This window comes from Cryptomeria japonica, unplaced genomic scaffold (assembly GCF_030272615.1).
Source record: "Cryptomeria japonica unplaced genomic scaffold, Sugi_1.0 HiC_scaffold_18, whole genome shotgun sequence".
Classification (NCBI taxonomy): Eukaryota; Viridiplantae; Streptophyta; class Pinopsida; order Cupressales; family Cupressaceae; genus Cryptomeria; species Cryptomeria japonica.
In genome coordinates, this window is record NW_026728840.1 from 952,346 (window position 1) to 1,240,703 (window position 288,358).

Genomic DNA, 288,358 nt, shown 5'->3' on the forward strand with positions numbered 1-288,358 from the left:
TATCTATGATGCCAAGGAAAGCAAATAGGAACATTATGAGCAAGTATATGTAGAGGATAATACCATCGAAGACCTCAACAAAATCCTGAACTTATTTAAAACCAAGAACAATCACGGTGAAAACTCTGTCCTAACACTCACAGTAGCCAAACTTAATCCACCTAATGATTCCTTACCACTTGTCTTTCCTGACCTCATCGACTGGGATGAACCTGAAATCCATAATATACCAATTTTCCCCAATGATGAATCTATTATCCATTACCTATGTACCATAAATCCAGAAATAGGCTCTACCAATGAACAAAATAATGATGTCTACAAACTAGGGAGTGCCAAGTCTCTCAGTCACAAAAATGAACCAAATAAAGGATCTGATGCTGAAAACCAGTCAATGGCAGCTCTAGATCACAAAAAAGTAAAAATAAAGGATGCATCTGAGGGTGAAAACCTTTTTAAGGCACCTAACGATGGGAGACTTGACACTCTTCCTGAGCACTTTCATGAGCGATCACCCATATTGATTGAGCCCACTCAATCAATCAACATTGGTACCATAGAAGCAGTTAGGAACCTACACCTTGCAGAATCTCTGACAGAGGCAGAAAGATCAGCGCTCATCATTTTCTTCAAAGAATAGAAAATTAACTTTCCTTGGTCATATGGTGATATGCCTAGAGTGGATCCACACTTAATCATGCATCATCTGTCCATTTCTACAGGAGTTAAGCCAGTCAAGCAAAAGCTACGCAAGATGAATCCATAGGTCTCACTCATGGTCAAAACTGAACTAAAGAAATTATTAGACGTCAGATTCATTCAACCCATTGACTATGCAAAATGGATTTCCAACATCGTTCCAGTATCAAAACCAGATGGTAGTATCAGAATATGCACTAACTTCAGAGACATCAATAAAGTTTGTCCAAAGGATGACTTTCCTCTGCCCAGTATTGACATCATTGTAGATCTCACAGCAGGCCATGCAATGCTCTCACTAATGGACGATTTCTCAGGCTATAACCAAATCAAAATAGCCCCAAAAGATCAAGATAAAACTGCGTTCACCTATCCTTGGGGAATGTACTATTGGAATGTTATGCCTTTTGGCTTAAAGAATGCAGGAGCCACTTATCAAAGAGCAATGACCACAATATTCCATGACATGATGCACACATTTATGGAAGACTATGTGGATGACTTACTAGCCAAATCCTTCACCAGAGCAGAACATCTTGGTATCCTAACAAAAATCTTTGATCGATTGGAGAAATTCCAAGTCAGGCTTAACCCTAAGAAGTGTGTCTTTGGGGTTACATCAGGCATGTTACTAGGCTACATAGTCTCAGCTAAAGGTATTGAAGTAGATCCAGCAAAGGTACAAGCCATCATGGACATGCCACCACCAAAGAATATCAGTCAACTCAGATCTCTACAAGGAAGACTTCAATCAATCAAGCGATTCATTGCTCAGCTAGCAGATAAAAGTCTACCATTTAACCATTTACTACACAAAAATGTACCATTCAAATGGGAGGCCAAGTGTGCAGAATCTTTTTACCAAATCAAACAGTACCTGATGAATCCACCAGTTTTAGTACCACCAGTCGCAGGAAAGCCTCTTATTTTATATATCTCAACAACAGATATATCACTGGGGGCACTATTGGCACAAGAAGATCAACAAGGAAAGGAACACGCCATATATTACATCAGTAGAACATTGAATGGCTATGAACTCAACTATACACTCATTGAGAAGGCTTGCCTAATAGTAGTCTTCGCATCTCAGAAGTTCCGACATTATATGCCACACACACCATCAAGCTAGTTGCAAAAATTGATCCTCTCAAATATCTACTCAGCAAGGCAGCTCTTATAGGCCGACTAGCTAAATGGGTCATGATTCTCAGTGAATTTGACATCTAATACATAGAAAGATGAGCCATCAAAGGACAAGCAATTGCAGATCAGTTGGCCGAAGCACCCCTACCAGGAAAACACACCATGGAGATTGAATTTCTAGACAGGGATGTTCTTGCTCTTTCTACTAAACAATGGACCCTATACTTTGACAGATCCTATACACAACATGGTTTTGGTGCTGGCATTCTGTTCATCACTCCTGAAGGACACACTATACCAAGATCATATAGGCTTATGTTTCCATGCACCAATAATGTGGCTGAATATGAGGCATTGGTCATAGGCATCAAAATGGCCGTAGAATGGAAAATCACAGAGTTAAAAGTCTATGGGGACTCACAACTGGTCGTCCATCAAATTAACAATGACTATCAGACAAAGCATGACAAGCTGCTACCCTACAAGCAAATGGTGGATGACTTCAAACAGTATTTTGTACACATCATCTTCGAGCAAATACCAAGGTTGAACAACAAAGCAGCCAATGCAATGGCTACTATCACTTCATTACTACAAATTCCAGAGAAACAGAGTCATTATGAGTTCCTGGTAGAGCAACTATTCTCCCCCGCCTATGACCATTCTGAATCCCAAGTTATCTATGCCTTGACTGGTTCAGATTCTCCATTATATGGACCCATATATGACTACCTCAAACACAATATCTTACCCCTTGACCAATCCCATAACCAAAAACGTAACTTTATCTGACAAGCTACTTGTTACACCCTTACCGCTAATACTTTGTATCATCGAGGTCTCGATGGTACTCTTGTTCATTGTCTTGATCGTAATGATTCTGATTTTGCTTTACATGAGCTTCACGAAGGTATTTGTGGCACACATTCAAGTGGCACTACTCTTGCTAAAAAGCTTCTAAGGATGGGATACTACTGGTCTACAATGGAGAAATATTCCTATCACTTCGCCAAGAAATGTCCTAAATGCCAAATCCATGGTAATCTAATACATGCACCAGCACAAGAACTATAGCCATTTACAACATCTTGGCCCTTTTGTCAGTGGGGACTGGACTTAGTTGGCAAAATTCATCCTTCATCTTCAAATGGACACAAGTTCATTATAACTGCAACAGAGTACTTTACCAAATGGATAGAAGCAGTTCCCATGACCACGGTGACTGGGAAACAAATTGCCTCTTTTATCCTAAATTATCTGACCTGCAGATATGGTATTCCAAGTTCAATCATCACAGATAATGGATGACCTTTCAAAAACCAAGATGTATAGGAACTATGTGAAAAATTCAAAATCCAACATAGGTTTTCTACACCATATTACCCACAGGGCAATGGTCAAGTAGAGGCATCTAACAAAACAATTCTGAAAATCCTCAAGAAAATAGTAAATGATGCAGGAAAAGATTGGCATGTACAACTCAATCCAGCACTTTGGGCATACAGAACTAGCATCCACACACCTACAGGAGCAACACCATATTCATTGGTATATGGGTCAGAAGCCATTTTACCCCTGGAGGTAGAAATCCCATCTCTCAGAGTCTCTTTAAAAGGCTTAATCCCAGATGAAGAGTATCGAGTTAACCGACTGCAAGAACTTGAACTCTTAGATGAAAGACATCAGCATGCTTACACTCATCTCAAAGCATATCAACAATGCATGTGTAGGAGCTACAATCATAAAGTCATCCCCCGTAACTTCAAGGTTGGTGACCTAGTCCTCAAAGAAAATCCAAGAAATCAGCAAGATTGAGAAAAGAAAGGGAAATTTGAACCTAACTGGTTGGGTCTCTATGTTATCATATTAGTCTATGGATTAGGTTCCTATCAGCTAACAAATTCAGAGGGCGGTGTGCTTGATGAACCAACTAACAGCATTCATCTGAAAAGGTACTATACTTAAGTGGCCTAGTGCACGAAAAAAGCCAAAATAAGCAAAAAATCAAAAAATCCAGAAAAAGCAAAAACAAAGTACAATAAAAACAAAGGGTGAAAACCTGGTAAACAGGTGCTCTTGTGAAAGAATGGCTCCTCCATCTATATCCATACCATTTTATCCATGCAAACACTATCAGCCGTCACCCGACACTTAGCAAATATCCATTCAGGACATACTTAGTCTAGTCACTGTCCTGATTTGTCTATATATATCCTCTTATCACGAATCCATCATGGCTTGGAAATCACTGTACATATTCACCATCAATAGGCACACTCAGCTAGGGGCATGTAAATCATCTACATATTGCAAACATTCAAGACATCAAGACTACTTGCAAAACTCAAAAACATGACATCCAACAATCAAAACTGCGCTTCATTGCAAAACAAAACAAACCACAAACATACCAAGGATGGATGATTTTCTGAAGTACTGAATGTTGCACTATAGCATAAAATCTTAGCTATTTTTGCATTTTGAACTTTTTGAATGTTTGGATTCTCTTCCTTGTCTCACTAAATGCTTTACAGCTAGAGGTCAAGGGGAACTTCCAATATTTTCTTAGTCTTCTGTCTGGGAGGCGATCACTTGTACTATGTGAATACATTCCTCGAGACGTGATACCTCGAATATCACTGAAGGCCTGATTCCACTTCACGCATACAAATGATTTATTCTTGTCTGTTTACGCAATACGCATTCTGGTCGTCCTGGTTCAATTATACCTTGACGCTTGTGCTATCTTGCAAAATCAAACATCATGTAAATTTTTCTCAGGTCATTATGGTTCAATTATACCATTATGCTTGTATAAATTTTCAACATATCCTAACCAAATCAAAGCTCAATGATGATATCTACAAAGAAAGCAAACATATGGTTCTATCGGATGGCAATTACAGAATGAGGGATGCTCCAAAAACAATTAGTTGCATATCATTTTACAATTAGTTACATATCATTTAATCATGTTTACATATCATTTAAGCATCATTGCATATCATTTAAACATCATTGCATATCATTTTAACATCATTTACATATCAAAATACATTTAGCAACATATTAACACATACATCTCATTTTCAAGATACATCTCACAGCATATAAAAGCATACATCCTGGATCATACATTACATCATATATTTAAGCATTGCATCATCACATAAAATAACCCACATAAAATGCATCCATATCAACACATCACATGATCAAAAATGGTGCCGTATATATATGTATCTCAAAAATGATCAAAATCTACAAAATGTGTCAAAACTGTGTCCAGTACAAAGAATAACAAATGCTCAAAAATACAACGGAGACCATGTCTCTCAAGTATGACTATCCCCTGACGGAGATGGTCTCGCTCCAGATGCACCCACCCCTGGATCTCCAGGAGGGTCCTGTCTCGGTGTCCCCGTCACACCTTGGCTCTCAGATTATGACCTAGTGGATCGAGATCGACTCGATCTCGACTGTGCAAAACTCTTAACTCGCCGATCCCTGGGTACTGCAGCCTCATAATGCCACCTATAATACTCCACCTCCTGCACTCTCAGTGCCAACTCTCTAAGGGTGTCTCTCATCGGACCACCCGTTGTTGCTCTCTGCATGCTCACCACCACCTCCTCCGCTCGACCCCTCTGCTCTATCTTGGTATCTCTCTCAGTAGTCAACTGAGAAATCTACCGCTGATAGGTCAAAATCTGTGCCTGCAGCTGCTGCACAGTAATCTGCAAGGTCCGTATCTGCACATCCTCCATATGACCTAGAACTCGCACTCGCAGCGGTACTTATGCTAGCGGAACCCCTCCCACTCGGCCTGTCCTCGGTACTGGAGGTGGGAGTACATCTCTCCTCCTCCTATTTGCTGGTCAACTAGGCTCCTCCTCACCACCCACTGCAACTAGCACCTCCCCCACTCTCCCCTCTCTACTGGCTCCGATAGCCAATCCACCTCTCCCCCTCTCTATCCTCCTCTATCTCACTGCTCTCTCCACACCTCTATCTCCTCGCCTCCCTCTACCTCCTCTCCCTCATCCTCCTCCTCCATCCTCCCCATCATCTCCATCATCTCCCCCATCTCCCTCCTCCTCATCTGAGTCAAATGCTGGTCTCATCTCCTCAGGATCAGATATCCTGGCCACCACCCGCGCAGCAAACAATCAAGCAAACTCATCTGTCATGCCCGCATCCTGAATCTTCGGGGCATAGTCCCAGATCTGCCCAGCCAACCCCACAAACTCCTCCACCACCATGCCACTATCAATAGTCGGCCCCCAATCGGCCACATCCTGCTGCCGCCATGCATATAAGCACACTCCCTGAGGAATACCCTGCTGGCGCCCAAACTACCTCAAAACTCGGGTCACCACAAATCGCTCAATCACGAATGGGGTCCTCCCACTCAGGTACCTGGTCATGAACACAAAAGGCATCTCCAGCCCATCCTCTACCCATACCTCACATCCTGTATACGGTCACCAGGTGACCGTATCTATATCGTCAAAAACCCTCCTCCAATGCTTTAGTTTGCCCAGCTTACGCTGGACAACTAGACCTCTATATCCGTAGGCATATGCTACACCTATCGGCCTGTCCCTGTCTGCTAGTGGCCTCACTGCTGGAATGTGCTCCCAGCACCATACCTGTAATAGGGCCATGCTAGCTGACAAACTGCCATAACCGAGGTATACTACCTCATGCAGACTCTTGTATAAATGAGCCAGCATAGCTGACCCCCATGCAAACCTCTGGCCCTGAGTGACCATCTCCTCCAAAACTAACCCCCATCCCACCGAGAATCCCTTTGACCTGCGGTCAGGACAAAGGAATCCCCCAATGAAACCTACTAGTATGGATGGCAACGGTGCATAATCCAAATCTAGAAACTCCTGCCATGGGATCTCATAACCACAGACAGTATCATCCTGGAATATCCAACGCAGTGCCTCTGTGCCACCCTCCTCTGACTGCTCGTATGGTAGTAATGCACCTACCATAGGAATGCACAAAATCCGATAAGAGTCCTCAGGTGTGACTATCATCTCTCCAGTGGCAAAATGGAAGGTGTTGGTGTTGCTATGCCACCTCTCTGCCAAAGCTATCAATAACCCTCGATTTACAGTGAATCGAGGCATATCCAAGAGAGAAGTCAATCCACATCTCTCAATAATGTCCAAATCAGCCTGCGACAACCACGGTATCAATGTCCACGGTCTGGGAAATCTCTCCCTTGACTGTACCACACCCAATCGCTCCAATCAACAAGCAAAACAAATCTAATATCAGTTTCCACATCAAAACAAAGATATCAAAAGCAAACTTACATCAACAACATAAAACAATTTGCTCATCTACATCAAAGTTCAAAATCCTATCATATCAACTTGTAAAACAACTCAAGTTCTCAAAAACCATATCAAAACTCGTAACACAACTCAAGTCTCCACAATCACATAAACTTGTAAAACAACTCAAGTTTCCCACCCATATCAGCTTGTAAAACAACTCAAGTTTCCAACCCATATCGGCTTGTAACACAACTCAGGCTTCACACATTGAACTTGAAACAGAACATGCAACACAAATCATATTTTGATAAACACAACACATTGATATCTATACATAACTTGGAAAATCGCAAATCAAAACAAGTTATATCAACACTCATATTGGACAAAATGCATAAAAAACATGACAAACAGACCAAAACAAATTTTCAAATCGGCTCATCTCGCAAAAATTTTCCTGATGCGCTAAAACAGATACCCAATGCGCTAAAAAACCCCACGCACTAGGCTGTCTTTCCTACATGCTAATCTATTTGCCCTATACGCTAGACTGACTCTACGCACTAATATTCTCCCCCCATGCACTACTTAACCCACCCTATGCACTAGACTCTGCCTACGCACTAATCTAAACCTCCTAGGCGCTACCCATTTGGCCCTATGCGCTAGGTTAGTCCTACGCGCTAAACCCCCTTACCTATGTGAACCCCTGCAACCCCTATGCGCTAGGTCACCCCTACACACTAACCTACTGAATGGATGCGCTACCTGACACTATATATGCGCTATTCTACATGCACGTGCTAACCTAATAATTTTATGCGCTAGCCTATCTTTTTCGGATGTGACCCCTAAATTTGAACTCGATGTGCTACTTCACACTTCGTATGCGCTACTATAGACCTAGATGCGCTAAAACGTCAAACCCAAACTTTGCAAATCAAAAAATGCCTAAAAACGACAAAATAAAAAGTCAAAAAGGAGTAAAAAATGTTGACTTACTGGTGGTCCATGCGCTGCAGGCCTCCGATACCTCCGAACGTGCTCGAAACGGTGTCTATGATAAGGAATAGGCATTTTCTCTCCAGAGCAAATTCTCTTTCTCGAAAGTCAATAAAGCACAAATGAATCTAAATCAAGTCCTTTTCCCCTTTTATAGGCGGAAAATGAAATTAGGGTTAGCCGACTGGACCTGTAATATGGTCGCGGTCTCCCCTATACCATAACATTTGTAACTTATCAGGAGATGAATCAATTTACACACATTTTACATGCACAAAATCCTACACATCCTACGCAACTCATCAAAATAAATCCAAAATTTTCAAAAAAAATTTTTGATTCATCTCCTGAGGGGGCATCACCATCAAAATATCGAATCTGGGGCATCACACATCAAATCAAAGTCTGGGCATGAATGGCAAATCAAAAGAGCGACACAAAAATTGCATTTGATCATAAATCATGATAAAGCATCATTTTCTTTGAAATAACATGTGCACACACGTCACTTCAAAGAGGGGCAAAATGTAGACATATAAAAATGACCATATTCCTAAATGAATATTTTATGTTCATTTCTCTATTTAATTAAATCCGATTTAATTAAATTATCCACATTCCTCTATTTAATTAATTAAATTACTCAATTTATTTAATTTCAATTCATTATACCCATTTAATGAATAAATCATTTTATTCAATTAAATTCCCCCTACCCACTTTTAATTAAATTCAAATTTAATTAAATAGTTATCTTAAATTGAATAAATCTAATTTATTTAATTTCCCCAAATTGCAACCAAATTGAATTAAATTACTTTATTTCAATTAGATCCTATTATCCCTCCATCCACTTGCAAAATCCCAAACCCCTTTCTAATCCCTTCTAGAATCTTCTAATCACTTCTAATTAACCTGACCCCTCCTCTAAACTTTGTCACATCACTAAGAAAAGGGAAGTCACTTCTCAAAACCTCAAAGTCTTTGATAACCATTAAAGGCTTCAAGTCTTCAACCACTAAATTCCTCAAAGTCTTTGATAACCATTGAAGGCTTTCAACCTTCAACCACTTAATCCCCAAAGTCTCCAATAACCATTAATGGTTAACTCAAACCCTCTTACATGGTTAAAACATTTGTTTTGACTCAACCTTCATCAAACCCAAGGGTCTCATCAGGCCATTAATGCTTTGACTATGATTATCTCTTAATCATTTGCACAAAGGTTTATCCTTGGATTAACTCTTAATCTAGTGGGTAAGCCTAACTTAAGCTTGACCCTTAGCCTCTAGATAACCATAAGGTCTTCTCAGGCCTTTAATGCCTCCAACCCCTTCTCTCAACCCAACCCTATGTTGACACTTGTCACCATTTCATTGGTGCAAATTGTGCACATGGATTCCCAACTTTCAAACTCAACCCTTGATTGAATCTTTCAATCCTGGCCATCCATTGCCCTGTTTATGCTATAAATAGAGCTCTCATTCCTCCATTTTCAACAATCATCCTTCAAATTTGTAGCATCACACTTGTGCTCAAATATATTCAAGCTTTCTAATTTCATATATGCCCATCATTTAGCCTCTCTTTAAATCAGGAAGTAGTCTAAATATGCATGTTTAGAATAATTTCTTTATCATTTAAGTTCAATCATAGACTAAATATAGTATGCTAGGATAGTATTCATACTAATCTTGTCATCTTATCATTTAGTTTATTGCTTTTTAAAATCATGCATAGCTTATAACACACTTCATTCTAAAAAAAAAATCTATCAGCTTATCCCTCGTTCTTACATTTGCCATCCCTGAACCATTTTGCTCAGTAATCTGAGAGAAAAACATTGGTTTGAGGGACATTGTGAGATAGAGAACCATGGGACCCTCCTTGGGAAGCTGAGTAATATCTTATTACTCCATAGCTTGCACCAAGAAGTCCTCTGTGTGTGTGTGGACTAGTATTTTGAAATATTTTCACATATTGAGTTTTATCAGCCCACTTTTCCCGCATACAGTAAGTACTATGTCTTACTCTAAATATATTCATGTTCATGGATTAGAAACTGCAAATGAAGTATGGGAGAAATTAAATTTAGTCTATGGAGGAGATGAAAATGTAAAAGGGCAAAGGAAGAGAGTATGAGAGGAAAATTTGATGACATGAAAATGGTTGACGGTGAGAAAATAACTTAATGTGGACAAAGGATTAAGGAAGTTGTAGGTGAAATAAAGAGTGTCGCAGGTAAGATTGAAGATGATACTATTGTTAGCACAATTCTTAGAACTCTTTTACCGTAGTATTATATCAGAGTGTTTTCTATTCAAGAACTGAGATCCATTTCAAAAGATAAAGCTATTGTTTATTCTTTAATTGGAAAGTTAACTGCATTTGAACTTAACAGTTTTGATAATAGTGTTTCCAAACCTTTTGAATCTTCCTTTAAGGCTTCAGTAATCGGTACATCAGCAAGGAGAGGAAAAGATGTTTATCATAATCATGACTACAGGTCTAGTCATGGCAGTAGCAGAGGTGATGGTGATGATGAAGATGATCTGATGGAACTTGAGGCATTAGTACCTAGAAGATTCCCTAGAGGAAAAGGTAAATTACCCTTGAAGTGTTTCTCTTGTAGTAAGATTGGACATATAGTTGCTAACTGCCCTAACATTGATAAGAAAGATAAGTTCAGGAGATTCAAAAGAAAAAGCAAGAAACATTGTTATGTTGCAATGGATAAAGGTGTGACCAATGATGAATTGGAAGAAGATGGAAATGAGGAGATAGTATTTATTGTTGTGAAGGAGGATCTGACTGATGAGAAGGCTTTGGTGTCTCATATGGATAACAATGATGAATAGATAATAGATAGTGGTTGCTCGCACCACATGACCGGTGACAAAAGTAAGTTCCTATCCATTGAAGAGTTTGATGGAGGTGTTGTAAGATTTGGTAATAACTCTCCCTGCATGGTTAAAGGTAAAGGATCAATTTCATTAAATGGGAAGAGTAATGCAGATAATGTCTTTTGGGTTGAAGAACTAAAACATAACCTCTTGAGTGTTGGAAAACTAAATGATAAGGGATATCTACTTGAATTCAAAAGTCGAGTGTGCAGGATTCTTGGAAATAATGAAGAATTGATTGCGACTGGGATGTAGACTAGAGGTAATTTATTTCATTTGAATACTAATGTAAATGATTGTTTGGTGGCAAAGATTGAAGATAGTTGGTTGTGGCACAAAATATTTTTTCATGTCAATTTTAACAATTTGATTAAAGTTAGTAAGTCCATTATTGTAAGAGGTTTGCCCCATCTTGTGAAACCGGACAATGTGTTATGCAAGGATTTCTAGATGGGTAAGATGACCTTTGTATCCTTTAAGAGTAATTTATTTTCTTCAAAGAATATTCCTGATTTAGTTCATATTGATCTTTGTGGTCCTATGAGGACTAAGATATATTTTGGTGATGTATTTTATGATATTTACTAATAATTATTCCAAAATGATGGTAACTTTTCTGAGAGAAAATTCTGAGGCTTTTAGTAAGTTTAAAGCATTTAAAGCTCTTGAGAAAGATACCGAGAAGAATCTAAAATGTTTGAGATCTCACCAAGTAGTTGAATTTACTTCTGATGAGATTGTGAAGTTTTGTGATGAGCGAGGAATTAAGAGGCAGATGTCAGCTCCTAGAACTCCACAACAAAATGAGATAGCAAAGAGATTGAATAGAATAGTTGTTGAAGTTGCTAGAACCTTGTTGATTCAAGGTGAAGTACCGCAAATGTTTTGGAGAGAAGCAGTCAACATCGATGTCTATACTTTGAACAAGGTACTTGTCCAAAAAGGTAATAATAAAACACCTTATGAATTATGGCATGGAAAGACTCCTAGTGTAAGCTATTTCAAAATATTTGGGAGTAAATGTTATATTAAGAGAGATGATTACACTGAAAATTTTGATGCTAAGTGTGATGAAGGCATTTTTCCTGGTGACTCTAAAAAGAGTAAGGAATTTAAATATTATAACAAGAGAACTGAGAAGATCATTAAGAGTGCTAATGTGAAGATAGATGAACTCCTTGAGAAATCTGGTGAGTCGAGGAGATCTGAGCCTAAGAAAGATGAAGAAAGACTTGTTTTCATAGAACCGAAAGTGCAGAAGACTGATGTGCAAAATGTTGCAGAAATAGGTTCTCAACTGGTAAATGCAGAGAGCGATGAAGAATATGAAGAAAATGAAGCAGGAAGCATAGCACGAGAACTAGTTATTCCAAGGTATGTCAGGTTAAATCACTCAAAAGAACAAATAATTGGAGCTGAACATGCTAGAGTACAAACAAGGAGGAAAATCAGAGAAAATTATTGTTTGATTTCTACTATTGAGCCGAGAACAATAAGAGAGGCATTAAAGAATGATGACTGGATTAGTGCAATGAATGAAGATTTGTATCAGATAGAGAAGAACAAGACATGGACACTTGTTCCAAGATAGGAAGACAAGAATGTGATTGGAACCAAATGGGTTTTGAGAAACAAGTTAAATGAAGAAGGAAAGGTTGTGAGAATTAATAAAAAATTTGGTTGCTAGATTTCAAAAGGATCCCAAGGAGACTCACTTGGTAGCGGTGAAAAGGATATTCTGATATTTTAAAGGCATAGTAGATTATGGTTTTTGGTATCCTTATAAAGGAAATTTCTCTTTAGATGTGTTTACTAATGCAGATTGGATAGGAAATGTAGATGACTGGAAAAGCACTATCGTTGGGGCTTTTCTTCTTGGAGGCAGATTGGTTGCTTCAACAAGTAAGAAGAATACTTGTGTTTCTCAGTCAACAATAGAGGCAGAGTATGTTGCAACATCAATGAATTGCACACCGATAATCTGGATGAGACTAGTGATAATACTAGTGCAATCAATATGTCTGAACCGATTATTGTTTACTATGATAATACTAGTGCAATCAATATTTCTAAAAATCCTGTGTTACATGCAAGAACAAAACACATAGAATTGAAATATCATTTTTTTAAGGGAAAGAGTATAGGAAAAACAAGTCTGCCTAGAGTATGTGACAAGCAAAGAGCAGCTAGTAGATATTTTCACAAAACCATTGTCGAAGACAACCTTTGAGTATCTCAGAGGTAAATTAGGGGTCAAACCCCTACTTAGACAAAACTAGAATGCATGATGCATCAATCCAATGGGCTTGATGACTATTTTTCACTTTGGATTGATGAGATGCAGGCTACTCCATAGTGGGGAGGAACTTAGATGTGTTTGTAGACATGTTGAAGATAGCAACTACAACAGACTTGATGATTTGTGATGCTTATGCACCTTTGGCATTGTTGTTAAAGGGGGAGAAGAAATATGATTAGTTCGAGTAGATATAGTGTAACTGGAAGATGCAGTGCAACAAAGAAGAGAAGAGTTGCAGAGAAGGTCCAGAATAGAGTGGAATAGTATGAGTTGAGTATGTTGATATTTAGTGTTTCCATCAATGCCAAAGGGGGATATTGTTGGCATGTTTTCCATAACTGATGAAGATGAGATGATGGTGGATGACTGTACCAATAGAGGACGATGACATGATCAGTTATTTATATTGTAATTGATGGCAACCAGGTTTAACAGATGTTTAATGATGTTTATAATTGGTTTTCGGTGATTGACTTGTTGCCTAAATGATTTGGTCTACCGAAGTAAGAGTTTGACAATTTGACAAAGTTTACCGGCAAGACTGCTAATTAGGACCTTAAACAGTAAAGCAGATAAGTTTTGATGGAATCAGGTGATTGGCAATGATTAGTGACTTGTGGTTTGATACAAAAGATTTAATGATGGATTTGAGTATGTAACTGGAACCGCATCCTATGATGGTTATTGGAAGGCATGTTTTGAATTTCTGATTAAGTTTCGCTAGGGTTTAAGAAGGGTTTAAGGACCAGTAAAGAATTCTCTTAACCAGTAATAATTTTTGGTTTGGTAGTGATCTACATCAAGTTCATGTGTTGATGATAACATGACACAAACCACGTGATGATTTTGAAAGATGTTTTGGCATGTTTGGAGAATAAATTTCTTGGGAATGTCCAAAGCACTTAGTGGAATGTGCTAAGAATTTCACTTTGTATCAGATTGACTTGCTGTGATAATTTATGATCATTCAATGATCGATATTGATTTGTAATTGATTGTAATTATCCCTATGATGATCTGTAATGAGTTGTGAAGATCTATGATGATCTATGTAGTAAGTCTTAGGGTTTTGATGGCGACCTAGATGTAAAAGTTATTTATGGTAGAAAGGTTGACGTTTTGGAGTGTTAGTGATTTTGAGAAGTGTGAGAAGCCAAACCAGTGTGTGTGAGAAGATTTGCCAGAGAGATGAAAACTTAGAACTTAATTGGATCTGATCAAGCGAGCACTAGAGTTATATACACAGATTATTCATTGTTGTTCTCTAACAATTACAACAGCTTAAATCCCTTAATCGGGTAGGTCCTAACATGCCTCACATTGTAAAATACCCTAACATGGTGACTCAATATCTGAGTTCTAAATCCTCTTGCAAGGTTGATCCTAATAGATCAAAGCTTCTAACAAGGCTGAGGTAAATCCCTTAACCGGGTGACTCCTAACAGGGTCTGCTCCTAACAGGGCATCATTGTAAGCTTCTAACTAGGCTTGGCTCCTAACAGGGCAAATTTAGAAAGAGTGCAAAATATTTGTGGGTACCAATTCCCACCATGGTTTTTCCCTATTTAGGTTTCCACTTGAAAAACATGTTGTTCATGTGTGGTATCCTTTTATTTTGATGTTCACATTTTATTTCTTATAACCGGTAAAGACAGTTTACATTTGTCTATCAGAGATCTTAAAGTGGTTACTGATATTGATGATTATATGATTGATGAAGCATTCTGATCAGTTAATACATTGGTAACTATTTTTGTTGATTTCATATTGAATTGATGGCTGATCTGATTAATAAGTTTACATAAGAGGAAATGTTTATCTAGATCTGATAATGAAATATGTTATGAAGATTTGGTTTAAGTGTTGAATGTTTTCAGATATGAGATAAGTCTATTTTGGTGTTGAAAGTTTCAGTTTTTGTTAATACTGATTCAACCCCCTCTCGATATTAACTGGAACCTCTATGTTTATCAAGGGATATTTCCAGTGGAGTTAAGAATTTGGAGATTTGAATTAGGTCCATGTTATATCTTGCATATCATTGTATTGGTCTGGTGGTCGATCTTTGTATCAATGTAATGTAATTTTGTAATTGTGAATTGAAGGTTTAACCAATCTTGTGGTCAAGGTTGATAACTTGTATTAATAGGTTGTATTGTCATGTAATTTAGATATTGATGTGGTGTATGTGCGAGAAAGTGATTCATCCTTTGACATTGTGTATTGAGCAAATATTGGTGTTGCAAAACAAAAAATTATTCTTATCTAGAACTGTCATTAGGCATTACCAAATGCTATTATTATAGTTCATTTCTTATGAATCGTAGTCCAATTATTGTTCTATGTCAGTGAGACTTCCCTAAGGGTTGTAGCCTTCTGGGTCATTATCATTTGAATAGTGAGCTCTAGGCATTGTGCCTGAATGCATGCACATTCCCCATTGTAATATTTACACACACTACTATAGAGTATCATCTTACTATCAGTAGATTCCCACTGTGGTTTTTCCCATCACCAGGTTTTCCACATCAAATTATTGGTGTTGAGTGTTGTGGTATCTATTTTCTTATCTTTGTTATTTATGTAGTTTATTAGATCTGTATTTGTGATTAAGTTTGTAGTTCCATTGAAAACTAATTCACCCCCCCTCTTAGTTTTCATTCTTTATTGTTGCTAACACAACCTCAGTCTACCAAGTAGGGATTTCACTAGAAACCCGCTTATGGTAATCGGGCTCCATGCATTCGGCCATAATGTGTTCCATTGAATTTTTTTTTGCATAGAAAGGCATTCTTTTTGTAATCGATAAGTTGCATCTAACATTGATCTCTATGGACAATCCATTGTTGAGGTCCATTTCCACACAAATGTATGCATAGGTAGAAATATGGTAATTAATCATTTCATCTGCATTATAGTGATATTTACCAAGACCATTTCTTATGACCCACAAACATTCTAATTCCTTGAATTGGAATGCAAGATAGGGTAAGAACACCTAGAAAAATGTCTAGATGAGAACTTCTCAAATATTGGATCAAATAAGGAGTACCATGGTTTCATGAACAAAAAGTTTTCGTGGAAAACCCATGGGCCATTTTCAAACACCGATTTATTTTCTCTCAAATATTTAAGTTGAATAATAAAAAGCCCTTTAGAACAAAGAAATAAACAAACTTCATTCTAAAAATATTTTTCCAATTCTTCGAAATCCAAGAATGCAGTTCACTTAATTTTAGCCACCCCTTGGTGAATCTAAATATTAGTGAATTTTATTGTAGGACATCCTCACTATCTCCAACCGATTTCTCCAAGAAAATTTTGAGAACTAAATTAGATAGGCATACCCATATGTAATGCCCACATTTTGACTAAGAAAATTGTAGGCTAATTTTTTTTCTTTTTTCAGAATCCAATTTTGTTTACCTACTTACTTCTAAGATTAACCTACTGGTGAACATTATTATATGTTTGATAACTCTAATAGTTGTAATGCCCAAACCTTCAGTTTAAATCTGTCTATATTTTATTATTGCTAGATAAGTACACGAGGGTATAATTGTGAGGTTAAATACATCAATTTCATTATCATTACACTTCCACTATATCTCCATTGATACAATTTTTTTGATTCAAGGATTTGGCGGGTCTTAAGGAGTAACCTATCCAAAAATGCAATAGCAGTGACCTACTTGCTAATAACCTTTCCATTGATAATATTATAGGTAGATTTTATATCTGAGGGTTACTTACCTACATAATGCATTTGATGTCAAAACTATGATTTTACTTATAAAACAATCTATATATCTACGCAAGATTATCATTGGAATGAACTAATCTACTCTTTGACTCTTAGATCAATTTTGCAATATTCTGGCAATATTCCCACTCCTTTATTACTAACATAGTGCTTTTACTAATCTACCTTTATTTTCCCTAATAATACCACCCTTGCCCAATATGTCAAGGTTCCTCCTAGAGAATAATCAAAGTTACATTTTACCCATCCTTCTTTTAGGGGATGCCAAATACGCATTTTCCTATTAAGGAGTTTGGACTAGTTAATTTTAGTGAAATCATTAAATTTATTCCCCATATCTTCTTGATCCTAAATTATTTATATGTATGGAACTTTTTAGAGTACCCATAGGATGAAGCATTGATGTTCTCTTGAATTTTTTATTTTATGGAAATAAATAGATACTTGACATTGATGGCTTGGTCCCTGAAGATATAGTTGTTTTTCTCCTTCTGTGGAACCCAAGACACAAATTGGGGAATTTGGATTTTTAAAAATAGGATGAGAAAATGGGTAGCACCCCAATTTTGCATTATCTCTTTTAGGCTCCCAAAGAAAACCTAGCAAGAAACAAGGGGCAACAAAATAGTAAACCAAACTTCCAAGGAATAAGGGTAATGAAACAAAAAATGTTTTGAGCTCTTAGAAGGAAGACAATACATATAGCATATATAAACAAATAAGAACCCTCTTCTATTAAGATTATCAATAGTGACAATATTGTTATGGATTCCTATCCACCAAAAACAATTAACTTTAGGAGTGAGTTTAGAATCCAGACATGATCCCATTTGAAATATTCTCAAGGAGCCTTTTCAATGGAGGCATAAATAGATTGAATATAGAATTTTATAAAGGGTAGGTACTTCCAAATACACTCATCTTCTTTGTCATTGATTGAGAATCTACAATCGCCTTGAGAAGTTCTAGTTTACACACCTAGCTAAGGAGCTTGCCTTTCCACCCAACTAGTTTTTTCAAAATCTTTTCAACAATATGATTCCAATAGTCATTGTTTGGTTTCTTAGAGATAAGCATATGTATGGCATAGAGAGGAGGGGATGAAAATGGTTTAGCATAGTATAGATCAATGTTATTTACATCCAAAGTGTAAAATAAATAAATCCGTAAAAAAATTATAATGGAAAAAAGATAATAAATATCATAAATGTGTTTTATTTAGTTCTTTGAAATAATCAAGAACATCAATCTCCTTCATCCTTATTGTTATGGAGGAATTTTTGAGTGGATCAGTTGGAGTTTCAAAGTAATGTTGAACAATCGAGTAAAAGAACTTAGAGTATAGATTCATGACCAAGTGAAAAAACATTTTCAATGCCATCTACTTGCTACTAAGGAATCATTACCATTCATTATAGTCAAAGGAGAAAAATATCTTGTGCAATTTCAATGGGATATAGTTTTGATATGTGTTATGGACACTTTTGTGTGACATGTTATTGATGTTTCCAATAACATTTTTTAATCCCTTTTTATTTGTACTTCCTTTGTGTTAAGTTTTACTATCTAAATATTCTTATCCAATCTTTCAAGTCTTTATATCTAAAAGAATTTTCATAAGTATTATGATACTGATAGTCATTCCCTTACCCAATTTAAATATAATGTATAGTTGATGGCTCATACAAAAAGTATAGAAGTAAGTGTGAGTGTTGATATTATAAGGTAGGTGAAATATATATCCTAACAAGCCACCTTCCCACAAGGTCTTTCACTGTCACAACTTTTAAACATAAAAATTCAATATAAAATGATCAATTTTACATTTAGATGGAGCTTCAATTTTACCTTTAGAGTGAGGTATCAAATATCATCTTTCAGAGGAACATGTGACAAAGAAATTAATTGATAAAACAAGTTCTCTTTCTTCTCATTAGATCCTTTAATAAATTTTAATGCTTCTCTTCTTTGAAAAACATCACTTAGATGTAATGAGTCCTAAGTGAACCATTGTTGTCTTGAAAAAAAGATTTCATGAACCACTACTCATTAAATACTGATAAATAAAGACTAATTTAAAACTACATTATTTTAATCATGAGTAATTTAAGACATTATTTTAATCCTTCTAAATATACCCTTATATTAATTTTATGTTAAATTTAAATTGTGCAAATCCACCATATGTGCTTAGTTGTGAATTTGAAAGAATAGATGGTACGTGGATAAGAAAAATTATAATTAATATAAAAGAAATTGTAAAACTACTAAACAATTGGATTTTTTCATCAAAATACCATGAAATTTAAGTTTTAAATTAATGGTTAAACAATCCATCGTCAATCAACAGGCCTGAGTATGACCCATCGAAACTTTTCACTAGGTGTAGAGAGATTGCAGGTGAGTTGAATATGAACCATTATTACCTATGGGCCCTATAAGGTTAGTTTTTGTTAGATTGACGATATTGTTTTTATTTTATTGAGGATATTTCCTGTATGTTTTTGTTTGATTGACGATATTTAAATGCATTTTGATAAGAATATCCTTCAAATGTAGACAGGAGGAAAAAAATTGAATCCATTGAGAAAAGTCTTCTGTATAATTTTTTATAGAAATCCTCCACAAGGGAAAGATGAGGTTTCCGTAAATTTGCTAATGTTGTTGATTGATGTAAATTGATGTAAAGATTTTATTTTATTTTATTGTATTTCCTGCAAAGATATGTGAATTTTGATCATTTGAGATTCTAAAAGATAAGACATTTCAATATCAAAAGAAAATACTAAATATCTTTTTTGTCTATTAATGTAGAATTTATTCAATTTGTGTAACACTCATCACATGTTTTTGTTGGACATAAATAATTCATCACTATTTTATTTTTCAATTATTGTCTTTATTGCTAAGATATATGAACTTCATTCATTTAGCATTCCAAAAGGTAAGACATTTCAACACGTAAAAGATTATCTTCTTTGTCTTTAATGTAGCTTTATTCAACTTGAGTAACACTCATCACATGTTTTTGTCTTCCATAAATAAATCATCACTATTTTAGTCTTTGATTATTGTCTTTCTTTCCAAGACATGTGAACTTCATTCATTTAGGGTTCCAAACGCAAGACATTTCAACAAAGAACAAAAAAAATACTAAATATCTTCTTTGTCTATTAATGTAGAATTTATTCAACTTGTGTGACACTCATCATATGTTTTCACATGTTTTTGTCTCTGAGAAATAAATTATCACTATTTTATTCTTTGATTATTGTCTTTTTTGCTAAGACATGTGAAGCTCAATAATTTAGGATTCCAAAAGGTAGGACATTTCAACATGGAAAAATATTGAATACCTTATTTGTCTATTAATATAGAATTTATTCATCTCACGTAACACTCATCAATGAAGCGAAGAGAGAATCTTCAATCTAATAAGAAACATTCCTTATTTGATTTGTCTTCTAAATGACAGTCAAAGTCATCACTACTTTATTCTTTGTTTAGCACTCTTGTAATGCCCCGCCAGGAAACCCCGAAGGGATAAGCTAAAATAACAAGAATAGAGTGCAAATTTTTTTTTTTAAAGCTACAACACATAAGATGCAACAAGATAACAAAGATTCAGATTACATAGCAGAAGACTTCAACTAACACCTAGAGAGTTTCCCAACGAGATTACTTATATATCACAATTCACTTAACTCACACAATTAGTCCAAAAGCTGGATATCTTAATAACGAGATAATTCATAAGCAGGACAATTTCTTTCAAGGACTGAAATGTAAAACACAAGAAAGGATTCATCATTAAGATCCATTCATGATTCTCATTCAAGCTTTTCATTTAAAATTACAAACCATACATCTAACATACTAATACACTAGGATTTTCACCAAAAACATAAGAGATCTTTCCAAGCATATTTAAATTCCTTAACAACAACTGAGTATAATTCATTACTCTAAGATACCTTATTCCATATTCCAACTTATTGCATTAAAAGGACGATTTCACCCATGCATTACGATAAACCGCATCTCAACCAATTATGCATTCGATCCACATGGCATTTCAGGAAGAAATGAATATAAGCATTAATAGTTAATTCCAGTTATCCACTTAACCATTTTACATAAATTAATCATACATGATAAAGCTGAATAAAGGAAACATAAGAGAACGCATCACATAACACCATAGTGATCTCGGAGTTCACCCCTAAAGGGCTACATCTCCGGGTCTGCGCAACTGCAAGACCCCTCTGATAATTAATAAGGTTAAGAGTACAAGAGGTTACACCAATACAATCCAGCCATCAAGGCGATACATAAGCAATATACAAACGACCACATCGGTCAATAATACATAAACGATCCTTACAAGGAACAGGATCCAGCTGAACATAATCAAAGCTAATAACATAAGAGTCCATAAGAGCATCCGTAAAACTGAACCATCACCACCCAAGGTCTAACATGAAACCGACACTCACAAGGGCAGAGACAAAGGACGACCCACAAAGGTACTCTACACAGGACAAAACGACACCCACTAGCGAACGTAGGGACAAGTGTCATCACACGACCTGGTATGGATACCATGGCAAGTCTTCATAGGTCCCGGCCCATACACTAGTAACCCTGGCAACCTAATCTGAACTTCCGAACTTCTGGCCCATCCAAGCCTCATGTGGACCCACACATCCTTTCGTGAAGACAAGGAAGATGGTTTGCCATTTCAGGCCTTCTCACAGCATGCCGAATCTATGATAGCATTCATCCCATGTGTGAGGCACATTATCTTATTTAGAGATTATTTTCTAATCTACTTAGGTTATCACTTATTAGACTCACTTTCGACGGGTTACCCAGCAGCCACTTTGGGCGCGGCCCCCAATCGAAAGCCACTTTCCTGTACAACACTAGAATAACTCAGACGAACTCAAACCAGGGAATACACATGGTTTGACAAACGGAGTTCAAGAATAGATACACAATCATCAGGTCATACATGACTCAAAAGTAATCACTTACTGACGGTACTCTAACTAGAGACCCGACCAACAACGGTCAACCACAATCATCATTTGACTCACATACAAGGAGGATATGATCAATTATGACAACATCACAAAACAACAGTCAACTCGAAAATCGAGGACTAAAACAGGCGCACCAAATCATTTCATACGACAGGGTCCTACCAGATAAAGCAAGACATGCCATTTCATAATTAAAGGCGAATACAGAAATTAAACTCACAAGGCGATAATCAGAAAGGACAATATCTTCTCAACTGATTTAACATTAAAATCGATCAAGTTTTCTACAAGATCCAAATCAGATTACAATTATCTATCTCATCAAGGGTTAAGTTGTTCTTGGTTTTCTAACTCCTAAGGTTCAAAGCATCGAACAGGCAATTTAAGCCATAATGAGTTTTTAACCACTTCATATTAATAAATCTCAGACAACCATTAATCAACTAAAATAAGATATTTAATCTCCAATCTAACATCATTAACATACTGGTCTGAAATCAATCTCTACAGATTCATAATTTCAATTCTAGATACATTATACGGATTACGGAAATAAAAATGTAGGAAGAGAATCTAAAGAAGCTACTCATTTCCAAAAGCACATCGATTCAATTCAGACACCCAACGATAAATTTTTCACTACTTCTCAATTAGCCAAATGATAAGCTCTAAGATGATATTTAACCACATCAATTAGAATATAATCTACCCAATTCACTTGCAAAAATTCACAGTTGTAGAACTTAATTGAAAAAGGGACAAAGTCACGAAATGAAGTTGGACGTCAATTAGCCTATAAACTCCATTATAACATTGATCAAACTCAACTAGCATTTGCAACTGTTATACCACCTTAATCAAAATTAAGAACTAAATAAACTTAATCATTAAAATACTTTTCAACATATTATAAGCTCTCTTTTTTTTGAATGGGAAAAAGAATACATTAAAAAGGAAAACCCATTAATAAACCGCGATTTACCACATTTGAAACCGCACAAAAAAAAACGCATTGATAACGCATTAAAAAGAAACGCATTTAAAAAAAACATTAGGGCGAGCGCGCTCGGAAGGGCCATGCCCTAACCCTAGCGCAGCGCCGCTCAACATGGCCAGGCGACGGCGCCCTGCGGTGCCTGCAGGTCCGCGGCGCCCTGCGGCCACTGCAGTGTGCCGCAGCCTGGTCTCTAACGCCAGTGAAGGGGAACGGGGGAGGCATAAGGGAAGCGTGTGGGGGAAGGGGGAGGAGGAGCGGGGAAGCTCCGCTCCCTGCCTCCAACCCCAACCCATGGTTCGAACGATAGACAATACGCCCAGACCGAAAGTTAAAGCAAAACGCCCAGCTTCGTATAAAATAAATATAAACCACTCACAGTTTGAAAATGATATAACATAATTTTTTTTGAAACACAGTTGGAAGTAAACACAAACGCCCAGTTCGGGTTTAATCAAAAACGTTTAAAAATTTTTCTTCGAACACACAGTTCGGATATATAAAAAAAAAAAAAATGTTTCCATTTCCTTTTAAAACACAGTTCGCTCCACTAAAACAAAACGCCCATTACAGAGCTTGCTAATGGATTCCAATTCACTATAAATTTTGGTTTAAACGAACAGGTTTTGATATCATATTTCTTTGATAATTTTCATTCTCCAAACACAATGGGGTTTTCCCAACACCCAATAGCAATGAGGAAAATACAAATTTCCATTTCAAACAAAAACTAAAATTGAGAGTTTGATCCTACCTGATCTCGTGTTCCTGGCAAGATCGGCTGAAGAATCCCAATCTCCAGCTGCCCAGATCCTTTCTTCTCCATCCACAATCCTCCAATTTTCTCGCCAATTTTCTTTCCAAAATTTTCTCCAACCAAAGATTTTCCAAATTTTTCCATCCCTTCCAATTTCCCCAAATTTGGGTTATATGGAAGAGTTGACCCAAAAATTCCATTTTTGGGAATTAAAATTCTTATTTACAAATAATTCTCCAATTTAATACTTTTCTAATTAAAACAACAATTAACTTTCTTTATCAATTCCAAATCGATTTCCTCAATTAATTCAATTTAATCTTTCTAATATAATAATCCAACAGATTTCAATTAAATTCTATTGCGATAAAATACATAACTTTCCTTTTCAACAGCATATACAAAATGCATTAAATATTCGAAAACAGACATTAATTCAAATTTACTTCCAATTAAAAATGAGCAATCCAATAACGGAAACCAGATTAATTTAATCCATTAATCCTCAATGCACAAACGCATATTTAATCAAGACAATTACTAAGGACTAAATAATCAATTTAATCATGCACACCAAGCACGCAAATCGAGAAGGTCAACCAAACAGACGACTCGCAAACCCAAACAACCCAGGGATTACCGACGACGACTGGCGATGCTCACTAGAGCACGACTGAGGTCAACTAGGGTCTTACGACCACCTAATCCGACTCTAGGGATTAAAAAGGTACACTCAAACCTGCAATCCAAGTGAAGACGAACCTCGCATTCAAGCGGCGTGGTACCTGAAATTTCCTGCAACCAAAGATCATACATGCATACATATATAGAATTTAATGAAAACGTTAGCCTGATGTCAATACCACGAAATAGGTACACAAAACAACTTGCATACAACTAGTGAGAAACCACATCAATAGCTATGCGTAAAATCAACATCTGACTATAACATAATATTATGATTAACTAATCAAGATTAAACCAAGGTTAGAGATCGATTACGGTAGGGATACTACAACTCTGTACATAATTGGGCATAAGTGTCCCAATAATATCTATAATATGCTTAATGAAGAGAAGGAATAATCTTCAATCTAGTAAGACACATTCTTTATTTGATTTATCGTCTAAATTACAAACTTTCTTATATTGGTTCATATATATTTCCTTTAGTCCATTAGAGACCAAGACTTTATTATTGTAAGGTACAACTATTTTTCAACTTTAATTTCTTTATAAGTAATCCATGATGGTATTGGTTTTAGCTACCTAAAAATAGTTGTCTTTCTTAACTTTGCATATGTAAGAAATACGTGGAACAATTAATATTAGAATAAAGTAGATGATTATCTAACTTAGTAGATGAATTTATCTAGTAATTAATGTTTATAATAACAAAGTAAGTGTGAGTGTTTATACTATGTGGTATGTGAAATATATATCCTAACAAGACCCCTTCCCACAAGGTCTTTCACTGTCACAACTTTTAAACATAAAAATTCAATATAAAATGATCAATTTTACCTTTAGATGAAGCTTCAATTTTACCTTTAGAGTGAGGTATCAAATATCATCTTTCAGAGACACATGTGACAAAGAAATTAATTGATAAAACAAGTCCTCTTTCTTCTCATAAGATCCTTTAATAAATTTTAATTCTTCTCTTCTTTGAAAACATCACTTAGATGTAATGAGTCCTAAGTGAACAATTGTTGTCCTGAAAAAAAGATTTCATGCACCACTGCTCATTAAATACAGATAAATAAAGACTAATTTAAAACTACATTATTTTAATCATGAGTAATTTAAGACCTTATTTTAATCGTTCTAAATATACCCTTATATTAGTTTTATGTTAAATTTGATTTGTGCAAATCCACCATATGTGCTTAGTTGTGAATTTGAAAGAATAGATGGTACGTGGATAAGAAAAATTATAATTAATATAAAAGAAATTGTAAAACTACTAAACAATCAGATTTTTTCGTCAAAATACCATGAAATTTAAGTTTTAAATTAATGGTTAAACAATCCATCGTCAATCAACAAGCCTGAGTATGACCTGTCAAAACTTTTCACTAGGTGTAGAGAGATTGCACGTGAGCTGAATATGAACCATTATTACCTATGGGCCCTATCAAGTTTGTTTTTGTTAGATTGACGATATTGTTTTTGTTTTATTGAGGATATTTCCTGTATGTTTTTGTTTGATTGACGATATTTAAATGTATTTTGATAAGAATATCCTTCAAATGTAGACAGGAGGAAAAAAATTGAATCCATTGAGAAAAGTCTTCTGTATAATTTTTTATAGAAATCCTCCACAAGGGAAAGATGAGGTTTCCGTAAATTTGCTAATGTTGTTGATTGATGTAAATTGATGTAAAGATTTTATTTTATTTTATTGTATTTCCTGCAAAGATATGTGAATTTTTATCATTTGAGATTCTAAAAGATAAGACATTTCAATATCAAAAGAAAATACTAAATATCTTTTTTCTCTGTCAATGTAGAATTTATTCAATTTTTGTAACACTCATCACATGTTTTTGTTGGACATAAATAATTCATCACTATTTTATTTTTCAATTATTGTCTTTATTGCTAAGATAGATGAACTTCATTCATTTAGGATTCCAAAAGGTAAGACATTTCAACACATAAAAGATTATCTTCTTTGTCTTTAATGTAGCTTTATTCAACTTGAGTAACACTCATCCCATGTTTTTGTCTTCCATAAATAAATCATCACTATTTTATTGTTTGATTATTGTCTTTCTTTCCAAGACATGTGAACTTCATTCATTTAGGGTTCCAAAGGCAAGACATTTCAACAAAGAACAAAAAAAATATTGAATATCTTCTTTGTCTATTAATGTAGAATTCATTCAACTTGTGTGACACTCATCATATGTTTTCACATGTTTTTGTCTCTGAGAAATAAATCATCACTATTTTATTCTTTGATTATTGTCTTTTTTGCTGAGACATGTGAAGCTCAATAATTTAGGATTCCAAAAGGTAGGACATTTCAACATGGAAAAATATTGAATACCTTATTTGTCTATTAATATAGAATTTATTCATCTCACATAACACTCATCAATTAAGCGAAGAGAGAATCTTGAATCTAATAAGAAACATTCCTTATTTGATTTGTCTTCTAAATGACAGTCAAAGTCATCACTATTTTATTCTTTCATTAGCACTCTGTACATATTTGCGAATAAGTGTCCCTATAATATCTATAATATGCTTAATGAAGAGAAGGAATAATCTTCAATCTAGTAAGACACATTCTTTATTTGATTTATCGTCTAAATTACAATCTTTTTTATATTGGTTCACATATATTTCCTTTAGTCCATTAGAGACCAAGACTTTATTATTGTAAGGTACAACTATTTTTCAACTTTAATTTCTTTATAAGTAATCCATGATGGTATTTGTTTGAGCTACCTAAAAATAGTTGTCTTTCTTAACTTTGCATATGTAAGCATTACGTGGAACAATTAATATTAGAATAAAGTAGATGATTATCTAACATAGTAGATGAATTTATATAGTAATTAATGTTTATAATAACAAAGTAAGTGTGAGTGTTTATACTATGTGGTATGTGAAATATATATCCTAACAAGCCCCCTTCCCACAAGGTCTTTCACTTGCACAACTTTTAAACATAAAAATTCAATATAAAATGATCAATTTTACCTTTAGAGTGAGGTATCAAATATCATCTTTCAGAGACACATGTGACAAAGAAATTAATTGATAAAACAAGTCCTCTTTCTTCCCATGAGATCCTTTAATAAATTTTAATTCTTCTCTTCTTTGAAAACATCACTTAGATGTAATGAGTCCTAAGTGAACAATTGTTGTCCTGAAAAAAAGATTTCATGAATCACTGCTCATTAAATACAGATAAATAAAGACTAATTTAAAACTACATTATTTTAATCATGAGTAATTTAAGACCTTATTTTAATCGTTCTAAATATACCCTTATATTAGATTTATGTTAAATTTAATTTGTGCAGATCCACCATATGTGCTTAGTTGTGAATTTGAAAGAATAGATGGTACGTGGATAAGAAAAATTATAATTAATATAAAAGAAATTGTAAAACTACTAAACAATCGGATTTTTTCATCAAAATACCATGAAATTTAAGTTTTAAATTAATGGTTAAACAATCCATCATCAATCAACAGGCCTGAGTATGACCCGTCAAAACTTTTCACTAGGTGTAGAGAGATTGCAGGTGAGCTGAATATGAACCATTATTACCTATGGGCCCTATCAAGTTAGTTTTTGTTAGATTGACGATATTGTTTTTGTTTTATTGAGGATATTTCCTGTATGTTTTTGTTTGATTGACGATATTTAAATGTATTTTGATAAGAATATCCTTCAAATGTAGACAGGAGGAAAAAAATTGAATCCATTGAGAAAAGTCTTCTGTATAATTTTTTATAGAAATCCTCCACAAGGGAGAGATGAGGTTTCTGTAAATTTGCTAATGTTGTTGATTGATGTAAATTGATGTAAAGATTTTATTTTATTTTATTGTATTTCCTGCAAAGATATGTGAATTTTGATCATTTGATATTCTAAAAGGTAAGACATTTCAATATCAAAAGAAAATACTAAATATCTTTTTTGTCTATTAATGTAGAATTTATTCAATTTGTGTAACACTCATCACATGTTTTTGTTGGACATAAATAATTCATCACTATTTTATTTTTCAATTATTGTCTTTATTGCTAAGATAGATGAACTTCATTCATTTAGGATTCCAAAAGGTAAGACATTTCAAAATGTAAAAGATTATCTTCTTTGTCTGTAATGTAGCTTTATTCAACTTGAGTAACACTCATCACATGTTTTTGTCTTCCATAAATAAATCATCACTATATTAGTCTTTGATTATTGTCTTTCTTTCCAAGACATGTGAACTTCATTCATTTAGGGTTCCAAAGGCAAGACATTTCAACAAAGAACAAAAAAAATATTGAATATCTTCTTTGTCTATTAATGTAGAATTTATTCAACTTGTGTGACACTCATCATATGTTTTCACATGTTTTTGTCTCTGGGAAATATATCATCACTATTTTATTCTTTGATTATTGTCTTTTTTGCTGAGACATGTGAAGCTCAATAATTTAGGATTCCAAAAGGTAGGACATTTCAACATGGAAAAATATTGAATACCTTATTTGTCTATTAATATAGAATTTATTCATCTCACGTAAAACTCATCAATGAAGCGAAGAGAGAATCTTGAATCTAATAAGAAACATTCCTTATTTGATTTGTCTTCTAAATGACAGTCAAAGTCATCACTATTTTATTCTTTGATTAGCACTCTATACATATTTGGACATAAGTGTCCCTATAATATCTATAATATGCTTAATGAAGAGAAGGAATAATCTTCAATCTAGTAAGACACATTCTTTATTTGATTTATCCTCTAAATTACAATCTTTTTTTTATTGGTTCATATATATTTCCTTTAGTCCATTAGAGACGAAGACTTTATTATTGTAAGGTACAACTATTTTTCAACTTTAATTTCTTTATAAGTAATCCATGATGGTATTGGTTTTAGCTACCTAAAAATAGTTGTCTTTCTTAACTTTGCATATGTAAGCATTACGTGGAACAATTAATATTAGAATAAAGTAGATGATTATCTAACTTAGTAGATGAATTTATATAGTAGTTAATGTTTATAATAACAAAGTAAGTGTGAGTGTTTATACTATGTGGTATGTGAAATATATATCCTAACAAGCCCCCTTCCCACAAGGTCTTTCACTTGCACAACTTTTAAACATAAAAATTCAATATAAAATGATCAATTTTACCTTTAGATGAAGCTTCAATTTTACCTTTAGAGTGAGGTATCAAATATCGTCTTTCAGAGACACATGTGACAAAGAAATTAATTGATAAAACAAGTCCTCTTTCTTCTCATGAGATCCTTTAATAAATTTTAATTCTTCTCTTCTTTGAAAACATCACTTAGATGTAATGAGTCCTAAGTGAACAATTATTGTCCTAAAAAAAAGATTTCATGAACCACTGCTCATTAAATACAGATAAATAAAGACTAATTTAAAACTACATTATTTTAATCATGAGTAATTTAAGACCTTATTTTAATCATTCTAAATATACCCTTATATTAGTTTTATGTTAAATTTAATTTGTGCAGATCCACCATATGTGCTTAGTTGTGAATTTGAAAGAATAGATGGTACGTGGATAAGAAAAATTATAATTAATATAAAAGAAATTGTAAAACTACTAAACACTCAGATTTTTTTGTCAAAATACCATGAAATTTAAGTTTTAAATTAATGGTTAAACAATCCAATGTCAATCAACAGGCCTGAGTATGACCTGTCAAAACTTTTCACTAGTTATAGAGAAGCCGAATATGAACCATTATTACCTATGGGCCCTATCAAGTTAGTTTTTGTTTGATTGATGATATTGTTTTTGTTTTATTGAGGATATTTCCTGTATGTTTTTGTTTGATTGATGATAGTTAAATGTATTTTGATAAGAATATCCTTCAAATGTAGATAGGAGAAAAAAATTCCAATCCATTGAGAAAAGTCTTCTGTATATTTTTTACAGAAATTCTCCACAAGGGAAAGATGAGGTTTCCGTAAATTTGCTAATGTTGTTGATTGATGTAAATTGATGTAGAGATTTTATTTTATTTTATTGTATTTCTTGCAAAGATATGTGAATTTTGATCATTTGGTATTCTAAAATGTAAGACATTTCAATATCAAAAGAAAATACTAAATATCTTTTTTGTCTATTAATGTAGAATTTATTCAATTTGTGTAACACTCATCACATGTTTTTGTTGGACAGAATTAACTCATCACTATTTTATTTTTCAATTATCATAGTTCTAAGATATATGAACTTCATTCATTTAGTATTCTAAAAGGTAAGACATTTCAACACGTAAAAGATTATCTTCTTTGTCTTTAATGTAGCTTTATTCAACTTGAGTAACACTCATCACATGTTTTTGTCTTCCATAAATAAATCATCACTATTTTATTCTTTGATTATTGTCTTTCTTTCCAAGACATGTGAACTTCATTCATTTAGGATTCCAAAGGCAAGACATTTCAAATAAGAACAAAAAAATACTGAATATCTTTTTTGTCTATTAATGTAGAATTTATTCAACTTGTGTAACACTCATCATATGTTTTCACATGTTTTTGTCTCTGAGAAATAAATCATCACTATTTTATTCTTTGATTATTGTCTTTTTGCTAAGACATGTGAAGCTCAATAATTTAGGATTCCAAAAGGTAGGACATTTCTACATGGAAAAATATTGAATACCTTATTTGTCTATTAATATAGAATTTATTCATCTCACGTAACACTCATCAATGAAGCAAAGAGAGAATCTTGAATCTAATAAGAAACATTCCTTATTTGATTTGTCTTCTAAATGAGAATCAAAGTCATCTCTATTTTATTCTTTGATTAGCACTCTATACATATTCGGGCATAAGTGTCCCTATAATATCTATAGTATGCTTAATGAAGAGAAGGAATAATCTTCAATCTATTACGACACATTCTTTATTTGATTTAGCATCTAAATTACAATCTTTTTTCTATTGGTTCATATATATTTCCTTTAGCCCATTAGAGACCAAGACTTTATTATTGTAAGGCATAACTATTTTGCAACTTTAATTTCATTATAAGTAATCCATGATGGTATTGGTTTTAGCTAACTAAAAATAGTTGTCTTTCTTAACTATGCATATGTAAGCATTACATGGAACAATTAATATTAGAATAAAGTAGATGATTATCTAACTTAGTAGATGAATTTATCTATTTATTAATGTTTATAATAACAATGCATATAAAAATGGTTGAAACCTTACAAAAAAATTTATTTAATTTTGGTGCTTTTGGTAAAAGTTTGTATTATTAGGACCATATCTTATTAATTGTTACTTTTCTTTGAGAAATAAATTTATAATATTATGTTCAAAAATTAATTTTTGAATTCTAGGAAAGATTAATGACATAAAATTAAAGTGCTTAACATGAACACCAATTTGAGGGCATTAAGAAAGTACCTCTGGTCAGGACGAATTGCCTCTTCCTCTGGCATAGGGATCTCATCCTCATCCCCTTCTTCACCACTACCACTACCTCCATCTTCCTTATCATCTACTTTGCCTCTCAACCTCTCTAGCTTCCTCTACATTGCCTTGCAAGCAGTGGCCTGCTCTCTCACAATCTTTTCCAATTCCATGTTTTTGATTGGTCCTCTGAGGACCTCTTCTTCTTGTCCCTCTGGCATCTCTCAATTCTCTGTCACCTTACCAATGTCGTTACTAGCTCTGATACCACTTGATGCAGATCCCTTCTTGTAACCTGCCAAACACCTCAAAATGTATGACACTAACCCCTCAAGACAACAATGGGATCCTATCGAGACAGGGCTCTACAACATTAGTTTGCTCTTTTTATCATCTTCAAGGCTCATAAAAACTCAATCTTGGGTACCTTTCTCCAACACACTCTATGATACCTCCAAGGGTTACTGATCATTTACATACTAGTTTTGGATCATACAAGACTCCCCAAGGTCAGAGCAAGCACCGATTGTAAGGATTCATAACCATTCGTTAAGAAACCTACCCAATTAGGCCTAGTTGCTTGTAGCCCTCTTTTGGGGGTAAAGAGACCTTAAGTTCAAAATTTCCCAAACACCCTATAAAAAAAATTATGGATTCAATTACCCTTTTGAAGTTACACAAATCCCCAAAAGGAAGGTTCATGGTCTGACAAAGAAAGGTCTGAGCTGGTAGGATGTTAACTGTCCTAAAGGACTAATTAGGCCTCTTTTGTGAAGCACCTATATTCAAATGGATGAACCAACCAATTAAAATCCTATGGGAATGTGGGGAACCATAAACCATAAGGGATTCTAGGGTTAAATTCCTGGAATCATCGCCATTTGCACACAAGGGTAACTTTATTGTTCAAGGTCTAGGTAGCCACATAGAGATGTCTACCTAGGTCACTCCAAACACACCTCTCCCTTGCTCCTCCTGAAAAACACTCTTGGAATCCTAGAATAAACTAACCATATTTACCTTTCACCAAATCCCATGCATTTTAGACTAATAAAGTGCAAGATATGGCCATGGAGGAGGAAAAACCCAAGGTAAACCCTGGTTTTCCAGGAACCTACAGTAAAAGTTGAATATCAGGAGAAAATCACACAACTAAAAATTCAAAACAAAACCAAAAATAAGTTAACTCTCCTCTCCAACTGATTCACATCATTGGGAAAGGATCCCAATCCATACAGTACTGTACCGCGGACCAAAACTCTAGAATTGTAGGAAAAACTCATAATTCTATTAGTTTGTTGTCATCAAAACTCTTCTCTGTACAATCTCTCCTTGGGAATTGGATTGAAAAGGTGTATAAACCACTCCACAACTTCTCTCAACCAAAACCAAGAGGTTAGATCCATTGGAGGAGTTTCAAATTAACAAAATGCAAAAAGTGCATAAAAGTTGCTCATGACAACTTTTGACAACTTTTGTAAAAGTTGTCAAAATGTCATCTTTCACCTCCTAATTACTTGGGTCAAATCTAACCCTTCCTAAAACATCTTAAAAGAACTAAAACCAACACATTTGATCCCCTATTGTCCAAAAGTCCTAATTGGCTTATAGAAATTCCAAAATAGGAGTTTGGCTCACAAGATGGGGTTCATTATTACAAACACACAATGCATGATTCAAAACCTATACAAAAAATTCTAAAGACATATTTGATGCCTTATCCTCCCTTCTCAGAGTTTGACTTATCATCTTGAAGGGTTTGATGGGGTGCTCCTACACCATACTCCCCGAAAGAAGAAATCTCAAGTCCACTTGAGATGAAAGTATGCAGGTCTGCACCATGGTCTTTGATCTGTTGTTCTATCATCTAGATTGCTTTAGAATCAGGTTGTCCTTTCCAAGCCACCAAATACTCCATGTAAACTTTTCTCCTAGTTCACTTTGCAACCTTAGTGTCTAGAACCTTATGCAACTTTTGTGGGTCATGTTTGGGAATGTCATCATCATCAATAACCTAAATTGTGTCTTCTGTTGCACCAACACTACATTTATAGAGAGTTAAGTCACAAACATTAAAGATAGGTGACAAACCAAGCTCAGATAGGAGTTGAAGTTCACAAGCATTTGGACCACATTTCTTCAAGATTTGGTAGGGTCTAATCTTCCTTTGCATCAACTTTGTATATCTACCTTTTGGAAGTCTTTCCTTCTTCAAGTGAACCCACACCAAGTCTCCCATATCAAACTGAACATCTCTCTTCTTTTTGTCAGCATGCGCTTTATATCTTTTTGTAGATTGTTGAGGATGAGTCTTAACTTGGTCATGGATTTCTTTTATGGCAGTAGCAAAGGTTTCCCCATTTGCACTAATGGTTTCCCTTGAGGTAGCTCTCTCAACTCCATCACACCCCTTGGGTGGATGCCATATAAAATCTGGAAAGGTGACTTACTAGTACTCCTATTCATTATATCATTATAGGAGAATTTTGCCTGAGACAATATACTATCCCATCTTTCTCCATGCTATCTAGTCAAACACCTTAGTAGATTCCCAAGTGACCTATTTACAACTTCAGTTTGGCCATCTGTTTGGGGATGGCAGGCTGAGGAGAAGGATAAATTTGTACCAAGCTTCTTCCAAAGGGTCCTCCAGAAGTGACCAATGAATTTCACATCCCTATCAGAGACCATAGTCAAAGGAAAACCATGTATCTGGACAGTCTCTTTGAAGAACAAGTCTGCAACATAAGAAGCATCACAAGTGGTTTTGCATGGAAAGAAATGGTCCATCTTACTAAACCTATCCACCACTACAAAAACACTATCATATCCTTTCCTTGTCCTAGGCAATCCTAAAACAAAATCCATACTTATGTTTTCCCATGGTCTTGAAGGTATGGGTAAAGGCTGGTATAAGCCTGCATTGGTGGACTTTCTTTTTTCCTTTTAGCAGATCACACCTGTCTCCATAAATCTCCTAGCATCTGCCTATATTTTGGGCCAAAAATAGTGCCTCTTCACCAAATTTAGTGTCTTGTCAAGACCAAAATGGCTTGCCATTGCTCCAGAATGTTTCTCCTTAATTATATTTAGTCTCATAGAGCTTTTGGGTATGCATAGTTGTGCACCCTTAAACAAAAATCCATTTTGAATAAAAAATTCAGAATACTCAACATGAAACCATTCATCAAATGAAGCACATACCCATAGGCCTCTCCAAAATCTTCATCACCCTCATACATGGCTTTCAAGGAGTCTATTCCAACACTCTCCAATTGAATTTGATTTGCAGTTAGGACTCTTCTACTCAAAGCATCTGCCACCTTATTCTTGACCCCTTTCTTGTGCTTAAGAATGAAAGTGAAAGCTTGTAGGGTCTCTACCCACTTTATGTGCTAGTGATTCAACTTTTCTTGACTATTTATAAAGCTAAGGGCCTGATTGTCTATGAAAACTATGAATTCTTTTGGTAGCAAGTAGTGTCTCCACTTTTTCAAGGATTAGACTAGAGCATACATCTCTAGGTCATAGATATCTCCTCTTTGTCTCATTCAACTTCTCACTAAAGAAAGAAATAGGTCTTCCCTCTTAACTGAGCACTGCTCTAATAGCCATGTGACTAGCATCACACTCCACTTGGAAGATCTTGTTCAAATCGGGTAGGGCAAGAACCGACTGCTCAACAACTTTTCTCTTCAATGTTTCAAAAGAGTTATATGCTTCTTCTGTCCAACTAAACCTGCACTTTGGTCCTCCCTTTATGGTATAAAGCATAGGAGAACAAATATGGCTAAAGCCTCTTATAAAATTCCTATAGAAGGTAGCTAAGCCATGGAAACTTCTAACATCATTCATTGTCCTAGGTGTAGGCCAAGACAGTATGGCACTCACCTTTTCTTGATCCATTTTCAATTCACCATATGAGATTACAAACCCCAAGTAAATGATATCTTCTTGCATAAAGAAACACTTTTCCAAGTTGATCATTAATTGTTCTTCATACAATCTTCTTAGGACTAGGTCTGCATGTTTTAGATGCTCTCCTTTGGTTTGACTAAAAACTAGAATGTCATCTAGATAGACTATAACAAATTTCCCTATGAAATCCCTCAAGACTTCATTCATTAACCTCATAAAGGGACTAGGTGCATTGGATAAGCCAAAGGGCATGACTTTCCACTCATACAACCCCTCATTTTTTTTAAATGCAGTCTTCCACTCATCTCCCAACCTAATCCTAATCTGGTGATAGCCACTCTTTAAGTCAACCTTTGTAAAATACCTAGCACCCCCCAAACAATCTAACAAATCTTCAATCCTAGGCATTGGAAACCTATACCTAATAGTAATCTTGTTGATAGCTCTTGAGTTGGTGCAAAGGATCCAAGTGCCTTTCTTTTTGGGTGCCAAGATTGTAGGGAATGCACATGGGCTCAAACTTTTGGTAATCAATCTGAACTCCAACAATTCTTCAACCTATTTTTCCATCTCAACATTCTAATCTAGTGTGAGCTTATATGCTACTTTATTAGGAAAGGTGGATCTAGGTAAAAGGTCCATACAATGGTTTATGTCCCTCATGGGAGGTAGTGACCTTGGCATGCCATCAAAGTGTTATCTTGTCATTTGTCCCTCATAACAAGAGTAAGTCACCCTACAAAATTTTATTTGAGTCTTTATCTTATTGAAAATTCTTTGGTCCAATCTCCTTAATCCGCTTGTAAATCATCTCTTAATCCATAGCACCAAGTTTTAATGGTCTGTTTGAACCCCATGAATCCATTGAACCATTTTGAAGGGACTTCATAATGTTCATTTAGGTACCATAGGTTCTAAGTTGTCTCTAGAATGTTTCAGGCTAACGTTCACTCAAGTGTTTTGTAGCAGTTCTATTTCATGGTTGCGGATGATGCTTTATATCCTCTTTCCCCAGACCATGAACCATTTGAACCTAGTTCAAACAGTTCAGTGAAGTTCAACATGTTTGATAAAGTTCAAAGGGTAGCGGTGGTTAACAAAAGTTGATCTTTTCAGAGTAAAATTTCCTTGGCATGACATATGCTTTGAACTACCTGAACCCTCATGAAGTCAGTTCAAATTGTTCATGCATGTTCAAATCAGGTGGGTCCCATGGACTAAACGACATGATGGTGCATTTATTGCTAAGTTGATGAAGATTGAACCATATCTCAGGTGACGTCAACTGGCTGATTTGTGAAGGCAAGTAATCATTTTTGGGAATTGGTGGTTACCCCAAAAATGCCACCATGCATTCAATACACATGCGTGGTGTCAAATCCCAATGCTCAACACATTTGAGTTGATGGCAAAAATTAATGCACTAAATGAGCTTTTATCACTTCATTTGCTATATTGCTATAAGGTATGAAGTGATTAATTTTTGAAACTTGTTCTTCATTGCTACGGAATGTTTGATAGAAGGTTTGTCTGTTGGTAATTGTTCGATTGGTTTCAACTATGAAGGTGAGTTTTCATTCCTATCTTCTCCAGTGATTTTTAGCTATTTTTATCTCTCCTAATAAAATTTTCTAGGAGAAATAAGGGTTGTTATTTATGAATTATGAAGTCCACTCTGCACCTTTTTAGAAATATTTTCAGTCTTGCTTGCACAGAACCCATTGTCAGTGATACATACCTGAAAGGAGAGAAGTTAGAGGTCTTGAAGGAAAGGGTGTTTAAAGGGATTGACAATTCTTTTGGTTTAGAAATTCTAAGTAGTGGCCTCATAGAGGCGGCAGCCTTTCCTCTTGCTATCCCTTGCCCATAATTAGTTAGGGAGTGCATCATGAGGTATGATCCTATTTCTAAAACTATCAAGAGAGATAATGGTGAAACCCTTCTTGCAATTAACAAGGAAGTAATTTCTTCTATTTTTAAATTGCCTGATTATGAGTTCTCAAATTTTTCTCTCGCCCAATCAATCACTGAGTTCAACACAGATAAAACTAGACACCAGAACAATATAGCAAAGCATTGGTTGAAAGTTCCTCAGAGGGGTGGCTCCAGGTTACCTAAATATCCCAACAAAAATCACATGCTTCCGCACATCCATGATGTTATGTTATTGTTGCACCATGTTAGAGTTTCAACTGAGGCCTATAGCTTTGATGACTGGATTTACTGTTATGTGCAACTGGTGTTGGAAGGAAAGTAGTATCTTGACTGGGCAGAGCTTATTTCTGATTCCATGAGGGAACAGCTGATCATGGCGAAGAAGTTCAAGCAAAATTTCTTTATGTCCTCATATTTGATATATTGCCTAGCATGTGTCAAAGAAATAATGGGAATTCCTAGGCAACTTGTTGAAGGGGATGTTTCTATATACGACTTTTATCCCATGTTGCAAAAAGATAATGCCTTGCAAGATTTTAGGAGAGTACATAATTCTTTCCTAGGAGACTTGTGTTATGAGTTGAAGAACATGAAATCTAAAAGGATATCTGAAAATGCCCAGGCATTAGTGAAAAGATATGGTAGTTTCTTTGTTCAGTTTCCTCGTTTCTATTACATAAGGGTAGGTGGTTTTAAGGAAGAGCCTTTCAGACTTCCTCATTTTTGTTTAGATTATTTTGTCCTTGTTGAGATCTATAGGTAGTTGTCTACTATAATTAAGAAAGCTCAACCCAGAGACAAATGGGAGGATCATTTTCCTATTCAATTGGGCATTTTATCTTGTAGTTCAATGTCAGATGCGTTGAGCATAGGAGCTGACTTAAATAATTTCAATTTTCCACTATATCATGAAAGGAAGGGCTTTGATAATAAAGGTTTCTCATGGAATCTTGGTTTGATGCCGTACCTTCCAATCTCACATTTGGAGGACTTTTGGGAAGATTGCGGTGATGAACTTGAAGTGTTCAAAAGAGCAAATATGAGAATGGTTATGGAACAGGTAGTTTCATTGCAGGTTAAACTTGATATAAGTGGGATCAAAGAGGATTATCTGGAGCTTTTTGAACCTAGATATCTATGTTGGAGGTGGGCCAGCATCCCTCACGGGGATTCACAACATGGTTTAATAGCCTCCTATGGATTCTATAAGTCTAGTGGTTGTATGGGGCATTGACAGGTCGATCTTTTGGTGCAATGGCAACCACACTTGTAACAATCTAAACCAAGCTGAACCTGAAATGTCCTACATTAATTGCGATATGGAAGAAGAGGATGATATATAGCTTCGAACAAAGAGAGTCTTGGAAAGAACCGCAGACTGGGTTAATAAGAAAAGAGCAATGAAATTAGGCATCAAGATTGATCTTGCAAGAGATAATGTGGTTTCTCTATGTTCCCCAAAATGTTTTTCTAACCCCACTTCTATGTCTGTTCATGTAGGTAAAAATAAGAAGTCATCTCACACCAAGCACAAGCCTAATCCTACTTTTAACTTTCCTACCCCTTGAAATACAAGGTCATAGAGTGTTGCATAGAGGAAAATGGACCAGGTCAAAGACACAGAGGTAAAAGACAAGATCCTTAATACTCAGATTTTTGAGGTCGAAGACCTTGATAGTGATATTGCCAACACTATGGATTCTCATTCAATCACTGTAGCCCTAACACCCCCACCTAAAGTAACCAGAGGAACAACTAGTTCAAGTACAACTCCCAAATGGTTAACTACTTCAGTGAGCAAAAAATGGAGCTTCATCCTAGTGTCCATCCTGATTTAAGACATGGTGGTCAAATATATGGAGAAAGGTCCCAAATAGAAGAAGTTCAAAACAACTTCCAAATTGGATGCTGATGAAAAGACCAGGAGGTGGGTTGCTCAAATTGCTTCCTATAAGCCCAAAGATGAGAATAAGGAAATGAATGCAGAGGATTTTGAGGTTACCAAAGTGGATCTCAGGAACATGAGCAGAGACTCTGACACCCACCTTTTTAAAGTGATGGCTAAGAAGATGCTCACCAGGTCAGAAAAACATGGACAAGAGAAAAGAGAACTCAAACAACATATCAAGATCCTAGCTCAATTCATTGATAGCATAGGCTATTTTGGAGCACTTCCCATATCGCATGCTTCAGAAAGTTTTGACCCTACTTCACTAGAGAACAAAAAACTAATGAATCAAGTTCAACGAGCCAAGAGCACCATAGGGGACATAGAGAAATGGATTGAAGGAGTGATTAGAGATGGCAAAAAATATATTACAAACTCCAGGAAGCTATGCGATGAAATGCAAAACCTCATTGCGGAGATTCAGAATCAGATTGTGCCATGGGAAAAAGAAGAGCATAAATGGGAAAATATATTACCCATGCTCACCAAGATAAAAGAATATGGAGCCACAAAGTTTTTAGCATAAAATTCAATTAAATTGGTAACTGATGAGTGCTAGCTCTTCATATTGAAGAAAAATATAGCAAGGCAGGTAATTACATTCAAGCCTATGATTTATGATGCCAGGGCCTCTATTTATGAGCTTCAGGAACTTCAGTGTAGCTTGGTCAATGACAATAAAGTGGTTAACCCAGACCATGATTGGCAACTAGGACTTTGTGGGTTGAACACACAGGACACGGTAAAGGCATTTAGACTGCACATGGAGAAAGTTAAGGCCAAAGGTAATTTTACTCCAGAAGATATAACACAAATCGCTCGAATTGAGTCCATGACATTTATCGGTAACGATCAGTTACCTAAGCATGCCGAGAAAATGGTGAAGCACAAGTGGGACAAGGAAGCCACAAAAGAAAAGATCAATGCCATGAAAAATCTGAGTCAGTCTATAATTCAGGAGCTTGCAACCGATCACGATGCCTAGAAAAGTGGAGGAGAGGATGACGATGGAGAAGAGGCATAACATGATGATAATGCTTTGTTTTTATTTTATATGCTTTTCACAATCTGGCAATGACTTCAGGACATCTGTCCCTTAAATATTCTATTGGTTTTTATAATTGTTTCAGGGGAGGTTGGGTTTTGAGGGAGACCTCCCCTGCTCTTTAAAAAACTACTATAAATTAGATTAAGATAGATAGAGAAAGGGTGAGAATAATATACCTAGATTTTTTAGAAGTTTTGTTTTTGTTGGAAGGAAGTGATCAATTTTTTAAATTTTGAAATTGGAAAGAACTTATGTGTGTATTGTTATGTCTTTGTTGCATGGAATACATATATAAAGATCATATGCATTTTGAGGGGAAAAATCTTCAAGTTTTGAATCCATGGAGTAGTATTTCTCTGCAAATATTAATCTAATCAAAATGACTGTGATTACCTTTCTAACGGTAGATGTTGTCATTAATCTAGGGCTCCTTTCTATATGGTTTTAAAAGGATATATGTTTGAAAAGAGACTTTATTTCTCTTGCTTTTTTTTATGAAGTGTTGAATCGGTGTTATTGAACTTTGTTTTGATTACCTCTGATTTTTATGGTGAAGCATCTTGAAGAATAGTTTTTCTAAAATATTTGTAAACTATTAGCCTCTCATCTAAGAATGAAGTAGGAAGCCTTACGTGCTTTCAGGTTAAAAGCATACCAGTTTTATTTAATTAGATTATTCCTTGAATAACTAATGGAGGGAGTTGTACCTATCAAAAATTCAGAGGGAAGTGATGTATGCCACACTTACCCAATTGTTTAGTTGAACTTTTGTCTTTCAAAGATGGTAACAGAGCTTCGAATCAATTCAATTAAAAGAAGGATGAAATCTATTCACTAACATAAAGATGACACCCTTGTATTTGTCTAGTAGTTGTTGCACTGTAGGGTCAATCAACCTCAATCTATCCTCTTTCTTGTCTTCAGACCTCTCCACCCTTTTTATTGTTAGAATAGGGATAAGAGCATAACAGACAATGCCTTCATTTGCCATGTTCTTTATGAACTGCTTCCCTCCTAACACCAACACCTTGGCCTCCTTTTGTTTGGTCTCCTCCTCATCCTCCATTAAAGGTAGTAACTCAATCACCTTACCATCTTTAGTGATGGAATATGTATTCCTAGCACCATCATGTTGTGCCTTCAAATAAAACTGCCATGGTCTCCCAAATAGGAGATGGCAAGCATCCATCTTTGCAATGTCAAAGATCAACCTATCTCTATAGGTTCCAATCTGGAATTCTACCCAAGCTTGCTCTTCCACAGCAACTTGTTGTCCTTGTGTGACCCATGAGAGCTTGTAGGGGAAAGGGTGAGGCGGTCTCCTCAACTTTAGTTTCTCCACCATCTCTAGAGACACAAAGTTCTCAATTGAACCAGAATCTATTAGGACCTTGTATACTTTTCCACCTGCTTTGGAAGTGGTCTTGAATAGAGACTTCCTCTATGGGGGTTCTCTATTAGACATCTTCATGGTAGTTACTGCTCTTCTAATCATGAAAGCTTCACCTCTTTTAGGGTAGCCATAGCTATCAGGGGTATTGACACTTTGGTATGTGTTTGCACTCGCCACACTTTTGCAGTCAACCTCTAAAATCAACTTACTTCTCCATTCTCCCATGGAACTAGTAGGTTTATCCAAGCATCTATTGGCCATGTGTCCCTCTTGATTGTAGTTATAACATCTAATTGGACCTCTACCTTGAGATCTCCCTCTAAATGGTGGTCTTCTTCCTCTGAAGTTACCTCTCTGATTGTATCCTCCATTGGAACTACTCTCTCCTTTAGTGCCTTCTTGACTGGTTTCCAAAACCATTTCCCTTACTTCTAAAAAAATTCCTTACACCCCTTTGTTGTCTTCCTCTTCCTTTATTGTTCTTCTCTTGTCTCCTTTTGATCTTCTCTTCCACCTTGATAGCAAGTTGATGGCATCTACCAATGGTATCGAGGCTAACAAGGTTTAATTCTTCTTGAATGTTGTACCTTAATCCATTCAGGTATCGGGCAACTTTCTCACTATCTTCCTCTTTTGTTTTAGACTTCATGCATAGCCTTTGGAACTCCTCAGTGTATGATTTCACATCCATCTCCTTCTGCTTGAGATTTTGTCTCCTCTTATGGAGTTGTATTTCATAGTCTTTGGGTACATAGGACTCTTTGATTAAGGCAACCATCCTCTTCCAAGAAACAATCTTGGGCTTGTTGTCCTTCTCTCTTTCCTCTGGGACAAAGTTCCACCAAGTTAGGGCTGCTCCCTTCAACTTGAACTTATCAATCTTCACCTTTTGGTGTCCTAGAATGTCTTCACATTCAAAGAAACTAGATAGGGAGTCCATCCAATCAACCACAACATCTGGTTCCATCTTCCCAGTGAAAGTTCGTAAATCAGTCTTCTACTCCATGGTTTTCATCTCCATGGATTTGACGGCATCAAGGAAGTGCCTCTGGTCAGGAGGAATCGCCTCTTCCTCTAGCATAGGGATCTCATCCTCATCCCCTTCTTCACCACTAAGAGTGCCTCCATCTTCCTTCCCATGTACTCTTCCTCTCAACCTCTCTATCTCCCTCTGCATTTACTTGCAAGAGTTGGCCTACTCTCTCACAATCTTTGCCAATTCCATGTTGGTGATTGGTCCTCTAGGGACCTCTTCTTCTTGTCCCTCTAACATCTCTCAATTCTTTGTCTCCTTACCAAAGTTGTTACTAGCTCTGATGTAGAGCCCTTCTTGTAACCTACCAAAAACCTAAAAATGTATGACACTGACCCCTCAAGACAACAATTGGATCCTATCAAGACAGGGCTCTACAACATTAGTTCACTCTTCTCATCATCTTCAAGGCTCATACCTACTCAATCTTGGGTACCTTTCTCCAACACACTCTATGATACCTCCAAGGGTTACTAATCATTTGCATACCGGTTTTGGGTCATACAAGACTCCCCAAGGTCAAACCAAGCACTAGTTGTAAGGATTCATACCCATTCCTTAAGAAACCTACCCAATTAGGCCTAGATGCTTATAGCCCTCTTTTGCGGGTAAAGAGACCTTAATTTCAAAATTTTCCAAACACCCTAGAAAAAAAATTATAGATTCAAGTACCCTTTTGGAAGTTACACAAATCCCCAAAAGGAAGTTTCATGGTTTGACAAAGAAAGGTCTAAGCCGGTAGGATGTTGACTGTCCTAAAGGACTAATTAGGCCTCTTTTGTGAAGCACCCATATTCAGATGGATGAACCGGCCAATTAAAATCCCATGGGAATGTGGGGAACCATAAACCATAAGGTATTTTAGGGTTACATGCCTGGAATCATCTCCATTTGCACACAAGGGTAACTTTGTTGTTCAAGGTCTAGGTAGCCACATAGAGATGTCTACCTACGGTCGCTCCAAACACACCTCTCCCTTGCTCCTACAAAAAACTCTTGGAATCCTATAATACACTGACCATAATTTCCTTTCACAAAATCCCATGGATCTCAGATTGATAAAGTGCAAGATATGGCCATGTTGGAGGAAAAACCCAAGGTAAACCCTAGTTTTCCGGGCACCTACAGTAAAAGTTGAATATCAGGAGCAAATCAAACAACTAGAACTTCAAAACAAAACCAAAAAAAATTAAATCTCCTCTCCAACCAATTCACATCATTGGGAATGGATCCCAATCTGTATAGTACCGTACCACAGACCAAAACTCTTGAATTGCAGGAAAAACTCAAAATTCTATTAGTTTGTTGTCATCAAAACTCTTCTCCATACAATATCTCCTTGGGAATTGGATCCACAAGGTGTATAAACCACTCCACAACTCCTCTCAACCAAAACCAAGAGGTTAGAGCCATTGGAGGAGTTTCAAATTAACAAAATGCAAAAAGTGCATAAAAGTTGCTCATGACAACTTTTGACAACTTTTGCAAAAGTTGTCAAAATGTCATCTTTCACCTCCTAATGCCTTGGGTCAAGTCTAAACCCTCCTAAAACATCTTAAAAGCACTAAAACCAACACATTTGATCCCCTACTGTCCAAAATTCATAATTGTCTTATAGAAATGCCAAAATAGGAGTTTGGCTCACAAGATGGCGTTCATTATTACAAACACAAAATGCATGATTGAAAACCTATACAAAACATTCTAAAGACATATTTGATTCCTTATCCTCCCTTCTTAGAGTCCAACTTATCATCTTGAAGGGTTTGATGGGGTGCTCCTGCACCAAAAAGAAATGAGAACTTGACTACAATCCCAATTGTATATCCTAGTAAATTAAAAGGTAAGGTTTAATTAGCCATGTGTCTACCTAAGTAATTTTGTTTCCTTGTATTTCTTAAATTTTATTTAGTTTCAATATCCTTAAGTGGTTTTTTGAATCCTTTTATGAAAACTCAGTCTTACTGTTGTTTAGGATTTTAAAGAGTGTTAAACTATTTTTGTATGATTCCTTATGGGAAAATGGCCCATTTAAGAAAGTACCCATGGGATAGGTATTATTTTGGGGACTAATTGGACTGTTGGGTGAGATAATCCACTCCTTGGGAAAAACTAGTCTTTGCGATGCTACAAAATTGTGATTTTGATCTTATATATATATATATATATATATATGTCTTTGGGGATAAGGATGATGTAAAGGTTTTTTGGAGGGTGAGAACAAAGTTGGAAGAAGATGAACAAGATATATAGATGAGAATGATCTCCTCATTTTCTCTTCAGAGACCTCATCTATGAGTTAGGTCTCCTGACTATTGCAAAATAATTTTTTTAATGAAAAAATGGCCAATTTTAAGAATAAATTTGTAGGTTGTGAAATAATTTTGGTCTGTTGTAACAATATTTTCTTTTCTATTTAATGGATTAAAAGCATGAATATTTTTTATTGAGATATGAAGTGTGTGATATGCACAATATTCTTCGTCTTTGGATTTACATTATTTAGTCAATTTAAATTCTTTACATGTGGCTCTGGTAGTTTTGTAACCTTTGTGAATGTATACTTGGTTCTTTGTTGGTCTCATGTCTCAAGGGATGGTAAGTCTTAATGGAATGATTATTCCTTAATGGTTAGATAGAGAGAAATCTCCCTCATGAACTTCTTTGAATAACAACAATAAAGAGTTTCATCATGGGACACTAAATTTTTATCATTTCCTCTAATCTATGTGGTCTATGAAGGCATATACAAACATAAACTCATTACCACTCTTTGTATAAGAAACCTATTGCACACATTTACAAGAAAATATTGTAATCTATTTAATGGCTACTTAATATAAACAAATTCTAGAAAATAAAGCCACTCTTATGTAATGGGTGGAAAATAGTTTTCTATGCATTTAATGGAGGAAGGAATGAATATTGGATTTACTACTAGCTTTAAAAAGATATCAAGTGACTCCATAGATAATGTTAATGTATGCATAATCTAAATGACTAATTTATCTTCTTGGTTTAAAACCTATATATAATTGCCATAGAATGAGATCTTGTTGGATTCACTTTATAGATATATCATGTTCCTTAAACGTGAAACAACTAGCACAAAAAATTAAAGGGAATCTAGCAACCAAGAACACTCTATTAAAATAACATACAAAGAAATTAAAAATATTATGTGATCTTATATTGCATATCATGAAATTTTATGAAATCTTGAAATTTTATGAAATCATAATCCATAAACATAAAGATCTTATAGAATTCGTTAATAATCCACCCAGACATTATTCACATAATCATCAAGAGAATGTGAAAAATGATTTTTTTGTTTGTAAGTTATTGACAATGGGTCGAAAACCATATATATAGGTAATAAGATAAAGGATTGCATCAACACTGTAATAGGGGTGCATCAGAGATTAAATAAACTACTTCAAAAGACACTCAACCCAAACAAGTGGGTGTGTCTAAGTTTCTTTTTGTTTCCATATTTTTTATTTTTAAGTGAGGATAGTAAAGTCATCCAATGCATTTAATTTGATAATTTATGTTTCTTCCCCTTTTATTATATCCATTGTTGCTTAGTTAAAGATGGAGAGCATTGATTTTCCATTGGACAAGCCTTCAAGAGTGAAGTGATCAAACTATATAGTGTAGATGGGGAGATTTTAGCATTAGTAGAGGTATTAATTATAGAGATATTAGAAACTCTCTCAATGGATTAAACAACACCATCATCTGCTTCACAAATCACCTATGACCCATTACAGAGGAGTAGACTTGCAAGAGACCTAGAAGTTGGAGATTTTTGTGTTTTTGAAGGGAAAAAAAGAGGATCTTTCTAGGTAAAAAAAAAATTGTGTAGAGAACTAGGTGTAATAACACAATAACTGTTGGCAATTGACATTCATTTGGTTGGTTTCAATATGTTGTTATTGATGGCAACCTATACTAGCTTCATATTTTGGTTTTGGTTGATTACTGGCACCAACATCGGCACCGACAAGTATCTTCACTGGTTGGAATGAATTCTTTGGGTACCAACATTGCAGGCCGACATGACTTCATCAGGTTATCGGTATCAAAGGCTGACATCATTTTGGGAGATCCAACATCAACAATTGATTTTGATATTTATGTATATATTTTATTGAGCCGACATGTATATTCTTTTTTGTAATTATCTTTGTAAATCGACATAAGGCATGATGGATTGTAAGGATATATAGGTCAGTTGGTTAGATCATTTTGTAATATGATAGAGTATGAGATGTAATGAAGGATATGCAAGATATATGAGAGAGATCATGTATGTGAGGACATTTATGTAAGGAGGTTATTCCAGTAAGGGTTTAGGTTTTTAGATTGGAATAGATAGAGCTTAACTGAAACTGTATTCAGGCATAGAAGATGCTATCTTTGCAGTTCACTCATTTCTCCGGATTGTAGTCTAGATTTGTATGTAGTTAGTGAGGCTCTTTTTGTGATTGAACAATGTTCTCTAGGATGTAAGCCTTCCTGCAAGTGCAGGCCCCTATATTTTGTAATATCTTTACATATGGCCAGTGGATTGATATTGTGGGTCGCAAATCCCACCTTGGTTTTTCCTCTTTGAGGTTTTCCACATATAATTCTCTATGTTATGGTATTCATTTGTATGATTGGCTTATTGATTGCTTTATTTATTTAAATCTTATATGTATTGGTATACCAGTTGGTGAATACATATTTTGATAAGGTTAAAATTGATCATTCTGATAGAACACTGATTCACCCCCCCCCCCCCCCCTCTCAGTGTTCTTGGATTCCAACATTTAGTATCAGAGCCTTGTGCCTCAAAGGAAGTTTAACAGTTTGAGGAAGATCCTAAATCTAGAATCCATGGATATGAGTTTGGAGAAGCAACTTGAGGTAGCATTTGAAGATTATGATGTTGAAAGGATGAAGAAATTGAAGTTACAAGATGAATTGAATTCTGCTCAGTAATTCATTCTTATCCTATGGGAGAGGCTGTCATCTGTTCAAGCTAGGAGGAAGGAACTTTTGCAGAATAATGATAATGAAGAGAAGGATGCCCTTAATGAGAAATATCAGAAGTTGAGTCAGGAGAACATGGTCATGAGGAATGAAATGCAAGCCTTAACCATGAGGATGTCAAAGGAGATTGAATACCAGAAGAAGAAGGAAGAAAATCTTGGTATATCTCTGAAAGACAAATTTGAAGAATACTCCTGGTTGGTTCATGAGAATGAGATGTTGAGAATAGATTTAGTACAATCCCTGAGTAATGAACAAGAACTTGAGAGACAAATGATAACTCTAAGAGATGATCTGACTGCTACTAGTGAGTACAAAAAAAAATTCAAGGTTAGTTTAGCACAACTTGATGAGTTATTGAAAAGTCAAAGAAAAATGGGAGATTCCAGTGGACTTGGATTTGAGCAAGGTTAGAGCTCCGGTACTGCAAATGAAGATCAAAACCAGAAGGCATCGATAAGGCACAAATTTAATGGTAGATGCTTTGTTTGTAATAAATTTGGTCACATGGCTAGGCAATGTATAAATAGAGCAAATCAGAACTATAATTCTACTCCTGGTCAATGTTCTAAATGTAATAAGTATGGTCATAAGACAAAATACTGCAGAATGAATGTTAAATGTTATGCATGTGGAAAATTTGGACATATGGCTAATCAGTGCAGGTCAAGCAATTATACCAATTTTAGCGAAGAAATTCAAAAGAACAATGTTACATGTTATGCATACAATGAGGTTGGACACATAGCCAAGTTTTGTAGAAGCAAAAATCCACCGGTTAACAATGAAGGATCAAATGAGAAAGAAAAAGATAAGGTCAATGAAATCTGACAAGATCATATGAAGAAATGGGTCAAGAAGTTAGAAGATTAATTAGCAGATGGGAATGCTCTGGTTACTCAACCGACAGAGGAGGTTGCTCCTGCACCAATAGGAAGCCCATTTGGTAACTGAGGTAGATACCTTAGGGGTAGGAAAAATTCATGATAATATTGCTTATGCCCCAAGAAGAGGTTCTGGAAGATTTAATAGACATTGGAGATGCTTATCCGGCATGGAGATGTTAGACTGAGATCCAGTATCTTTCACCAGAAGTCATTCATATCAATGACGGATTAGGGTTTCTTAGAGGTTAAAAGGTTGAATTGACTTCATCTCTGATCATTTTACATTTAGAGTGATTCAGAGAGAGTCTAAGGCAATTCAATGTGATCAATATCTTCTTGAGTGATTTCACTAGTGTTTGGAAAAGTTCTTAGGGTTTTCACTGGCAACTATTCATAGGTACTTATCTTTCATCATGTAAGAGGTATCATCCTCTCTACCTACTTTTATTTCAAATCCTACTATTGTTGAGGTCAAGGACTATCGTAGGCCAATTTTCATTCAATATCCGCATATAGACACCTTGGATGATTCGGTTGACACTTTTTCCCATGTCTCAAAAGGAGTTATATATGTTGAAGATGTCAGAGCTTACATTCACTGTAATATTGAGGATTTGGGAACCAGTGATATTAAGAGCATGTATATGAGTGAGTTAATGGGAGATTCTGGAAAGATTAAGCCCGAGTATCAACATATTGAGGATCTAGGATTTATCAATATTTTGGATATTCCTGAATTTGAAGATGAGATTGTTAGATATGTTTTAAGCAGAGTGCATGGAGAATTCATCTGGTTAAATAGACCGTACAAGATCTCGAAGGAGGACATCAGGGCAATCACCCATTTGCCGCAAATTAGGCACCATCTGGAGAAGAAGGTTTCTAATGATCAGGTCAACAAGATCACCGTTGCAACATTGGACAAGCGATCAATGAGGATTAGCACTATCACTAACAAAGACATCAGATTCGGAAGCATGACTATTGGTTACAAGGTAACTCAATCAAACCGTTTGAATTCTTTTTCCATTTCTTGCATTTATGTAGCACATAAAATGATGAGGGAAAATGAGAATTTAGATCTTTGTGGATGGATGTTAGATGATTTGTTAATTAACCTAGGGAAGATCAAAGGAGAGAAGAGGGGAACATTCTGGTATGGAAATCTTATTTTATGTTTGATGTTATTTTTTATTAATGAAACTCCCAGTTTTGGGAAGAGACAATGGGCATTTGATATCCCAATAGGAAGGCAACTAAAACAATCTATTGCAAGTTTGGGTAGTTAGCGAGATGACAAAGTGTGGGGTTACTTCAAGGCATTCCAGAAGGCTATGAATTATAGGGAGAGGATTCCAAAACAAATTGTTGAGAAATACTCAACCGAGATATGCTTCATGGTTAAGAAAGATGAAACTTTGATGGAAGCTGTCAAGCCCCAGAAGTTATGGATTGAAGAGATGGGTTATTAATTTGATGCACAGATTCTAGATGCTTATGCATAGTTGCTAATTGATGCACCTATTGATGAAGTTGAGAAAACCTTCGATACTGCTAAGCAGAAAAAGAAAGAGGTTGAAACTGAATTTAATGGAAAGAAGAGGGAGAAATAGAAGGGAAAGGAAAGTAAATTTGTTGAATGGGTTTCACAAGACATCAAGGCATTAATTGATGCTATTCTGGAAAAAGGAAGGAAGAGGAAAGAAACAGAGATTTTTATTGAACCTATTGCATCATAATCTAGATTTGATGATGAGACACCCTTAGCATTCAAGAGGGTATTGAGGAAGAAAACTAAAGAGACTAAGGTGGAAGCATAGAAGCAACCGGTTAGGAAAGTTACAATCAGGGTACCGACACAGAAATGAGCTCCTAAGGAAATACCTTCTGCCCCATCTGGTGCTGGAAGAAGAAAGAAGATGGATGACACCGATCTTGCACTTGTATATAGTAATGTAACTATTATTCCACCCAAGACTTGTGCAGAATTGGTTGATGAAATAACTAAGGATGGTATGTTGAAGTATGTACAATTTTATTATGAGCATTTAGATAAAGATGAACAGAGAGAAGTTGAGGAAGCAATTTTATTGTATTTGGATATTTATAAGAAATCCTTGTTAGAAATTGAAAATCAAATATCGACATAGTTATATGACAATTTAGATACTAGAATATTATCAGCAATGAAGGAGGACAAGCATATAAAGATTCAAGAGTTGTTATCTACTTGTGCATCCATTACTCCAGAGGAGTTCGATAGGACTCTTGAGGTTGTAGACAAGAAAAAATTTCATAGACAACATAGGATAGTAAGTCTTATGTTAGGTAGGGTTAATGAGATAGTCACTAAGATGCACAAGGCATGGGTTCAATTCTTTGCATCATACCCCGGTTTTTATACTTCACCGAAAGCTAAAACTGATACTACAGACATCCCAGTCAAAGGGAAATGTAAAGGTATAATGGGTACCACATCTAAAATTTTGAAAAATATTAAGATATTGGATATAGAGCCCCAGGTAGAAACTAATGTACAATCAAATGTTGAGATATCGATAGAATTAGAGAGTGTACAGGTTACTAATGTTGAGGACAATAGTCCTTTGGATCTGAATGTATAGGTTGAGGTCATAGTGTATAAGAAGAAATCAGCAGTAACTATTACTACACCAAGTGATGAAGCCACCAGTGCAAGAGAGGAAGCTATAGAAGTTAAACCATCAGAGGAGAAGAAAGGCGAATCCGACAGGAAACTGGTAGTGAGCCCATCATTATTGTCAATTGACACCTCACAGGTTGAACATAAAAGCTTAACTAAGATGATCTCTACTGAGCTCATGATGATGACTGCACAGAAGATGATGAAGGAAGGATCTATGGATAAAGGAGTTATTGATCAGTCTATCACTATTTTGCATAGACTTGTCCCAGAGTGTAAATTTGACAAAGAAGCAAGCCCATCCGAAAAGCTTAATATAATCACAAAGCACATTTCAAAGGACTTTCAATCTTTACAACAGATATCAAACCAGCAGGAATTGGAGAGGTTTACATAGGCTAAGAGAGAAAGATTTGATTAGATGATTGAGTCAGAGAAGAAGGAGATTAATAATAAGTTAAGATTGATTGATAATTCTTTGAGGCAGTTTACTAATATCTATAGAGTATGTTGTAACATAGGTTTACTTACAACTGATTTAGATAAAAGGATTAAGGACACTTAGGAGAAGATTGTAGGTAGAGTCAATTCTTTTGATGGTTCATTTCATTGACTACATCTATTGATGGTCAGATTTTGGTTTTGGAAGACCAAGTTTTATCTCTTGAGAGGGATAAAGATAAAATCATAAGGAGAGATAGAGGTCTGAGAGGATTGGTGAGTCCTTGGTTGGACTCATTAAGTGTACATAAGGAGTGTATTGATATGGTTGGTAAGCCCACACTGGAAAAACTTAAGGACAAAGAGTCATATACCCATATACTTAATGAACTTGTATCTATTTCTGCCACACTCAAATCAGGTTGGGATACCTATCTAGAGCTTTTGGAGAAAGCCTATCTAGAAATTTTCAAATATATTTAGCTCGGGTAAGGTATTATTGGACATTCTTTGTAGAGACTTTCATTCTTCGCCCTGATTTTTGTTATTTTTGGCATTGATGTCAAAGGGGGAGTATAGGTGAAAAATATATTATTGGCATCGAGAAATATGGAGGTATGGATTATTTTGTATTGGTCATGATCTCAGATGGATATTCAGCTCAGGGGGACAAGTCTTAGGGTGAAACCAATAGATGGAAACCATTATCATTTTTCACATGAGTGTTGCCATCAATGCCAAAGGGGGAGATTGTTGGCAATTGACACTCATTTGGTTTGTTTCAATATGTTATCATTGATGGCAACATGTCCTAGCTTCATATTTTTGTTTGGTTGATTATCAGCACTGACACCAGCACCAACACCGACACTAGTAGGTATCTTCACCGGTTGGAAGGAATTCTTTGGGTACCGGCATTGCAGGCCGACATGACTTCATCAGGTTATTGGTATCGAAGGTTGACATCATTTTGGGAGATCTAACATCGGCAATTGATTTTGATATTTATGTATATATGTTATTGAGCCAATATGTATAATCTTTTTGTAATTATCTTTGTAAGCTGACATAAGGTATGATGGATTGTAAGGGTATGTATATAGGTCAGTTGATTAGATCATTTTTTAATATGATAGAGTACGAGATGTAATAAAGGATATGCAAGATATATGAGAGAGATCATTTATGTGAGGAAATTTATGTAAGGAGGTTATTCCAGTAAGGGTTTAGGGTTTCAAACTAGAATAGGCAGAGCTTAACCAGAATTGTATTCAGGCATAGAAGATGCTATCTTTGCAGTTCACTCATTTCTTCAGGTTGTAGTATGGATTTGTATGTAGTCAGTGAGGCTCCTTTTGTGATTGACCAATGTGCTCTAGGCTATAAGCCTTCCTGTAAGTGCATGCCCCTATATTTTGTAATATCTTTTCATATGGCCAATGGATTGATAATGTGGGTCACAAATCCCATCGTGGTTTCTCCTCTTTGAGGTTTTCCATGTATAATTCTTTGTGTTATGGTATTAATTTGTGTGATTGGCTTATTAGTTGCTTTACTTCTTTCAATCTTATATGTACCGATATATCGGTTGGTGAATGCATGTTTTGATACGGTTAAAATTGATCATTCCGGTAGAATATTGAGTCACCCCCCCACTCTTAGTGTTATTGGATTCCAACATTATCTATGATCAACCTGTTGGACATTGCTGCTACTAGGATATGTTGTTATCATTGATGTCAACATATTCTTGCTCTAGTGCTTACAGATTGGTTTATTGGATTTTGGTTTAGTGTATGGAATATATATAGTATCATTATATTCATCTATATTGGTTTTGATGATCTGGGAAGCTTAACTGATCATGGCATATGATTTGGTTTGCAGTATTATTTTATTGATCAATGGTTTGAAGAGTTTGGTATTTCCTCTAGTATATTCTGGTGTGATCAGATATTGAGCTAATTCTTTGGGAAATTGTTTGGGATGGTCTTGTGTATCTTCATTTAAGATGGTTTGTGATTTGGTGTTCAGGAAGTTATCTTTCTTCATAACAGTTGTTGTTGTTTGAGTGTTCTTGAGTTTCAGACGTTGATAGATGAAGATTTGATAAGTGGTCTTGGTGCAGCTATCTCTGATTATCCTAATGTGCTTGCTTATGTTTCCTAATTGTGTTCTATTTGTTTTGACAATCCACATTGATCGTTCTGCGAGTTGTTGGTTATTTTGTTGATCCGGTGATGTTATTCATGTTATGCGGTTTTTTTGGTGGTGTAACCTGTAGCAGTTGATCTTGGTGAGATTTGTGGTGGAGTTGAGCATTTGGAGATTTGAATTAGGTCCATTTTATACCATGTATATCATTGTATTAGTTTGGTGGTCGATTTTTGTATCGATGTAATGTAATTTTGTAATTATGAGGAGGGTTTAGCCAACCTTGCTGTCAAGTTTGATGACTTGTATTAATAGGTGCCATTGTCATGTAATTTAGATATTGATGTGGTGCATGCATTACTAGAGAGTGGTGTATGTGTGAGCAATTGATTCATCCTTTGGCATTGTGTATTGAGCAGAGATTGGTGTTGCGGAACAAACAATTATACTTAACCAGAATTGTCATTAGGCATTAGCAGATGATATTATTGTAGTTCATTTCTTTTGAATTGTAGTCCAAATCTTGTTGTAAGTTAGTGAGACTTCCCTAAGGGTTGCAGCCTTCTAGGTCATTATCATTTGAGTAGTGAGCTATAGGCAGTGTGCTTGAATGTATGTGCATTCCCCATTGTAATATTTGCACATACTACTATAGAGTATCATCTTACTATCGGTAGGTTCCCATCGTGGTTTTTCCCTTAACTAGGTTTTCCACATCAAAATATTGGTGTTGTGTGTTGTGGTATCTATTTTCTTATCTTTGTTATTAATGCAGTTTACCAGATCTGTATTTGTGATTAAGTTGTAGATCTAGTGAAAACTAATTCACCCCCCCTCTTAGTTTTGGTTCTTTATTGTTGCTATCACAACCTTTGCCCATCAAGTAGGGATTTCACTAGAAAGATGCTTATAATAAAAGGGCTCCATGCATTCGGGCATTATGTGTTCCATTGAAATTTTTTTTTGCATAGAAAGGCATTCTTTTTGTAATCAATAAGCTACATCTAACATTGGTCACCCACTTTATCTCTATGGACAATCCATTGTTGAGGTCCATTTCCACACAAATGTATGCATAGGTGGAGTTGTGGTACTTAATAGTTCCATCTAGATTATAGTGATATTTCCCAAGACCATTTCTTATGGCCCAGAAACATTCTAATTCCTTGAATTGGAATGGAAGATAGGGTAAGAACACCTAGAAAAATGTCTAGATGAGAACATCTCAAATATCGGATCAAATAAGGAGTACCATGGTTGCATTAACAAAAAGTTGCCCTGGAAAACCCATGGGCCATTTTCAAACACCCATTTATTTTCTCTGAAAAATTTAAGTTCAAGAATAAACAACCCTTTAGAACAAGGAAATAAACAAGCTTCATTCTCCAAAGATTTTTCCAAGTCTTTCAAATCCAAGAATGTAATTCACTTAGTTTTAGCCACACCTTGGTGAATCTAATTATTACTGACTTTTATTGTACGACATCCTCCCTATCTCCAACCAATTCCTCCAAGAAAATTTTGAGAACTAAATTAGATAGGTATACCCATATGTAATGCCCACATTTTGACTAAGAAAAATGTAGGCTAACTTTTTGTTTCTTTGTTTAGAATCCAATTTTGTTTACCTAGCTACTTCTAAGATCAACCTACTTGTCAATATTATTATATCTTTGATAACTCTAATAGTTGTAATGCCCAAACTTTCAATTAATAAATCTATCTATATTTTATTATTGCTGGATAAGCACATGAGGATATAATTGTGAGGTTAAATACATCAATTTGATTATCATTACACTCCCACTATATCTCCATTGATACATTTCTTTTTATTCAAGGATTTGGTAGGTCTTAAGGAGTAACCTATCCAAAATCTCAATAGTAGTGACCTACTTGCTAATAACCTTTCTATTTATAATATTACATGTAGAACTTCTATCTGTGGTCTACTTACCTACATAATGCATTTGATGCAAAACTATGATTTGAATTATACAACAATCTATAGATCTACACAAGCTTCTCATTTGAATGAACTAATCTACTCTTTGACTCTTAGATCAATTTTGCAAGATTCTAGGTTTTCTTTATAGGATAGACTTCTCTTAGTTTTAACTCATGCCTCTTTTGATTAATCTAGACAAGGGTATATGCAACCTCTCTTTTTTTATATGCAACCTCAAACCTTATACTATAAAAGAGCACAAGGTTAGCATTTCCTTCAATTTCACTACCCCTTTTGTTTACCCATACCCAGCTGCTATGTTTTTCATGTTCTTATCATTCACAAGATACTCATCTATATATAAGTATACAAATATAATTTAAGTTATATACTTATATAACTTTATCTTCCTAATATGATAATCCCTTGAAGTCCGTAATTATATAACCCATATAATTATTTGTCTTTTATAAAACTTTAAATGAAAATTCACAACTTTATAATCTAAAACTCCTATTATTTTTCTCTTCTTTGAGAGATAACATGAAAGGTTTAATCAACAACTATAAGATATAGATATAAATTAAATTAGAAATTTAAGACTAAATAGGAGGAGGATGACCCCTAATTTATGTTGTATGTTTTTGTAATATCAAAAATTGCATGTTGCTTAATTCATCGAGACAAATGTCACCTTTCTTCATGTCATTGGAGGTCGTGTACCTCCACCTTTTGTCCTTTCATCCACTAGATTGCTTCATCAGCTCTAGGCTTGAACTTTACCAACTCTGTCGACCTGTCACCATGAGGACTATAGTGCAATGCAAAGACATCCACAGAGCACACTTGCATCCCATGAATCAGATAGTCCATAGGTGGTCATTTAAGTGTTACGCCTATGCCTCGAAGAAATTGTAATGCCCATGCATGTGCCCACCGATGTTGATTTTCCTTTGAGGTCCTATATCTCTCCTATTTGAAGGCTTCTTCAAGATCTTTCTACATTTTTGAGATTGTTTCTTGTAGGTTGGAGCTTTTGGCAATCTTTTTGGTAGCATTCATATCTTTTCTCACAAATATCACCATTGTTGTAGCTCTCCAAATACTTTACAACACCATTTTTGTAGCATTTCAAAAAAGGTGAGTTTACTGATTTTATTTTCTATTCATCTCATGCATTATCAGTATTTTGTCATGCATTGTCTTTCCATTATCTATATCATTTATTTCCCTATAGATTTATCTAGGTCATTCGTGGAGGTGGAAACACCAAAATGGGAGTTTCACTTAGGCAAGCTCCAAAACAGAACCCCAAAAATTTCCCCTTCTCATTTGTATGTAGGTTCATATTTGTAGGAAAGCTATCTTATTGCGGGAGGCTTCAATCATCGACCAATTGTGAGTCCCTTTTATCTCTTTCCTTCTACTTTATTTTAGTTATTTTGTATTCGGCATTTATTGGCCTAGTTTCATTTTACGTGTATTTATTATATTATAATTACATATGGTACTCTCTATATGATTTTCATACATCATTTGTATAGGATGACAATGTTTCGTTATGGTGTCCCAAACCTACACAATTATCCTTCGGACAGAGGCAAGGCAAAGCCATCTGAAAGCCTTGGATTACAATTTATCTACTCAGTTTATTATTTTCATCCCCTAGCTCACCTTAGCACTAGTTTGAGTGAGGTTTCATACGATCGATTTGTTCTCTTGGAATCATCATCCTTGACGTGATAAATTTTCTCCGTTACATTTTGGTGAACCAGAGGTGAATTAGTTCTCTTTTGGCATCGTGTTTTTATCATATAGCTCATTACATATATTTAAAAATCTAAAATTTTAAAATTTAAAACATGGTTTACATCTTTGTCCTATTATTTGAATTAACCTCTTCATAATTCTGATTAGTAAGCTTTAGTAGAAGGAAAAATCCTTCTTGTCCCTCTAGTGCAGTCTTAGTGTCATGAGGCTTAGCTATGAGCTTTACGACCTAGACTACCATAGGCGTTGTAGTCAGGAGGTCATCTAGAAGGAGTTTTCCAGTCAGGAGGTCATCTAGAAGGAGTTTTCCTCTTGATCATTATAGTCCTCCTCTATCCAACATGGTGATCAAAAACCCTTTGCTCGATTCCAACAATCCTTTCTCCTCTTATACTCTCCAGATACTTTACATGGGAGGCTCGTTAGCTTCTAGTTATCAAAAAAATTCTTTCACAAACTCTCTGTTGCATTCTTCTCCTATTGTTGACCACAATTTCGCTATTACTATTGACTTTGATCAGATTTAGTCTCTAGAGGAGAACCTGGGAAATTTTGAAGAGTTCCTCAACCGAGAGAATGTCCTCCCCCAAGCCAGGAGTATAGTTAACACTTTGGGAGCCTTGTTTATCTTGGATAAGAAGGGTTTAGAGATGTTGAGGGCATTATCTATCATTGTCAAAAACCATGGACCCTTAGCAGATGCACCCCCATAGGATGTCCCATCTAACATTTGTGGTTCTTAGTTGGGTATTGATAGACCTAGTTTGATACTACACGTTGTCGACCTCAAGTCTACTATCCCTAGCATCAATGCCTGAACCACTCCCTTGGGATATATAGGTATATCTAGTAGCTCAACCTCTGCCTCTAGTACAAATCAGATCTATACGGTCAGTTCTAGTACTACCTCTACTAGTGGCACTAGTCCTCTTGGTGGTGTCAGTGGAGGTGGTGGCACATTTGGCCCACCTCTGCTTCCTCCACCTACAAGTCAAGTCTTGAATGCCATCTTACAAAACATGGGGCAATTACAATTGTAGCTCACAAACCTATCCTCTGATTCTGGTCAATCATCTATGATTGTATATTATAGAAAAAGTCCCCTTGATATAACTATTTTGAACACCATCCTCCCTCCTACAGCCAAATCATTGAAGTTTGATAGGTTCAATGGTGATGGGGACCCTAATGTACACATTGATTCCTTTATGACCATGTGTCTAGTGACTATCACAACCTAGAATTTATGCTGCTCAATCTATTCTCATGATCCCTTAAGGTAAACATGTTAGAATGGTACATCTCCTTACCTAATCATTCTATTCATACTTTTGATCAACTCATGGATCTATTTCTAAGATAGTTTCAAGATAACATTGGTAGTTGATCCACTATCATCGACCTTTTTCACTCTAAGCAGAATCCCAACAAGAAGATCATAGATTTTATCTCAAGGTATCAATCGATTTCTACTAGAATCCCCTTTGCCCTGCCAAATAGAGATCTGCAAACGATGTTCATTGGAAATATGCACCTTACATCGAGGGAGAAACTATCTCTTAATCATTACTAGAACTTTTCTAATATGTGCTCCACACTTATAGACTACCAGCAAACCATGAATCGGTTCAGAGATTCTACTTCGAACTCTCGCGGTAGGTCTTTTGCAAGCATGTCAACGAAAGGGTCTAGAAAGAACAAGGTTGTCACTAATGTTGTGGTTGTCCCACAAGGATCACAACAGAATAGAGCCTTCACCAAATTGAATGATTCTTGCTAGAGAATTATGTAGTGATTATTAAAAGATAATTTGGTTACCCTTTTCGAGGTTCAATAGTTGCTTGATAACAAACCCTATTTGCACCGGTATGATGGGTCAAAATTTTGCCATTACCATTGTGTGCTTGGTCATGACATTGAGCGATGTTATCATATTTGGAGTATTATCCAAGGCCACATCAATAGTGGAGCAATTAAAATAGATGCGTAGAAACTTAAGTCAAGAAAATCTATTGATAAAATCAATAAGGATTTGCATATCTACATAAATTTAGTTCCCCTGCATTCCACAAATTTCATTTTTACATCAGATCCTTCTTTGGACAGTCCATCCATGAACATGGTCACCATCATTCCTATTTGTTCACCTCCAAGCCAAATGGAAAAGGTGTTTGACATGTCTTTCACCCCTCTAGATGCCTTGTACTGTGAAGAGCTTACTCCTTTGTACATCCCTACTAAAGTGAATTATCAAACTGTCATAGGTATAATTGTTGACCCATCTTTCAGAGTCGATGTTGTCACAAAGGATAGTCTATTCATGAAAAATTGGCATAAATCTACATATGATGAGTGCCAAGAGACCCTAAGGATGCATGATGGTTTTTTTATCTCTCCTTTGGGTAATATCAACTTAACATTCCTTGTAGGATCCAAGGCTGTATCTTCTACATTTGTGATCATTCCTAAATTGGACCTCTTTCGAACTAAATTAGGTATTCCCTAATTGATTGCCATGGAGGTGGTCCCTTCAATCTGTTGTTCACCAAAAGTGATAACCCAAGACACCTATAAATCTATCTATGAGATAGCCAATCTCAATCAATGAAACACTTCAGGGCTAGGACAACATAACATAGGATCCTAATGATCCTCCTGCACTTCAGGTTCTGCTAGACCTAGGGGGGGACACCCTTTTGATGCACTAAATACAACAATTAAAGACACATAATTGCATCAACACTAAGCAGATATATCATTTCACAAGCTCAACAGGTTAGGAAACATTACAGATTGGCTAGATCTGTATAGACAATAGGATGAAACAGAGCTTGGAAAGAATGGAACACACACCCCTAAACATAAAGGGAAATAGATTTATCTTTTAAAATGTTGATCTGAAACCATCCCCAAACTTGCAAGACCATTGCCTTGTTCATTGGGCAACAGGGTCACACACAAAACTACAAATATGAATCGCAGATGAAAGTTTGTTTTTCTTAAACAAGATATTCATGCACCAATACCTTATATTAATGCACTATTTGATTCATTCACAAATTTATCAGATCTGGAAATACATTTCATCATTTATGACTGACTATAGAATTTAAAACCTTCCTTGAAGGATACCTACAAACAGTCACACAATTTCCTTAAAATTGACAAATCTTCATCCTCCTTAAGGATTCAATTTATGATAATGAAATGCATACCTAGAGACAATACTGTGAGGAATTTACTCATGCCTGACACAAGCAAGACCTGCAACTAAAATCATATTTACAACAATGCACTGCAATCTCTGTACCCTGAAACCAAACAGAAGCATTCACAAATCTGGGTCATGATATTCAGAAAGTGGAAGCCATCAAATCTGGAGCATTTTCCAAATTTCTAGAACCCCTACAACTGAGAAGAATGGGGAATAAAAAGAGGAGGGAAGAAAAACAAATCTACAACTTAAAATTGCCAAGTGTCTCCCTTCTAACTGAATTTTGTTCCCGTGGAAACTACCTCCAAAATATCCCACATTTGTCAAAATTAACCTCATAATCAGATTCCTCACTTCGAGAGATTTCCGGCGATATATAATACTTTATATTTTGGCCAAAATTTAGACCCTGGGCGAATTAATTCCCATTTGTGCTCAGTCATTTAAATATTTCGAATTTTAATATAGTCAGAACTATATCATTTATTCATTTTGATTTTGATTTTTGCCTCCATTTGTGCTCTGATGCCTTGCCACGTGGCGGCCTCTGATTGGTCGATGGGGTTGATCGGATGCCACCTGGGATGACACCTCATCATCGCCACATCATCTGCTTCGTCACTGCCACTTGGCCACCACATCATCGCCACTAGACTACCACCTGTGCACCAACTATGTGCCACCTCACCGGGACCCGCCTGCTGGACTTCCACCTATCACGACACGTGGACAGCTCTCGTTCACTTTCGCTATTTCGCAGGGTGTAACTCGCGTGCATCTTCCCTTCGCGAAATAGCGTGCACTGTCGATCCATCTCGAACTTGCTCACTCGTTAACCCAACCTTTCTCTACAAAATTTTACCTGTTTGCCTCGAGAAGCGTTCCTGCGTGGGGTCCACTTGATCATCGTTCAATCACCTCCTCTGTTGCCTCGGGATTCATGCTCACGTGTGGGCCCACCTTGGGCACCCATAGGCACCGTCCGTCAGAAGCCTTTATGGCTTAGACATATTACTACTGTGTGGATTTACATTTAAATACCAAAAAGTTACACTTCCCAGCCAATGTGGGATAAAGTGATTTGCCTGTAGCTGCACTTCTGGAGCTCTTTTCAGAGACTTTCATGGCGATTTCTTTGCATTTGCTTGGAATTCGATGGCCTTTGCTTCATACCAAACACAAAGAGACTGCTACAAGGGTCGAATTTGTATTTTCCATATACATTAATTTGCATTAAACTTCTTTCCCTATCCACCACGTCATGGAAAAGGCTGCCCTGTGCATTTGTTTAAAAGTTTTAGTTTGCTGCTGTAGTTGCTACCAAAAGGAGACTACACGAGGAACTGCATTCATTTTAGAGTTATCTAAAGCTTCCTTCAATAACCACATTGCTTGCTGTTCCTTATCCACCATGCAGGGGAAGACTTGGGAAGAACATGGATTTGATTTACACCTACCAATGTGTATTTTCTGTTTCAAATTCTACTTTGCTGCTTCAAAATTTCCAATGCACCATGTGAGCATTGGAGATGTGCCTTCAACCTGCCAATGTGCATTGATTGGAGTTTGTTGTTGCTGCTGTAGATGCTACCTCCCAACCAGCACTCTTCTACACTCCACGCTGCTTGTTTCATTTCATTTTTTGCTCAAATGGTAACCCACAGGGAGGGCTGCCATTATATTTGCTTTTAAAGGCACAAAATTGCATAGTTTAAACTTATATTCTCTTTCAATTATCACTCCATCTGCCACTTGCTACAGCAGAGAGGAATTATGGTTAAGAGATTGCTTGGAGGCTTCATTGTGCTGCTCCCACATGGAGGGATTTGCTTGGCAATTGAAACTTGATATCACATTTACTTTGTTTGGAGCTGCTCACACATTTGCCAATATGAATGTTATTGAAGTTTTAAAAAAAAAACTTTACCATACTCCACTCCACGGCTGCCAAGTGCATTTGCATCAAAACATGCCAGCTCTATTTAATTTGAAAACCTTTCAATTTTCCACATACCAATTTGCATTTGGTATTGGAGTTTCTCTTCTCTCTCACTGTCTGACTTGCGAATTCAAATTGATCCAATATGGATACACATATATTGCCAGGAGAAAAGAACATTTCACCATTAAAATTAAAGCACAGGCATGAGCCAGGTCGGGCCTCAAAGTGGGTCCGACTAAAAAAAAATTCATTTTCAAGCTATTGGCCTCTGGAATATCTTTACAGACCTCAAACATACCTCTGGGAATGATCGGCATCGTTTTCAGATCATTAATCCGCATTTTACAACCTTCAGGCAATTACGCCACAATTTTTGCATTTAATCGCGAAGACGTAATTTTAAAACCTGTCAAAACACCTTTCTGGAGCTCGCCATCTGACAGGCGTGTACTTTGATATACAAGGATGACATCTACCAAATGGTTTCTCAAGATGAGTCCCGAGCGAAGAGATATTAATTTCTGAAAACGGCCAATTGGCTTTGTTGACACTGCGGACCTGATGAAGTCAATGTTCTGGCAACACATGATGCCTTTCTCAAAAATATCAAACGACCTCCGTAGGCTCTCAAATTTGGAATATAGGTACCTTTAAGTACATATTAAATCTTTGAATTCTCAGTTCAATCACCCGACTGACAGGATGCAAATGGCACGCTCACCAAAATGGCTACATTAACTGATCTAACACTAGAAGTGCGGATAACTGAATTTGATGGCAAAATGAGTCCTTTTGAAAACCGATCAAACGGATTAATAAAAGCTTGAAATTTGAAATGTAGCTCACCATTTATACCAACATTAGCCCAGAACAAACATTCTGACATGACATTCATCGGGACATTTTTACACTTGTGCAAACATCACAAACTACAAATGGATTGAGCTTTGAAAACTGAGCAAACGGATTCATAAGGACTTGAAATTTTGCATGTTGACTCACATTTATGCATAAAATTCAATCCATTTTGAAATTCTTCATGATAATAAACATGGAAAAAGATATAAACACCCAAAGTAGGCTACTTAATAAAATTTGCACTTGTGCCTAGAATGCACTTTCAGCTCACCCCTCAAAACAGGTACTTGATAAACTTCTCCAAATTGAATTCTGAAAGTTGCAACACACTAAATAGGCCAAATGAAAGGTGTGGGACATGAATCCCAAGCCTTACCCTCTGAAACTCAACCGGCTCCATTTTACCCCCTTGCTAACTAGGCCATTCAAACTGACTTATTTGGGTGCCTTTCTGACATACAGAAAAAAAATTTTAAATAGGCCTACAAACTTTGACTCAATTTTAAATACTACCAACACAATCATTCATAAATGCCTCAATTTTCCCCATGACGGTTCAGTGCATGTCATCTAGGACACTGGATATCAAACTTTGGTAGCCCATTGGAACTTTTTGTTAGATCATTTTTGGCATGCTCTGGTGGGGCCCATGCTTCCTCATGGTGATTTGATTTATTGTGCATACTATCAATATAAGACAAGGGAATTGGCCCCTAATTAGCTCAGCCTATCATTTTGTTGCCTCTTCTTGCATCAACCTCTTCTCCATCTATTCTAGTCTTGGAGCAGGTGGTGCCTCATGTCCCCTCATCATCAGGGGCCAAGGATAAGCTTTTTTCTCTGAATAGACCTCCATGTCCACCCAAGATTGCACAAACTCTAGTGGTGTCTTCTTTTCCCATGATTGCACCTAGTGTAGACAATAGAAAAGAACCTATATTATCAAATTTTGTGGCCTGCCCTCCTTTCGAGCTCCCAATTATGGCTAATATTCCTCGACTCTCTTGTTATGAGAAAGGGGGGTATTTCCCTCATGTTAATTCATCTCCACTCACTTTTTCTTCACAACTTGTGTCAGCACCCTCCATTCCTCTAGCTTCTCCTCAAGTGAAGTGAGGTAGGGTTCTTGTTGCTATGAATGTAGTGTCTACCCTAGATGCACCTCCTATTTCATTTGTTGGTCCTTCTATCCTTGACATAGCTCTGAAGGCCTCTCCTATAGAGCATGATTCTCTTGAATCCTCTTGTACTTCAATTGGTGTCCCTCATCTTTGTCATAATCAGTGTGCACATGAAAGTAAGTTCTATTAGTGGGCCATGGATCGAGAGAAAAATGCTTCTCTTCAATATGCTACTGCATTTACGACACCCAGCTCTATCGCATGAAATCCTTCTTCATCCAATTTTCCTATTTCTGCATCTTCTTTAGTTTTTCTTCCAACTGCTTCTAGGCCTCTCGATGAACCTCCCTCTAAGTGGTTGCAAGTTTTCATCATGCCTTCATTGTAGCTACCCCTCATTACCTCTTTGTCGGCCATACCTCCATTGTCTCAACCCATCGATATGTTGCATACGCAAGTGTTGTCTAGTGCAGCTCTACCTACTCCCCCTATTTCACAATTGTTGCAACATCGGAGCTTTCTTGGAGTTAGCCTTCTACAATTGATAGGATGCCCACTTCTCCTATCTGACCCAAATGCAATCTTGATCAGGGCCTTGTTCCAAAGTTTTGATGGTGGAAATCCTCACAGGTATGTTCCTCATCCTCCTCTATGTCTATTTCAAAGCCTACTAGTTTTCCTATCTTTGTGTGTGTGATTAAGAATTCTCTACCTTCTCCTGATTTTTCCAATGCCTCTCTTCCAGAGGCCAACAATCCTATCCTTGTTTCATCTTCTCTGAGTGATTCATCAACTTCCTCTATGGAGTCTTGCATATTTGACTCCTTGGAGGACATCCCAAACTTGTCTATGATCTTCGTGTGATCATTGACCCTTACCTCCTTTGAGCCTGTAGATGCAGATGTTGATGCTGCTTTGTCCTTTGCCCTCATTCTTGGAGTGGTCCCTCTTCAAGCTCCTCCTACTTCTACCTATGATCTTGATTGTGAGGATTATCATCTCCTATGGGATGACCTTTAAGATGCTTTACCTTCATCTTTTTATGTGTATGTGCTTGCTTGTATTCTCCCATGCTTACTTTATGAGTTTGTTCCCTCCTAGAGGACCTAGGTTACTCTGTAGGTACTTAGATATGGGAGGTTGACTATCTTTTTCTATTGTTCTCTCTTGGCGGATGCGAGTTACTTTGTAGGTACTTGAATATAGGAGATTTTATATAGTCTTTCTTTTATTTGTCTCTCTATTTCTTCTATCTATCATTACTTGGTTTTTCGCTACTTTGGGATGATGCAAAGCATCAGGGGTCTCTTCGAGCTTCTTCCATGTTGACTTGAATCTATATTTTATATTTTTCTTCATGTTCTCTTCTTAAAGATCCAAGAACTTTGGTGCTTCAATGATATACTCTAGTGGTGTTCAAATCAACACATTCCTACACTGTAGAGAAATAGCCACTGACTCATGGTTAAGCAATAGAACTGGATTTGGCCAATGAACAAAGTGTAGCATATTGACTACAACCTTCTACTCTTTAGGCTTTGCAAAACCTAGGTGGGTATACCTATGCCAATGTTATTTTGATATTCTCATTCTTTTGACAAGAAACTATACTTTAAGAAGATGTTTCAATGAAAATATACCAAGGAAAGAATGAAAAAACTTGTACTCTTGGCTCAGACCTTAGCTTATTTCATCTTTTGGTACATTGAAAATTGTTCTAATCTATGCTACTCCTAAAATAATCCTAATACTGAAAAAAATAGATTTTAATGATTGATTCTGAAACTTAGAAATCATGACCAGTGCTTATCTCTTAGGGAATACAGAGTCAGAACAAGATCACTACACTCACAATAATGTGCATTCTATCTTTTAAGACCTAGATCTTTGAACACAAATGCCTTACATAAATATTCAACCTGAGAAGCACATTCTTAACTCATCTCACACTAATTCACACTATGTTACTATACTCTTGATAGAATCTAGTTCATTTGCTGCAAATGAAACCCATCAAAACATACACATTCTCATTTAGAAAAGACAAGCTCAAAACACTCTTAGCATTTAAAACTCATGTAACACATAAACTAACAGAATGAAACCAGATCAAAGAATATATTATTTATTGATATTTAGAATAAACAAGTACATCCACAAAATTGTAGTGCAATTCTCTACAATAACTTTGTCCTTCTATTAAGGTCTTCTCCTAGTACATATGATCACAAAAATTTAGAATCAGTACTCAAGACCCTGAATTCCGTTTTTATAACTGAAGGGAGAAAAACAAGCTTCAGGCCAATGAATACACAAGATGAAACCCTAACTAGGAAGAAGTACAATCAAAAAGTGTCCTTGCAGGTGTGCCCTTCTCTCTTTGAGTCATTCATTCCTTGTTGCTAAGAGGTCCTTGTCTGAGGTTGCAAGTCTGCAGATGACTACACCTGGTGATCCTTGTGTACTATATCATGTAAGGTCCAAAAAGTGGGTTGAAGGTGCTAGTTGTTGCAGTCTTGGGAACTCGGATGATGGCGAGTGAGAATTGCTAGCAGCCTTCCAAAAATGGCACTGTCATTCCAAAATTGTAGGGGGACAAAAAGGTAAAAGCAATGTCTAGTCTTCCTCCTCCTGTATGCCTTGTTGGAGGATAGCACAAAACTTGTTGTACCATTCATCCATTTTGCTGATAGGCCAATCAAATTCCTTTAAGCCTTGTAGCCTATTCATTGTAGTCTCAGTCACCTCAGGTGGGACCCCTACTACATCCAAAATAAATTTGTGATACAGCCCATCTACATCCATTATCCTATCCAAAATTATATTATAAGAGGCCTCCTGATCTGGATCAGATTCCAATGCTTCAAGGAATCCTTCTATAGCCTTTTTAAAATCTACATGTTGGGAGTTGAGATCCTTAATGTGTTTCATTGGTGTCAAAATTTATGGGATGTCCCACCATTGTAGCCTCTTGAGTGATTCAAATCTATCACTCATTGCTTTCTTAGGGAGCTCCTTAATCAATTGATTATAGTTTTTCCATGTTACTTCAATTTATTTTGCTTCACTCCTTTTATTCTGAGATGATTCTAGGAGAACCTCCTTCAGTTGTTGCCCTCTTGAAAACCAAGTAGCCCTAATAGGCTAACAGAATAAAAGAATGGAATCCAATTCACCGTCAATCTTGGTTAGAGAAGAATAATTAGCATGGACTTCCTCTAGTTTTTCTATGACTCTACCGGCTACTTCAAAATTGAAGCCTTTCTAATCTCATAATAATTCTTTGAAGCTTCCTCTTTGGCTTCTTGTAGCTCCCTTGTGGCCTTCTCTAACTCTTTAGGCCTTATTCCTCCTGAGGTCCCTGTCTCAACTTTAATCAATTTTTCTTTCAATTTGCAATTTTTAATGAATAATAAATGATAACTATGATTTAGCTGGGCCAAACTATCCCTGAGGACAATATGCTTTGCCTCTAAATCTTGTACCACTATCAAATCAAATTGGGCCACAATGGAAGTTAGAGAAACAACCTCTCCTGCAATGGTGTCACTTGTTGTCATCAAAATTGCTTCCCCCCTCTGTTGCTCTAACCCAAAAGGACCAATTGGTCAGTTGACAGTTGATCCTCCAGCCCAAACTATGAAGGCTTTGATATCCACATTTATCCCGGACCCATAGTTTTCATATTCTTTAACATGCATTGGGTCAATTTGCCTTATTACTTGGTCTAACATAAATATTTTTCTATGGTCCCATCCTAGGACTAGAGGCATGCCACTTTTGGAAACCATTTCTCTTGCGTCCTCAGAGCTACATTGAATATTATCAGGGTCTATATTTATTTCTTCCCTCTCAACTCCATTTCTCAATTTCTCTTTAAGCAAAAAAGATTTGAATTCAAGGGAGATCACAAAATTGTCACCAGACATGAACTCCATTGAGGCAACCCCTCTTTCATCATCCACCTCATGTACATGAATGACACTAGGAACCAAAGCTCTGTCCATGTCATACAGTTGCTCTACTACTTCATCCTCATTGAAAAAATCTCTAAGAGGGGAATGGGGAGGCACATTGGGATCATCAGTCTTAGGGATGTCTACAAAATCTGAGATCTTTTCTTTTCCTTTCTCCACTCTCCTTATCTCTCCCATCACTGGCCTCTTACCTTTGGCTACTGATTGGAGGATCCAAGTTGCCCCTCTTCTATGATAACCACCCATTTTTTGGAGAATGTGGGGATGTCAACAATAGGTTGCTCGTAAAAAAATTCTCCCTTATTCCTGGCTTCCTTCCTTTGGATGTCCTTTTGAATTATTTCATCAGCATGCCAGAGGAGAATGATCATTCTAGTAATGTTAGATTGGAATTCCTCTCTAAAAAACCCCTTGTGGTTTTCATCCTTTACCATTCTCTCCTTCTTTATCCTTTTTAGTAGCTCCTATTTCTTCTTTGTTTGAGTGGCTTAACCTAGTAGATCATTTCCCAACAGGTCTTCTATCTCATAAAATTGGTGATGGTGTCTTCTTTCTTTAAGTTTATTTAGCCTTAAATCCCATATGTATCCCTTGGGATCATAATTTTTGGCTATGGCTACCTTAAGCCTATAATTATTGATAAAAAAATCTTGGATCTTCTCCAGATTATCATATCCAATGTTGAATTCATTGAAGTTAGTGTCTTTGGGGAGATGCTTCCCCTTTCTTTCTAGGCTTTGATCCTTATCCACCCAAATCATTTGCCTCCTGAATTCCAAAAATGCAAGCCTAGGAGATAAAAAAAATTGGTAGCATGTGAGGATCCTTCTCAAAACCATAGAACCTTATAATTGTATAGTCATCATAGAAGTCTACAAAATTGTGGCTAAAATCCCCCTTTCCATATTGTATATTTTGATCCCTCCAGGATTTTGTTCTTAATGCCTTAATTATATGTGCAAGCAACCTTGTTATCACAACACTAAACATATCTAAAACCCTTTTAAAAAAATTATCAAAGAGTAAACAATAATCCACAAAGCGAGAGCCCTTGTCCCACACTTGTGTCCATCTCTGAACAGGCCATGGTAACCCTATTTGTGGATCTAGCATTCTGATATTCGGCTTTGGTTACCATGTTGACCTGTTTTGATACAAAATGACATGGCACACCAAAGAATAGTGCTTGAAGTTCAGTGCAGTTGTCTCATTCTTTGCCTTCACTAGACTCTCATATAACATGGCCAGGAGAATTGTAGCGAAGTAAAAACATTCATTGGTGGATGAGTGTTGAATAGACACTACTAGCATCATGTAGTCAACTGGCAACAAAGTAAGCCCACAATATTCTCCTAAGACATGGAATAGGGCATAATAGGTCCTTACAAAATAAATTTTAAACTTATCCAATGCAAAAGGCTCAGTCTCAAAGGGAAGAATATAGCTTGGGGAAAAATTGGAGAGCCTTCTCAAAAATATTGGAAGATATTCCCTCCTAATTCTCCCCTTGTTCTTCTCATACATCCTCAACAAGGCCTGCTTGTTGACCCCCTTCATTGCTGACCCATCAAACCCAAAGCATTCAGTGATAGCCTTTTGAGCGATATCCAAAATAACCTATCCTTGAAGGTTTCAAATAGTAATTCTTGGGGGTCAAATTTCTTAGCCAATTCTCTTATTAACATTGGCTCAATAAATACATTTGGAACCACTAGCTTTCCTAGGTTCATCTTCCAAGGGTTGGAGATTGGGCTAGGTTGGTCCATGTTTCCATTAAATGCTTGGAAGACATCCCAACCCCTAAACCCCACAATAGCATCCCTGCAACTAGCCTCCATGTCTCCCCACCAGGCCTTGGATGACTCCAATGAGCTAGAGCTAGGGAATAGGTCTAGAAAATCCTAGCTCAGGACCCAGATTGCTCTAGTTTTCCTCCTTTCCAATTCTTCCAATTTGATCATTGTTTCTCTTTCCACTTGAGAAACTATTTTGGGAGGCTCAGCAGGTGCTATTTGTTCCTCCTGGGGTTGTGGAGTCCATGTTGTTCACCAAAAGTGATTGACACTCACTAAGGCAACTTTTACACTTATACAAAACAGAGCTCCGACTAGGTCCTGAAATAGGGACTTGTCAAAACATACAAACTGTAAAGAGATTGAGCTTTGAAAACTGAGCAAATGGATTGCTAGAGACTTGAAAATTTGCATGCTGACTCATATTTATGTATAGAATTGAATCCATTTTGAATTTTGCCATGACAATCAATAGGGAAAAAGATATAAATACCCAAAGTAGGCTACTTAATAAAATCTGCAAATGTGCCTAAAATGCACTTTCAACTCACTCTTTGAAATGGGTACCTGATAAATTGATCCAAACTGAATTTTGAAAGTTGCACAACACTTCATTAACCAAATGAAAGGTGTAGGACACATTTCCCAACCCTTACCCTTTGAAAATCACTCAGCTCCATTTTACCCTCTCTCTAACTAGGCCACCTGAATGAGATTAGGTGCCTTTCTGATAATGCAATATCAAAATTTTGAAATGGGGCTCAAAAATTGACTCAAAATTAATGAGTCCCAATAGTGGCTCTGACTAGGGATGGTTGATTGCAAGATCAACACAAGAATTCAGAATCTATGGTTAAGCAGACCACCCAAAAATGAATCACTCTCTTCTCTTCTCAAAAACGAAGGGCTTCCTTCTCTACCCAAACAACAGTGCACTTTATTGAAAACCACACAACTGAAGAAAAGCAATTGTACAAGATATACAAACATACTTACAACTAGTTATAAACTGCTCCACTTTCCTTAACATTTACCTCTGTCAAAAATCTGATTCTCATCACCTAATATCATGATCCAAACAAAGGAACCTTTCAATAACAACTGAGCATAAACCTTATAATCAACCTCTTTTGTCTCATTCCCACAATAGCTGGTGTCCATACCTTTGGCCTGATTTTGAACTTTGTAATCACGCACTATTTCAAAAGTAAAATCATGAGACAACTCACAATAGAGGCCTTCCCACAAGCTGCCATACATTTCACTATCCCAATCAATTCTATCATTTGCTAAGGTATCATCATGATGAACTTCAAAAATAAAACATTCATTCTCAACATTGTAATTCTCATTAGCACATGCCTTATTACCATTTAAAATCATAGAATGAGGGGCATTATTATCCAAATGATACAAACAAGGAACATAAATATCACGATCCAAATGTGATACTTCACTATGTTGATCACACCCTATATTATCCTTGTTTATCAAACTCAACACATTTGCATTCTCAATATCACATTCATGGAAAAGAATGCATATCTCTGGCTGAAGCAAATCCTCAACTAAGTCTTTCTCATTTAGACTTATATCCACCTGAAAAACTTCCATCTGTGGTCTGAAGTAATCATCACACAACCCATGCCTTTTACCCTCATCATGAAGTAAAATTTTATAACACATGCTAGTGCTGTTCGAAACTTCATCATCATTAAAAACTTGTTCAACACAAAGGGAAATTTTAGTATTTTCACCAATGAGATCAGCACCATGAACTTTTATACCAAAAACAAAGAACTCCATATCCAGTTCAAGCATACTATCAACATTCACATCCTCTTCATGGTACTTCAAATTCTAAAAGAATTCAAATAGGGTTCATTTAAATCTGAAAATAAAACATCATCTACACTGTCACATATGTTTTTATCTTCAAAAACACTTTCATTCTCAAATTCATGTCTGAGGTATATAACTTGGTCTCCTCCTATATCATCTTCACAAGATGAATAATAAGAACTCTCATAGGCATCCTTAGCTGCATAACTGACATTCATTTGCTGATCAAAAGAAGATGAAAAACTTGTGCCAAGATCTCTCTCATTCTGAAATTGATCTTCATTGTTCCTCTGTATACCTTCAAGGTGCTGAAAATCAAACTCAGTGTCCTCATAATCAACAGCACCACTCCATTCTGAAACACATTCATCACTGGGTATACTGGCATTGAGAACACCATCAACACCATCCATAATTTTATTTTCAGTTTTATCAGACTTAATCAAAATCTGATTTACATCATATTGCACATTTTCACTTACATAATCAACAACATTTGGTGATCCTTCAGTACTTAGCATTGCAACATCAAATACGTCAACAGTATGTAAAGATTGATGGTCATCATTCTCATTAATTTCATTATTATTAACCTCGAGAGATGCATGATTTACTTGATAACTTGCAGTCACATAATCAGCATAATCGGCATACAAATCAAATGGTACATATCCTTTATACAAATCTACCTCTGTATCAACATTATCACAACATTTCCCACTGATCATTCCATCATTACTATGAGAGACAACCGGCATTAACAGCAGAGATTCTTGACTCTCATTTAAATTTGAATTATGTGCATCAGCAAAACTACTAGGAACAACAGGGCTTGACATATTTTGACAAGGAATTTTTTTCTCAGCTTCACATGGTATTTCACCATTGAAGGCGTTTTGACAAGAAAGAACAGCAGATACAAACCTCTTGGATATCCCAAATTTTAAATTATTTTCAATATCCCTAGCTGTGTTAAAAGCTTCATACAAAGTTTTGGGTTCTTTGTTTCTCAATAAGAAACCCATTTTCTCATCAAATGCACTCATAGAAATCTCCAAACATACTTTATCATTGAACTTATACTTACTGGAGATTTTAGACAGATTTTGTGAAAATCTAATATTAAATATTGGTACCAATTCATCTTCCCTAATTTGTATGTATATGAATTCTTTCAGCAAATCACAATCACTCACTTTCTCATCAAATTGGTCTATGAAATCTAAAATCAATTCCTCCCATGAGGAAATACAATCTACTGGCAAAAAGGAAAACCAATCCCTTGCATCCTCTTTCAGTGATTGAACAAGTAACTTCATACACACATCTTCTTGACAGATTTCAAATTCTCCCATCAAATCTAAAAAATTTTCAAATGTTGACATGCTGATTCAGATCTCTTCCCACTAAATACTGGCAAATACTTTCTAATTTCTGTGGGTATGAGATTTGGGTAACCCAGAATACCTTCAAAGCTTAGAGCAGCATAATGGTTCATGATGAAACTTCTCCTATTATACGGTTGTGACACTTCACTAGGCATGGTCATATGTGAATAAGGTTGGGGCTGAACTAATTGACTGCACATTGTGACTTCTCAAACTTCATACATAACCCCACCAAAATTCAACAACTTCTAAATATGTCAAGCTACAGATTTATCTTCTTCCCTTTTTGATATAAAACTCATGGATACTTGCATATCATAGGAAAACATATAAGATCTTGAAACTTAATAACACTTTGAATACACAAATATTTTTGATCTTCTTCCCTTTCAACAAAGTGCAAAACACTAAATAGGGAAACTATTTTGCTCATTCAAATTTTCAGAACAAATTTCTTGCATTGAAACTTCTGAAAATACCTGGGTCTTTGCAGCTATAGGACTTATAGATCTGAAGATTAACTTCCACTTTCAGCAATGTCTTTTACCTCAGAGTCACCACATCTTGCATAGAGGACATTTTGAATAGCAGAATGCCATTCAACACATATTCAAATTCTTTATCGTCTCCTTCAATATCACTACAACAAACATTGTTCCAGGCCAGAAACACATAGATTTGGGAATAATCAACACCACATCTATGTGTATCTTACTACTGCACTTTCTATAAAATTCTTATGATGAAGAAATTAATGTGTAAATCTGCATTAGCAGTGATAACCTGTATCTCTACACTATGTATAGAAACATAAAACCTTATGCAATACAAATTGCATAGACATTCAGCACTGGTATAAACCATGGAGTCACCACCCAATAAGGAATTGGGGAAAAAATTGCATACAGCTACAAGAACTTCTTACAACTTTCAACAATGAATTAACTGTCACTCCTTCATAATATATGACATGACAAAACATATCATTTTGCAGATCCAGAACACTAAACACTCTCTTCACCATAAAATCAATTTCAAACTCTGTGCATACACAACAAACTGACTAACTGGATGAAATTAGGCAATTTCTATTCAGCTTCCCCAACAGAGTTGCCATTTTTGTTGTTCACCAAAAGTGATTAACCCAAGTTCACCTGCAAATCAATGTATGAGAGAGCCAATCTCAATCAATGAAACACTTCAGGGCTTGGACAACATAACATAGGATCCTAAATGATCCTCCTACACTTCAAGTTCTGCTAGACCTAGGGGGGACACCCTTTTGATGCACTGAATCAAACTCGTTTACTCACCACGACAGCATCAATGAAGCAGATAAGCCATTTCACAAACTCAACAAATTAGATAACACATATAGATTGGCTAGATCTTGTACAAATAATGGGTGAAACATAGCTTGGGAAGGATAAAACACAAACCCCTAAACATGAAGGGAAATAGATTTGTCTTTGATTTGTATAAATCTGAAACTATCCCCAAATCTACAAGACCACTGCCTTGTTCATTAGGCAACAGAGTCACACAAAGAATTGCAAAAGTGTATCCTAGTCACAAATTGGTTTTCCTTAAACAATATTCCTGCATTAACACCTTATACTAATGCATTACTCAATTCCATTCACATAATTATCAGATCTGGGAGACATTCCATTATTCATGACTGATTATAGAGTTTAAAACCTTCATTGAAGGATACCTATAGACAATCACACAATCTCCTTGAAATTGATAAATTTCATCCTCCTTAAGGATTCAATTCATAATAGTGGAAATACATACACAGAGACAATACTATGGGAAATTTACTCATGCCTGACACAAATAAGATCTGCAACTAGAAAAACAATCTGTCATCCTGCAATGTAATCTTTGTACCCTGAAACAAACCAAAGAATTTTATAAATTTGGGTCAAGAAGTTCAGAACTGGAAGCCATGAAAACTGGAGTCACTCTCACAGAATTCTGGAACCCTTATAATGAGAAGAAAATGAGAATAAGAAGATGAGGGAAAGATCATATTTGCATAACACACTGTGAAGTGTCCCTTCTTTCCTAACTGAAAAATATTTTCTTTCCTTCCCATGGCAATTTCTCTCTAAATATCTCATATTTGTTGAAACTAACTCCATAACTGCATTTCTCATCCTGAGAGCTTTCCAACGATATATAATACTTGCCTATTTGACCAAAAATGGACGTCTGGGGGAATTAATTCATCATGTGTGCACATCATTTAAATTTTTCAATTTTTCTATATAGTTTGCACTATATATTTAATTCTAATTTTTCACCCTGATTTTGGCTTGATGCCCTACCACGTGGCATCCGATTGGCTAATGGGATCCACTGGACTGACACCTCACTGATTCGCCACCTGGACTGCCTTGTCACTGCCACCTATGCGCCACTAGACACCATCTATACGCCACGTCATCACCACCTCAGCGACACCTCAGTGGGACCCGTGAGCTGGAATTCCACCTGGACCTGCCACATGTCTTTCACCATTTCGCAATGGCTAACAGACATGTACCTTTGGGCTCCGAAATCACGCATGCCATCGGATCATCTTGAATTTGCAGGGTTTTTAACCTTCATTTTTTGCACATGCTTTTCACTATTTCGCGAAGGGTATTCTTTGAGCATCTTCCCTTCACGAATCCACACACACCATAGATCTTCGGCAACTTGATCAATCTTTAACTCGCATTTTCTCTACAAAATTCGCCTGCCTCAGGATCCGTGCCTACGTGGGGTCCACCTGGGCACCCATCAACACCTTGCATCAAAAGTCTCAAGCTTTCGACACTATACCAATGTGGAGCTTTGCATATAAATACTCTAAAATGCTCCCACCCAGCCAATGTGGGATAATGCACTTATGCCTGGGACTGCACTTTTGAAGGTTTTCTGAGTTTTTCATGGCTGCTAATGGTATTTTACTGAAAGATTTATTAATGGCCCCCTCCATTACCACTGCGAAGAAGAGGGAGGACTGGAAGAAGGCATGAGTTTTCAGATTTACACCTAACAATGCATTGGCTGAAGCTTTCCTTACATTTTTAATTTACCAGTAGGAGGAGACTAGCTTTGCACCTTCCATTGCATAGTTTTAAAATTTCTTTTGCCTTTTACCAATACCACAACAGAGGGGAATTCACTCCACACCACATTCCACATAGGGGCCGCCATTATTGCATTTGTTGTTTGTTTCAAAACCTTGCCCCTTTACATTATGCACAGAGGAGGAGAATGGCCATACATCTACTATTTGCTTTGGCTTGAAAGTTTATAACAACCATTTCAGCCATCATGTGGAGGGGGAAATTTGCATAACTGTGCTAATGCATTATGCTAAGAAATTTCTACTATTTGCAATTGCATAAAATTTAATGCTTCCCCTCTCCATTACCTACACAGGAACTAAATTTTTATTCTACATTTGCATGGAGACCCATGATGCTTTAACCAGTAGCCATGCAAGAGGATGTTTATCTTTAATGCCAATTGCATTTTCTAAGAAAGATTCTAATGCCTTTTAACGCTTGCCAATTTGTATTGCTTCAGAAATTTATAAAAACCTCTCAAAACCATGATTAATGCATAGGAAGATGTTGGCTAGCATTTCACATGCCAATTATATTTTCTAAATGATCAATCCCCTCGCCATTCCACACCATCTCCCAAATACATTTGCATTTCTTAAAGTCTCTTCTCAGTCGCTGAAGGAGGATTTGGCATTAAAATTGCCAATCTGAAATTTCTTGGAGGTCTACAGTCTTTTCAACTCTTATGACATGTCTTGTGATTACAATCCACATTTAAATATATTCTTTTAGCGAACCAAGTCACTAATAAAATCAATGCACGAGCATGAGCCAGGTCAGGCCCCAAAGTGGGTCCGACTAAAAAAAATTTCATTTTCATGCAACTGACCTTCATAATGCTTCAAGAACCTTAAAAACACCTCTGGAATCGGTCGGCACCATTTTCGGATCATTAAATTGAGTTTTGCAACTTTCAGGCGTTTGCACCACATTTTTGTATTTAATTGTGAAGACGTAATTTTCAAACCGGTCAAAATAGCTTTCTGGACCTCACCATCTGACAGGCGTGTACTCTAATATACAAGCATGAACTCTACCAAATTTTTTTTCAAGATGAATCCTGAGTGAAGAGATATTAATTGTCAAAAATGACCAACTGGCTTTGTCAGCACTGCGGACCTAATGAAGTCAATGCACAGGCAACTCATGATGCCTGCCTTAAAAATATCAAACGACCTCCATAGACCCTCAAATTTGAGGCATAGGTACCTTGAAGTACATATCAAATCTTTGAATACTCATTTTTATTGGGAAGACAACTGGATGCAAATAGTACGCTCATGAAAATAGCTACATTAACTGATGCGGCAATGAAAGTACAGATCATTGAAACAGATGGCTCAAGAAACCCTTTTGAAAACCGATCAAACGGATTGGTAGGAGCTTGAAATTTGAAACATAGCTTGTCATTTATACCAAAAATAGCTTGGAACAAACATTCTGACATGATACTCATTGAGGAAAATTTTACACTTATGCAAAACAGAGCTCCGACTAGGTCCTGAAACAGGGACTTGTCAAAACATACAAACTGCAAACAGATCGAGCTTTGAAAACTGAGCAAATCGATTTCTAGAGACTTGAAAATTTTCTTGCTGACTCATATTTATGCATAGAATTGAATCCATTTTGAATTTTTCCATGAAAATCAATAGGGAAAAAGATATAAACACCCAAAGTAGGCTACTTAATAAAATCTGCATTTGTGCCTAAAATGCACTTTCAACTCACCCCTTGAAATGGGTACCTGATAAATTGATCCAAACTGAATTCTGAAAGTTGTACAACACTTCATTAACCAAATGAAAGGTGTAGGACACATTTCCCAAACATTACCCTTTGAAAATCACTCGGCTCCATTTTACCCTCTCTCTAACTAGGCCACCTGAATGAGATTAGGTGCCTTTCTAAAAATGCAATATCAAAATTTCAAAATGGGGCTCAAAAATTGACTCAAAATTAATGAGTCCCAACATTCCCCTTTGCAACAGAGGCAGATTCAACCTTCCTTTTAGGAGGGGCTCTCTTCTTTGTTTTCTTCTTCTTTGGAGGCTCCTTTGTCGTCTTCTCTGCAACTTCATCCTTTTCAATCACTAAAGGGATTTGTTGAGTAGGTATTTCTCTTGTAGAAGCTCCAATCTCTCCATCCTTCTTCGATTTCCTTTTCTTAGAAGTGGGATTTCTTTCTTTTGGGGCCGGAGATTCCTCCTTAGTTACCTCCATTGAAACCATTATTGAAGCCTTCTTTGCTTCCCACTTCCCTGGGGGATAAGTGTCTTCAGCCTCCTCAACTTGTGTAGGAGTTGGTTCAGGGTTTGGCCCAACAACAGGGGCATCCTATAATTCTTGTAGTGGGGAAATAATGTTCAAAGGTATGGTATGAGTAATAGTAGGGACACTTGAGCTAGCTCCAGCCTCTTAGGTTTTCTCAATAGCAGATCTTTTAGTTTTCTCAATGGGGGAAGCCATGGCTAACTTTCAAAGAGTAGGAAATAAAAAACCTAGGGCTCTGTAAACACCTATGATTCACATGAGAAATTCAACCAAATTAACATAGAGGGCGCTTGAATTTTACTTACTGGTTAGCTGCTTGTGTTTGGATGCCTTGAGATTTCTTGAATTCTCTCTTTTCACTCTACAACTTTTCTTTGATCACCTGAATGCTTGGTGAAGATGAATGTAGTAGAGTTTTCTCTTTTATTGCTTTGCCATTAATTTATTTGTTCAATTAAAAGTTGTCATTGGCTTCAAAAATTTGAATTTCCATCGTAGATGATCATTTGGATGGCCACGATCAATCCTTGACTTTCTCTGATCATTAAGTTGGTGCCCTTGTATTTCCTCTTTTGTCACCTTTGCCTTTTACATTATGTCAATCAACACGTGGGGAAATAAATGCCATGAACTCACCGTATTCTCTTTACCCGGGCATCCGTTTGCAACTTCATTTATCGCTCGAAGATAAAATCTTCACTATCTCCAGCTTTGTTTCATATCCTGAGGCCCATTTCTCTGATTCTTTTATCTCTTCGGGATAAGACCTACTTTTAATTTCATCCCCTTCTTATCCTGGAGCAAAGATTTATCCCTCTTTATTTATTCTCACTGAAACCCAAAATCAAGTCGCCACCACACCTTGTGTTTCCCCAGGATAAGCTTTTCACTTTGTCTTCCTTTTCTATTTTTATCCCGGAGCTTTGATGGATGTACTTCCCTGTCCCCCTAGATAAGCCTTCTATTGTATTTCCTTTTTCCTTTTATCTCAGGCCTCTTTTCTTTGACCTTCGCGACCCTCCAGGATAAAGATTACATTGCTCATTTACTAGTCTTCTTATCCTGGAGCCCAAGTATCTATGTGCATATTCTCATTGAAACCCAAAGAATCACTTCACATATGGCCTCTATTCCTCCAGGATAACTTTTTCTTTGTTCAATCCTGCCTCCTTATCCCGGGACCACAAGGAATGCTTTTCCAACCACCGCAAGAAAATATTTTCCTTGTCGACGACCTTATATTCTTATCTTGAGACCCATTTCTATAATTTTTTATAAGTCACTCGGGGTAAAGAAAAACTTCTCTATATATTTGCAAAATTATCTCAGGGCCTTTCAAAGCTAACTGAAAAATTCCCTGAGGCAACCTTTCTATAGTAATTTTACTCTTCGAAAGTTACCTCATGATAAAACTCTATCCCTTTGCAACTCTTTGTTAGGAGTTATCTCGGGCGGTCTTTGGATGCTGCCTTCTGCTCCCCTGGATAACTTTCTTCATTTGTTTCCACTATTTTTGTTATCCCGAGTGATTCTTTGATGATCCCCATGCTTCCGTGGGGCAATTTTTTCTGACTAGCCTCTTTGAAATTTTATCCTAGAGCAAGGACCGCCATAGCTACCTCACTTAAGACCCAAAATAAGCATGTGGGGAAACCTTGAGGGCTTAAGACTGTGGCGTAGGGCCACTCCTTAGGACCCAGTGAATACTTAGACATTAATAAAAGGCCATAACCAAGACACGAGGTTTTCAAGGGAAACTGGCCTGACAAAAGGCTCTAACACTCAGGGCTGGTAAAAGAATGACATATACCCCTCATCATAGCAACTTAAAAAACTACGAACTGCCAGTAGCTGGTCAAATTAAAATTAAAACAAAGCCGAAAGGGAAAACAAAAAAAATGAAACAAGGAAAAACCAACGTCCTTAAACACTAAACCCTAGTATTTTCAAAGGTCTTACATGCTATCCAAGGAAAGGAAAAACCATTCCTGTAGTGGCTCTAGTTGGGGATGCTTGATAACTTGGATCAAGGCAAGGATTTAGATCTCTAGGACTGTAGACCAACCAAAATTTTGATACGGCACTCAAAATCCTAATCGAACACTAAACCCTACTATGTACAAATCCCTAACTACTATGCATGGAAAAATTTAAGCAAAGAAATACTTCAGGAACTGTCCATGCACTGGCATCTCCTATAAATCTCCATTCATGTTAGCCAAGAGGTAAGAATCTTCAGCATGTTTCTCTGCAATCACAAAAGGTCCTAACCACAGAGCTTCAAATTTTCCATGCTTACATTTATCTTGAGCCCTAACATTCCAAAGCAACACCGAGTGATTGACCTCAAATTTTCTCTCAGATTCCCTTCGATCAAACAAATATTTGTTCCTTTGTTGCATCTTCATGTTCCTTTTGTGAGAATCCTCCCTGACTTCATCCAGCTTAGCAAGATGTTCAAACCTTTCCAACAAGGGGCTTGCCATTTATAGGTCATTCTCATGAATGAACTTGTATAATGGCAACAAATTGTTCACAGGGAGCCTAGCCTTTGCTACATATGCTAGTTCAAAAGGTGATTTTCCTATGGCCATTTTGACTATGGTCCTATCTGCCCAAAGTGCCATCTTCATCTTGGAATCACAAGCTCTCTTGTTCTGCTCCAAGGTTCTCCTAATAATCTTCATGATACTTTTTTTGCTAGACTCAACCTACCCATTTCCCTGTGGATGATAGGGCGATGCATATAAAATGCAAAATCCTTAAGACTTGCAAAAATCAGTGAACTCTTTTAATCTGAAGCACATGGAATTGTCCATTATCAATCTAACTGGTACTCCAAACTTGGTTATAACATATCTAATAAAAACTCAATGACCACCTTACTAGATGCCTACGTGGTAGGAATAGCTTCTACCCACTTAGTTAAATAGTCTATTGAAACCAAGATCCATCTATGCCCCCCACTGGATATTTCAGTGATCGCACCAATGAAATCAATTCCCCATTGATGAAAAGGGGCTTCTACCTTCATAGGCCTTAGGGACAGGGCACCTACATACTTAAGTTTTCCTAAAAATATTTGGTAGGGTTCACACCTTCTCACATAAGCATGAGCATCCTTCAACAAAGATGGCCAAAAGAAACCATCTCTAAGAACTTTGTGAGCACTGGTTGTTGCTGTAAAATGTCCTCCACATGCTCCAATGTGCATCTCTTTTAACATGAGTTGTGTCTAACTTTTATCTATGTAGAAAAGTAGGAAACTCTCATGATCTCTATAGTACAAATCTCGAGGAGAGAATACATACCTCTATGATTGCAATTTCAACATCCTCTTCTAATTTTCTTAAATCCATCTGAGTATGAAAACTATGTTAGGAAACCAATAATATTTGCATACTAGGGAGTTATCCGCAAGCTATAAATATACTTTCTTGAAGTGGACAAAGCATTTACCCTAGTATCTTCCAAGTTTTCTTCTGCCATGATCCTAGCTAGCCCCATCCTTCTGACCAACTTGGTGATTTGAATATCAATGTTGAACTCCTGGATTTTGTTAATCCATCTACACCTTCTACCTATGATCTTAGACTGGGCAAAGATATCTTTAACTGCTGCATTAGGGACATATGCAACAACCTGAGCACCTATAAGGTAAGCCCTGAAGTTTTTCACAACTTTGACTAGAGGTTAGGCCTATTTCTCCACAATGTCATATTTCAATTCAACTGCCTGCAAAGATTTATTGTAGAAGGCAATGGGTTGCTCATGCCTCTCATCATTATTTTATAGCATGAAAGCAGCCATAGTGTGAAATGAGGCAAAAGAGAAAACCTAAAATGGCTTAGTGAAATTAGGTGTCTTTAGAATAGGATCCTACTTGATGGCTCTCTTTATGGCTACAAATGCCTATAATTCTTCATTTGTCCATTTAATCATGGCTCCCTTCTTGAGCATTTTAGAGATGAGTTTAACTATCTCTACAAAGTTTGAAATGAACCTCTAAACAAAGTTGATTTGACCAAAGAAGGATCAAATGGACTTTACTATCTTAGGGATGGGGATCTTATCAATGGCCTCCACTCTTTCAGGATCTATTCTTACCCCCTCTTTTGATACTATGTGTCCTAATAATTTTCCTTCAGTCACAACAAAATGGCATTTCTTTGGATTGAGAGATATGCCATATTCCATGGCCTTGGTGAATACCTTCTCCAAATGCAAGCAGTGATCTTCAACATTCTTAGAGAATGCTATTAGGTCATTCTGGTAAACCACCATAAAGATGTCTATCAAATCTAAGAATGCCACATCCATGGCTCCTTGAAAATTTCCTCCAGCATTTGTTAGCCCGAAGGGCATCCTAACATAAACATATGTGCCCCATGGAGTGGTAAAAGATATTATATATTGCTATGACTCCTTGACTTTCACCTAGTTATACCCTAAAAACCCGTCCATCATGGATAGTAGCTCACACCCTATCAGCTTCTACACCATTACCTCCATGTTGGGGAGAGGGTAATTATCCTTTAATGATGATACATTTAAATTCCTAAAATCCACAAAAAGTCTTATGTCACCATTTTTCTTTCTCACTAGGACAAGGTTGGAAACCTAGGATGAGTGCTTGATTGGCTTGATAATGCCTCCATCTCTGAGCTTCATCAACTCCTCATGCATCTTAGGTCTAAGCACTGAGTTAATAGACCTTTGTTTTTGTCTATAAGGTTTGGTAGCTTGGTCCAAAGTAATTGTATAATGGAAAAGGTTTTCTCTATAAGCTTTCAAGTCATCATACGATCATGCAAATACATGCTTGTATTTTCTGAGTAAGGGAATCAAGATAGACCTAATCTTGGGGCTAACCCTCTTACCAATTTACACCTTCTTGGGAGTTTCCAGAAACCCCGAAGGAAAACCCACAACAAGGGTGAAACAATTTTTTTTTTAAAGTATAAACATCATAAGTGCATTTACACAGCATGCATGATAACACAAGCAAAAGACTTACACTAGAATTCCTTAAGGGTTACCAACAAAGAATTAACTCCATAAGATAAATTCCATAAATACAATTAATCCATCATTAACTCAATGATCAGAAGATGCCATAAGCAAATACAAATACATTATTGAAAGATTGAAAGGATACAATACAATTTCACTTTAATAAGCATGAACACATATCATAAAGGAAACTGATAAAAATATCCCAACATAGGATTACATTGCTCTTCCAATACATGGCTTCTCAATATACATATAAAGATACATCTCAACCAAATACAAGGTTTACCTAGGATCAATATTACAATTACCACATAGGTCTCCAAATAACAATAATCTCCTAACATGAGATTAAACATGAGCCATGAGCCACAGGAACACCTACGAAGCCAATCCCCGCATAAAGGTACAAATCTGAAAATCCGATGGGAAGTGGCACTACCACCCGACCATGTAATTCTTAAAAATGGAATCACCCCACTGTGCTAAGAGATAGCTAAGGAACCTCAAACAAGCATAAGCATGACATGGTCGACAAAACAATACGACTTCATGACAGCAACATATGACTCCACAAAATCTAGGTGACTCAACATCACAAATACACAAGTGAACCAAATGAGAGAGTTTCATTGCATAGCTTAAGATGGATACCATGGTACAACCTCCATAGGTCTCAACTCACTGTCCTGATAACCTCTCTCGAACCTCCAGTTCTAGCTAAGTCTCATGCAGACCCTACCAGCCTTTCGTGAAGACAAGGTGGTCGGTTTGCCATTCCAAGCCTTCTCACAACATGATGAGCCTCAGTACAAGAAATCACCCAAGCGCGAGGTAAAATTATTTATTAATGTTATGAAACTACCCACTTAATCAATTCATTAGATTACCAGTTATTATCTGACTTTTGTTGGGTCGTGATGCCTACCACTTTGGGCGCAACCCCCAAGCAAAAGCCACTCTCTCAAAGGACACTAAACAAGCATGGTCACTCCTCAAGGACCCTATGGCGAAGCAGATAGCCATAACCATCACTATCAGAAACAAGTGGTCAAATAAGGACATACTGACTCTTGGTTAACCATAAGGCAAAGACACTACATGGTTAAGACAACAAAACCAACATATATCACTTGGTCAAAGGTACCAAATATGCCACCACAGGATGACTGGACCACAAACCAAAAATAACACAGTATACACTCGCAAGGACAACTAATTTCACTAAGTCCGCACTCAAACAATCTTTAAGAAAAATAGCATCATAAGCACTTGCAACATCATTGTTTGGAAATTAAATAAAACACTCTTTTCTAGTAGTCACATCTAATCAATTTCCAAATCAATATTCCATCAGGAATGAAATCCACATTAAACACTCAACCAGTTAAATATGAATTCCTAACAGGCATTTAATTCATTTCTAGAATATATCCAAATTAACCAATTTGAATTCCTAATCCATGCCTTTATTTCCATTGATAAATTTATTAACCACATAATAAAAATCACATGAAAATCACCTTTTATTTTTATTCAACACAAAATCCATTCTAAAATATATTTCATTTAACACCAAAAACCACTCTAAAATATATTTCATTTATTAAAAATTAACTTTATAGCACTAACTGGTTTGAACCAGTAAAGAAACATAGTTATGCGGGGGTCAAACCAACTCACAGCAATGCTGCTGCCAGGGGCCGCAGACACTACTTGCTGGGGGCCGCAGGTACTACTTGTCGGTAGTATTGCTACCGACCGATAGCGCTGCTACCGATTGGCAGTAGGCACTACCATCTAGTAGCAGTGACTACCGACCCGCATGGTGGGACTAGCCTGCCACAGGGTGACGTAAGGCAAGGATAACAAAACAAATTAAAAACATGCCTCCCAAGGCATTAAAATAAACACTCCACCCAATCGTTTAAACAAGAAAACGATTCATTTCCGGGACATTTCATGGGCACACACATACATAGTGCGAAATCCAATTTTCAAATGGAAACTTACCAATAAGGCAAATGGTGAAATGAAATCCCATGGAAACGCCAAATCTTGGACAACAAGATACTAGAAAGCACACAACAAGCTAAATCTAGTTCATTCTTTCCAAAAAGAAGAAGTAAAACAAGAAATTGGTTTTCAAGAACAAACACACAACAGATAGAGAAATGAACCATTTCCTTCCTAAATGCCAACATATGGTATAAATTTCACAAAACCAACAATAATAAACACTCTCTCTTCCATTCCAATCATTCCACAAGCATCTACAGGAAGATTTGCATAATTTCCACACACAGGAAGCAAAATGAAAATTTAAAATTTAAATGAAAAACAAGAAGACATTATCCAACCTTGAAGCAAACTAGCAACCAAACTGAATGAAGAATCCCAATCCCTGCAAACCAATTTGAATTCCAGCTCCTTCTTCCCAAATGATTTACCAATTTTCTCTCCAAAATTCCACCTCCTCTTTCTCGTGAATTTCTAGAATTATATGGGAAAAATTTCAACATAAACTTTCTAGGTTAGAAGTTTTCCATCCAATTAGATTTAAATATTTTAAAACTAAAAAGCAATCAGATTTACTCCTTCTCCAAAAATAATTCTTTTCCAACAATTAAAAAGAAAAGGTCAAATGGAAAGGTGAAAAGGAAATCTTTTATTAATTTCTATTTCCAAAAAAATACTTTCTTTCAACAAAATATTTTAACATTTTAATGGCTAGGCAATAATTTATTTCACAAATATATCCACGCACCTTTACACAATGAAATAAGCCATTTAACCATTTAGTCTAGTAATTCATTAGTTAATTAAATCAATAATCACATAGCATAATAATCAACTAATTACGCCAACATAAGATAGCATCGTCCATTTAAATTAAATAACCATTTAAATAAATGGAAACATGCAAAACCAAGAATGATCAAATGATGATTCTCAAATGACCAAACCAAGGCATCATGACTTGCATAACAGCCAGATAAGAAAGACAACCGACTGACAACACCCACACAAGTGTAAGTGTGGGTCAAACTGGGGTACAACAACTATCTCCTCCACTCCCATCGGATATATAAGGCATGCTTAGACCTGTGAAACCAGGTGGAGTCAATACCCCGTACCTACCCGATACTAGTACCTACAATGTCCTGCACCACAAGAATCCATACATGCATATAGACCAATATATATACAGACATGACACATACACCGATGAAGGAGAATCGTGACGTTCCATGTCTCACTGGAGTGAGTGAAGGAAAATCATCCCCTCGCATCCCAATGCACTTGCAAACACGCAACATATAAATAACGCATCACAATGTAAGGTAAAAGTGTCAGTCCATGATAATGATCCATAAAATAACATTAATCAAAGCATTCAGATACTGCATAAAATCATACACCACTGATCCAGATAAAGCATGAAATAACATTGCATAACATCTGAATCAATATACAATAATGTTCCACTGAATAGCCACAAAAGTAAATCAAAATATAAAAAAGAGGTTGATCGAGGAGGGGTACTACATGACTCAGTTCCTAGGTTAATTTCCTCAAGGTCTTCTTTATTCACAGGAGCGTGCTTTAATCCCTGACTGTCCTAGTTGTCAAACACTTGCTCTAGTGCTACCAATCCCTTTGGGATTTTATTTGTTTTAAAATGTACTACCTCATTTCCAAAAATAGTGTCAACCCCATCCTTGGTCTCAACAAAGGCATTGAAGTCTATCTCCTAACATTCATACTCATCTATGCACTGGAGGAACCTTAGCAAGTCATCATCATCATTGAAAACTTGCCAATTACAAACATTGTCAGGGGTAGATGGCCGTGGTCTTTACCTCCACCTTAGAGATACCAACAAAGGTGATGTCATTGTCTTTTAGAGCAGCATTTGCCAAAAAATTTGTCATGATGTTCTTTGACCTCTCAACCCATTTGATATTGAAAGCATCAAAGAACTCCAAGAATCCCAAACAATAGATCTATATTTCTTTAGCCTACTATTTTTTGAAGAGTACACAAACCTAGTCTATAAGATTACTAGTCCTGAATCTCCAGTTACTACCAACCTCTTAATTCCATGTTTAATGGCCAAGTTTAATCCTAATAGCGGTGCCTCATACTCGGCCACATTATTAGTGCACTCAAACAAGAGATGGAAAAAATACTTGAATATCTTACCACTAGGGGAAATGAAAACCACACCAGCACTAGACCCCTCCCTACTACAAGCACCATCAAAACACATCTACCAAATTCATTCCTGGTTCTCTTTAATTTCTCTGATAACCAGGTCTACAAGCTGGAGGGAAGGTGGGATTGGTTCAACTCTAAAGTTTCCCATATCCACATCACAAACATTTATCATACAATTCAGGTCTAGTTGCTCAATGATAGTATCAGACTTGGGTTCCCTATCCAATTTGATTTCTTGTCCATTCATAGGGATGGTGGCATAAGATAAATCAAGTTGAACACTTCCACTATCATGCCCAAACTTTTGGGCAAAAACAGAACAACAATTTTTTTTTTAAAACATCCTAATAAAACTAAATGCTCTACAATAAAGATGCAACAATTAAGTTTTATCTTAACTATACGTTAACTCAAGAAATAAAAGAGTAGTTTACTAAAGTTAATTTAATTAACTTAACCATGCATGCGATAATAATTAAATGAAGAAATAATTCTCCAAAAAGTGTCAGTACCATTTTATTAATTAAAAAATTAATTTAACCAAATAATCCTTAACTCATTAGCCAAAAGATATTAATAATCTCAAATAATATTTAATTGCCCCTTGGAGTAATTAAGATAATGTTAACACTTAGATTATTGGATTAAAATATTCATTAGGGCAAATGTAAATAATGCGATTAGATTCGACTATAAGGTTAACTAAAACAATAATAACAATTGCCTAAAATAATTCATTTCCCGAAATGCCAAATTTGATTCCCTACAATTATTAAATACCTAATATTTAATGTTTGTCCAATATAACCCCTATAGGCTAAAATTTTAAATTATTCTTTTAATAGTTCTCATTAATAAATTTTCCAAAAAGGAATTTAATCCTAAACATCCATATATATATATATATATAGACATACAAATACTTGCCTGAATAAAAATTAAATTAGAACTCAATCCCCCTAAAAAATAAAACAAATAACAACATTAACTAAAATCCAAATGGAGTTACCCTTTTCAAATTTGAAAAGGGTTCCCCCCCCCCTTTTTTTTTTTTTTTAACTTTAATATTAAAACTTCTATTTGAACCCTAACTAAAAATTTATAAAAACTAAACTATCCATTCTTTTCTATCTTAACGAAGCTAACCCTAACCCGAAATTGGGTTAGGGTAGCTTTGTTTCTATCCAACAAAGAAATTAAGTGTGTGTGTGTGTGTGTGTTATGTAGGTTTTTTAACAATGGCAAAGGGCAAGGCGAAGAGGCGGCAAGAGGGCACTACGATGGCAAGGCTTGCAGTCGTGGCTACCCACGACAGTGGGTCTCATCCCACAACCATGGCCACCCATGACTGTGGGCCTCGGCCCACAGCCATGGCCACCCACGACTGTGGGTTGTGTCCCATCGCTGTGAATGCCTACGGCAGTGGGTTGTGGCCCACCGTTGTGGATGCCCATGACTGTGGGTCGCGGCTCACAGTCGTGGATGCCCATGACTGTGGGTCACGGCTCACAGTCGTGATGCCTGCGACTGGGGTTGCAAACACAGTCATGGTCACCCGTAGCTGTGGGTTACAGCCTTGGTCGTAGCTCCACTTCCAACCTGGTTCTACATACCCTAATAAAAAAATTTATTATATATATTTTTTTTATATCATTTAAAATACGAAATATAAAATGTGATATATACATATATATATGTATATATACATATATGTACATATATATATATATACATACATATATATATATATACATATATATATATATATATATATGTATATATGTATGTATGTATATATATGTACACACACATTTTATGTATATTCTTATGTAAAAATAGGTTCTTATTTTTGTATATGTAGGAATTTTATATTGATTGTCAAATAAATTAAAAAAACCAGCAATATTAATTAACTACATATTTCATTTTTCCAAAGTTTAAAGGATATAAATATATATGCATATGTTTGATTTTATAATATAAAGGCATTTAAAGCTAACTCTCTTTTTTTAAACTTAGCAACATATATTACCCAAGTATATGAATATCTAGATTTCTTTCTTATATCTAAATCTTTTTTTTTTAAAGCATTAAAGGAGATTATTTAAAATAACAGATTTGAGTAAATGTATTTCTTTCTCTTTTAAATGACATATAGTTAACTTTTGAGTTAAATAAATTTAACTAGATTTATTTACTGCATTTACAAAATGGAAAAATAGCAGAAATTAATTTATTACAGTTGCATCTAATAATGTCTAAAATCATTTAATCCATAGACAACATGTTGTGATGCAATATTAATAATCACACTAAAAACCTACTTACATTATTTTGCATTATGAACAATAGATAGAAATAAATGTTTTTTTTTTCTTACTAACATCTATACTTTTACCATTTTATTTATTTCTTTTCTTTTTTCAACAGCTATTAAGGAAGAAATAACTTTCATTTCAAGAAGAAAATACAAATAAATAATATCCCAATAACTATAGAAACATACATCAAATTTTATTTTATTTCTTTCTTGCAAGATCAAAATCTAATAAAAGAATACATCTTATTTCAAGATAAAACATAGTTTAAAGAATACATTTAACACATCATGGTAAACTTTACAAATAGGTAGATACCCATCTTAGCCTCTCATTCTACTAAATGAGGGCTTCCCAAATAAATACATTTTTTTTGCAACTAAATACAAATAACAATAAGATCATCCCATAGCTTTTTATTTCCATCCTTTCCCAAGCAAACCTGCAATAAAAAGCTTTTAGGATGTGACCATGGAGGCTCACCTCCCAACCTAGGCTTACTAGAAGCCACCCATGAGCTTGGAGAACCAAGACCTAAATAGGATACACACATGCAATACACAAATAAACAAGACAAACTTCACAACATTCACATTCCCTTCCCAAGGCTAGACAACATCACATTTGTGAACTTTTAAATGGGGTGAAGGTGGACTAAGCACCTTGAGGAGAAAATTGTGAATTGGAGAACATATTGCCATTGCAAGGCAACCGAGAACACATCCACAAGTTCTAAACTTGTCCCAACAGTTCCTTATGACTTCCAAGGCATACAAGCCAACAAATCTCCCCTTATGACCCCCAATGCATAAATAAATAACTATGCAGCAAGGGTTACAAAAATCCCTTGAGAATCACTCTCTTCCAAAAAGAGCCTCTCACTCTAAGGCTGTTAAACAACCCTTCACCCCAAGGCCACTCTACCCTTCCAAGGGTGAGTGTGGCCTTGAAAAATCCCAAAACATAAATATAAAAACTCAACTAAAAATACATAAGGAAGAGCAGAACATCTTCCTACATAAATAAAAACAACAATGGGAGAAACAAATGCAACATACAATCTTTTCAAAATGTACATACATACATAAGGTAGTGATTTAACCAACCTTGAATCTACCAAAAGGATGCAAAGGATAGTTTGTAGTAGAGCTGCCCAAATCTACAACTTCTTCGTTCTCAACACTTAACCAAAACTTCTCAAGATTCTAAGTCTCCAATGATGGAGAGTGGGTGATTACCAGTCTAAGTCTCAAACCCTTCCCTAAGAAGACTCCTCTCACTCTTTCCAACCTCTTGGAGAGAGTGTGAGCTCACATTGGTTGGTCTTCCCAACCTCTTATAGGTTACTAAAATTGGCAATCTTGAAAGAGGGGAAGAGAAAATGTGGAAGAGGGAACTGACACAAGAAGGGAAGGTTAACAAACCTAGGTGGAATCCTCCAAGTTGGATTTTCGTCCATCTTGGGAAAACCAATTTTTGAGGTGACTAATCAGTCATATGGGAGTGGTTACATGCTTAAAAATGCCCCTAACCAATAGGTATACCATATGGACCCTTGGAAAATCCCCTAAACTAACCCTAGGAGTCAATTTGACCCCTTAGAAACCCACGTGAAGTTTACCTACGGGTCAAACTTGAGTTCACCACTCCAAAGACTCTCTACCCAAGACAAATCTGGGACCACACTCAAATATTTGAAAAAGGCATTGGTTGAAACTATTTCCCTCCAAGAGACATGTCATTTTCAACACACTTTACAGCACATGTGTCAAGTGACACAATAAAAATACATTACTTAATTACACATGGAAAATGTCTCTTTTTGGATTAAACAAATTAATAAATACAATTTAACACACAATCAAATCATTTGTAATGAGCGATATAGAAGTACTCCAAAGATTCTTGATGGACGGGATAATTATGAAAAGGACAAACGTGAGTACTTTGAGTTATTATAATAATGAGAGACTCATTCATTATAATATCAATGCTATTAACTCCCACACTTTCTGGGTAACTTTCATAGCTCCAAAAAGCGCTCTGGTTAATTTGCTCTACAAGTTTCAAAGTTTGGCTTTGAACAGCGACAACATGGGTGATAATAGGAGGCGATATGAACCAAGTAGTTGTAAAGAATGGAAACAGAAGGAAGAGGTTTGGGGTATCCTATAGAAGGGTGGTTTCTCAAATTTCATAGAGAGACTCCATGGTCATGATAGTATGGTTACTAGTTTTTTCTACAAAAACTGGAAGAAGGGCATGCTGAAAATGGGAGACCAAATGGTTGAAATTGATGAAGATTTAATTTCTCAAGCCACGGGCCTCACAAGAGAAGGGTGCAACTTCTATAGAGACAGGAAGGTCAGTAGGGAAGCTATTGAAAGGTACCCGGTCACTGAGAAAGAGAAAAAATGACTGGTAAAGTTGAGCAAAACCTACTACTCGCCTAGGGCTTTTGCCAAACCCTAGCGAGGGGTTCTCTTTGTTTTAATGCATTATATCACCCTAGATGGTAGGTTCACAAAAGTTTATGGTTATCACTTTGTTCTGTTGAATCACTTTAGGCACAATGATAAGGTTAATTTCCCTTATTTCCTGCTTTGTTCGATGAATGCATCCCTTAAGACCTACAAAGAGAACCCTCTGGGTGATACTGCTATGCACCAAGGCCTAATGGTCCTAATTTATGACCACCTCAAGGCCAACCAAATTGCTCGGATGCAGCCCTCTATGGATTCTGAGGATGAGGGGTCTGATTCTACCTTCTTAGAGGAAGAGGAATCTGATAGCAACCCTTCAACTGATACTGAGGACAACATGGATGTCTCAGAGTATGAAAGTGGGAAGAAGAGGAAATATAGCAAAACTAAACCCTCATCCTCTAAAGGCAAAATGCCTAAAGGCAGACCCCTAATCAACATCTCTTTGGAAGAGGAGGACTTGAATGATTCTGAGGAGGAGAACCCCCAAGGGCTGCTGAAGAAGAAAACAAAAGCTCATACCCAGACTAGGAAGAAGCACAAGAAGAAAGAGGAGACTGGTAAGGAACCGAAAGTCCACAAGTAGGTAAGTGCCCTGGAAGCTGATTGAAATCTAGAAAAGGAGGTCATGGAAGAGACTCTTAGGGTTGTAGACACAATCTCCACCTAGCACACCCCTAAAGAGGAATAGGTAACCCCTGGAAAAGCTAACCCCCACTCTAGTCCTCCCCCCAAGGGTTTGCAAGGTTTCATGGAAACTATGGAGTGTCTTATTAATGGTTACAAGAAAGCTGTGGACGAAAACAAAAAGCTCTACAATAGAGTCTTGATTCTGGAAACCATCAATACCGGGGACGGGAAGACTATGGCCAACTACATAGAGGACCTGAAAAAACACCATTGCTAAAGTAGAAAACATAAGAGATTCTTTCAACCCCAAGTTTGAAAAAATTGAGAAGGATCTGCTGGAAAGGAAAATTCTTGCTGACACTAACGACAAAACTCTCTTGGACACTGCTAGCAAAATTGGTAAAATTGAGGAGTGTCTGAAGAATATTGCTAAACAGAGCCTTAACATCCTGAAGATCTCAGCTAACAACACCCACACTCTCATCAGCAAATTGGATGATGAAAAGGAAGCCCACGATATTGATCCAGAAGCTAAAGGAAAAGGGGAAGTTCAAGGTCCCAGAACCTGTACTAGAGGCAAAAAGAAGGAAAAGAAATAGAACAAGGATCTAGAAGACCTTAAATTTATCGGGGCCACCTATGATGAGCTGGTGATAAAGGTGGAGGACTTGTTGAAGAAAATTACTGTGTAACACCTTCTCTATTTCGTTGTTGTTTTTTGTTGTTTTGTTGTTCTTTCGGTTTGCTGGCCTTTTGGCCAGTCTTTTTGTTTGCGGATATTATGCACTGAACTTCTTGGTGCCTTATCTTTTTCTCCTTTGTAAAGGTTTCGGGTCTTGAAAAACTTTTTTTTTAATTAATCAGAACACACAATCAAATATTAACGTTTACGAATAAAACATGATATATACAGGGTGTTGTCTTTCCAAATAGACAACCCCTGGCTTCACAAACGCACAAGGGTCTAGGTTTGATTCTTCGTATTGTTTCCATGGTCACATGGATAGTTTTCCTACACATCTCATTCACACATCAGTAATTCCCAAATAACCACATATAAATTTAACATATAAAAAGAATACAATTTAGTCACTCTGCATACGATTGCAATCATACAAATCAATTTACCATATATCCAATGCAATCCACATAAAGCAATTCACTTAACAACATTATCATAATCTTCATAAATTTCAACCATTTATAAAACATGCAACCATATTTCTAACATCATAATAAAGTTTTTCAAATCAAAATAAATGACATACACCATATCAATGTTATCCAATCCTGGGATCATATAAAATTCTATATCCATAATGCATAGAAATGAAGCATCAATAATAGGTCCAATATGAAAATAACTAAAATGCTAGGATGGGTCAGGGTAGGACCTCACACCCTCCCCCTTTAGGTGTAAACTTCCTCCTGGAGTTCATCAAAAAGATGGGGGTACTGAGATCTCATATGTGCTGCGTCCTCCCATGATGTTGTAACCTCATCATAGCAATCCCACTGGACCCTAACTTGGTCCAACTCTCAACCTCGAAGGGCTAATGTCTAGCAAGCCAAAATGCGAATGGGATCCAAAGCTAGTTGCTCATCTAACTCCACCTGCAAGGCATCCCAATCTAGAATATGAGACTCATCATAAATATACTTCCTTAGAACTGATACATGAAACACATCATGGATACGTGACAGGCTAGGTGGAAAAGCTAAATGATAAGCAACTAGTCCTATCCTCTTAAGGATCTCAAATGGCCCTACAAAGTGAGGTATGAGCTTAGAACCCTTTCTGTAATGGATTGGACTCTTATGTAGTCACACCCTCAAGAAGACTATGTCCCCAACCAAGAAGCTATGATCTATCCTCTTCGCATCTGCATGCTTCTTTTGTCTATCCTGGGCCTCTCTAAGACATTGTCTAATCAAATCCACCTACTACTCCATATATTGAACTATCTAAGGACCGATAGCTACTCTATCCTCAATGTGGTCCCAACTCAATGGTGTTCTACAAGGTCTTTCGTACAAAGCCTGAAAGGGTGGCATCCCCAAAGAAGTGTGATGCCCATTGTTATAGGTAAACTCTACCAAGGGAAGGTACTCTTCCCATCTAGTCTGGTGATCCATGATGTACATACGGAGCACATCCTCTAACACCTAGTTAACCCTCTTTATCTGTCCATTTGTTTCTGGGTGATAGGCTATGCTGAAATTGAGTTTGGTGCCCATTGCCGCTTGTAACACCTTCCAAAAGGAAGAAGTGAAGAGGGAATCCTTGTCAGAAATAATCTTGCATGGGATGCCATGAATTCTGACAATGTATCACAAGAATACCTGTGTCACTACTGGTGTTGTGAAGGTAGTCCAAACTGGTGAGAAGTGGGCCACTTTGGTCAACTTGTCAAGTATCACCAAGATGGCATCATGGCGACGGGATGACATGGGAAGACCAATGATTAAATCCATGGATATAGTATCCCACTTCCACTCTAGTATAGTATGAGACTGAAGCAACCCACCTAGATGGTGGTGCTCTGCCTTGACTCTCTGACACTCAAGACATTGGGCTACTAACTCAGCAATAAGCTACCGCATACCAGGCCAATGATATAACTGCCTCAAATCTGCATGCATCTTCTTAACTCCAGGATGTGCTACATAAGGAACTCTATGAGCCTCCATCTCAATGAACTCTCACAAATCCCCAAAAGAAGGTACATAGATGCGCCCTCTATGATGTAATAGTCCATTGGACTCTAAGGAATAATCAACATACTTTCCCTCTAGGGTCTCCTAAGATCGAATCACCTGACAAACCTCTAAATACCACTCATCCTTTGGCAATTGCTACAATATACGATCTCTCAAATCTGTGGCCATAGACATGGAGTATAGCTCATGACGTCTCCTACTCAAGGCATCTGCAACTACATTTTCTTTCCCATTGATGTAGTGAACGGCAAAATCATACTCGCATAAAAACTCCATTCATATTCTCTGATGAGCATTAAGATTAGGCCGAGTGAATATGTAATGTAAGCTATGATGGTCTGAATGAAGCTCAAAATGATGACCCAAAAGGAAGTGTCTCCACCTCACAAGTCCATGCACTATTGCTACAAGATCAAGGTCATGAGTAGGATAGTTAAGCTCATGAGTCTTAAGTTTCCTAGACTCAAATGCTATAGCTCTACCATCTTACATGAACCCTCTAGGGAAGCATCTACACAAACCATGAAGTTAGTTGAGGGATTTGGCACCACAAGGATAGGTGCACTAGTAAGTGCCCTTTTGAGTTCCTAAAAGGCCCTCTCGCACTTCTTCGTCCACTCGAATTTCTTCCCTTTATGCTGAAGAGAAGTAATAGGATGTGCGACTCTAGAAAATCCCTCAACAAAACATCGGTAATAACTTGCTAGGCCCATGAAGCTCCTGACTTCTATCACACTAGTTGGCACTGGCTAATCCATAATAGCTCTGATCTTTGATGGGTCAATTGAGATCCCATCACCGGATATAACATGCCCTGGATATTTGACCTCTGATCTAAAGAAAGCACACTTCAACAAACTATTGTATAACTGATTGTCTCTCAAACACTGCAATGCCTATCTCAAGTTCTCCTCATGCTCCTTCTCATTCCAAGAATATATCAATATGTCATCGAGGAACACAATCACAAAACAGTCAAGGAAGGTGTGGAATACTTCATTCATGAGGCTCATAAATATAGTTGGAGCATTTGTAGGACCAAATGGAACCATGGTGAACTCATAGTGGTCGTACCTAGTGCAAAAAGTGGTCTTGTGGATATCGCTCTCCACTATCCTCAACTGATGATACCCTGACTTTAGATCTATCTTGGAAAATAATTTGGCACCTTGAAGTTGGTCAAATAAATCATTGATCCTAGGCAAAGGGTATTAGTTCTTGATGGTCACTTTGTTCAACTGACGGTAATCCATACATAACCGAAGGGATCCATCCTTCTTCTTTACGAAGATGACTGGTGCTCCCCAAGGGGATATGCTAGGATGAATGTGACCCTTCTCTAAAAGTTCCTCAAGCTGCATCTTGAGCTCATTAAGCTCATTTGCGGTCATCCTATATGGTGCTCTCAAAACTGGCTCAACTCCCGGTACAAGGTCTATGTGAAAGTCAATCTCTCTATGGGGCAGCATACCAGGAAGCTTTGAAGGACACATCTAAATATCCTTTAAGGATAGGATGGTCATCAATAGATGGTTCCTTATCATCCTCTTCCTCTCTATCACTGATGGTGATGGCAAATAACTGGCATCCCTTTCACATGCTCTCCTTAAGCTACATTGCAGAAATCATACGAAGTGATACGGGTCTCTGAATCCCAGTGATTACTATGGGAGAACCATGATCATCCTCACACTTGATCTTTTTCTCATGATAATCCATCTTGGCTCTATGGGCGTATAGCCAATCCATGCCAAGTACGATGCCATAAGATCCACGTGGTGTAACTCGAAGGTCTACTAAGGTGGTTGTACTACCAATCTGAAGCTGGCATCCCCTAACCTCTGATTCCACAGACACTCTAGCCCGTGAAGCTAACTCCACTTCCCAACTGACACCTTGCCTAGTTGCCACTAGCCTGCAATGCTCCACAACCAATGGAGATATAAAGGAATCTGTAGCTCTTGAATCAAACAAGATAGAAACACTGCTACCTCTGATCATACCTGCAGCCTCAATAACTGTGGCCTAATGTTCTGCCTAGTGATTGTCAACCACTATGAAGACTCTATGGGACTTGCCCATATCCCCAACTATAGGCTCTGATGCTGCCATCCACTGACTACCTACCATCTGACCCCAAGGACACTCTCTCACCATGTGCCCCATGGCTCCATAAGTGAAATAAGCACCACATGCCTAAAACTAAACACCTTGTGGCCTAGAGTGTGACTACCTACCTGTTCTGATCGAACCACTGTACCCACCCCTGGAGGACTCCTGAGTCTGCATCGGAGGTGTGTAAGGAATTTGGGGTCACTGATCTCATCTAGGACCCTATGTCTACCACTGCTTGGGCTTAAATCCCTATTGACTCTGTGGAGGCCTCTGCCTCTGATTCTGCCATGACTGCTACAGAGGAGGGGGTTTGAAGGACCTTGATGAATGTCTACTATTACCCTTCCAGTGGGGTTTCTGAAACCCATAAGTCTGAGGTATAGGGTTTCGGTTCTGGAATTGATCTCTCATTTCCTGTGGCCTACCATGAATCTCCTTTACTATCAAGGCCTTCTCCACAGCCACCCAAAGGCTTCCTGGAACTGCCATCCTCACCGGTCTTGCTATTCTGACATTCAATCCCCTAATAAATCAGTTGACGAGAATCTTCTCATCTTTCAAGTAGTCTACATAAGCTAAGAGCTCAAAGAACTTGCTCTCATATTGGGTCACTGAGAGACCCTTCTGCTGAAGGTCATGGAACTCATCGATCCTACGCTACCTGAAGTGCTTTGACAAGTATTTATCCCTGAATCTCTCTATAAATATCTCCCACGTGAGGATGTCTGCAACTATACCACACTTGTACTCCTCCTGCCTCCACCATGTGGAAGTCGTTCCTCTCAAAAGGTGAACCACTACCCATGCCTTCAGATTTCTCTCATAGGGACACAATGCAAAGCACCTATCCAGACTCAAAATTCAAGCCTCAACTTCTACCCCATCGGTAGATCCTCCAAAAGATGGTGGCTGAAGGTGCAAAACCTCTCTGATCTGATCCCCGGGATCACGACATTCTCTTTCAAAATATACTGGCATTGCTACTAGAGGTGGTCTAGGTAGATGAACTGAATCAGGCTCATGCTCAGCCTGACCCTCTAAGGGATTAGGAGGTGGACCCCTACTCCGCTCCCTAACTGCTGATCTATGACTCTCAGAATTCTGGTTTTCTGCCTGAAGATCTACTACTAGGAGCCTATCCTGAACTATCCCTATCAGGTTCTAAAGAGCAACTAAGATATCTCGGTTCGGGTCTATCAGTTGTCCAGGAGGAGCTTCTGGGTTCCTTTCTGGAACTGATTCCTCCTTATCAACATCTTCGCGTGCCATGTGTGCACGTATAGGACCCCTACCGCGTTTATGAGCTTGTCGCATAGTCGAAGGCATCCTTATGAGAAAATAAAATAAAATAAAATACATAAATAAATAATTTTGGAGAAAATTTAAATAATTAAAGTGAAACATAATGGAGAAAGGTTTCTAGTGTTGGAAACCTTGCTCTGATACCAAAATGTCGTGCCCAAACTTTTGGGCAAAAACAAAACAACAATTTTTTTTTTTTAAACATCCTAATAAAACTAAATTCTCTAGAATAAAGATGCAACAATTAAGTTTTGTCTTAACTATAGGTTAACTCGGGAAATAAAAGAGTAGTTTACTAAAGTTAATTTAATTAACTTAACCATGCATGCGATAATAATTTAATGCGAAAATAATTCTCCAAAAAGTGTCATTACCATTTTATTAATTAATAAATTAATTTAACCAAATAATCCTTAACTCATTAGCCAAGAGATATTAATAATCTCAAATAATATTTAATTGCCCCTTGGAGTAATTAAGATAATGTTAACACTTAGATTATTGGATTAAAATATTCATTAGGGCAAATGTAAATAATGCGATTAGATTCGACTATAAGGTTAACTAAAATAATAATAACAATTGCCTAAAATAATCCATTTCCCAAAATACCAAATTTGATTCCCTACAATTATTAAATACCTAATATTTAATGTTTGTCCAATATAGCCCCTATAGGCTAAAATTTTAAATTATTCTTTTAATAATTCTCATTAATAAATTTTCCAAAAAGGAATTTAATCCTAAACATCCATATATATATATAGACATACAAATACTTGCCTAAATTAAAGTTAAATTAGAACTCAATGCCCCTAAAAAATAAAACAAATAACAACATTAACTAAAATTCAAATGGGGTTACCCTTTTCAAATTTGAAAAGGGTTTCCCCCCCCCTTTTTTTTACTTTAATATTAAAACTTCTATTTTGAACCCTAACTAAAAATTTATAAAAACTAAACTATCCATTCTTTTCTATCTTAACAAAGCTAACCCTAACCTGAAATTAGGTTAGGGTAGCTTTGTTTCTATCCAATAAAGAAACTAAGTGTGTGTGTGTTATGCAGGTTTTTAACAAAGGCGGAGGGCAAGGCAAAGAGGCGGCGAGAGGGCACCACAATGGGAATGCTCATGGTTGTGGCTGCCCACGACAGTGGGTCTTGGCCCATAGCCATGGTCGCCCATGACTATGGGTCTCGGCCCATAGCCATGGCCACCCACGATTGTGGGTTGCGGCCCACCATCGTGGATGCCCACGACTTTGGGTCGTGGCTCATAGTCGTGGACGCCCACGATTGTGGGTCGCGGCTCACAGCCATGATGCCCACAGCTAGGGTCACGGCCACAGTCACGGTCGCCCACGACTGTGGGTCACGGCCTTGGTCCTGGCTCCACGCCCAACCTGGTTCTACATACCCTAATAAATTTTTTTATTATATATATATTTTTTCATATCATTTAAAATACGAAATATAAAATGTGATATAAATATGTGTACATATATATGTACATATGTATATATATGTACATATATATGTACATATGTATGTATATATCTACATATATATGTATGTACATATATATATATATATATATATGTATGTATGTATGTATGTATGTATATATATACATATACATACCTACATACATACATACATACATACATATATATATATATATGCTTATGTAAAAATAGGTTCTTATTTTTGTATATTGAGGAATTTTATAGTGACTATCAAATAAATAAAAAAAACCAGCAATATCAATTAACTACATATTTCATTTTTCCAAAGTTTAAAGTATATAAATATATATGCATAAGTTTGATTTTACAATATAAAGGCATTTAAAACTAACTCTTTTTTTTTAAACTTAGCAATATATATTACCCAAGTATATGAATATCTAGATTTCTTTCATATGTCTAAATCTTTTTTTTTTTAAAAGCATTAAAGGAGGTTATTTAAAATAACAAATTTGAGTAAATGTATTTCTTTCTCTTTTAAATGACATATAGTTAACTTTTGAGTTAAATAAATTTAATTAGATTTATTTACTGCATTTACAAAATGGAAAAATAGTAGAAATTAATTTATTATAGCTGCATCTAATAATGTCTAAAATCATTTAATCCATAGACAACATGTTGTGATGCAATATTAATAATCACACTAAAAACCTATTTACATTATTTTGCATTATGAACAATAGATAGAAATAAATGTTTGTTTTCTCTTACTAACATCTATACTTCTACCATTTTATTTATTTCCTTTCTTTTTTCAATAGCTATTAAGGAAGAAATAACTTTCATTTCAAGAAGAAAATACAAATAAATAATATCTCAATAACTATAGAAGCATACTTCAAATTTTATTTTATTTCTTTCTCGCAAGATCAAAATCTAATAAAAGAATGCATCTTATTTCAAGATAAAACATAATTTAAAGAATACATTTAATACATCATGGTAAACTTTACAAATAGTAGATACCCATCTTAGCCTCTCATTTCTACTAAATGAGGGCTTCCTAAATAAATATATATTTTTTGCAACTAAATACAAATAACAATAGGATCATCTCATAGCTTTTTCTTTCCATCATTTCCCAAGCAAACGTGTAGTAAAAAGTTTTTAGGTTATGACCATGGAGGCTCACCTCCCAACCTAGGCTTACTAGAAACCACCCCCAAGCTTGGAGAACCAAGACGTAAATGGGATACACACATGCAATACACAAATAAGCAAGAGAAACTTCACAACATTCACATTCCCTTCCCAAGGCTAGACAACATCACATTTCTGACTTTTTAAATGGGGTGAAGGTAGAATCAGTACCTTGAGGAGAAAATTGCAAATAGGAGAATATATTGCCATTGCAAGGCAACGAAGAACACATCCACAAGTTCCAAACTTGTCCCAACAATTCCTTATGACCCCCACGGTATACAAGACAAAAAATATCTCGTTATGACCCCCAATGCATAAACAAATCATTGTGCAGCAAGGGTCAGAAAAATCGCTTGAGAATCACTCTCTTCAAAAGAGAGCCTCTCACTCTAAGGCTGTCAAACAACCCTTCACCCCAAGGCCACTCTACCCTTCCAAGGGTGAGTTTGGCCTTGAAAACTCTCAAAACATAAATATAAAAACTCAACTAAAATTACATAAGGAAGAACACAACATCTTCCTACATAAATAAAAACAACAATGGGAGAAACAAATGCAACATACAATCTTCTCAAAATTTATAACATACATAAGGTAGTGATTCAACCAACCTTGAATCTACCAAAAGGATACAAAGGATAGCTTGTAGTAGAGCTTCCCAAATCCACAACTTCTTCTTTCTCAAGACTTAACCAAAATTTCCTATACTAAACTTTCAAAAACTTCTCAAGATTTTAAGTCTCCAAAGATGGAGAGTGGGTGATTACCATCCTAAGTCTCAAACCTTTCCCTAAGAAGGTTCCTCTCACTCTTTCCAACCTCTTGGATAGAGTGTGAGCTCAAATTGGTTGGTTTTCCCAACGTCTTACAGGTTACTAAAACTAGAAATCTTGAAAGAGGGGAAGAGAAAATGGGGAAGAGGGAACTAACAAAAGAAGGGAAGGTTAACTAACCTAGGTGGAATACTCCAAGTTGGATTTTCGTCCATCTTGGGAAAACCAATTTTTGAGGTGACTAATAAGTCACATGGGAGTGGTTACATGCTTAAAAATGCCCCTAACCCATAGGTATACCATATGGACCCTTGGAAAAGCCCCTAAACTAACCCTAGGAGTCAATTTGACCCCTTAGAAACCCACGTGAAGTTTACCTACGGGTCAAACTTGAGTTCACCACTCCAAAGGCTCTCTACCCAAGACAAATCTGGGACCACACTCAAATATTTGAAAAAGGCATCGGTTGAAACAATTTCCCTCCAAGAGACATGTCATTTTCAACACACTTTACAGCACGTGTCGAGTGACACAATAAAAATACATTACTTAATTACACATGGCAAATTGTTGGTGTAAATAAATATTCATTTTGGATATTATTACACTTACTTAAGTTAACTTAGGATAATGCATCTCTTTGTAGTTTGGATTTGAGACACTTAGGGAAGTGTGCACTTAGGGATAGAGCTTGTAGGAAAAATTTCACCTTTTGTGGTCTTATTTTGCTGTTACACTCCACATTCGGTGGATCATCCACCCCTTGTGGAATATTATATTATTTCTCCTACCTACCCTTAGTATTTCTTACCTACCCTTGTTTCTTAGTGAGCCACATGTCATATTTGTGTGCTCATACATCCATATGGCCTTGCCTATATAAGCAGGCCTCTATTCATTGTATTGGTTAATCCAGTTGATCATTTTGCATATTGATGAGAATATAGTTTGTTCTTGTCATTCTATTGTCTCTTTTATGCTTTTCATTGTGCCCTTGATCTTGGCAAAATCCTACATGGTATCAGAGCTATTGGGGCTTCATTGATCGGTTTTTGGAGACATCGTGGAAGGCTTCTATTTTCGGATTTGGGAATCTTCATTTTTTGGGGGCGTCATACAGCGATTTGGACATCACCGTTGAATCCGGGAGGCCGTTTCCATAAATTTTGACTATAAAGTCGATCTATTTTGGTGAGAAATTTTTTTCCCCATTTTGACTATTATCGTACCGATTTCAAAATATTTTTTTTTTTTTTTTTTTTAAATTATTTTTTTCAAAAAAAAATTTCAGAAAATTTCAAAATAAAAAAAATCAAAAAAAAAAAAAAAAAGCAAAAAAAAAAAAAAAAAGGTTTTTTTTGCATATTTGTTTGGGGGTCTGCAGACCCCCCCGTACACTGTACCTGCGTGTCGCAGGTTTTGCAGTGCTAGTACCCGCAGCCGCCGATCTCCACCGGGACCCGCGTCGCATACAGGTTCTACAGTGCAGGTCCTCCCGCCGTCGCCCACGCCAAGATCCGCCACTACCGAGCTCCCTCCCGCCGATCTCTGCATGCCATTGGCTCTGGCAGCTCCCGTCCTCCCTGCTCCCGGCTGCCGCCGGTTCCTCGGCTCCGGCCACCTCCTCCGCCGACGACCACCTAACCCAAGCGACAACTGCACCCGCCACGTGGCAGGTGGCCACTGGCCCACAGAAAAATACTCATCTGCACAGCCACGTCAGATCCATACAGTCTGTACTGCATAGTCACTAAACCACACAGTTGTCCGTACAATGCCACATCATCCGTACGATCTGCACAGTCACATGCACAGTTAGCAGTCCGTATAGTACGAATGCCCAGTCAGCAGGGAGACGAAGTTTTTGCGACGGTCATACGGTCATCAAATTGAACACAGTGACTTGCTAACTTCAGTGCCACATCAGTACTTTTTGAAATTTTTTTGACCCCTCTCCATTGGGCTTTTCAGTTTTGCAGTCCAACTTTGGAAGGCCATATCTTGCTCATTTTTGCTCCTTTTTTGGTGCAATTTTTTTTGAAATGGGCTAAAATTTTGTGATCTTCGTAGTGGTGTGGTTATTTTCTGATTTTGGTGCATAGGGTTTTCAGAATTTTTGGATTCTCTCAGCTGTACCTATCCAATCTTCAATTCTGCAACTTCAAAGGCCTCATTTGAGCTCATACGACCTCCTTTTCAGGTGCCATTTTTTTTTAAAGTGCTTATTTTTTCATCTACTTTCAGAATCTATGATCAAATTTTAAAGATTTTGAGTGAAAATTGTACTTTCAGATATTGATCTTATTTGGCCTATTAGGTACTTGTAAATTGTTTGGATCTTAGTTAGATCTCTTGTATTATTAGTTTGAGACTCTTTTGGCCTTATTGAGGCAGTTGTAAAATTGTAAATTAGAAGTCCACTTTGCCATTTTTTGCAAGTGGCCCATTGTATATGCACTACTTATAAAGTGTCAAATCTTCACATTTGGGGGGGGTTCTTTGATTGAGTGAATTTGGGGGGGGTGTCTTGTGTGATTGTGCCTCTCTTTGTGCTCTTTCCATTCTTATTGCAATGAGTCCTAATAAGTTTCCACCATTAACTCCACATAATTATGCATCATGGAAAATTAAAGTATGGAGTAAACTAATGGAAAAGGGTCTCACACACTACATAAATGGAACAATAACAACACCACTTGATCCTAAGGCTGATCCAATTGCTCAATTAGAATGGCTCACAAATAATTGCATGGCTCTTGGAACCTTACGCAAGTATGTATCAGATGACCTCATTTTTCACATTGAGAAGTGTAAAACAATCAAAAAGGCTTGGGATATGTTTCAGAAATTGTATGGACAAGTTGATGAAATCAGAGGCTATCATATTGACAATGAGCTCACCAACTTAGATCCCAAGAGTTTTGATACAATCCAAGATTATGTCACCAAAGCAAATGAGCTAAGAGCAAAGCTAAAGGATTGTGGAATTGACAAAAAGGATGCTCAATTGATACTCAACTTGTGGACAACCTTGCACCAGAATATACAGCATTTGTATCTAGCTTCCAAACTCATCGTTTGACAGTGGGGAGTTCTTATGTTATGCCTTCATTTGATGCTTTCACAGAAATGTTGATATTGGAACAATCTAAGTTGTTGAACATGGGGTTTCTCAAGTCTTCAAAGTCCAAGGCTTTGGTAGCAAATCAAGGAAATCAAGGAAGTCAAGGCAAAGATTCCAACAAGAAGAAGAAGCAATCCAAGTCTAAGCCACACCAGGAAAAAGGAAAATCATCCTCTCCATCACAAGGCAATTTTTCATCCTCTTCCAAGAAGGGGACACCACCTAAGAAGGATAAACCAACTTGTGCATATTGCAAAAAGTATGGTCATGATGAGCATCGATGCCACACAAAGCAAGTTGATGAGTTAACCAATCTTCTCAATAAAAACAACATCAACTTGCCATCCGCCTACACAAAGAAGGATTCAACTCCTTCCTCTTCCTCACAGTCTAAGGGAAAAGGGCAAGCATTTGTGGCTACAACAGGTTCTTCACAGCAATGGATACTTGACTCGGGTGCCTCATATCACATGGGTTCTACAAAGGAGCAGTTTTCTTCATTGGAGCCATCTAAGGTACTTCACATTTACATAGGTGATGACACACAAGTAGAGGTTGAAGGGAAAGGTTCAGTTGGCATGGATGATGGAACATTTGAGAATGTTCTCTATGTTCCTAACTTGTCTACCAACCTTCTCTCCATCTACCAAATCACTCACTATGGGAATGGGAAAAAGGTTGAGTTTACACCAGATTCAGTTGTGGTAAAGGAACTTGATGATGATGCCTTGGTAGCAGTGGGACAAATCAATGACAACTCAAGGCTTTATTCATTCTCCCACTTTGTGCCAAGTTCACCTTCTAGGGCCTTGCTTACTCATTCAAATTCAGAAAGTAAGCTATGGCATGAGCGGTTTGGTCACCTCAACTACCGCTATCTTCAGTAGCTAAGCACTAAAGACATGGTCACAGGTCTACCTTGAATCAGTTTTTCAGAGGGCGTATGTTTAGGTTGTTCCATGGGCAAGCATCTCGAAGAGAAGTTTGATAAAGGGAAAACTTGGAGAGCTTTGGAAGTTCTTCAACTTGTTCACAGCGATGTAGCAGGTCCATTTCCAGCACCTTCATTTAGTAAGGCCCGCTATGTTCTTACCTTCATTGATGACTACTCCCGCTTCACTTGGGTCTACTTTCTCATTCATAAGAGTGAAGTATTTGATAGATTTTAGGACTTCAAGACTCGTGTGGAGAAGCAATCAGGGAAAGTGGTCAAGATCCTTCGCACAGATAATGGAAGGGAATATGTGAACAAGAGACTTGAGGATTTTTGTACATTTGATGGGATTGATCTTCAGCATTCTATTGCATACACTCCACAACAGAACGGGGTTGTAGAACGCAAGAATAGAACTCTCAAAGAAATGGCTAGCTATATGATACATGCACATTCTCTTGATCATGCCTTTTGGGCAAAGGCTATCAATTGTGCCACACACATCCAGAATCGGGTTCCTCACAAAGCTTTGCAAGGTATTACTCCTTTTGAAGCTTGGGCTAGTAGGAAACCGATTGTGAGACATTTCAGAGTCTTTGGGTGTCCAGCATGGGCTCGCATACCTCCACAGAAACGTAGGGCATTGGAACCTCAAAGTCGACCTTGCATATTTGTTGGATATCCTGAGGGTGTTAAGGCATACAGATTGATGGATCTAGAGACACATGAGGTATTCATTGAGAGGAGTGTTCACTTTGAGGAAAGCTCTCCTAGCTTAGCCTCTCTACCTCCTCCACCTTCCTCCATTATGGATAGTGATGTTAGTGATTCCAATGATGAGACTCCCTCAACTGTGACTCGTAGGGTCCACTTGCAGTTGAGGAGCCTCATTCTCCACCTCCACCTAGACCTTGTTGGGCTCGACAGACACTTGAGTCCGTGGGTTCTCTTGTTGGGGATCCTTCGGATACACAGAGAACTTGATCACAACATCAGGATCTTCCACATGCTTTCATTGCTACCGCTTCCAATCCACAAACATTTAGGGAAGCTTTAGGGGTTCCTAAGTGGGACCAAGCTATGGAGGAAGAGTATAGTTCCTTGATGAGGAACAACACATGGGATCTAGTCCATCTCCCTAAGGGGAGAAAGATGGTTCGATGTAAGTGGATCTATCGGACCAAGTTTGCAGTGGATGGTATTATGGATAAGTATAAGGCTCGGCTTGTTGCAAAAGGTTTCTCACAGGTTGCAGGCGTTGACTATACTGAGACTTTTGCACCCGTAGCCAAGATGAACTCCATTTGTTTGACACTTGCTATTGCTACAGCTCATGGTTGGGCTATACATCAGATGGATGTGAAGAGTGCTTTTCTTCATGGTGATCTTGATGAGGAGATTTATATGGAGTAGCCATAGGGTTTCATCCAGGATACTTCCTTGGTTTTTAGACTAAGGAAATCTCTCTATGGCCTTAAGCAGGCCCCCAGGGCTTGGTACGCCAAGATAGATTCCTTTCTTCTCTCCGTAGGGTTCACCAGGTGTCATTCTGATCTGAATGTCTACATTTTGAGATAGGAGGACTCTCACTTGATACTTGTGCTCTATGTTGATGACTTGATCATTACAGGGAGTACTTCATCCATCATTAGCAGGGTCAAATCTACTTTGCATGACAGATTTGCTATGACTGACTTGGGTCTTTTGCACTACTTTCTCGAGATAGAGATTTCACAGTCACCTTCTGGGATTACACTATCGCAGCCCAAGTATGCTCTTGATCTATTTGCACGCTTTCATATGGCTGATTGTAAGCCTGCCTCGACTCCCTTTCTTTCAGGAGTCAAGCTTGAGGCTCAGTGTTCTTCTCCACCAGTTGATGCCACTTTGTATCTTCAACTTGTGGGTAGTCTCATCTACTTGACTCATACACACCCTGATATTTCATTTGCAGTTGGCATGGTTTCCTGCTTCATGCAGGATCCACATGAGCTTCATTGGAAAGCCGCCAAATGCATCCTTCATTACATCCAGGGTACACATCACTATGGGATTCACTATGCAGCAGGCACAGGACTTTGCTTGGTTGGTTACATAGACTCCGATTGGGTTGGCGATCTAGTTGATCGTAAGTCTACTTCTGGTTACAGTTTTCACCTTGGTTCGGGCCCCATTTGTTGGCAGAGCAAGAAGCAACATGCTATTGCTCTCTCTTTGACTGAGGCTGAGTATCGAGGCGTTGTTAACGCAGCGACTGAGACCATTTAGCTCCAGCAGATTCTCACAGAGTTTGGTTTCACCACTCCACGGCCGACAATTCTACATTGCGACAATCAGAGTGCTATTGCGATCTCGAAGAACCCGGTCCAGCATCAGCGGACCAAACACATCAAGATTCATATGCACTATATCTGAGAGCTCATCCAGGAGCAGGTCATTGATTTGCAGTATTGTCCTACTGCAGAGCAGGTTGTTGACATATTCACCAAACCTTTCACTGAGAGTAAGTTCCAGTAGTTGCGAGCTCTCTTGGGGGTGCGGGATGTGTCATTAGGGGGGGTCAGCTGACTTCTCCTTCCTCTCTTATGGGGGGAATTTTTCCTCTTTGAGGTTTTGTCCTTCTTCTTTGAGAGTCTTTTGTACATTCATCTCTCTTTTGGGGGGGAGTTTTTTCCCACTAGGTTTTCTCCCTTTCTTCATTTGTGAGAGATTGCATTGCATAGTTTTGCTTGCATTTGCATATTGTACATGTGCACCTATCATGGCCTAGTAGCCGGGACCCATCTTGCATTGTTAACTTGAGTCTTCATTCCCCTAAGTTGCACTTAAGGGGGGGTGTTGGTGTAAATAAATATTCATTTTGGATATTATTACACTTACTTAAGTTAACTTAGGATAATGCATCTCTTCATAGTTTGGATTTGAGAAACTTAGGAAAGTGTGCACTTAGGGATAGAGCTTGTAGGAGAAATTCCACCTTTTGTGGTCTTATTTTGCTGTTACACTCCACATTCGGTGGGTCATCCACCTCTTGTGGAATATTATATTATTTCTCCTACCTACCCTTAGTATTTCTTACCTACCCTTGTTTCTCATTGAGCCACATGTCATATTTGTGTGCTCATACATCCATATGGCCTTGCCTATATAAGCAGGCCTCTATTCATTGTATTGGTTAATCCAGTTGATCATTTTGCATATTGATGAGAATACAGTTTGTTCTTGTCATTCTATTGTCTCTTTTATGCTTTTCATTGTGCCCTTGATCTTGGCAAAATCCTACACAAATGTCTCTTTTTAGATTAAACAAATTAATAAATACAATTTAACACACAATCAAACATTTATGTTTACGAATAAAACTTGATACATACAGGGTGTTGTATTTCCAAATAGACAACCCCTGGCTTCATAAACACACAAGGGTCTAGGCTTGATTTCTCTGTATTGTTTCCATGGTCACATGGATAGTTTTCGTGCACATCTCATTCACACATCAGTAATTCCCAAATAACCACATATAAAAAGAATACAATTCAATCACTCTACATATGGTTGCCATCATACAAATCAATTTACCATATATCCAATGCAATCCACATAAAGAAATTCACTTAACGACATTATCATAATCCTCATAAATTTCAACCATTCATAAGACATGCATCCATATTTCTAATATCATAATAAAGTTCTGCAAATCAAAATAAATGACATACACCATATCAATGTTATCCAATCCTGGGATCATATAAAATTCTATATCCATAATGCATAGAAATGAAGCATCAATAATAGGTCCAATATGAAAATAACTGAAATGCTAGGATGGGTCGGGGTAGGGCCTCACATCCACCAACTATTGCTGACCATTATCTTGAAAAAAACATGCCATAATTGGGGGGAACATCTGCAACAATCACATCAACTTTATATGCAGTCTTAAGGAAGTTGGCTATCTGGACATATACGTTCTTTAAGATTCCTATGATAGGTATAGACCTATTGTCCATAGCATAACACTTCCCATAATTTCAATCGACCTTCAAACCTAATTTCCTCATGACTCCCACGGGCATGGTATTTATAGCAGCTCCAGAGTCAATCATACAAATCATACAATTCTTTGCATACTTGCCATTAATCAACAAAATCATATAAAAAGATCTACTTGAAAAGGAATTTTAGTGATTGTGGTTCCCAAGTAAACCTCAGGGCCTTGCATAGTAATAGGTATATCACCTTGTATGTGTTCATTAGCCTCTTCTACATTAACATTTTTATTTGAAATGACAAGCGGTATACAAGAAGTCTTATTTATGAAAGCCAAAGCATTGTCCCTATGTTCTAGGATCCTCATCATTTCTAATAAAGGAGCATAAATTTTAATTTGAGACAGATTTTGCATCATATAAAAAATAGGGACATTGATAATGCTATGACTAGCGTCCTTTTGGGCTACAATTTTTGGCTACTTCTCTTTCTCCACCACCTCTTCTTCATGAGGGACCTCAATTTTTGCTTCCCTATTATTTTTATTGAATTTTTGTACTTCCCTTAGGTACATATTGTTGGGTTGTGGTTATTTTTGTTGGCAATTGACACTCATTTGGTAAGGGTTAATGGCATTTTGGGTTGTCATTGATGGCAACTCATCTCTAAGTGTTGATGTTCTTTATCAGGATTCATCGATTTATAACTTTTCTTTGTTTGGGTTTACAGGCTTTCACCACACTCAACTGGTATTCACTTTGCTTCACAACTGGTTAAGTTATCATCCCAGTAATGTGCATTTGGAACCTGATTATGGATAGGACCCGACTAAGAGATCTTATGGCCCCGACTATTTATTTCATGGAATTTATGGTAATGTGTGAAGGCCAACATGATCATTGGGACTATGTATGAAATACATTGTGATTCGATAGCTGACAGGATTATACTCTTCATTGAAGCCGATATGATGGAAGTTAGAAGGATATTTAAGGAGATCCTTTTAGTGATGGATTATATAGGTTTTGTAATGTGATTTTGATTGTGAATTTTTAAAAGATCAATGATATGATTTTTGTTCAACAATTGGAAGAAATTGTGTGTAATTTCACATGCATAGTATAAACTAGTAGCAGAACAGAGTAGAACAGAGCATCAACAAAACCGATACATAGTGAGGGGTAACAAAACTTGAACCAAAACTTATCCAGCATGGTTAGATACATATTATGAGTTCATTTTTGTTTGTAATCATCTTGTAATACTGTGTAAGTTAGTGAGACTTCTTTTGAGAAGTGAGCTCTAGGCAGTTGGCTTGATTGCATGTGCAATCCCCCAATGTAATATTTGTATACCTTCATCAAGTATATAGATATAGTGGGTATCAGCCCCAACGTGGTTTTCCCCTTTGCAGGGTTTTCCACGTATAAATATTGGTGTTATGGTCTTTCTTCTTTATGTGTTATTTGGTTTATGCACTTTAACTTTATTTACTATTAACCAGTTCAAAAGGAATAAGTTAAAATCTAGCATTACCAATAGAAAACTAATTCAACCCCCCCCTCTCAGTGTTCTTGGATTTCAACAATTGGTATCAGAGCTAGTTCCTCAGAAGAATTCTAACCACTTGAGGAAGATTTGAAATGTGGAATCAATGGAAACCAGTCTACAACAACAACTTCAACTTGCTCTTGAGGAACTTGATAATGAGAAAATGGAGAATAGTAAACTGAAGAATGAACTTAAGCAAGCCAGGGAACACATCATTTCATTGCGAGGAAAGCTTTCAGTTGTTAAGGCTAATAGAGAGGAACTCTATGATCAAATGCAAAATCAGAATAGTGATGAGGAAGATGCTATGAAGGATCAATGTTAGAAACTTTCTCAAGAGAACACTATTTTTAAGAATGAGATGCAAGCCCTAACCATGAGAATGTGCAAGGAGATTAAGGATCGAAAGAAAAATGAAAAAAATCTATATCAAGCATTGAAGGATAGATCTGATGAATGCAAAAGACTAACACATGAGAATGACATGTTGAAACTTGAGTTGACCCAGTCCCGAAACAATAAACAAGAACATGAGAGATAGATTATAATCATGAGAGGTGACTTGGTCACTGGAAATGAATATAAGGGCAAGTTCAAAGACAACTCTGCTAAACTTGATGAACTACTGAAGAGTCAGACAGATACTACGACAAAAGAGGTCTTGCTTATGAAGGAGAAAGCTCTAGTATTGCACAACAAGATCAATCATCCAGATAGAAGCAGAATCATGCCATCAACCAGAATCAAAAATCACTGGTAGGACATCCTAATGCTCGGTAAGACATCCTAATGCTCACAAATTCAATGGTACATGCTTTGTTTGTAATAAATATGGTCATATAGCAAGTCAGTGCAGAAATTGGAATAATCATAACAATGCATCAGTCACTAGTCCTAGAAATGTAAGATGCCATGCATGTAGTAGATTTGGACACATGGCTAACCAATGCAGATCAAAAGGAAATCAAGGAAATCAAGGGTTTAGCAAACCAATTCAAAAGAACAATATTGTCTATTATACATACAACAAGATTGGACATATTACTAAATATTACAGAAGTAAGAACCCATTGGTAACCAATGAAAACACATATGAGAAAGGAAAGGAAAAGGTGGAAGACATAAAAAAACAAAATGAAAAAAAATGGGTAAGAAGATTCGGTGCACAACCAACAGAACACTCAGTAGAGTCATCAGATCTTGCACCGATAGTAGGAACAATCGGTAACTAAGGCACTTTGCCTTAGGGGTAGGAAAATCATTGAAGATCATGCAAGTACCCTGGATTGGATCTGGAGTCAAATAATTATGATTGTGGATGGATACTCAACCAATTTCAAGTGTTTACTAGAACCTACTCATAGACTAAGAGACCTAATAAAACCTCTCGGTAGCATTAATGACAATGAAAAATTAGGGTTAATGGTGATAAAAGGGAAAAGTAAAGTTATTTTCTTCACATAGCGATTGAGCATTCAAAAGATCGATTTCTAAAGTAATTCAGAGTCCAAGGCAATTTGTGCAAGAAATTTCTTTCCAAAAGCAATCTCATCTCCTAGCAGTATCTTTAAGGTATTTTTTCGTTTGCAGAAACCCTAGTTTTAGTATCCACATATCATGGCTTCTTCATCCAATGTTGATACTCCTTTCATGGTGGAAATCAAGAACCTCCCCCATCCTATATTCAAGAAGCACCCCTTCAAGACGTTTTGAATGAACTTTTGGGAGCATTCTCAAGCACTTGCCATGGTTTTCTTCACACTGAAGACATTAGGGCATATATTCACTGTGACATCAAGGATCTTGGAGGATATGAATTGTTCTGCATTTTCATCGAGAATCTGATCATGGACAACCAGCTGAAACCAAAATTTTCCCAATTGCAGAGGAAGGGTTTCACTCAAGTCATGGATTTTCCCACATTCTATGAGATGGAACAGGTCCAATACATTCTGAGTTGCACTCATGGAGAATTTATCTGGTTGGACCAGCCATACAAAATCACAAAGGAAGTAATCTGGAACATCACCTACCTGCACAAAATTGGAGGTCTACCCAGCCCTAGGTTCAAGCTCTTAAATGCAGAACTCTGTAAACTCACCAACACTAGTTTTGATGGTCCTTCGATGAGGGTTGATGATGTGAAGGAAATTGATGTTAAGTTTGCCACAATGATAATCGGTTACAGAGTTTACCAATCAAATTGGTTGAGCTCTGTCTCTGACAACAACATTTTGATTGCTCACCAAATGGTAAAGGAGGATGCACACTACAATCTCTGCAATGTGATGCTGAAGGAGCTAATGTCAAACCTTCAAAAAATCAAACAAGACAAGAAAAACACTTTCTAGTATGGTTCGTTTGTTATTTGTCTAGCATTCTACTTTTTGGGTACTATTCCCAGTTATGGGAAGATTCAATGGGATTTTGACCATCTAGTAGCCACACAAATAGCCCAAATTTTGGATAGATAGGGTGATAAACAAAGTAAAGCTAATTTATGGGCATTTTTCAAAACCTTTCAAGAGGAAATGAAAAATAGAGCTAGAATCCCTAAATCTATAGTAGAAAAATACAAAGATACAATATGTTTTATGGCAAATAAGGATGAATGCATGATGGAAGAAGTCTAGCCTAGAATAATTTGGATCATACCTATCGATTATGAGATGGACAAGGCCAAACTGGATGCCTATAGAAAACACCTACTACAAGCACCAGTTGATGAAAAAGATGAGAAATTTGGCACAACCCAGGAGAAAGGGATAAAGGTTCACCAAGAGTAAGTTGCACCAGCTACTAGAGAGAAGATGACTAAGGTTGAAAATGAAACTCTAATAAGTGAAGGGCATGATAGGGCTGAAATAGAGGAAAGAAGGAATGAATCAGAAAAGGAAGGAAGAAAGGGAAGCCAAGAAGGTAGCTTAGGCCACTCCCAGTGTGGTCCTGATATCCACAGAGACTTCCAAGCAACCAAAAGCATCTTCTGCTGAGCTTGCTAGTCCTAAATTGACTGAGTCTACAAAGAGAAAAAAAAAAAGGCCACCTGGCAATATATGATAGTCTTTTCTGACGAAATAAAATCAGATGAAGAAATCAAGGAAGTTCTGAAGAAGAAAGGAGTTTTTGCAAGGGTAGTAAGGGAGAAGAAGGAAGAGAAAAGAAATAACTAGCTAACGAGCCTCCCTAGAAACCCAAAATCACCATTGTACATAAGTGTAAGGCCAAGTCTGATGAGCAGCCCAAACCGAAGGCCAAGAGAAGAACTGGTAAGAAGAGATTGGATGCTCAGGACTTAATTGATCAAATTATTAATGATGGTAATTTAGACAACATTTCTACATTGTTTGATGAGTTCGATGACAAAGGTAGAAAGAAGATTGAGGAATAAATTCTTTTATATCTTGATTCTTTTAGTAGAGCATTGATTGAATTAGAGAAAAATTTCCCTAAGGAGTTGTATGATAAGCTAGAGGCTAGGAAATTACATGCTCAAACTTTGAACCAACAAATAAAAGAGACAAAATTGGTTAATCTCTATCTAACAATAACCCCTCTAAAGATCGATGATTTAATAAATAAAATTGGCTCATCTGAATTTAATCCAAAGCACAAAATAAATAACCTAATGTTAGAAATGTTTGAGGAAATCCAAAAGGAAACCATAGACATTTGGGTAAGAATTCTTTTAAGTTTGGGATATGAATTGAGCCCCAGTTTTGTACAATCTTAGAACATACAGTTATTGGGGGATAATAAACTAGAAGATACAGAGAAACAAAGGGTAAATACTAAGCAACTGGATAGCACTCCACCGGCTAGTGAGTCTAATTTTGTAGCAGAAGATACCCTGACAGACAATGTATAGGATACAAAGGTTAATGACATAGAGTAAAATATAGATAAGGGTATAGATAATAAATTTATAGAGGATGTATAGGATTTGGATAGGGCACCAAGTGTGAAAATCCACCAGCGCACAAGAAATAAAAGGTTCTAAGGATACCTCTCTAGTAGACAAGGGCAAGGAAACTATGACAGATCTCTCTTCCAGCTTGGCAATTGACACTTCAACCATAGCCAAAGGAAATTTGTCACAATTTTCTATCAATTTTGACAAGCCATACCACAAGATGTCTTCGACAGAGAAAATTTTGGCAGTAGCAACACTTCAAGCGCAAGCAACCCAAGCATTGACTCAAGAGGAGTCAAAAGGCAAAAAATTAATTGAGCACAATTTTGAATTTTTGAATAGGTTGGTACCTAAGTTCTAGGCTCAAGAAAGCGTAAGCTCATCCAAAATATTGGAGGAGATTATTAATTTTGTTCCTAAGCATTATGATTCTTTACTCAAAATTTCAATAAATGAGGCTAAGGATAAATTTGTTGAGGCTCAGAAATAGACATTTTTGCAAATGATTGCATCTAAGAAGAGTAAACTCCAAACTTGCTTGCAATCAATTGATGTAACATTGGCAGAGGGAGGTATAGTATACAAGACTTGTCTAGATTTTTCTAAGCTCACAAGAATTGTGGGCAATCAAGAAGTGTTCTAGACTTGTCATATGGCTGTCAAATTTAACACAGTGAATTTCTGACATCAACACCATATCATCATTTTTCAAAAATTTTGCAGGCCCCTCTCATTGAGTTTTTTGATTTTGCAATTCAACTTCAAATGGCCATAACTTGCTCATTTTTGCTCCTTTTTGGGTGCAATTGTTTTTGAAATGGGCTAGAATTTTGTGCTCTCCACAGTGATGAAGAAATTTTTTGATTTTGATGCACTGATTTTTCAGAAAATGCATTTTTTGGTGACTATACCTGAGTAATCCCAGCTTTTGCAACTTCAAAGGCTTTGTTTAGGGTCATACAACCTCCTTTTTAGGTGCCATTTTTTTTTAAAGTGTGTATTTTTTTGTCTACTTTCACATGATGCTATCAGATTGATGCCATTGTAATTAAAAATTGTACTTTCAGATTTTGGCCATTTTTGGCTCTCTTGGTACTTGTATATTTGCTTGAATCTCAGTTAGATTCATTGCACTATTGATTGAAGTCTCTTGTTTCTCATTTCAGAAGTTGTAAAATTTTTATCATAAGTCCACTTTCTTTGTTTTGCAAGTGGCTCATTGTAATTGCACTAAGTATAAAGTGCCAAAATCATCACTTTGGGGGGGGTACTTTGATTGAGTGAATCTGGGGGGGTGTCTCTTGTGCTTTTGTGCTCTTGTGTTCCTTCCTTTTTGTTGCTATGAGTTCTTATAAGTTTCCTCTCTTAACTCCTCATAATTATGCTACTTGGAAAATTGATGCATGGAGTAAACTTATGGAAAAAGGACTCACTCATTACATTGATGGAATTATTGTTGCTCCAGCTGATCCTAAGGTTGATCCAGTTGGTCACTTGGATTGGCTCACTAAAAATATCATGGCAATTGGTACCTTAAGAAAGTATGTATCAAAGGATCTCATTTTTCATATTGAGAAATGTACTCTAATCAAGGATGCTTGGCAAAAGTTTCAAGACTTGTATTGTCAAGTTGATGAGATTAGGGGATATCAAATTGATAGTGATCTCACCATGTTGGATCCCAAGAAATTTGATACTATACAAGATTATGTCACTAAGGCAAATGAGTTGAGGGCACAACTCAAAGATTGTGGCATTGATAAGAAGGATACGCAATTGATATTCAACTTGATAGGCAAGCTTCCACAAGAATATGCAGCATTTGTTTCTAGTTTCCAAACCCATAGGATGACAATGGGTTCAAGCTACACAATGCCTACATTTGATGCTTTCAATGAAATGTTGATGATGGAACAAACTAAGTTGATAAGCATGGGCATTCTTAAGGCTTCTAAGTCTCAAGCATTAGTGGCAAATCAAGGGAACAAAGGAAATCAAGGAAAGGACAACTCAAACAAGAAGAAATGGCAATCAAAGCCTAAAGAAAAAGCACCATCTTCTCCACAACAAGGAGATTCATCCTCTTCCAAGAGAGATAATTCACCAAAGAGGGAGAGACCTACTTGTTATTATTATAAAAAGATTGGTCATGAGGAGCATCATTGCCATTCTAAGAAGATTCTTGAGCTCACACATATCATCAAAAAGCATAACATTGATTTGCCTAAAGTCTACAAGAAGGATGATTCATCAACTTCCACTTCCTCACATTCAAAAGGAAAAGGGAAAGCATTCATGGCTTCTACAAGTGGGAAGACTCACTCTTTTGGAACAAGAAAAGGAAAAGCTCTATGTGCTACTATCAGTCATGATTTAGAGAAATGGCTTCTAGATTCAAGGGCTTCTCATCATATGGCATCTTCACAGTCTATGTTCTCTACATTTGAGCCTTGCACCATGCCATATATTTTCATGGGCAATCATACATACATGGATGTGATTGGGAAAGGATCTATTGACATTGGGGATAACTCCTTCAATGATGTGTTGTGTGTACCCCACTTGACAAACAATCTCATTTCTATCTATCAAATCACACATGGCGCAACTAAGAGAGTTGTGGAGTTCACACCTGACTCAGTTTTCATTAGAGACTTTCTAGACTAGAGCTATCATTGCGACTGGGGTGGTTGATCATGCATCTCGGTTATACTCCTTTTCAAATTTTGTTGATGATGATGATTTTACATTTGATGATTCTACACATGATGATCACACTTCTTGTCATGGTTCAAATTTTGAGGAGAACTTTGGGCACTTGAACATGGGGATTCTCACATGTGACCCCATTCTTGAGCCTTGTATTTGATCTCCTCATATTGATATCACATCACCTATTGCACCTGATGATGTGGATAGTGCGACAATTTTGCCTTCATGTGATTCAGTGTAGCAGGATATTCATTGTCTTCCAGCTTCAGATTCATGGGATGATTACTTGACAAATATTGTAGGTTTATTTGTGGAATCCTACATTGCAGATTTGGGAGACATCATTGATGACATTCATCTTCTCTTTGATGAAGGTGATCCTTCTTCGATTGTTGCGAGGGCACACTCTGACCCTCTTGTTCATTCTCTATATGATCATTCTTTTGAGGTTGACATGATTGTGGATACTTATGTCCAGCAGTTGGAGGAGGTCTCTTTATGTTTTGAGGAGACATGTGAGTCTTTGGGACATGTTCTACATCCATCTCCACTAGATCTTGGAGTGCCTTTTTCAGCAGTGTGGCACAGTTTACCACCTTTGGAGGGGGTATCTTTCAGCATCGACATGGGGACACTTGAGTAGTTTTCAGAGATTCCTTTCATCATGAGTTTTCTTCATACATCTTCCCTTCATGATTGGGGAGACTTCATGGATACACCTTTGGTTTTGTTTCTTCCTAAGGGGAGGAATGTTGTTTGATGTTCGTGGAGCAGTTTCTTCATACATCAAGCTTCTATCATTGGTACAGATTCCACATTGAGGGGGGGCTTCCTAGCTTCTCTTCTTCTCTCATATGGGGGGGCCTTTTTCCTCACATGGGGTTTTGTCCTTCACATACTTCTATGAGAGTTCTTTATATCTAGTTTTTCATCTCTCTTTTGGGGGAGGGTTTTTTCCCATTGGGTTTTTCTCTCTTTCCCCACTTTGTGAGAGTTTTCATTGCATTGGTTTGCATGCATTTGCATTTGTACATGGGTACCTAACATGGCCTCGTAGCCGGGACCCATCTTGCATTGCTTAGTTGCATTTTTGACTTAAGTGCATTCCCCTAAGTTGCACTTAAGGGGGGGTGTTGGTGTAAATAATTATTCATCTTGGATATTATTACACTTACTTAAGTTTACTTAGGAAATGCATTTCATAGTAGTTTGGGTATGAGACACTTGGGTGTTTGTGCCACATTGGGATAGTGTGTGTAGGAGAAATTCCACCTTTTATGGTGTTGATCTTGTTGTTACACTCCACATTTAGTGGGTGATCCACCTCATGTGGACTATTATATTATTTCTCCTACCTACCCACACCTATTTCCTACCTACCCTTGTTTCTTATTGAGCCACATGTCATGTTTGTGTGCTCACATATCCCTAGCCTTGCCTATATAAGCAAACTCATCTACATTGTATGTAATTATTATTATTTATCATTTTCTATTGATGAGAATACAGTTTATTCATGTCCTATATTGTGTCTCTATTTTGTACATTTCATTGAGCTCTTGATCTTGGCAAAATCTCACAAGCTCAAACTCATTTTCTATATAGCTAGCATAAACATCTTCAGTCTCTTCCATAGCTCTTGCAATTCCACACTGGCTCTAAGTATGGGATAAATTACAAGCCATGCACCATGGGCTATCATCTACATGATGATCCCCTGGTCTTTCCAAAGGATTTGGTGTCTCTTTAATTCTAATCTTTTGATTTCCAATCATTGGTTTTCCATCCTTCCAGTTTGTATTGTATGGCATATCATGTAACCTGGGTCTATCATGTCTTTGATAACTAGGCATCTCATATGACAAGCCCTTTTCATTCCTTGCCACCCTATAGGTTAAATCTTTCATGGAACCCATAAGTTTATCCAACATTTCCTCTCTATGTTTCTTGTTGTGATGTCCCTTAGGGTTCTATAGGATTTTTGTGTCATCCCTCTGGGACACTTTCTCGGATGCCTTTCTATTATTTTATATGGTCTAAGAAACTTTGAAAGATGTTGCCAAAGTTGGAGGGTTATTGGATCTCATCTTATAGCCTATTTTGGGGTCATAAGCATCAAAGTAGAACACCAAGTTCTGATTATCATTGGGTTTCAAACCAAGGGGAATTTTATTTAACAACTTGATGAACCTATTGTTAAAACATGCCACCTCCTCATTTTGGTTCTTCCTAATACTAGTCAACTCATGTACTACAAACTTAGGGTCTAAATGGTCACCATACTAATCTCTAAATAATCTCTTGAAATCTTGGAAAGACTTGATGGACAAGTTAGGCAAAGTCTTATACTGTTCCCTAACATCATCGGTTAGGGACTCCATGAACATCTTCATAAAGTTATCTTCTCCTTCTACATAAAAGTTGTCCATTATATTTTGGAATGCCCTCAGATGATCTTCTCTGGAGATACAATTGTTCCCTGAGAACCTAGGTATAGCATCCCTCAACTCATTGCTCGTTTGGTTTGGGAACCCTATTATCCCAATGAAATCGATTTGTCTATACCGGTCTAGCTGCATAGTTCCTCTAACAAACTGGTTGTTCATTTGTTGCTAGTGGTGTACATTTCCTTGATTCTGAGCTTGTCCATAAAATGGCTGATATTGATTTTTGTTGTTGGGGTATAGAAGGTATTTGATACTGCTATTGGTATTGCCCAACCATTTGTTGAGCTTGCAAGGATTGTAAATATTGTTGATGGGGGTTAGGTCCTCCCACAGGTTGACCTTGCAGATAGAAAAGTGGTGGGACATATGGGGGAACAAATACATTTTGAGCCTACGGTGGGAAAAACATATGTCTAGTGGTATTGTATAGACTTTGTGATCTTTGTCCTTGCTACTGGACGTTATGTATTTGGTCAATACTTGCATGAATAGTACTGGTGCTTCTAATATTTGTAACAGAAGCACTCAAACTAGTAGAAATAGTAGAGATAGTTGGCATTCCAGTCGTCCAAGGGTGTGTTGTTGTGCTAATATTAGCAGAGGCACTATGAGCATTGACCGGGACATTTACATGAGTATTCCTTGTCCGTTGTGTGGTAGAAGCATTGACCACATGGATTCTAGCAATATTGGAAGCAGTAGAGGCAATAGTTGAAACATTCACAGTAGAGATTGTAGAGATAGAGGTAGTCATAAGATAACTAGTAGTGGTGAGCACATTAGTTTGCTAGTCAGTCAAAATTAGTATATGCTGAGACATAGCTTCCTTTTCTCTTTTCAACTGTTGTAACTACCTTTGCATTTCTTCTATTTGTGTCATTGGGGAATTCCTTGAAGTAGAAAAGATATTGGACTTGGTGAACTGAGTTTGGAAAAGGTTTTGAGCTACAAGAAAACTGGTTGACATAGGGATAGCCATGGTAAAGCTTGGATTCATTTTTTCTTGAGTACAAGCCAACTATTGGTTAGCATTCATGGCTTCTTGTTCCTTCTGCAACCTTTCTCTTTCAAAGCTTTCATAGATCCTTTGATAAATATAGGTAGGACCCTCATAGTATGGGTCATGCCTATTCCTATCCATCTTAGGGAAGGTGTGTCTAACAATGAGATTCTCTCTTGAGGAAGAATCGTCACTACTGGTGCTCTCAACTTCATGGCCAAACCTATAGGGGTGCCTATGATAACCTTCTAAGATGCTCTTTCCTTTTACAATATCTTGTTGTTAAAATATAACAATAGAAAGACCTGAACTAATATCATCTATTTCAGTAGGAGAGGCAGTTTTGGGAATAACTTTTTTCTTGATAGTCCACTGCTTGTTTCCTACAAACTTGCTTTCTTTGGATCTTCTATTATCAGTTCCCTTGTCTAAGCTCAACTCAGTATCTAAAGTCCTTCTTCCTACAATGTGTTCACTCCTTGTGGTAGTAATGACAGTCTTTTCACTACTCTTGAGAACCCTTTTGGTTTCAAATAAAATATCTTCTTTTCAGAGTCGCCACCCAAGAATGGGAATATTTTATTATGTTCTTCTAACTTTGGGCCTCATTTTGACAAGGACTACTAGGGTATAAGGTCTTTTGACAGTCTTTACTCTTCTTAGTCCCTAGCAAAGTCACCAATTTGTTGGTGTTCAAATCAATAGGTTCTTACACTCTAGAGAAATAGCAATTGACTTATGGTTAAGCAGTAGGACTGGATTTGGCCAATGAACAAAGTGTAGTGCCCTGACTACAACCTTCTACTCTTTAGGCTCTATGAAACCTAGGTGGGTATCCCTATGATAGTGTTATTTTCATATTGTCATTCTTTTAACAAGACACTATACTTTAAGTAGATGTTTCAATTAAAATATACCAAGGAAATAATGAAAAAACTCGTACTCTTGGCTCAGACCTTAGCTTATGTCATCTTTTTGTACATTGAAACTTGTTCTAATCTATGCTACTCCTAAACTAATCCTAATACTAAAAGAAAATAGATTTTAATAATTGATTCTAAAACTTAGAAATCATGACCAGTGCTTATGTCTTAGGGTATACATAGTCAAAACAAGATCACTACACTCACAACAATGTGCATTTTAGCTTTTAAGACCTAGATCTTTGAACACAAATTCCTTACATAAATATTCAACCTGAAAAGAACATTCTTAACTCATCCCACACTAATTCACACTATGTTACTATACTCTTGATAGAATTTAGTTCATTTGCAGCAAATGAAACCCAAGAAAACATACACATTCTCATTTAGAAAAGACAAGCTCAAAACACTCATAGCATTTAAAACTCATGTAACACATAAACTAATAGAATGAGACTAGAACATAGAATGTATTATTTATTGATCTTCACAATAAACAAGTACATCCACAAAATTGTAGTGCAATTCTCTACAATAACTTCATCCTTCTATTAAGCTCTTCTCCTAGTACATATGATCACAAATTTTTAGAATTAGTACTCAAGGCCCTGAATTCCCTTTTATAACACAAAGTAGTAAAACAAGCTTGAGGCCAATGAGTACACAAGATGAAACCCTAACTAGGAAGTAGTACAACCAAAAAGTGTCCTTGCAAGCATGCCTTTTTATCTTTGAGTCATTCATTTCTTATTGCTGAGAAGTCCTTGTCTGAGGTTGCGGGTTTGCAGATGACTACTCCTAGTGGTCCTTGTGTACTATATCCTATCAGGTCCAAAAAGTGGGTTAAAAGTGCGAGCTTCTTTTATCTTGAAAATTGGGATGATAGGCCAATGAAATGTCTTTAAGCCCTACAGCCTATTCATTGCAGTCTTAGTCACCTGAGGTGGGACCCCTACTACATCCATGAAAATTTTATGATATAGCTAATCTACATCCATGATCCTATCCAAAATTGTACTATAAGAGGCCTCCTAAGCTGGATCAGATTCCAATGCTTCAAGGACTCCTACTATAGCCTTTTCAAAATCTACATGCTAGGAGTTTAGATCCTTAATGTGCTGCATTGGTGTCAAAATTGATGGGATGTCCCACCATTGTAGACCCTTGAGTTATCGAAATATACCACTCATTGCTTTCTTCTCCTTCTCAATAATAGGGAGCTCTTTAATCAATTCATTATAGTTTTTCCATGTTACTTTAGTTTCTTTTGCTTCACTCCCTTTATTCTGAGATGATGCTAGGAGAATCTCCTTCAATTATTCCCCTCTTGGAAACCAAGTATCCCTAACATGCTGAAAGAGTAAAAGAATGGAATCCAACTCACCATCAATCTTGGTTAGAGAAGAATAATTAGCATGGACTTCCTCTAATTTTTCCATGACTCTACTGGCTACCTTCAAAAAAGAAGCCTTTCTAATCTCATAATAATTCTTTGAAGCTTCCTCTTTGGCTTCTTGTAGCTCCCTTGTGGCCTTCTCTAACTCTTCAAGCCTTATTCCTCTTTAGGTCCCTTTCTCAACTTTAATCAATTTTTGGTTCAATTTGAAATTTTCAATGAATAATACATGATAACTATGATTTATTTTGGCCAAACTGTCCCTGAGAACAATATGCTTTGCCTCTAAATCTTGTACCACTATCTGAGAAAATTGGGCCATATCGAAAGTCAGAGAAACAACCTCTCCTACAATGGTGTCACTTGATATCATAAAAATTGCTTCCCCCCTATGTTTCTCTAACCCAAAAGGAACAATTTTCTAGTTGACATTTGATCCTTTAGCCTAGATTGTGAAGGCTTTGATATCCACATTTATCTCGGACCCAAATTTTTCGTATTCTTTAACATACCTTGGGTCATTTTGCCTTATTACTTGGTCTAACAAAAATATTTTTCTATAGTCCCATCCAAGGACTAGAAGCATGCCACTTTTGGAAATTTCTCTTGCCTCCTCAGGGCTACATTAAATATTATCGAGGTCTACATTTATTTCTTCTCCCTCAGCTGCAATTGTTAATTTCTTTTTAAGCCAAAAATATTTAAATTCAGGGGAGTTCTCAAAATTGTCATCGGACATGAACTCTCTTGAGGCAACCACTCTTTCATCATCCACCAAATGTATAGGGATGACACTAGGAATGAAAGCTCTATCCATGTCATCCAACTACTCTATTGCTTCATCCTCATTGAAAAAATCTCTAGGAGGGGAAGGGGGAGGCACATTGGGATCATCAGTCTCAGGGATGTCTATAAAATCTGAGATCTTTGTTTTTCCTTTCTCCATTCTCCTTATCTCTCCCATTACTAGCCTCTTATCTTTGGCTACTCATTTGGAGGACCCAGGTTGCCCCTCTTTTGTGATAACCACCCCTTTTTTGAATAATGTGAGGATATCAACATAAGGTTGCAACTAAATATTTTCTCCCTTATTCTTAGCTTCCTTCCTCTAGATGTCCTTTTGAATTATTTCGTTAGCATGTTGGAGGCGAATGATCATTCTAACAATGTTAGATTAAAATTCCTCTCTAAAAATCCCCTTGTATTTTTCATCCTCTGCCATTCTCTCATTCTTTATCCTTTTCAGTAGCTCCCACTTCTTCATTTGGGTGGCTTCACCTGGTAGAACATTTCTCTGTAGGTCTTCTATCTCATAAAATTAGTGATGGTAGATTCTTTCTTTAAGTTTATTTATCTATAAATCCCCTATGTATCCCTTGGGATCATAATTTATAGCTATAGCTACCTTAAGCCTATAATTATTGATAAAAAAATATTGGATCTTCTCCATATTATCATATCCAATGTTTAATTCTTTGAAGCTAGTTGCTTTGGGGAGATGCTTCCCCTTTCTTTCTGGGATTTGATCCTTATTCACCCACATCATTTTCCACATGAATTCCAAAAATGCAAGCCTAGGAGATAAAAAATTTGGTAGACTGTTAGGAGCCTTCTCAAAACCATAGCACCTTATAATTGTACAGTCATCATAGAAGAAGAAGTCTCCAAAATCATGGCTAAAATCCCCCTCTACATATTGTACATTTTGATCCCTGTAGGCTTTTATTCTTAATACCTTAATTATATGTGAATTCATTGACTTCCACAAAGTGCACTAATGGGGTCTACTGGCTACTTTGCACTAGGTATAAATTTTGTATTATTGCAATATAAATTGTCATTGATTTCTTTCTATCTTTATATGATTATTTCATATGGATTGAGAGTCACTAATTACAATATAAATTGTACAATAGGAAGTTGGTGGAAATATTTCAATAGAAGGATATGTATACAACTCTTGCCTTCTACTTTTAGAATTGCTAACAAGGAGGAGACCAACAAATACCATGTTTGTAGAAGGTATTAATGTACCAAAATCAGAAAGTATTGATTTTCCAAATTAAATTGAATTAGTGTACAACTAACTACTTAGAGATTTCAATGAGGTAGATAAAGGAATGGTATTAGTATGCATTACTCAAATTATGCAAGTAGGGGTGGTTTCCATAAGGGAGCTACTACAACAATGCCCAAATATAATGAAGATATTTGAAAGATTAGAAAAAATAACAAGTGCATTTATATGTACTCTAAGAAACTTTAATTTTCCAATAAATATCCTACCTTTACTTAAGAGTACAAGTGAACCAAGAAATTGTACTTTGTGGAGCCCTAAAATTGGTCTACATCCACATTTTAGCTCTTCACTCTTGACCTAATAACAAGTGTTAACTATTCTTACCTTGTTTTGTAATATATTATTTCTTATAGAAAAGCCTTTAATTCTAATTTAATATATGTGTTTAGTCAATTTTGTATTATGTAAGTATAATGAGAAATGTAATTTTATATTTCAAAACAAAAAATATTAATTTGACATGTTATATTCGCAAAAAAAATTTAAAAAATTACAAAAAAAGATAAAATGGTAAATTTCCTTGTTAAATATAAATAGTAGTGATCAATGTAGAAATAATTAATCTAAAAACTCTAGGCTATGTATATTTAGCACAAAGAAGCCAATAACAACTTGCTGTAAAATACTAATTAGTTAGAAATTAACCCATATTTTTGACTAATAAAAAAATTCATCCTTCATTTTACTTATCAATTAATATTGAAGATTTCAAATATATATTTCATGCCACTAATTGCAACATTAGTCATATTATGGAAACTAATTTAATCTACAAATAGAACATTGTTGATTGCAAAGAGGAATGGAAGGTCGAAATTATGCACAAGTGCAACATTATACAAGCTAATATCTTTTGGTTGTTAAAATGATGGAATTGATTTCAATCCCTCACAAAAATTTCTTGTGAAGAAATTTTGAATATAAATTTGTTGGTAATCACCACATAGTTGAAGGATCTTGACAATCTTTCTACTCTTCTTCCAAAACATGGAGAACAATTTTTATGCTACATGTATTACCTACTAAAACATTTTTTGTGTACACCAAAAACATGTACCTTAATATTTAACTCAATAAAATTGCAACTCAATACCTTTTTCACATTTCTATCTTTCATCATTCTTCTAACCTCATCCACATTATTCCATCTTCTATCCATTATATAGATATTAGACAAAAAGGTGTTGGAAATATGAGTTGTTTTATTGATATCTGAGTTGTGCTATCATTGATGTCAAACTTACCATTCTGGATAGATTTTGGTTTGGATATGGCTCACTAGTACATTCGGAGCTGATTTCCAACGGCCGTTTGTCGGATTTGTGATGAATTTTCATCGGAGTGCAGACAAAATCAACCGTCCAAAACTCAGCGTTGGATTGGTCGACGATTCCATGCCCATCGAAAATTCAACAATCCAATGGACTTTGCCGACAGTCAAAGAAGTCGTCAATATCAGTATATTTCGTTGCAAATCCGATGATGATTGGGAACTTCGCACCGATGGTGATGCTGTTTATCCGATGCTTGTGTCGTCGGTCCATTCAGAGACATTGATGACTATCCAACTATGAAGTGCCATCGCACGTATAGCATCCTCATCGGATGTTTGTGTCGTTTGAGTCAGAAGTGCGACGACTCCAAAACATTTCACTGACGAGAATGTTGTATGTCCACCGATTACATCATCGATCGAAAGCTTGGTATTCATCATAATTCTGATGATGATAATTTTTATCAAAAAAAAAATTATTATCCAGTCATTGATATGTACAGCAAATGATATTCTATCCCCACCACCTACCAGTAGAGGCATAGGTTTGAGGCTAATATGAGGTGAATGGTTTCAAGCTAATATGATCAAGCACACCATGGTTGAGATGGTCCAACTCCCTAGTCTCACTCTATGACTAAGCTCATGCCATATCTAAATCAAAGACATCTCAAATACATCATCGGTGGAAAGCTGCAAAATGCCAATTTCATACATAAGCAAGACATACACAATTGGGCACAACCACCAAGAGAATGGTAAAAAGTGTGTTTGAGATCATTGTCCTAATTATGGTGTGGTCACAAAGAGATCACTGTAAATTTGTCAACCTCTTCGCGACCACACCACAATCAGGACAATGATCTCAAACACACTTTTTACCATTCTCTTGGTGATTGTGCCCAATTGTGTATGTCTTGCTTATGTATGAAAATGGCATTTTGCAGCTTTCCAATGGTAATGTATTTGAGATGTCTTTGATTTAGATATGGCATGAGCTTAGTCATAGAGTGAGACTAAGGAGTTGGACCATCTCAACCATGGTGCACCTGCATATGTATATAGTTTTGTGTATTATTCATTAAAGATTTTCATTTAATTTTAATCAACTAAAGAGCAATATTCATGACCATCCAAGGAAGAAATACAAGGAACAATTACAATTCGCAAGTAAATATTTTATTGAAATCTACAATATGAAACATAGAGTTTTACTGGAAGAACACAAGTAACCTTATCTCCTTTAGATAATATCACAAGCAACTGCCTACAAAAAAATGCGGTAATCCACAATGGTTCAAATCCACTTCCAGGATTCACTAAAATGCTTCATTTCAGTTTTCTACCTTATTGTTTATAGGTGGAAAGCCTGAGGTTCAATGTCAAACTTCGCTGCTCTGATACCATATGTAATATTCCATTAATTCTATACTTAAAGAAAATAAATTGTGATCTATATTAAGATAAAAAATTGAGCATTTCAAAATAAAATATAACTACTTTAGTTGAAGGAGAAAACTAACTAAATGTTCTTCAACATAATAAGAATCTAAATAATTTATCTAAAAGGAAGGTAATCTTTTAACGATAAAAAACATTGAAAAAATATTATTAAGCTAATTAATATGAGAAAGGAATTCAAATGGCAAGTTTCATTTTTGAGGGAAGAGATAAAGGTTTAGAGGTTACAATTCATTTAACTTTCCAACTAAAACTTTTTGTATCAAGCCTCGACATAGTTTGGAATAGGGAGAGCATCATCAAGGGCTTCTCCATTCAATCGTAGACTTGCTAGTCTCCCATGCCCCTTCCAATTGCAAGAGACCCAACCCTTCATGAGGGTGCATTCTAAGTATGGGTCTCTTTTACATCTGGCCATCTGATCTTGGTGTTCAAAACCTACACGCAACTAGTCAGTCACACACTATAGGTAACCCCTAACTACTATGACCATTTGACTAGTAGGTGTATCTAGTTCATGTGATCTAACAATCACTGAGATAAAGAATCACCATCTTGGCCAAGGTTTTTACCTTGCAAGCACCAATGCGTTGTTAGTGTTCACCACCCTTGCTCGACTTGTACATCCAATTCTTGAGCTCAACAAACTCACTAGTTACCAACCATCTAAACAAGCTATCTACTTAATGTGTACTAACAATAATGGTTATTAATGACCATCATATGATAAATAGCATACACTTGAGCCAACTAACTCACTGGTTTACTAACCAACTATCTAGCGAACTGCTTAATGTCTACTAAGAATAATGGTCATAAATGACCATCATAAGATAATTAACATACACTTGAGTCAGTTGATTCATTGGTTACAAAACTTCTAGGTTTAGCTAATCCAATTCATTACATAACAGTCTCATGTCTACTGACATTAACGGTTTACAAGGACCTTCATGGGATTGTGACATAACCTAACGAGCCAACTGCTACAAATCCCTCATCTCTAACAAGCTTCAACTGTCATCATGGAATTAAACCTAATACAACATTGGTTCCCTTATTTAGCTAAATTAACACATCATATTATGACTCAACAAAAAATACGGTTCTAATATATTTTTTTTTCTTTGTATATTCCCAAAAGTATGCATCTAATTGATGATAAGAATCCTTCTTCAAGTCTTGCAACCATGGAGACTAGTTATAATTTGATTATAACTGATGTGCATTGATTCCAAGATGAACCATATTCGGTTGAACTATGAGTTAAGAGTGGAAAACAAATAAACATAGAATAGCTGCAATACTCGGCTATTATGCCCTCATGGGCTAGCAATCATATTCTATAGTGAATGCTCTGAGGTTGCTACTCAACCATACTATGCACAGGATATGAATGCAGTATTCAATTTTCTTATGAATAAGGTAAGATAGTGTATTCAATGAAAAGTAACAGAATATCGTCATGATTTATATCTGTGAATAAATTTATCTTCCTTAAGTTCAAGACTTGATAATGAATGAGTAAATCATTTAGGCTCTACAATTTATCTTAACAAGAAAGATCATGAACATGCAATAGCTATACATCAGCTACTCAAGGCAGAATTTACAAGGCTATGCAAGACAGAATAATCATAGTTAGGCATGATAGTATGTTCACAGCTATCAGAGCAAGATTCTTTTCAATTCATTTTACTTTTTCTTTTAATGAGTAATATTTCCATAGTCAATTAGTGATACACGATTAACCTCTGCATTTTAGTTGAATATGAAATAGATACATACCTGATGTGAGAGGAAACGAGGAAGGAAATACCCCTCGAATGCAACATTTGCATGACTATGATAGAAGAGAATCTGGAACAGTCTTTGTTTCCTCCTCCTTTTCCCACTACTAAAATTTCACATATGTGGCTTTTCAACATATAACCGTCAACTAACACTTTTGTTTCAAACATTACTTCGACTAGGTATTTTCTCCCTTCATCGAAATGTTGTATTCGGTCACTATGGTTGTCTCCTCACTAATACCTATCTGATATCCATCGGGTTTTTATGTCAAAGAAACCTTGGGCTTCGATGAACTCCTTTATTTTTCCACCGAAATACCTCTTCCATCGATATCACTATGCCCCATCAATGAATGGATCTATTGTCTCACCGAAGCCTTTCTTTATCCTCTCTTGTCATCTTCCACCAATAAAGTTATATCGGCAAAACAACGCATATCGGAGACATGCCTTTTAGCCTCCTCAAAACCTATTTCCTCATTTATATATATCTGATGTCCATCAGGTTTCATGTTGAAGAAACCTTGGGCTTCGTTAACTTCCTTTATGCTTCCATTGAAACACTTTTTCTATCGACATCACTACACTCCTTCAATGAATGGGTCTATTGTTTCATCGAGGCCATCTTTCTTTTGATGATTTGCTTCCACTATCATCTTTCATCGATGAACCTATTAGTAATCTTCCTCGATAAAGTTGCATTGGTAAAACCACACATATCGGTAACATGCCTTTTAGCCTCCTTGAAACTCATATCCTTATCAATATCTTTTATCGATGTAGCTTCCTTTTGTTTGATCAATATCATTCTTTTGATAAGAATGCTTCTTTCGGTAAGTTTCCTTCATGTTGCGCCGATGGTATTATTTCCTTGGAAGCCTTTTCCCGTCGATGAAAACCGTCTTTGCTTTCTTCGATATCCTCTTTCAGTGGAATCATTGCTTTCGATGAGTCCCTTTTAGAGTTCATCAGTGTTACCTTTCCTTCAATACCCTTTTTATATCAATGAGACATTGCTGGGTCTCATCGATACTATTTGAATTTTGGATATTTTGATAGAATGCTATTAGACTTGTTTGATAACTTATGGGTTATTACGGTATCAATGAAAATGATGATTTCTTCCAAAGATAGATGGCTTCTATGATTTAATCTCTCAAATCAAGATATTTTACTTAATTCAAATTCGATGCTTAATAGGTTCCACAAGCTACACCTTCAGTTTATGTCCTAGCATGTCACAGCAAGGAGGAAGGTTTATAAGAAAAGGAATGCATGCAACAGTCAAAGGGTTACTTCAAAGTTTGAATGAGAGGTTTGGCTCTTTGATGAAGGAGTTTCATAAAAATATGAAGAGAATCCATAATGATATTTACAAAGCACCTCATGCCAACACAATGCAAACCACATGCAGAGTTTAGGCGTGATAAGAGTTAGCATCAAAGCTTCTGGAGAGAAATTGTCATAGTCATAACAGTAGATATCCACATTTGGAGGTAGGGTTTTCAGAACCCTATTTTAGAATTTTTAGTATCTTATTGTTTAAGTCATGCATTGGATATGCCTATAGTAATGATTCAAGCAAAAGTTGGGTTAAAGGAGAAATCTGATTATCTATAAAAAATAATATAGTTTCAGCTTTGTGTTATGACAACATCTATAAGTTTGTCAATGCTTTCTTTCTCACCATAAGGGTTCCACATATTATTTAAAAGGGTTAATTGTCTTGCTAGATTTTCTTTTTCCTTGAAGTGAGCAAATCCCTAGGTCTCTTTTGTTCCCTAGGATAGCTTAGAAAGTACAGTCATGCAAAAGTCATTTAGTGAAATCATCAAGAGTTTTTAATCCCAAAACAAATCTCAATCATAAATAGAAAAGGTGCAATAGTAGGATTGACACAAACTAGATAAAGATCAAGTACGGGAAGCAGTGAGCAAGGTCTTTTACATATAGGGTAATAAAAGTAATGAATAGTGGCCCAAAATTATTCAAAAGGTCAAGAAATAGAGAAAGCTCGAGACTCAAATTCAAAAGACAAAGACATCATATGATCATTGAGTAGTGATCTAAAATGCAAATTATAGCAAGGTATTGTGACTATAAGATAGAAACCATCCTAGGAGCCTCCAATATATCAAAAGTTGAGAAACTAGCAAGCTCACTGTACAAAGATAGTGATCACTATAAAGTTGCAGTCAAGTTCAAAGCATTGATTTGTGGGAACAAAGGGTTTCATATAGGGATAGAGCAGTCTCATGAAATATCATGACAGTCATAATCATAATCTAAAGAGTAGTCAAATCTTCAAGATAGATTGGTGATAGTGCAGCCATTCATTAATTGTTTTGGACATTTCAAGCTATGTTTTCCTAATAGATGGTCAAGTATAGAACAACAACACTCAAAAAATACAGTCTAGAGAGATTTTAGTCTATAGTAAAGCCAGTAGGTAGTCATGCCTAGTACCAAATAAAATGATAGTAATCAAGTCTACTGAGTGAAAAAGAGCAGGGTATAAGTTTCTAAAAGGTCTTTTCAAACCTTAACAAAAAATAACATGTTATTGTTGCAGCATTGTCAAAACTTGACAAGAACAACACCTTATAACCTCAAGAGGCATAGCAGTCATAGGGCAACTCATGTCAAATGTGCAACTCAATACAATAAATAATCTTAGTTTGTAGCCCTATAGCATCATAATGCAGTCCTTGACCAAGTATGCATACAAGAAACATCTAGTTCTATTAAGGCACAAGCATCAAAGTCAGAGGTTATGACAACTAGTCAAAAACATCAAGTACAAAAAGGTTAGTCTCAGTCACTAGAACATAATTTGCAACATGCATTAGGAGTTGTCCTCCTTACAAATAGTGCAACATTAAAAAGGTATTATCAAAGCTACAACCACAATTCAAAGAGGAAGCTTACAAAGATAGGACAAAGCTAGGTATAGTCATAAGTCAAGGCAAATACATAGTTGAAACTCAGTCCACAGTAGTGAAGAAGTGCAACAAATGACATGAGAAGTCTAAAGAAGTATTATAGCAATCATGAGTCAAGGATTAATGAAGAGATTTTTTGCATCCATGATACAATCTCAAACACACTTTTTACCGTTCTCTTGGTGATTGTGCCCAATTGTGTATGTCTTGCTTATGTATGAAAATGACATTTTGTAGCTTTCCACCGATGATGTATTTGAGATGTCTTTGATTTAGATATGGCATGAGCTTAGTCGTAGAGTGAGACTAGGGAGTTGGACCATCTCAACCATGGTGCGCCTACATATGTATATAGTTTTGTGTATTTTTTATTAAAGATTTTCATTTAATTTTAATCAACTAAAGAGCAATATTCATGACTTACAAGAAATAAAAAAACTTACAAGGATGAGGAATATTCATAACTTTTGCAGTCCTACCTTGGATATCAACACTAGAAGCAACTCATATTGTTCATGTACTGACAAGACAATATGGGAGTTCATTATACCTAGCAGCTTGTGGTGTTGTTGTTCATGTTGGCCCCTCCCCCCCCATAACATCACTCTAAATTCCCTGTTAACATCTTATAACATTCATTCATTCATTCTTTCTACCATTAATAAAATATAGCATTCATTCATTAATATCACATAAAATTCATTAACACATAGCATTGATTAACATTAATTAACATGCAAAATTCATAAATATTAATTAACACATATCATCCATAACCATTAATTAGCACATAATTACGTTCACTAACACATAAAAATCAGTCATTATCAAATAAGTTAGATTACAATCATTTCTTTCTTTGTTTTTTCTTTGAAGCTATGAAAAGACTAAGTGGAGCATTGGTTTCTCCATCATTTCCCCCCTCTGTAGATGTTCTGCCAACTGCTCATGATCTTGATGTATGCCTAGTCCTATATTGAGGATGAGGACTCTGAAGCGAAGGGGGGTCCTCTACAATAACAAAGAAATGGGTTAAATTCAAAAAAATAAAAATTATAGTTACAAGTATTTCATTAATTTAGAGAACATAATTGTTGTGCTCTTTACCTAATGGGGCCACATCATTTTGTGTAGCCTCAACCTCAACATGCTGAACACCCTCTAGATCATCTAGAGTTGAAATACTAAAGGTTACATTAATGTTGAACACCAATTGCAATTATATTTGTTTAAAGCAATAACAGTGGTCCTCTTTACCTGAGTGGGGAACATCATGTTCTTGATGTTGTGTACCCAGATCATGCTCCACTTGCTCACCACCGACTACATGCTCTAAAATATTAACAAAAAAGGTTACATTAATTACTACTCTAATTAAAAATTAAGATGTTTAATTATATTAATAGCTAAATAAATAAATTTGAATAGAAAATGAATACCTCCACTACTGGGATGCACATCCAGACCTTCATGTGCAGGTGGTGTTTCACAATTAGCAGGCTGCATTCCAATGACATGCACATTGTTATCATTGCTTGCTTATTTAAAACAAATATAGTCACTTTATGTTGGAACTCAACATCAATTAGATTATTGGTAAAGTATTCAATTTGAAACAACTTCCATTTAGCATATTTACCTGTGTGATGGATGCACTTGAATGTTGTGTATGCCCACTCAATTCTCATAGCCGATAAGCCACGACTGAATAGCCTTGCTAGTAGGCATTTCTCTTTTCATCTTCTGTGGGCACTCTATTGAATTTAGAGCCCTGCATTTTTGCTTGGTACCGTGAATTTTGCTTGCATTGTTTGATAATAAAAAAATGTTTGCAATTTATTAATATTTTGATGCAATATTTCGTTTACATGAGATACTTACAATTCGTGTAGCAAGTTTCATGTAACCACCAAAGCGGAGTTTGTGTTGCCCATGCTTTTCTTGCCTTGCCTTGGTTGCCTTTGATGTGTCACTCAGTCTATAAAAAGCTTAAAATATGTTAGATTATATAAATATAAAGAGTAATTAATTAGTACATAATTACATTCTTAATAGTATCCTGTACCTTCTTCTGGCGTCTAGTGGTGTATTTCCTTTTTTCCTTTCAATTCTCTCCTTGGCATTCAAAATTAGGTCCTTCCACTCCCTCTCTGGAATCATGGGGGGATGCTCGTACTTTAGGTTCCTCTCCAAATGGGTCCTGTATTGGTCCCTCACATACTTTAGATATGTGCCAGCTTTTTCAAGGAGCTTGGTTTTGTCAAAGGTGTCATTTCCAAACCACTCAACCATTTGGTTTGTCAATTCATCTTTTAACCTTTTTTCTTGGTCATTCCACCTTTTAAAGCAAAAACAAACCTGTTAGATTCAGAAATGAACTGAAGCTACATTTATTACACTTCAAGAAATGGATCAAAGGAAAACTATTCTAGCAATGATATGAAATCAAAAGTGGATTAGGGTTAGTTCACATATGATGTACCACCTTTTACGTATGGTGGGCCCAAATATTTGCAATACAATGTCACTAAGATGTTTATAGAAAATATCATTGCCTGTAAAAAATTCATGGGATCATTAGTCCAAAACGAGTGATCATAAAGTAAATTACAATTAGAGTATATATAATAATAATTTTAAAGTACCTGGAACCTTTTGTATCTTTAAGGGAATCATTTTTTCATCACTCACCACCAATGTGGCTTGCAACGTTCCCATACTAGCAATACGAGAAGATCCAAGAAATGATGGTATGTTATCAATAGTAGTCACCTCTGGCACATCCTCATGTGCATCTCCTCCTGCAAAAAATCAATCCACTATGAAATGGCATTAGAATTCAAGAAAGAATGCTTGAAGGAAAATAAACACATGATAGAAGATAGAGCAAAAGAGGGATCTACCAATAGTGGGCGGGCCAATATGATGTGCACTAGAGGATGTCTGCATGCTACGTGTTGCTGACATTGTAGTCGGCAATACAGGTGAGGGTAACCTCTGATGAGGCGGCGGCGACATTTGCACAGTAACAATGACAACACCTAAAGAATAATACATTAAATATATCAAACATTAAATATATGAAAAGTGCAAAAATTGTAAACAACGATGAACCTTTATTTTGAAAATTGATAGTATCAAGTATGATGTGTTTTGGGTACTTAGAGTGATAAGCCAAGCAAGTGATAATACAAGAAAATCATCATCACCTAAAGATCCTGCAACACCCTGATCATGGGAACGAGGGTGGATAAATTGCTGTAAAAACAATACGTACAAATTTTAGTTAATGACATAAAAGAGAATAAAATATAAACCATTATTGAACTTTTGTTATAATTAAAGCTTTCATTACTACTTACTTGCAAGTTTTCTATTGTTCAAAGCAATAATTCTACCCTCTCTTGTATCTCATTAGTGATAGGATGCACGACTGCCAAAGCAACAATCTCTTTTCTAATTTTTATAAGAGGCATTTTAAAGAATTTCATAAGGCCTGTGGGATCTTCAGGGTCATCATCGCTTAACCCTAATGATTCCACATCCATAGAAAGGTGCTTAGGTACTGCAACTCCCTTTCCCTTTCCTCGAACATCTATCTGTGTCAAGAATATCATTAACAGTTACAAAATTTGTATAAATCACTAAAAAAAAGAACATAATAATGTAACAGTTTGCTTCTATCTAATTTGTACAATTACAATGAGGTTTACCTGCTCGGTAGAAGTGTCGCAAGCTACATCTCTGTCTGTGATATGTGATGGATCCATGTTAGCCTATGACAAAGAAAAAATATAAAAAATGTTAACAAAATTAAACCAATAGACTTAGCAAAAAAACTTCATAATAAAATGGTATATTGGATTCATTAATTGGAGGTTGGTTAATTTAAATAGTATATAGTACATACCACCCCCATGATATTAACTTTGTTTGTATCTATATGATTCAAACTGTAATCGATTAGAAGCTCTTCACCTGCACTTATTGATTTTATTGCACATACAAATACATGATTTCCCTCGCATGCCTCAAATATGCAATTGGGTTGTTTATTAGTTTACCTAGGTCGTGTACTATTTATAAAACCTACAATATTCCCTATTGCTTTTGGCTGACCATCAATGTATACAGCCACTCGTTTACTTTGATCATTATCTTTCTATTGTATATAATTTGCTGACAGTGCATACCTACGCATAATTTTTTTATATTTAACAATCTACATCCAATGTTTGTAATTGTAACAAGGTCCAACAAACTCCATCAATTCTGCAACTCTATTGTAATAGACCTTTATGTCGTCCATGGAAAATAAGCCTAAACCATGTAAGGACGAAGGTGCTATGCGATATATCCTATCGTTAACACAAAAATTGGTGTTTATTGGAGGAAGTTCCTTGGGCACCCATTGTTTCTGTAGATGTTTGTACCTCAGTGGAACCTCAATGTCACCTTTGGTCTCATCATCATAAGAACATGACCCCCCTTGAGCAAGGAAAAATTTCATGTGTTTATTGAATTTTCTTCTAATCTTTTGACCTCTTGTTGATCTCCCTATTGTAGACCTACTACATGTGTCACTTTCATTTTCTATTACTACATTTTCCTCACTTGATGAAGACAGATCTGACAAATACCTATTTGGGGGTACCTGCACTCCATGAAATGAGAGAGTTAATTGGTAATGAGAGAGAAATTTTGCAAATGAGGGTAATGTTGATGAAGAAGTCAGTGCTAAAGTTGATTTTGGGATGAAAATTGGAATAAGTCCAACCGAGGCCTCAAGTGTTGATAACTGTATTAGATTTGTTGCTAATGTTGAGGTTTGAAAAACTAAGGAAGTTTGTTTTCCAAGTAATTTTAAGAAAATAAACTGTTTCTATAGGGTGTATTGACTAGTTATACCTGTCCATCCATGAGACTGTGCAAGATCCTCGTCAAAGGGGTTCAGGGTCCTGTACAATGTAATTCAATTATCTTATGTTAGCTAAAAATTACATAGTACACAACATGAACAACATGAAGTTTGTAGACAAAAAGAGTATTAAATAATAAAAAGATGTTGTCATCAAAATCATTGTAAACTTTTTAATTCCTTACCTTTACTTTGTGTAGACTATGCAGGATCCTCAACTAAATGGTTGACGATGTCTATAGTCAATGACCTATTCCCACCAAGGGTGACAACATCACACAGGGACTATACCTGAAATCAACACCATCAATTGAGCATCATAAGCATTACTATATTTGTAAGTTGATAAACAATAAATACATATGTATCATAAGCATCAGAAGCATCACATGATGTGTCATCATATATGTAATTGAGCATCACAATTAGCATCACATATCATGTGTCATCATAAACATGTAATCCATCACATATGTATCATAAATCACCATCCATCACATAGGTAATAAACAATCCACATTCTATAAATAAACACAAAGTTCAAAAAATGTCACATGCATCATCATAAACATGTGATCCATCACATATGTATTTTAAATCAACATCCATCACATAGCTAATAAACAATCCAATTTCCATAAATAAACATAGTTTAAAAATTGTCACATAAATAGTCACTCTCCCTATCTCCATCTCCATGTTAAAAGGTGCATCATGAATTAATTATGTAATGGCATTAGAATTCAAAACATAATGAATTAATTATGTAAAAAAAATTCTATCAAGAAGTTAATATTAAATAGATAATATACTAATTGCATAGCTCATACATTTCATTCATCATCATCATGAACATCAAGGTCATCATCGCCAACATCATCATCATCATCATCATCATCATCATCATCATCATCATCATCATCATCATAGTCATCGTCGTCATCGTCGTCATCATCATCATCATCATCAACATCTTCGCCATCATCATCGCCATCATCACCATCACCATCACCACCATCACCATCACCATCACCATCACCATCACCATCACCATCACCATCACCATCACCATCATCATCATCATCATCATCATCATCATCATCTTCTTCTTCTTGTTCTTCTTCATCATCATTGAGAAACTGTCAATCGTGATCATCATCCACTTCATCTTCTACTTCTTCGGAATCTTCTTCTTCCATCACATTATACTTTATCGGCCTTCCTCTTAGATCATGTCTAACAACAAATGATCAACCCATTTTATGTGGAACCTCTAAGTAAAATACTTGCTCACATTGGCTTGGAAGAACATAGGGCTCATCCCCAACTGGTTCAAATGACCTTGTATTTAGCATTATTAAACCATTATCATGTTCAATAACAGTTCTATCAGGATCATTTTTATTCAATTGTATCCTGTACCATTTGACGACGAACAAAACTAATTTGAAGGAATTAAAGTCACACTCAAGTATATCATCCAAAATGCCATAGTATCAATTTTGAGACTGTTGAGGATGAATGTCATTTCTCGATGAAATATTTGTCACCTCAAAGACTACAGTGATACCAGAATCACAAGTTTTTTTCGTGTCATCCAACTTTTTTATGCAAAATTTATGACCATTGTAGCACATAGTATTGTGGTGTTTGACTTGCGATATGTCAAACATGTAAAATTTATTGCATTGTGAGTTGAGGGTATGTGTAGGATCATGGTGTGCCAAAACAGGCCCTTAAGTGGCAATGAAATTTCAAAAAATCAGAGTTATGCAACTTGACATGAAAAATTGAATAAGTTATGAACATTATTTTTAAAATATGTAAGAAGAGAATCTATAGAAAATTGAATGTAGTTTCTAAGCTACTAGTTGTTTTTTGAAAACAAAAAATCCTATTTGATGAAAATTTCAAATTTCAATGCAATCGTACAAAAATTTCAGGAAAAAGATAAGAAGTAGGTGTATGTTTGACCACCCTAATCACAATCAAATCATAATATTTTTTTTATAATATTTATAATATAAGTATTAGACTCATGTCCGGATGTGAGACATATTTTTTTATAATTTTTTATAAAGTAAATAATTATTTATGAATTTTTTACTATAGCTTTTCAGAAATTCAGAAACTCCTACGTCTGAACACCTTAACTTGGTCAAAACCTTATGAAATTCAATTTTTTTTAATTTTTCCCTCTAGTAGATGAATTATAGGATGTGACGCATGTTTTAGATTCAAAAAATGTTATGCGGTTTGAAAGTTATGAGTATTTTTCAATCAGTCTATCAATCAGGACTTTTATCAGAATTCAATTAGAAAATAAATAATAATTATTTATTAAAGTCGAAATAAGACAAGCCTTATATTGTTGGAAATTTGAGAATGTCCTTAAAAAACCCTTTTTGTTTTATCAATTTTGGCTACAAAAAATGTCGTCAGCCACCAGTGTGAAGTCTGGAAAATGAAGGAATACTGAAAAACACATTTTTTCAGTTGACTTTCCAGGCTTGTCACTTCCAAGCCAAATCTTAAAGAAAACCCGAACCAAAATATGGAGGGAAAAATTTATGTTTTAAAATTGGATATCCGATTTTTGAAAAAATAAAAAAATATATTTTAGTAAATTGGGCATAACTTTTTGTGTTCTAAATTGAAATTTTGATTTTTTATAGGCATTGGAAAGGTAATTAAGATCTCTATGATATCGAATAGGTATATTTTCAATTATTTGTTTTAAAAAATAATTATAATTCATTTAAATTCATCCTTCATTTTTAAAACATAAAAAACTCATGACTTTTTCATATGATTTCCCTATTGCATGAATTTTTGTAACAATCATCTCAAAATAAGCAAAATAAGTAATTAATTAATAATAGAAAATTTATGAATTTTATTGAGTTCGATAATTTTTGATAAACCATGTTATCTATGTTTGTTCCTTTCTCCACCTCTCTCTCCTAAACCTATCACTCCACCTATTTGTTTCTTCCTCCCTCTCTTTTGTCCATATTTATACATCTCTCTCTAGACCTATATTTCTAACTATCAATGAATACCTCATTAAATCTCTCAAGCTCTACAAGGTCTTCATAATTTCCTCCTCTATGTCACTCTCTCTTCCCTAAGATCTAGACTAGTCTCTCTACATTTCCTTCTCATCTCTAGCAACAAAATTCAGAGGGGACAAGGAGAGGCATAGGGAAGTATCAAAAAAAGGAGAGGGGGAGAGAGGTGAGAAGGAGAGATTAATTGGGGGGAAGAGAGAGTGTGAGAGAGAGAGCTATAGGTAATTAGGTGGAAGGAAAAGACAGAGAGGGAGGGGGTGATTAGGGTGAAGAGAGAATGAGAGGGAGAGTTTGAGATTATTAGGGGGTAGGAGGAGAGGGGGAGAGGGGAATGTATCAACAAAGAGAGAAGAGAGATGGGGACAGAGGTGAAGAGAGACATAGAGAGTAATTAGGGGGTGGGTAGAGGGGGAAAGGGAAGTATCTATAAACCCATAGGAGGAGAGAGGTGATCCAGGGTAATTAAGGAAAAGAAATAATGTGAGAGAGAATATGGTGTCCTAAAGGGTCATATGGTGTCTGATGAACCTTTAAGACACCATATGACACCTTAGGACACCATATGATGTTGTTATAAGTCTTATGGTGTCCTAAGGGGTCATATGGTGTTCTATGAGCCTTTAGGACACCATATGGTGTCATTAGGGGTCGTATGGTGTATTAAGGGGTCATATGGTATCCCATGACCCCTTAGGTATTGTTAGGGGTCATATTGTGTCCGAACGGGTCATATGGTGTCGTTGGGGGTTGTATGGTGTTCTAAGAGGTCATATTGTGTCCTAAGGGGTCACAAGACATCGTATGACCCCTTAGACACCATATGATCCATTAGGTTTTGTTAGGGCTCATATTATGTCCTAAGAGGTCATATGGTGTCCCATGACCCTTTAGGACACCATATGACCCCTTAGGATATCATCTGGTGTTGTTATGGGTCTTATGGTGTCCTAAGGGGTCATATGGTGTTCTATAACCCCTTAGGATACCATATGACCCCTTAGGACATTATATGACCCCTTAAGATACCATACGATACCTTGGGACACCATATGGTGTCGCAAGGAGTCGTATGGTGTCCTAAGGGGTCATATGGTATCCTATGAACCCTTAGGACACTATATGACCCATTAGGTGTCATCATAGGTCTTATTGTGTCCTAATGGGTCATATGGTGTCATATGACCCCTTAGGACACCATATGCTTGGAGACTATATGGTGCTATGGGTCGTATGGTGTCCTATGACACCATATGACCCCTTAGGATACCATTTGGTGTTGTTATGTGTCGTATGGTGTCCTATGACCCCTTAGGTGTCATTAGGGTTTATTTTATGTCCTAAGGGGTCCTATTGTCTCCTAAGGGGTCATACGGTGTCCTATGACCCCTTAGGACACTATATGACATCGTTAGGGGTCATATTATGTCCTAAGGGGTCATATTGTGTCTTATGACCCCTTAGGACACCACATGGTGTTGTTATTGGTCGTATGGTGTTCTAAGGGGTCATATGGTGTTCTATGACCCCTTAGGACACCATTTTTATGTTGTTATGGGTGGTATGGTCTCCTAAGGGGTCATATGGTGTCCTATGACCCCTTAGGACACCATATGGTTTCATTATGCGTTGTATGGTTTCCTAAGGGGTCATATAGTGTTCTATGACCCCCTAGGACACCATATGGTGTCATTAAGGGTTGTATGGTGTGCTAAGGGGTCATATGGTGTCCTATGACCCTTTATAACACCATATGACCCCTTAGGTATCGTTAGGCATCATTTTGTGTCATTAGGGGTCATATGATGTCCTATGACCCCTTAGGACACAATATGACCCCTTAGGTGTTGTTAGGGGTCATATTGTGTCCTAACGGGTCATATAGTGTCCTACAACCCCTTAAGACACCATATGGTGTCGTTTGGGATTGTGTGGTGTGCTAAGGGGTCATATTGTGTCCTAAAGATTCCTAGGACAACATATAACCTCTCAGGACACCATATGACCCCTTAGATATTTTTAGGGGTCATATTGTGTCCTAAGGGGTCATATGGTGTCTCATGACACCATATGATCCCTTAGGACACCATATCGTGTCATTATGGGTCTTCTTTTGTTCTAAGGGGTCATATGGTTTTATATGACCCCTTAGGATACCATATGACACCTTAGGACACCATATGGTGTTGTAAAGGGTCGTATGGTGTTCTATGGGGTCATATGGTGTTCTATGGGGTCATATGGTTTTGTATGACCCCTTAGGACACTATATAACATCGTTAGGGGTCATATTATGTCCTAAGGGGTCATATTGTGTCTTATGACCCCTTAGGACACCACATGGTGTCATTATGGGTCGTATGGTGTTCTAAGGGGTCATATGGTGTTCTATGACCCTCTAGGACATCATATTATGTTCTTATGGGTCCTATGGTCTCCTAAGGAGTCATATAGTGTCCTATGACCCCTTAGGACACCATATGACCCCTTAGCACACCATATGGTGTCATTATGCATCGTATGGTGTCCTAAGGGGTCATATGGTGTTATATGACCCCTTAGGACACCATATGATCCCTTAGGACACCATATAGTGTCATTAGGAATCATATGGAGTGCTAAGGGGTCATATGGTGTCTTATGATCCCTTAGCACACAATATGACCCCTTAGTACACCATACAATGTCCTTAGAGGTCATATGGTGTCCTATGACCCCTTAGGACATAATATGACCCCTTAGGTGTTGTTAGGGGTCATATTATGTCCTAATAGGTTATATGGTGTCCTACAACCCCTTAGGACACCATATGGTGTCATTAGGGGTTGTATGGTGTGCTAAGGGGTCATATTTTGTTCTAAAGGTTCCTAGCACATCATATAACCCCCTAGGACACCATATGACCCCTTAGGTATCATTAGGGGTCATATTGTGTCCTAAGGAGTCATATGGTGTCTCATTATACCATATGACCCCTTAGGACACCATATCGTGTGGTTATGGGTATTCTTGTGTTCTAAGGGGTCATATAGTGTTATATGATCTGTTAGGATACCATATGACCCCTTAGGAAACCATATGGTATCGTAAAGGGTGGTATGGTGTCACAAGGGGTCATATGGTGTCCTAAGGGGTCCTATGGTGTCCTAAGGGGTCATATGGTGTCCTATAACCCCTTACGACACTATATGACATTGTTAGGGGTCATATTATGTCCTAAGAGGTAATATTGTGTCTTATGACCCCTTAAGACACCACATGGTGTCGTTATGGGTCGTATGGTGTTGTAAGGGGTCATATGATGTTCTATTACCCTCTAAGACACCATATTATGTTGTTATGGGTTGTATAGTCCTCTAAGGGGTCATATGGTGTGCTATGACCCCTTAGGATACCATATAGTGTCATTATGCATCGTATGGTGTCCTAAGGGGTCATATGGTGTTCTATGACCCCTTAGGACACCATATGACTCCTTAGGATACCATATGGTGTCATTAGGGGTCATATGGTGTGCTAAGGGGTCAAATGGTGTCCTATGATCCCTTAAGACACCACATGGTGTCGTTATGGGTCGTATGGTGTTCTAAGGGCTCATATGGTGTTCTATGACCCTCTAAGACACCATATTATGTTGTTATTGGTTGTATGGTCCTCTAAGGGGTCATATGGTGTCCTATGACCTATTAGGACACCATATAGTGTTATTTGTTGGCATTATATGAACCAGCATGGCATTATGTAAACCAGCATGAAGACATAATGATATTGTATCTTGTCATTGATGTCAATATGGGACATAGTGTGAACCAGCACATGTGATAAGTGAAGAGAGAGGAACCGTCATATGTATGAACCGGATTATATGCCAAAGTGAAGTGGCATATTTGTTCAAGGAAAGTGAAGTGGCATATTTGTTCAAGGTGAACCGGCATGTAGTTATGGGAACCGACACATGGAAGCATTGTATGACTACCAGTTGGTAGGTAGCTTCCACTTCGAGGTTTCTGGTTGGAGTTCCTCAAGTCTATGTGACTCAATCGGTGATCTTTGTGTGATGAGTTAGCAGTATGATGAAGGACAGATTGTGTTGTCACGTAAGCTCTGTGTGCATGAAGGATCTTGTATGAAGATGACTATTCCTATCTACCTTGGGAATGTGCGAAGTCTATCAAACGGTGATAATGTGTGATGGGTTATTAGCCACCATGAAAACGGTGGATAATGGAGAATATCTTGAGATTGATTCAAGATTGTTGCATTTAATGCAACATGATTCAATGGTCAGGATCGAACCGTTTGAATTGCTTACCCTAACAGGTTTAGGGTTTAGTTTTTTTTTTGCTACCGACCTGTATGTTTCCTATAAGGTCGATGTTGGGTTTCTTTTTGAGGTTTTTGGCAAAAGTTGTGAGTGTGCATCCAAGGAAAGTGATACGTGATTCTTGCCAGACCAAAGGAGAGAAGAGATACTTGCAAAGTGAATGTGTAGAAGGAAAAGAAGAGCCTAAATGAATCTGCATTAGCATTAAGTGCTGTTAACAGATCATTGTAATACCCATTGATCTCTAACCACTTCAACAGTTGTAAAATCCCCTAATAGGGTAGCCTTAACTGGCTTGATTCAAAATCCCTTAAATCGGGTGGTCTTAACCGGCTTGTTTCAAATCCCTTAACTGGGTAACTCGAGGCTTATTAGTTCTGAGAAGCTAGAGAAGCTTAGGAGATCCTTTTAGCTATTGAGTTCTTGAAATCCTCTAACAAGGTGACCCTACCGGGTTTAACCCTTAACCGGGTATCCCTTAATCGGGTGATCCTTAATAGGATCGGTTCCTACCAGAACCTATTGTAATGTCCTTAACCGGACAAGGCTCCTAACAGAGCAGACTTCTAAAGTGTTCAAAAAGAAGCTTGTGGGTATTCATCCCCACCATGGTTTTTCCTAGTTGGGTTTCCACATGAAAAATATGTGTGTCATGCGAAATGCTTCTGTCTTGTGATGCTTTGTTTTACTTGTTAAGCACATGAAGTTTCTATGTTTTATGCCTATCTATTAAACATATTGAACTCATTGTTGTGAAGATCTGATGGTCAAGTTTACTGGTTTATGCATGAGAATATAATGATACTGTAGTATTGAGCTAAGAGGAAATCTTATTGAGTGATCGGTTCATGACTGATTGAGCTATACTGGATGTTACCATTGCACTCTACTTTACTGGTATCCCTGTTTGTCAGTCATTTGGAGCATTTGCTGTCAAACCGATTTTTGACTATATTTATGTTTGTACTGATTCACCCCCCCTCTCTGTACCGGTTTGGTACTAGTGGTTCATCATTAACCTATCAATTGGTATCAGAGCACTCCAGGTCCTCTGTGTTGTAAGCTTAACTGCTTGAGGAAGAGATCCTAGTCAAATGATGAAGAGGGAAGGTCCAAAGTTTAACAGGGAAAATTTTGGTATATGGAAAGACCGGATGAAGATATTCATAAAAAGCATGGGTGTTCAACACTAGAGTTATGTTGAAAATGTATATGTTGTTCCTACTGGTACTCACAACGATGACCAAAAGAGAGAGATACAAGAAAATGGGCAAGTCATGGAAGCCCTCATCAGTAGCCTATCTAATATTGAATTTATTGATGTTCACGAGAAGGCAAAGCCCAAAGAGGTATGGGATGCTCTTGAAAATATCTATGATGGTGATGAGCATGTAAAATAGGCTAAGGAAGAGAGCTTGAGAGGAAAGTTTGAAGACATGCGGATCATTGAAGGAGAGACCATTCAGTAGTATGGAATAAGAATCAAAATAGTTGTTGGAGAAATAAAGAGTGCAGGTGGCAAAATAGAAGATTCCACTGTGGTAAGCAAAGTCCTGAGATCCCTGTTGTCGGTCTATGCAATAAGGGTTGCTGCTATTCAGGAGCTGAGATCAATAGACAAGTCTAAGGCATCCTTGGATTCCATCATAGCCAAGTTGACAACCTATGAGCTGAATAGTTTTGATAGTAGTGTTCAAAAGATAGAATCAACTTTTAAAGCTTCTGCTATACCATCCAGAAAAAGAAAATAGGCTAGCACTAGTGGGGAACCTAATTAGAATAGAGAAATGAAGGATGAAGAGTTTCTGATGGAATTTGAAGCTCTTCTTGCCAGGAGATTTCCAAAAGGGACTGGTAAATACAAAGGTAAGCTTCCTTTGAAATGTTTCTCCTGTAACTGGATAGGACATATTGCTATGAACTATCCTAATAGTGACAACAAGGATAAACCAGAAAGGTTCAAGAAATTCAAAGGAGGAAACCGAAGAAATTGTTTTGTGGTAGTTGATGAAGGTGTCATAGATGAGGAATCAAAAGATGAAGAGAATGAAGACATTGTGTTTGTTGCTATAAAGGAAGATGTGGCAAAGAAGAAGGCTCTTGTCTCCCAATTTGATGATTCCAATGAGTGAATCATTGATAGTGGTTGTTCTCACCATATGACTAGTGATCGGAGCAAGTTTCTATCCTTAGAGGAGTATGATGGTGGTGTGGTTCACTTTGGCAATGATGCACCATGCATGGTCAAAGGCAGAGGGTCCATCTCTTTGAATGGAAAGAGTAGTGCTAACAATGTGTACTGGGTTGATGGTCTCAGACACAACCTTCTAAGTGTTGCCTAGCTAAATGACAGTGGTCTCACTCTGCAATTCAAGAATGGAGTTTGCAAAATCAAAGGTAAAGATGGTAAATTGGTAGCCACTGGCATGCAGACTAAAGGTAACTTATTTTATCTGAATGAAAATATAAGTACATGTCTTATGGCTAAGCTTGATGATAGCTAGATATGGCATAGGAGATTCTGCCATGTGAACTTTGATAACATTGTGAAGGCTAGTAAGATCAAGGCAGTTAGAGGGTTACCAATGCTGAGCAAACCAGATAATACCTTGTGTAGAGAATGTCAATTGGGGAAAATGTCCTCCTCAACCTTTAAAGGTAAATCTTTCACTGCTGACAACTTGCTTGATCTTGTGCATACTGATTTATGTGGTCCTACGAAAACTAGAAGTGTGCAGGGTGATAGATACTTCATGATTCTCACTGAAGACTGATCAAGAATGATGTGGGTCACATTATTGAAAGACAAGTCTGAAGCTTTTGGGAAATTCAAAGCTTTCAGAGCATTAATGGAGAAGGAAAGCGGTAAAAGGATCAAATGTCTCAGAACTGATCAAAGAGGGGAATTCACTTCCAGTAAATTCAACAAGTATTGTGAAGAATTTGGCATCAAGAGATAGTTGTCTGCCCCCCAAACTCCACAACAAAATGGCCTAGCAGAGAGGAATAACCGGACTGTGGTTGAAGCAGCTAGAATCATGTTGATCCAAGGAAAGGTTGCTCACACCTTTTGGAGAGAAGCGATGAGCACTGCAGTCTACACTATGAACCGAGTACTCATGAAAAAGGGTAAGGACAAAACTCCTTATGAGTATTGGACTGGTAAGACACCTGTGGTTAACTACTTTAAGGTATTTGGTAGCAAATGTTACATCAAGAGGAGTGAACATCAAGGCAAATTTGAAGCTAAATGTGATGAAGGAATGTTTCTAGGATATTCCACCAAGAGTAAAGCTTTCAAGTGCTACAACAATAGGACTCAGAGAATTATGGAAAGCATCAATGTGAGAGTTGATGAATCCTCTAAGAAGACTGAGGAAACTGGTAGTGAGAAAGTTGTAAGTGAACCGGTTGTCAGTCAACCGAGTACCAGTAATAGTGTTCCTGAACCGGTGAATGCTGATACTGATGAAGATGAGGATGAAGAAGAAAAGAAAGAAGAACCAGTTAAGACCATTCCTCGGTATGTCAAATTGAATCATGATCTCAAGAAGATCATAGGTGATAAGGATGCAGGAATCCTTACCAGAAGAAAGATCAGAGAAAACTCATGTATGATCTCTGAATTTGAGCCTAAGTCATTCAAAGAGGCTCATAAAGATGAAGACTGGACCAAGGTAATGGAAGAAGAACTTGACCAGATAGAGAAAAATGGTACATGGTCCTTGGTACCTAGACCAGAGCATAAAAATGTCATTGGCACCAAATGGGTGTTTAGAAATAAGTTGAATGAGGATGGCTCGGTGATTAGGAATAAAGCCAGATTGGTATGCAAAGGATATGCTCAAGAAGAAGGTGAAGAATATGGGGAAACCTTTGCTCCTGTAGCCAGATTGGAAGGAGTTCATATGCTTCTTGCATATGCAGCTTTTAAGAGATTCAAGGTATATCAAATGGATGTAAAATCTGAATTCCTAAATGGTGTACTTGAAGAGGAGGTGTATATTGAGCAACCAAATGGGTTTACCCTATCTAAAGACAGTGACATGATATGTAGGCTACATAAAGCATTATATGGTCTAAAGCAAGCACCTAGGGCATGGTATGAGCACCTACATTCCCATCTTGTGAAGATTGGATTTGAGAGAACAAGTGAAGATAGCAATATCTACTTGAAGTCTGAAAAAGTTCAGATTCTGATCTGTGAAGTTTTTGTTGATGACATCATCTTTGTTGGAGATGACAAGATGAGTCATGAGTTTGCTGATGAGATGAAGAAAGAGTTTGAGATGTCACTCATAGGGGAGACTAAGTTCTTCATTGGACTACAAATCCAGCAGATGGAAGATGGAATCTTCATCACTTAGTCCAAATATGTCAAAGAGGTGTTGAAGACTTTTGGCATGTAAGACAGCAAACCAGTTGGTACACCGATGGTGACCGGTTGCAAATTGACAAAGGAGGATGATTCCGCACTAGTTGATGAGAAGGAATACTGGTCAATGATTGGTAAGTTGCATTATGTAGTACATAGTAGACCGGATATTGCACATGCAGTTGGCATCACTGCAAGGTTCCAGAAGAGTCCAAGAGAATCTCACTTGATTGCAGTCAAGCAGATTCTTAGGTATCTGAAGGGAACAGTTGACTATGGATTGTGGTACCCATACAACAATAATTTCAATCTAAAAGTGTTCACAGATGCTGATTGGGCTAGTAATGTGGATGGTTGGAAGAGCACAACCGGTGGTGCATTCTTTCTCAATGGTAGATTGGTCTCATGGATGAGTAAAAAGCAGAGTTGTATCTCTCAGTCTACAGCGGAAGCGGAGTATGTTGTAGCTTTCATGAACTGCACTCAGACAATCTGGATGAAGCATGTACTGGAAGGCTTCAAGATCCCTGTATCTGAACTGGTAAGTATATTCTATGATAACACAAGTGCTATCAATATATCAAAGAATCTAGTTTTACATTCTAGAACCAAGCATTTTGAGCTTAAGTATCATTTCTTGAGGGAAAAGGTTCAGAATAAAGAAATTGCACTGGAGCATGTGTCTAGTAAGGAATAGTTAGCAGACATATTCACCAAGCCTCTCCCAAAGACAACTTTTGTGCATTTGAGAGGTGAATTAGGGGTATTACCCCTTCATAAGGTGAACTAAAAGTGATTGTTCCACATCAGTCAGGTACTAGAAAGACAAAGTTTGATTGATTGGTGTGTTGAAGGATGCTACTCCTCAGGGGGACTAGCATGATGGAATAGTGATGATTGTACCTCCACTTTGGCATTGTTGTCAAAGGGGGAGAAGGAGTGAAGTGAAAAGATATCTGCAACAAATAGGGAGAAGATGTGAAGTAGAGAAGATATCTTTTGTATATTGCCATCAATGCCAAAGGGGGAGATTGTTGGCATTATGTGAACTAGCATGGCATTATGTAAACCAGCATGAAGACATAATAATATTGTATGTTGTCATTGATGTCAATATGGGACATAGTGTGAACTAGCACATGTGATAAGTGAAGAGAGAGGAACCGACATATGTATGAACCAGTTTATATGCCAAAGTGAAGCGGCATATTTGTTCAAGGAAAGTGAAGCAGCATATTTGTTCAAGGTGAACTGGCATGTAGTTATGGGAACTGGCACATGGAAGAATTATATGACTACCGGTTGGTAGGTAGCTTCCACTTCGGGGTTTCCGGTTGGAGTACCTCAAGTATGTGTGACTCAATCGGTGATCTTTGTGTGATGAGTTAGCAGTATGATGAAGGACAGATTGTGTTGCCACGTAAGCTCTGTGTGCCTGAAGGATCTTGCATGAAGATGACTATTCTTATCTACCTCGGGAATGTGCGAAGTCTATCAAATGGTGATAAAGCGTGATGGGTTATCAGCCACCATGAAAACAATGGATAATGGATGATGGAGAATGTCTTGAGATTGATTCAAGATTGTTGCATTTAATGCAGCATGATTCAATGGTCAGGATCAAACCGTTTGAATTGCTTAACCTAACAGGTTTAGGGTTTAGTTTTTTTTTTGCTACCGACCTGTATGTTTCCTATAAGGTTGATGTTGGGTTTCTTTCTAAGGTTGTTGGAAAAAGTTGTGAATGTGTATCCAAGGAAAGTGATACGTGATTCTTGCCAGACCAAAGGAGAGAAGAGATACCTGCAAAGTGAATGTCTAGAAGGAAAAGAAGACCCTAAATGGATCTGCATTAGCATTAAGTACTGTTAATAGATCATTGTAATACCCATTGATCTCTAACCACTTCAACAGTTGTAAAATCCCCTAACAGGGTAGCCTTAACTGGCTTGATTCAAAATCCCTTAAATCGGGTGGTCTTAACTAGGTTGTTTCAAATCCCTTAACCAGGTAACTCGAGGCTAATGAGTTCTGAGAAGGTAGAGAAGCTTAGGAGATCCTTTCAGCTATTGAGCTCTTGAAATCCTCTAACAAGGTGACCCTACTGGGTTTAACCCTTAACCAGGTATCCCTTAACCGGGTGATCCTTAACAGGATTAGTTCCTACCAGAACCTATTGTAATGTCTTTAACCGGACAAGGCTCCTAACAGAGTGGACTTCTAAAGAGTTCAAAAAGTAGCTTGTGGGTATTCATCCCTAGCATGGTTTTTCCCAGTTGGGTTTCCACATGAAAAATTTGTGTGTCATGTGAAATGCTTCTATCTTGTGATGCTTTGTTTTACCTGTTAAGTGCATGAAGGTTCTATGTTTTATGCCTGTCTATTAAACATATTGAACTCATTGTTGTGAAGATCTGATGGTCAAGTTTACTAGTTTATGCATGAGAATATAATGATACTGTAGTATTGAGCTAAGAGGAAATCTAATTGAGTGACCGGTTCATGACTGATTGAGCTATACTGGATGTTACCAGTTGCACTCTACTTTACTGGTATCCCTATTTGTCAGTCATTTGCAGCATTTGTTGTCAAACCGGTTTTTGACTGTATTTGTGTTTGTACTGCCTCACCCTCCCTCTCAGTACCGGTTTGGTACTAGTGGTTCATCATTGACCTATCATCATTATGCATTGTATGGTGTCCTAAGGGGTCATATGGTGTTCTATGACCCCTTAGGACACCATATGACTCCTTAGGATACCATATGGCATCATTAGGGGTCATATGGTGTGCTAAGGGGTAAAATGGTGTCCTATGACCCCTTAGAACACCATATGACCCCTTAGGTATCGTTAGGTGTCATTTTGTGTCGTTAAGGGTCATATGGTGTTTGATGACCCTTGAGGACACAATATGACCCCTTAAGACACCATATAGTGTCGTTAGGGGTCATATGGTGTCCTATGACCCCTTACGACACAATATGACCCCTTCGGTGTTGTTAGGGGTTATATTGTATCCTAATAGGTCATATGGTGTCCTACGACCCCTTAGGACACCATATGGTGTCGTTAGGGGTTGTATGGTGTGCTAAGGGATCATATTATGTCCTAAAGGTTCCTAGGACATCATATAACCCCTTAGGACACCATATGACCCCTTCGATATTGTTAGGGGTCGTATTGTGTCCTAAGGGGTCATATGGTATCTCCTGACACCATATGACCCCTTAGGACACCATATCATGTTGTTATGGGCCTTTTTGTGTTATAAGGGGTCATATGGTGTTATATGACCCCTTAGGATATGATATGACCCCTTAGGTGTCGTTAGGGGTCATATTGTGTCCTAACGGGTTATATGGTGCCTGACGACCCCTTAAGATACCATATGGTGTCATTAGGGGTTGTATGGTGTGCTAAGGGGTCATATTGTGTCCTAAAGGTTCCTAGGACATCATATAACCCCTTAGGACACCATATGACCCCTTAGGTATCGTTAGGGGTCATATGGTGTCTCATGACACCATATGACCCCTTAGGACACCATATCATGTTGTTATGGGTCTTCTTGTGTTCTAAGGGGTCATATGGTGTTATATGACCCCTTAGAATACCATATGACCCCTTAGGACACCATATGGTGTTGTAAAGGGTGGTATGATGTCGTATGGTGTCCTAAGGGGTCATATGGTGTCCTATGACCCATTGGGACACTATACGACATCATTAGGGGTCATATTATGTCCTAAGGGGTAATATTGTGTCTTATGACCCCTTAAGACACTAGATGGCATCGTTATGGGTTGTATGGTGTTCTAAGGGGTCATATGGTGTTCTATGACCCTCTAGGACACCATATTATGTTGTTATGGGTCATATGGTCTCCTAAGGGGTCATATGGTGTCCTATGACCCCTTAGGATACTATATAGTATCAGTATGCATCGTATAGTGTCCTAAGGGGTCATATGGTGTTCTATGACCCCTTAGGACACCATATGGTGTCATTAGGGATTGTATGGTGTGCTAAGGGGTCATATGGTGTCCTATGACCCCTTAGAACACCATATGACCCCTTAGGTATCATTAGGTGTCATTTTGTGTCGTTACAGGTCATATGGTCTCCTATGAACCCTCAGGACACAATATGACCCCTTAAGACACCATATAGTGTCGTTAGGGGTCATATGGTGTCCTATGACCCCTTAGGACACACTATGACCCCTTAGATATTGTTAGGGATCATATTGTGTCCTAATGGGTCATATGGTGTCCTACGACCCCTTAGGGCACCATATGGTGTCATTAGGGGTTGTATGGTATGCTAAGGGGTCATATTATGTCCTAAAGGTTCCTAGGACATCATATAATCCCTTAGGACACCATATGACCCCTTAGGTATTGTTAGGGGTCATATGGTGTCTCCTGACACCATATGACCCCTAAGGACACCATATCGTGTCGTTGTGGGTTTTCTTGTGTTATAAGGGATCATATGGTGTTATATGACCCCTTAGGACACCATATGGTGTCGTAAGGGATCATATGGTGTTATAAGGGGTCATATGGTGTCCTATGACCCCTTATGACACTATATGACCCCTTAGGTGTCATCAGGGGTTGTATTGTGTCCTAATTGGTCATATGACATTCTTTGGCCCCTTAAGACACCATATGACCCCTTGGGACACTATATGGTGCTATGGGTTGTATGGTGTGCTAAGGGGTCATATGGTGTCCTATGACCCCTTAGGACACCATATGACCCTTTAGGATGCCACATTGTGTCATTAGGGGTTGTATGGTGTCCTAAGGGGTCATTTGGTGTCTTATGACCCCTTAGGACATCATATGGTGCCATTAGGGGTCTTATTGTGTCTTAAGGGGTCATATGGTGTTTTATGACCCCTTATGACACCATATGACCCCTTAGGAGACCATATGGTGTTGTTAGGGGTCATATTGTGTCCTAAGGGGTCATATGATGTTCTATGACCCCTTAGGTCATGATATAACCCCTTAGGAGACCATATATACTAATTTTCAAATAAGGAGAGATATAAGGGTGAAGAGAGATGAAGAACTAAAGAGAGGGAAAAGAACTAAAGGACAAGGACATAAATAGAGATATAGATATTAAGGAGTATGAAGTGAGAGGGAGAAAAACTAAAGGACAAGAATGGATAGAAAGAGGTAGACATATCTAGATATTGAAAAGGAGAGAGGAAGATAGAGATAAAAAATGAAGATAAAGGGAGAGGGAGGTGAATGGATATAGAGAAAGAGAGAGGTAAAGACAAAGACAAATATATGAAGAGATAGAGAAAAATGGATAGAGAGGGGTAAAGAGAGAGATAAAAAAAGGAAGAGATAGAGAGATATAAAGGAAGAGAAATATTGATAGATAGAGATATATAGATAGTGCAAGAGAGTGAGAAAGAGAGATAGAGATTATAGATAGGGATAGATAGAGAGGGAGAGAGAAAAAGAGAAAGATATAGAGATATATAAAGGCACTATAGAGAAGGATGTGGGGAGAGAGCAAAAGATATATAAAGATGGAGTAAATAAAGAGATAAAAGTAGAGAAAGGGAAAGATACTTCAAGAGGGTGATAAAGGAAGAGACAGAGAAGTAGATTAATCATGTATAGAGGAATATATATAAAGATAGAGGAACATATAAAAAGAGAGATTGATAGGGAAATAGATGGAGATGTGAAGATGGAGATAGAGATAGATATGGATAGAACGTGATAGAGAGAGTAAGACCAATGGAGGGAGAGATGGAGTGAATAAGTGAGATTTAGAGATAATGAGATATAAATATACATGAAGATAGATCTATAGGGATATAGAGAGAGAGGGGACAAGATAGGGAGAGAAAGGAGGTGATAGAGAAGAGTAATATATAAGTATAGGAGAATAAGGTAAAGGAGGGAGATAAATAGAGAGAATAGAGATTATTAGAGAGAAATATAGAAATAAGGAGTGACAATGATGGAGTGGGAGAGGGAGAGATATGAATAGAAAGATGGAGATATATGTAGAGATGCATGTAACTTGGGAATTTATTTATCTACATGGAATGAGAAAATAAGTGACATAAGTAGAGAAGAAAGAGATATATAAAATATATTATATAAGTATAGATAGACAAGTGATAGATAATTGAGGTGATAGGAAAAAAAATGAGACTTTGTATGCAAAATTTGTGAGTATTTAAAGTTTTAAAATTGAAAGACTAACTTCAAATAATTATAATTAATTTTTGGTATAAAATATCATCAAACTACCTCATCCATTTGATAGGTCTATGAATTACCTTTCCAATGCCTATAAAAAATCAAAATTTTGATAAGAAACACCAAAGTTATGCCCATTTTACTAAACTATATTTTTTATGTTGATAAAATCGGATATCCGATTTGAAAAGTATGATATCACAATGGTGACATCCCAAATCGGATATCTGATATTATCGGATATCCGCTTTGGTTTGGTATTACCAAACCAAATTCAAATTTTGCCCAACCCAAACAAAAAGTCAAAGCAGATTTTGGCGTGTTTGGAAAGGTTGAAAACACATTTTTTTCTCCATTGCCACTTTTTGGCCCCCCATGATCTTGCACATACCCTTGATAAACATATGGGTGATTAATAAATTTATATGTACCTGTTTATCTCTTAAACCATATGCTAAATCAATTTCCCTTTGCGTAACATTGAAATCTCCATTACGATGTGCTTCTTTAACCAATGAAGCCACACCTTCCCATGTTAATGTGCATCCGGAATGTTGACAACATTCAATCCATACTGTCATCCAATCAAGATTTTTTCAATATACAAATGTAGTGCATCCCACTCTCAACCAACTGTACAAAAAATAAATAGACGTCTTACAATCGATTTATTTTGAAGATTAAGAATTAATTAACTACAATAACATCTTATAATTACCTCTCACTTTCCTCAATCTACCTTTCCCCATCAAGTACTCACTTTCGAATTTATTAATGGTGTTGGGATCCCAAATGCGATCCATGTGGATCTTTGCTGCAAACTTAGGAAGATATTCAAAAATGTACACCATAGTCTGGTATACCATATATCCCTCCACCATAGAACCCTCAGGATGTGCCCTTTGCCAAACCAAAGCCTTCAAAAATTTCAAGTTCCTCTCAACCATCCACATTGACCTAGTGTTTACAGGTCCACACAATTCAATCTCCTCAACTTGGTGTATGAGGTAGTGTTCTTGTGCATTGAAAAAAGCTAGAGGTAGACACTTTTGAATTTCACACATTAAATGAGGAATTTTTCTCTTCCAATATTTTATATCGTCTTTATGGATTTCTTTACATGACAACCACCTACAAGGTATTCAAGATGCAAAAATATATATTACATAACAAGTAAAACAAATCGCAAATATAATATCTATACAACGAACTAAACAAATATCACTACTTACCTCATGTATTTTCCAAGATAATATATGACTTGCTTGACATTATTGTCAAAGTTGTCTAGGAGACATAGAGGTAGAACGTACTGCAACAATTATAAAATTATCTTTTCATTTTTTTGTAACATAATGAAAAGTACACGTACGCCCAGTACTTAAATACATACTAAAAAAACAAGAACATGAATTACCTTAATGAAGGTATACCAATCATGCGTTTTCATCCCTGGCCCAAATTCACTTTTCTTTGATATGAGATTGTTTATGTTCGTAGCAAATCCTGTGGGAAATCAAATTTTTCATATGAATTCTTTTATAGCATTGCTTTGTTGGTCTGTTAATAACCAAGGAAGCTCACTTATCTGGTCTCCATGGCTATTTGATTGAATGACATTTATCATTGCATGATTGGAATCCTGAATGTCACTACATATTTTGACAATTTTTCTTTGTCACGCCTTCCATCCAACATTTTCCATACTGTCTCTGTTATATTCCTTCCAATATGCATACTATCAAACAAATGAACAAATTGTAACTGCTCGTAGTAGGGAAACCTACTTAATTGTCAGGGATAACTTTTTAGTCCCTTAGGAAGGTGGTCATTTATGCCTTCACGACCTTCATGATCATCAATCACATCATCATTAAACAAAACAAAATAGAAAAGATGTGTTATGACAAACCAATAGATGGAATGGCATTACCTTGATGATTAATTCAATTATATTCCAACTTCCACAGGTGAGGTGTCATTCTTCATGGCTTTGATGTATTCTCTTCTTTCCCATTGAAAAGATGTTTTTCAGTATTTCAATACTTATGATTTTTGTGGAGAAAGTGCCTATATTCATCAAACACCTGCTTTCCTAAACTTTTTGAATGATGAGATTTCATCTTTGGACCACAAACAGGACATGCAAATTTTCCCTTTGTTTGAAGACCTACAAGATAATGTATAATTGGATTAAATATGATAATTTTTTGAATTATAATGTTCATGCACAACTTAAACACTATAACATACCACAAAAATGTGTTAGCCCCCGGGCATCGTGTATTGTCCATAGAAGCATCGCATGGAATTGAAATTGCCTTTATCCTATTGGTCTAGAGACGTCATACATAGTGACACCATTCCATAACTCCAACAACTCATCGATAAGAGGCTCGATATATACATTCATATCTTTAACTTGGTACTTACCTAATCGAATGAACAAAAACATTACATAATTATTATGACCATTTTACTGTAATATTTATAATTAAATTTAGACGACTATATTTAAATGATAAAATACCTAGAACAATCACTACCAACATTATGTGCTCCCTCTTTATTGACATCCATGGAGGAATGTTATTGTTGATAACAAAAATAGGCCACACTGAGTAAACAGATCTCAGATCTCCAAATGGATTGACACCGTCTGTTGCCAATGAAAGCTTGAGATTACGAGGTTCTTCTTTAAAGTGTGGCCACTTTTCCTCTATGTACATAAATGTTGAACCATCCACAAGCATTCAAATTATGTCATCTTGACTTCTATTGCGTGCATGGTAATCCATAAATTGTGCCAAGCTAGTGCACTTGAATAATCGTTGCATACGTGGAATAATAGGAATATAGCGAAGAACCTTGCGAGGAACCCTTTTTGTTATTTGATCTATTCGATATCTACTAATATGACATTCAAGGCATTCAATTCGAAATTCATGTTGTTTGTGATATATAATATGATCATTGGGACAAGCATCTATTGCTTGGTACTCCATTCCAATATCTTTCATAACGATAGATAATTCTCGATATGAGCGAGGTAGAATATTTGATGGTGGTAACAAAAACTCACCTATCAATCTACAACAAAAAAATATAATTTGTTATAATAAAGAATATTAATGGTACAACATGATTCATAGTTTATTATGACATATATGATATACCTTAACATACGTGACATTGTTATGTTGGATAAACCATTCATAACCTTCATGTTCACCAACAACAATACAACGGAGAGAAGAGTTGCCTACGAGCCTTCGTAAAGGTCCTTAGATGCCTTCTCAAGTAGAGGGACATCATGAACAACATCAAGGTCATCTTCATCATCATGATCAACTACGCGAGTACTAAATGAGTTATGGATCAATGTATTTGTACCATCATCTTCAATTGTGTTTTCTAGCTCATGATCGTCATCTTCCATGGGATCATTATCTTCAGCTTTGATATTCACACCTCCATGTTCGTCCACTTCAAAAACCATATTCTAAGGGTTGTGTTGATCCATACCATGTGCTCTGGGGTGCTCGACCTATATAAAATTGATAAACATAAATAAACCGTGATCATGATCTCATCATCACGTGATTTATTATGTATATAAATTGTCAAAACGATGTAATGAAAAACTTACCAATGGATGATAATCATGTCCACCTTCAATGTGACCATGTAGCCTACAATGTTTCTTCGTTGTTTTGATTAGAATTCTTCTAGTCTTTAACCCCTTACAAATTTTACACGGACAATAACATTTTCCATCACCTTTTCTTTTCAAGTTAGACCACAATCTAGCAATTGTCTCCTTATTTTGTTGTTCATTGATATTGTCTGACATGGTCTTTCTTCACAGGAAAGAAAATAGAAATTATCATCATTGAACAAAGCATCTTATTTAATTTAGATTTCTAGTTTGCTTATGGTACATCACACAACATGGAAAACAAGAAATACTCAATAAATAATAGAATTCATTGATCTAGTATTATCACTATCTGCACTTGGCCTTCAATATTTTCTCCTCCTAACACTGTTTATCCATTACCTATCAAGTACATAACTCTAAAACCTGTGGCTATTAAAATACATAAGACAACATTGTAGCATCTTATAATCATCTGTTATAAAACCAAAGCACTTGGGAGTGATTCTTTTGTTTGTCACAGTCCAGGAAAACGATGTCTACTGGAGCCTTGAATAACTGACTAGAAAGATTTTTAATTCCTTTTCTTTTTCCTTCTGATTTTTTCATTGTCACTTCCATCCTCCGAGTCAAATGCCCTCGCCCTTTTCTTTCTTCTTGTTTTTTCATACTCATTGTCATGCTTTGAATTATTTTTCTTTCTTGGTGACTCCTTACTCCTCTCACTGTTAGTTTCACTCTCAGAATCTGAGTCTGATGTATCAGAATCTGATGAACCTGATGAACTAGAAGAATCGTCATTAGAGGTAGATTCATCTGACTTATGAATAGAATTTTGCTGCTACATTACAAGCCTTGGCATATTCTTCAAATACTCACGTAAACTCTCAGTGATACCACCAAGACCAATAGAAGTAAAGAAATTGATAGCAAACCGTGAATTTTTGGGATTGTCCTTTGGAGAAATTGAATCAAAAGACTCCTACATTGTTGGATCATTCAACCTTTCATTAAGAAACAATATACCAAGCTGGATGACCCTCGAACTTAGTTTTGTGAATTGCAAAAAGGCCTTCAATTAAAAACTGTACTCGTTTGTCAATTTCCCCCTCATGGAGAATACATCTAAATCTTTCAAAAATCCCATAGAGACCTTTGGGTGAAAGGTCTTGCAACAAAGAACCACATTCTTTCATGAACCCAATAGCAACCTCTACACTATCATCTATGGGGTTCTCTAGTAAAAGGGTGAGAAGTTCCAAGGCAATGATCTCATGTGCAACTCGTTGATTCACTAAATGACCTATGAATTTGGTTGCTGCTATCAACATGTTCTTGTCATTGCGTTTGTATGCCCTCTTAAGCTGCAAAATAATTCTTCGCAAAATCAGATTGCCAACTTTAGGAAATTTTGTATTTACCATAGCAACCAACGCAGCCAAAACATCTGTAAATCCAGGGGATGCCATTTGGGATTTCATACAAGACCTGCAAAATAGACCCCTACCATGGATGAGATTCTCTGCAAACAACTTTGGAATGATGTTCTTGATGTTAGATGCATTTACCTTGTTTACTAACCCATTGATACTCTTCTGAAGGGCATCCCATGTCATGCACTGGTATTCCACACTGCTCTTGTCTTCCACATCTTTCATCATTTGAGCCAGCTTAAATGGGGGAATGTAAACACACCCACTTCTTCCAACACCCTTCTCAGCTCCTCTTACAGCACCTTCGCCATCCCCATTCTGAGATGGAGCAGACACAACACCAGAAGTTTTCACTTCCACTACCTCTATGTCCCTCTTGTTTCTAGAAGCCCCTTTACCACTTAATTCATGCTTATTTCTATACATAAACCCATCAGGAAGCATGAGTTTTTGCATATAAGCTCACCCAAATATTTTACAGTTATTTTTCATCAAGATTCCCTCAGGAGCTGGCAAATCCTGCTTCCATACTTTAATTCTATTTTCTCAAAGGACAATCCTAAAAATCCATGCATTGCAAACAACTTTTTACACCTTTGTTGGTTGTGGTGGCATCATAGAGAGTTTACATCAATAAATGAAGAACATGCCAATTCTTTTAATGCAATAGTAGAAGTCTATCTCTTATTCAATATCTCTAGTGAAACCCCCATGATCTTTTGTTGGAGTAGAATTTGTTATATTCTAGAAAGGGTCTTGTCCTTTGTTGAGGGGATATTCATCTACCTCAAGAAATAAATGTTCTTTTCTCCAACAAGAAGTGGAACTAAATGAAGATCTAGTAGCATGAAATGAATCCTCAAAAGGATTACTATAGTTAGTTTTGGTAGATAATGATATGGGTAAAATACTAATGTGGCTTTACGAAACATTATGTACTAGCTTAGCATACTCTAACAACTTTGGTGCGACATGCTACATCCAATTAAGTCTCCATCAGTATCTCTATTATGTTTATGGATTGGGATTCAATGTACTCTTTTTATACATAGATTCTACTTTCAACTGAGGAGGTTTGTATGTACTTACTTGTCTTTCGATTGTATCCCTATTTCAAGAATTTCTTCTATCAACAAATCATTTGTTGTAAGTTGTACAAGTGGAAGCTTGAACATGCCTTCCATGCTAGCCTTGTTGATATGTTCAACACCATCTTGTGCAACAAATCTTTAGAACTCCACTATTTCATTGAAGAGTGAGTAGTAGGGACAATCTAGGACACTTACAGAGGTTTTGCAAGAGAGATAAATAGACCTAAATATTATGGCTTAATAATGATCAATAGGTAAACAGATAAGAAACTCTTAATATCAAAATGACTTTCTCAATTGTCTTTACTAGAAATGGATAGATCTACTAATAATGGCTTTATGACTGTATGTCAACTTTAGACTCAATCTAAGAAGAGCTAGAACTAATATGTGATATCTAGATTTATGATCTCTATAATATAACAATCCCATAATTATGTTTCCACGCATCTATACCACAACACAAACATCATGCTAGTGTTCAACCATAGCAATTGATATCCTAATTATAGAATGTGAAATATGCACATAACTATGAATAAAGATTAGGAAAAACAAAGAAAGATGCTTATTGCAAACATAAATGACTAATGGACAAGAATTGAATTCATTGTAGATAGTTTTGAATATCAAATTCACTTATTTGTGTGCATTTAGTAACTCATGTACTTGTGGCCAACCATTTATCTCTTTCATAAATTAAACACTTATTAATAACATTAAATGGCTGAGTAATTATGTTTTAGTTGACATTGAAAATAAAATATTTTATTTTAGGACAGCTAACACTATTCCCTATCATATTTTAGACTTGGTTTTGTTAGTAGTGGTTTGATGTCTTTGGAGCTGATCATTGCATTTCTTTAGTTACGTTTTCCAGCGTACTCCCAGCCTGTGCCAAAATGGGAGCTTTGGAACAGGGTATGGATGTCCATCAAAGCATAAAAGATAGAGGAATTTTGTCAAATGTAGTTGCAACTGCTCTGTTAGCATGTATGCAAAATGTGGAAGCATAGACAAGGCACGGGAACTGTTTGACAGATTGCCTCAAAGAAATGTGCTTTCCTGGACTGCAATGATTTCCGGATATGCACTAAATGGATTTTTTGAGAAGGCTTTAGAAACTTTCAAGAAAATGCAATCGGTAGGTGTAAAGCCAAATTCCACGACCATTGCTACTATCCTCCTTGCCTGTGCCAAAATGGGAGATTTGGAACAGGGTATGGACATTCATCGAAGCATAAAGGTAGAGGAATTTTGTTAGATGTTGTAGTTGCAACTATCCTAGTAGACATGTATGAAAAATGTGGAAGCATAGACAAGGCACGTGAATTGTTTGATAGAATGCTTGAAAGAAATGTTGTCTCATGGACTGCAATGATTGTTGGATATGCACAAAATGGATTTGTCAAAAAGGCTTTAGACACTTTCAAGCAAATGAAATTGGAAGGCATAAAGACAAATTCTACAACCTTTGCCAGCATCCTCCCTACCTATGCAAAAATGGGAGCTTTGGAATAGGGTATAGACATCCATCAAAGCATAACGAATAGAGGAATTTTGTTAGGTGTTGTACTTGCAAATGCCCTGCTTGACATGAATGCAAAATATGGAAACATGGACATTGTTTGATACGATGTTGCAAAGAGATGTGATCTCATGTGAATAATCAACACACGTGTATATGGGAGGAAGGGATTGCTGCTACAAAATTGAATGCTCACTCCTCAATCACAGTTCTATGGTTTTACGAGATTAAACTAGGGCAATTAACCACCACATGTATATTTTTTGCAACATGAAATTAAAAACTAGGGCAATTTGAATCTACCTCCTGCATGGGATTGCAAGCAATGCCACAAATGCCTTCAACATGGGTTTGATGTTCTTGGGGGTTGAAGTCACCACAGACACCTACGCGGGATTGCAATGCACAAATGAATTCCCCTCTTCTTCTTTTCTAAGTAATGGCTGTTGTCATCAGAATTATGACAAACTTGAGCACTTTTTTGAAAAAAAAGAAAATTCTCATTGCTAATGCCTTCTTTGTCGAAACCAAATGGGAAATTACCATCAGAATTATGATGAATGCAGGCATTTTTTCAAAAAAAAATCAAATTTGGCCACAATATACCTTCTCCGTCGGAAACCTCAGTCAGAAATCTAGTCCAAATGTATTAGTGGCTATGTATTATTGTAGGTTTCTCTAACTGGTGTTGTTGTCAAGTTTGTTGAGTTTATGGTGTTGTTGAATTTGAGAGGTATATGACAAGTTTAATATGTAGGAAATAGTTTTCAATATATGTAGGAAACAATATTTAATGCCCCATTGGTAGAATGATTTGCATTCCTCTAGATGGTAAAGATTATGTTTAATGGATGTTGTCTCGAATAGTTTTCTAGTTTGAGGATTTCAGAAGTTGTTTGTTACTATTCTCTAATAGTAAGGGCATCTGTCAAATTGATCTAGAATGTGACTAATAGCCTCTAGATATGTTGAATCTTATGTTGCAATTTCATTGACATGTGGATGTAGTTTGTGTAGTGTTTCAGTTCAACTCTCTAATGGTATTGTATTTCGTAAGTGAGCTATGTTGGTTTGTGCTTGGTATATTTAGTTGTGTTATGGTTTAGTGTGTCCGATTAGATTATCTTATTTGTATCATATCCTTTTGGTCTGGATATGCATTAGAAGTTTAGTTAGAATATTGCTATGGGTATCACGGTAGTGTGTGGAGATTTGCATTAAGTAAATTGGATTGGAAGATATCTTTTGGCCGATTGAGTGCTAAGCCTTATTGTTTATCTACACGTTATGTTCAGTGTTGACTTTGGAGGATGTTTTAGTGTATGCAGTTCATTAGATTCAAATTGGAAAGATGTATTGTGATTTTTTTTGCTCCCCTCTTTAGCTTGGAGTGGACCACGTTGAGTATTTTTGGTTCGAGTAGCTTAGTTTGTGTAATAATGTTTTTTTTATTTTTGTCCAACCCTCAATTATGTTTTTGATGATCTACATAATATTTAATGAGTGTCAATGTATGATTTATGCAAGGGATGGAGTTAAAATTGATGAGAAGAAAATGTGAATGATATGTAAGTAGATTTAAGATGTTGGATGTGAAAAATTCAATTTGTGAAGAGCTATGAAGGTGACAGATTAAATGAGAGGTTCCAGTATAATTTCATGATCAATAGACTCTTCTCATATAAATTTTTCTATTCTCTTTGTTGTTGGAATATAGTGGGTCTCTTGGCATCCTCTTTTTATCTTTCCCTAAAGCAGTGTGCCTTAGTTGAGCAAGTCCATGTATCTTTCCCTAAGGTAGTGTATCTTAGCCTTGCAATTACATTAGGTGCATGTCTCTCCTTAGCAGTAAGCCTACAACTTTGTAATCAATTATATGTATAATGTGAGAATGATTTAGTAGCATCGTAAATTGTACACCTTTATTAGTGTGTCCAATTTCACACTCTCCTAGCACCTATTTTTGTAGTTCCCCTTCCTCTATTCATTATAGGACCTTTATTATAATTAATTACTATGTAAATAAATATTACGGACCTCTTATTCCACTTTATTACATCATCACACTCTTATTTTGATCCTTAATTCTAGGTGTTCCCTTTATCATTTTATCCTAATTTATTTTTTATCTTACCATAATTTCAACTCAAAGCATATTTTGTATACCTATGCATTATGGTTTGAACCACCAAGTTGGATTTGATATTAGATTCTTGTTATCTCGCATCCCTAGAAATTTAGAAAAAAATTGATAGGACCAGGTCGTTGGGCTACCTAGTCCTAGAATTTTTTCTCAAATATCAAGAGGATAATTTGGTGCTATTATTTAATTCAACTCTTGCTTTGTGTCAAAATGTATCACTTCTAAGTCTTCCTAATGGTGATTTTAATTGTGAAAACACTATAGAAGGAATCCCTCTCAATTCATTTTCATAACTTCATCTTATGCTAGCATTATTATCAATTCAAGGGGAATTCTTCTTCCTCAAGAGTAGATACAATTCAAGGAGAAGAAAACTACATCAAAGATGTAATGACCCACCAAGAACCCCAAAGGAATACCCATAACAAGGGTGAAACAATTTTATTTTTTTTGAAAGTATAAACATAATAAGTGCATTAATCACAACATGCATGATAACACAAGCGGAATACTCACACCAGAATTCCTGAAGGGTTACCAATGAAGAATTAAACCAAAGACATTCCACAATTAAGGTTAATCCAATAATCCATCATTAACTCAATGACCTCAAGAAGCCATTTGCAATAACAGATTACATCATTGAAAGATTGAAAGGATACAATATAATTTCCCTTCAATAAGCATGTACACATAACATAAAGGAAACTGATAAATAACATCCCAATCTTAGGATTACATTACTCTTCCACTACATGGCTTCTCAATATACATATAAAGATACAACTTAACCAATTACAAGGTTACAAAAGATCATGATACAATGACCACATAGGTCTCCAAATAACAATAATCTCCAAAACATGAGATACACATGAGCCACGATCCACATAAACACCTGCGAAGCCAATCCTCGTATGAAGGTACAAACAAGAACATCCAATGGGAAGTGGTACTACCACCCGACCATGTAATTCCCAAAATGGAATCACCCCACCATGCTAGGAGATAGTTGAGGACCCTCAAGCAAGCAAAATCATGACATGGTCGACAAAAAAATATGACACCATGACAGCACAAAGAGACTCCATAATAATCTAAGTGACTCAACATCACAAATACACAAATGAATCGACATCACAACACACCAGTGAACCTAAAGAGAGAGTGTCATCACATAGCTTAAGATGGCTACCATGGTACAACCTCCATAGGTCCCGACTCACTATCATGGTAACCTCTCCTGAACCTCTGGTTCCAACTAAGTCTCATGTAGACACTACTAGCCTTTCATGAAGATAAGGTGGTTGATTTTCCATTCCAAGCCTTCTCGCTACATTATGAGCCTCAATACAAGAACTCACCTATGAGCGAGGTACAATATCTTTATTAATGTTTGAGAACTACTCACCTAATCAATTAATTAGATTATCACTTATTATCTTACTTTCGAAGGGTCATCCTACCTACTACTTTGGGTGCAACCCCTATTCGAAAGCCACTCTCTCAAAGGACACTAAACAAACATGGTCACTCCATGAGGACCCGATGGAAAAGGAAATAGCCATAACACCACTATCCAATCCAGTATCAAATTTCGCTATAAAATCCCTGCAGGTGCTAATGCTCTGCCTTCACTCTTTGGCATTCCAAGCACTTCGATACAAAATCAGCAATGTCACATTTCATACCAGCCCAATGATATATCTGTCTAAGATTTACGTGCACCTTCTTGACACCAAGGTGTGCTGAATAAGGTGCATGATGGGCCTTAGTCATGATCAAAATGCGAAGACCCTTCAAAGGAGGTACATAGATCCATCCAAGATGTCAAAGAAGACCATCTGACTCAAGAGTATATCAAGAATATCTACCCTCCAATGGTCTTCCAGACTCCACCATGACTCTAACATCCTGAAACAAGGTGTCCTGAGGAAGAACTCCACAAATTCTCTCACTCAAATCCACACCAAGGGACAATGCTGCAACCTCATGCGGCCTATGGTTCAAAGAATCTGCCACTATGTTCTCTTTCCCTTGACTATAACAAAACTTAAAATCATACTCACAGAGGAATTCCATCCATCTTCATTGTCAAGCATTCAAGTTCGGTTGCATGAAAATATACTACAAACTATGGTGATCACTATGCAGCTCAAACTGACGCCCCAATAGGAAATCTCTCCATCTAACCAACACATGCACTATAGCTACCAGCTCCAAGTCATGAACTAGATAGTTCAACTTGTGATCCTTGAGTTTGTGAGACTCGTAGGAAACCACATGTCCATCCTACATAAGCACCGCACCTATACCTTCTAAAGAGGCATCTATGCATAGCATGAAATCTCTGGATGGATCAAGAACTGCCAAAATCAGAGCACTAACAAGGAGTTCCTTCATAGTACAAAAATAAAATTTGCACTTCTTTGACCAAACAAACTTCTTCTCTTTCCTCTAAAGAGAAGTAATCAGGTGGCCTATTCAAGAAAAGCTTTGCACAAAACGACGGTAATATCTAGCCAAACCCATAAAACTTCAAACCTCAGAAACATTGGTCGACGCTGGCCAATACACAATGGCTTGGATCTTAAAAGGATCTATGGATACACCTTCTCTTGAGACTAAATGACCAATATAGCTCACCTATGACTAGAAGAAATCACACTTCACCAAATTCGCAAAAAAGTTGTTTCTCCCTCAAGCACTGCAATACCTATTGCAAGTGACCCTCATTCTCTTCCATAGATCTAGAATAAATCAATATGTCATCCAAGAACACAAGGAAAAAATGGTCAAGGTAGGTCCGAAAAACCCCATTCATAAGACTCATTAATATTGAAGGTACATTCGTCAACCCAAATGGCACCACTGTGAACTCATAGTGACCATAACGAGTATGAAATACCATCCTATGAATGTTTGCATCATGAATGCGCAACTGATGATACCCAGATTTCATGTCTATCTAAGAGAAAACCTTAGCTCCCTTCACCTAATCAAAAAGATCATCTATATGAGGCAATGGATATCAATTCCAGATGGTTACCTTATTCCACTATCAGTAATCAATGCATAACTGAAGAGAACCATCCTTCTTCTTAACGAAGATCACCGCTGAACCCCAAGGAGAAACACTAGGATGAATGAACCCTTTGGCCAACAAATCCTCAACCTACAACTTCAACTCACTCAACTCCCAAGTAGTCATCTGATATGGTGCTCTCAAAATAGGTTCTGCACCAGGAACCAAGTCAATGTGAAAGTCTATGTCTTGATTCAGAGGCATACCAGGAACATCCAAAGGAAACACATCAGCATACTCTTGAAGAATAGGGTGACCATCAAGAGTGATTTATCAACTCTCTGCCTCATCCACATCCTCAAGAGAAGCTACAAAAATCTGACACCCTAGATGCATGCATTGCCTAAGTTGCATAGAAGAAATCATATGTAAGGATATCGATCGCTGAACTCCAACGATCCCCACTCTCTTGCCATGGTCATCTAAACATTATACTATCTTCAGATGATAGTCTACATGAGTGCTGTGAGATGATAACCAATCCATCCCTAACACAACTCCATAGGACCCTAAAGAGATGACTCGAACATCAACTAAAGTGACAAATGGTCCTAGGTCCAACTCACAACTAGGAACAAAGGCATCTAAAAACACACGCACACCAGTAGCAAACTCTACTTGCCACATATCCACCTACTTAGTAGACACGAGCCCACAGTGCTCCACAATGGATGAAGAAATAAAAGAATTTGAAGCACCAGAATCAAAAAGTACAGAGATAGGAATACCACACAACACACCTGTAGTCTTAATCATGGTACTTTGATGCTCAGCCTGGTGGTCATCCACCACTGCAAATATTCTATGGGATCTACCTACATCCCCCACTGTCAGCTCTGATGTGGCTGGCCTCTGACTACTCGTCTAGTGAGGACACTAAGGGCACTGAGCAGCTTTGTGGCCAAACTAACCACAAGATAAGAAAGGTCCTTTACTAGGTCCTCTACTCCTAGATGATCCACTAGACTACTAAAAGCTTTCCCCACTAGGAGCCCGAGATGCACCCTGAGAGGACTGCCCCGGAAAGGTCTTCCTACTTTTCTACCAGTTCTTGCTCTTCCGAAACTAAGAGTTGCCACCCTGCTGGCCCTAAGATTGCTTCGATCTTGGTGGCTGCTATTGCTACTATTGCTGATCGCCCTTAGAGGTTCCTAATGACCCCTAAGAGGTGTAGTAGTCTGGGACTACTTCCCTCTCCCTCTAGACCCACTGAAAGGATCACTCCCAATCTGAACTCCAGACTGGCTGCCATGAGCATGGCTAAGGTTCTACTCCACCATCCTGGCTTTTTCCATGGCTACCTCTACTGAAGCAGGCTCAAAAACTCTCACTCCTCCACTGATGTGGTCATTAAGACCCCTCAAGGAGTGCTAAAAAAGCATAGTCTCATCATTGTCGATCCCGGTATACTGTTTGAGCTCATAGAACCTATGCTCAAACTGATCTACTAACAACCAAAACTGGCACATAGCATAGAACTCATCTGCATGTGACTGCCTCCACTAAGGTGAGAGAAATCATGCTCTGAATCTCTCCAAAAAGATCTCCCATGACACGGTGTTAATGTTCACACCGATCCTCTCCTCCTCTAATCGCCATCAAATAGATGTGAAACTCTCGAGATGTATGATAGTACATCTCGCCTTGGTGTTGCTACCATATGGATACATGGAAAAACACTGATCTAAACTGATAAGCCAGGTGTGTACCTCAAGACCGACACCTTTACCATCAAAGAAAGGAGGATTGGACCTCACTAAGTCCCTCATGTGCCCCACGTTAGCTGGATCCTAGTCCACTGGGACCTCTCTCCTTCTAGGAGATCTCTCTCTCTCTCTCTCTAGAATCTATTGAAACAACTCCTCTACCTAACCATGGATGGGATGATCCACCTCAGGTCTGGGGCCTAATCTAGCTAGCACCTCCTAAAACATCTTCCACAACTCTTCCCTTTCGGAAACCTACTCTCCCAAATGCGATCCCTCCTAATGAACTGACTGATCCTAATCTACACTCACATGAGTGGGTGGTAGCAAAGGACTATGGCGGTTGGAACCTCGACTCCGTCCTCCTCCTCTGCCTCTGGTGCAGCCACCAACACAACCACCTCCCTTGGCTTTCCTAGCCATGACATAACACTGCACGAGAGGAAAAGGTTCAGATTAAAGGCAAGGAAAGAAGCAAGAAACTCACACCACAAGACCTACATAAAAGGTTAGGGTGAATGGGCTCACTACAAACCTAGAGTACCTAGTGTTGAAACATGGGCTCTGATACCAAACATAATGCCCCACTAGGAACCCCAAAGGAATACCCATAACAAGGGTGAAACAATTTTTTTTTTTTGAAGTATAAACATAATAAGTACATTAATCACAACATGCATGATAACACAAGTGGAAGACTTACACTAGAATTCCTTAAGGGTTACCAACGAAGAATTAAACCAAAGACAAATTCCATAATTAAGGTTAATCCAATAATCCATCATTAACACAATGAACTCAAGAAGCCATTCACAATAACAGATTACACCATTGAAAGATTGAGAGGATACAATATAATTTTTCAATAAGCATGTACACATAACATAAAGGAAACTGATAAATAACATCCCAATCTTAGGATTACATTGCTCTTCCACTACATGGCTTCTCAATATACATATAAAGATACAACTTAACCAATTACAAGGTTACAAAAGATCATGATACAATGACCACATAGGTCTCCAAATAATAATAATCTCCAAAACATGAGATAAGCATGAGCCACGATCCATAGAAACACCTGTGAAGCAAATCCTTGCATGAAGGAATGAACAAGAACATCCAATGGGAAGTGGCACTACCACCTGACCATGTAACTCTCAAAATGGAATCACCCCACCATGCTAGGAGATAGCTGAGGACCCTCAGGCAAGCAAAAGCATGACATGGTCGACAAAATAATACGATACCATGATAGCACAAAGAGACTCCACAATAATCCAGGTGACTCAACATCACAAATAAACAAGTGAATCGACATCATAACACACCAGTGAACCTAAAGAGAGAGTGTCATCACATAGCTTAAGATGGATACCATGGTACATCCTCCATAGATCCTGACTCACTATCCTAGTAACCTCTCTCAAACCTTTGGTTCCAACTAAGTCTCATGAGGACCCTACCAACCTTTTATGAAGACAAGGTGGTCGGTTTTCCATTCCAGGCCTTCTCGCTACATTATGAGCCTCAATACAAGCACTCACCTATGTGCAAGGTAAAATATCTTTATTAATGTTTGAGAACTACCCACCTAATCAATTAATTAGATTATTGCTTATTATCTTACTTTCGAAGGGTCATCCTACCTACCACTTTGGGCACAACCCCCATTCAAAAGCCATTGTCTCATAGGACACTAAACAAACATGGTCACTCCACAAGGACTCTATGGCAAAGTAGACAACCATAACACCACTATCCAAATACAAGTGGTCAAAACAAGGACATATTGACTCTTGGTTAACCTTAAGGCAAAGATGCTACATGGTTAAGACAACAAAGTCATCATATATGACTTGGTCAAAGGTACCAAATACGCCACCATAGGATGACTGAACCACAAACCAGAAATAACACAAATAACTCTTGCAAGGAAAACTAAGTTCACTAAGTCCACAATCAGATAATCTCTAAGAAAATCAACATCATAAGCACTTGCAAATTCATTGATTGAAAATCAAATAAAACACTTCTTTATGACATTCACATCTGTTCAATTTCCAAATCAATATTCCATCATGGATAAAATTCACATTACATATTCCAGTGAATAAAACATGAATTCTTAACAGGAATTTAATTCATTTCCAGAATATATCCAAATTAACCAATTTAAATTCCTAATTCATGCCTTGATTTCCATATATAAATTTATTAAACCACATAATAAAAATCACATGAAAAATCACCATTTTCATTTAACACTAAAACCACTTTAAAATATATTTCATTTTATAAAATCTAAGTTCATAGCATAAACCAGTTTGTACCAGTAAGGGTACAAAGTCAAGTGGTGGCCAAGGCCAACCCGCACTGTCGAGGTAGCAGACACTACTTGCCAGTAGTACCGGTACTGCTGGTAACGGGCTTACCAACTGGTAGTGCTGCTAACAATCGGTAGCAGCCGCTACCGACTAGTAGCACTGCTACCAACTGGTAGCGGTACTACCAATCGATAGAATTGCTACCATCGGTGGCAGTCACTACTGACCAGTAGCACTGCTACCAACCGGTAGTGGTGCTGCCGACCAGTAGCACTGCTACTTGCGGGTAGCAGACACTACCGACCGGCATGGTGGAACTAGTCCACCATGGGGTAAGGTAAGGTCTATGAAACATTAAAAAAAAATGCTTCCAAAGCATTAAAATCCGATAAAACATGAACATGATTCATTCCCAGATCATTTCACAAGCACACACATACACAGTGCCAAATCCAAATTTCAAATGGATATTTACCAATAAGGCAAAGGGGTGAAATAAAATCCCACAAGAACCCCAAATCTTGGGCAACTAGATACTAGAAAGCACACAGTAAGCTAAATCTAGTTCATTCTATTCCAAATAGAAGAGGTAATTCCAGAAGTTGATTTCCATGAACAAATAGCAAACAACAAATAGAGAAATGAACCATTTCTTCCCTAAATGCAAACATATGATATAAATTTCACAAAACCAACAATAATAAACGCTCTTTCTTCCATTCCAATCATTCCACAAGAATCTACAGGAAGATTTGCATTTTTTCCAACACACATGAAGCAACTGAAAATTCCAAAGTTAAATTTTAAAACAAGAAGAGATCATCCAACCTTGAAACAAACTAGCAATCAAATGATGGAGAATCCCAATCCTTGCAAGCCAAATCAAATTCCAGCTCCTCCTTTAGAATGTTTTCCCAAATTTCTCTTCCCAATTTTCTACTCTCCCATTCCCGTGAATTTCTAGAATTATATGGAAAAATAATTTCAACCTAACTTTCTAGGTTAAAAGTTTTCCATCCCATCATATTAAAATATTTTAAAACTAAAAAGCAATCAGAATTACTCCTTTTTCAAAAATAATTCTTTTCCAACAATTAAATAGAAAAAGTCAAATGGAAAGGTAAAAAGGAAAAGATTTGTTTATGTTATTTTCTATTTTCCATAATACTTTCCTCAACATAATCATTTAACATTTAAATGGCTGGGCAATTATTTACTTCCTTCCACAAAATATATCAATGCAACTTTACACAATAAAATAAGCCATTTAACCCTTTAGTCTAGCAAATCTATACTTTAATTAAATCAATAATCTCAGAGCATCATAATTAACTAACTACACCAACATCAGATAACATCATCCATTCAATTAAATAACCATTTAAATAAATGGAAACTCACAAAACAAAGTATGATCAAATGGCGACTCACAAATGACCAAACGAAGGCATTATGACTCGCATACCAGCCAGACAGGAAAGACAACTGACTGACAAACAATCACACAAGTGTAACTGTGGGTCAAGATAGGATCTAACAACTATCTCCTCCACTCCCATTAGACATATAAGGCACACTCAGACCTATGAAACTAGGTGGACTTGATACCCCGTACCTATTCGGTACTTGTACCTGCAATGTCCTGCACCAAAGGACCACACGTGCATATAGACAAATATATATACAGACATGACATGCACACTGATGAAGGAGAATCATGAAGTTCCCTATCTCACTGGAGTGAGTGAAGGAAAATCATCTCCTCGCATCCCATACACATGCAAACACGCAACACATAAATAACACATCATACATATAGGATAAGAGTGTCAGTCCATGATAATGATCCATAAAAATAACATTAACCATAAGTACCAAGATACTACATAAAATCATACACCACAAATATAGATAAAACATGAAATAACATCGCATATACTCTGAATCAATAAACAATAATGTTCCACTGAATAGTCAACTGAAGTCAATCAAAAACATACAAAAAGAGTCTGATCAAGGAGGGGTACTACAAAAGAATCTTCATATTTTGTTTAAATTATAATTTCATGATGGGATTTATGTGATCTATTATGTTATTGCATCAACACATTCAGGACTTATCTTAAGAACATTACAGTTGGCAACAAAAATGAAGGAAAATTAAGGGGTGGGGTGAATCAATTTTCCTAGAATATCAAATTTAACCACAAATACAAATCTGATTATTCTACAGTAACAACAAAGATTAGAAAATTGATATCACAATACACAATACCAATATTTTGACATGGAAAACCCGACTAAGGGAAAAAACATGGTGGGAACGTACCTACAATAAGATGATACTTTGTAATAGTATGTGTAATAATTACAATGGGGAATGCACATGCATTCAGGCTCACTGTGTAGAGATCACTACTCAAAGTACAATAGCCTGAAAGGCTACAACCCTCAGGGAAGGTTTACTACCTTGCAAGGAAGTCTCACTAACTTACAAAATATTTAGACAACAATCCGTAAAAGATGAACTGCAATAATAGCATCTGCTAATGCCTAATGATAGTTTTGGTTAAGCACATTTGTCTACTTTGCACCACTCCAATCTCTACTCAATCACAATGATGAAGGATGTATTAGCTTGTTCACACCTTTTTCACTCTTCGATAATGTATACACATTGGCAACCAAAAATTTACATGAATATACAACCTATTTATACAATTCATCAACCTTGACTACAAGGTCGACAAAACCCTCAACTTAGAATTACAAAATTACATCACACGATACTAAGATCGACCACCAGACCAATATTATGATATATGTATTACATAACATGGACCTAAACTAAATGCTCAAACATGCAACACCACCCGAAATTATGCCAAGAACAACCACAACATGCTACACCACCAACAATACTGTATAACATGAAGAATATCACCGAATCAAGAAAATCACCCAAAAATCGCACAATGATCAATGCGGACCATCAAAAAAAAAGTTAGAAAACACCAGCAAGAACGTTAGAATTATCAGTTTTTAGTTGCACCAACACCACTTATCAAATCTTCATTGATCAACATCAGAAACTCAAGAACACTCAAATAGCAAAAATTGTCATGAGGAAAGATAACTTACGGAGTACCAAATCATGAACCATCTGAAATGAAGATACACAAGAACATCCCAAAAAATCTCCCAAATTCTCAGCTCAAGATCTGATCACACTGTAATATATCAAAGGAAATACCAAACTCTGCAAAGAACTCATCTGAAAAACCAAACTGCAAGCCAGATAATATGATATGACCAATTAAGCTTCTCAGATCATTGAAACCAATACAAAAAGATATAATGACATAGGAAATGTACTCCATATATCGAACTGTGATCCATATAAATAAATTTGCAACCACCGGAGCAATAGATCACAAGAATATGTTGACATCAATGATGACAACATATCCTAGCAGCAACAATACCCAACAATCTTCCCCTTTTGCATTGATGGCAACATATGAATGTGAAAAATAATCAATGCAAGGAAAGAAAACATTTCCAATAAAATCTCCCTAATATCAAGCAAATAACATAGTTTTTCACATGCTTCTCTCCCCCTTTGACATGAATGACAAAGGTCCTCAAAATAGAGAACCAAACTTACTCTCCCCTTTAAACAAATCATGAATATAACTAGCTTCAACTAAATCATAAACAAACTACTCCACCAAAGGAGCAACATAGGCTCATCAATTTGGAGAAGAAGATAAGACTGTGAAGTCCACCAGATTGATGCAACTCAATGCATCTAGTTCCATCAAGAGGGGTGGATACCCCTAACTTGTTTCTCAAATAGACAAATGTATCTGCAGGCAAAGGTTTGGTGAAAATATCAGCAATTTGTTCCTTTGTAGACCAGCGATAATTTTAATAACCCCCCCTGGGTAAAGGTGTAAAATCCTCACGAATCTTTCAATATTTTGGGGAAAATATTAATTTTTTGGGCATTTTTTTTAATAAGGGAAAATATTAAATTTCGTTGGCAAATTTTTCTCAGTTACGTAAGAATAGTACAAAACTTAAGGCAAAATTTTCAATCTTTTTGTGAAAAAAAATTAATTTTATTGGCAAATATTTTTTTTTAGCATGAATTTTTTTGAAAAATCAAGGCGAATATTTCACTATATTTGGGGAAAAATAATAACTACATTGGCGATTTTGTTCATATTGCATGAAAAATGTGAAAACATTAAGGCCAATCATTCATTGATTTTGGGGGAAAATAATAATTAAGGCTAATCTTCCATTACTAATTGGAGAAAAAACCTAATATAGAAAACACATCACATCTTAGTTGTAAGTGTCGTACATATTAGTATGAAATCTTTTAGAAAGCCTCTTTTTGGCACATATGTAATCTTGATCGAGGATTCTTTGTTATCCTTTTGCATAGAAAACTCAAAACACTGTGTGTGTCAGAGGAAAAAAAAATGAAGGATAGCACATATTTGATATTCAATGAGAAGCTATGTAGTATTAATCTATGTTGAGGTTTTTGAGTCATGTACAGGTGTCAGGACTATTGGAATGAAAGCTTTCTTATGGAATGACATAAAAGTATATCTCACATAGATTAATATAGTATGTGAAGTAATCCAAAGTATAGACCTAATAGTCAATTGCTACCACTTCGTAAAACAAGAAATAGGGTCATTATTTGCATGCTACATTTCAAAATATAGAAAATAAACATTTTATAGAGATATTTTTTTAGAAAGTGTTGTTGTTGTGCTTGTAGAGGTTTTAAAATGAAGTGCATATAAGGTGTAGTTGAATTTTGGCATAAGGAGATATGGCTGAAGGTTTGCAGATGCCATGAAGTAAAGCCAATTGATGACTTATCTTGTAGCCAGTGTTGGCAGTGGGTCAACGTCCCTTGTGGAGATTCATGACATGGTTTAATATCCTCCTGTGGATTCTATAAGTCTAGTGGTTGTATCGGGCATTGACAGGTCGATCTTTTGGTGCAACAACAACCCTAGATTGTAACAAGTGGTATCAAAGCTTGGTCACAGGTTCGAATCACGTAGGCCACAACGAGTGACGCTGGGAGGGGGATTGTTGGTAGTGGGCCAACATCCCTTGCAAAGATTCATGACATGGTTTAACAGCCTCCTGTGGATTCTATAAGTCTAGTGGTTGTATCGGACATTGATAGGTCGATATTTTGGTGTAATGGCAACACTAGCTTGTAACAACCAGAGGGTTATTAAAATAGCCAAAGATAACGAGAGGGTTATTAAAAGGCTCAAGTGAAATTATAGGGTTCGGTTGCAGCTGCAAATAATTTTGATCTCTCTGGCAAATGCCATGTCCCCCTTATAATGGGTAGAATGTAGAGAGAAAGTTGGGTGAAGAAATAGGAGATGCAGTTTTGGAGTCAAGCTTCCCTACTTGATCAAAACTCTCAAAGTTCTCCCCTACCAAGAAATACAATTAGAATCTTGTATCCTGGTATTGTTTGCATCAATAAACACAAATGTGTGATAGTGGCATGGCTCATAAGGTATAGTTCACATTCATGGAAGCTTTTTGTGTCTCTAAACCAAAGCTTTCATGAATACTGGCCCAAAGGTTTTACATCATTGCAATACATGTTACACATTCTTGTAAAAGGTCGGCAGCTTGTTGCATTCGTTATGATTATAAAAGGAATATCAAGGCCGTAAAGAAGGATTCTATAATTTTCTCATTGTAGCATCATAAAATTATGACCCTTGCAATTTTTGACTGCATTTGGGTCTTTGGATTAGCAGATGAATCCCTAAGGTTGATCAGAGACCCAAAACATGCTCATGCCATCTAAAACTTGCATTTTCCATCATGATGCACTACCTACTATCACTGCTTGTCCTAAATTAGGGTAGGATAGGGGTGTGGCACCCTTGTCCCCCCTAGGATAGGGGCATGGCACCCCTATCCCCCCTAGGACAGGGGTGTGGCACCCCAAGGAAAGGGGCGTGGCACCCTTTTCCAATCCCTATTTTGGGCCCCCTTTGGTCCTATCTTGCATTTGACTTATCAATTGTTGAGAGGGAAAAGTTTTCCTATGTTGGCCTAAGATGGGAAAATACATAAACACCCCTAATTGGCAAGTATATAAGGACCACTTCCCCTCCTATTTGCATAAGAGAATCGAATTGACAAGTAAAGTGACAATAAGTGACAACAAGTTGATCACAAAGCATTCAAGCATTCAAGCATTCATTCAAACATTAAGCATTTCAAGTCTCCTTTCAAGGCTAGGTGTTGTGTTCAAGTCAAGGATTAAACCATTGAAGAGGAGATCTCTATCAACACTCAAGACATCCTACTTCACATATCCTTTCAAGAAAGTTCATCATCATTTTCAATTACATCTCCTTCTTGAGGTAGATTTTACTTCAGACATTTCCTTTCATTTACTTGCAGCATTTTTCAATCACTTGGTTAATTCCAAAATGGGGTTTGACCTAAAGGCAAATCCCCAATCCCAACAAAATTTTCCTCTCTTTTCTGTGTGTAGGTTGGAGGTGTGTGACTGTAATTATAGGTTTAGGCTTCATTTTTAGAGATGAAAAAACCCTTTTCAGCGCTCGGATTTTTCGGAGGAACAGGTGCAACTTCAACCCGATCCCTACAACTTTTGCTCAGATTTTCAGGCAACCTTCGCCTCGATGTTTTACTACTAATTCCAGGTGCACAACTTCATTATGCATCTCTATCTCAAGATATAATTTCCTCTTTGTCATTTCCACACTTAGTATTAAATTGCTTAATTCAACTAGTATATTTTAAAAGAGGGTTAATTTACTTTCCTAATACATTCCAAATCTCCTACAATTCACTCAGTATTCAATCTCTTTCTATTGGAATTGGATCTAGTGAATTCAACCCCTCTTTTAAATATAATATGTGTGAAAAGCTGAAGGGAATCCTTTGTGAAACTTCCATCCCTCTTTTGAGGGGAGTAAATCTTTCCACTTGATCTCCCCTCATCAATTTTCACCATATTACATTTTGGTGAACCCGACATCTTACATGCTTTACATTGAAAATTATTGCATATTTTTCATTTATAATTTTAATTTTGGAAAACTTAGTGGTTAATTTACTCAAAATCCTAGTTGTTAAAATTGAAATTGAACTTGTATTTTGCAAAAATTGCTATCTATTGTCTTAGATCTGAAAATTGCATTGCTTATCAAATTCATTTCTTTCATTGTCTTGTTTGATTTCCAAATGAATTTTACAAAATTAAGTGGTTAATTGTCAAAACCCTAATTTTTGTTGGAGTTGAGAAAATACAACACCACAGGAGCCCAAATGATCTCTGCAAGCTGAAAAACCTGTTACAAGGAGACGCAAGGAAGCAAATCATAGAAAATATGCTCAAAAAGAGAGAGCACAATATTCACAAAAATGTGTAATGCAATAATCCTCCTTCTTACAATGAAAAGAAAGAACTCAACCTTTAATAGGTCAAGAAACCCTAAAAAAGAAAAACTAGGTTTGCATATAATAATTAATAAAAGAATTAATTATTATGCACCTAAAGTTAGCTTAAGTGTAAAAGAGATAAAGGGAACTTAAATAATTAAACAAATATTGTTTAATTAATCAAGTAAATACTCGAATACTCTAACACCCCCCCTTAAGCTAGACTTAGGGAGAAGCTAAAACCTAGAACAACTACTAAAAGCAGGAAAGATGGGTCCCGACAACAAGGCCTGATCAGGTACCCAAATTCAATCAAATCTATATGAAACGGAGAAATAGAGAAAACCACATGGGAAAAAACTCTACTCCAAAAAGAGATAAAAGAACACCACTGAAGCATGAAGAACCTGCAAACTCTGTCGAAGAATAACTGCTGATCTAAAGAACCTCCACTGAGATAGAACATGACCAGGTAGAGAAGATTGTAATCTGTATGAGTGCCCTCAAATGACACTACTCGAATCAGGAGGCAAACAAGGCAAACAACTAAAATCAAAGATACAGATGGCATGAGAAACCAAAGCCTAAAGAGCTGATCAATTGAACCATGGAAGAATTAGAACCAACAAGGAAAACCTCCCCATAATGCTTATGAGGGAGAAGAACGGGAACACTGAAAAGAACAGCCAAGAAGAACTGCATGACGAAGAACTAGGAACATCAAAGGTGTTGAGAAAAGTACATGGTGTCGTGGAAGGAACACTCACTTGACACACACCATGAGGTGAATTTCATCGAAGGAACACTCACTGGAGAACAGTAGATGGCAAACAAGGCAAACATCAACCCCCTCATGACACTTTATAAGTAGTGCATGTACAACAAGACACACGATGTGCAAGATCCCAAGTAAACAATGCATGATGACACTTTATCTCAGTGTGTTTGCATATATACAATGCTACAATGATGAGAAGACTGGAAAGAGAAATGAGAACCAAAATAGAGACATCCTACCTAGAGAAGAGATCCCAGGACCTGAAACAACCAAGATATCCACCAGAGTGCTGAAAAGAAAAAAACTGAATAAAATATGCATGGATTAGAATCTAGAAATAAAACTAATATGAATGGAAAGTACATAGCACATTCTTTCCAAAAATATAAACTTTTCAAAAAATGGAGGTCGGATGCTCAATCTACGTCTCCTGGAGTGCAAAAAAGAGACCCCACTTTGACTGGAAAAAAACATAGTCAAATAGAAAAATTGGGAAAAATTACCAATACCATGAGGTCCAGCTCAGAACCAGCTTTTCGACACCTATTAGTTTTTAAAAAAATGACTCCGTATGCCCAAGATATGGTCAAAAAACCAAACCCCCCTTCAAAACAAGAGGAAGGGGTAGTCTGGTGGCTCTGGCAAGCGGAGGAGGCCAGTGAGTGGCACTCCGGTGGTAGGATGGTGGCTCCCCAGTGGCAGGCTGGTGCTCTAGTGGCTAGGCGGCAAAGCTAGGGAGGCCGGTGGGCCGAGCAGTGAGTTCTGGCTGCGGGTCTGGGCCGGGCGGTGGCGGGGATCGGGGGCTGTAGCGGCAGTAGGGCCGGGGAGCAGTGGCGGTGGCGGGCGGTGCCGGCTGGAGCAGTTGGGTTAGGTAGTAGGGCTGGGGTGCAGGCAGGGCCACAGGTGGGAAGGCTGAGGATGGAGGCGGCCGGGGTCGGGGCGGGGCGCAACTGGGAGGTCGGCGGGAGAAGCCAGCGGTGGGGGCCGAAGCTGGAGGGTGGTACGGGGGCCAGAAGCGGAGGACGGCTAGGGCCGTAGGGAGGCTGGCGGGGGTCAGAACGGTGCTGGCGGTGGATGTACGAGGCCTACAACATGGTAGGGGTCCCACGGTACCCTGCGAATCGTGGGAACCCCCCCCCAAAATTTAAAAAAAAAACTTGCTTTTCATCGTTTCCTTTGATTTTTTGATTTTTTTTTTGATTTGTTTCAAAAAATCAAAATCCAGCCTGCATGCCATAAAAAGGCAAAAAAAAAAAAAAATTGAAATTTTTTTCTCGAACTACGTGCCAGGTCCGTACGGCATGGCTCTGGAGAAAAAATACTCCCAGAGGCTTAGGAACCAAAATAGGTCAAATTTTATATGACCATAGAGATTTTCAGGCCTTCTGAGCACGATGGTGAGGTCCGTTTAGGCCCAAAGTGCTCAGAAAAAAAGGCCTAAACCTAGGTGCATAAAAAAACTTTCTGAAACCCCAGATTTGCTTCCAATGCAAAAGTTCTCAAAACAAGAACAAGTAGCTGCAAATCTAAAGCTCTGATACCATGTTGGAGTTGAGAAAATACAACACCACAGGAGCCCAAATGATCTCTGCAAGCTGAAAAACCTGTTACAAGGAGAAGCAAGGAAGCAAATCACAGAAGAAAGAAATACACAAAAAATATGCTCAAAAAGAGAGAGCTCAATATTCACAAAAATGTGTAATTCAATAATCCTCCTTCTTACAATGAAAAGAAAGAACTCAACCTTTAATAGGTCAAGAAACCCTAAAAAGGAAAACCTAGGTTTGCACATAATAATTAATAAAAGAATTAATTATTATGCACCTAAAGTTCACTTAAGTGTAAAAGAGATAAAGGGAACTTAAATAATTAAACAAATATTGTTTAATTAATCAAGTAAATACTTGAATACTCTAACAATTTTCAAACATAATCTTGAATTTGTTCAAAAATTGGATTTACATTTAATTTTCAGATTGGTGACTATTTTCAGACTTGTGTTCTTACAAAAAATTCAAATTTTCAATTTCCCTCCCTTTCCAAAATTCAACATTTCAAAATTCAGTGGTTAAGTCCTAAAACCCTAATTTTGAAATTTAATTGGATTTTGTACAAATTTCAATCAATTTTAACCAATTTTATTTTTCTAGATATTATTTAAGGTGGCCCTATCCATTAGGTTTGACCTTTTCTAAAATTGCAATTGAATTTCTTATCTTTTCCAAAACCCTAATAGGGTCCTATTTCGACATTGAAACCTTCATTTCGCCTATCTAGAGATCGTAAAATTAATCAACTTTTTGGGGTTATCTCTCAAATCATCGTAGCTTTCATCCTTGAAAATTTTTGAAAATGTTGGGGGGACCGGGTACAATTTCAACCCAGTCCTAGGCTTTTTTCCCAAAATTTTGGGAGATTGTTATGACTGTATTTAATTGCTTAAATCCAGAAAATTGGCTAATTTTGTCAAATTTTTATCCTTCTAAAATCGAAAACATTTCCCAATTTCAACATTACAACTTTCAAGGAGACATTTAAAATTAGGTGGCTAATTATAATCTGCCCTAATTTTAAGATCTTAATTTTGTCAATTTTAAATTTGAAATTAAGTGGTATCCCATTGGCCCTAATTTAAAATTTAATTCTCTTTTTATTAATCATAAACTTTTCTTGGAGATTGTGTCATTTCTTCTTTCTAAAAATTTCAACTTGTATAATCTTAATTTTCTTGAATTCTACATTATTCAATTTTGCAAACTTTGTTTCCCAAAACTCAAAATTCAAATTTAAATTTCAAATTTTCCCTCTAGTGCATGAGTTTTACAACTATTAGTCCTACCTATACTATCCTCTCTAGATGAAGCATTAGAATTAAGGCTTCCCAAGGTTTAATTCCTGAAGAGATGGAGCCTAATTTGGGTGACTTCTTTGATGAGGATATTGCTAATTCTTCCCATCCTAATAATAAACCAATCTACCCAATGGATGATTCCCATGACAAAGAAGAAGCTTTGACTAGAGTTTCTGTATATCAACTTTCAAAATTAGACAATCAATTTGACAATTTCCAACAATGGATGTCCCAAGAATATCCTAATAGTGAAGCTCTTCCATTAATTGAAGGTCTAAACCACATGATTCAAAGTGATAAGAATGGAATTGATAAATTGCATGGTATTGCTCACATTGTTGATTCTAATGTTATGCCTATCAAGAGTTGTGTTGAGAACTTAGGTTATTCACAACCTCCTACACAAATCAATCATTATATTCCTTTGACCACTTCTATGCCTAGTGTCCCTATTTTCACTTCAAATATCATGGCTACTTAAACTCAAAATGCCATACCTACAACCTATAGTCATGGAGGCAATCCCTCTCCTTCATTTAATCCCCCATCTTTATCTATGCCTTCAATGAGTATTCCTATTGTCTCTCAACCAATTAATGTGACACAAGGGGTAATTCGTCCAATCATTTTACTCCTCCTTTTAGTTTCACATTTCCTACTCAATCATCACCTATGCCTAATTACCATACTGTCCCACCACCTTATTCTCAATCAATGCCTTCTTTCAATAGCATCACACCACCTTCTCAATCCAACATGTCTAACATAAATTCTTCAATTGAAGCAACCATTAATAACCTTGCTCAAATTGTGTCTTCATTGCAACAACAAATCACTTCTATGAGTCAATCCAAGTTTAGTGTGCCCACATTTGATGTTGTGAGCCCACTTTCTCTTGATATTTTTAGAGCTATCCCTCATAAACATGTTTAATTCTGTCAATTGGAACTCTGTAATGGAAAAGGTTATCCTTTAACACATGTCAAAACATTCCAAACTTTGTGTACTGACTTTGCTTATGATCAAAGATTTCTTGCCAAATTGTTTACTAGAACATTAAGAGATAAGACTTTACAATGGTATTTCTCTTTGCCTTATTATTCTATTACTTCTTTTCAACAATTAGCAAATTCTTTTATTCAACAATTTCAAAACAACATAGGTCCTAAAATCACTTTGACTAATTTAATGCATTGTAAACAAGGTGTTAAAGAAAAAGTGACTGATTTCATTGGTAGATATAAGAATTTGTGTTCTCTAATTTCTTTTCCAGTGCCTGATAATGATATTCAAATAATTTTTATTTCTAATTTGCAAAAATACATTAGGGAAAAACTTCTTTCTAAGTTTACTTCCTTTCCACAGTTGTGCGCAACACTTCACAATTATCAACTGACTGTGAGTCAAATGGAGCAATCTACTCCTATGGCTCCGAGTGATAAGAGTGAGAGTGCTCAACAACTGTTTGAGATGTTCAAACAAAATAAAGGCTTCATCAAATTCAATGATATGATCAACAACAACAATGTGAATGCTACAACAAGTGTGCCTCCTATTTCTTAATTTTTCAAAAGTGAAAGAGAATTTACTCCTTTGAATAAATCTTTGTATAGAATCATGTCTCAGTTGTTACAAAGAAATATTATCAAGCTTCCTCAAATAAAACCAGTTATCTTTTTAAGGCAACTTCACCTCACTTTAATAATAATTCTATTTTTTCAATTTCATCATCAACCTGGTCATGATACTGAATAGTGTTTTGCATTAAAAGGTAAGATTCAAGACTTGATTGATAATAATACTATATCTGTGGCAGGTGTGAATGATGATGGAAACAAATCAATAGCTCCTCTTAATCAAAATCCTAAGATTTTTACCGATACTTTACCCTCTCATACCTCTAGCGTGATTGAGACTGAACAGACCTCTTTCTCTCCCTCTGATGTCACTTTCACAGCTCCAAATGTGGCTAATATGGTATACAAACAAGAAACACCTAAGGATCCATATATCACATTTGACCCTAGTGAGACCATAAGAGCACCGGATGGCCCGTTATACATAGTTGCGAAGATCCAAGGCAAACCTTGTCATGGTGTGCTTATTGATCCCTCTTGCATGGTTAATGTCATCACTAAAGAATATATTTATTCTTTACATTTGCATCAACCAATATATGATGATACTAATGTGGTTGTTAAGTTATTTGATGGATTTTCTTGTGGGTAAGTACACAAAGATGGGGGACCAAAAAAGGGTCTTAAGATGCAAATTTTTTTCTCAAATCAGCAAAGTTTGAACTTTGACGAGAAAATGAAGATAGTTACACTCAAAATATGAGGATGCAGTAAGAACAAGAGTTGTAGTGCTCCGAGTCTACTTTCTAAACTACTATTTTTTGTTGAAAATGGTGGAGATTAAGGGTTTCAAAAAGGGGGAGCACACAAAGTTGTGGTATTTTTTCAGAAAAAATAACATAGCACCTGGTGTGCTCCCCCTAAAATGTCAACTTTTTTTTGGAATTTTTAAAATTGCTCCAGTGAGACATTAGCTAACACTGTGTAGTTTGTACCATATTTTTTGGCTAATTGTTTAATGAATATATGAATTTTTACTAATTTTTGAAGTGGACACTAATTTTTTAGTGAAATTTTGAGCGTGCTCTCCCTAAAAATTTGTGAAAACTAATCAAAAATATTTTTTAAAAAAAATTGTGTAGAATGGAGTCTAGTTTCTGAAAATGTAATTTTTTTCAAAATTTGATAAACAAGTAAAACTCTATGGCCAAAATATGACATGTTGGTTTTTGACAAAAAACAGACATACTAACAAAAGAAATTATTGATGAAGACCTTAAAATTATCAAAATTTAGAAATAATTATATGGTTGGATACCTAAGAGAGAGTTTGACGATTGTATGGTGTTTTTTTTTATTTCATTGAAACACATGCAAACCTGATGGAGAGCACGAACAAAAAAGTAAGAAAATTTACAATATTTGCTGGAAAACTTGTCTTAGGCCTAAGAAGGGCATCCAAGCCTTTGGGTTGGATGCCCAAGGGAAATCCAAGCCAAAGGCTTGGTGTTTTCCAAGGCAGAGAGTTTGGTGCACACCAAATTTGGCGTGCGCTAAATGAAAAAAATTCAAAAATTCATTTGGCGTGATCCTTATTTGGCATGTGCCTTATCTGGCGTGCATCATTTTGGCACACGCCAAATGAATTTAATAGAATTTTCTCATGTTACAAAAAAAAAGTTCTCTTCTTTGGAATTTATACATAAAATATAATATTTTTTATTTCTTATACTTTAAGTTATATTTTATGTATATATTGTCAGGATGTTTGAGAGTGGTTCCAGATCTCTAGGAGTTATAATGTAGATTCTAGTTTTTGAGTATTCATATAAATTTCAGACTTAGTCAAATTTCAGCAATCAACATGCTCATATCAGCATTATCTCTCTTGTATCTTCCATGTATTCTCCCTCTTTATTCTTTAACACCTACCTCTCTATCTCACTTTTTCTCTATCTCTCTATCTCATGCTCCTCTCTCAAGTGTATCTCTCTCTCATTATCTCCCTCCCCCTCCCTTTCTCCTTTTCACTTAACTCTCTCTCTCTCTCTCTCTCTCTCATAATTTTCTCCCAACCTCAACCTCTATTTCTCTATCTCACTCTCCTCTCTTAGGTGCATCTCTCTCCCTTTCCCTCCCTCTCACCTCCCACTACCTCTCTCCCTTTCTCATTATAACTCTTTCTTACTATCTCCCTTTCTCCCTCTCTCTCTCTCACCCTCTCTCGCTCTCCCTCCCTCCTGCATCGTATCTCTTCCCTCTCCCTCTATCACTCCCATTATTTCCCTCCCCCATCCTATCTCTTCCCTCTCCCTCTCTCCCTCCCATTATTTCCCTCCACCCTATCTCTCTCTCCCTCCCCCATCCTATCTCTTCTCTCTCACTCTCTCTATCCCTCTTTCCCTCTCTTTCCCTCTTTTCCTCTCTCTCACTCTCTCTTTCCCTCCCTTCCTATATCTCCCTATCTCTATTATTCCTCCATCTCCTCTCTCTCTCTCTCTCTCTCTCTCTCTCTCTCTCTCTCTCTCTCTCTCTCTTTCTCCTTCTCAAGTCTTTCCCTTCCACTCCCTTTCTCTTTTTCTCACTCTCTCTATCTCCCTATCTCTATTCTTCCACCCTCCCCTCCTATATCTCCCTATCTCTATTCTTCCTCCCTCTTATATCTCCCTCTCTATCTCTATTCTTCATTTCTCTCTTCCTCCCTCCCTTTCTTCTTCAATCTCTCTCTCTCTCTCTCCCTCTCTTTCCCTCATTCCCTCTCTCCCTTTCTCTTTCCCTCTTTCCTTCTCAAGTCTCTCCCTCCTACTCCCTTTCTCTTTTTCTTGCTGTCCCTATCTCCCTATCTATATTCTTCCTTTCTCTCTCCCTCCCTTTCTTGTCTATCTCTCTCCCTCTTTCTCTCTTTCCCTTTCTCTTTCCCTCTTTCCTTCTTAAGTCTCTCCCTCTCACTCCCTTTCTCCTTTTCTCACACTGTCTATCTCCCTATCTCTATTCTTCCTCCCTATCTCCATTCTTCCTCCATCTCCTCCTATATCTCCCTCTCTATCTCTATTCTTCATTTCTCTCTACCTCCCTCCCTTTCTTCTTCAATATCTCTCTCTTCCTCTCTTTCTCTCTTTCCCTCTCTCCCTTTCTCTTTCCCTCTTTCCTTCTCAAGTCTCTCCCTCCCACTTCCTTTCTCTTTTTCTTACTCTCTCTATATACCTATATCTCACTATCTCTATTCTTCCTCCCTCCCCTCCTATATCTCCCTATCTATATTCTTCCTCCCCCCCACTCTCTCTCCCTCTCTCTCTCTCTCTCTCTCTCTCTCAAGTCTCACATATCTCTCTCTTTGCCTCTAACTCTCTTTCTCTATTGGCAAATGCACTCCAATGAGACATTGTAGGTGATTGAAGGTTTTGTTATTGATGGCAACCTTAAAATCCTATGACACTAGAAAGGAAATCCACTGGCACTAGCAAAGTCAGATTCTACACTAGCACACAGACCACCGACACTAGTAGTGAAAGGAAGCATACTGGCATAGAAGCTGACAGGAATTTTGTTGATAATATATTTTGTTAATTATTGTAAAATCATTGTAAGCCAACTTGGCAAGTTGTAAAATGACTCTTATATATAGGAGAGTTCATTGTAGGAATTATGTAATTATGAAGGAATGTAATTAGGCAAAACAAGGCAGACCTATTATGTGAATTATAGGTTAAGGGTTTATGTAAGAAGCAAAGCTGAAACCGGTACTGGATTTGGCATAGTAGATGCTATTTTGAAGTAGTACAAGACATTGGATTTATGTAATCCATTTTCTAAGTCAGTGAGACTTCCTATTTTGTATTTGAGCAGTGAGCTCTAGGCACTTGGCCTTCCTACATGTGCAGGCCCCTATTGTAAGAGTAATATTCACTTATTGGCTAGTAAGTGAATATTGTGGGTCACAAATCCCACCAAGTTTTTTCCCACACCGGGTTTCCTCATTAAAATACTGTGTTATGGTGTGATTTCTTATGGTTGTTGTTATTTCTATTTACTGCACTATTTTTGTTTATTGGTAGACAGTGTTAATATGCTTTTCATGTGTTAAATTGAAGTAAATAGCTTAAACTGGTGAGATACTGATTCAGCCCCCCTCTAAGTATCTCTGGGAATCCTAACAATTGGTATCAGAGCTTGGTCCTCTATTTTCAAAAGCCTAACAGCTTGAGGAAGATCTTGACACTGGTAGAGATGGAAAACTTGATGAAGCAACTAGAAGGAGCTCTCTCAGACTATGATATAGAAAAATTGAAAAATATCAAACTTGAAGATGATCTAAAGGCTGCATAGGATATTATTCCAGCACTTCAAGAAAATCTTACCATTGCAAGAAACAAGAGAAGAGAACTTTATGAAAAGATGCAAAATGAGAATGATGAAAAAGAAACTCTTAGTGATATGATGGGCAAGCTGAAATAAGAAAACATGGCAACAAAGAATGAGATGCAGGATATGACTATGAGATTTTGTAAAGAAATTGAAGATAGGAAGAAGAATGAAGAAGAATTGAGTAGAAGACTGAACGATGCTGAAAACACAAATACAAGACTTAGTTATGAAAATGATTTGTTGAAAACAGATCTGATGCATGCACAAAATGACTCAAATGAACTCATGAGATAGAAAGGAATCTTGGAAAAGGAATTGGCTATTACAAATCAACACAAGGAGAAATTCAAGAAAAGCTTAGAAGAACTTAGTGACATGCTGAAGAATTAGAAACCAAATGGTGACAGTAATGGCCTTGGCTTTGAAGTTGGTGAATTCTCTGGTGCTGCAAACACACAGGATCATGGCGAACTGGTAAGACAACCTAATGCTTATAAATTTAATGGAAAATGCTTTAACTGTAACTGTATATGGTGAAAATGGATAACAATAATAACAAAATTGAAAGGCTAAATGAATTCAACCACCAAACCCTAGCCTAACAACAACAAAGATCCACCATAACATATGAAGATTACCTAAGACAATGAAAATAACTCAAAATCACAAAGATTATACCATCACATGTCCAATAGGGTTTTGATCTCCATTCTTCCTATCTTCATTGATCTTGCTTCATATATTTGCTCTCAGATTTTTATATGCACAAGAGCTCAACAAAGAACGGAATGTGGTTGCAAGTAGGATCGTAGTGTAGCCAAGTCCTCCAAAATTGTTGATTAGTCTGAGTGATTAGGGTTTGACAATGAAGAAAGCATCTCCTTAAATAGAAGACACAATAAGAAATGGAGGGTTAAGATTGAGAGGTGTAAAAAGAGAGGTCGGCTAGGATTAGAGGGTAGGTAAAGGAAATAATAAAATAATGAAAGAGGTAGGTAGTGTATGAATTAAGAGATGAATGACATGTGTCATGTGTAGAAAAAGATAATGAATTAATTAAATAAATAAAGATTTATTTAATTAATAGAAGAAGTAGGACAATTAAATAAATAAAATATTTATTTAATTTAGGAAAGGGATAATTTAAATAAATAAATGTATTTATTTAAATGAGAAATAAGGCTAGAAGAGGATAAATGAATTAATTAAATAAATAAAAATTTATTTAATTAATAGAAGAATTAGGCTTAGATAATTAAATAAATAAAATATTTATTTAATTAGACATGACAATTTTGAGTGTCTACATTTTGCGCCTCTTTGAGACAATGCGGCTTGTCGCGTTGTTTCAAAGAAGATAAGATGAACTGATACAGAGTTGCCCCAAGATGAGAATTATATGCCCCCTCAAGAGATTGGATGAAAATGTCTGAAAATATTGCAGACAATCTCTCGATAAGAAAGACGGGATAGAATGGACTGATCGGATAAAGTGACAAAGTCACGGGATAAGGAAGACTGACTCGGGAAATGAGAGCTAGGGCAATCTATAAGATAGACCACGGGGGAAAATACATCCTCATTGTCATCTACACTGTCACAAGAGCATAGTACAAAGCAAAAATAAAGCAGCAACAGTCAGCAGCGATGGCTTTTGTTCATAGATTCGACCGTGTTCGCCGATTCTAGAGGCCAACGGAGGCAGGAGAGCCAGTGAGTACCACAAAACCTCCTCGTACTTTGATGCATTTATTATTGTCATTAATTCATACTAGGTAATGTAATAAATGCGCATTTATGTCAAGAAAATGTGTTTGTGTCCAAAAATGCGAATTTGTGTCTTCCAGGTCAAATCGGCAGTTCTGTGATGAACATACGCTGTCGATTGGATAAGCTGCTGAGAGGATACACTCAAGAAGGTCCTCTGGGAAAGACTAAGATAGATCAAGGCACTTTGTGATGAACAGTGAGTACCAAGATAGAGTACTTTGTGATGAACAGGGAGTACTAAAATATGAGCAGCACTTTGTGATGATCAGGGAGTGCAAATGTGAGTAACACTTTGTGATGAACAGTGAGTGTCACACACGTAGTACTTTGTGATGAATAGGGAGTACTACTAGGATAGATAGCAACACTTTGTGATGAACAGTGAGTGTCACTAGGATAAATAGCTATGTGCATTTAGATAGCAAGTAGCATTTTGTGATAAACAGTGAATGCCACTATGACTGACATGATTTGATTTGCTTGACTGCAGGAGTACTTGCCGATGCTGGAGTCACGGGAGAGATTCCCATCGACTCAGAGGTTGCGACCTGAGTTGACAGCCGAGGACTGAGCTGCGATTGAGGTTATGGGATTGAGATACATTCTGTATGTGCCTGAGTTTCAGGTGAACATGGGATTGCTGACTGCACTGGCTGAGAGATGGCACTCAGAGACTTGTAGTTTTCATTTGTCGATGGGTGAGATGACAGTCACCTTGGAGGATGTATATAGGATTCTACGGATACCAATCGATGGGGAGTTAGTACCCTATGATCGAGACAGAGACAGGGATGCACTGAGATGAGTGTTCTAGGATCCAGGACTAGGGATGAGGGTGGGACATGTGGCATGGGATACCATGACATGGACAAGATTAGCACTACCAATAGTGTTGACAGGAGTTATCAGTGGGTTCCTCTGTCTCGATAGGATGACACGAGGGGTGGCTGCAGGGGACACAGGGGCTAGGACAGTTGATCTTGGGGTGGGTCCTTCTAGGGCTCAAACTCCATCGAGGCCAGGCGGCTCTGAGGGAGGGAGTTCATCATAGCCTTAGAGGGTTCCCTATGTATCAGTATTGTACCATTTTTGTATTGTAGACACCTGCAGGTGATTTTGTAGCCATATGATTCTTTTGACATCATTGTATCATGACACTTTTGATTATATATGAGAGATGATCCATTTTTACGGTAGCTATATGCATGTGTACCTTATGTGATGAAATGTTCTTATGTGATACATGTTTTATGATATGGATGCTTATATGATGCAATGCAATATATTTTTGTTCTTTTATGTTGTATATGTGATGCATGATGCAAATGTGAATGTATGTAATGCAAATGAATATGACAATGCAAATGATTATTTACATAATGAAAATGTGAGATGTGCTAACATGTGTTGTATGCAGGATGTGATGCAATTGTGATATCTATATGTATGTATGAAATGCTTATATGTGGTGATGTAGGTGTAACTATATGAAATGCAAATGTTTTTGGTGTGTCATTATACTCAGTCATGTGATAGCGGGCTACGCGGACTCGAGAAGGACAATGGAAGTCAATCAAGAAAGGGGGATGGAAGACAGAAGATATGAAAGTGAAAGAGCTTCTTGTGCGTTATCATCATTGAGCTTTATTATGGCAGAATAGGTTATGACAATCGAGGCATTTGTTCGGCCCAGAAAGTCATTGTACCTGTTTGCATGGAGATAAGACAGTCACAAACAAGGAATGCCCTAGTTCATACTAGACTCACAGTGTCCTCATATCCTTGGACAAGTCATAGCATTACTAAAAGACAATCCACAGACAGCAAATGCAAATAGGTGACGATACCCCATCCTTGCCTTTCTAGTCAAAGACATCCTGGAGATAGAATCTCTAGCCAGAGACATCCTGGAAAAGCTAAAAGACATGTCACCAAAAAGATAAAATCAAAAGAAAACCAAGACTCGACACCAACATCCACTATAGTCCTCAAGTTTAGTGTCTCTTGTCACTTGTTTAAGTCTTATTTGATTGTGGTCACAATGTTCACTTTCACAAAAAGGATAGATAGCACTGAACCATATGTTGTCTGAGTCTATTGAAAGATTTGATTTTGTTGAAGCTCATTGTTGCTCCTGTGTCTCATTTGAAACTGACTGAATCCATGAAACTGATACTTTATTGCAGAGAAGATGAACCTTTATTGTGGACTGGCGATGCAGATGTTTCTTTATTGCGGATTGTGCGCGGATAGACTTGAAGGAAGCTGGAAGAAACTATACTCCTCGAAACATGTGATGTTCTCAGTTCCACACCCATCACTAGACGTAGGATTTGCCTTAGCCAGAGATAGGATCTGATTTATTATGGATGGAAAGGGAGTGAAAAGGGAGGGTTTATTATGGATGGCTAACCAATCTTAGGTAGATGAATAACAAGCCATGATGGGAATGGGTAAGTTTATTGTGAGTGAATAGGTTGTGAGTGTGTGCAAAGTGAAAGATGAAAGAGAATCCTGAAGGAGAGAGGAGCAAAGTCTCTATGCATGGCACTGGTGACCCAGTTTTCACCATGGTACTTGCCCAGGGCACCACCGAAGTGGTTTTCACCATTGGATGAAATTATTTCTCTTTACTTTTTTTTGATTTTTCAATTTTTTTGTTGTCACAAGGCGCCTGTTTGCCAGGTTTTCACCAAGTGATGATTTTTTTTGTTTTATAATTTTATTTTTTTTTTGAAATTTTTGAATTAGGATGTTCCGAAGAGCTTATGTGTAGAACCTGCGAAGGTGCATGTTGTTGATAGGATCCTCCAAGGGTTCACCTTCTGTAGTTGAGAGCTGATATGCCCTAGATCCATATGCTGCTATAATGATGTAAGGACCAAGCCAGTTTGGTTTGAACTTGCCCTTCTTCTCTCTGTCTTGCTGATTCTTGGGGTTTTCTCTGAGAACCAAGTCACCTACCTCAAATGTGTGAGGCTTGAATTTGTGATTGTAACTGCATTGTTCCTTGAGTGAATGATGTGTAGCTCGAGTGACTGTCTTCCTTGATGAAGGAACTGAGATAGAATTACTAGTGTGTGGACTACGTAGGCCCATATGCGTGTCACCTAAAGAAGTTTGGGCATCACTGATAGCAAAGTCCTTTGAGGAAGCTCCATTAAAGGTCCATGATGTATCACCAGAAGGAAAAGGATGTGTGGAACAAGTGGATGAGTTATGAAGGCTTATGATTGTGAAAAGAAGTGAAAGTAGGATAGCATGATGGAGACTTAAGATCAACAAGTATGCTTTTTGACTTGAAATTTTAGAACTTTTGCCCCCAGTTATTTTGATATTAGGGGAGATCAACTCTTTCTCTTTTTGCTTCATAGGATTTTTATCCCTGACTTTGATTTTTGCAGAGTCCAGTAGCTTTTGATTTTGATTTGGACTAAAGGATTTTTCTTTATTATTGACTTTTAGATTTTTCTGTTCATAGCTTGATTCTTGATCCCCAATGAGTAAGGGCTTTTGTAATTCTTGTTGATCCAAGTCTGGGAGCGGAGTGGAAATGGAATGAGTGAATGAAATGGTAAGGCTATGTGAGTTATCAAGAGGGTTGGTGATAGACTCAATAGATTCTTTGTTGGAACCACTCTTAGGACTATTGATATCAAGAGTTGCTTGCACCGCTGGAGGAGATTTGCATTCGGACTTAGTAGCCACAACACTAGGTGGTTCACACCCAATTCCTTGGTCTTGCATATTGCTTGTAGATTGTTCTTGTCGACTGAATGGCTTAGGATACTGTGGGAGTTGATCAACATGAAAGATATACTCACCACATCCCAAATCTTTAATCTTGAATTTTTCTTTTAGCTCTGCTTGTTTGGATGTAGAATATTTTAAGGATTTGACATCCACATATGTCGATGAAGAAACAGCTTCGCGATTGATTGGGATTGTTATTTCTGATTGAGGTTGCAGATTGTTGCAATATATGAATGGATTTGGATCCGCTTTGATAGTCACTTCAACTCCATTGTGTGGAAACTTGATACATCGATGATATGTAGATGGTACTGCTCTCATTTCATGAATCCATGGACGTCCTAGCAATATGTTGTATGTGAGATCTAGGTCTAGGAATTGACAAACCACATCCTTTGTAACTGGCCCAACTCTGAGAGGCAAGGTGACTGTACCCTTGGATGAGCTCTCTTCATCATCATATGCCTTAATGGTAATTTGGTTTGTAGAATTCACAGCCTTGTCAGAATATCCCAATTGTTTAATGGTGCTCAATGTACAAATGTTTAGACCTGCTCCTCCATCTATCAGGACTCACTTTATTCGATGTTTATGTATGAAAGCTTCAACGTGTAAAGGTGCATTATGTGGCTGACTTATGGAGGCGTCATCGGCTTCTGTGAACGTAAGGGAATGCGGAATGGAAAGGTATCCCACCATGGCTTGAAACTGGTCCACGTTCAGATCAGTAGGGATAGCAGTGTCTCTCAAGATTTTATCAAGGATGGCTTTATGTGCAGGGGATATACGTAAGAGCTCAAGAATGGAGATGAGCGCGGGTGTCTTCCCTAACTGTTCTACAAGGTCATACTCAGGCTTGGTTGATGAGGAAGCGGTATTCTTAGTGGAGGCCCCTGGCAACGTAATCTTACCTCGACGAGTTGTAACATGACATTCAGAGGTAGATTCAGACGAAGATCCAACACCTCTTAGGACAATCTTAGGTCGCTGAGGAGGATTCTCAGGATTTTTGTTTTTGATAGTAATAGTAGAGATATGATTGTCCATCGAGATGTGATTTATAGTAGAATCATAATTGTAAGGTGCTCTAGTGTAATTGGCTTGATCATCTGTGACTTTGCCTTTTCCTTTGTCATGTTTTGGGAATGGTTCCTTAAACATCTCATGCTCTTGATTAGATGAATGTCCCTCAATCTCAATGTCGCCTCTATCAATGAGATCTTGCACAATGTTTTTCAATCGATGGCAATTACTTGTCCTATGACCCTTGCTCTTATGAAATTCGCAATACTCATCATCATTCCACCAATTTGGTTTGACCTTTGGTTCATATGGAGGAAAATCTGGGACTGTGACCACTTTGTTTGCCACAAGCTTTTTGAATACTGATTCAAGTGGTTCTCCCAATGGAGTGTACTTCCTTCGTGGTTTAGAAGTTGTTTGATTGTTCACTTGATTGTTGGTAGAACTCGATCCAGAAAAGATAAACTTTGGTCTCACTGTGTTGGCATCAACAACACCATCATTAACTGTATTCTTGTTCTTGTTCCAAAATTTTGGTTTGTCCTTTCCTTTAAAGTCATCTTTGTTTTCTTTAAATAGCTTAATAACTCCTTGTTCAATTAAGACCTTTTCTGTTGCTAGGCCCTTTTCAATAACATCCTTGAATGTAGACAAACAAGCTTTCCTGAGATCATACCCAATGGCCTTGTTAACATTTTGTGTGAACATTTCTACCATTTGTTTCTGTGGGATTTCGCAAGAACATCTGCTAGCTAGATTTCTCCATCTTTGTAAAAATGTTGCGAAAGATTCTCCTTCCTTTTGTTTAGTATTGCACAAGGTAGTAACTGAGACGTTTGTTTCTATGTTGTAAGAGAAATGCTGAATGAATGCTTCTGCTAAGTCACCCCATGACTTAATACCAGGAGGTAATTGAGAAAACCATTCCATAGCTTGATCGCCTAAGCTCTGTGGGAACAACCTCATCAAGTATGTTTCTTCTACCGCTACCTCAATGCAAGCTGTGAAGAATTGTCGTATGTGTGCCTTGGGGTCTCCTTTCCCTCTATACTTGTCAAATTTTGGCGTCACAAAGTGTGCAGGAAATGGAGGCATTGGAATGCTCTTATCGAAGGGATAAGGACATATATCTCTCATAGTGTATGTTGGTTTTGATGTACTCATGTCCTCCATTTTCTTTTGTAAATCTCTTATTTGTTGCTCCAAATTATTTTTGGGAGGAGATTGATTTCTTGTAGCATACCCCATGTTTGAAACACCCATTTGAGGAGGAGCTTGTTGCATGTATGGATGATACTGATCGTAAACATGTCCATATGGAGGTCTATATTGATGTGGCATATATGGAGCACTTGGCATAACTTCATGTTGAGGGACCCCATATCTATTTTGTGCATATATACCGTATTCAATAGGCATTTCATTTTTCATTGTGTTGCCCCCAATTTTGACATGAGGTCTCCTTGTGTCAAAATTTTGGGGATGCCTTTGAGTATCTACTTGTTTTGATTGATCCATACCTTGAGCATGTGATTGAGCATATCTATCTCCATAAGGCTTCCATGATGGTCTTCAAAGGTAAGTATCATATGTTTGAGCTTGTGTATGTGGGATTGCTAGTTTTTGAAGCAAAACTGATGGTGACTCAGGCATCATATTCGGTCCTCTATTTCCTCCACTATTTGGTCTCCTTTGATCCATGTTGGATTGAGTTTGTTGTGAGGGTCGAATTTCCATAAGTTGAGACATGTCAAAGTCATAAGGTATTTTAACTCCACTTTGTGCCATCATGTGTAAAAAGTACTGTCGATCTCTCCTCATTATCTCTTCAACCAATCTATTGAAATGAGGATTCATTATGGAGTGTTCTATGTCTGCTGATAGTATTGAAGAGTTGTCCACATTGTCATTGTGTGTAGTATTGTTGTTTATAGTGTTTGCGCTTTCCACATTTGGATTGTTTCTATAAACATCCATGTCTGGTAATGTAGTGTGCTCAGGATTGAAGAATAAATCATTGTCATACTCATAAGAACTCATGTTTGCGGATTCGTGAGCTTCTTTAGCTATTCTCCTAGATTTTTGAAGGCGTGTTTCAACCATGAACTAGGTATTTGACCAAGATGTGAGAGACTAGATGAAAAATGGAAAAAGTATGGAAGACCAAGAGTTGTATGAAGTGTAAATGAATCTTGAGGTGTACTTGCAATGTCCAAAGTGTAAGACCAAGTATGTAAGTAGTAGAGTAGGTGTGACTTCCAAAGAGATGATCGTTTCTCTTGATGAGGTAAGCTGACCTTGACTCTAAGTAAGACCAAATGAGACCCAAAGGTAAGAAACCTTGATGAGGGACCACTTAGCAAAGTGTAGTTGTATGTAGTGTATTGAAAGAGTATAATGAGGACAAGCAAGTGACCTTTTTGACTCAAGTTTAGACAAGTATGAATGTAAAATGAGATGTGAAGCAATGATGGACTGTATGAGACCTTAGAACAGGCTGAATGCTAGATGAAACCTGAAGAGACAACCTAGGAAGCTCAAGTATTCCGAAACCGATTTTCTTTGTTTGTTGGACTGTTAAAGTTTTCAATTCCTGACACAGACACCTCTGTATACTTCACAGACGCGATTGTCAGACACAGACGCCTCTCTGTTTGACACAGATGCTGTTAAAAACACAGACTCTATTCTGTCCTTCACAGACACGATTATATGACGCAGACGCGGTTAAAACAGACACAGACGCGTTTCTATAACCTTAGTGCAATTTTTCCAATATGTGAAGTTGTTTTGTTGTGACCAAATCCGACTGTTTGACTATTTTTCGTGACAAGAGGACACAATATTGATGACTCAATGTTTGCAAACTGCTTAGACTCCAAAAGTGTGTTGTTTGATGTAAAAAGTTTTGCATACACTTGAAGACACAAAAGACACAATGTTTTGTTGTTTTGTCTTGAATGTTTGAGTGTTTAGCATAAGACAAGCACAAATCTTAGGGCTGGCCAAGACAATAGTTGTTGATCCCACATAGGGTTTTACCCCCGAGGCTACGCTATTCAGAGCGGATACTTAGATGCTTGACCTCACTGGCTCCACCCTCGGCACTCACTTCTCGGGTCAGCCGAGCATCAGTCCCCATGAAAACTCCCCATGGTGAACTTTGTATCTCTACTAAGAACCGTATGTGTGTGGGCCGCTACCAGAGGTCCGACCTCCTGCCTCAACAACTAGAAGGATTTGGGCTTCTAAAACAAAAAGGTGCTAGTAAGGGCATCCGCTCGTGTGGCCATACATGCGGCACTTTCAGCTCTATAAATACAGAAGGCTCCCAGCCGGTAGGGGTTACGCCCTACAAATGTTCAAATAAATTTGATCAAACAGGTTTATGGGGAGACATAGTGTCGGTATGAACTAATCAGCACACGTTATTCATAGTTTTCACCATGAATACATTTGATTATAGTGGTTCGGAAGAGGTGGGTTTTCCTCGCTACCACTTGGGTCGTTCTCTTCTCACTAGTAGTCCTAATGACCACACGGGAAGACAGACCCTCTAAAGATTAAACAAAAAGAGCCTATTGCTCAAGACACAAAAGACAATGATTCAATTTTAGTGCACCAATTGAAGTGTTTGCTAAGCTATGAAAACAAGGCACACAACAAAATTACAAAACCCTAGCCAAGGCCCTGCAACAAAATTGTTAGTGGTTTGGGTTGTTTCAAATGATCACCCCTTCCTGCAAGCACACAAGTTGGGTAAATTTTAGAAAACCCAAAAGACTTTGTGAAAAGGGGCCTTCAACAAAAATATTTTTTTGCCTCCAAAGCAAGCTGCACAAACCAGGTCAGCTAGATCTGCAAGGGTTAGCCGAAAATAAACCAGATCTGAAACTCTAAGTATGAAATCTGAAAACCCGAATCAAAGAAAATTGAAAAATTTGCAAAACAGAAAGCATAGACGCAGTTATACCAGACACAGACGCGTCTGTATCACACAGACGCGGTTCTGTGATGCACAGACGCGGTTCTATGATGCACAGACGCGCTCAGATAACACAGACGCCTTTCCCGAACACAGACGTGATAAGAGCAATCACAGACGCGATTTTAATTCCCAGATGCGGTTCCAAAAACCTGCAAAAATAAAATCTGGCAAAAACACAGGTGTGATTCACGATATTGCAGACGCTTTTGAAACACAAAAACGCGATCCGAACGCTCGCAGATGCAGAAAAACCTAAAATGTCGTCGAAAATTGTCCGATCTGCAACTTTAAAAATGCAAAATTTGCAACAAAAATGTTAAATGCAAAGGGACAAGAGTCCCACCGGGCGTGCCAAAATGTATATGGTGAAAATGGATAACAATAATAACAAAATTGAAAGGCTAAATGAATTCAACCACCAAACCCTAGCCTAACAACAACAAAGATCCACCATAACATATGAAGATTACCTAAGACAATGCAAATAACTCAAAATCACAAAGATTATACCATCACATGTCCAATAGGGTTTTGATCTCCATTCTTCCTATCTCCATTGATCTTGCTTGATATATTTGCTCTTAGATTTTTATATGCACAAGAGCTCAACAAAGAATGGAATGTGGTTGCAAGTAGGATCGTAGTGTAGCCAAGTCCTCCAAAATTGTTGATTAGTCTGAGTGATTAGGGTTTGACAATGAAGAAAGCATCTCCTTAAATAGAAGACACAATAAGAAATGGAGGGTTAAGATTGAGAGGTCGGCTAGGATTAGAGGGTAGGTAAAGGAAATAATAAAATAATGAAAGAGGTAGGTAGTGTATGAATTAAGAGATGAATGACATGTGTCATGTGTAGAAAAAGATAATAAATTAATTAAATAAATAGAGATTTATTTAATTAATAGAAGAAGTAGGACAATTAAATAAATAAAATATTTATTTAATTTAGGAAAGGGATAATTTAAATAAATAAATGTATTTATTTAAATGAGAAATAAGGCTAGAAGAGGATAAATGAATTAATTAAATAAATAAAAATTTATTTAATTAATAGAAGAATTAGGCTTAGATAATTAAATAAATAAAATATTTATTTAATTAGACATGACAATTTTGAGTGTCTACAGTAACAAGTATGGTCATAGAGAAAATCAGTGTAGATCTAGAAATTATTAGAGTACAAATACACCCACTGGTCAATGTTCAAAATGCAACAAAGTTGGTCATAATTCAGAGAATTGCAGAATGAATGTAAGATGTTATATCTATGGAAGATTTGGACATCTATCTAATCAATGTAGAACACAAACCGGCATAGGATATGGGAAGGATATTCAGAAAAACAATGTAACTTGTTATGCTTGTAACAAGATTGGACATATTGCAAAATTCTGTAGAAGTAAGGCACCACCAGCAAGTAATAACGGTACTAGTTTGAAGGGTAAAGAAAAGGTTGAAGAGGTAAAGCAAGATTTCTCAAAACAATGGATCAGAAAGTCAGATCTAAATGGTGATAGGAATACTCCTCCACTGACAGGACAAAGTAAAACTCCACTGGCAGGATAGAGTAATACCCCACCGGCAGGAAGCTCTTCATCTAACTAAAGAAAACTCTTTTGAGGGTTTAGCAACATAATGAAAACATTCTATTATTCCCTTGGTTGATGGTAAGAAGTTGAAATTACTTCTGTACCGACAGATAAGTTAAGTTATCACCTAACCGACAAGCATTAAATGTGGTGGTTGGCAAAATAACATTATAAATCAGTGTCTTTGGCTCCAATTTCATTTCACCGAGAATTCAAACATTCGAAGAGTGTGAAAACTCTTGAGCAAAGGCATTTCGAGCAAAGAAGCAAAGAAATTCAGCAATCAATCATTCCTAAGATAGAAAAAGGTATTTATAATCATGGCTTCTTTGTCTGTTCCTGAATTCATAGCAAACCCTACTATAGTCGAAGTAATCAAATGCCCTAGGCCCATATTTCAGTTAGTTCCTAAAATTGCTAAGAAGGATGATAATGTTGGTGCATTTTCTCAAATTCCCAAAGTAGTTTTTGTAGAAGACCCTAGAATGTACATTCATTATCACATAGAAGAATTAGGTGATGAGGAAATCAAAAGCATGTATAAGACTATAATCTATGACGATTCCAGTAATGTGAAACCTGAACACAAAATAGTTGAAACCCTAGGATTCACTGAAATTCTCAATATTTCAGATTTCCCTAAGGAAGTTATAAGGATATTTCTAAGCAGGGTACATGGTGCATTCTTCTGGTTAGACTCAATTCATAAAATTACTAAAGAGGCAGTAAAAGTTGTAACAGGGTTACCCTCCACCGGTAACAGACATGATAAAACAAAGAAGGTCTCAAATGACCTAGTGATGAATCTACCAATTGCAACATCTGACAAGAGGTCTTTAAGGGTAAATGATGTAACCGACATCAATGTCAAATTCATTAGCATGATTTTAGGCTATAAAACTACACATGCAAACAGGTTAAACTTAGTTTCTAGTTTATGCATAAAGAGTGCCTATGACATGATCAAAGATAATGCAAAAATAGATGTGTGTGAATGGTTGAAGGATGAACTTATTGACAATCTTGGAAAGATTAAGAAAGATAAAAAGGGGACATTTAGATCTGGTAACCTACTTGTCTGTTTAATGCTGCATATAACAAAACAGGTGCCCGGTATCGGTAACAAGAATCTTGGTTTTGATATACCGCTAGGCAAACAATTGTCTGACATACTAAATAACATGGGTAAAAATAGAGAAAAGAATATAAATGAATATTTTCAAGCATTAAAGGCTAGGATGAATACTAGAGTTAGATTATCGCAAGCAATTGTAAATAGATATAAGGATGAAATATGCTTTGTTATTAAGAATGATGATATTTGGATGGAGGTAGTCATCCCAAGAACAATTTGGGTTACTGAGATGGGTTATGAAATTGATGATCACATAATTGAGACATATGCAAAAGCCCTTCTGGAAGCACCCAAGGAACCTAAAGAAGAGGTATTTGGCAGTGCTGAAACTATTGAGAATCAAATCCAGTCCAAGAAAAGAGTAAAGAAGGTAGAAGCAACAGTGAGAAGAGGATCAAGGTAGGCTAAGGCTATTAAAGAAGATGTACTCAAACAAATGGGTATCACTGAAGATGAGTTAGAAGCACTATAGCCAGAAACTCACCTTTCACTGGTAGCAACTTCTTCGGAAAGTGATATGTCAGCTGCATTTAAAAGAGTTGTGAGGAAAAGAGAACCTTCACCGATATCTACACCTTCACCTAGAAGAACCAAACAAAAACAACAGGAAGTAAGGCCCCCGACTAAGAAGATAACTCCTAAGAAGAAGAAGTTAACACCCAAGAAGAAGAGTCAACAAACCATTGCTTCTATTGATGAACTTCTGAATGAAATCACAGAGGATGGTATATTGAAAAACATCAACAAATTGTATGACACACTATCTGTTGATGACAAAGAGAAGGTACAAAATAGTGTAATCCTACACTTAGACATTTACAAGAAATTTTTTATGCAAATTGTTGATGAAATACCGACAGAACTATACAAGAGACTTGAAGCTAGAAGGCAAGCCATTATTGACATTGACAAGAAAATAAAAATTGAAAAACTATTTGTTGTACATCCTGTAAACTTACCTAAAGAAATAGATGATCTGATCTCTGAGGCTAACTAGTCAGTATTTTCAACTACACACTGACATGTAGCACTTATGGCAGGTAGAGTGAATCAAGTAATAGAGGAAACAATAGATGCATGGGATATATTCCTTGTAGAAAAAGAAAAACAAGAAGAATATCTAAAACCAAAAACCTTCAAGGTATACCATAAAGAAAGAGATAAGGGTAAAAGAAAGGTTGGTGGACCACCTAGCATAAAGATAACAGATAACTTATCCCCACCACCTCTAGATACTCCACCAATAGCTACCACTAAAAATAAAATGGCTAATGAGAGTATGGATATACCACAAGAGGACACCAATCCCAATTCTGAGGTATTATACACAGTTGACATTGATACTCAGAAAGTTAACATTGTGGTAGATAAGGACACAATTGGAAAGATAGATATGGCTAGTGAGCCACCAGTAATAGATAACACAAAAGGTAAATCAATAGATGGTAACACAGAGCAATAGGCTGAACAATAGACAGAACAACAAGTAGAGCAATAGGCTCCATCACAGTAACAGGTTAATACAAAGTCAGTGCCACCGATAATAGCTGAGCAAGACAAACCTTTTCTTAAGGAAATGGAAACACAAACTAACCTACCAGAGGTCACCAAAAGTAAGGAAATTTCTCCCACCAGTGGGATACAGAGTGTTGGCCCTTCAACTGTAGGATTCAAATCAACCAATGTAACAGAAGTTCTTTTAGATTCCATAAAGAAGATAACAAAATGTAGTTCACAAGCATACAAGGCTATAGATGATACCATTCCAATTTTGAAAATGATAGCTCCAAAATGTAATGTAGATAATAAAGATTCTTTGAGTCAACTTGACACTTTGTCTAAGTATATTACTGAAAAAACTGTGATAGTTGAACAAAGAAAAGAGGAAGAATTCAAGGAAAGACTAGAGAAGGAAAAACACAAATTCTTTGAGGAAGAAATAAAGAAGTGTACAAGGCAGTTTGACACACTTCTACTAGAATTGTGTAGTACATTGAAGGAATTCAAGACTTTGTATAGAGACACATGCAAAGCTAACTTCTTGACAGTTGATATAGACAAAAAGATCAGCAAGATACCGGAAGAAATTAATCAACTAGCTGACAATTTCATTAATTCATCAGATTCATTATCAATTTTTGAATAGAAAATAATAGGTTTTGAGGAAGAACTGTTAAAGTTGGAAAGAGAAAAGGAAAGAATAAAATAAATGGCTAAAGATCTTAAATGGAGACTAAGTCCAAAATTGGACTACCTCACATCCTTAAGGAAAGAAATATCCGATGCTTTGGTTCAAGGACAGAAAACACTGGCAGAGAAAATGAAACACCTCACCAGTACAATTCAGAGGACAGAGGCTGTAATAAAAGATAGCAAAAAGTTTCTTGAAAGCCTGAATCTAGTTTTGGTGGATCTTTTTCAAATTGTAACCAACCAGTTACAAGGGTGAAGCAGGAAACCACACTCTATTGACAACTTGACAACCTTTGTCATTGATTCCAAAGGGGGAGTAGTGGAATGAGAAAAAATAATCAGCAAAAGATCATCAACTCAGGGGGAGTACACATTCTTTTGGTACACAGGTTTTTTTGGTAAAATTTTTGGACTTCAATTTTTGGTTACACTTTTGAATTTTTCTCAGGAGTGTTGCCATCAATGCCAAAGGGGGAGATTGTTGGCAAATGCAGTCCAATGAGACATTGTAGGTGATTGAAGGTTTTGTCATTGATGGCAACCTTACAATCCTATGACACCGGCAAGGAATTCCACCGACACTAGCAAAGTCAGATTCTACACCGGCATATAGACCACTAGCACCAACAGTGAAAGGAAGAATATTGGCACAGAAGCCGACAGGAATTTTGTTGATAATATATTTTGTTAATTATTGTAAAATCATTGTAAGCTGACTTGGCAAGTTGTAAAATGACTCTTATATATAGGAGATTTCATTGTAGGAATTATGTAATTACGAAGGAATGTAATTAGGCAAAATAAGGTAGACCTACTATGCAAATTATAGGTTAAGGGTTTATGTAAGAAGCAGAGCTGAAACCGGTACGGGATCTAGCATAGTAGATGCTATTTTGAAGCAGTGCAAGACATTGGATTTATGTAATCCATTTTGTAAGTCAGTGAGACTTCCTATTTTGTATTTGAGTAGTGAGCTCTAAGCACTTGGCCTTCCTACATGTGCAGGCCCCTATTGTAAGAGTAATATTCACTTATTGGCTAGTAAGTGAATATTGTGGGTCACAAATCCCACCGAGGTTTTTCCCACATTGGGTTTCCTCGTTAAAATACTGTGTTATGGTGTGATTTCTTATGGTTGTTGTTGTTTATGTTTACTGCACTATTTTTGTTTACTGGTAGATAGTGTTAATATGCTTTTCATGTGTTAAATTGAAGTAAATAGCTTAAACCAGTGAGATACTAATTCACCCCCCCTCTCAGTATCTCTGGGAATCCTAACATTCTCTCTCAAGTCTTTCTCTCTCTCAGGTGTCTTTGTCCCATTCTATCCATTCTCTACACCTCTCTCTTTCTCTCTCTCATAATCCCCCATCCACCTCTTAGGTCTCTCTTTATATCTCCCCCACTCCCTCTGTCTTTCTCTCCCCCTTGCTTAGGTGTTTCTATCACATTGTTTTCCTCTCTTCCTTCCCATCCCTTTCTCTTTCTCTCTCCCATCTCTCTCTCTCTTTCCCTTCCCATTTTTCTGTCCCTCTCTTTTTCTATTTCCCTCTCTCCCTCTCTCCTTTTTCCTTATCCTCCCTTTTCCCCCACCCCTCTCTCTCTCTCTTAGGTTTATCTCTATCTTTCCCTCTAACTCTTTTTCCCTCCCTTTCTCCCTATCTCAAGTGTCTTTTTCCAACTCTGTCCATTCTCTCCCTCTCCCTCTATTTCTCTCCATCTCTCAGGTCTCTCTCTCTCTTACAATCCCTCCATCCACCTCTCAAGTCTCTCTAGATATCTCCCCCTCTCTCAGGTGTCTTTATCCCATTATTTCCCTCTTTCCCTCCCCATCCCTTTCTCTTTCTCTCTCAAGTCTCTCTCTCTTTCCCTCTAACTCTTATTCCTTGTCTCCCTCCTACTCTCTCTCTATCTCTCTCTCAAATGTCTCTTTTCAATTTTATCCATTCTCTCCCTCCCCCTCCCTTTCCCTTTCTCTCTCAAGTCTCTCTCTCTCTATCCTTCCAACTCTTTTTCCCTCTCTCCCTCCCAAACCCCATTTCCCTCTTGCCCTCTCTCTCTCCCTCCCCATCCCTTTCTCTTACACTCTCAAGTCTCTCTCTCTCTCCTCTCTCTCTCTCCCTCTCTCTCACCCTCTATCTCTATATCTCCATCTCCTCCTCTCTCAGGTGTCTCTCTCTCCCATTCTCTCCCATCCTCTCCCATTCTCTACCTCCCCCTCCCTTTATATTTTTTTCAAATATATTTCTCTTTCTATCTCTCCCTCTGATTCACTTTCTCTTTCTCTTTTAATTATCTCTCCCTCTCACCCTCTATCTAGATCTCTCTCTCTTCTCCTCTCCCCCCCCTCTCTCTCCCTCTCTCTCTCTAACTCTCTTTCCCTATCTCCCTCCCACTCCCATTCTCTTTCTCTCTCAAGTCTATTTCCCTCTCACCCTCTATCTCTCTCTCTCTCTATCCCTCTCAGGTGTGTCTCTCTCCCATTCTCTCCCTCTATTTTCCTCTTTCCCTCCCCCATCCTCTATCTTCAATCTCCCTCTCCTTCTCATATTCTCTCTCTCTCCCTCTCTCTCTCAAATGTCTCTTGATAGACTTATAAAGAACTAAGAGGGGGGGTGAATCAGTAATAGCAAAAACAATACCACTTCAAACACAGACCGGTAAAGATAGTTAACTAGTTTAATTAAAACTATGCATGCAATCCAAAGTGATATTAAAGCATCCACAACAAGTAAAAAATACACCATAAAACAAGTGTTTATACATGGAAAACCCAACTAGGAAAAACCATGGTGAGATGGGACTCAAAAGTTAACTATCTACAGTAATAGGTAACTGACCAGTTAAGGTCTACAAAGTGCTCTTCTAGGAGCGAATCCTGTTAAAGATCCTGAAGCTCTATTAGGAGATATACCTTGTTAAAGGTAGTACCCTATTAGGAGTAACCTCGGTAGAGGATTTCAAACCCAAACTAATGGATCACCTAGTTAAAGGATTTGTACAATGAAGCTTGTTAGAGCTTACCCGGTTAGGGAATTTAACTATTGTAGTGATTAGAAAACAATAGGTGGTGTGATCTAAAAATAGCACATCTTGCTTGTGTAGATCCTCTTCCACTCACTCAAAACTGCATCACCGACATACCTTGCAACTCCTTCAATAAATTGCATCAACTTATCACTTGTACTTCACATCATAAAAATAGTTCATCACAATGTCATTATATAGACATTAGATTTCATTTCAGCTCAGGAACCTCATCATAATTTCCTAGGTGCAGTGTATCTAGACAATCTTTCATAGCACATCATAGATTGCCGCCAAATCTTTCAGTTAGGGATAACTCATCACGACCGGTGATAACTCATCACACAATCAGTGAAACCGGTTGGAACACTGATATCGGTTAAAAGTTAACCTCTTCCAACTCATAGACCAATTGTCCTCCATTTGCCTCTTTGCTGATCTTCGTTGTATCTCCAAACTAGTGCAAGTAGAATTGACCATGACCAATTATTATTTCTGCATATACCGGTTGTCTACATACACCGGCTAGACACCTTCAACCAATTGAACTTCTCTATACATATAATATCAGTTTGTCTTAACTAAGATGACCATGACAATGTGAACATATGTGTGTGTATACATGTGCCATCAATGATAACACATAGAGTCATCCATTATAAAAATCATCATTAGGCCAACAATCTCTCCCTTTGGCATTGATGCCAACACTTAGAAAATTTTACAACTTTACAACAAGTGTGCTTACAAAAAGAATGTACACATATATTTCTACTCCCCCTTAATAGTACATACAAATTTTTCACAAACACATACATTTTTCTAATCCCCCTTTGAGAACAATGCCAAATTGTAAAGTAAAATACATATATATTATATCAAAATTTGTATCAAAAACTACATATACAAAATATAAGAGTTTTTCAAGGAGTGTTCACTACAATTTTCAAGAAAATGTCACTGAAGATAATTTTAAGCTGAGTAAAATCATTATCCCATGTTTGCAATAATGTTTCAATGATCTCAATGGTTGTCATAACTTGTGCAATGAATTCTTTGATTGCATCTATTGTGGTCATCTCTGGAGTTTCCAAAACCACTTCTGCATCCTTGTATACTTGTTGTAAGATATCCACTTTAGGTCTCAACTAGTTCTTTAGGTCCTTCAAAGATCCGAGTCTCTTATCCTAGTCAAAATCATAAACATCCAACTAGTGTTGCAAATCATCAACTGATTTGCCAAATGCTAAGGCTGAATCTTGTAAAGGTATGTAAGCAGTACATATCCTTTCTAGTTCATGTTCTGTCTCTTCTTGCCTCTTCTTCAAATCAGAATAGAAAAATGAAACATTAGATGTATAGGCCAAAATCCTTCCTCCAATTTCAATAGCAGATCTCAAAAGATCTTTATTTACAGATAAATCAGGTTTCCCTTTAACATATCTATCAATAATTGTTCTCCCCTCTTCCTTCTATAATTCTTCTTAGCTAAGGTCTTTACAACTTCTTCATGGGATTTTAGTTGGTCAAAAGCATTAGCAGCCAAATGTCCAAGCTTTCCGATAGGGGTAGTCAATTTTCCAGTGTTAGTCTCTAGTAGGAGACTTGACAGAATATCAACAATAGTTTGAATTGTTTCTACTTCATTTCTCTGTTCTTTCAATCTTTTATTTTGAGCTCTATATTCCATCACTGAAGAAATCTCCATTAGTTCAGATGCACTCAAATTATCTACATTTATAGGTCCTTTAATGCTTATTGAGTCATCCTTGTCATCATTTTGTTGCTTCATCTTTTCTTTTTCCTTTTCCTCTATTTTATCTTTCTCTTCATTCTTTTTCTTTTCAGTTTCCTTTACTTCAACCTCTTTCTCCAATTTCTCTTTCTCTGCCTCTATTTTTTTCTCTTATGTACTTGTGGTAACCGGTGGCAAGTGATTTTCTATATGGTTTTCTTTTTCTGGTGGTGGTTGAATGTCCACACTAGGTTCATTGACCGGTTCTTCAGTTGCTCTGTGTGTAACAATAATGTTCGGTTGTTGTACAAGTTCCTTAACTAGTTCAATTATATTGCCAGTTGTATCAATAGTATCTTGGATTTCTTCAAAATCATCTAAAGAGAAAAGAACTAGTGGAGAGGTTGTGTTATCCTTATTCTTAATGGGATAGACAACATTCGGTTGAATAAACTCTTCATCTTCTAGCTCCGGTGGAGCTCCAGTCTTTGTTTGTTCAGGTTTATCTTTATGATTCTTCATTTGCACATGCATCCTTTGAATTTTTTTAGCTATCTCATGAGTATCATCATCAACAGAATGGGACATTTTCAGCCAATAACTTCAATCTCCTTGAATTAAAATGAAACTGTCCTTTGAAATTATCAAGCAATGCTAATAATTCCTCTCTAGGTAACTCAGGAAAATATTGAATGAAAATTCTATCAATAATTTCTTGATCCTGTTCTAAAACTACTTTCTATTTATTTACAAGAATAGAATACAAAGAATGAGAAATTTCATTTTCAATATCTTGAGGTAATCGATTGTATTGACACAAGTGGTTGATTACCTCTTGAACAATTTGTTGTTTCTGCCCTTCATCAAATGAATCAAAATACTCTTTCACATTATCAAACTGTTTCCTCCCTAATGTTTTTAATATTCTCTAAAAATCAATCATAGGCTTGAATGATGTAACATTAATAGGAATACTTTTCTTTGAAATGTCTTCAACTGGTATGACTTTCTTACCAGGCACTTTCATCTTCTTTGGTTCCTCTTCAGTGTTGGTATCTTCAAATTCTGCTTGAAGAATGAGATTTTTGCCTCTCTTCTTTGTTGCAGTTTGCTTCTTTGCATATACTTTGGGTGTCAGTTCCTTTTTGAATTGAACACTACTTGTCACCCTTGTACCGGTGATCACTAAAGGTGCTTTCTCAACTTTCTTCTTTTTATCCTTTGCACTACTGGATTGAGCAGGTGCATTATTTTCCTGGTAAGTTTCCAGTCTTTTCTTCTTATCCTTGGGAGATGCCAAAAGTTTGTTGGCATAACTGATTAATAAGTCATAGTTGACTTCATAACTCATTTCTTCCATCTCATCTTCCCTGGGTTCAATGGCCTCCATAAGGAAAAAGTCAGTGGTGACTATGAAATAGATGTCTTTTGCAAAGTGTTTCACCACATCTTTAGGTATCCTTGACCTCATGCCCATCTTCTTTTGGAACTCATTAAAATATTGGTTCATGGAAATGAGAAATTTTTTCTTCATAGCCTTAATGTTGTTCTTTATTTGAGATGTAACCGGTATGTCCTTCAACCATTGAATGTCACCAATTCCTTGTAGGAAGTTATGAAAAATAGAAGAATAGACCAATCAATAGTTGACCATACTTCAAATTTTGATTATTGTCCTTCTTGAATGATTTTAGGTTCAACATCAATTGGCTCCTTATTGCCTCACATAAGTCATAATCTACATTCTCTGCAATCATCCTGTATGCTATATGTACCACAACAGATGGTACACTATTCATCCTATTGGAATGAAATATCTTATAACCAATGACCATAGTGAAAAATATGACTACTGGATCCTTAATTTTGTTGACCGAAAATGCACGATCATCAGAGGTAGTCTGAGTTAGTGCAATCATAGTTTATTTTCAAATTTTCTTCAGCTATGGTACTTCACCAGTTTGACAAAAACCAGTCACTACATGAATTGATTCCTTCATAATTGTGTGTGACCTTTCAAGATACATATTCTCTCCATGCACACGACTAAGAATTATCCTAACATGATCTTCCTCAAAATATTCAAGAAAATATGCCGCATAATGAAAACCTTTACCATAAACCCTAATGAACTCAAGTTTGATTTCCCACTCTTATCACACAAAGATTTGAGTTGAGAATATATTGACAGTGATCCTAGATCCTCAATTTTACAATCAATATCATTGGATAAATCACCTTTGATCATAACACCATCAATAACTTGAGACAATGCATTATATGATACTATTTTGTCTGATTCTATAGACTCCATAGGTTCAGTAGTAATCATAAGTCTCTCTTCTTGCTTAGATGATGATGCCATTCTAGATAAGCTAGATTTGAGAGATAATAACAAAAGAGTACCTTATTCCCTTCATGCTGGCAGGGTTTTTAGTTGATCTCTCAAATGCACACCCATTTTGCCTTCTCAAATCTTTGAGTCCAATTCAAATTTTGATCCGCAACACAAATTTGTTCACAATTAGCTAGCAATTCTCTTTTTCACTCTGTAGGTGCTCAAAAAATTCTTCCTTGAATGAAATTAGGGTAAAAAATAACTTATTAAAACTCTCTTTTATAAACTTACCCACTGTATTAGTTGCTCAACCGATAGGGTAACAAACCCTAATGTACCACTTAGCAAACTAACCTATACTAACAAGTATATAACCGGTTGATAATCCTTACAAAAACCAATAGGCAAAGATATCAAGAATTCTCAAAATAACTCAAAATGCAAAACTCCTCTTACCGCACACTCTTCAAGGGTTCGGAAGTAGATTTAACACTATGCCCCCCTTAGGCTTGTTGAAAAGATTAATTTTCCAATGCAGGATTCTCCACACTAGGTGAAGGGTTAGATTCTTCTGTAGGCTTAACCCTAGTCTTCTTCTTCTAGATTTTGTTCATCCCCATTCTGGTTTCCTCAACATCAACCTTCTTGTTACCTTTCTAATCTTCTAAATGGTCAACCAGTTTGTTCTTCCTGGCTCCACAGAATTTAGCCATGTGTCCCAGTTTGTGACAATGATAGCAGGCCATCCCAGATGATCTCAAAGGTCATGCATTACCTCTTCCATTTCTCCTTGTAAAATTCATAGCCATATGTCCATAATTATTGCAAATGGTGCAAATCACATTTGTTACCTTTTCTATTTCATATGGACTGAACCAGTTGACATAGGGTTTATGCCATTTCATGTTTCCTTGGTTGTCATAGGTACTTCTACAGTCACCATTAGGTCTTGGATCCATGTGAGGTGCTAGATTATTTGCTCCATATTTGCATTCAACTAATCTATGTCCATACATGTTGCATGTGAAACAATGACCTTCAAATCTTCTAGACACATACCTAGCATTAACATTATAGCATGTGTTCTCATTAGGTCTGCTTCTACACACATTAGCAGTATGTCCAGGTTTGTGATAGATAAATCAAACAGGTTTGAAATCTTTCTTACCAGTATGCTTCTTAGCCTTAGGATCATTTTTACCTTTGTGAATGTTTCTCTTGGTATCGAAAGATTCTCCTTTCTCAGTTGTGTTGAATCCTAGTCCAGACGTGTCACCTTTCATCCTCTGAGATTGGATCTGCTCATCTAGCATAGAAGAACTCTTATTGAACTTTTCAAGATTTCCATTATCCTTAGCAAGCTCTTTGGTAAGATCTTCATTATGTTTTGTCAAAGTCTCTCTAAGAGTAATTTCCATTTCAAGATCTAGCTACAAAGCTTCTTTCTATTCTTTCTCCTCATGCCAATGTTCATGGAAGGCTGCATTCTCCTACTTGATCTTGGCAATCTCATGATCTCTCTCTTTGATTAGGTGTTCAGTTGTCCTCCTTTCTTCAAGTTCTTGACTCATATGGATTGTTAGGGCTTCAAGTTATCTCCTCAAATTTAGCTTTTCACCATTCATTTTTCCCACTTCTTCAGCCAATGCATCAATGTTAGCCTCATTTGAAGAAATGTTGTCAGAGATCTCCAATAGTTGCTCAGTCAGTTCTCTCCTTTTAACTTGTGAAGCTTTAAATCTGACCCTTATATTTTCAAGCTCTTCCTTGGTTGCATAAACCACTATAGCCATCTCTAAATAACGGATATCCCCCATGGTGGCTTTAGGGTTTCCTTCCAAGTGATTAAGCCTTAAGGAATTTAGGCTCTGATACCAATTGATAGACTTATAAAGCACTGAAAGGGGGAGGTGAATCAGTGACAACATAAACAATCCCACTTCAAACATAGATTGGTAAAGACAGTTAACCAATTTACTTAAAAATATGCATGCAATCCAAAGTGATATTAAAGCATCCACAAAAAATAAAACATTTACCATAACACAAGTGTTTATACGTGGAAAACCCAACTGGGAAAAACCACAGTGAGATGGGACTCACAAGTTAACTATCTATAGTAATAGGTTACTGACTGGTTAAGGTCTACAAAGCTCTCTACTAGGAGTGAATCCTATTAAAGATTCCAATGCTTTGTTAGGAGCTATACCCTATTAGGAGTAACCTTGATAGAGGATTTCAACCCCAAACTAATGGATCACCTGGTTAAAGGATTTGTACAATGAATCTTGTTAGAGCTTACCCAGTTAAGGGATTTAACTATTGTAGTGATTAGAGAACAACATGTGGTGTGATCTAAAAATAGCACATCTTTCTTGCATAGATCCTCTTCTGCTCACTCAAAATAGTATCATTGACATACCCTGCAACTCCTTCAGTAAATCGCATCAACTTATCACTTGTACGTCGCATCATAAAAATAGTTCATCACAATGTCATTATATAGACATTAGATTTCATGTCAGCCAAGGAATCTCATCACAATTTCCTAGGTGAAGTGTATCTGGACAATCTTTCATAACACATCACAGATTTCCACCAAATCTATTGGTTAGGGATAACTCATCATGACTAGTGATAACTCATCACAAAATTAGTGAAACCGGTTGGAACACTGATACCGGTTAAGAGTTAACCTCTTCCAACTGATAGACTGATTGTCCTCCATTTGCCTCTTTGTTGATCTTCGATGTATCTCCAAACTGGGGCAAGTAGAAGTGACCATGACAATTTGTCATTCCTGCATATACTGGTTGTCTACATATACCGGCTAGACACCTTCAAACTGATTGAACTTATCTATACATATAATGTCAGTTTGTAATACTAAGACTTAGGAGTAGTATCGGTTTGTCTTAACTAAGATGACCATGACAATGTGAACATATGTGTGTGTATACATGTGCCATCAATGACAACACATAAAGTCATCCATTAAAAAAATCATCATCAAGCCAACATCTCTCTCTCCTATTCTCTCCCTCTTACCCTCTCTCCTTGCACCATCATCTTTCTTCCCTCTCCCTCTCATTCTTTCCCCCCTCTCTCTATCTCTCTCTCTCTCATTGTATCAAGTTTCTCTTTGACATTCTCTCCCTCTCTCCTTTTCTTCTTCTCTCTCAAGTCTCTCTCTCTCTCTTTCCCTCTAACACTCTTTATTTCTCTCTCAAGTATCTCTCCCTCTCACCCTCTCTTTATCTCTCAAGTATCTCTCCATCTCTTTCCCTCTCTCCTTCTCCCACCCTCTCTCTCTCCCAAGATTAACCTAAGAGAGAGAGATATATAGAGCCTGAGGGAGAGGGAGGAAGGGATGAAAAATGAGTAAGATACCAGAGACAACCCAAGTGAGAGAGATGGAGTAGGTTAAGGGCTAAGAGAGAGGAAGGAAGGGAGAGATTGAGAGAGAGAGAGAGAGGTCAAGTGAGAGAGATGGAAGAAGGGAAAGGTTGAAGGAGGGAGAGAGATCCCAAGTGCAAGAGAGGGAGGGAGGAAGGTAGGTCTATCTCTCTCTCAAGTCTCTCCCTCTCTTTTTCTCAACCCCTACCTCCCTATATCTCTCTCTTCCCCTCTCTTTCTTAGGCTCTCTCTCCAAGATCTTCCTAGTATATGATAACTCAATGATGAATGGATAGTACCAAACTAGTACTAAGAGGGGGGGGTGAATTAGTATAGACAAAAACGCTTTCCTAAAATCGGTTTGTTAGCAGACACTTTGTTTTGGCAAACAAACAGTAACACCGGTCTTAATACAAAGTACAACCGGAAAAACCCAGAATAACAGAGACAAGCATAAACTGGTTGACACTTATCTTTCCATACAATTTAATACTTCATTTCCATTTCACCCTAGTGCATGAATAGGTAATCTATCATCAAGAATATATAAACAGCTAGATCAACATGTTTTACCTTCAGACACAAATCTCTTAAACCATCACATGAAAAACACCACACATGACACACAGATTTTTCACGTGGAAACCCAACTGGGAAAAACCATGGTGGGGATGAATACCCACAAGCTATTTTTGAACTCTTTAGAAGTCCGCTCTGTTAGGAGCCTTGTTTGGTTAAAGACTGATACAATGGGTTTTGTTAGGAATCGATCTTGTTAGGGATCACCTGGTTAAGGGATGGCTATAATACCTGGTTAAGGGTTAAACCCTGTTAAAGGTTACCTTGTTAGAGGATTTCAAGAACTCAATGGTTTTGAGTTGCCCTGTTAAAGGATTTACAATAAGCTGGTTAAAGCTACCTTGTTAAGGGATTTCCCAACTATTGAAGTGGTTAGAGATCAACAGCTATTACAATGATCTGGTAATAGCACTTAATGCCAATGTAGATCTGCTTTAGCTCCTATTCACCTTCTGCACTTACACTCTGCAGGTATCACTTCTCTCCTCTGGTATAGCAAGAATCACGTATCCCTTCACTTGGATACACACACACAATTTTTGCCAACAACCTCAGAAAGAACACAACATCGACCTTATAGGAAATAGATAGATCGGTAGCATAAACCCTAAACCCTAAACCTATTAGGTTAAGCAATTCAAACGGTTCAATCCTGACCATTGAGCACATTGCATTAAATGCAATAGTCTTGAACCAATCTCAAGATATTCTCCATCATTCATTTGCCACTGCTTTCATGGTGGCTGATAACCCATCACGCGTTTTCACCATTTATAGACTTCGCACATTCCCGAGGTAGATAGGAACAATCTCCTTCATGCAAGATCCTTCACGCACACAAGGTCGATGTGACAACATGATTTGTTCTTCGTTACAATGCTAACTCATCAAGCAAAGTCATCGGTTGAGTCACACAAGCTTGAAGCACTTCAACCGAAAACTCTAAAGCTGAGACTACCAACCAGTAGTCATATCACATTCCATGTGCCGGTTCACATCTCAACATACTGGTTCTTCTTAACCCATATAATGGTTCAGCTTCACACATATACCAGTTCACAAACATACTGGTTCTCTTGCCTGTTGCAAACTTCAATATACTGGTTTAGCATATTACTGGTACACTTCAATATATTGACATCAATGACAACATACAATGTCATCAGGTCTTCATACTAGTTCCCATAATGCCAACAGTCTCCCCCTTTGGCATTGATGGCAATATTCAAAGATATCTCTCCACTTCACATCTTCTCCCCAAATTTATGTAGATATCTTCTCCGCTTCACATCTTCTCCCCCTTTGACAACAATGCCAAGGTGGAGGCACAAGCTTCCCTGATCCATTATGTTGCTCCCCCTGAGGAGTAGCATTCTTCAACACATCAATCCTAAAAAGATTTGACAATGCAATACCTAACTGATATGGAGCACATACCTTAGTTCACCTCCTGAAGGGGCAGCACCCCTAATTCAGCTCTTAAGTGGGTAAATGTAGCCTTTGGGAGAGGCTTGGTGAATATGTCTACTAACTGCTCCTTGCTGGAAACATGTTCCAATGCAATCTCTTTGTTCTGAACCTTTTCCCTCAAGAAATGATACTTAAGCTCAAAGTGCTTGGTTCTAGAATGTAAAACCGAATTCTTTGAAATATTGATACCACTTGTGTTATCACAAAATGTGCTTACCAGTTTAGAGACAGGAACTTTGAAGCCATTTAGTACATGCTTCATCTAGATTGTCTGAGTGAAGTTCATGAAAGCTACAACATATTCCACTTCTGTTGTAGACTAAGAGATACAAATCTACTTCTTACTCATCCATGAGACTAGTCTACCACCAAGAAAGAATGCACCACCGGTTGTGCTCTTTCGATCGTCCACATTTCCAGCCCAATCAGTATCTGTGAATACTTTCAAGTTGAAATCATTGCTATATGGATACCACAATCCATAGTCAATAGTTCCCTTTAGATATCTAAGAATCTTCTTGACTGCAACCAAGTGGGATTCTCTTGGGCTTTTCTGGAACCTTGCAGTAATGCCAACTACATAATGCAACTTACTAATCATCGATCGGTATTCTTTCTCATCAACCAAGACTGAGTCATCCTCTTTGGATAGTTTACAACCAGTCACCATCGGTGTACCAACCGGTTTACTATCTTCCATGCCAAAGGTCTTCAACACCTCTTTGACATACTTGGACTGAGTGATAAAGATTCCATCTTTCATCTATTGAATCTACAGTCCAATGAAGAACTTAATCTCCCATATGAGTGACATTTCAAATTCTTTCTTCATCTCATCTGCAAAGTCATGACTCATCTTGTCATCTCCACCAAAGATTATATCATCAACAAATACCTCAAGATCAAAATCTAATCTTCTTCTGATTTCAAGTAGATATTGCTATCTTCACTTGTTCTCTCAAATCCAATCTTCACAAGATGAGAGTGCAGGCGTTCATACCATGCTCTAGGTGCCTGCTTTAGACCATACAAGGCTTTATGTAGCCTACACACCATGTCACTGTCTTCAGATAGGGAAAACCCATCTGGTTTCTCTATATATACCTCCTCTTTAAGTACTCCATTTAGGAATGTAGATTTTACATCCATTTGATATACTTTAAATCTTTTAAAAGTTGCTTATGCAAGAAGCATGCGAACTCCTTCCAATCTTGCTACTGGAGTAAAGGTTTCTCCATAGTCTACTTTTTCTTATTGAGCATACCCCTTACACACCAGTCTGGCTTTGTTCCTTATCACTGTGCCATCTTCATTCAGCTTATTTCTGAAAACCAATTTGGTACCGATGACATTTTTATGCTCTGGTTTGGGTACCAAAGACCATGTACCATTTTTCTCTATCTAGTCAAGTTCCTCTTCCATTGCCTTGATCCAGTCTTCATCTTTATGTGCCTCTTTGAATGATTTAGGCTCAAATTCAGAGATCATACATGAGTTTTCTATGACCTTTCTTCTTGTAAGGATTCCTGCATCCTTATCTCCTATGATCTGCTTAGGATCATGATTTAGCTTGACATACCGAGGAATGGTCTTAACAGATTCCTCTTTCTTTTCTTCTTCATCCTCTTCTTCATCAGTATCAACATCTACATCTACCGGTGTAGGAACACTATTACTACTACTTGGTTGACTGGCAACCAGTTCCCAGAAGGTTACAACCAGTTCATTTACTGCTTGCTCTTTGCTGGTTTCCTCCATTTTCTCAGAGGTTTCATCAACTCTCACATTGATGCTTTCCATAATTATTTGAGTCCTATTATTGTAACACTTGAGAGATTTGCTCTTGGTGGAATACCCTAGGAATATTCCCTCATCACATTTCACATCAAATTTCCTCTGGTGTTCGCTCCTCTTGATGTAACATTTGCTACCAAACACTCTAAAGTAGCTAACCACAGGTGTCTTACCGGTCTAATACTCATAAGGAGTTTTATCCTTACCTTTCTTGATGAGTACCTGGTTCATTGTGTAGACTACAGTGCTCACCGCTTCTCTCCAAAAGGTGTGAGCAACCTTTCCTTGAATCAACATTGTTCTTGTTACTTCAACAATAGTCCAATTATTCCTCTCTACTAGGCCATTCTACTGTGGAGTCCAAGGGGTAGACAATTGCCTCTTGATGCCATATTCTTCATAGTACTTGTTGAATTCACCCGACGTGAATTCCCCTCCTTGATCAGTTCTAAGGCACTTGATCCTTTTACCACTTTCCTTCTCCACTAATGCTTTGAAAGCGTTAAACTTTCCAAAAGCTTCAAACTTATCTTTCAAGAATGTGACCCACATCATTCTTGAGCAGTCATCAGTCAGAATCATGAAGTACCTATCACCCTGCACACTCCTAGTTTTCATAGGACCACACAAATCAGTATGCACAAGATCAAGTAAATTTTCAGTAGTGAATGGTTTACCTTTAAAGGTTGAGGAAGACATTTTCCCCAGTTGACACTCTCTACACAAGGTATTTTCTAGTTTTCTCAGCACCGACAATCCTCTAACTGCCTTGATCTTACTGGCCTTCACAATGTTATCAAAATTTACATGGCAGAGTCTCCTATGCCATATCCAGTTGTCATCAAACTTGGCCATAAGACATGTACTGATATTTGCATTCAACTGAAATAGGTTACCTTTGGTCTCCATGTCGGTGGCCACCAATTCACCATTCTTTCCTTTGATTTTGCACACTCCATTTTTGAATTCCAAAGTGAGACCACTATCATTCAGCTAGGCAACACTCAGAAGGTTGTGTCTGAGACCATTAACCTAATACACATTGTCAGCACTACTCTTTCCATTCAAAGAGATGGACCCTCTGCCCTTGACCATACATGGTGCATCATTACCAAAGTGAACCATGCCACCATCATACTCTTCTAAGGATAGAAACTTGCTCTGGTCACTAGTCATATGGTGAGAATAGCCACTGTCAATAATCCACTCATTGGAATTATCAAAGTAGGAGACAAGAGCCTTCTTGTATAACATATCTTCCTTGATAGAAACAAACACAATATCTTCATTTTCTTCATCAACTACCACAAAATAGTTTCTCCAGTTTACTCCTTTGAATTTCTTGAACCTTTCCGATTTGTCCTTGTTGTCACCATTAGGATAGTTTACAGCAATATGTCCTATCTAGTTATAAGAAAAGCATTTCAAAGGGAGCTTACCTCTGTATTTGCTAGTTCCTTTAGGAAGTTTCCTAGCAAGAAGAGCTTCAAACTCCATTAGAATCTCCTCATCATCCATTTCTCTACTCTATCTTGGTTCACCATTGGTGCTTGCTTCTTTTCCTTTTCTAGATGGTGTAGCGGATTCTCTAAAGGCTGATTCAGTCTTCTGCACACTACCATCAAAACTATTTAGCTCATAGGTTGTTAACTTTGTAATAATGGAGTCTAAGGATACCTTAGTCTTGTCTATTGATCTCAACTCCTGAATAGCTGCAACCCTTATTGCATAGATTGGTAATAAGGATCTCAAGACTTTGCTTACAACAGTGGAGTCTTCTATTTTGCCTCCTACACTCTTAATGTCTCCAACAACAGTTTTAATTCTTATTCCATATTGTTGAATGGTTTCTCCTTCAACCATCTGCATGTCTTCAAACTTACCCCTAAGGCTCTCTTCTTTAGCCTGTTTAACATGCTCATCTCCACCATAGATACTTTCAAGAGTATCCCATACTTCTTTGGGATTTACTTTATCTTGGACATCAATAAACTCAATGTCATATAAACTACTAATTAGGGCTTCCATAACTTGCCCATTCTCTTGCATCTCTCTCTTTTGGTCATCGGTGAGAGTACCGGTAGGGACAATATAAGCATTCTCAACATAGCTCCAGTGTTGAGCACCCATGCTTTTAATATAAATCTTCATTTTGTCCTTCCATATTTTGAAATTATCCCTATTGAACTTTGGACCTTCCCTCTTCATCATTTCAATAAGATCTTTCCCTCAAGCGATTAAGCTTACAACACAGAGGACCTGGAAGTTTTCTCTGATACCAATTGATAACTCAATGATGAATGGATAGTACCAAACTAGTACTGAGAGGGGGGGTGGGTGAATCAGTACAAACAAAAACACTTTCCTAAAACTGGTTTGTTAGCAGACACTTCATTTTGGCAAACAAACAATAACATCAGTCTTAATACAAAGTACAACCAGCAAAACCCAGAATAACTGAGACAAGCATAAACCGGTTGACACTTATCTTTTCATACAATCTAATACTTCATTTCCATTTCACCCTAGTGCATGAATAGGTAATCTATCATCAAGAATATAAAAATAGCTAGATCAACATGTTTTCCCAAACAGACACAAATCTCTTAAACCATCACATGAAAAACACCACACATGACATAGATTTTTCACGTAGAAACCCAACTGGGAAAAACCACGGTGGGGATGAATACCCACAAGCTATTTTTGAACTCTTTAGAAGTCTGCTCTATTAGGAGCCTTGTCCGGTTAAAGACTGATATAATGGATTTTGTTAGGAACCGATCCTATTAGGGATCACCTGGTTAAGGGTTAAACCCTGTTAAAGGTTACCTTGTTAGAGGATTTCAAGAACTCAATGGTTTTGAGTCACCCTGTTAAAGGATTTATAGTAAGCCAGTTAAAGCTACCCTATTAAGGCATTTCCCAACTGTTGAAGTGGTTAGAGATCAACAGGTATTACAATGATCTGGTAACAACACTCAATGCCAATGTAGATCTTCTTTAGCTCCTCTTCACCTTCTGCACTTACACTCTACAGGTATCACTTCTCTCCTCTAGTCTGGCAAGAATCACGTATCCCTTCACTTGGATACACACACAAATTTTGCCAACAACCTCAGAAAGAAACACAACATCGACCTTATAGGAAACAGATAGATCGATAGCATAAACCCTAAACCCTAAACCTGTTAGGTTAAGCAATTCAAATGGTTCAATCCTGACCATTGAGCACATTGCATTAAATGCAACAATCTTGAACCGATCTCAAGATGTTCCCCATCATTTTTTTGCCACCACTTTCATGGCGGCTGATAACCCATCATGCATTTTCACCGTTTAGAGACTTCGCACATTCCCAGGTAGATAGGAACAATCTCCTTCATGCAAGATCCTTCACACACACAAGGCCAACATGGCAACACAATCTGTTCTTCATTACAATGCTAACTCATCAAACAAAGTCATCGATTGAGTCACACAAGCTTGAAGCACTTCAACCGGAAACCCTGAAGCTGAGACTACCAACTGGTAGTCATATCACATTCCATGTGCCGAATCACATCTCAACATACTGGTTCTTCTTAACCCATATACTGGTTCACCTTCACACATATACCAGTTCATAAACATACCGGTTGTCTTGCCTGTTGCAAACTTCAATATACTAGTGTAGCATATTACCGGTACACTTCAATATATTGACATCAATGACAACATACAATGTCATCAGGTCCTCATACCGGTTCTCATAATGCCAACATTATATCCCTCTCTTTCCATCAACTCCTCCCCTCCTCCATCCATCTCTCTCAATTGATCTCCCTCTCCCTCTCTTTCCATCACCTCAATCTCTCCCTCAGCCCATTCCTCTCTCTCTATCTCCCTCTCCCCCTCTCCCTCAACCCCTATCTTCCTCCCTCTCTCTCTTACTTGGGTTCTCTCTTTTGTCTCTCCCTCTATTTTTATCAAATCTCATTCCTTCTCTCTCTCTCTCTCTCTCTCTCTCTCTCTCTCTCTCTCTCTCTCTCTCTCTTATATCTCTCCCTCTCTTTTCATCAAACCCTACCTCCCTCCCTCCCTCCATCTCTCTCACTTGGGTTCTCTCTTTGCCTCAACCCCTCACTCTCTCTCTCTCTCTCTCTCTCTCTCTCTCTCCCTTGGATATCTCCCTCTCTATCCATCCCTTCCTCCCTCTCTCCCTTATATATCCCTCTCTTTCCATCAACCCCTCCCTTCCTCCCTTCATCTCTCCCACTTGATCTCTCTCTCTCAGGTCTCTCCCTCTACGCAGTCCTTCCTCCCTCCCTCTCTCTTTCATTGACTATCTCTCTCTCTCTCTCTCTTGGGATCTCTCTATCCCTGGTATTTTCCTTTATTTCCATCAACCTCTCTCTCTCTCTCCCCTAGTATTTTCCTTTATTTCCATCACAAAGAGGTAGAGAGAGAGACATGAAGAGAGGGATGGAGGGAGAGTGAGAAAGAGAAAGAGGAAGGTGGGTGCTAAGGGAGAAACTATAGGGAGAGAAAACCCAAGTGCAAGAGAGGTAGATACCTAAGAGAGAGAGAGAGAGAGAGGTAAGGGATGATAAAGAGAGAGAGAGGGGAATGTAGGGAAAGAGGAGAGACCAAAGAGAGAATGTTGAACTAAAATTTAACTAAGTTTAAAATTTATGTGAATTCTCTAAAAACTAGAATCTACATTATAACTCCTAGAGATCTGAAACCATTCTCAAACATCCTGACAATATATACATAAAATATAACTTAAAGTATACTTAAATGTTATATTTCATGTATATATTTAGAGAGAGAGGAAGTAAAAGAGAATGATAATTTGCAGTTTCAAAATTGAAAATGCACTTGTCAAAATGCAAATGCATTTGGCGCTTGCCATATTTGGCACTTGCCATATTTGGCGCATGCCAAATACATTAGGCATGCCAAACCCTTAGGTTCGGCACACCAAGGCTATTTGGCATACACCTTATTTGGCATGCGCAAAAGGGCTTGATGAGGGCCAAAAAAAATTTGGCATCTTTTTGGTCCCCCTTCTTGGTGCACTTGCCCTTGTCCTACTAGTGGTTCTATCACACTTCCTATTGAGGTTCATGCTAAATCTATAGATATCGCCTTTGTTATCATTCCTTCATCTGAACAATTTCATGTAAAGTTAGGCTACCCTTGGATATCTTCCATGAAGGCTATTTCTTCTCCAATCCATAAGTGTTTGAAATTTTCCCATAATGGAGAAATTATAACTATTAACCATAGCTTATTTTGACCAACCAAAAGAAGCCTAGGTGTTCCTATTGATTACTTTTAGCCTCAACAATTTCAATATCTTCCACAAAGAAGTGATTCTCTCTTTCAATCTTATCAAAAATGGAAAAAATATATGATTCTATCCTTAAGCCAACCTAGAACTCCAAAACTTGATATTCCCAACATTCCTGAAGATGAAGTTCTTCCCCTAATAGATAGAACTAATCTTCCTCCTAAGGAAGATTCCCAACCTATTCCTATGGATGAAACTATGCCTTCTCCTAAGAACAATAATAATATTCCTTCTAGGGGTAGACCTATACCTTCTCCTCATGATGGACCTAGTCTCCTTCCTACACAAAACATTCCTCCTTTATATGGTGCAGTTCCACCTTCGTCCTCTTATAGAGAGAAGAGATTTGCCTCTCCTCTTTTTCAACCTAAAAGACCTCAATCTAAACCTCCAACTACCAAAGATGAGAATGTTCCTCCTTCACCAAACATTCCTCCTTCAACAAATATTCCTCCTTCTTCTTAGCCTTCCGTTAAGACTCGACGAAATCAAGTGCGAGAGATCAATGATGAAAATGTCGTGCTAGAGCTCATCAAGTTTTTCCTCGAACTATTCAAAGTGATAAAACACCAACAATTGACATAATTCCATTTTCTCCTAAGCAATATGTTGAACCTAAATCTCCAAATCATAAGTTGCAAAAAACATGTGATTTTTTTACTTTTGTCCATGTTAGAGCTCCTCTTTTTATAAATCTTGATGAAGAAATAGGTGAAAATGTTATTCATGATGGCAATACAACTCCTAATACTTATGATAGTGAATATGAATATGTTGATGTTGACAAACATTTATCTACAAAATTTTCAAAATCCTTAATCCTAGCTCCTAGAAATGACCAAAGTGACTTAACACATGAGCATAGTCCTTGTTTGGGTCTTGTGATAGCTCCATCTGTTGTGCTCGATGTCACTCCTCTAGTTGAAATAATGATCAACAAGATTGGGAGGTGGATGTCATAGTAGACTAGTTGCATCAGTATCGTAGATGATCTCACTCTCTCCTTTCTTGCTCTTTGTGACCATTCTTCTATGTATACCTATTCGTCTATTTGTTGTCCCTAGTGATGTCTACTTGAGGATGATGCAAAGCATTGAGATTTATTTTGGTCTCTTTCATTTTGACTCAAAAGACACATGGGTTCCCTTTCTTCCAAGGTGGTTTCCTTTCTTTCGGGAATGAGGACTATACTGTGCATATATATGCATGAGTTATCATACAACATACTGACCCCAAGGAAAACAAAGCCACCTCGTAATTTGTGTTTTGTGTTCATTATCCTTGGGTGTATTCCTTGATTGGGGGCTAAATCCTTGTAGTAATGTCCTTCCTCTCTCTCTCTCTCTTAGGTGTATCCTACCTTAAATCAATCTATCCCGATAAGGCATATGTGATCTCTTTAATGTGGGGGCATGCACTCCACTCATATTTTCCTTCTTGATACTTGAAGTTACTTAGTGAACTTGGCTTTACTTTGTAATTTTTGGTATCCTTTCTTTTCATAGAGAGGGGAACTCTACTATTTGCAATCATGGTTCTCCCTCCTAATCTTGCCTTTGACTTTGTTAATCGAAGTCATAAGATCCTTAGTCCACTAGGGGCTTGGTATATCTTGCCTCCTTGATGTGGTGAAAGTATTTCAATCTTGTTTTCTTTTACCAGTAGTATTGGTGTATTCTTACACTCCCACTAAAGTTAGGGCTAAATGTAGCATCATAAAATTGTGACCCTTGCAATTTGTGACTACATTTGGGTCTTTGATTAGCAGACAAATCCCTAAGCCTGATCGGAGACCCAAAACATGTTCATGTCATCTGAAACATGTGCCCTTGTCCTAGCCCTATTTTGGGCCCGCTTTGGTCCTATCTTGCATTTGAATTGTCAATTGTTGAGCAAGGAAAGTTTTCCTATGTCGGCCTAAAATGGGAAAATACCTAAACACCCTTAATTGGAAAGTATATAAGGAGCACTTCCCCTCCTATTTTCATAAGTGAAGTGGATTGACAAGTGAAGAGACGATAAGCAATTATCCTATTAGAAGACTCAGCTTGACCATTTGATTGGGGATAATAAGGTGTAGAAAATTTATGTTGAATATGATATTTCTCAAGAAACTTCTTCACATCCTTATTTTTGAATGACATTCTATTATCTGAAACTAAGGTGGAAGGTATCTCAAACTGAGAAATGATGTTTTTCCAAATGAATTGACAAATTACTTTAGTGGTAGTGGATCGAAGGGGAACAACTTCCACCCACTTCGTAAAGTAATCAGTGGCAGTTATGATGAAGGCATGTCCTTGAGATGAGGGTGGAGATATTTTACCAACAAGATCCAAACCCCGTGCAGAAAAGGGCCAAGAAGCTACCTGTGATTGAGGTTCTTGGGCAGGGGCATGGATCAAATTGCTATGTTGCTGAGACTAATGACATATTTTAACAAATGCAAAGGAATCCTTTTCTATGGTTTGCCAATAATATCCCATTTGGAGAAACCTCTAAACTAAAGAACTACCCCCAAAATGCCCCCCACAAGCACATGAATGTGCTTCTTTAAGAGAAATAGGGACTTCATCCTTGTTTAAGCATCAAAGAATAAGACCATTATAACCTCTCCTTTAAGAACAATAGAAAGGATAATGTATCTTGCAACAAATTTGTGAATCCTATCCCTAGTATTCTTATTCATAGAATCAGGAGAGGTACCATCACACAAATATCTCACAATATGTGAGTACCATTCACCAGAATCTATAACACAACAATATGCCACATCACTAGGATTATCAGCAATAGCCAGGGTAGTGAAGTTGTGAATAGTGAATTGAAGGTCTACCAAGGGGTCCTCTAGAGATACAAGAGAGGTAACACATGCCACTGCATTGGCATGTCAATTATCTTTTCAAGGAATGGGCTCCATGGTATAAGAATCAAATTTTTGTAACAAGGATAGAGCTAGATCTTAGGAGGTGGACGTTAACAATAACATCTATCTTCTTTCTATCCACCTCAACCCCACGATGTGAAACTATGAATCCTAATAGTTTTCCACTATCCACACCAAACATAAATTTTTGGCAACTCAAATGCATGTTACACTTACGAATTCTCTCAAAGATTTGACAAAGGATCTTAACATGATCTGTACGAATAAAATATTTGGCTAAAATGTCATCAACGTAATCTTCTAAGGTCTTATGCATATAGTCATGGAAGATGAGAGTCATAATACACTAATAGGTTGTGCCTGCATTTTTCAGTCCAAATGGCATCACAATCCAACAAAACGTACCCCAAGGAGTGGTGAAAGAAGTTTTATATTGATCTTGGGGATTCATGAAGATTTGATTATATTCTAAGAAACCATCCATAAAGGATAATAAAGCATGTCCTGGTACTGAATACACTATCATATTCATTATTCGAAAGAGGAAAGTCATCCTTTAAAGAGGCCTTCTTTAAATCACGAAAATCCGTACACATCCTAATCTAGTTTTTAGCTTTAGCCATAGCCACAATGTTTGAAATCCATGGGGAATAATCTATAGGACAGATGAATCCAGTATCCAACAATTTTTCAATCTCAGCTTTAACAAGTAATACCACTTTAGGGTGAATCTTTTGAATCTTTTGCTTCATAGGTTTAGCATCAGGAATTTGGACAATGTTAGAGTGACAATCTTAGGATCTACACCAGGCATGTTAGAATATATCCAAGAAAATATCTCAAGGAATTCATGTAACAACTCAACATATTGTTTTTGCTCTTCTTTGTCAAGACATTTCCCTATTTTGATGATTTTATCCTCAACAAAAGGGTCCATCTTGATATCAATGGTGACATTTATTAGTGTTGGTGTAAATAATTATTCATCTTGGATATTATTACACTTTACTTAAGTTTACTTAGGAAATGCATTTCATAGTAGTTTGGGTATGAGACACTTGGGTGTTTGTGCCACATTGGGATAGTGTGTGTAGGAGAATTTCCACCTTTTATGGTGTTGATCTTGTTGTTACACTCCACATTCAATGGGTGATGCACCTCATGTGGACTATTATATTGTTTCTCCTACCTACCCACACCTATTTCCTACCTACCTTTGTTTCTTATTGAGCCACATGTCATGTATGTGTGCTCACATATCCCTAGCCTTGCCTATATAAGCAAGCTCATCTACATTGTATGTAAATTTAACGATTGATGATCCAATTGATTAGTATTTTCTCTTGATAGAATATAGTTTATTTCTATCATCTATTTTGTCTCTCTTATTTGTGCTTTCCATTGCCTCTTGATCTTGGCAAAATCTCACATGGTATCAGAGCCATTAGAGTGTCATTGGTTTGTCAATTGAGAGAAATTTGATGTTATTTGGGGTTGTGTATTTTAGAGTTTTCTATTGCAAGTTATTATTGAAGCTTGATGGGTCAAATATGAGGTTACCATTGGTTTGAGGAGGTCCAAGAAAGTCAGTTTTGCCTTTTGTTTCATCCAAATCAGACTTCAGAGGCCAAATCAAGAGGCATTTGAAGTTTGATGCTATGACGGAAATTTTCCAGAAATTATAATTTTGTAGGCAATTTTCAAATAGCGATATCTCACTCATCTGGACTCATTTTTTTGAGCAATTTTTTTTGTTTTGGGGTATAATTTCATGATCTATACAGTGGTGCAGAATTTTTCTAATTTTCGGATATAGGTTTTTTGGAAATCACAAAATCCCAATTTTTACAACTTTGGAGGCTTCGTTTGGGCTCATCTGGACTCCTTTTCAGGTGCCATTTTTTTGAAAGTGCATATTTTTTCATCTACTTTCATAATCTGCTATTTGTTTGCAGTGATTCTGAGTAGAAATTGTACTTTCACTATTTGGTCATTTTTGGCCTATTTGGTACTTGTATTTTGCTTGGATCTCAGTTTAGATCACTAGCAGTATTTGTTGAAGTCTCTTAGATCTCATTTTGAGAAGTTGTAAATTGAAATCAGATGTCCACTTTTCCTTGTTTTGCAAGTGGCCCATTGTATACACACTAAGTATAAAGTGCCAAAATCACCATTTTGGGGGGATTTCTTGATTGAGTATTTTGGGGGGGTGTCTTGTGTGATTGTGCCTCTCTCTATCTTGTTTTTTTTTTTGGTGCTATGGGTTCTCCTAAATTTCCACTTTTAACTCCTCATAATTATGTATCATGGAAAATTAAGGCATGGAGTAAACTAATGGAAAAAGGACTCATTCATTATGTAAATGAAACTATTACAGCACCACTTAATCCTAAGGCTGATCCTAATGCTCAAATTGAATGGCTTACTAAGAATGCTATGGCACTTGAAACTCTTAGAAAGTATGTATCAGATGACCTCATTTTTCACATTGATAAGTGTACAACAATTAAAGAGGCTTGGGATATTTTTAAGAAATTGTATGGTCAAGTTGATGAGATTAAGGGCTACAAGCTTGATAGTGAACTCACAACATTGGATCCCAAGGATTTTGATACAATCCAAGATTATGTCACAAAAGCAACTGAGCTAAGAGCAAAGCTAAAGGATTGTGGAATTGACAAAAAGGATGCTCAATTGGTTTATAACTTGTTGGACAAGCTTCCTTCAGAGTATGCAGCCTTTGTATCTAGCTTTCACACCCATAGGTTAGCTCAAGGTTTCTCATACACTTCTCCCTCATTTGATGCATTCACAGAGATGTTGATACTTGAGCAATCTAAGTTGACCATGATGGGGATTCTCAAATCTTCAAAGTCACAAGCTTTGGTGGCTAACAAAGGGAATCAAAGTAATCAAGGAAAAGGCAAGAATCAAAAGCAACCTAAGTCTAAACCACAACAAGATGGAGCACAATCTTCTTCTCCACAACAAGGTGATTCACCATTCTCACCTAAGAGAAAATCATATAAGGACAATCTTTTTTGTGGATATTGCAAGAAGTCAGGACATGATGAACATCATTGTTATAAGAAGGATATTGATGAGTTGAAGAATCTTCTTAAGAAGAATAGAATCAACCTACCTTCTAGAATTTCTACATAGGCTTCTTCTTCCAAGGATAAAGGAAAGGATCACTCTTTTGGGATAGATAAAGGAATGAGACAAACTCTTTGTGCTACTACAAGTCATGATTCAGGGAGATGGCTTCTAGATTCAGGGGCTTCTCATCATATGACATCTTCGTAGTCTATGTTTTCTACATTTGAGCCTTGCCACATGCCATAGATTTTAATGGGCAATCATACATACATGGATGTGATTGGGAAAGGATCTATTTCCACTGGGGATAAATCCTTCAATGATGCGTTGTGTGTACCCCACTTGACAAATAATCTTCTTTCCATCTATCAAATCACACATGGGGCAACTAGGAAAACTGTGGAGTTCAAACCTGATTCAGTTATCATTAGAGACTTGGAGAGTGGAGCTATCATTGCGACTGGGGTGGTTGATCATGCATCTCGGTTGTACTCTTTTTCACATTTTGGTCCTATTGATAAGGTTGATTCTTCCTATGTTGATGATTCAGATTTTGAGGAGAAGTTTGGGCATTTGAACTCGGGGATTCTCACATGTGACCCCATTCTTGAGCCTTAAATTTCATCTCCTTCTATTGATATCACACCACCTATTGCACCTGATGATGCAGCTAGTGCGATAGTTTTGCCTTCTTATGATTCAGTGCAGCATGATATTTCATGTCTTCCAGCTTCAGTTGATTGGGATGCCTACTTGACAGACATTGCAGGTTTGTTTGTGGAGTCCTACATTACAGATTTGGGAGATACCATTGATGACATTCATCTTCTCTTTGATGAAGATGATCCTTCTTTGATTGTTGCGAGGGATCACTCTGACCCTCTTGTGCATTCTCTACATGATCAATCTTTAGAGGTTGACATGATTGTGGATACTTTTGTATAACACTTGGAGAAGGTCTCTTTATCTTTTGAGGAGACATGTGAGTCTTTGGGACATGAGTATCTTTCAGCATCGACATGGGGACACTTGAGCAGTTTTCAGAGATTCCTTTCATCATGATTTTTTTTCATACATCTTCCCTTCGTGATTGGGGAGACTTCATGGATACACCTTTGGTTTTGTTTCTTCCTAAGGGGAGGAATGTTGTTCAACGATCATGGAGTAGTTTCTTCATACATCGAGCTTCTATCATTGGTGCAGATTCCAAATTGAGGGGGGGCTTCCTAGTCTCTCTTCTTCTTCTTCTCTCATATGGGGGGGACTTTTTCCTCACATGGGGTTTTGTTCCTCACATTCTTCTATGAGAGTTCTCTTGTATAGCTTTCATCTCTCTTTTGGGGGAGGGTTTTTTCCCATTTGGTTTTTCTCTCTTTCCCCACTTTGTGAGAGATTTCATTGCATTGGTTTTCATGCATTTGCATCTGTACATGGGTACCTAACATGGCCTCGTAGCCAGGACCCATCTTGCATTGCTTAGTTGCATTGTAGACTTTAGTGCGTTCCCCTAAGTTGCACTTAAGGGGGGGTGTTGGTGTAAATAATTATTCATCTTGGATATTATTACACTTTACTTAAGTTTACTTAGGAAATGCATTTCATAGTATTTTGGGTATGAGACATTTGGGTGTTTGTGCCACATTGGGATAGTGTGTGTAGGATAATTTCCACTTTTTATGGTGTTGATCTTGTTGTTACACCCCACATTCAGTGGGTGATCCACCTCATGTGGACTATTATATTGTTTCTCCAACCTACCCACACCTATTTCCTACCTACCCTTGTTTCTTATTGAGCCACATGTCATGTTTGTGTGCTCACATATCCCTAGCCTTGCCTATATAAGCAGGCTCATCTACATTGTATGTAAATTGAACGATTGATGATCCAGTTGATTAGTATTTTCTCTTGATAGAATACAGTTTATTTCTATCATCTATTTTGTCTCTCTTATTTGTGCTTTCCATTGCCTCTTGATCTTGGCAAAATCTCACAATTAGGAGATTGTTTTGTTGAGGAGTGTCTTTCAATTGAGGGAATTCTTTAACTATCTCATCGTTATTTCTTTCTTTCCCAAAGTAGGCTTCCGCATTTAGACAATAGGGAAAACTGTGATTATGGTGATAACGAGGAAGGTTGTCATAAGATCCCAATATTTCATCTAAGGAATCATCGATAGAAAAACCATCCAAAGAAAAGACACAAGAAGGGTCACAATCAATATATTCTAGATATTTTAGGGAGGGAGAAGGAGAAATGACATTAACACTAATAGATGGTCTCTTAGAGGCTTTAGAACACTGGAAAGGATCATAACCAAGCCCATATGTCATATCACAAAAGTTGTTTTCCAAGGGAACCTTAATCCCTTCCTCTTGAGCACCACATCCATTTCCATTATATCCACACTTAGATAGGATGTGAAAACCAAGACCATAAAAGGTTAGTCATTTCTGAAGAAGAAGAAGGATTTTAAAAAAGTGAAGGATTAAAATCTTGTAGACCAGAAACTAAGGGAGATGAAATCTAAGAAGTCACCACAAAGTTATTACTCAAGGGCCCAAACAATGTAGATTACTTTTTAGGTTCTTATTCTTCTTTCTTCTTTTCGACCTTAGGCTCTCTAGGGGGAATCCTATATTCCTGTACAAAAGTAGGATTGAAATCAAGGGATCCCCAATCATCTTCTACAAGAATCTATTCAAGAGAGAAAGTATTCTCAATTGTAGAGTCAGGTTGAGAAGACTCTTCCTCAGGAACCTTAGGTCCACTTGAGGAAGTATTGGGGATCGGTCCAGATATAGGAGATAGGTTTGATGAACTAGTCACACCAATCGGAGTAGAAGCTTTAGAGGAATTGTCTAAGATATTTGGGGAATAATTGATTGAAGAGAATTTAGAACTTTTTGTTTGTAAACAAGCCTAAAATCTTGTGTCACCTAACAAGGTGTATGTTGTGTTGTCGTGCATAAACTTTATTTGCCTATGTAATGTAGAGGGAACAACTTGCATGCTATGAATCCAAGGTCTCCCTAGCAACAAGTTGTATGTCAATTCTCCAAACATGACATGGATAGGTGTAGGTAAAGTAATAGGGCCTACCTTAACAAGAAACGTGATGAAACCTAGTGAAGATTTAGCAACATTATCGAAGCCATGGATAGTAAGAGAATCAAGCTTAATAAGAGATGTGTCAACATTGATCTTATGCAACAAGCTAATGCTACAAACATTAAAGCCAGAACCATTGTCTGCTAGTGTTCATCTTATCACACTATAATTTATGATAACCACAATAATTAAGGGATCATATTGTTCTTGAACTTCACTAGAAGGAAGCTCATCTTGTGTAAACACAATCTAAGCCTTAGGTGATGTAATAGAGTGAATCAAGGAAGCCATATTAATGTTGGCATTCTACACTCTTATGACAATAGTGGTGTTGTCATTGATGGTAGCCATCTAGCAACCTTCTATCACTGATCTGGTAAAGCCACCGACAATTACCGGTACCGGCATAGACATCTACATACACCGATAGACACTTGACTGACAGTGGCAACAATGCATACGAGCACCCTGACCGATAGGGAATAAACTTTTGTTTATTGTATTTAAATGTAATTATCTTTTGTAAAGCCAACATGGCATATTTTAAAAGACTCATATATATGTATAAGATCTTATAGGTCATTTTGTGTATTAAGGTAATATACATGGAGAGAATATATGGGTGATATTTTGTATAAAGAGATATAGTTGACAGTGAAGGTTTTGGTTATAGAATGAGATTAAACTGGCACTGAACTTGGCATAGTTGATGCTGATTTGAAGCAGTACATTGTATTGGATTTCATAATCCACTTTTGTAGTCAGTGTGACTCTTATTGAGCAGTGAGCTCTAGGCAGTTGGCCTTCCTGCATGTGCAAGCCCCTCATTGTAAGTAACATTTATTCATTGGCCAATGAGTGAATATTATGGGTCACAAATCCCACTAAGGTTTTTCCCACACCGGGTTTCCTTGTTAAACATCTTGTGTTATGGTGTGTTTTCTATGCTATCTTTATTGTTCCTATTTACTGCATTAATTCTTATTTACTGGTACACTGTTTTGGGATGCAAAGTTCTTAATAAATTTAAATATTATGCAAACTAATTAGATACTAATTCAACCCCCCCTCTCAGTATCTTTGGGATTGTGATTAATCCTAAGAATTGGTATCAAAGCCTGGTCCTCTATTATCAAAATCCTAACAACTTGAGAAAGATTCTGACACCGATACAGATGGAGAACTTAAGAAAACAATTGGAAGGAGCTCTTGTAGACTATGATGCAGAGAAGTTGAAGAATATCAAACTTGAAGATGATCTAAGGACTGCACATGAATTCAATCAAGGACTTTAGGAGAATCTTACTATAGCTTGAAGTAAAACAAAAGAACTTCATGAGAAGATGCGGAGTAATAATGATGAAAAGGAAACTCTTAATGAACTTCTGAACAAGTTGAGACAAGAAAACAATACTATGAAGAATGAAATGCCAGATATGACTATGAGGTTTTGTAAAGACATTGAAGACAGGAAGAAGAATGAAGATGACTTGACTAGGAGACTCAATGATGCTAGAAATGAAAAATCTAAGACTCAGTCATGAAAATGATATGTTGAAGACAGATTTGACTCACATGCAACATGACAAAACTGAACGCATGAGACAAAAGGGAATTCGGGAAAATGAGTTGGCTACTGCAAATCAACACAAAGAGAAATTCAAGAAAAGCCTAGAAGAATTTGATAACATCCTAAAAAGTCAGAAACCTAATGGAGATACCAATGGACTTGGCTTTGAAGTTGGAGAAAGTTCTGGTACTACAAACAATTATTATCACAATAAACTAGTAAGACAACCTAGTTCTTATAAATTTAATGGGAAATGCATTAAGTGTAACAAGTATGGTCATAGAGAAAATTAGTGAAGATTCAAAAACAATTAGAACATCAATGCACCCATCGGTCAATGTTCCAAATGCAACAAAGTTGGTCATAATTCAGAAAACTGCAGAATAAATGTGAAATGTTATGTTTGTGGAAGATTTGGGCACTTATCTAATCAATGCAGAACACAAACTGGCATAGGATAGGGAAAAGCCATTCAGAGGAATAATGTGACTTGTTATGCTTGTAACAAAATTGGACATATTGCAGAATTTTGTAGAAGCAAGACTTCACCAGCAAATAATAAAGGACCTAGTTTGAAAGGCAAAGAAAAGGTAGATGAGGTAAAGCAATAATTTTCAAAACAATGGATTAGAAATATAGATCAGAATGTTGATGAGACTATTTCTTCACCAGTAGAATAGAGTATTACTCCATCGGTAGGAGATTCTTCATCCAACTAAGAAGTAACCCTTTAGGGGTATTGCAGCAAATTGAATATCGTGTAGGTTACCCTCGGTCGATGGTGAGAAGATAAATTTCTTCTTTACCGAGAGATATGTTAATTTTTTACTTAACCAATGAGCATTTAATGTGGTTGTTGAGAGAAATTTCATTATCAATCATCGATTTTCCCTCATTTTTGATTCACCAAGCATTCAAAGGCATTCAAGGCATTCAAGGAAAAGGTGTGAAGCAATTTCTTTCAAGCATTCAGCCATTATCAAGAAGCTAAAGGTATTTTTCAAATGGCTTCTTCTTTTGCTCCTAAATTTATTGCAAACCCTACTATTGTACAAAACATAAAACTCCCTAGGCCCATGTTTAAAATTATTCTTGAAGTAGCTAAGAAAGATGATTCCATAGGAGCATTTTCAAAGATTCCTAAAGGTATAGCTTCTATTGAAGAACCTAGGATATATATCCATTGCAACATTGAAGAATTAGGTTCTGAAGAGTTGTTGAAAATGTTTAAAACTGTAATTTGTGATGAAAATGGCACTGTTAAACTTGAGCACAAAATTGTGAAGACTTTAGGTTTTGTTGAGATACTGAATATCCTTGAATTTCTAGAAGATGTAGTGAGAATTGTCCTAAGTAGGGCACACGGAGAATTTCTATGGTTAGACTCTCTTTGCAAATTTACCTGGCAAGCAATTAGGGTAGTAATAGGTGTGCCCTCAACCGGCAGTAGACCAGACAAAGCAAAGAAAATTCCTAACAACAAAGTAATGACCTTAACTGGAGTAACATCAGACAGTAGATCACTAAGAGTGAATGACAACAAGGACATCAATATGAGATTCATAAGTATGGTTTTAGGTTACAAGACTACTCATGCAAACAGACTTAATTCAGTTTCTAGTCTTTGCATTAATAGTGCTTATGAAATGGTGAACAACAATGCAAAAATAGATGCATGTGAATGGCTGAAAGATGAACTAATAGATAATTTGAAAAAGATTAAAGGAGATAAGAAAGGGACATTTCACTTTGGTAATCTCTTAGTATGCTTAATGTTGTATTTCACAAAGGAAATCCCCGATATAGGACAGAAAGACTTTGGATATGACATACCGGTAGGAAAACAATTACAGGAAGCTTTTACCGGCATGGGAACTACAAAGGACATCAACATAGCTAAATATTTCAAATCTTTTCAAGCTAAAATGAAAACCAAAGAAAGACTACCACAGAGTGTAGTAGACAAATATGACAAAGAAATTTGTTTTGTCATCAAGAATGATGAAAAATGGATGGAAGCCATACTTCCTAGGACTGTATGGGTAACTAAAATGGGCTATGAGGTAGATCTCAACTTAATTGAGGCTTATGCAAAATCTTTTTTAGATGCACCAAGAGAACCAACAAAAGAAGTTTTTGGTAGTGCTGAAACATTTGAAAGTAATGTGAAAACAATGAAGAAAAGGAAGAAAAGAGAGAAATATATAAGAGATGCACCAAAGCAGGTAAAGGAAATCAAAGAAAATGTTATGAACATTACTAGTATAACAGCTAGTGAGCTGGAAGGACTGCAACTGGAGGTACACATTTCACCGGTTGGCACATCTTCTAACAACAAGATACTAGTTGAATTTAAAAGAGTTGATAGGAAGAGAAAGCCTTCATCGGTACCCTCTCCTCCACCCAAAAGAACAAGGACCTTAAGGAAGAAACAATAGGCAGTAAGGTAACCGACTAAGAAACTAACTCCCAAGAAGAAATAGAAACCGGTCATACCCTCATTAGATAATTTGTTAAATGAAATAACTGATGATGGTAATTTGGCTAATGTGAGCAAATTTTATAACATATTCAATGATTCAATAAAGGAAAGCATTGAAAATAGTATAATTTTACATCTGGATATATACAAGAAATTTTTAATTGAAGTAGTGGATGATTTGCCCAATAAACTATATAGAAGATTGGATGCCAAGAGGATTGTAGTGATGGAACTGGAGAAGAAACTAAAAGTTGAAAAACTTTTAGCTATACATCCGGTTAACTTAAAAGAGGAGATTGATGACTTGGTTTATGAGGCTAACAGATCCATTTTTGCTAGTGGTCACTGGTAAGTAAGTTTGATGGTAGGTAGAGTAAATGAGATTGCAGAGGAAACTGCTGATAAATGGGATATCTTTTTTGTGGAAAAAGAAAAACAAGAGGAATTGAATCAACCAAAGAAAACATTCAAAGTTTATTAGAAGGATAAATACAAAGGGAAAGGTAAAGTTGGTGGAATACTAAACATCAAGATAACTGATAACTTGCCACCACCTTTGGATACTACACCAGTACATACTGATGTTCCACCGGTTCCTGACACTAAAGGTGTCACACATGATAGCACTAATCCTAAATCTGAAATACTATTCACCATGAATGTGGACACTCAGGAAGTGAATATTGTTATGGATAAGGATGGTATAGAAGCTAAGGATGATAATATTGATAGTGGAAACATTGCTGATAAACCAGTAGAGATTGTTGAGGTTGAGATCCCAATAGAGAAAACATTACAAAAAGAGAAACCATTGGACACTGGGAAGAATATTGAAGGTATAGATGCTAGCATAGAGAAACCTACTAAGACTGAGATACCGACAGTTGAGCATACAGAGAAATGTACGGAGACTGAGATACTGACAATTGAGCATACACAAAAACCTATAGAGGCAGAGTTACATATTGAAGCAGAGAAATCGGTAATCACTGAGATACCTAAGAAATCAGACAAACCTTTATTGGTTGAAATGCAAACTCAGACTGATCCACCAGAGGTTAACACAAACAAAATGGTTACAAATGTTGGAAGCACAAAGGTAATTAAGGTAGTTGGTCAGACATCTAGTACTTCATCGAGTGAATTTAGACCTACTAATGTAACAGAGGTATTCTTGGACTCTATCAAGAAGACAACTGATTGTAATGCATTGGCTTACAAGGAAATTGATGATACCATACCAATTCTTAAATTAATTGCACCGAAATGTAGCATAGATCATGTAAAGGATTCTTTAGGTAAATTGGACACATTGTCCAAATTTATTACTGACAATGTAATAACGGTTGATAAGGTGAATGAGGACACCTTCAAAGGGAAAGTTGAAAAGACAAAGGATAAATTATTTGAGGAAACAACAAAGAAGTGCACAAAACACATGAATACACTATTACAGGCACTGAAGACTATAAATTTGGAATACAAAGAGCTGTACAGAGAAATATGCAAACCACATCTTTTGACACAAGACATAGAAAAGGAAATAAGCAGAGTACAGAAAGAAATAGATGATATAGCTGATAACATAATTGGTTCATCCGAACCTATATCAGTTATTGAGTAGGAAATAGCAGGTTTTGAGGAGAAATTGCAGAAATTTGAGAAACAGAAGACAAGGATTAAGGCTAATGCTAGAGAACTTAAGTATAAACTTGGTCCTAAGTTGGACAACCTTATCTCTCTAAGAAATGGAATCTCTAAGGCATTACTTCAAGGAGAAAGATCACTAGAAGAGCACATGCATCATCTCACCGGCACAATCCAACATACTGAGGAAACCCTGAATGACAACAATAGATTCATGTAGAGTCTTAATTTGGTTTTGGCAGATATATTCCAGATTGTAACCAATTGATTACAAACTTTAAGGTGAAATCTTTGCACTCATTTGACAAATTTTTGACAACCTTTGTCATTGATGTCAAAGGGGGAGTAGTGGATAGAGAAAAATGATTAATCAGAGGAGATCATCTATGCAGGGGGAGCATATCTTTTTGGTAACTTTTTAGACTTTAGTTTTTGGAATATTTTTTTGATTTTTCTCATGAGTGTTGCCATCAATGCCAAGGGGGGAGATTGTTGGCATTCTACACTCTTATGAGAATAGTGGTGTTGTCATTGATGGAAACCATCTGGCAACCTTCTGGCAACCTTCTGGCACTCATCTAGTAAAGCCACCGGCAGTTACCGACACCGGCATAGACATCTACATACATCAGCAGACACTTGACCAGCAGTGGCAACAATGCATACCGGCACCCCAGCCAACAGGGAATAAACTTTTGTTTATTTTATTTAAATGTAATTATCTTTTGTAAAGCCAACATGGCATATTGTAAAAGACTCATATATATGTATGAGATCTTATAGGTCATTTTGTGTATTAAGGTAATATGCATGGAGAGAATATATGGATGATATTTTGTATAAAGAGATATAGTTGACAACGAAGGTTTTGGTGACAGAATGAGCTTAAACCGGTATTGAACCTAGCATAGTTGATGCTGATTTGAAGTAGTACATTGTATTGGATTTCATAATCCGCTTTTGTAGTTAGTTTGACTCTTATTGAGCAGTGAGCTCTAGGCAGTTGGCCTTCCTACATGTGCAAGCCCCTCATTGTCAGTAATATTTATTCATTGGCCAATGAGTGAATATTTTGGGCCACAAATCCCACCAAGATTTTTCCCACATCGGGTTTCCTCGTTAAACATCTTGTGTTATGGTGTGTTTTCTATGTTGTCTTTATTGTTCCTATTTACTGCATTAATTCTTATTTACCATTACACTATTTTGAGATGCAAAGTTCTTAATAAATTTAAATATTATGCAAACTAGTTAGATACTGATTCACCCCTCCCCCCCTCTCAGTATCTTTGGGACTGTCATTAATCCTAACAATTATTGGATGTCACTACAGATGGGGCATTTAATGTTTTCAAGGCATCTTGTAGTATTCAATGACGAGTCAAGGAAGTTTGAAGCAAATCCCAAAGGGATATCTTGGTAGGAGTAGCTTTAAGTTGTTTGACAAGATCATATTCCTTACCAAGGGTTTGTGAAATATGAGGTGCTTGAGGAAGACTGAGTTGAGGATCAGGTAGAGGAGTCAGAACAACTGGAGGAGGGTTAGGTTGCCTATTATTTCTCATGTTATAGGTATGGGCAAGTACATTACAACTATCCTTAGTTAGTTTTCTAGCATAGCTATAAGGACTCTTAGTAGGATTCCTTCCTTGAACCATAATGATAGGTTTGTTTGGAGTGCTAAAGGAATCATGACTATATCCACCTTGAACCATGAAAAGAGATTGATTAGGAAGAGGTGAAGGTGGAGAAGGAAAAGCACCTTGGACAACAAAAAGAGGTTTTCTATGTTCTTTCACATTGATCATATTTATTAACCTTTTAGATGCATTATTCTTATTTTAAAGTTTAGGCAAAGACATAAAGTCATCAAGGGCATCATCCAATAAAGCATGATCATAGAGATTGAAAGGCTTATATTTGGACTCAAAAGTTGACATAACATCATAGAGGGAATCATGGGAGTTAAATATGTTGCTAGATCTAGTGGAAGAGTTGATAGGAATGTACCCATGAGAAGGATCATTCAACTTATCTTTCTCATCACCACGAAATGGCATAGTAATAAGGTTGATTATTTTTTGGCAAAATGAGGGTTTAGAAGGCTTAGGGTTCAAAAAATCATCTAGAGCTTCATCTAATTAATCCTTACTAAACTCATAATCAACAAAATTGCATGCTTTATCAAAAGCATGAACATCTTGTAAATAGAAATCTGACATTTGGAAATGAAAATTGCATGAAACTTAAACACACAATGCAAGGAAAATGAAAGAAACCTGTCTCTTTTTTTTTTGGAAAGAAAATGAAATAAAATAGATCTAGATCTAACAATGCAATGTAATGCAAATGAAATTGGATTCATGATGATGTCACCAAAGATCTGTAGGGGAAAAGGTGAGACTAAGTATGGAAACCCTAATCCTACTCTCATACACACTCATGGAATATGAAAGAGCCTAGGGAGGTAACACACGTCAGCTACTTCTTATGAGAAAAAGAGAGTCATGGATTACCTCTTAGGATTTTTATTCCTTTGTTGTAAATGAGGGAGAGAAATGATGCAAAAAGCAATCTAACCTTGAAAGAAAATAAGCAAGCAAACCCTAATCTGAGAATGCAGATCAAAGAACAACTGATGCACTGTTGAAAAGTATAGATCAAAAGGAAAAATAAGAGGTGCACCTATGTCTGAAATCTAAGAAGAAATGTTCAGGACCAGGGTGCCATGCCACTAACCTAATTCTACAATTCAGGAGCTGCAACTGATAGGAGGGATTCTAAGACCTGCAAAGTGCTATTCTGCCAAGTCTTGCTGACAGAGGGTAGGACCATGGTGCCATGCCACTTTCCTAGGTAGGAATAGGGTGCCACACCCCTATCCTTGGGGCTTTTGCTAAGATCTGCAACCCAGAACTATCCCTATGTCCTCTTCCAGTCCCAAAACTTCCAGTGATGCTCGGATTTGAACCTATACCTAAAGCTGAAAAGGAGAGTTTGGGGTGGCTATATAGGGTTTTGCCTTAGTCAAAACCTCATGCTGGTGATTTCCACCTCCACAAATAGCTAATAATGTATTGAAAATGTGTGTGCAAGAACCTTGTGTGTATGCAAGATTCTAAGAATGAAAGTAAATAACCTAGAGCAACCCTAAAGAGTAAACCCTAATTGCTTATAATTGACAAATTAAAAGCTCTAAATCCACAATGAAAAGAAATATAAAGCATGAATGTGAATCAAAATGAAGCTTATGCAAAGACATGAAAACACCATGAAACCATACCCAACCACAAGGGAGAGGTACAAGCCAATCGTCAGTCAGTAATCTCCTATTGTTCTTCTATATCTTCAAAATATTGGCATTTTGCATAGAGATTGAATTAATGATATGTTGTCACTGATGTCAATTGAATCATTTAATGGTATTCATGTTATTGCTAATATTGTTGTTTTTGATATTGGCTAGTAACCGGTAAGAAGAGAGTTGTAGAAGATGTTGTCACTGGTATGTAAAGTTTGTGAGTTGAACTGGTGAATCGGTGTAAAGGGTCAAACCTTTCTATGTAATGTAACCGGTAAACCCTATCAGTTGTTGAACCCTAACCGATCAATTTTTTTGGTTTATTATTTGATGAGTAGTAATGATGGAGACACGTGTGATCATTGTATGAGGATAAATTCAAATTGGTTTGGCATGTTTGCTTATTATCTAGGGAAGGAGAAAAGTGGATTGCATTTAATGCACGTGTGATGAGTTACAAAGTCTGATGGAGTTGTGATCATGGAGTAGTTACAATTGTCTTGAAGAATGTGAAGAGATTGTCATGGTTTCTAATGGTCAAGATTGAACTGACTTGTTTGCAATCTCAATGATGAGAATTAGGTTTTTCTTATGTTACCGACCTAATTGATTTGTATTTAAGGTCGATGAAGTTATATGTAAAGGTTGTTGGCAAGATTGGTAGAAAACCTGTTGAGTGTGTGGTTGCCCAACCAGTAAATGGATCTACACTTTGAGTGAAGGTAGATTGAAGCTTAGAAGGATCTGATCAAGAAAATGTAGTGCTACTCAGATAGATAAAACTTGTTGTTCTCTAACAATTACAACAGAAGTAAAATCCCTTAACTGGGTAAGCTCTAACAAGCTTGTTTACTCATTAAATCCTCTAACAAGGTGCTCCATTAGCTTGGATTCTTAAATCCTCTAGTGAGGTTACTCCAAACAGGGTATTGTGCTTTTAACAAGGCATATTTGTAAACCCCTTAACTGGGTGATTCCTACCCGGAATTAATTCTTAACAGGACTTATTGTAAAGCTCTAATAGGCTTTGGCTCCTAACAAGGAAAACTTTGAAAGAGTTCAGATAGCTATCCTTGTGAGTCCCATCTCACTATGGTTTTTACCTATTTGGGTTTTCCACATATAAATATTTGTGTCAAGTGGTGAATGCTTTTGTGGCTGTGATCTTATTTGTTGATTTGGTTAACTTCTGATAACATAGGTTAAGTAGAAGCATTGAGAGGTGAATATGTTGAGTTAAGATTAAGCATTGTTGATGTTTACAAGATTGAAGGTGTTTACTATTATAAATTGTCATAACAGTTAAACTGGTTAATGTCAAGTATTCCTAAGAATATTGATTTTGACTGAGATATGTTTACTTTGTTTGACTGAGTTTGAGCTTGGGAACTTTGTATCATTTTTTCAATATACTGATTCACCCCCCCCCATCTTAGTATTCTACTGGATACTTATTCTTTCATCATACCATCAATTGGTATCAGAGCTATCCAGGTTCTCTTGATCTAAAAGCCTAACATCTTGAGGAAAAGATCTTGTAGATCATGATGAAGAAAGAAGGTCTGAAGTTTAACAAAGATAACTATAGAATATGGAGTGATAGAATGAAGATTTACATTAAGAGTCTTGGTAGTCATTATTGGGATCATATCAAATATAAGTATACTACACCTACTGGACCCCTGATTGATGATTAGAAGAACAACAAGAAAATCACTAGGCATTAGAAGCTATTATCAGTTCCCTGTCTGATGTTGAATATGTAGATGTTCATGGTCTTCAAACTGCATATGAAGTATGGAAGAAACTTAAAGATATCTATAGCAGTGATGAGCATGTCAAGATTGCTAAAGAAGAGAGTTTAAGAGGCAAGTTTGATGACATGAGAATGTCTGAAGGTGAGAACATCCAATAGTATGGTCAAAGGATCAAAGAGATAGTTGGAGAGATAAAGAGTGCAGGAGGGAAAGTGGAAGATGCCATAGTAATCAGTAAGGTACTCATAACCCTACTATCAGTCTATGCTATCCGAGTTGCAACTATTCAGGAGCTAAAATCCATTGACAAGACAAAGGTAACTCTTGACTCTATTATTGGCAAACTTGCTACTTTTGAACTAAATGGCTATGATGGTAGTGTATAGAAATCAAAATCTGCATTTAGAGCTTCTGTCTCTAACCCATCTGTGAGAAGAAGTAGAGATACTGACAATAGCTATGAATCTAGATCCAACAGAGATGCTAATGATGAAGACAAATTAGTGGAACTTGAAGCATTGTTGGAAAAATGACTACCTAGAGGCACTGGTAAATATAGAGATAAGCTACTTTTAAAATGTTTTGCATGCAACAAGATTGGTCATATAGTAGCAAATTGCCCTAATGGTGAAAATGATTACAAGAGAGACAAATTTAAGAAGTACAAGGGTAAAGGCAAGAGAGATTGTCTTGTAGCTATTGACAGTGGTATTACTGATGATGAATCTTATGATGATGCTAGTGAAGATATTGTGTTTGTAGCAATTAAGGAAGAAGTATCAGATAAGAAGGTACTAGTATCCAGAATGGACAACTCTAATGATTGGATCATTGATAGTGGTTGTTCACATCACATGACCGGTGATCGGAGCAAATATTTTTCCCTGAAGGAATTTGATGGTGGTGTTGTCAGATTTGGCAATGACTCACCCTATATGGTAAAAGGTAAGGGAGTTATTTCTCTTAATGGGAAGAGTAGTGTTGATGATGTCTATTGGGTTGAAGGCCTAAAGCACAATCTGTTAATTCTGGCACAACTTAATGATAGAGGTTACCCACTGGAGTTTAGAAATGGTATATGCAAAATCTTTGAAAATAAAGGTCAATCAATTGCAACTGGGAAATAGACCAAAGGTAATCTATTTCATCTCAATCCTAAAGTTAGCAACTATTTGATTGCAAAAATAGATGATAACTAGATTTGGCATAGGCGATTTTGTCATATAAATTTTGACAATATTATTAAAGTAGGCAAGTCTAAGACAGTAAGAGGTCTGCCTTAGCTAGAAAAACCGGTTAATTCTCTTTGTAAAGAATGTCAACTAGGAAATATGACTTCTTCAACTTTCAAGAGCAAGTCTTTTTCAGCAGAGCACTTGTTAGATTTGGTTCATACAAACCTATGTGGACCAATAAGAACAAGAAGCATTCAAGGTGATAGATACTTCATGATCTTCACTAATGATTATTCAAGGATGATGTGGGTCATATTCTTGAAGAATAAGAATGAAGCTTTTGGAAAATTCAAGGCATTTAGAACCTTAGCTGAGAAAGAGAGTGGCCAAAAGATAAAATGTCTAAGAATAGATCAAGGAGGTGAATTCACTTCTGCAGAGTTCACTAAATATTGTGATGATAATGGTATCAAGCGGCAACTTTCTACACCAAGGACACCAAAATAGAATGGTATAGCAGAGAGAAACAACCGGTCAGTGGTTGAAGCTGCTAAAACTATGTTGATACAAGGAGGTGTATCAAAAACCTATTGGAAAGAAGCTATAAGTACAACTGTCTACATAATGAACCAAGTTCTAGTAAAAAGAGGTAAGACAAGACCCCATATGAGTACTAGTATGGGAGATCACCTGATGTTAGCTATTTTAAAATATTTGGTAGCAAACGTTTTATTAAAAGAGGTGACTACATAAGCAAGTTTGAAGCTAAGAGTGATGAAGGCATATTTCTTGGCTTTTCCACCAAGAGTAAGGCTTATAAATGCTTCAACAACCGGACACAAAAAATTGTTGAGAGTGTTGATGTACATGTGGATGAATGTCCTAAAATTTTAGAAGGAACTAGTTCTGAGAAGAAGGATGAAGATCCTTGCATTTTGCTTTTAGAACCTAAAACTGTTAAATTAAAAACTGGTAAAGAAAATCTTGATGTACTTGTTCAACCAGAATAAATAAATTCAAAGGAAGATGATAATGAAGAAGTTGAATCCAAAGAGAATGATCGTGTTATTCCTAGGTATGTGAGATTTAATCACAGTCCTGAATAGATAATTGGGGATAAGGATGTTGGAGTACTAACTAGAAGGAGAATAAGAGAGAACTCTTGCATGATATCCACATTTGAACCTAGAAAGGCTAAGGAGGCATTTGGCGATGATCATTGGGTGAAAGCTATGGAGGAGGAGTTAGAACAAATTGAGAAGAACAACACTTGGACCCTAGTACCCTGACCGGTAAACAAGAATGTTATAGGTACTAAATGGGTATTCAGAAACAAGTTAAATGAAGATGGTGTTGTAGTTCACAATAAGGAAATATTAGTATGCAAAGGTTATGTGCAAGAAGAAGGAGAAGACTATGGAGAAACTTTTGCACCAGTAGCAAGAATGGAAGGTGTCGGAACACTACATGCATTTGCAGCTCATAAGAAGTTCAAAGTATACTATATGGATGTCAATTATGCATTCTTGAATGGGATACTGGAAGAAGACGTTTATATAGAGTAGCCTGATGGTTATGCATTGATAGATAAGGAAGACATGGTATGCAAACTGCATAAAGCTTTGTATGGATTAAAGTAGGCACCCAGAGCATGGTATGAATGAATTCATACTCATCTAATGAAGGTAGGATTTGCTAGAACCAGTGATGACAACAATATTTATCTCAAGTCTGAAGGAGATGATATATTGGTTAGTGAAGTATTTGTAGATGACATTATATTTGGAGGAAATGATGACATGAGTAATTGTTTTGCAGATGAAATGAAGAATGGATTTGAGATGTCATTAGTAGGGGAAATAAAAAATTTCATAGGCTTACAAATACATCAGATGAAGAATGTATTTTCATTACTCAATCCAAGTATGTGAAGGAGGTTTTGAAGGCTTTTGGTATGAGTGACTGTAAACTAGTTGGAACCCCAATGGTTACAGGTTGTAAATTGTCCAAGGAAGATGCATCTAAGTCTATAGATGTAAGGGAATACAATTCAATGATTGGAAAGCTACACTATGTTGTTCACAATTGACCAGATATTGCCCATGCATTTGGTATTGTTTCTAGATTTTAGAAGAATCCAAAGGAGGCACATCTGATGGCAACTAAGAGAATCTTTAGATATCTGAAAGGTATTGTTGACTATGGATTATGGTATCCATATGGTGGAGATTTTGACTTGCAGGCATACACAGATGCTGATTGGGCAGGAAATATTGATGACCAAAAGAGTACTATAGGGTGAGCATTCTTTCTAGGAGGAAGGCTAGTCTCATGGAGTAGTAAAAAGAAGAGTTGCACTTCACAATCTACTGCTGAAGCTGAATATGTAGCAGCTTATATGAATTGCACACAAGCTATGTAGATGAGGCACATTTTGGAAGGTTTGAAGATTAAAATCTCAGAACCTATAAAGATTTTGTGTCATAATACAAGTGCAATAAAAATTTCTAAAAATCTTGTTTTGCATGCAAGGACTAAGCACATTGAATTGCAATATCACTTCTTGAGGGAAAAAGTTCAAAGTAAAGATGTTATCTTGGAGCATGTTTCTACCAAGGAGCAGCTTGCAGATATCTTTACCAAATCTCTACCTAAGATTACTTTTGAGTATCTTAGCAGTCAATTGGGGGTTGTCCCTCTTCATGAAGTTAGTTGAACATGATGTGTTGATTGCATCAGTCCTTGAATTACTTGTAGAATCTTATATGGATTGATGTAGGAGTGGATGTATTCCATAGGGGAAGCATCAAGTTGCAGAATGATGTTGATGCAAAATGAGAGAAGAATTACATGTTTTACTTTCACTTTGGAATTGCTGTTAAAGGGGGACAATAATTATATAATTGAGGAGAAGAATTATGTGTCTGATAAAGTGAATACTTGGTAATGTAAACCAAGATTCCTATTCACCAATCTCAACTGCAATCTGAGACATTGATATTTGTATTGCCATCAATGCCAAAGGGGGAGATTGTTGGCATTTTGCATAGAGATTGCATTAATGATATATTATCATTGATGTCAATTGAACCGGTAAATTGTATTCATGTTATTGCTGATATTATTCTTTTTAATATTGGCTAGTAACTAGTAAGAAGAGAGTTCTAGAAGATGTTGTAACTGGTATGTAAAGTTTGTGAGTTGAACCAGTGTAAAGGGTCAATCCTTTCTATGTAAGGTAACTAGTAAACCCTATCAATTGTTAAACCCTAACCAATCAAGTCTATTGGTTTATTATCTAATGAGCGGTAATTATGGAGACAATGTGTGATCATTGTATGAGGATAAATTCAAATTGGTTTGGCATGTTTGCTTATTGTCTAGGGAAGGAGAAAAGTGGATTGCATTTAATGCACAATGTGTGATGAGTTACAAAGTCCAATGGAGCAGTGATCATGGAGCAGTTGGAATTGTCTTGAAGAATCTGAAGAGATTGTCATGATTTCTAATGGTCAAGATTGAACCGACTTGTTTGTAATCTCAATGATGAGAATTAGGTTTTTGTTGTGTTACCGACCTAAATGATTTGTATTTAAGGCCGATGAAGTTGTTTGTCAAGGTTGTTAGCAAAATTGGTAGAAAACCTATTGAGTGTATGGTTTACCCAGCCAGTGAATGGATCTGCACTTTGAGTGAAGGCAGATTGAAGTTTAGAAGGATTTGATCAAGCAAATGTAGTGCTACTCAGATAGATCAAGAAAACCTATTGTTCTCTAACAATTAAAACAAAAGTAAAATCCCTTAATCGGGTAAGCTCTAACAAGCTTGGTTACTCATTAAATCCTCTAACAAGGTGCTCCATTAGCTTGGATTCTTAAATCCTCCAATGAGGTTACTCCTAACAGGGTATTGTGCTTCTAACAAGGCATATTTGTAAACCCCTTAACCAGGTGATTCCTAACCAAAATTAGTTCTTAACAAGACTTATTGTAAAGCTCTAATAGGCATTGGCTCCTAACAGGGCGAACTTCAAAAGAGTTTAGATAGCTATCCTTGTGAGTCCCATCTCACTATGTTTTCTACCTATTTGGGTTTTCCACGTATAAACATTTGTGTCAAGTGGTGAATGCTTTTGTGGCCATGATCTTATTTGTTGATTTGGTTAACTTCTAATAATGCAAGTTAAGTAGAAGAATTCAGAGATGAATATGTTGAGTTAAGATTAAGCATTTTTGATGTTTACAAGATTGAAGGTGTTTACTATTATAAGTTGTCATAACAGTGAAATCGGTTAATGTCAAGTATTCCTAAGAATATTGATTTTGACTGAGATATGTTTACTTTGTTTGACTAAGTTTGATCTTGGGAACTTTGTATCAGTTTTTCAGTATACTGATTCACCCCCCCCCCCCTTTGAGTATTCTACCAGATACTTATTCTTTCATCATACCATCACAAAAGACCCCAATTGATAGAATGATGCTTGATGAATGTTTGATGGATGAATGTTGAATGTTGTTGAATACTTCAAAGATCTACTCTTTTGCTGCAAAGAAGGCTCTAATACTTCAAAAACCCGCTCTTAGATTGTTAGAAGAAGACCCCTTCAAATGAAGAAAGAGAGTTCTTAAGTATGAAACCCTAGATCTTATTATCATGTTTAGGCCGACCTAGGATTTGAATTTCCCACTAATATTTTGTGGCTAAGTATTATTCTATCATAGGATTGTGCTCCCAAAATTTTAGGAAAAAAGTTGCAGACCATGTGTATTCTTGCCATGATTTGACCAAATTTTCACCAAATTTTTGGGGCCGTTAGATATGATGATATTAGAGCACATCCCAAAGTTACAACTAATTTTGAGATGTTTTGATATGAGAAATTGGTCCTAAAGGGTCAAAATAAGACATAATTAGGGTTTATGATTAAATGATTCATTGGATGAATAAAATGAAAAGGGGAACTCTTAGGGTAAAGGGTGGAACTTTGTAATGTGTAAAGTGATGAAACATGACCTTAGATTTAATTAAATTTAATTAATTAAATTCTTAAGGGGGAATGAGAAATGCAAGATGCAAGACACACTAAGGTGGGTGCAAACCTAAGTGTGAAATTGTACCACCCTAGCAAGGGTGTACAATTTATGACACTACAAGTGGATGAAGAAGACCTCAAAGGACATCAAGGTAACATAAGATGAGCCCATCTTATTTTTTGTGATAATAAAAGTTCCATAAACATTTCAAATAATTTTATCATGAACTATAGAACCAAGCATATATTTACCTAGTATCACTTTCTAAGGGATAAAGTTTAAGATCAAGAGGTGAAGGTGGAATATATACCTACAAAGGATCAGGTTGCAAATATTTTTAAAAAATCTCTATCAAAGGATAAATTTGAGTATCTTAAATTCAAGTTAAGGTTTCTTACCCCTTCTTATTCCAACTACATGCATAAGAAGGTGTATCCATCTAGGAGAAGTAATTCAAGGCATATTTTTTTCCTAGACTAACAAGGGATACCTCTAAGGAGTAGCTAGTGTAAAGTTCTGATTCTGATAGTTAACAAGAAGAGAAGGGGGGGGGGGGTGAATCATACCTCAATAGCCTTAACAGATTCAACAGATTCAACCTCGGTAGCCTTAACAGATATATGTAATCAAAACTGCAAAATATGCAAACTCATAAAAAGATAACATCACAACATATATAACACCAGATTTAACATGGAAACCCAAATAGGGAAAAACCACTATGGGATTTCAGACCCACTAAGAAATATACCCTTCTAGAGTATGCTTGGTTAAAAGCAAATCCTGTTAAAGATTACAAACACATTGCTAGATGTGATCCGGTTAAGGGATTTCCCTCAGATCTGTTAGGATCTTCACTTTGTTAGAAGTGACCTTGTCAAAAGATTTCAAACACTCAATCAGAATGTCACCTTGCTAGAGTATTTACAAATAAGACTCTTAAGTCCACTTGGTTAAGAGATTTTCTATCACTTACAAAATAAACAACAGTAATAAAATATATCTGCAACTTTACATCTAAAATGTTAAAGAAGATTCTTATTTGCTCAACACTGTCTAGTCATAGGACTTATCTTGTCCCTCTGCTGGGCTCCCTACTCTGTTATTCAAACAGGTCTTCAATCTTTTGTGCTCGGTAATCACTATGTAGCATCCCTGTGCTTACTCTTGCCCGCATACATTGTTCATCAACAATTCTCTATTTATGAACAATTCCAAACCGCTTAATCTCCTTGATCACATTTCCCATGATCAATCATAGCCATCAGATCTTCAATCTTGACTAGGTTCAATGTATCCTTTGATCTAAAAAATGTTTTACCTTGCCTTGGAACTTGCATTCCTTCCTTGGAACTTGTGCTAGGTAATTGCGGTTCAATCTGCGTTGCAGATCTTCCTCTTGTATTTTCATTGCCATAGATCCTTAACAAACTTCATACACAACATACCAATCATTTAATCAACTCTAGCTCATTAGCATCCTTCATTAACTAATGCTTTTATTCATCCAATGCGTTCTGTTATAGCTCGGTTGTTACTCGATAAATACTGAACTTCACTCGGTAGACATTCTGTCTTCATTAACCGATATTGATAACCTTAGGGTTTGCCGACTAGATTCTTTTCTCAGTAACATAGTATAGTATTAACCTTACAATCAACAACATATGTAGGATATCAAAACAATCAAAACAACATGATCTCATCATTGTCTAACTCGGTAATAGTTGCCCATTGAATAATGTATTTCTCCCCTTATTCATCACATTCTTTCTGTATCTTTTACTGACATCTTAATTCTCATCAAATCATACTTCTTAAGATATGGCAACATCATACTGAGTCAAAAAATCAATTTCTTGACATCAATGACAAAATAATATTATTAAGACAGTAAACATCCTTAATCAGTTATATCCATAATCATCAACAACCTTCTCAATATCCTTATTGAAATGCCAACAATCTCTCATTGTAATTGGAATGCCAACAATCTCCCCCTTTGGCATTGATGGTAAAACCAATTGATTTGACCTAATTGATTCAGATTCAGATTGCTGTGAGATTCTGAAATTCTCTCCCCTTGTCATTGGTCTTCTCCATGTAGTCTCCTCCTTCGGTCATTAGTCTTCTCCCCCTTTGACAACAATGCCAAATAGTAAAAGAACTAATACATGATTTCTTCCTCTGAGAAGTGATTTCCTTGCTGGTAAAATCATAAACAAATGTATCAACTCAGTCTCGGTCTAAGGATTTTGTCTTCAATTCCTATTCCCTATTTTTGTTTTTTGCACACCTTTAGAAAGCCTCCTAAAGTGTGTAAATCAACATCAACTCATAAAAAGTTATCCTGTTATGTCACAGAATTGATGCTTTCACCGAACTCTGTCAGTGAGTACTAGATAGGGGTAGGACCCCTAACTGACTTCTGAGATACTCAAAAGTGTCCCTTGGTAGTGGCTTGGTGAAGATATCTGCTATTTGTTCCTTTGTGCTAACATACTCCAACACCACTTTCTTCTCTTGAACTTCTTCTATAAGATAATGATAATTGATAGAGATGTGCTTTGTCTTAGAGTTCATAACAAGATTCTTTGAAATGTTAATGGCACTAGTATTATCACGGAATATAGTTACTGGCTCGATAACTTTCTCATTTATGCCTTCCAACAGTTGTTTGATCCATGCTATATTGGTACAATTTAATGCTGTAACAACATACTCAGCTTCAGCTGTTGACTGTGAAATGCATCCTTGTTTCTTGCTAAGCCAACTTACTAGTCTTTCTCCTAAAAAGAAAGCTCCTCCACTTGTGCTTTTACTGTCATCAATGTTGCTTGCCCAATCAACATCAGTATAAACTTTTAAATCAAAAACATTTCCTTTCTAATATACTAAGCCATAATCTTCAGTGCCTCTCAGGTATCTGAAAATTCTCTTGATTGTTGTCATATGTGTTTCCTTAGGATCTACAGAAAATCTTGCAACTATATCTACTACATGTGCTATATCCAGCCTGTTGTGAACTACATATTGCAATTTTCCAATCATAGATCGGTAAAGTGTCTCATCAACAAATGCAGATTCATCATTCTTTGATAGTTTATAGTTGGTAGTCATAGGAGTACTTACAAGTTTAGAATCCTCCATTCCAAATTTCTTCAAAGATTTCCTTTATGTAATTGGATTGAGTAATGAAAATCTCATCTTTCATTTGCAGTATTTGTAGACCTATAAAATACTTTATTTCACTGATTAATGACATCTCAAATTCTTTGCACATTTCATTTCCAAAGTTCTTGCATAAAGAGTCATTACCACAAAAAATAATATCATCAACAAATATAGCTGAGATCACTATCCTATTGTCCTCATCATGCTTCATATACATGTTACTATTTTCACTAGTTCTTATAAAACCAATCTTGATTAAATAAGAGTGCAATCTCTCATACCATGCTCTAGGTGCTTGTTTTAGACCATATAATGCTTTGTTAATCTTACATACCTGATCTTTATTCTCTTGTTCAACAAATCCTTAAGGTTGTTCAATAAAAACTTCTTCTTCTAATATACCATTCAGAAATGCAAATTTGACATCCATTTGATATACCTTGAAATTCTTGTAAGCAGCATATGCTAACAATGTTCTTACTCCTTCAAGCCTTGCCACAGGTGCAAAAGTATCACCATAATCAATTCCTTCTTCTTGAGCATATCCTTTGCAAACTAGTCTTGCTTTATTTCGAATGACCTCACCTTTTTCATTTAGCTTGTTTCTGAAAATCCACTTTGTATCGATTACATTTTTGTCTTTAGGTCTTGGGACCAGTGTCCATGTGTCATTCTTCTTGATTTGATCAATCTCTTCTGTCATAGCATTTATCCAATCTTCACTGTTAAATGCCTCTTTTACTATTCTCGGTTCAAATTCAGATATCAGACATGTGTTTTGTCTCAGTTTGTTCCTTGGCATCACTGGATCATCCTTATCTCCTATAATTTGACTTGATGCATGATTCATTCTGACATATTTGGCTAATACAGGCTCGGTAGGCTCTATATGATCTTCTTCATCACTCGATAATTGAGTATTCTCTTCATTTCCTTCAACAGCTTTCTCGGTAGGACTTCTCGATTGAACATATACAAATCCTTCATAATCTTCTGGTTCCTTGGAATTTCCTTCATCATTTCTTTCTGCAAATTCATCAATTTTCACATTTGCACCTTCTACTATTTTGTTAGATGATTTGATCAGACATTTAAATCCTTTGCTTCTAGAAGAATAACCTAGAAATGTTCCTTCTTCACTTTTCTAATCAAACTTTCCATTTCTATCATCTTTGTGAACATAGCATCTACTTCCAAATATTTTAAAGTAACTTACATTAGGTTTCTTATCATACCATATTTCATATGGTGTCTTCAAAGTTCCTTTCTTCAGTTGTACTCGGTTCAGGGTGTAAACTGCTGTGCTTATTGCTTCTCTCCAAAATGTTTGAGGTACCCTCTTTTCTATCATCAGGGTTCTTGCATAGTCTAGAATTGATCGGTTCCTCCTTTTAGCTATCCCATTCTATTATGGAGTTCTCCATGAAGATACTTGTCTCTTTATACCATGATCATTGCAGAATAAGTTAAATTCATCAGAAGTAAACTCTCCTCCTCTATCAGATCTAAGACATTTTAGTTGTCTTCTTGTTTCATTTTCAACTCTTGCCTTGTACCATTTGAACATTTGAAAAGCTTCTGATTTTTCTTTTAAAAACATGACTGACATCATCCTTGAGTAATCATCCACAAATAATATGAAATATTTATCCCCATAATAACTCTGAACTTTCATAGGACCACAAAGATCAATGTGCACAAGATCTAAAATTCCTTTAGAAGTGTAGGACTTACTTGTAAATCTTGACCTTGTCATCTTACCCATCTGGCATCCTCGGCACATAATTTCACAGGTTTTTCCAAACTCGGTAGACCTCTTACTCAGTGCTTCTTACTTATTTTGATCAGATTATCAAAATTTACATGACAAAACCTTTTATGCCATAACCAGGTATCTTCTATTTTAGCATACAGACAATTGTTCTGAGTTGAGTCAAGATAAAATGTATTACCTCTTGTTTGAGTCCCGATAGCAGCTAACTTTCCATGCTTATCATGAACTTTGACAATTCCCTTCTGAAATTCTATTCGGTATCCTGTATTGTTTAGTTGTGCTATACTCAACAAATTGTATTTCAAACCTTCAACCCAATAAACATCATCACATTTAGCATTGTCAAGAAGTGTTATGGATCCTTTACCTCTTACTGGACATGGTGCATCATTACCAAATCTTACATAACCTCCATCATAATCTTCTAATTTAACAAACTTGAGTTTATCACCTGTCATGTGATGTGAGCATCCACTATCTATGATCCAAGAATCATTAGTATTTATGTGAGATATTAAAGCTTTTTCTTCATACCTTTCTTCATCTGATCCATCTTTGATAGCCACATAAACAACTTCCTCTATTTCCGTTTCATCAGATTTATCATCATTGGATTCCTCATCAGCTATTAGGCATGTCTTTCTATCTCTCCTTTTGAAGTCTTAGTGTCCTCTGTAATGATTATCTTTCCATCTATTATCTCGGTATTCTCTTTTTTCAGTAGAATCTTTGTGAGGACAGTTAGAAGCCATATGTCCTATCTTATCATAATTGAAACATTTCAAAGGTATCTTTCCTTTATACTTACCTTTGCCTCTTGATAACCTTCTGGCCAATAGTGCTTCAAACTCTTCTTGCTTTCTGATTTCCTCATACAGTTTGTGTACTTCTTCCATATATTTGTGAAATCTTTCACTTGGTCCACTGTGATTCCCTTCAGTATACTTATACATTCTATCATTGTAGTCATTAGATTCACCAATGTGAAAAGAACTGAATGCAGATTCAACTTAATTTACCAAAGACCCACTATTATCAAAATTACTTAACTCAAATGCATGTAGCTTACTAACAGTAGCATCCAAAGAAACTGGCATGTTAGGTACAGACCTCAATTCATTTATTGCAGAGACTCAGATTGCATAAGTAGGTAGAAGGGTTCTCAGCAACTTACTTGTTACATCCTTTTCTTCAATAGTTCCTCCTGCTCCTTTGATTTGATTGATAGTCTCCTTTAACCTTGTACTATACTAGGTTATGTTCTCACCTTCATTCATTCTCATAGATTCCAGTTGTCCTCTTAGACTATCCACTTTTGCTCTTTGAACATGTTCATCACCACCATACATAGATATGAGCTTGTTCCACATCGCCTTAGCATCAATACAACCTTCTAGATCATTGAACTCTGAGTCGATCAATGTAGATGTTATTTCAATTGTTGCTTGAATATGTTCTTTCTTTTCCTTTATCTCTTCTATTGTCATTGGGAAGGTGCTCGGTGCAATGTAATCATTCTCCAGATAATATACAACATATTCTCCAATTCCTGATAAATGCAGCTTCATCCTTTTCTGCCATGTAGAGAAACTTGACTTGTTCAGCTTTGGTACATCCCTCTTATACATCTTCAGATCTTTAACTCAAGTACCTTCAAACTTTTCTTCCCGAGTCCAAAGCTCTAATACCAATTGTAAAGTTCTGACACCAATAGTTAACAAGATGAGAGGGGGGGGTGAATCATACAAACTTAATCTTCAATATATTCAATAGATTCAACCTCAATAGCCTTAACAGATATATGTAATGAAAATTGTAAAATATGCAAACTCATAAACAGATAACATCACAACATATATAACACCAGATTTAACATGGAAACCCAAATAGGGAAAAACCACTGTGGGATTTCAGACCCACTAAGAAATATACCCTTCTAGAGTATGCTCAGTTAAAACCAAATCCTGTTAAAGATTACAAACACATTGCTAGATGTGACTCGGTTAAGGGATTTCCCTCAGATCTGTTAGGATCTTCACTTTGTTAGAAGTGACCTTGTCAAAGGATTTCAAACACTCAATCAGAATGTCACCTTGCTAGAGGATTTACAAATAAGACTGCTAAGTCCACTCAGTTAAGAGATTTTCTATCACTTACAAAATAAACAACAGTAATAAAATATATCTGCAACTTTACATCTAAAATGTTAAAGTAGATTCTTATTTGCTCAACACTATCTAGTCATAAGACTTATCTTGTCCCTCTGTTGGGCTCCCTACTCTATTATTCAAATAGGTCTTCAAGCTTTTATGCTTGGTAATCACTATGTAGCATCCCTGTGCTTACACTTGCCCGCATACATTGTTCATTAACAGTTCCCTATTTACCAACAATTCCAAACCACTTAATCTCCTTGATCACATTTCCCATGATCAATCATAGCCATCAAATCTTCAATCTTGACTAGGTTCAACGTATCCTTTGATGTGAAAAATGTTTTACCTTGCCTTGGAACTTGTGCTAGGTAATTGTGGTTCAATCTGCGCTGTAGATCTTCCTCTTGTATTTTCATTGCCATATATCCTTAACAAACTTCATACATGACATACCAATCATTTAATCAACTCCAGCTCATTAGCATCCTTCATTAAATAATGCTTTTATTCATCCAATGTGTTCTGTTACAGCTCGGTTGTTACTCAGTAAATACTGAACTTCACTCAATAGACATTCTATCTTCATTAACCGATATCGATAACCTTAGGGTTTACCAACTAGGTTCCTTAGGGTTTACCGACTAGGTTCTTTGGTCGGTAACATAGTATAGTATTAACCTTACAATCAACAACATATGTAGGATATCAAAACAATCAAAACAACATGATCTCATCATTGTCTAACTCAATAATAGTTGCCCATTGAATAACTTATTCCTCCCCTTATTCATCAAATTCTTTCTGTGTCTTTTACCGACATCTTAATTCTCATCAAATCATACTTCTTAAGATATGGCAACATCATATTGAGTCAGAAAATCAATTTCTTGACATCAATGACAAAATAATATTATTAAGACAGTAAACATCCTTAATTAGTTATATCCATAATCATCAACAACCTTCTCAATATCCTTATTGAAATGCCAGCAATCTCTCATTGTAATTGGAATGCCAACATGGGGAGCATATTTTGTATATTTTGAATAATTCCCCTAATCCTTTTCCCTTGATGTCAATGGAAAAGGGAAATTGGAGAGATTTGGAGAGCATAGTAGGTACTGTCATCAATGACAAATGGGGAGATTTTTGTAAATATGGTTTTGTGATTGATGTTAGATATAGATTGTTTTTGATATGTTGTTGTCACAATTGATGTTGTATATATGTTGTTGATATTAATGCAAATATGGAGCAATATCTTGATGTCAACCTATGATATTGAATAATTCATGGTTGAATGTCAAAATGTGTTGATCTATAATTCAAGTTGGATGTCAAAATATGTGATTCTTTGAAGTCAAAATGTTCTTGATTGATAGATTGCTTCAATGATACAACTCAAGTATGTTTTGGTATTTTTTGTGTTTCTAGCTCAAGAAGTTGTATGGAATTTCTCTATAGTTGAAGATATCATTATGTGGCTTGGAGATAAGTCAAATGAGAATGTTTATCCTGTATGCACCTCATTTCAAGTCACAATAGTCAATACAACCATTCCCAGGGATTTCTAACTTAATATGGTTTTGTTGTTTATCAAGATGGACTAGAGGAATCCTTTGTACTTCTCTTCTTTTCATTATTTAGACTCACAATTTGGAGGATCTAATAATAGTGTATGCACTTAAATTTTCCTTTAGGTTCAGATGTTTAGGTATTCCACAAGAATGGTTCAAATTGGAATATCTCATGTAATTTTTCCTGGTGTGCACATGTTCATTGATCTTAGTATTTGTATGTTTGTCCCCTCTCAATTGAATGTGATAGTATGAATTGGTGGTACACAAATAATGTTGTGATGTGATCCATGTTGGAAATTTGGAGGAATTGATTATGTATTGCATTGATGTTTTTTCATTGATGGCAACACTAGATGTGAAACTGTACTCAGGCATAGGAGATGCTATTATCCCAATTCACTCTTCTTTCTAGATTGTAGTCTAGATTTATTTTGTAGTCAGTGAGGTTCCTTTTGTGATGAGAAGTATGCTCTAGGTTGTTTGCCTTCCTGCATGTATAGGCCCCTAATTTTGTAATCACATACTTGTTGTAGAAGTATTATCTTATTGTGGGTAGGCTTCCCACCATGGTTTTTACTTTTACCGGGTTTTCCACGTACAAATATTGGTATAATGTGTTATGGATGGATAGTAACTGTTCTGTGATTTATGTTTATGCTTGATTATTATATCTTCTATTCTGGGATTTGGTTTATGCATTCTGGTATTGATCTTATGAGTTCCGATAATAAAGTTTTGAATGCTTTAAGTTCTGTAATCTGTTGACAATTGATTCACCCCCCCTCTTAGTTATCCTCTGGTTATCTGAGTTGTCTAACAATTAGTATCAAAGCTATTATTCATTCTATATTGATGTGGTGGTGCTACTACTCAAGGGGAGTAGTTAGCTTTGAGATTCAGTGATTTCATAATTTTTCTTTGATATTTATGTTAGATCTTTGGCATTGATGTAAAAGTGGGAGATATATTCCTGTGAAAATATAAAGAAAACATAAGGGAGAGATCTGTAGAGCTTAATAGAGATATCATTCACAGGGGGAGTTTGGTCTATTGGATCAGTGCTTCATTGCTATATCATTTTTAGAGTTTGTTGGTTGTTTTCCATTGGGGGAGACTTGTTTGGCATTTCTTGGTAGTAAAACATCCAAGTGCATGTTTTTCACATCTAGTGTTGCCATCAATGCTAAAGGTGGAGATTGTTGGAAATTTGGAGGAATTGATTATATGTTGCATTGATGTTTTGGCATTGATGTCAACACTAGCTGCTTTGGTTGTTTATCAGTTTCTGGTTGGTTCTGATAGAGTGGTTGGATTATGATCCGGTATGCTCCAGTATTCTTTGGTTTGAGGAATCAACTTGGATTGGTCATACATGTGTTCCTAATTCATATCATGATCACTTGGTTTAGGATTTGATGAATCAGATGCTATCATTTGTTCTAGTAAGCCTTTCTGTCATCGGTAAGGGTTTTACTGGTAGAGCTTTGTTGAAGATATTTTGATGCACTTGATAAGTGGTGTTGGTGCAGATTCTAGATGGTTTTCGGGATGTTATTGGTTATCTTCTTTGTGTTCCTATTGATCAACATTGTTGGATTTGGTTTATGGCGAGCTATTTTGGGTCCAGTGTTATCTAGGTTATGGACCATATTATGTAACGTGTTGGTGGATGTTCCCAATGTGTTACCGATAGGATTCAATAATTGGTTTACATTGTTTTTGACCTAAGCCAACGTGGTTGATCATTGGATTGGGGTTTTATGTTATAAGTTTATTGTATTATCTTGTAGGTGGCTGACCTAATTGTTTAGGTCCTGGATTGGTATAAATATGATGTAAGATCTCTTTGTAGATAATGGAAAAGGGGTTATGATTAATGGTAACATGATTAGCTATATGCGAATAATCTTATAATCATATGCAGAGGTTTTTGTCAATCATAGGTGATTGAATTGGGTTTGGAAGAGAGGTTTTTGACCTCTGGTACTGTTCTTAATTGAAACTGTACTTAGGAATAGGAGATGCTATTATCATAGTTCACTTCTCTTTCTGGATTGTAGTCTGGATTTATTTTGTATTCAGTGAGGCTCCTTTTGTGATGAGCAGTGCTCTCTAAGATATTGGTCTTCCTTCATGTGCAAGCCCCTCATTTTGTAATCACATACTTGCTGCAAAAGTATTATCTGACTGTGGGTAGGCTTCCCACCATGGTTTTTTCCTTTACTGAGTTTTCCACGTACAAATATTAGTGTCATGTGTTATGGATGGATGGTAACTGTTATGTGATTTATGTTTATGCTTAATTATTATATCTACTATTCCTAGATTTGGCTATGTATTCTGGTATTGAGCTTATGTGTTCAGGTAATAAGGTTTTGAATGCTTTAAGTTTTGTAATCTATTGATAACTGATTCACCCCCCCCCCTCTCAGTTGTCCTTTAGTTATCTGAGCTATCTAAAAATCCACACTATGATATTTGTTTGTTGATTGGAGTGGACATTTGAAAGGTTAAGTGGTTGTTTGCCTAAATTAGTATATTTGCATTAATGCTCTATGGTTTCTTCCAAAATTGAGAGGTGTTCTATGATGATTTTAGTCCATTCTATCTCTTTCCCTGGTTTTTATTTACTTCCCTTTCATCATAGATTGTTTGGGGCCAACCTCCTTACAAGATTCATGTTTCATATCTACATGATTCATCGTAGTCGACTTGGAGTATGTGTCCCATTATTTTAATGTTTGTACAAGCATGGATATGTGTTCTAAGTTGAATTAGGTCCTATTTATCCTTTGGATTGGAATACAATAGTTCTCTTCTCTCCATAGCTATTTTTGGGATCAACCTCTTTGATCAATGCATGTTTCATCTTCATATTCTTTATCATGGATGACTTGGAGAGTTTGTTAATCATTTTAGAGGATATATATTAAAGATAAAATTATTGAAAAGGTAGTATTAGTGTGAAGTATAGTGTATCATCAAGAAGAGATTAATGTATGCTAGAGGTAGTGCGCCATAGGATCTCTTAATTTAATGAGCTTAGAAGTATGCTAGAGGTAGGGAGCCCAAGGTAGATAATGGTGCCAAAGTGTTGTGTTAGGAATTCATAAATTTCTCATGATACTCTGAGGTTCTAGCCTCTTTTGTATGTGTTGTAATCATCAGGGAGTAGTGAACTTCCTTTGGTTAAAGCGACAAAATTGTCATTCAGGGGGTTCTAGCTTCCTTTAGTTGTAGGCCTAAAATAAAGTTGTAAATATATTTATATTATTGTTAGGTTGGATTTGGATAGTATCCCCAAGTAGCTTGATCATCATGGTTTTTCTCATGTTGGGTTTTCCATGTAAATATGGTGTCTTCATGTGTAATGGAGTTAAATAATTTATTTTTCATTGTTGTTGATTTTCTTTAAGAAATTATGTTTGTTTTTTAGTGGTGTTGAAGGGTTTGAGATTTGATTGAATTTTCATTTATCCCCCTACCCTCCCCCTCTGAATATTCTAGTATGTCAAACAATTATGTTATGATTTTTAATTTTACTGCATCGACACTTGGATGACTTATCTAAAGAGAACAACATCACAACCATTATCAATCATAATATTAAATCTTGAAAATTTAACATTTTTTTATGATGTAGCCTTTGCCCAACTAGGGATAACATATATTTCCATCATCATTTCTATTGTAGAGGTGGGAATACCAATATAGGTTTGACTTAAGCAATTCCCTATTTATCACTTCATTTTCCCTCTTCTATGTGTGCAGGTTACATATTCAATAGCTAAAAGTTATAGAATTTCATAGAGAAGAATGAGATGCGTAATTATAGACTTTGAACAAGCCAAAACCTCTAGAATATGTTGAATATTTGATGTGACCAGCACTTTAAGGCTAAATTTGTTTGGGAAATATCTATAGAACATCTTGATTCAGAATTCAAAGCCTCAACCAATGAAGACAACTCTAGGTATAGGGTGACTATCTCCATAAATAAACACATCTAGCTAGAGATTTGTATAAGACGTTCTTCTTTGTATCCCATTTCTAAATCTAAACTTTTGTGTTTTTTTCTAGTTATGCATTTGTTTGTTTAAACAAAATATTGTCCATTGTGCATAATTTTCTCTATGCATTGCATTTCACATTAAAATGAAACAAAAAAGGGTCAACTCTCCTTTAGGACTAAAGATGAACCTTGTAGGTTTTTCTCTAATGAAAGTTGGAAGTAGTGAATGAATAAGATCTCAATTCAAATTCCTAACTTAATGCTATTATTTCCAGCATTACAAATTAGATAAGAAAATAATACACCTTTATTAGTGGGAGAAGCAACTAAAGTTTAGCGTATATCTTTATTAACAAGCTTTGTTACTATTTTCATGTTATCAGTAGGAGACCCTTCTATGTTTTATGATACACCTTCATGTAATAGAATATGCACAATCTCAACCAACACAAAAGACTTGACATATCTATCCTTAGGAAATACATGTGTTTTATGGTGTAGATGGTAGTTGTAGAATATCTAAAAGTGTCTACAAGCTATCAAGTCTTCTTTTCATTTGACTTATGTACTTCTTATCATGTTCTAATTATGAAAATAGATGTTTCAACCTTTTAATTATTGTAGTGGATGAAAATAGGGTTTCTTTAGTTTAGCTATATAAAGTAGGAAAAAGACCTATTCCACACACATTACATTAAAAGAATTGTAGACACCTAAAATTGTCCTGTCTAATTAAATAAATATTTTTATTTATTTATTTGTTTAAGCCTAATTCTTTTATTAATTAAATAAATCTTTATTTATTTAATTAATTCATTTATCCTTTTCTAGCCTTTTTCCTCATCTAAATAAATACTTTTATTTATTTAAATTATCATTCTCCTAAATTAAATATACTTTTATTTATTTAATTGATCCCACTTCTTCTATTAATTAAATGAATCTTTATTTATTTAATTAATTCATTAACCTTTTCTACCCATGACACATGCCATTCATCTCTTAATTTCTATACTACCTACCATCTCATTATTTTCTTATTTCTTCTACCTACCCTCTAATCCTAGCCGACCATTTATCTTTTACACCTCTTAATCATATCCCTCCATTTCTTATAGTGTCTTCTATATAAGAGGATACTCTCTTTCATTATCAACCCTATTGAACTACTAAGCTCTCTAAGCATTCTAGCATTCGAATTTTCATATGCGATCAAGCCTACTTGCAACCACATTTTTGTTCTTTGTTGAGCTCTTGTGCACACATAAAATATGAGAGCAAATATATCAAGCAAGATCAATGAAGATAGGAAGAATGAAGATTCAAACCCTATTGGACATGTGATGTTATAATCTTTGTGATTTTGTTGATTTACATTGTCTTAAGTAATCTTCATATGTTATGGTGGATATTTGTTGTTGTTAGGCTAGGGTTTCATGGTTGAATCTATTTTAGTCTTTCAATATTGTTGTTTTCATTTTTACCATAAACATTTTGGCACGCCTGGTGCGACATGGATTTTTGTTAGATCTATGTTTTTTTTTGTTTTTTTGCTTTTAGGTTTTTCTAACCCTATATTGTTGTTTTGTAAAACAATTTGGAGAATAACCTTGTGCAGCTAGGATTTTCTTATATTTTTGGAAAGCTCTCCAATTTATACACAAGATCTGTTCTTTGTGATTTTAATTTGGATGCAAAATATTTCCTAAAAAATCAGATCTTTAAACATTAGGGTTTTGCATTATTTTGATCATATCTCACAAACTACTTGAAATTTTTGTAGAAATTTTTTATGCAGGTTTGGAATTCTATCAGGAGTTTCCAGTAAAAAATTTAGAGTTTTTGGATCAATTTTGCATTTTCTATGAATTTTTTATGATTTTCCATAAAATCTTAATTTTTGGAGCAAATTATAAATTATTTTGGATTTTCTTACATTTCTGGAAATGTCTTGAAATTTTATAGGTGGTATGTATTTTATGATGCAAAATAACTCATGTAAAATTAGATCTTTGAATCTATCAAAAAAATCTTGTCGAAGGCCCCTATTTCACAAAGTCTTTTGGATCTAAAATTTACCTAACTTGTGTGCTTGCAAGAGGGGTATTATTGCAAAACTACTAACAAATCTTTGTTACAAAATTTTGGCAAGGGTTTTCTTTCGATCTTCATTCTATGCCTTATTTTCATAGATTAGCAAACACTTCAATTAGTGCACTAAAATTGAACCAGTGTCTTTTGTGTCTTGGGCAATAGGCTCTTTTGTGTTTATCTTTAGAGGGTCTACCTCCCCATGTGGTCATTAGGACTATTAGTGAGGAGGGAACGACCCAAGTGGAAGCGAAAAAACCCACCTCTTCCAAACCACTATAAATAACTCTATCCATGGTGAAAGCCATGGGTAATGTGTGTTTATTAGTTCATACCTATGTCTCCCCATAAACCCATTTGATCAAATTTATTTGATCAGTAGTAGGGCGTAACCCCTACCGGCAAGGAGCCTTCTGTATTTACAGAGCTGAAAGTGCCACATGTATGGCCACATGAGTGGATGCCCTTACTAGCACCTTTTTGTTTTAGAAAGCCAAATTCCTTCTAGTTGTTGGGGCAAGAGGTCGGACCTCTAGAGCAGCCCACACACATACGATTCTTAGTAGAGATACAAAGTTCACCATAGGGATTCTGCACTGGAGAAGTGAGTGCTGAGGGTGGTGCCAATGGGGTCAATAATCTAAGTATCCTCTTTGAATAGCGTAGCCTCGAGGGAAACCCCATGTGGGATCAACAACTATTGTCCTGGCCAACCATAAGAATTGTGCTTGTCTTATTTTAAACATTCAAACATTCAAGATCAAACATCAAAACATTGTGTCTTTTGTGTCTTCAAGTGTATGCAAAACATTTTTACATCAAACAACACACTTTATTTTGAGTCATTTTGAGTCTAAACACTTGCAAAAATTAAATCCTCATCAACATTGTGTCATCTTGTCATGGAAAATGGTCAGAAATTCAAATTTGGTCACAACATCAACTTCACAAATTGGAAAAACTGCATTCACAAAATTCTCAAAAATGTGTCTGTGTAGTGTCTAATCGCGTCTTTGTTGGGTAATTGCGTCTGTGAAGTATACAGGCATGTCCGTGTTCAGTATTAAAAAAATATACAGTCCAACAAATAAGAGCAATCAGTTTCAGAATTCTTGAGCTTCCTAGGTTACTTCTCCGTGTTTTCATCTAACATTCAGCCTATTTCTAGGTCTCACAAAGTTCATCATTACTTTACATCTTGCATTACATTCACATTTGTCTAAACTTGAGTCAAAAGGTCACTTGCTTGTTCTCATCTTTCTTTGTCAACACAATACATACAGCAACATTTTGCTAAGTGGTCCCTCATCAAGGTCTATCACCTTTGGGTCTCATTTGGTCTTACTTAGAGTCAAGGTCAACTTGCCTCATCAAGAGAAACTATCATCTCTTTGGAAGCCACACCTACTCTACTACATACATACTTGGTCTTACACTTTGGAAATTGCAAGTACACCTTAGATTCATTTACATTCCATCCAACTCTTGGTCTTCCATACTTTTCCATTTTCATCTAGTCTCACACATCTTGGTCAAGACCTAGTTCATGGTTGAAACCCATTCCCAAAAATCTAGGAGAGAAGCTAAAGAGGCTCAAGAGTCTGCAAAAATGAGTGGCTATAAGTACGACAATGATATCTTTTTCAATTTTGACCATACCACATTACCTGACATGGACACAAACATTCACAATGTTGAGAACATGGATAACACAAACAACAATGATACACACAATGACAATGTGGACAACATTTCAGTGCATTCAATGGAAGTGGAAGACTCTATCATGGATCCCCATTTTAATAGATTGGTTGAAGAGATCATGAGAAGAGAGACAATATTTCTTACAAGTGATGGCACAAAGTGGAGCTAAGATACCTCATGATTTTGACATGTCTCAAATAGTGGAAAATTGACCTATGCAAGAAACTCAACTCAACATGGACCAAAGGAGGCCTAATAGTGGAGGTACTAGAGGACCAAGTTTCGTGCCTGAGTCACAATCATCCTTGTTTCAAAAACCTGAGATCCCAAATATACATGGTCAAGCTTATGATACTCATGAAAGAGCATCTCATGAACAACGCCGTCAATGCAGACCATTATGGAAATTTTATGCAGATAAATACACTCAATTGCATACCAATGCTAAGGAACAACCTTCAAATGATTGGATATCTAGAGGCATGCTCAAAATTTGGACACAAGAAAACCCCGTGTCAAATTTGGGGCCACTACACAAGAAAAAACTCATGACATGCCTATAGAATATGATATACATGGACAAAGTAGATATTCCATTCATCACTATGACTATATCAAGTGGTTCTCATACATAATATCATTATAGACCCCCTCCATATGAACATGTTTATGATCAATACCATCCATATAAGCAGTATCCTCTTCCTCCACTCGGTGGTTTAGGCATGGGATATGGTCCAAGAAGTTGGTCTCCACCTAAGAACAATTTGTAATAGCAAATAAAGGACTTACAAAAGAAAATGGAGGACATAAATACACCAAAGCCATCTTACACAATGAGAGATATATGTCCCTATCCATTTGATAAAAGCGTTCCAATGCCTCCATTTCCTACACACTTTGTTACACCTAAGTTTGATAAGTACAGAGGCAAAGGAGACCCTAAGGCACATATAAGATAGTTTTTCACAACTTGCATTGAGGTAGAAGCAAAAGAAACATACTTGATGAGATTGTTCCCACAAAGCTTAGGTGATCAAGCTATGGAATGGTTCTCCCAACTTCCACTTGGAATTAAGTCATGGGGTGATATAGAAGAAGCTTTTATCCAACATTTCTCTTACAACATAGAGACAGATATATCAGTCACCACTTTGTGCAACACAAAGCAAAAAGATGGGGAGTCATTTTCATCATTCCTACAAAGATGGAGGAATTTAGCCAATAGATGGTCTTGTGAAATTCTAAAAAAACAAATGGTAGAGATGTTCACCCAGAATGTCAACAAAGACATTGGTTATGACTTGAGAAAAGCTTGTTTGTCCACTTTCCAAGATGTCATTGAGAAAGGCTTAGCAATAGAGAAGGTCAAAACAAAGAGGACTTTAAAGGAAAAGACAAGACATGATTTTGGAACAAGAACAAGAACACATTAAATGATGGAGTTGTTGATGCTAACACAGTAAGACCCAAAATCATTCTTTCTGGATCAAGTTCTACAAACAACCAAGTGAATACTCTAACAACTTCAAAACCACAAAGGAAATACACCCCATTGGGAGAACCACTTTAATATGCTTTCAAGAAGCTAGTGGCAAACAAGATAATAACAATTCCAGAAAATCCTCCATATGAGCCAAAGGTCAAACCAAATTTGTGGAATGATGTATTTTGAGTATCACAAGAGCAAGGGACATAAAACAGGAAATTGTCATCACTTGAAGAATAACATACAAGATCTTATTGATAGAGGTGACATTGGGATTGAAGGACATTCATCCAATCAAGAACATGAGATGTTTAAGGAACCATTCCCTAAACATGACAAGGGAAAAGCCAAAGCCACAGATGAGCAGACTAAATATACCCAACCATCCTATAACTATGATTCAACTGTTAATCACATTTTGATGGATAATTATGTCTCTACCATTATCATAAAGGACAAAGCATCTAAAAATTCTACCCAAAGACCCAAAGTTGTCCTAAAAGGCATTGGACCTTCTTCTGAATCTAGCTCTAAATGTAATGTCACAACTTGACGAGGTAAGGTCACTTTGCAAGGTGCTCCAACTAGAACCACCGCTTCCTTAGCAACCAAACCTAAGTATGATCTGGTAGAATAGTTAGGGAGGACGCCCACACTTATCTCCATCCTTGATCTTTTACGAATATCCCCCGCACATAAAGCTATTCTTGACAAAACTTTGAGAGACATTTTTCTCCCCACTGATCTGAACGTGGATTAGTTTCAAGCCATGGTGGGATACCTTTCCGTTCCACATTCTCTCACATTCACTGAAGCTGACAATGCCTCTGTAAGCCAGCCGCATAATGCACCTTTACACATTGAAGCCTTCCTACACAAACATCAAATAAAATAAGTCCTGATAGATGGAGGAGTCGGTCTCAATATATGTACTTTGAACATAATAATACAATTGGGATATTCTGAAAAAGATGTGAATGCTACACATGCAATCACCATTAAATCATATGATGATGAAGAGTGTTCATCCAAGGGCACCGTCACCTTACCTCTAAGAGTTGGGCCAGTTATGAAGGATGTGGTTTGTCAAGTCCTTGATCTAGATCTCACATATAATATACTCTTGGGACATCCATGGATTTATGAAATGAGAGTTGTTCCCTCAACATATCATCGATGTATCAAGTTCCCACACAATGGAGTTGAAGTGACCATCAAAGCTGATCCAAACCCATTCATATATTGCAACAATTTGCACCCTAGATCAGAAATAAAAATCCCATTCAATCGAGAAGTTGTTCCATCTTCAACATATGTTGATCTAGAATCCTTGAAAGCTTCTACATCAAAACAAGCAGAGATCAAATAAAAATTCAAGATTAAAGACATGGGATATGATGAGTATATCTTTCATGTTGATCAACTCCCACTATCTCCAAAAGTATTCAATCAAAAGAAAAAATCTATAAACAATTTGCAAGGAATTGGATGTGAACCACCTAGTGTTGTGGCTACTAAGTCCCAATGCAAATCTCCTCTAGTGGTGCAAGCAACTCTTGATATCAATAGTCCTAAGAGTGGTTCCAATGAAGAATCTATTAAGTGTATCACCAACCCTTTTGAGAACTCACATAGCCTTACCATTTCATCCACTCATTCCATTTCCACTCATCTCCTAGACTTGGATCAACAAGAATTACAAAAGCCCTTACTAATTGGGGATCAAAAATCAAGCTTTGAAAAGAAAAATCCAAAATTCAAAAATAAAGAAAAGTCCTTTAGTCCAAATCAAAATCAAAATCTATTGGACCATGCAAAAATCAAATTGAAGGATAAAAATCATTTTAAATAAAAAGAGCAAGAGATGATCTCCCCTAATACCAAAATAACTGGGGGAAAAAGTTCTACAATTTTAAGTCAAAAAGCATACTTAATCCTAAGTCTCCATCATTCCATCCTACTTTCACTTCTTTTTGCAATCATAAGCCTTCATTCCTCATCCACTTGTTCCACACATCCATTCCCTTATGGTGATACATCATGGACCTTTAATGGAACTTCCTCAAAGGAATTTGTTATCAGGGATGCCTAAACTTCTTTAGGTGACACGCATATGGGACTATGTAGTCCACACACTAGTAATTACATCTCAATTCTTTTATCAAGGAACACAATCACTCGAGCTACACATAATTCAGTCAAGGAACAATAGAGTTACAATCACAAGGTGAAGCCTCTCACATTTGAGGTAGGTGACTTAGTTCTCAAATAAAATCCTAAAAATCAGCAAGACAGAGAGAAGAAGGGCAAATTCCAACCAAATTGGCTTAGTCCTTACATCATTACAGTAGTCTATGGATCTAGTGCATATCAGCTTTCAAATCTAGATGGTGAACCTTTGGAGGATCCTATCAACAACATGCACCTTCACAGGTTTTACACATAGCTCTTTGGAATATCCTAATTCAAAAATACAGAAAAATAAAAAATAAATAAAAAAATCCAAAAAACATAAAGAGAAATAAATTCATCCAATGGTAAAAACCACTTCGGTGGTGCCCTGAGCAAGTACCATGGTGAGAACAAGGTTACTGGCACCATGTGTAGAGACATTTCTCCTCCCTCCTTCAAGATTCAATCTCATCCTTTCACTTTGCACACACTCATAGCCTATCCGTTCATAATAAACTTACCCATTCCCATCATGGCTTGTTATTAATCTACCTAAGATTGATTAGCCATTCATAATAATCCCTCCTTTTCACCATTTCCATCCATAATAAATCAGCTCCTATCTATGGCTAAGGAAAATCCTAAGTCTAGTGATGGGTGTGGAACTAAGAGCATCACACGTTCTGAGGAGTATAATTTCTTCCAATTTTCTCTAGTCTATCCGCACACAATCCACAATAAAGAAACACTTGCATGGCCAATCCGCAATAAAGTTCCATCTTCTCCACAATAAAGTATCAGTTTCATGGATTCAGTCAATTCAGATGAGACATAGTAGCAACCATGGGCTTCAACAAATCAAATTTTTCAACAGACTCAGGCAACATTATGGTTCAGTGCTATCTATCCTTTTGTGAAAGTAAACATTGTGACCACAATCAAATAGAATATACAAGTGACAAGAGACACTAAAATTGAGGACTGTAGTGGATGTTGGTGTCGAATCTTGGTTTTCTTTTGATTTAATCTTTTTGGTGACATGTCTTTTAGCTTTTCTGGGATGTCTCTGACTAGAGATTATAGCTCCAGGATGTCCTTGACTAGAAAGGTGAGGATGGGGTATCGTCACCTATTTTTCTTTGTTATCTATGGATCATCTCTTAGTAATTCTATGACTTGTCCAAGGATATGAGGACACTGAGAGTCTAGTGTGAACTAGGGCATTCTTTGTTTGAAACTGTCTGATCTCCATGCAAACAGGTACAATGACTTTCTGGGTCGAACATATACCTTGATTGTCATAACCCCTTTTCCATAGTAAAGATCAATGATGATAATAGAACAAGAAGCTCTTTCACTTCAATATATTCTATCTTTCATCCCCCTTTTTTGATTGACCTCCATCATCCTTCTTGATTCTGTGTATCCCGATATCACATGACTGAGTATAATGACATGCCAAATATATTTGCATTTCATGTAGTTTGTACCTGCATCATCACATATTAGTGTTTCATACATACATATAGATATCACAATTGCATCACATCCTGCACACAAATCATGTTAGAACATTTTACATTCTCATCATATTCATCTACATTTCATACATTCATATTCACATTTACAGAACATATTACAAACATAAAAGAATAAAAAAATATTGTATTTTTATCATGTATATATTTGCATCCATATCATCATACATCAAATAGAAGCAACATCACATAGGTACACATGCATATAGCTACCGCAAGGATGAATCATCTCATATATATATATATATATATATATATATAAATCATAAGTTTCATGATATGATGATGTCAAAATCATATGGCTACAATCACCTAAAGGTGTCTACATCATCATACAAAATGGTACAAAACTGATACATAGGGAGCCCTCTAAGGCTATGATGAACTCCTTCGCTCAGAGCCAGCTGGCCTCGATGGAGTTTGAGCCCTGGAAGGACCCACCCAAGGATCATCTCTCCTACCCACTCTATCTGGTGGTGATGGAGGACCCATGACCCCACTGCTAGATGCCTGTCTCCTATCTCTCTCCCCAATGGTTGTCGTAGTCCGTGATGGTCTCCAGAAGCTCCTAGTCCGCTGATCTGGTGGCACCACTCCATAGTATAGGTCTCTCTAGTAGGCTATCTCATCTCCCACCCACATAACATAGGCATATCTGGCCCCTGTGTCCTTTACTGCCTACCTACCCCTGTGTCCTTTACTGCCTACCTATCTTTCCTTAGTACTGTCTCAACCTTTTTATAGTGCCGAATAGCCTAATCCCTCTCCCACTCAGTGTCCCTCAGCTGTCTCCTGAGTCTAGTTGTATTCCTCTCCAGATCTTGGAACTAATCTGCCTATCCCTAGCAGATCTCCCTCAAGGATAGTATCTCATCCTCTTCCTCTCTCCCCTCACCCTATACCTATGGCTACTACTATCCATATCCCCATCCCTGTACCTATCTAGGAACCTGTATTGTTGGCACCTGTAATGGAAATCCACCTCTACCCCTCACTACATGCATCTGTCTCTCATCTCTACCCTCTCTCATCTGATCCAATGTCCTCTCTACCAATGTAGCCCACCTCCACTGTCAGCCTCTACCTCCACCATCCCCACTATCATCTCCATCTCCTCCGCTATCACCCTCTATCAGCTCCCCTAGATCTGTCAGCCATGGAAATGGATGTTCTCCCCAATATCTGGTGTATAATGCATCCATCCCTGCATCCTCTACATCTACCCAAATGTCCCAAGGCATGGAAACCATCTCTAGCATATGTGTCATAGCCTGATCATATGATAATAATGGCCCTAAATGCACCTGATCCCTCACGGTCTGCACATACATCCCCAACCCCCGTGGCATCCACTGTATCCTACCGAACTGTCTACATACCCTATCAATTAACTGCCTCTCAATAATATATGGTGTCCAACCAATAAGATACCTACTCCTAAATACATATGGCAGCTCCATTATGTCATCCTCCTACTCCTCACAATCTAAGTAAGGCCTCCATACCACATTGTCTACCTCATCAATCACCTGATGCCAATACTCTAGCCTCCCAATCCATGACTAAGAAGTAATCATATCATATAGATGCACATAGATGTGCCCATGTCCTCTTCCTATAAAGTGTATCATTTGTGTCACCAACAAATGCTCATATGCCCATACCTGCAATAGTGTCACTCCACACCCCAATCTTGTTGATCCGTGATATGCAAAATAATGTAGCTCATAGTACAAGTGTGCCAACAGACATGACCCCCATGCAAACCTGGTGTGCTCAGTCACCAATTTCTCCAATGTCCTCCCCCATCCCATAGCCAACCCTCATGTTGCCCTATCCAGACACAGGAACCCGCTGATCACTCCTGCCAGCACTGTCGGTAGTGCCAATCCTGTAGCTGTCATAGTATCCCAAGCCACATGTCTTGCCCTCATCTCCAGTCCTGGATCCTAAAACACTCGTCTCAATGCCTTTGTGTCTCCCTCTTGATCATAAGGAACCAACTCCCCAATTATCGATATCCTCAGTATCCTATATACATCCTCTAAGGTGACTATCATCTCACCCATCGGCAAATGAAATGTGCATGTCTCTGAGTGCCATCTCTTAGCTAATGCAGTTAGCAATCCCATGTTCACTCGAAAATTGGGCACATACATAATATATCACAAGCCCATAGCCTCCAACTCTACTCTATCCTCGAATGTTAGCTTTTCTCGCAAACTTTGAGTCGAAGGGAATCTCTCCTGTGACTCCAACATAGGTAGGTCCTCCTGCAGTCAATAAAATCAACTATGTCAATCCTAGTGGTACTCCCTGTTCATCTCAAAGTGCTATTTGTTTTATCCTAGTGCTTATATTTATCATATGGCACTCTATCCTGGTAGTACTCCCTATTCATGAAATGCCCGCCAAAATACCCTAGAGAAACTAAACAATAATACACAAATAGAGATTAATTTTTTTTAAATTATCATCTAATAACAACTAATACAACACATAACATCTCCATATATTTACATATTTTCATCAATTAACCAATATGAACATATATCATTACTCATTTCATGAATTAATGCAAGAGGAAATAGCACAACATCATTAATCTTTCCCAAGGGTGCTTAGCATCATTACTTAAATTCATTTCCACAAAAGCATACTATGCACATGATAGGTATATTTCACCTTCATTAATGCATCATAATCTAATTATCTACTCATGAGATATGCAACCTACAACATTACTTACTTCCCATGATATGCATAATTTTCTTTCTACCAATGCATCCATATGAAACATTCATGTTTACTAAGTCCATTCAACATCCTATAACATATTCATTTATTACTCCATGAGAATTCATCTTTCAAGATTACTTAACGTTCTAACTAGCCTCTATTTATACCATAAGATAATACAACTGATCCGTAATGCAATTCCATTCTATTCAAACTACAATTAATCTACAAATATAAGTACATTAAATACATCATGAGCATAGCTCTTCCTACTACAAGATTTTGTCAATGATATACAAAAGTATTACATTACATACATTTTATCTTATCCATTACATAAATCTTCTACAAGGTACATCCATAGTACATCATGAAGAATAATCCACATCCACGCGAGAAGAATTCCTAAAGAACATCCAAATGGCTAAAAAGCACCAACCTCCCGACCATGTGGAACCAAAGGAACCACCCCCCATGCTAGGAGATGACACAAGGTCCCAACACATACTCTAAACCTAAGCTGGCACCTATAACCAAGGAGACGAACCACACAAGGACTCTCAAGCAAGAACTTACACAATACAACAAGAATGAACTCCCAGAGGCATAAAATTCATCAAAATATAAATGCATCCAATAAGAATAATCATAAATTATAAAGGGGAAACACATGTAGGAGTGGAGTGTCATCACATGCCATCCTCATAACACAATAACATAATATCACAAGGCACTAGCCTGATGGACATGTGGAGCCATCTCAACCTATGAGAGACTAAGGGAGATTAGCTTACCATCTTCACAGCCTTCTCATGCTTATCCTAAAACATCCTCCCTAGGACTAAGTCATGAGGCACAAATCAATTTATCATCTTATTAATTAATCTAACTACCCAACTCATCAATTATTAGGTTATCACTTATTTACAAATCACGGAAAACTCCAATGTGCTCTAGTGGTCTACAGTTCATGCATCCTTACAAGGAACCTCATGCAAGCCTATCCCTCATGACCCCGGTCATCACAAGGAGGCCCTCTCCCCCCCTAACATGGTCTCAAACATGACAACACAAGAGGCTTTAGAATCATAATTAGATCTGAGAACATACATAAATCTAAAATCATAAATAATCCATATGCAAACAACAATCTCATCTCATAATCATGAAACCTGTGAAAGTTAAAATAATGAAAACCAAAAATAGATGAGCCTCTTGGCCAAATAAACATTTCAAGGCCATAATAAATGCATCAAATCTGAAATAAATAATCTCAGCAAGGCCTATCCAATTGCTGGTGCATAATCAAAAGAATCTCAATCTCTCTCTTGGTGCATCAATAAGAGAGGAAGCACAAACAACTCAAATGGAGTAAAATTCATGCAAAACTCAAAAGTAAATCATATGAAGACATTACTAATCATAAATCAACATTAGACAACATCATAATGCCCTCAAAAAGCCTTTGGTACGGCCCCAAATACAACTTACATCAAACAAGCTTCAAACTAGGAAGAAAACCCTAAAAATACACATAATGGCACAAAAGACTGACAGATTAGTGCATCTAGGTGATCTTTTAGCATGTGGGGTAATTACCTTAGTGCGTGTAGTCATTCCTTTAGCGCGTACCAAAAAAAGTGTAAATTTCAGCAGAAAACTACTTAAGTGCAAAATCAAAACTAGTCGAAATATAATCGGCCAAATATGGTGTATTTATACTCATTGGAATCGGCATGAAATGAACTATAAGAATATGTGAACAAAATAAAATAATAAGATCAACCCAAGGAACTCCAATTGAAACCATAATGCAGATTTTTTTTGGAGGAATAACATCTCCAGAACTATCAAAACTGAGGCAATACTCAACAACCTTGAATCTAAAACATAGAAAGAATAGTATATAACTCAAATACATTTAAAAAGACATTCCACATAACAAATAACATCTATACACAAGAGGATGAGTGAAAAATAAATCTATTAAAATAATTCATACAAGACATATACAAAATCTACAAGATATTCCTCATGTCAAACATTCACAGAAATGCACAGAAAGCATTATTTATAGAACTATAAACCAAGCAAGGAATCTAAAATCCCATGGATACACATTCCAAATATAGGAAGACTAAAGAGAATGCATAAACCAATCTTTTTTTAAATCCAAATAAAACACGAAGCATACAAGTTTTCAAAACTTTGAAAGAAAAATAAGAAACCAATGGAGAGGCCTCCAACCTACAACCTGTGTGATGGTTTGTAGTTGAAGAAGAGTTCCCACAAGCCAAACCCAAAATCCAACCAAACTCCAGCCAAAGACCAAGAATGTAGAAATCCCCCAAAACCAAGGAAGAAAATGCTGGACAAATTCCTAGAGAATAACCAACCCAACCGAAAAACCTCACCGGAATGAAAAGAGTAATAAGAAACAACAAAGCTTATCAAATATTAAAATAATCATATAATCAACAAATGTTAATTATCAAATGAATATAAATATCAAATAATCAAATAATGTAACCATTAAATAATTTATTACTTCCAATATTAAATATTAATTAATATTTAGACTATAATCAATAATCAATAATTAATTAAATAATCTTTACAAAATTTTTAATTAATTAAATACTATAATTCTAAAAATCATAAATCAAATAATCAAAAGCTCAAATAGCTTAAATCAAATAATTAAAATTAAATAATACTAATTATCAAATCTCTCAACAAATAGACAAATAATCCAATGCCACATAAATAACCATGTGACAATAAAATCAACCACAACATACATAATCCTCATACCAAAAGAGTCAATCAATACTAACATACTCCAAAAACTGAAAGAGCCAAGCTAACAACTGAAATGACCAATTGCGCTAGTGACAACTTAAACCTAGAGTATGTGAAGTGAAACTCATGCCATCTCTGAACCACATAAGCCATTGGAACTAAAGACACACTCAAACTTGTGAAGCCAGGTGCAGTCGATGTCTGGTACCTGCAAAATCCTACAACCACAAAATGATAATACAACATATACATATACATATATAGAACAAGCAAGTGATAGAAAATTGTGACGACACATCCTGGTCGCAATGAGTGATGTGGAATCGTCTCTATCACGAAGACAATCAAACAATAGTTAGACACATCTCATAAAAATCTTGTCATACGTAAACATAAAGTAGGGTTAGCATAATCATAATCATCATCAAAACCATGATAAATCTAATTTATAAATAATCCATCACATAGTGAGCATATAAAATCCATCGAGTACATATATCATCAAATCACATGATCAATCATGATAGTACCAGCATCCATATAGATAAATCAAAATAGCATATGTCCAATATTGTCTAACATCATCCAAATCATCAAAATATAGTCTAGGTAAGTCTATCAAGCATAATATAAAAGTCAACTCTAGTCAAAATAAGTCAAATCAAGGGTGGACACTACATCCTCCCCCCCCGTTGCCTAGGATTACTCCTGGAAGCCTGAGAACAAATAGGGATATAGCTCTCTCATCCGCACTGCATCCTCCCATTTAGCTGAAGAATCATCAATCGGATCCCACTGGACCCTTACCTGCTCTATGCTCTGGCCTCTCAGGGACATCTCTCTGTACTGAAGAATGCACACAGGCTCCATAGAAAGCTGCCCGTTCTCGACCTGTAAAGCATTCCAATCCAACACACGTGAAATATTAGGATGATATAACCTCAAAACTGTAATGTGAAAAACATCATGGATGCGGGACAAGCTAGGCGGCAAGGCAAGGCAATAAGCCACAGGACTAATCCGCTCTAAAATCTTGAAAGGTCCAAAAAACCGAGGTGCCAACTTAGAGCCTTTTCCATAATGGATCGGACTCTTTCGTGGGCAAACTCTCAGAAATACCCTATCACCAATAGAAAACTGCCTATCCACTCGATGAGCATCCACATATTTCTTCTGTCTATTCTGAGCAGCCAACAAATGCTCTCTAATGCGAGCCACCTGCTCCTCCATATCTTGCAACATCTCTAATCCAATACATACTCTATCCTCTAAATGGTCCCAAGTCAAGGGCATGCGACATGGTCTACCATATAACGCCTGATAAGGAGACATACCAATAGAGCTATGGTAACCATTATTGTATGCAAACTCAACCAGATAGAGATAATCCTCCCAACGAGACTATTGATCCATCACATACATCCTCAACATATCCTCCAAAACCTGATTCACCCTCTTTGTCTATCCATCTGTCTTAGGGTGATAAGCTGAACTAAAGTTCAACTGTGTACCTAAATCATGCTGAAGAGATATCCAAAATGCTGATGTGAAAATTGGATCATGATCTGATATGATCAGCTGAGGAATACCATTCAACCTCACAACTCCTTCCAAAAAAACCCGAGCTACTATCGCTACTGTATACAAAGACCTGATTGGAGAAAAGTGTGCTACCTTAGTCAATCTGTCTACAGTGACCATAATAGCATCATGACGGCATGAAGACATGGGAAATCCAACTATAAAATCCATAGATATAATATCCCATTTCCATCCTGGAACCAAATGTGATTGTAATAATCCTGCAAGATGTTGATGCTCTACCTTCACTCGCTGACACTCTAGGCAACATGCCACAAAATCTGCAATATCTCTCCTCATGCTAGACCAATGATATATCTATCTCAAATCCATGTGCATCTTCTTGACACTTGGATGTGCCGAGTAAGGCACACCAGGTGCCTCCAACACGATCAAATCTCAAAGACCATCTAATGGTGGAACATAAATACGTCCCAAATGCCTAAGGAGTCCATCTGATTCCACTAAGTAACCTGCATATCTTCCCTCAAGAGCTCTACCTGCGGCAACCTTTGCAATAATCTCCTGATACCATACATCTGAAGGAAGGGCACTAAGAATAGGGCTCCTCAAATCCACACTAAGAGACATTGCTGAAATCTCATGCCTCCTGCGACTCAAAGCATCTACTACCACATTCTCCTTACCCTGAATATATCTCACCTCAAAGTCATACTCACATAAGAACTCCATCCAATGCCTCTGTCTAGCATTCAAATTCGATTGCATGAAGATATACTACAAACTGCGGTGATCACTGTGCAACTCAAATCTATGCCCAAGAAGGAAGTGCCTCCATCTAACCAAAGCATGAACCACTGCTGCCAACTCAAGGTCATGGGTGGGATAATTTTTCTCATGATTCTTAATTTTTTGTGACTCATATGCAATCACACGACCATCCTGCATCAATACTGCTCCTAGACCCTCCAAAGAAGCATCTGTGCACACCACAAAATTCCCCAAAGGATCTGGTACTACTAAAATAGGTGCACTAGTCAAACGCTCCTTAAGGATCTAAAATGTTGCCTCACACTGCTCTATCCAAACAAACTTCTTCCCTTTTCTTTGAAGAAAAGTGATAGGATGAGCTATCCTGGAGAAATCCTGAACATATCTGTGATAATATCCTACTAAACCCATGAAACTACGCACCTCTCCCACATTAGTGGGTGGTGGCCAATCGACAATCATCTAAATCTTTGAGGGATTGACTGTGGTACCCTCTCCAAAAATCACATGACCAAGATACCTCACCTCTATCTGGAAGAACTCACACTTCACCAAATTGGCATATAGCTAATTCTCCCTAAGACACTGCAAAACTTGCCTCACATGATCCTCATGCTCCTCAACCGATCTTGAATAAATCAAAATATCATCCAAAAATACTAATACAAATCTGTCCAAATACAACCTGAATACACCATTCATCAAGCTCATGAAAATCGATGGTGCATTCGTGAGACCAAAAGGTACCACTGTGAACTCATAATGACCATATCTAGTGCAAAAAGTTGTGCAATGAATGTCTACCTCCTGAATCCTTAATTGGTGATATCCAGACTTAAGATAAATCTTAGAGAAGATTTTGGCATCCTTAATCTGGTCAAATAAATCATCTATCCAAGGCAAGGGATATCGGTTCTTCACCGTCACCTTATTAAGTTGTCTGTAGTCAATGCATAATTGAAGAGATCTGTCCTTCTTCTTCACAAATAACACAGGTGCACCCCAAGGGGACACACTAGGATGAATAAATCCCTTCACCAACAACTCCTCCAACTGAACCCTCAACTCATTCAATTCCTGGGTGGTCATCCAATAGGGAGCCCTAGAAATAGGCTTAGCTCCTGGCACCAAATCAATCCTGAAATCTATATCTCACCGAGGGGGCATACCTTGGAATCTCGCTAGGAAACACATCTGCAAACTCCTAAAGAATGGGATGTTGCTGCAATAAATCCTCTGAGCTAGCTCCCTCATCCACATCCTTCACTCTAACCATAAACAACTGGCAACCATTACGTGCACACCTCTTCATCTACATAATAGAAATCATGCGAAGAGAGATAGGTCTCTGAATACCTACAATCTCCACACTCTTCCCACTATTATCCTTCCACTACACTCTCTTTCCTCTACAATCTATCTACGCTTGGTGAGATCCAAGCCAATCCATACCAAGAACCACATCATAAGATCCCAAAGAAATAACATGAAGATCCACAGAAGTATGACAATCTCCTAAAACTAAAGGATAATTGAGCACAAGGGAATCCACTACCACTTTGGACCCCGTAGCTATCTCCACCTGCCACCTATTGTCTTACTTTGCCATAGCAAGCCTGCATCACTCTACTAGAAAAGGAGAAATAAAAGAGTCTGATGCTCCAGAATCAAATAATACTGAACAAGAGATACCGCCTATCACACCTGATGTCTCCATAACAGTGGCCTAATGCTCAACCTGCCAGTTATCAACCACTGCAAAAATGCGATGAGACCTACTTGCATCTCCAACTATAGGCTCAGAAGTAGTTGGCTTCTGCTGCCCTGACATCTGAGAAGTACGTAGAGGACAATGAACGACAATGTGACCTGGTTGTCCACATGTAAAGCAATCCCTCCTAACAAACACTCTACTACCTGGTATGGTACTCGACTGCTGAACACTACCTCTACTAGAAACTGGTTGTGAACTCTACGCTAGCTAGGAAGGAGTAGGTCTCCTGTCACGCTGACGATTGTGACTCCTATCAACCTAAAATCTGGCACCTTGAGCAAAGCTCTACCCCTGAGAAAACCTCTTCTTAAACCGCTGACCACTACGAAAAGAAGAAGGATGGCTCCTAGCATGTCTTGAAGACTATTGTTGTGGTCCTCTCATCATAGATCCTATAACAGGTGCACTAATTGCCTATCCTCCAGTCACTCCTCCCGATGCTAATGAAAGATTCTCCTCTGCTAATCTCACCTTCTCTACTACTGCCTCTAGGGTCTTAGGTTCATGCATCTGAACCTCTCCACCAATACGATCATTGAGACCTCTAACAAAGTGTTGAATCAACATTGGCTCATCATCTGCATATCCAGCATATTGTCTAAGCTCAAAGAATCTGTGCTCATACTACTCCATAGTCATCCTCTGTTGTCTCAAATTGTGGAACTCATCGGCCTTCCTCTGTCTCCAATGATCTGAAAGAAATTTGGCATGAAACCGCTCCAAGAATAACTCCCATGATATTGTTGCTATGTCCAAATGCAACTTTTGTTCCTCCATATGCCATCATGTCATCGCAAAATCATGTAGATGTGAAATCACACATCTCGCCTTGGTGTTACTGCTACACTGGTGCATAGCAAAACACCTACCTAAGTCCAATAACCATGTCTGAGTCTTATTCAAATCTCTGATGTGACTAGCTGCAAGCGCCTCCTAATCCACCTCAATTCTCCTCCTAGGAGAACGCAAATGCTCTCTCTCCCGATGCTCCGAATGACGAGATCCCTCCTGCTGGTTCTCCTCCTGTCTTGGTCCTAGGCAACCAAGAAGCTCCTGAAGCACGTTCACCAACTGTGGAATTGGATCATCTCTAGGTTTCTCCTGCTAATATTCCTCATGGTGTGACTCTTCAGAAACCTTAGGGTGAGGGTTCCTACAAGTACCTATACAACCAGCACGACGACGATCTCTACCCCTCAAGGCATCTTATCTAAGCAAAAGAAAAGGAAACTATAAGCTAAACATCTAAGGGAACTATAATAAGGAAAATAAATAAATAGCAGGGATAAGACTGCTGGGCTACCCCACGCCAAATGCTAAAATGCACAATGGGCTCATTCAAAACCAAAGTACCTAGTGTTGAACATGGGCTCTGATACCAAGTTGTAATGCCAGCCAAAATACCCTAGAGAAACTAAACAATAATACACAAATAGAGATAATTTTTTAAAAAATTATCATCTAATAACAACTAATACAACACATAACATCTCCATCAATTTACATATTTTCATCAATTAACCAATATGAACATATATCATTACTCATTTCATGAATTAATGCAAGCAGAAATAACACAACATCATTAATCTTTCCCTAGGGTACTTGGCATCATTACTTAAATTCATTTCAACAAAAGCATACTATGCACGTGATAGGTATATTTCACCTTCATTAATGCATCATAATCTAATTATCTACTCATGAGATATGCAACCTACAACATTACTTACTTCCCATGATATGCATAATTTTCTTTCTACCAATGCATCTATATGAAACATTCATGTTTACTAAGTCCATTCAACATCCTATAACATATTCATTTATTACTCCATGAGCATTCATCTTTCACGATTACTTAACATTCTAACTAGCCTCTATTTATACCATAAGATAATACAACTGATCCCTAATGCAATTCCATTCTATTCCAACTACAATTAATCTACAAATATAAGTACATTAAATACATCATGAGCATAGCTCTTCCTACTACAAGATTTTGTCAATGATATACAAAAGTATTACATTACATACATTTTATCTTATCCATTACATAAATCTACTACAAGGTACATCCATAGTACATCATGAAGAATAATCCACATCCACGTGAGAAGAATTCCCAAAGAACATCCCAATGGCTAAAAAGCACCAACCTCCCGACCATGTGGAATCAAAGGAACCACCCCTCGTGCTAGGAGATGACACAAGGTCCCAACACATACTCTAAACCTAAGCTGGCACCTATAACCAAGGAGACTACCCACACAAGGACTCTCAAGCAAGAACTTACACAATACAACAAGAATGAACTCCTAGAGGCATAAAATTCATCAAAATATAAATGCATCCAATAAGCATAATTATAAATCATAAAGGGGAAACACATGTAGGAGTGGAGTGTCATCACATGCCATCCTCATAACACAATAACATAATATCACAAGGCACTAGCCTGATGGACATGTGGAGCCATCTCAACCTATGAGAGACTAAGGGAGATTAGCTTACCATCTTCACGGCCTTCTCATGCTTATCCTAAAACATCCTCTCTAGGACTAAGTCATGAGGCAAAAATCAATTTATCATCTTATTAATTAATCTAACTACCCAACCCATCAATTATTAGGTTATCACTTCTTTACAAATCACGGAAAACCCCAATGTGCCCTGGTGGTCTAGACTTCATGCATCCTTACAAGGAACCTCATGCAAGCCTATCCCTCATGACCCCAGTCATCACAAGGAAGCCCACTCCCCCCCTAACATGGTCTCAAACATGACAACACAAGAGGCTCTAGAATCATAATTAGATCTAAGAACATACATAAATCTAAAATTATAAATAATCCATATGCAAACAACAATCTCATCTCATAATCATGAAACCTGTGAAAGTTAACATCATGAGAACCAAAAATAAATGAGCCTCTTGGCCAAATAAACATATCAAGGCCATAAGAAATGCCATCAAATCTGAAATAAATAATCTCAGCAAGGCCTATCCACTTGCTAGTGCATAATCACAAGAATATCAATCTCTCTTGGAGCATCAACAAGGGAGGAAGCACAAACAACTCAAATGGAGTAAAATTCATACAAAACTCAAAAGTAAATCATATGAAGACATTACTAATTATAAATCAACATTAGACAACATCATAATGCCCTCAAAAAGCCTCTGGTACGGCCCCAAATCCAACTTACATCAAACAAGCTTCAAACTAGGAAAAAAACCCTAAAAATACACATAATGGCACAAAAGACTAATAGATTAGCGCATGTGGGTGATCTTTTAGCGCATGGGGTAATT